The sequence below is a fragment of the Eublepharis macularius genome, chromosome 3, assembly GCF_028583425.1.
Source record: "Eublepharis macularius isolate TG4126 chromosome 3, MPM_Emac_v1.0, whole genome shotgun sequence".
Classification (NCBI taxonomy): domain Eukaryota; kingdom Metazoa; phylum Chordata; class Lepidosauria; order Squamata; family Eublepharidae; genus Eublepharis; species Eublepharis macularius.
In genome coordinates this window covers 67,731,998-68,018,417 of record NC_072792.1, presented here as the reverse complement: position 1 = coordinate 68,018,417, position 286,420 = coordinate 67,731,998, and the positions used below count along the sequence as shown (strand labels likewise).

At 43.9% G+C, this 286,420-nt stretch overlaps 1 protein-coding gene across 2 annotated transcripts; it reads right to left on the bottom strand.

Moving 5' to 3' along the window:
• Positions 1-54,503: 54,503 nt before the first annotated feature.
• On the bottom strand, positions 54,504-222,027 carry GLRA2 (glycine receptor alpha 2). 2 transcript variants are annotated; one of them, XM_054974106.1, is made up of 9 exons: positions 221,960-222,027; positions 219,916-220,049; positions 196,366-196,433; positions 180,488-180,711; positions 165,460-165,542; positions 164,341-164,478; positions 161,201-161,415; positions 86,892-87,041; positions 54,504-54,782 (listed from the first exon to the last, which is right to left on the bottom strand). In XM_054974106.1, exons 1-9 carry the CDS (start codon positions 222,025-222,027, stop codon positions 54,504-54,506), a joined length of 1,359 nt encoding a protein of 452 aa, XP_054830081.1. The 2 variants fall into 2 exon arrangements, with proteins under 2 accessions (XP_054830081.1, XP_054830082.1); XM_054974107.1 differs by lacking the exon at positions 196,366-196,433 and adding an exon at positions 196,199-196,266.
• Between the last annotated feature and the right edge of the window lie 64,393 nt (positions 222,028-286,420).

Here is a 286,420-nt window from a genome sequence, read left to right as displayed (position 1 = left end):
TCTCTGTCTTTTGGTGCTACACCTCTGAAGATGCCAGCCACAGCTGCTGGTGAAACGTCAGGAACTACAATGCCAAGACCATGGCGATACAGCCTGGAAAATCCACAACAACAATCATTCTCCGGCCGTGAAAGCCTTCGACAATATAAAGAAGGGATTGTTTACATACATTTTAGGCAGACTGAGGATGCTCTGTCCCAATCCCATATTATTTAAGAGAAAGTACACAGTTCCTTGGATCATGGTTCTATATATTCAACTTGTGTTTTATATGCATGTGTGCATATACAAACTCAGCAAAACCTCACAGTGGACACTATATTTTGAAGAATCAAAATATCAAAAGTATCAACAAAGACAGCTTGATTAAGTCTAGAATATGACAGTGATGACAGACAAGTGATGTCTGCTGGAAAAAAGGCCTTCTATTTCCTGAAGCATTGGAAGAATAACAGATAAGAAGAGCACACTCTAAATTACAAAGAAAAGGCAGGAAAGGATACTGTCTCCTTCCCTATATCCAAAAGCAAAACATGGCACCAAGCAGCAAAATTACCAGTGCATTATTGAATTATGTTACTACTTCCCCATGGCAGTAAGACTGACATTCATACAGCTAACTGCTGCTTGTTGCAATGTGTACATTGCAAAGTGCTTTAGCCTAACCTCACTGAAAGGTCCTGGAGTGCTCTTGTCTCCAAGGGAGGCTGTAAACGATAGTTACTAGAGATCTCTGGCCCATTCCTGCAATAACAAACAGTGCAGCAGCCTTGAACAACAACCTCAGCTGACACAGGACCATGTTAGAGTGTTCTGTGTATTCAAAAGGAAAGCCTTGGCATTATAAACAGCTATGCTTTTGAAACTTTACTATATGCAGAAGAGTAGGGGCAGACACACAAAACAAGAAGAACAAGGTTTTGTTCCAATCAAGCAACACTCAGAACATCAAATTTTGCAGTCTTATTTTATCCTAATATTAGAAAAGAAAGCTAGTTGTTTTTACTCCAACATTGGTCTGATCCCCTTTTGCCCCTTTTGGGCAATTATCTTAAATTCTGACAGTCTTCTATACCGCCTGATGTCTATGAAAGTCACTATGTCTGCTCTCGATCCTTGCCCATCCTGGCTATTAATGTCGAGTAAGGACCACATAAGTGAACCACTGAGGTCTATTGTAAATCAGTCGCTAACTCAGTGCAGCTTTCCTCAACTCAAACAGGCTGTTATCCATCCACTATTTAAAAAACCATCCCTAGACAAAAATGATGTGGCAAATTATCGCCCAGTCTCTAATCTACCCTTTCTGGGCAAAGTGATTGAGAGAACAGTAGCTGACCAATTCCAGACCTTCTTGGATAACTCTAGCTCTCTGGACCCTTTCCAGTCAGAATTCAGACCAGAGCACGGGACAGAGGCAGCACTAGTAGCAGTGGATAATCTCTGACTGAATATAGACAAAAGCCATGCCTCCTTATTGTTCCTTGGATCTATCTGCAGCCTTTGACACAGTAGACCATGCCATTCTGTTAAGGCATTTAGAAACTGAAGTGGTTATCAAAGGATGTGCCCTGGACTGGTTTAAATAGTTTCATGGAACGGACTCAAAGGGTGGTCATTGGAGATCAGCTGTCTCCAGAACAGGAACTATCTTGCGCGGTTCCGTAGGGTGCAATCTTTTCTCCCATGTTATTCAACCACTACGTAAAGCCTTTAGGAGAACTCATTCACAGCTATGGAGTGGGATGTCACCAGTATGCAGATGACACCCAACTCTATATCTTGCTATCTAGGTCCCCACAGGATGCAGTAGAAATCTTAGATCACTGCCTGACAGCCGTGGTGAAATGGTTGAAAAACAACAAATTGAAATTGAACCCAGACAAGACTGAAATTATGCTTGTTGGGAAGACAGAGATCTTGAAGGATATTGTACTCTCCACTTTCAATGGAGTTTGTCTGAACATCACTGACTCAGTTAAGAGCCTAGGAGTTATACTGGATCCAGCACTACTACTAGAAAAACAAGTTAAGGCAGCTGCAAAAAATGCTTTCTACAACCTCACTCTAGCCTGGAAGATGGCTTCTTTTCTCGACATGGCCAACCTGGCCGCCTGGATCCATGCTACGGTAACATACTTTATTATACATAGGTCTCCCTTCTAAGCTAACTAGGAGGCTCCAATTAGTGCAAAATGCTGCAGCTCGACTGTTTCAGGAGCGAGCAAGAGCATGCACATCACGCCCATCCTACAGTCACTCCATTGGCTACCTATCAGTTACCATGCTCAGTTCAAGTTATTGGTTATTACATACAAAGCTCTTCATGGCCTTGGTCCAGCATACCCATGGGACCACCTCCCTCCCTATGATCCTCCACGGCAGCTTTGCTCATCTGAACAGGGTCTCCTGCAGGTGCCAGGCTGCACATGGGTGAAATCAACAGCAGCCTGTACACGGGTTTCTCTGTGGTGGCCCCTACCCTGTGGAACGACCTGCCTGCCAGGAGAGCCCCCACTCTCCAGGCTTTCCACAAACAATGCAAAACTGAATTATTCAAAAAGGCTTTTTACTCAAATGGGCGGGTGGTATTGTAGGGATGGGATCTCAGATGCTTCGCGAATGAGTTAAGGAACATAGACGTTGTTACCAGAACTGCTTTTTATAATGGGGAAATTAGCTTTAGCAGTCTGGAACTAAAATTAGCGCGGATCTAACCAATGTTTACGGAGGTCCCGATTCCAGACACTCTAGTGACAAAGAGGCAGACTACAAATAGGTTCAATAAACACGTGTATTTACTAATAGTGTGGCGTAAGCCTGAACTTGCACAGACACACAAGAAAGCATACAAGGACTAGGAAATACAGAGTAAGAAATATAGAGACGTTTGCATTAGCAGGTTCCCAACGATGATAAGGGAAATACTCACTATCATGAAGCGGAGCAGAGACACAACAGCGGGGTTGTCCAATGCCAGCAATGGATCCACGGACAGACAGCAAGGGGTTCTGGATAGGAATGGCCTGGGCACCATGCAGTCTGAGAGACCGAATTAAATACCCCAAAACGTACCCTGGTGCTGGTGCTGTACTTGGTGGTTCTCACAGATTAAAACAAAGGCTCTAATGGGTTACTGAATGGCTTGGATGGGCCACTTTGGTAATCTGATTGTGGTAAGTGACACCTCAGGAAGAGGGGACAAAAGAGGGAGGGGGACATCCGAGTGGGCTGAATGGATGTTCCAGCGGACAGGGCTTGTCCTGATGTCATCAGCTCTGGAATGCAGAGGTTTCTTTGAGATGCATTCTCTAAGTGCTTGGGATGGTCGGCACTTAGTTCTTTCTCCGGGGCGGCTCCTAAGATATGCAGAGCGGGGCGAGGTACTCTTGCTGCGGACGTGGTGTGCCCGCTTCTCCGAAATGGCTTCTCAAAGCAGTCTTTTCCTCTTGGTCTTCTGGCTGCCTAAGAACATGGTTGCCAGCTGGGCATAGCTGGGGCTGGATAGCAGGCTGCCCGGTAGCGAGGGCAAGCTTGGCGACTGGCCCGCTGGAGGCTCCAGGTGGGAACTGACCAGGGAGCGCCTAGCCAGGCTCGCTGGAGGTTTCCCCGGCAGGCGCCCGGCTGCTAGCAGCGGCTTGGGCCCAGATGAGGCAGGCTTCCATGGAGGCAGGGGGAACAGCACATAAAACACTGTCCAAAGCAGGGAACAGGCACGGTCCGTGGCAGATGGCAATGCAGGCACGGGGCACACTTGTAATAAAGTCCAAACACACATACTGGGAAGTCCAGATATAGGTCTAGGCAGGGCTGCCCAGGAAGAGAGTCCTTTGTGTAGTTAACCAAGCATGGAGTCAGGGAACTACACAGTCTATTGCAGCAGCAAGGTAATTAACAAGCAGGCAGGAAACTGACACGTGTACCAGAACACACACGTGCAGGGCAACCTTGATGTAGCAGTAAAACAGCAACGCAGGAAACTTCAACACAGTCCATGGCAGGCCTTAAAGCAGGAGAGGGGGCCTGCTTGGCAACAACGTCACCACTTTGTTGCCTTACATATTAACTGTTGCTTTATATATGTACTCCTGTCCTGTGTACTACCTGTGCTTTATGTTTGCTTTATGTTGTCTAATGTCAATCCTATAAGTTATGTTCTGTTTCAGTATTTTCTTCTACTTTGTATTGGATTCTGGCTAACACCATGACTTTTTAAAACTTGTATCTATTTATTCTATGGCATTATTTATGGAAATGTCCTTGATACGGTTTGGAAATGTACTTGATATGGATTGTACTAATCTCATACTGCGTAATCCGTCTTGAGTCTCAGTGAGAAAGGCGGACTATAAATGACACACAAATAAATAAGCAAGTACATAAATAAATCTTGTATGAATTGATTATCAGAAATGAACTGTTTATCAATGGGTATTTATCTTATGTGTCACGATCTTGCAGACCCTACTCAGCTGATTGAAAATATGAGGTCCAGCCTGGACTGTTTTAGCTGGATGTGAGATCTGTGTTCTCTGTGGTAAAGAAGCCATGTTTGGTATGACAAAAAATGGAAAGAGATGCTGTTGGTTCCTTAACATTTATTATGTAACTGTCTTGTATGCTAAAGAGACATGAACAAAAATCAGAAAAGAATAGACATAATATGAAAAAGCTTTTAAGAATAATCCAAATGGAATAATTCAAATGTAATCAGTGAGACCACTGGTGGAGGTCATTGTGCAATTTGGGGCAAAGTGTCATTACTATGTTGATGTAACATTAATGTTTTTCTTTTTTCAAGCTGATTTTTTAAAAGGAGTTTGTATTAATGTATTTTATTTTGGATATTTATGGATTGTTTTTCTCTCTAACAGGGCCTAAAAGAGCTTACAAAGTTCTCATTTCCTCCATTTTATCTTCACAACAACTCTGAGACAAGTTAGACTAAGAGAGAGTGACTGGCCAAAAGTCCCCCAGTGAGCTTCCATAGCAGAGTGGGGGTTTGAACATGGGCCCCCTGGATCTTAGTCCAACACTCTAGCCACTAGATCATGCTGGCTCAGATCTTGCCATAATTATCCAAGTCCTGATAATGTATATGTTAGATTACTGTGATGTATTTTGCACTGAATTGCCTATGGAAACTTTCACTAATTTGGAAACTTCCACTAATACAAACTACTTGTAGATAAGCTGTTAACTGGAATGAACAGAACTGGCCTTATTTTACCAATGATTATGCTGCACTGGTTGCCAGTTTCTTTGAAGGCCCAGAATCTGATTCTTAAGATTTTCTGGGTTCCCTAGTTTTCAGAGATGCAGGGCATAGCTATCAGGAACAGGGTCTTCTCTGTAGTGGCACAGTTGTTGCACACTCAAATTAATTTGCCAGCAACCACTACTCATATTTAGATACTAGGTTAACATCTGGCTTTTACCCCAGTAAGTTCAGTGTTCAACTTACGAGAGCCAGTTTGTTGTAGTGGTTAAGTGCGGCAAGACTCTAATCTGGAGAACCAGGTTTGATTCCTCACTCCTCTGCTTGAAGCCAGTTGGATGATCTTGGGTCAGTTACAGCTTCTTGGAGCTGTCCCAGCCCCACCCACCTCACATGGTGATTGCCATGAGGATAATAATAGCGCACTTTGTAAACTGCTCTGAATGGGCCTTAAGTTGTCCTGAAGTGTGGTATATAAATTGAGTTGTTGTTGTTGTTGTTGTTGGTGGTGGTTGTGGTGGTGGTGGTGGTGGTGGTGGTGGTGGTGGTAGTAGTAGTAGTAGTAGTAGTATGGCAATAAGATGTGTGTTGGAGGGAGTGAATAAAATCCCCACCATACCTTGTAAGCCACATCGCCAACAGGGTATTATGCAAATTATTCCTATAGAAGAATTCTATTTTGGTTAAAAGTGAGAAGCCATCAATCTATTTTGTATTCACAGTGCTTGTGAGAGGTGAGATCCAACAAGAGAAATATCTCCCTCAATGCTGAGCTCAACCACCACAGCCTCTCCCAGGAAAGTGTATTAACGGAGGTATAGGATGGATGGTACAGGAAGTCAGTGGTATAAAGTGAATTGTTTTTCTCACTTGACCAGTGAAATCTCAGCACCATCCTCCTCTCACAGAAGCCTCATCTTGCTTTGGACGGGAGCCCATCCTTCTGCTGCTCATAGGCAGTTCATAGCTTTTCTTCCCTGCTGTGAATATTCATATATATGAAAAAACAGACCATCATGATCTCAACATTTGTTCAGTGTCAAAGTTCTGCCCTTCCTTTTTTGACCCATTAGATAGAACCTAGTCCTCCTCTAGGAGGTTCCTGTTGCTCATTTGAGTAGAATGTTTCCCCAAAATATTTCCAGCGTGTTCCCTGGCTGGAATTCAAGAACGTACATGTCCCCCCTGGGGAGCGGGGTTCCTTTGGATCCTGCTATTGCCCCAGATTGAAGGGAAGTTTTAAAGCAGTAAATGAGGCAAAGAGGAAAGATCTCTAAGTCAGAGTGTGCAGTATACTTCAGCTGTGGCAGGAGACTCCAAAGTGTGCTTGAGCCAATAACTGATAAACAGTGCATAGTGAAATAGGGCCAAGCAGGCAGGCAGGTGGCTAAAGAAAAGGCCTATCTGGGGTCATAACCTGGGTAGATCTGGAGAAGGTAAACAAAGAAAAGCAAAGCTGGAAATTGCACTGCCCTTTTCAGTCAGGTGGTGGAGAGAGAGGACATGGGGAGGCCCTTGAATACAGGTAGGGGGCCAAATCATGCCCCCATATCTTGTAAAGCAGTAGTTACAGTAAGAGGGGGTCTATCACAGAGAGGAAAGTGTCATATATACCAGTCTGCATATCTGTCATGAATGTATTATGTGTTATGTGCTGGTCCTCTGAGGGCATGAGAAGTTTCTTATTGATGTTAAGGAAGTAGGTTATCTCACAAGTATTTACTTTCTCTTTCCCCGCTGCCTCCAGACGTATCTTTGAAAGCTAGCTGCGGCCAGCTCGAAATGTATCTTTCTTGGGAACTGAGATGATTTCATTCTTTGTTCTGTCTATCCCAAACCTAGCTTCTCCCTGACAACCCCCTTGGCTCTTTCGCGTCCAAAACTTTAACGGCCTTTATCCTAATGGCAGGAATGTTCCCTATAACTAACCTCACCAACCCCAGTTATGTCACTTCTGCCGATGCACTTGTCTGAGTACTTTGAACTTGCTGGATCTCTAAGAAAGTTACTTCAACCAATACACCTGCGTGTTTGCTGTGGAGAACTTGGGGATTCTACCTGACAAGGACTGACAGAAAGGCACCAGTTGAGGAAAGAAATCCATGTGCATGCTCCTGCATTCCCCCATCACATTGGAAAATATTATTTTCAGGCGTGATAGGGGAGCTGCAGGATGTTTTGAAGCTCAATTTATTAAAAATTGCCTGTTTGTAGATGATTTTTAATTAATTGGGCTTCACTGCAACCCACAGTTCCTGTGTTTTGTCAGAAAATGACAGGGGAGTACAGGAGCACACGGGAGGGGAGCACCCCTACTTTGGCCCTGGAGAAACTAGTAACTCTACACTGAGAATCATATGAGACCTCAATAGTTTAAAATGTATCGCCCCACTAACTCCTGTGATAGACCCCCCCACACACACACACTTTGATGTTCCTGCAAGGCTGGCTTACTCCCATTTCACCCCTCTCACCCTATCAAGCAGTGGTGGGGGGTGGTAGGTCCCGGGCAGGTTGTCTTCTACCGTAATAGGATATCTAGAAGCTCTAGCCCCCAAATGTCCAGGAATGTCCCAAGCTGGAATTGGCACTCCTAGTTAAGGTGGAGATGAAGTGGAGGGAGGACAGGGTAAAAGGAAATAACTTAGGGACAACAGAGGGGTGGAGAGAAAAGCAATAGGGGCCAGTAAGATTTAAGGAGCTAGATGGGAGTTGAATGCATGGAGCTGGCAACACTGCGTGCAGTGAAGTGTGGGTGAGTAAGAAAACAGAAAAGCCAAGAGGATCAGAGAAGGGACAAAGCATAAGTGGGAGGGGAAGTGTAGCTGGAGTGGGGGAGGAAAACAGGGCCATGGAGCTTCCTCTCCCCAGGCCCCATTGGTAAAATATAGTTGTTAAGATCCCTTCCTTAAGCTAATAAAAATGGACTGTACGCAGAATGATTACATGGTGTATCTGAAATTTAGAGTCTTAAAGTGACCCTTCATCTTATATCAAGTGCAGAATGTTGTTTATAGAACCCTACTATGGATGCTCATCCTGTTTTTTCCTGGCACACACCAAGCTGAGTGAAACTGTTATTTTCTAAAAACTACATTCAAAAGGCATATTCTGAAAGAGCTTCTGATTCACTCAATATTCCCAAGCCTTAAAAAAGTGTTGAAGCTTGAGCAAAGGTTAAAAGAGCATATAAATAATTTAGAACATTCCAGGGACCCTACAGTGAGCACCGGAATACACAAAACATTCAATGAACCTTAAATCTATATCCAAACACCAAGTTGCCAAGGGGAAGAAAGAACTGGCAGGTCTGTACAATGGGGGAGTGTGTGGAGAGATGAGGCAACAGGGAGGAATATTCTAACTGGAAAACTTTGGAAACCTGCTGCTCGCTTTCTTAATAACAGCTCTTGCCAATTAAAGAATTCAAAAACATTGAAATATTTACAGATATTCTATTGGTCTCAGTGGCAGGGCTTTTTTTTCAGCCGGAAAGCGGTGGAACAGCATTCCAGAACCTCTTGAAAATGGTCATGTGGCCAGTGGCCCCACCCCCTGATCTCCAGACAGAAGGGAGTTTAGATCACCCTCTGTACCACTTGAGCAGCGTGGAGGGCAATTTAAACTTTAAAAAACTCCCCCCTTGCTCCAGCCAACTGGAGCCAGTCAGTTGGAGCAAGGGTGGGGGGTTAGATCGGCGTAGACGCCGCTCACAAATGGCGTGGAGGGCAATTTAAACTTTAAAAAACTCCCCCTTGCTCCAGCTGACTGGCGCCACTCAGCTGATGCAAGGGGGGAGTTTAGATCACCCTCAGCACATCTCGCGAGTAACGTTGAGGGCAATTTAAACTCCACCCCTTGCAGGAGTGCTCCTGGGGGTGGCTGCACCTTGCGCAATGATGTCACTTCCCAGCAGTGATGTCATCATGCGGTCCTGGGAGCATGCACATGCTTTGTGCATGCACATGTCTTACCAGGGGCACCACCTACCACTGGGAGTTGCTTCCTGTGCTGGCAACCCACTGAGTTCCACCACCTCTTTTCCCATTAAAAAAAACCCTGGTAGCAGGAGAGAGATATGTTTAACAGAAGAGGAAGATGCAGGTCCAGTAGTACCTTATAGACCAACTAACAGTTATTCCACCCCATCCTCTCTACAGGAGACTTTCCCTCAGATAGGATCCTTGCTAAGTAATTATCCTGTTGAGGAAACTTTGAGGGCTGGCCTACCTCACAGACAAATTGGATATTTATTTTCCAAATGGATAAATCAGCTAAGTCCATTCTGTTTGCCTGTATTTTTGATGGGCTTTCTGTATGTCTTAGTTTGTTAATATTGGTATTTTATATTGGGCTTTGGAAGATTAGCATGTTGGCTTAAGGATTTTTATTTAAAAAAAAAATCTCTGAGATGTCAAGTACTAGAGGCAGATTGTTGCAGCCTGGCAAAGAAAGGTTGAGACAGCCAAAAAGTTCCTCAGGTATGGAGGAGGGCAGGGACCCCTGGAGGCAGGGCTCAAGGGAAGGGTGGCATAAACTGCATTTCCGAGGGTGCGGGTGGGGGGTGATTCTGGAGTCCAGTGTGAATTTTTTTCCAGGACCATGGCGGGTCTGCTGCTGCTGCTGCTGCTGCTGCTCAGCACTGAGGTAAGGTCTCATGAGCTTGCAATGCTGCTACTAATGCTGGCAGAATTTGCAGGAATCTCAGGGAACATTGGGTAGCTTCACTTATCAGGATACGGGCACTATTCAGCCGTATGCTATGCTTTACACTCCATTATTTTATTTAAAGGAAATAGAAGGGTTGTTTTTCTCTTCTAGAATGAGAAATGAGTCTAACAGATGATAATTTCTCCTCACTTGTACAGCCTGCACAGAGCCCTATTTAGGGAACATAATCAGTCCGTTTGTATACTTTGATGAACATTTTTCAAATGATGGCATGTTGTTGGCTCAAATCATGAAAGCAATTATTTTACACCCTTTTATACAATAGCTATAAAACAGCATTCCAGAGTCATTATACTTTGGCAAGGTAGTGCTTTTAAAAAAACAGAAAGATCTGATTAGGGTTTTTTAAGTAGGTAGTACATTTCTCCATTTAAAGCATCTCAGGAGCAGAGGCTGGGAAAGACCTTTCTCTTCCAGAGTCCTTGGACATCCTCTTCCAGTCAGAGTAGACAATGCTGAGACTATTGAACCAATGATCAGACTCAATGTATCCTAAATCACTAGTTCCAATCAATCACCTGTCAAAGAAGCTAGGTCCCACTATGATATTAACAAAACCCCCACATTTTCTGACAAGGAAATGTAGATAGCTACGAGCATTCTGTTATTATGGCAAAAGCTCACAGATGGACAATCCCGGGTAGGTACAGTCAGCAGAAGACAGCACATCACACTTGTAAATGGACATACAAATGGAAGGAGAGAAAATTCTTAGTAATTACTATGCAAATCCTGTGTCCCATCTAGACTATTTCTGCGTCCCACTGGTGGTACACATGCACCAGTTGAGAACCACTGTCCTAAATCATCTGTGTAGACTGCTGAACAGAATTTACCCTTATTGAGCTGACAAAAGTGAACACTTCTTATCCTATTTAAATTTTTGACAAATAGGATTGACTCTAAACACTACTGGTGAATGTCTAATTTTTCCAAGCCTCTGTTTCCTGTAGTTTCTACTATCATGACAAATGCAGCAATTATATTGCATCTGCCCCCCTAACCACTGCAAAGACAAAAGAAAAAAAGTACTTTGGCTTCAGGTCATTGCATTCTAGCTAAGGCATTTTTATGTGGCTGCCCAGTCATTTTACTTTTGCATAGTATACTTCACGCTGCAGGAATCTTTTTTTTAAAATGTAGTTTTATTTATTTCATTCCTTTAAACATTTATGACATTGTCAGCCTCTTCTCTCTTCTCTCTCCTCCCCTCCTCTTCTATATTTGACCAGTTTATGTACCATGCATCTGACGAAGAGAACTTGATTCTCGAAAGCTTTTGCTACAATAAAATTGGTTAGTCTTAAAGGTGCTACTGGACTCTTTTTGATTTTGCTACTACAGACTAACACGGCTAACTCCTCTGGATCTTTAGCCTATCCCATTGCAACTCTTCTTTAAATCTCTAAAAAAACCTTCACCTTTACAGTGTATGCATGTGCTCACGCGCGCGCACACACGCATAAGAAATGAGCACATTTGTTAGCATTTTGGTGTAGACCAGCATTAAGTAGCTTTCATTTAATTTATTTGCAGTCTCCTTTGCTGGGCATCTGCAGCAAACCCCACGGTCCCATTCTAGGCACTCAGCACTGTCACTAGAAAGTAACCTCCTCCACCTCAAGGAGATAGATCCAGTCCTGCATTCTTATAACCTACCCAGAGTAGTAGAGAAACAGCAGTGTAACAATCTAAATAAATGAAAGATAAATGTGGCTGAAGATTCTTCTGAGTGATTAAAACCCTCCACCAACTTACTCTAGGCAACCTGTTTGTTATGTCTGTGAAATAACCTTAGCTTTTATTGTTAATTCTGCTGGCACCTTTGAATGATAATATACCAGACTGTAACACTATTAAAGGAAGAAAGCTTTAAAATTCATGCATTTGAATTGCTGCTGATTTGCACAGAAATCCTTCCATATACTGTGGGATTACTTTTCCTTCAAGCCTTTGGCATTCAGTAAGCAGAAAAGTTATTAGCAGCTGAAACAGACGGATGGGCTTTGGGAGGCTATTTGGAACACTGATTTCCCATTTCTCAAACACTGTAGTCCCCCCAAACCACACTATCTTTAATGCAGTACTCACATGTTCCACTGGCTACATTTAGGTTGCACGTTTACCAGTAGATTTGAAAATTCAAATTCTAAGTTTCCCCCTGTCATTTTCAGAACAGCATAGGTATGGAGGAGAGGGGGCATTGTGTAACAAGTCAACAACAAATGTTGTTCTCAATGATAATGTGAAATTTTGGACCACTGCTGGGAAAATACTAGTGTTTCCCCTCCCGCTCATGGAAACCATAGTGGAGGGAAGGAAGATACATAGATGAGAATGTGATAGATAATTTGGTTCACAGGTCAGTTTCAAGGGAACTTTGCACCTGTGATAAGTAACAAGCTTCAAGATGTCTCTGGAAATGAGACTATCCTTTTCTGCTAATGCTTGTGTGTTATGTGCCGTCAAATCTCCTCTGACCTATGGCGATCCTTTGAATGAGAGACCTCCAAAATGGCCTATCACTAACAGACTTGCTCAGATCCTGCAAACTGGAGGATTTGGCTTCTTTTATTAAGTCAAGCCATCTCATTCTGGGTCTTCCTCTTTTCCTACTGCTTCCCACTTTTTCTAGCATTATTGACTTTTCCAGAGAATCTTTTCTTCTCATGATGTGGTGAAAGTACAATAGCCTCAGTTTTGTCATTTTAGTTTCTAGGGAGAATTCAGGCTTGATTTGATCTAGTATCCACTTATTTGTCTTTTTGGGGGTCCATAGTATCCACAAAACTCTTTTCCAGCACCACATTTGAAATGAATCAATTGTCTTCCTGTCAGCTTTCTTCACTGTCCGGCTTTCACATCCATACATAGTAATGGGAAATACCATTGTTTGGATTATCCCAGAGAGATATCTTGACCTTTAAGGATCTTTTCTAGCTCCCTCACAGCTGCTCTTCTGAGTCTTGGGTCATTTCCACATGACCTTAATGGGATGGCCTGTTAACAGAACTTTGGTGGGTTATCTCACTCATTACATATGTCATTGTTTCCCATGCGTGAGCAGGTCGTGGTGATCCTGGTTTTAAGCATTTTTTGTGAAACTTGTTGTGTTCCATTTGTTCATTTTTGATGTCACCTTCTTTTAGCGCAATTATCTACTGTATCAATGCATCTGGAGGCTTTTTTTCCACTTCAGAAGAGCCCTCTCACAAATCTCCAACCCCTCCTCTCGCCGTTACCCCTCCTACCCCCAGATACATGCAAGCGTCTGGCTCGCATGTGCAATCGTATAACCCCCCCCTTTAAACTGTTTAAAACCATCCTTGGCTATTACAATCAGGGAAATCATACTGCAGTGCTTGCTACATTGGATCACTTAGCATTATCGGACTGTCAATTACAATGGGCCCTAGCAGCACTCCCCCGCCCCACACCTCCCCCGGCTGCATCAGTCGAAGGGGGGATCAGGGAAAAGATCAGGGGCTCCTCTTCCTCTGGCCCCTTGGCCGCTGCTCGGCTTGTGCACGACCCTCCCAAGATCCAGCGGAGGCAGCGGGGAGCCCCACTCCTGGCTGCTGCAGGACCTTGGGAGGGCCTTGCCGCCGCACTGAGCCTTTCTGTGTCTCTGGAAGCCTGAGGAGGCAGTGGGGAGGCAAACTGTTTTGCCCCTAACTCGCTTCTTATCCCTGCATACTATGCCTGCATGAAGATAAGGAGTGAGTGGTCAGTTTGCCTTTTATATAGTAGGATATGGAATTGTGAAATTGCGCTACTCTGCTGTTCACATATTTATGAAACACTTTTGCATTTAAAACTTTGAGTGGGAAATCAATGGTAGAGAATGCTGTACTACGCATGCCCAGTTTCTACAGAAGCTGAAAGTCAGGGCAATGGTATAGCACAATCTCGCATGCATTTTTTTTTTTTAAAGGAAAGTTGGGTGAGAATGTACCAACAAGGCACAGATTAAAAACGCATTCTCTGTTTTGGGACCTTTTTTCACAACAAACACCCACGAAACACGCATGAGGACTATGCATGTGAAAGGTGAGTTCTTGACGTAGATTGGGAAGATGGGACTTTGGGACATGGAAAACTTGAAAAAATTGGAGCATGTGGAAGTGACCATAGTCGTCTCCTGATTTCTTCATTGCAGTCTCCCTTTTGGTTGATGATTGAGACAAGGAATAGAAAATCTTGAATGACTTCAGTTTCCCCATTGTCAACTTTAAAATTGTGTAATTCCTCAGTAGTCATTACTTTTGTTTTCTTGATGTTCAGCTGTAATCCTTCTTTGGTACTTTCTCCTTTCAACAGTAGTCATTTAAAGTCTTCACTACTTTCTGCCAGTAACGTGGTGTCATCTGCATATCTCAAATTGTTAATGTTCCTTCCACCTTCTTCAAGATCTAATCCAGCTTTTCTTATGATATACTCTGCATAGAGGTTGAATAGGTAGGGAGATAACATGTATCTTTGTCTGGCACCTTTCATTCTGTTTCCCCATGTTTTTGTCCAGAAGCCTCCTACCAAGAGTACTCTCTTGTCCAGAGTAGCCCAGTAGCCTCTTGTCCAGAGTACAGGTTGTGCATCAAAACAATCAGATGTTGTGGCACCCCCATTTCTTTTAACACTCTCCATAGCTTTTCATGATCTACACAGTCAAAAGCTTTGCTGTAATCTATAAAACACAGGCTGATTTTCTTCTGAAATTCTCTGGTATGTTCCATTAACCATCATAAATTTGCAATGTGATCTCTAGTGCCTCTTCCGAATCCAGCTTGAACATCTCGCATTTCTCGTTTCATATATGGTAAGTGTCTTTGCTTACCCAAAAGGTTTTACTAGACTCTGGTCAGGCAAACTTAAACCTTTAGCATAACTTAGGGCCAGAGCAGGCCTGGTTCTCCACACTTACTTGAGAAAAAGGGTTGGACTAAATAAGACAGCTCGCACTAGTTCATTCCGGTGGCCAGTGATGTAATTTTATTTGGAAAGAGTAATTTTCAAAGTCAAAGCCATGCGGGCTCACTGGGGGACAGGAGAGATTCCTTTGCAGCCCTCTGCCCGGCTGCTTAGTGGGTTCCTTCCTTCCCCCTGCACTCTGGCTGCTTGCCTGCCTCCCTCCCCCTGTACTCTGGGTGGCTGCATGTTCACATTCCTGGAGGAAGCAAAATCAGGAGGAAGGAGAAGGACGAGATGCACAACGTTCCCCATCCCCAGACGCATGGCCACCACCCAAAGTGGGAGGGAGGGAGGGAGCCAGGTGAGCAGGCAGCCTGTGGGAGGTGGAGGGAAGGAGCAAGCAGCCAGCAGAGGAGGTGGGGAGCTGAAAGGGAATCCCTCCTGTCCCCCAGCAAGCCCTCACAGTGTTGTCTTTGAAAACTACTGTTCTCAGGTAAAATTTCTTCACTGGCCGCTGGAATGAACCCATGCCTGGCATTTCATTTCACTTCACCTTCAGTCTCTCTGGACTCAGTGGAACACTTCCAAAAAGACACATGTAATAAGGCCACAAATCCCATTGCCTTGTGAGTAAATATCCCAAGCCTCCCTATACAATGTGTAGGGGGGGGAGACATAGATGTTTTTTATAAGGAAAGCAATAGAGGCAGTGCAATAAGACACAGTAAAACCTGCAACAGACGAATTGACTGTCCTGATTTCCCAAGCAGCTCAATTTACCATCCCCACAGAGCTTACAGCCAGCATGAAACAGCTTGTAGACCATGTGGCGCTGAATTGTGAGCCATGAACATCACATTAACATTCATGTCGATCCAGTGACCCAACAATGTAAGGATTGGCAGCATAATCTGAATTGCCCCTGCTTTTGCAGTCCATGCTCATGATGGGCCTAGAGCACTTTAGAATTGACTGAGCATGAGGATGGGCAGAATGAGCATTGCCTGAAATGGAAGTTCCATCCTGTTCCCCTTCCCAAAAGACAAATGACATTCAACATTCCTGTAAACGGGCTGATTCCTTGGTCCCCTAATGAGCACATGGCTCGAGAAAGGGGAAGGCCAGGCCAGATGGAAGCCTTAGGGATGAAAACGTTATGTGCTGTCCTTAAAAACAGGACAACAATTTTTTGTGCATTGTCTCTGAGAAACTTGGTCTGCTGATGCACAATTTTGGGACCTGTTTCCACCTTCCTTGAACAAAATTGAGGACTATACAGTATGTTGAAGGTATCATCTCTGGAGCCTTTTATACTGATCCAAGATTTTGTTTGCCAGAAACACTCCATTAATCTGAATCAACCCAAAACAGAGTATGCAGAAGCAGAGACAAAGAGAGCCGTAAATATACTAGAGCTTGCCTTTTAACACATTCCTAGCTTGAAAACTCCCATCACTCAGAGGTCAGTTTTGCCAGAAGGTTTGTGTTTACTGCTCTTTCTTTCAAAGTAGGAACATTTCACTACTGAATGATTCAGCAGAGAAAACATGTGCCTGTCTGTACTGCCCGTCTTAATAACATTTCCACTGGACATGTGCAGAAACTTCACACCATGCCTGCTGGTGACTTTGGTTTCAGTAGTGGTACTGGAATCTCTTTTTACTAGAAATAATGGTGCTTACAGTGCAATCCTAAACAGAGGGCTTTTCTGCACAGTCAAATTGCAGTGATTCAGATTCCATTCTGCCTCTCATGATCTCCAGGGTTATGGATGTGCAAGGGAGTCATGGGATGCAGAATCAAATTTTCTCTGTCTTTTCCCAAAAAATTTCCTTGCAGACATACTGCAACTTTCTTTTGAAGCCGCTGCTGAGTTGCTGCTGGAATGTCTTATGTGTGTGCAGAATTCTTAGTCTCTTAATGCCTGTCTCCCCCGCCCCCCGCCATTCCTTTCCTTGGGCGCTGATTGGTTGGCTGCCTGCTGGTAACCACTCCCACGCTCCTCAGCTCTCTGAACTCCTTTTCTGCCATTTTTTAAAAATTAAAAAAAAAGAGTAGGAATGCTGTGGCTTCATTTCTTGAAGGGCTGTGGAAACTGCTCCCTCCCTCTCTCCACACACACCTTTATTTTTTTCCTCTTTAGTGTTAGGAGAACCCTGAAACAAGCCACAAGCAACTGAGCATCCACCCCTTTTTTAATTAGGGGAGAGTTGCAACGCTCTGAGACATTCATGCATTCTACCCCTTTAAGCACAATGTCTGTCCTATTCCCTGATGACAATCCACATTCCCCAATGATCACTTCTTGGTTTTACTTTTTTATTTCCTTTATTGACCACCGGGGCTCATGGTCATGGTAATTTGGTAACTAGGGTGGGGGGACTTGTCTCAAGAATCTGCCCTCCCCATCCCAGAGCATGGCCCTGTGATGTGAGGAGGCCAGTGAGAACACCAGTTTCTTGGGCAGCAGCATTTGAACACTTTGCTCTGACAGAGAGGCACCGTTTTGCATCAAGCAGGCAATTCAAACCACACCAGAGCAATCTGCTAGAAGCTAGAGAAACAAGCACAAAAAGTACTTTGGAGGTTTGGGGTTTGTATGTACCAAATGAAGAGAGAGGCCCATTTTACAAAAATTTATGAAGAAATTAATAGACTTGTATACTAGTTGGTGTTTGATGGCGGATTGGATAGATAAACTCTCAGAGAAAAATATCAAGAACTCACAAGGTACATTGCCAAAGAATTTCTTTGATCTAATGGATAATTTAGATTTAATAGATATTTGGAGATTGAAAAACGGTCCTACTAAAGAATATACTTATTTTTCAGAGAGGCATAAATCCTTCTCAAGAACAGACATGTTTCTGACTACCGTAATTTAGTTACAAAGACTTTGAAGATAGAAATTGATGGGCATGGGTCTGCCCAATCAGCAAATACAGAGACAGGGAGATGGCAGGGGGGACGGGCTCCAAACTTTACAATGTCACAAAGCATGGACTAATTTTTTTTTTAAAAAGTGACATCAGCTCCAGGCCCCACAAAGGTGGCTTCAAATGGCCACGTCTCAACTTGTCTAGAAAAAGAAAGCAGACGCCAAATCACCTCAAGCTCGTGCAGTGCAGAATGCCAGGAGCCCAAGCCAGTTCAGCGCTCATTGACATAAGTACTCAGAAGCCCTGGCTTAAAGTGCACCGTGCAGAAACGCCCAGAGATACACCAAAGATTACTCTGCAAGACATCTTCTGAAGAAATAACCCATTTATTAATTCTATCAATACCTGTGCATTGGAAAGAAAAATATTATTACCATGAACATTTACAATTAACAAAGGGTTATTATAGATAGAACATTTAATGACCTACATACAAACTGTAACTTACCAGTTATCAATTTTCTAGCACTGTATTTCTTTACAATCTTTGGGGGATTTTGCTCAGTATTAGTATTTTTTGCTTTGGGATTGAAATGATGGTTGACATAATCTTTAAACTTGGATGGATTTTTCTCATTGTATAGTGAGTTCTTCAGTTATTGCACAATACAATCCTTGATAAACAATTGTGGAGTCCAGCATAATGTGGGCTTTACTACACTTTCAGCAAGTTGTAGATAATCCAGAGAGTCATTATTCTGGTACACATCCTACAGAAGACTCTTCAGAATGCCTAGTAATATAACTAAGGTCAAAAAGTGACTGGAATTAGAATTGGGAAAACAGTAATTGAAACTCATCCTACGTCTAATAAAGTTGGCTGTAACAGACATTTTTATTCCCACTGGGATTTTCTTAAATAAATTTTCTGGTGCCATGCTGTTTGCTGCACCAGGAAATCATCTCTTCTGAATGGAGCACGACTGCACACTGCCATAATGTCATAATCAATTGTGTTGCTATAGCTGTAATGGCTGTAATTTTGTTTTCTGTACTAGTGTACATATGTCTACCTGCATAAATGTCTTGGACTACCAGATGGAATATAGAATTGATATATTAAATTCTGACATTAACAATACTCAATAATAACTCAATTACTGATATACATAACAAAATGGAATTGTAAGAAAAGTGACTTGTCTTTTGATACTGTAGAAATCTAGAGGGTTGACTCCAGACAAATGTATTTATCTCATTGTTTTATTTGATACATACTTTGCTCCTGACTGTCATGTGGACCTTGAAATCATAATAGGATACAGTATAGGATGTCTTGGACTACCAGATGGAATATAGAATTGATATATTAAATTCTGACATTAACAATACTCAATAATAACTCAATTACTGATATACATAACAAAATGGAATTGTAAGAAAAGTGACTTGTCTTTTGATACTGTAGAAATCTAGAGGGTTGACTCCAGACAAATGTATTTATCTCATTGTTTTATTTGATACATACTTTGCTCCTGACTGTCATGTGGACCTTGAAATCATAATAGGATACAGTATTAGGGCTACAGCTTGAAGGAAAATTGACACATCCTCCTTTCTTCTTGTATGAGCTCTTCTGCAAATAGTGCAGGAGCTCACATAAGAGAATCTATAATTAATCTCCTGAATTTTTTTTCTTTCATTTATAATTGTTCCCTGGAAATTTGGAGTTAATGTCTTTTGTTTTCTTCGTATCAGTCCCTTAAGATACTCTAAATGTATTCTTTTGTCTACATCTTTCATTCCTGAACACAATATGTAAATTACAAACGAGATGAAGATGTCTTTTGAAATCATCCAAGCTGGAACAGATTGTTGCACACAACAAACAGGACATCCCAGTTGCCCGAAGCAGTAGGATGGGTCCGTGCCATTACTCCACACAACACTATTACATGGTACAAAAGTGTTCGGAGTAGGAATGCTGCCTGTGTTGAATGGAGCTGTGGGCGGAGCAAGGGGAGAAGAGATGTAATGAAGAAGCAGTTGCACACTATGTTCCAAACAAGACCCATCTAATGTTTGCATTTTCCCCCAACTTAAACTGAATTGTGTGGGATGACTAGGAGCTGTGGGATGGGTTGCACACACGTAGACACAGGTGGACATGAAGCTGAGTCAGACCATCAGTCAAGGTCACTATTATCTGCTCTGACTGGCAGCAGCTGGCATCTCAGACAGAGGTCCTTCGCATCCCAAACTGTTGCCAAGTAGGCCCCCTCCCCTGCTTTGAAGCCTGCTATGAACTGTGTTAAAGTTTCCTGCGTGGCTGTTTTACTGCTACACCCAAAGACTGCTTTGCACGTGTGTGTTCTGATACACGTGTCAGTTTCCTGCCTGCGCGCCAATTACCTTGCTGCTGCTATAGACTGTGTAGTTTACTGACTCCATGTTTGGTTGACTGCACAAAAAGGACTCTCTTCCTGGGCAAGCCCTGCCCTGGCCTATATCTGGAATTCCCTGTGTGCGTTTGGACTCTGTTACAAGTGTGCCCCGTGCCTGCATTGCCATCTGCCACGGACCGTGCCTGTTCCCTGCCTTGGACTGTGTTTTAAAGTGTTGTTCCCCCTGCCTCCATGGAAGCCTGCCTCATATGGGCCCAAGCCGCTGCTAGCAGCCGGGCGCCTGCCGGGGAAACCTCCAGCGAGCCTGGCTAGGCGCTCCCTGGTCAGTTCCCGCCTGGAGCCTCCCGCGAGCCGGTCGCCGAGCTTGCCCTCGCTACCGGGCAGCCTGCTATCCAGCCCCAGCTATGCCCAGCCGGCATCCATGTTCTTAGGCAGCCAGAAGACCCTGGGAAGAAGACTGCTTTGAGAAGCCATTTCGGCGAAGCGGGCACACCACGTCCGCAGCGAGAGCCCCTCGCCCCGCTCTGCATATCTTAGGAGCCGCCCCGGAGAAGGAACTAAGTGCCGACCATCCCAAGCACTTAGAGAATGCATCTCAAAGAAACCTCCGCATTCCAAAGCTGATGACATCAGGACAAGCCCTGTCCGCTGGAACATCCTTTCAGCCCACTTGGATTTCCCCCTCCCTCTTTTGTCCCCTCTTCCTGAGGTGTCACTTATCACAATCTGATTACCAAAGTGGCCCATCCAAGCCATTCAGTAGCCCATTAGACCCTTTGTTTTAATCTGTGAGAACCACCAAGTACAGCACCAGCCCCAGGGTACGTTTTGGGGTATTTAAGCTGGTCTCTCAGACCACTCGGTGCTCAGGCCATTCCTATCCAGACTTCCTTGCTGTCCGTCTGTGGTCCCAGTGCTGGCATTGGGCCACCTCGCTGTTGTGTCTCTGCTTCGCTCCAGGATAAGTGAGTATTTCCCTTACCATCGTTGGGAACCAGCTAATGCGAACGTCTCTGTATTTCCTACTCTGTATTTCTTAGACCTTGTATGTTCTTTGTATGATTGTGCAAGCTAGGCTTACGCTACACTCAATACACGTGTTTGGACCTGACTCGTTGTCTGCCTCTTTTTCACTAGAGTGTCTGGGATCAGGACCTCCGTATACATAGGTTATGATCCTCGCTTAATATTAATAGTTACAGACTGCTACAGCTAATTCCCCATTATAATAAAAGAGCAGTTCTGGTAACAGTTTACTGGTGGAGAATGCGGGCATAACCCAGTTCGTGTGAATGCACGTGAGTCGACACGCGTGTCTTCATCGAACTGACTTAGAGGAAAATTTTCCAGACCTCTGTGTAAAGAGTGCAATTTAGCTCAGGGAATTAAAAGTGTGATTGTGTGTGGCTCTAGCGAGCATTTCTATCTTGTGGGTTGGCTTTTCCCCATTTCCTCCTTCAGCCAGCTTTGGACTACTTGCCTTTTGTGGTGCACCGCGAGGCCCTCCAGCCGTTATAACCGGTGTACTGTGGGTGAGGACCTCTGAACTGGTGAAGCTCCTGGCCACCTTCCGGGCCGCCTAAACGCGTCTATGTGGGTGGGATCCCAGAAGCAGGCTCTATAGATATATATATACTGAAGCAGCACATATAAAACTCTTTTCCGCCCTCCCCCGTCTCTCCTAAGTCCGTCCAAACCCCCGTTCCTGCCAGCACTTAGGCTTCAATCCCCGCTCCGGAGGAAACGGGAAGGGATCGATAGTCCGTTCGTTCGTTCAGTCAGTTTAGCTTTGGGAATCTAAAGCCAGGTTCCTGAAGCCCCGCGGCAGCCGGCCGCACCGTGCTTAAGAGTTTTAAGTTAGACTCTTGGGCGCCTTTCCGCTTGCAAGTTTTAAGTCAGACTCGTGGGCGCACCTCGCTTGGGAGTCAGTGGGACTCTTGGGCACACTCTTGCTTGGGAGTTGTTTGAACTCTTGAGCGCACCTCGCTTGGGAGTACAGTAAGCTTTACTCCTGAGCAATTTTGCTTGGGGACGTGCAGAGGCAGTCCTTGAGCGCATTTAGTCTTTTGGTCGAGGCTTGGAGACAGTTTAACCGTTTGTCTCTGAGCGTGAGGCCTGGGGACACTTTGAGTTTAGTTCTTGGGCTTAGAGAGCTTGAGAGCATTTTGGCTTCTGAGCAGAGGCTTGGGAGCATTTCTGGTTGCCTGAGCAGAGGCTTGGGAGACCCCTTAATTGCGGCTTCTGAGCAGAGGCTTGGGAGCACTTCAGTTTCCGAGCAGAGGCTTGGGAACACTTTCTGGTTTTCTGAGCGCATAGGCTTGGGAGACCCCTGAGCTTTAGCTTCTGAGCAGAGGCTTGGAAGCACTGAGTGTTTTTGGTTCTTGGGCTAAGAGAGCTTGAGAGCACCCTCTGAGCCAGTAAACTTTTCCTGGTCCCGTGGCTTGTAGGCAAGCTTGAAACGGGAATAGGAATTTTCCCCTCTCCCCCAGAGGAGAAGGATTGAGCGTAGGACCCTAAAAATACCCTTGTGAACCTAAAAGTAGGACCTTAAAACCCCCTGGTAAAAACCCTTGAGGACCTGAGGGAAGGATAAACCTCCCAAAAGGGACATAGAGAGGAAGAAGTTGTTAAAACCCTTGAGCACCTTTAATCGCCCCACCCCTGGTGTCGCTGATCCACTCTTTAACCTCCCCCGAGATCAGCCTTAAACTAAAAAGGAAAATGTACCGGGCAGCCCCCACCGTGCCCCGCCTGGAGAAGTGGCTAGTTAAGAAGGGAGATTGCCCCTGGGAAGCCGGTTCCTTCAAGGGACCCGACCCGCTCCAGATAGTTAGAAGCGCCTTCCAAGATTTTTGCGAAAAAGAGAAACCTAGGTCCAGTAAGAAGGATAGGTATGGAGCCTGGGCACTTTTCACCGCCCTACAGGACAGCGTGTCCCTAATTAATAAGCTACAGATAGCTCAGGAAGAACAGGAACAGGAGATAGAAAAGCTAAGGAAAGAAAAGAAGGAACATGAGGAAAAAGCAGCCGAGTGGCGTTCAGAACGCGTTAACTTCATGCTGGAGAAGCAGGGACTAGCCGCTGCCCTCCAGGACGCCCAGCACAAGGCTGAAGTAGCCACCGCTCGTGCTGATATGGCTGAGCATGCAGTGATCGAGGGTCAGGAGAAAATTGCAAAATTAACCCATGCTGCCCAGTTCATGGCAGAGCAGAAAGTTGCAAAGATAACCGCAGCAGACCACTCCGCTTGTAAGAGGGAGCTAGAGGCCCTAAAGCAGCACCTGGGGATGCAGCAGGCCGTAATTTCCGCCGTGCATCCCGCAGCCCTCTTGGCCCTCCCCGAAGGTAGTACCGACGGTTGGTCACCTCCTTCGTCCCAGCCCGAGGAAGCTCCACAGCCCCTCCATCCGATAGCTACCAAAGAAATTGTCACCACAGACGATGATGGCAGGAAGACAGACCGAATAGTTAAGGAAACCCGCAATTGGAGGCCCGATGAGCTCCAAGCCATAGCGGACCGCATGGGACCCCTGAACCGAGATTCGGCTATACAATGGTTTGCACACGTGACCATGTCCCAGCCCTCTGCCAGTGGCTCCGATGTAGCTCAGCTGGCTCGCCATTGTGCCAGCCCCGAAATAGTCACCTCTCTTAACGCATATATTTCCAACCGGAGACTAGCCACTCGCAGTCAGTATGGTGCCATGAAAGAGTTGTGCGCCTTCCTGTGGCCCACCAAGAGTTTAAAGGCCCTATATATTGCAGAATCTCAAAAACCCGGAGAGGATCCAGAGGCATATTTAGCCAGGAAACAGCTCCTAGCCGAACTAGCAGACGAGGTAGATTTAGATTTAAGTGACATGCCGGACTTCGACGACTTGGAGTTCAGGAGAGCAGTCATAGATGGACTCAACAGCACCACTCGCCTAGCCCTAGCAGGAGTAGAGCCCGGGAGCATTACATGGGGAGAGCTGGAATCCCGCATCAGGAGCATTGCTGGCCTGTTGCGAGAGACCGGCGCCATCCGCCATGTGAAGTCCCCAGCCTCTCGTAGGAAGGAAAGCGAGCCGATTAGCGCGGTTACCTATGCCAATCATGGCCCTCACTCTCAGTACCGACCACAGGGACGCAGCCCGTATCCGGAGGCAAGGGGAGGAATCCTGAGGGGAAGGAGCAGCAGCTTTAACCGGGGAAGAGGACCAAGGGACTACCGCCCGGGAGTCTCCTTCGCACCCGCCCCGAGTTACAGTTCCTCCTCCCAGCAAGGACCCCACGAGCCCCGACTGCAGGATGTACCCATAGCCCCTTCTCACTCGCGAGCATCGCACCCGTACCACCATCAGGTCTACCCGCCTCCAGATCAGTCTAATGCTTGGGGAGCATCGCAGGGCGACCACGAGGGTTACCGGGACCGCGGCAGCACGCCCCAGTCCAGGGACTCCCTCCGTTGGGAACTATGGATGCGCCTCAAAAATATTGGAGCGAACATGGAGCTCTTCGACGGAAAGCCCACGTCCGTTCTAATGAAGGCGATCATGGAATGGGAAGACCAGCAGCAGCCCCCAGTACCTCCGTCGGCGCCCCCTTTGCCGCCAGACCCTCCCTTCTCGAGTCCCCCGATAGCTGCGGTTCGGGAACGCCCGAGCCCCAACAACCCCTTTAGAGGAAGCGCCGCTTCCACCGACCAGAGTGCAGGATCAGCATAGGGTTGCCCCGAGTCCCAGTCTCCTTCCGTGGGCATAGTTGCCAAACTAAAGCCGGACACATGGGGGAGACCGACAGTAAAGGCAGGGATCGGGACTCCCGGGGAAAAGAAGAAGCCTGCCACTCTCCTCATAGATACCGGAGCTTCACTTAATATACTCCGGCCCACCTTAGTCACAAAGGGAACGCAGACCCCCACAACCATGCAGCTCGCCGGTTTTGGAGGCGGCACGCAGGAATCCCCGGTCTGGCAGGATATCCCCCTCTCCGTTGGGAGCCTGGCCACCCAGATTTCGGCGTGCGCAAACCGGGGAGAAGACGATGGACTTTTGGGCATGCCATTTTTCCGTGCCGAGGGACTGACCATTGACTTAGCGAACGGGCTCCTGTGGTGCATCCCGGGAGGCCCAGACTTTGTTAATGCAGTCCATCGATGCGCAGCCCTCAAGGCCCCCCTTCCTCTCGCCCCCATCACAGGAGACCCCTGGGTTCAGGACTTTCCCGAAGTGTGGGTGACAGACAAGGCCGAGTGTGGGATAGTGAAGGGCGCCTGCGTCCTGATTGAAGGAAAGGACCCCCCTCCCCAAAGACAGTACAAGTACCCAGCAGAAGCTGAGGCAGGGATAGCCAAGACTATAGAAGGACTCCTTGAGTGGGACGTCATACTCCCGATGCAGTCCATCTGCAACGCCCCATTGTGGCCAGTTCTGAAAGCAGATGGAGTGACCTGGAGAATGACGGTCGACTTCCGTGCCCTGAATGCCACCACCCCTCCAGTTGCCCCGGTTGTGGCCAAGTATAATGAGATCCTAACGGCTATTGCCGCTGGGTCACGGTTCTACTCGGTCATAGACCTGGCCAATGCTTTCCACTCCATCCGGTTGCATGAGTCTTGCTGGTACAAGTTCGCGTTCACTTTCCGCGGCCAGCAATACGCATTCAAGCGGACCCCCCCAGGGATTCCACTCCAGCCCCAGCGTTTGTCATGCCCATGTAGTTCAGATGTGGGAACGCCTCCAACCCTCCTCGAGGCCCCACGTACTGAGCTACGTGGATGACATTTTAGTCCACGCCCCCACGGAAGAATTAGCCCGCCAAATCACCAGGGAAGTCCTGGAACTCCTCCGCGAGACTGGGTTCAAGGCAAGCAGGGAAAAGGCCCAATTGGTTCAGACCAGCGTCAAGTACCTGGGTCTGACCCTGGGACCCGAGGGTCGTACCCCGGACGCCCAGCGAATGGAGGTCATTTCCAAGCTGCCTGCACCCACCGATGTCCCCTCCCTCAGAGCCCTTTTAGGAACTTTTAACTTCTCACGAGACTTCATTGAGTCCTTTGCAGACAAAGCTCGCCCCCTTTATGCTCTCCTCAAGAAGAACACTCCCTGGGAGTGGGGACCGGAGCAACAGGCAGCCTTAGCCGAGCTAAAGCGCAGCCTGGCCGCAGCCCCGGCCCTAGCCCATCCAGATGTTACCCAGCCCTTCTTTATCCAGCTAGCAATATCAGACAAGAGCATAGGAGCCACGCTCACCCAGCAGCAAGCGGGGACCGCTAGAGTAGTAGCCTATGCCTCTCGCAACCTAACCGCAGTAGAAACTAAGTTTAGCCCATGCGAGAAGACATGCCTTGCCCTAGTTTGGAGTCTGACCCATTGGGAATTTATCATAGGAGGCTCCCGCACAATAGTTCAAACTACCCACACGCCTCTCAAATATATTCTGTCTGGCAAGATACAAGACGGACAAGTTTCAAACGCCCGCATAGCACAGTGGACCCTGGCCCTAGTCAACCGCGGAGTGGAATTTAAAAAGGAGACCACTGAGCCACCAGCCCCCTATGGCCTATTGGTAACCGGGACCGAGCACGAGTGCCCCCTGGACCCGCCACCACAGGTTGTCTGGCCAGTCACTTGGGGAGTCCCGCTAGAGGAAGCCCGACAGAACGGCTTCACATGCTGGTTCTGTGACGGCTCCTCCTTTCACGTTGGAGGCTCCCCTCGGACAGGCTACGGCGCCGTGCGAGTGAGCGACGCCCACACTCTCAAAGGTCCAGCCCGCCCCCATTCCAGCCAAGCGGCTGAGGTGCAAGCGCTTCTGGCAGTGCTTGAGTTTGAGCCCCCAGAAAGCCCACTTGCCATTTATACAGACTCGGATTGGACGGCCAAAGCCGCCACGGTCTGGCTCCCGGTGTGGCAGAATCAGGGGTGGAGAGCCAGCGATGGGAAACCCGTAGCCCACCTACAGCTATGGCAGCAGGTAGCAGCACTCCTCCAGTCCCGCTCAGGCCCAACACAGGTGACCCATGTCAAGGGACACCAGAAGACAAATTCAGAAACCGCTTATTGGAACGACCAGGCAGACCTTGCAGCCAAGGCAGCCGCCACTGAAAATGCTCCCCTACCGGAATCAGCCACCGATTGTCCCCTCCGCCCTGTCACAAGCCCGCAGCCAAGCTCAGGGAACCGCAGGAACACTAGACCTAGCACAACTGCAGCAATCTGACCCAGAAATAACTGACCTTCTAGCCGCAGGAAGGGATCAGACAGGGAGACTCATGATCAGAGAAGAGGAAGACATAGTTTGGGCAATAGATGCAGCCGGCGAACGCCATTGGGTAGTGCCATTGGAAGTTAGGGCTGACTTAATTCAGTTTGTCCACGAGCAGGGACACCGAGGCAAGGATCTGACTCTGGAAAGGGTAAAAGAGGTTGGTTGGTGGCCTGGCATGCGCACCGAAGTAGCGCAATGGGTGGACAACTGTCTGTCCTGCGCTATGGTCAATGCAGACCCCACCGGACCTAGAGCTCCCCTCCAGCATCAGAGAATTGATGGACCCTGGGCTCGCATACAGATTGACTTTATCGGCCCTCTCCCCCCCACTGCTCGCGGCAATCGCTACTGTCTCACTGTCATTGACCCCTTTAGCAAATGGGTCGAAGCGTTTCCGTGCAAGAGCAACAATGCAGCCACCACAGCCAAACTACTGTTCAATAATGTCTTTTCAAGATGGGGCATTGTGAGAGTCATGGACTCTGATTTAGGCTCACACTTCATCGGAGAAGTAACACAGGAGCTTTGTAAAGCACTGGGCATCCAGCAACGCTTCCACATAGCCAGCCACCCTCAAGCTTCAGGCGCCATAGAAAGAACCAACCGGACCCTCAAGGAGGCTCTCCGCAAGATGGTTCGCTCCTCCGGGAGAGACTGGGATGAAAAACTCCCCATAATCCTAATGGCCATTAGAGGCACTACCGCAGTTCACGGGCTCACACCCCATATGGTAATGACAGGGCGAAGAATGCAGCTCCCGGAGGCCTTCTGGCTAGATACGCAGCTCCCTTCCGATATGCAGCCTGTAGTAATTAATGACGCTTGGGTCCAGGACCTGCTCTCATCCATACACGCCGTCCACATGCAAGTGGCCCAGAAGTTGGGCACAGCTCAGAAGGATATGGACCGCAAATTGGGATGGGTCAGGAACCCCAGGCAGTGGGAGGAAGGACAGCTCGTTCTGTACAGGAAGTTTTCGCAAAAGGCGCATTCACTAGCAGCCAAATGGCAAGGCCCAGTCCCTATCACAAAAAAGAGTCTCCCCAGCTGTCTATCAGGTAGCCATCCAGAGAAAGACAGGAGGAACGTGGCTAAAATACTTTCATGCCTCTCAATTAAAAGAATGGAAAGGGAAGCCGCTGCAAACCGCCCCCCCTGTGTATGACCCTGGGGGAACCACCACCAGCCCAGCCCCCCTCTGCCCAGTGATTCGCCAGATATCACTCCACCCTGGGCCAGAGATACCGTGTGTCCCCTTAGACCAGACTTTTGTAGCTTTAGAATAAAAGAAACAATAGAATATGTAGATATCGGTGTAAATGTTAAAAGTTTTTCCAGTTCTATTCTTTAACTTCATTAGGCGGGCCCCACAGTTGGGACCCTAGGGGGAAACACGGCAACCAAAGCCAAATAGGACCACCACCGAAAGTGATTCTTAATTGGATTGTAAGCCGCATGTTCGGAAAAAAATTGCACAGGCAAAAGAGATTTGCTGTGTGGAGGTGGTTGGAGAGGCTTTAGCCCAGAAGTGAATGCAGTCTTCCAACGTTGAAACCACCAAATAAGGTGATTTCTTTGTTTGAAAACATTTCACCCGCCGTGCTGGTGAAGATCCCGCATCTACGTAGATTCGGGGTCTCACCTGCCGGACCCACGCTTTCGCATGATGGTCGGCTTTGGCTTTGAGGGCCGTGCCTCCCCTGGAAAAGGTCCCCCAGATAGCCCAACATCCCTCTTTTACTAATGTTCATATCCGTCACGGTGAGTTGCTATACGGCGCCACCAGCCAGTACGCTTTAGTGCAAAGGTAAAAGACCCGCCAGTATTTTGTAAATATGTTACCTCTGGAATGTGTTATTGGGGTGCGTTCGCCACGCACAAGGGGCAGCGTGCCTCATTTACATAGCCAGGATCCCCCGCGCCAAGATGACCCCCGATTCACCCAGACCCAGTGGCGCCGACAGATCTCGGCCGCCTCCGCCGCTTTTCGATAAACGCCGCCGAGCACCTTCGGCTCCATTTCGGCCCTTTCCGCCAGCAGCCGCCCGCCCCACGTAATCTTTTCCCTTGCCCGTACCGTATAAGGGAAAAGAAGGGGGGGAGACATATTGAAGTGATAATGAAGCCCTGCCAGGCCTTCCAAGTGAGGGCAACCTAAAAGTACCCCACACCCGTATACCTCTTGCTCCGTGTATTTTTCTTTTGGCTCAGAGCATTTTTCTTTTGCTCAGTGTATTTTTCTTTTTGCCCAGTGTACCTTTTTTTTTGAAACCAGAAGATGGGGCCTCCCGAGGGAGTCCCCCCCAAAAATTGGTTGTCCTGCAAACATATGACGAAGGCCTATTTTTGAAAAATTAAAACGAGGGCCCCCGTCTGCAGCAACCCTTATAGTTAATGGAAACCGCTCTTTAGTTTTTTTTCGTTTTAAAACGGCAAGGCCAGGCCGAGCCGGACTGACAGCTCTCAGCCCGCAAAATAAAAATAGCCCGCCACCGAGCAAGGGGCACCTGAAGGCCACATAGCCTAGGCACCCAGGGACCCCTGGGGCGAGTTTGCATAATCCCGCCTAACGCACAGCCGACCCTTGCTCGACGCAAAGACGTCCCCCCTGAAATATACATGCCTTAGAAAGAAACCTTCGCACAGGAGTTCCCCAGAGCAACAAGCTGGAAGGCTCGCTTAGTGCTCTGGGACTTCTCGTTCGAGCCCCAATCAGTAAGAGTGCTGGCAGAAAAACCCCCTCTCTTTTTCCCTACTTCACTTTATTTTATTTTGCTGCAACCAACTCAGGGAACCTGTACTTATATCCGCAGGTCTCCCCAGGATATTCTCACCACAAAAGGAAAAGAAGGCCAGGAGATGAGGCACCTGGCTACTCTGTGTTTGCTCGTGCTGGCAGGCACCCTAATAGAGGGACGCCCGTCCAAATTAATGCCCTACCCCCACTGGAGATGTATAAATACCCTGGCAGGAAATGAAATGATGGTCTGCAAAGTTGTGCAGCAGAGCAATATGACCACCCCCACGGATCGCACAAACTTCCGCAGTTGTGAAGAGCAGTGGATCCGACCCCCAGAGCTTGTTATTTTATGTGTGGGAGTAAAAACTCTGTCCCAAGAATTAGTATGTTACTCGCCTACCGATACAGTTTCACCACTTGCTCCGATTCCTTGTATGTTTCTTCCCCGTATAAGGCCAGCCCCCACCGCAGTCCCGGTGGTAGACAGATATACCACCCCTGCCAACTTCGAAACCTCGCCATTTGTCACTGAGGCTTTCGGACCATACTGTGAAGTTATTTTAGTGTCGGCCGCAGTATGGAAGGCAGGAGACCCCTTTAGAATGACCATCCTACTAGGCACCACTACCATTGAACCTGCATCAGTCACTATCACGCCCCCTTCAGGCACAGTTCTCTCCTTTGCTATAGAGCACTGGGAGAACCTGACATGGATTGTAAAAGAGGAAGACCTAGCCAAACACGGCCCACCCGATTGGATTCTGGTTCAACAGACGCCCGAATGCCAAACCAAGCCCCTAGTAGAGAAATTTCACCGGCTTGGGCTGCTCTTTGTAAATTTGACTCACGAACCAGGCAATTATTCCCTGCTGATCCGGACCCAGGAGACCCACACCCTCCAAATTGACCCTTTGATTGCTAGCAATGAACAATTAAGCCAAGGCGGCACGCATATAGTGGGCTCCCATGTTTTGAAGACTGACATTCGAGAGAGAGTTCTAGTCCGCCCGCAAATGTCTTTAAAAGAGATCCGCATAGACTTAGCTGAACTAAATGTAACCCAGAGGCTGCCGCAGTGCGCTCCCTATCTGGAGGCCGGTAGCAAGGGTTGGAATGCATGGCTACAACTGTGGATCGATCCCTCCCCCTCTCTCTCGCGTGCCAGACGAAGCATTGCCGACTGGACTGCTCCTGCAGCCGGAGGCTTAGCAATCATGGATTCGGTCAACATTGAGACTCTCGCTAATAAGTTTGCCCATGTCACGACTAGCATCTCTGACTTAGGTAAACCGGTGGTGCAGTCCCTAAATTCCATTTCGAATGGGCAACACGAGATCAGCTCCATTTTAGTCAACTGGGAGAGTCAAATTGAAAGAGATTTTTCTCTGCTGCTCAAAGGGACACAGTCTTTGGAACGCAACATGTCAATAGCCATGGCATGTATGCAAGCCCAACAATTAAATCAGGCTGTGGCCATGGGGCTAATTCGGCAAGCCACGGACGGGCATTTGCCCCTGGAAATTAAAAGATTGATTATGCCCAAATTGTCACCCATAGAACTGGAGCTTGAATCCTGGTGGTCTCTTGTAAATTCCTCATTCTCACCGACCACCCAGGAGCTTAAATTATTTTTATTAACGGCCAGTGCGCACGAGTCATTCCACGTGTATCCAGTCGTGCCTCTGGGACTCCAAGTCAGCGACACCGAAGTCCTCTACGCCCGCCACCCCGACCATTGGGCCCGCTTCACCCCGACCGGATGGCAGCTCGTCAGCCTCCAAGGGTGCCAGCATCGAGACCAGACCGGCTTCATTTGCCAGGACCAAGCCTTTGCACCTCACCACCCCTGTGTAGCCCCGCAAGTCGACGCCCTCAACGAATGCCCTTTCGAGGTCGTCCGGGAGAACAGCTCCGCTGTGGTCTACATTGGGAAAGGATGTGCCTGCGTGCGAACGGCCTGCGACTTTGTGGTCTTGAACTCGTTCCAGCTGAAGCCCGTGATCCCGGGAGTCAACCGCTGCTTCTGTAACCTGTCTTCGGTAGCAGCCTGCGACTTCACCTACACGGTACCGGTCTGGACCCAAGAAGAGATCTTGGTGGCACCCTCCATCTATCGACATGTGAAGCCCATCTCCCTCGGCATCGGTCTGGAGCTAATCCATGAGCTCCTGGCCCACCCGCAGCTCCACCGCACCCTCCAGAGCATCCAGAGGGATGGGGACACTACTGCTTTGGTTGTGTCCCACAACGGAAAGGAGATTTTGGATCTGGTCCAGCGGATTAAGACCACCGGCGAGCACTCGTGGTGGGAGACCCTCTTTGGTTGGAGCCCCACTGCCACTGGAATTTACAATTTGGCTTTGCACCCGATCGTTGTGATTTTGGCCTTTCAAGTCTTGTTATGTGCCTCATTACTTTATCTGGGCTGTTGGAGCCGCCGACAGCTCCAGCAACTCCAACTATCCCACCGCCTGGACCATTACAATCCAGACCTACTCTTGCCCTAATGGTTGTTCTTGGCGCCCTCCTTTAACCCTTGTTTGTTTTATTGCTTGTGCCGGTATGAACTATGATTATGTTTATTACTATGTGTATGGATCCTGAACCAGCCCCATGGACGCTCTGCTGCCGGACTCCGCTCCGAGGCCCTCTTGTGGACTAGGGGGGGACATATCTCTCTGCCTCCCAGCCCACGGTCCGTCTCCAGACGACCGCCAGCAGCGCCACTTCCATGAGGACTAGAACTGTGTGCCTGAAGCCCTTCTCGCCGCCTGCCGACCCTGCTCTGCGGATTGACACAGACAGCAAGGGGGGGTGGAAGTGTGTTTTGGAGCACATGAACTAAGCTTGCTTGTTCTTGTATATATGCAACCCAGTCCAGCAGCTGTACTGCGGACTGAGCCGTCTGTGATCTTTGTCACTCTATGGTCTTATGAATTTCTTGCCATTGCTTCTTATGAATTTTAACTCCCATGAATTTAGCCCCGAACTAGTCCCTCTCTCTATCTATTGCAAGTGCGCCCATGAACTTTATCCCTATGAATTTGATTTTAACCTTAGGAATTGCCTTTTTAACCTGACTCCCTCCGCCGAGGTAATTCTAGCATATCTATTATTTTATGAATTTGGTTTTAACCGGGACCCCTTCTGAACGGTCCCTTTTTAAAGGTTATTTTATTTCTGATTTTAAGCTCGATGAATTTGGTTTTAATCTGACTATATGAGTTGGTCTTTTAATTGCAGAGTTTATTTTTCTGACCCCCTATGAGCCCTTCCGCCGCTCACCCCTCATGAATTGTTTCTCCGCACTTGCTTTTATTGCTGCTATCTCTATGAATTGGTTTTAACTCCCTAGATCATTGCTTTTATCCTATATAGATATTTATGTTTTTACCTTGTATGAATTGCTTTTAATCCTGCATTCATGAATTGAACCATGAATTGTCTTTGCTTTTAAATCTTATGCTTATGAATTAATCCATGTATATTAATTGCTCCTGGTTTTTAGTGCTTTTAACCCATCATGAGTTCCATATGAATTACCTTCAATCATGAATTAATCAATGTACACAATTATGAATTATTGCTATTTATATGCATGAATTGATCATTGCTGCCTATTACTATGAATTACTATTGCTATGAATTATTACTATTTATTCTGACGATTGCACTTAGCACACCCCCTGGTGTGAACCCAGAGACCTGCAGCCCATTGGCTGATCTAAATTGCACTTATTCGGTTAGGTGGTTCTCCAAACTAAATTTTGAGTGACGCCTCCCCCTCCTTCCCTTCCCACTCCTTCTTCGCTCGAAGCTCGACCACCGGACATTGCCGACCACCTCGCCTTTGAAGTCAAGTTCGGAGACCCGCGCGCCTGACGTCCCGGGGTCTCCGAGGGGGGGAATTGTTGCCAAGTAGGCCCCCTCCCCTGCTTTGAAGCCTGCTATGAACTGTGTTAAAGTTTCCTGCGTGGCTGTTTTACTGCTACACCCAAAGACTGCTTTGCACGTGTGTGTTCTGATACACGTGTCAGTTTCCTGCCTGCGCGCCAATTACCTTGCTGCTGCTATAGACTGTGTAGTTTACTGACTCCATGTTTGGTTGACTGCACAAAAAGGACTCTCTTCCTGGGCAAGCCCTGCCCTGGCCTATATCTGGAATTCCCTGTGTGCGTTTGGACTCTGTTACAAGTGTGCCCCGTGCCTGCATTGCCATCTGCCACGGACCGTGCCTGTTCCCTGCCTTGGACTGTGTTTTAAAGTGTTGTTCCCCCTGCCTCCATGGAAGCCTGCCTCATATGGGCCCAAGCCGCTGCTAGCAGCCGGGCGCCTGCCGGGGAAACCTCCAGCGAGCCTGGCTAGGCGCTCCCTGGTCAGTTCCCGCCTGGAGCCTCCCGCGAGCCGGTCGCCGAGCTTGCCCTCGCTACCGGGCAGCCTGCTATCCAGCCCCAGCTATGCCCAGCCGGCATCCATGTTCTTAGGCAGCCAGAAGACCCTGGGAAGAAGACTGCTTTGAGAAGCCATTTCGGCGAAGCGGGCACACCACGTCCGCAGCGAGAGCCCCTCGCCCCGCTCTGCATATCTTAGGAGCCGCCCCGGAGAAGGAACTAAGTGCCGACCATCCCAAGCACTTAGAGAATGCATCTCAAAGAAACCTCCGCATTCCAAAGCTGATGACATCAGGACAAGCCCTGTCCGCTGGAACATCCTTTCAGCCCACTTGGATTTCCCCCTCCCTCTTTTGTCCCCTCTTCCTGAGGTGTCACTTATCACAATCTGATTACCAAAGTGGCCCATCCAAGCCATTCAGTAGCCCATTAGACCCTTTGTTTTAATCTGTGAGAACCACCAAGTACAGCACCAGCCCCAGGGTACGTTTTGGGGTATTTAAGCTGGTCTCTCAGACCACTCGGTGCTCAGGCCATTCCTATCCAGACTTCCTTGCTGTCCGTCTGTGGTCCCAGTGCTGGCATTGGGCCACCTCGCTGTTGTGTCTCTGCTTCGCTCCAGGATAAGTGAGTATTTCCCTTACCATCGTTGGGAACCAGCTAATGCGAACGTCTCTGTATTTCCTACTCTGTATTTCTTAGACCTTGTATGTTCTTTGTATGATTGTGCAAGCTAGGCTTACGCTACACTCAATACACGTGTTTGGACCTGACTCGTTGTCTGCCTCTTTTTCACTAGAGTGTCTGGGATCAGGACCTCCGTATACATAGGTTATGATCCTCGCTTAATATTAATAGTTACAGACTGCTACAGCTAATTCCCCATTATAATAAAAGAGCAGTTCTGGTAACAAAACTACCTAATCTTTACTTAAACTGGAGATGCCAGAGACTGAAACTGGGAACTTTTGCTTGCAAAGCAGATGTTTCCGCATTGGGCCACCGCCCTTCCCTGTTCATGCACACATGGATGGTCGTAGTAGGAAACCGACCCTAGTGTATGGGAGGCACCACTAAACTTTACTTAACTATTTGTTTTGTTTATATATTTATTAAAAACATTTATTAGCTACCTTTCAACTTAGAGGAGCTCAAGGTAGTTTACAATATAAAACAAAACATAAAATCACATTATAAACACAGTTAAAAACTAACCAAACATTAAAAATTGGCTAAACAAAACCCATCCTATATTTTTTAAAAAGTCTTCAACTGCCTCCTGAACACAGAGAAAGAAGGGGCCAGGTGCACTCCCTTGGGGGGATTGTTCATAATCCTGGGGCTGCCCTCAAAAAGGCCCTCTCTTGTGTGCCCACCAAATAAGCTTCTTTAGTTGACAGGACAGTCAGGAATGCCTCTCCCTGTGGTCTCAACTCCCGAGCTGAAACATATGGGAGAAGACAGCCCTTCAGATACCCTGATAGCCCTTCAGATACATAGGGCTTTGAGGGATAGAATCAACACCTTGAATTGGGCTTAGAAAAGGCTTGGTAGCCAGTACAATTGCTGTAATATAGGGGGTCACATGTTACTGGTAGCTGGCTTTGACAAGCAATTTAGCTGCAGCATTCTGCACTAGCTGCAACAACTAAACATACTTTAAGAGCGGCCCCAAGTACAGAGTGTTGTAACAGTCCTATTGAGGTGTAACTAAGGTATGAATTGCTATGGCTAGATCTGACCGAACCAGGAATGGGTCTAGCTGACACACTCTGAGCCACCACAGCCACCTGACTTTCTAAGAGCCGAACCAAACGTGACGAGTTACTAGAGTTCAACTCATGTCTGCTTACCTCAAGGTTTGATGTAGGAAATGTAGATCCTTGCAGCTTTAAGTTTAACATTTACAGAGCGGCAGGGAGGGAAGTCCAGGCATCAGGCTCTTGCTTGGCACCCCCTTCCCCTTCACTGGGCTATGCAGCTCTGGGCCGCATGGCTTTGGGCGGGGGCCAGGCAAGCGAGGGGGGAGATGCAGCGATGCTCCGGGTGCCTTTCCTCCCGCTTTCCCGGTGCATTGCTTCATCCCCCCTGCTTGCCCAGCCATCTCCTCATGGCCTGGAGCTGCATAGCCTAGTATCGCTCTGTGGGGGCCAAGCAAGCATGGGGGGGATGAAGTGACACTCTGCATGAGTGGGGAAAGGCAGAGCATGCTAGGCTATGTAGCTCCAGGCTGCATGGCTTTGGGCAGGGGCCAGGTGAGCATGGGGGAGATGCAGCGATGCTCTGTGCACCCTGTCTGCTGACCTCTTCGCCCGGCCCCCACCTGAAGCCGCACTAGCAGCTAGCAGCGTTCAGGTGCCCCGTCTGCTGTGCAGGGAAGGGGGAGCAGGAGAGGGGCCCTGAACACCCCCCCACACACACACAGCGAAGGGGAAGGGCGGTGCCCAGCAAGAGCCCCATGCCTGGACTGCCCTCCCTGCCGCTCTGTAAATGTTAAACTTAAAGCTGCAAGGACCTACACTTCCTACACTTCCCATCAAACCTTGAGGAAAGCAGACACGAGTTGAACTCTAGTAACTCATCACGTTTGGTTCGGCTCTAAGATGACTGCTGTGTCAAGCAGTTCTCCTAAGATGCAAACCTGACTTTTCAAGGGGAGTGTAACACCATCCAAAATAGGAGAAATCTCATGTTGCTGGTCAGCCTTTCTACTAGAGAAATATGTCTTGTTAGGGTTAAGTTCCAGCTTGTTCACCCTCATCAAGTTTATTACTAACTTCAAGCATCAGTTAAGATTGCCCCCTCAGAATTAGAGGAAAATGAAAGGTAGTGCTGGGTATTATCCACATATTGGTTCCCCTGCAGCCCACACACCTCCTAATGACCCGTCCCAGTGGTTTCATGTAAATATTAAATAGCATGGGGAATAAAACCAAGCTCTGTGGGATCCATAGGCTATTGGCCATGGGGCAGAGCAGGAATCCCCCCCAATACAACATTCTGAGATGGGTCACCCAGATAGGACTTGAACCACCATAACATGGTGCCCTTTAGTCTCAGAGCTGAGAGTTGACTCAGTAGGATACCATGGTTGGTGGTATCAAAGGCCACTGAGAGATCCAGCAAAACTAGCAAGGTCACACTCCCCCTATGTATTTCTTGTTAGAGGTCATCAAGCAAAGTGACCAGTGCTGTCTCAGTTCCAAATCCTGGCCTAAAGCCAGATTGAAATGAGTCCAGAAAATCAGTGGGAAAGTGAGTAACTAGTGAGAAAGATAGGACAGAAATGAGCATGTGGTAATTATCAAACCTAAAATGTTTTAAAAACCTAGTGCTTTAGTGATTCAGCATTATTAATACAAACAATATTCTTTTCTAAATGTCCATAGTTGAGCTGATTAACTATAGCAGGAAGTTTGCAGTGGGGAGGACATTTTACAAAAAATCTCCCCCCAGAGAACCTTAACAAGGTCTAAAAGCTGTCCTGAGGGGGGGAAAACACAAGGCTGGAATAAATACATTTTACTATATCATTTTTATAATTACATGTCTGCTGTGCCCTTGAGAAGGCTGTCTTCCATGTCTGTTTGCTTCCTCCTACACTTTCTTCTTTTACCCTTGAGCATTGTTTACTTTCCAAATGTTCTTTATTCCGGCCAGTGTTTATTTCTCTGGCACAGCCAAGTGTGGCACAAACAGTCTCCGCGTCTGTTTCTTTACATTCAAAGAGCCTATTATGTTCTGAAATACATCAGCCCTCACTTTTCCTTTCTGAGCTGTTTTATCATGACATTTGTTTTGAATGCTGATAAATATCCTGCTCTGTGATGCAGGGAAGTGACATTAGCAACAAACACACTCTGGCCTTGTTTATGGTGCCCACACTCGTGTCCTTCCTGCCACAATTGCTTTAGTTGGCTTCTTCAATATTAGTAGCAAATCTAGTTGTAGTAACAAACCAATCTGAGAGTCATTTTCATTCATTTCAATGGGAAACATATTTCCTGATACAACTCTTCCCCCACAATAGGGTTATATTTTTAGGGATTGCACACTCACTCAAAGGAATTTCCATCTTAGATTTCTGGCACATAGAAGAACACAATATTTAAAAGGCCAGAAAAATTATTACTTGCAGAATGGACACAGAGTGGTTTTTCTTCTCATACTGGAACTAGGTTAGAAAACTATGCTCCAGACAATGGAGTACAGCAACACAAGTTGATGGTAATAAGGTTAACTCACATTATCTGCAGGCTCTAGTTAGTCTGCTGTCCCTTGCTTGAAATGTGAATGAATGGAAAAGTATTACTGCACGTGCTAGATTTAGAAAGTTCTGGAACTTATCAACTCCCAGGCTTCCCAGACTGATAAGGAAGGGCTTCTATAGAACTGGATAGCACAGCTGTTACTCTAGCAAAAACCACAGCCACACTGAATCCCGTTTTTTATGCATGTTGTACAAAAGTGCCTTCCCCTTTGCCCCTCTGATTCGCTGAGCAAAAGAGATGAGACAGACAAGGGCTGATGTAAAAGAACAAAGTATATTTGCAAATATAGGGTACCAGCTACAAATTGAGCTCAGAGTGTACCCCAGAACAAAGGAGCACTTGGTATTTTTAAGGGCTCATGACATCATTTTGGAGAAACGAAAGTCACATTCAAAATGAAGCATCTGATCTCTTTTACACCTGTAGATTGGCTATTATTCATTTCTCAGTCTCGCGACAGCATCATTCAGTATCCTATCCCTGTTTATTCCCCTTCATGGTGGCATCTCTCTCCATTCCATAACTTGCTACTTTTCTACACACACTCTCTTCTCCAAGGGGAGGGGGGGAGGTTTGCACACACTCTCTTCTCTGCCTCTGCCTCTGCAGATGCGTCTCAGGAATGTCCATTTATCTATCTCCAAGGCCAGACATTCTGTCTTTCCATGTACAGCCAGGGAGAAAAGGGGGGGGGGGTCAAAGAGCAGGGACTAGTTATTTTAAAACATAAAGAATCCATCTTATGCCTCTTGCTAGCTTAATATCATGGCTACATGATTAATACAAAATCCTTACTAATATAAATTTGCTAATCCCACATGCATGACTGCTAGAAGACTGTCTGATCACTCCTCTTTCTGAAGCACCCTGTGCTGAATCAGAAGGCCTTGTATGGCTCCTCATCATGATAATTTTATTCTGGTTTCCCTGAAGCTGTTTTACTATATGGATTTTATGGCTGATTGATGAACTTTTAAAGGTTGCTGCTCTGTCAAACTGTACATCCATCCGTTGTCCAAACATCCATCACATTTATATCCCAGCATTCACCCATCAAGCTCACAGAAACATATGTGGTTTCCCCCTACTCTGTTTTTTATTCACTATAACCCCATGAGGAAGACAAGGCTAGGAAAGAGTGACTGGCCCAAGCTCACCCAATTTTATTGGAGCTTTTATTATTACTTTTCTTCATCTGTTATACTTTAAGATTTAAAAATTGGTTTATAATTTTATATTGGTTTAATCATATGTTGCCCTGACTTGGATAGTCCAGGTGAGCCTGATCTCATCAGATCTCAGAAGTTAAGCAGGGTCAGCCTTGGTTAGTAATTGGATGGGAGACCTCCAATGAAGACCAGGGTTGCAGAGGCAGGCAATGGCAAACCACCTCTGTTAGTCTCTTGCCATGAAAACTCCACCATGGGTTGCCATAAGTCAATTCTGACTCGAGGGCACTCCCCACCAATCTTATGTTATGAGTTGCCACTCTCTCAGAGCTTTTGAGAGGCCTGGGCTACTTCCAGCTTCTGAGGTTTTTATTATTATTTTTATTAAAATAAAAAAATAATACACGAAAACAAAAGGTGGGCATAAAAAAGTGGGACAATTTTAAAAACGTAATAAAGGCCACAAAATTTAACATATCTAAATTTGTGGCTCCTTTGAACCTAAAACCCAGGCCAAATGGCTCTTTCCCCCCTCCTCCATTGGCCCTGGTATCATTTGTATAAGAGAAAGGCAGGATATAAATCTTTGAAATTTTCAAACCTAACAATCAAAGAAACAAATATTCAGGCTGTGTCTTCACTAGATTTGTACTCTTGAGTATTTTATTAGGAATCAAACATACATATCCTGGAGGTCATCTCAACCTGAGTATTATGCCTTTACTGCTTCCAGTGTGGTACAGATCTCTTTAGTCATGGTAGCCTGGCAACAGTGATGAGATCATTGTATCCAGAAGTTTACCACTATTAACACAGATTGGGAGGGGGGCGGGCAGTGTTTTCACACTGTTAGCACTGATGGGGGGGGCAGTCCTAGGCGAAATGTTTCCTGTCTTGTCCATTGTATACTTCCAACTTGTTTGTCCTAATATTTTCCTAATTTTGTATTTTTTCTGTCCAGTCTCATTTTCTGCATAGGTGTAGTTGCACCAGATTGAAATATACTAACCCTTTCCCCTAGCTCAGATTCTGTAAGGATTCTGAGATCAGTTTTGTTAAGTGTTACAGCCCAGGCTTGCTCATTTATCTTTGTCTGTAATATTAATTTGTACATTGGCAGTATCTGACTTATTCTACTGTAACGGAGAACCATGGCAAGAAAGTCAGTGTTTTAATTGAATATTCACCACCCAGATAAAAGGTATGTAATGTGATATTGTTTCCTGTGGTCATTGTTCACTGTGAATGTCTCTTACTGCTGTGAAGCCCCATTCAATTGTGCTTTTAATCTGTAGTGACATTCTGGTGCCTATGTTTCTCTGTTCTGCTGAGTGACCATCTGCATTGCCATTCCGCAAGGATTTGCTTGCTGAAAACAGATTTACCAATTCAATGCGAGATTCTATTCTCAGACACTTCAAGGATGCCTTGAAAAGGTTTCTGTCATCCTTGAGGCAAAGCATCTGGAAAGTCAATAACCAAGCATAAAACATAAGCTTTTGATTATTTAGGCAACAAAGTCCAAGTAACAACACAGTAGTTTTTTTTTTTAAATTACAGTTGTTTTGAAGGATTTCAGTAAGCAATGGTAATAAAAAAAACCCTCTTCAGCACTTGGATGCTGTAAAATTGAGTTGTCAGGATCCATGCCGCCTGCGGCTTTCCAATAATGTTGTTGTGCATCCAGGGAAGTGACATAGCACCCCCACTGATGACATGGTGATGTGTCAGTGCATTCTAATGCTTGTTTAAATCAGAGCTGGGGCAGAGGTTCAGCACCATCAGGCAGGTGTCTCTGCTCAGTAGCAGTAGAACATGAGTTATTGTCTTCCAGAGAACAGAGGGCAAAAGCAGCAGCTACCTGCTGTCATTAAAGCTGGAACACCCCAATTGCTCCCTGGCCTGTTGCTACTCTTCAGGAAGGCAACTGGATGAGCAGGAGGCGAGAGAAGGGCAGCAGCAGATGCTTCCCCTAGACACCTGCGCATAAGTGACAGAGTGCGAGGGGCAGCCAGACTGATGCTTGTTCACATACCCGTCCTCTCAGGTGGGATGTTGGTGTCTCATGCCTCTAGGGGCCCTCCAAAAAGGGGGAGGGGCACTGGGAAGGGGGTCCCTCAGCATCCTGCTGGGGGCCTGGAACCAGCCCTAGCTGAACTTACCTCCCCTAGGAAGAATGAGGAGGAAGAACAAGTGCCAGAGACTGTGCAGGGTCCTGTTTGGAAGATCTTGCTGGAGCCAGTGGGGAGGCTATCTTCCCTTCCCTAAGAGAAGTGCCTCACTGCAGACGCTGAAGCAGAGCCAGTATCCATGAAGCTGTGTACTACCCACATGAAGAGACATGCAAAATCTACCAGATGAGACTCACTAAAAACTAGCAGACTTATTATTTATTATTGTCATTTGTAAGTCCAGCTTTCTCAGTGGGACCCAAGGTGGGTTTACAAGGACAATAAAAAAACCTTTCAGTCAATTAGTAAGTGAATTACAAAATATTTTAACATCTTATGTACCAAGTAGGCCATGTTTGTTTAGGTCTCTATCAGTCCAATGTTAAGTTTCACTCTTCTAAGCCAACTGACTTCAATGTCAAGGGTGTAACTCTGCTTAAGATTTTCTTGTATATCTGTTGAGAAGCTTCAGTGCAGCTTTGCCAATTCTCCAGATGTCAGTCTACTGTCATACAGTGCAATCTATTGGCTCTTCTTGCAAATGCCAGATTTCCAGGTGCCCTTCTCCATCTCTTGCCCCTTGCTAACCATTTAAATTTTTTGGACACAAAGAAACATATAACATGATTATACACAGCCCTAATATAAACAAATGAAATGTCTGTTCTTTGAGTGCTGAATGCAGTTCTGGTCTCACATCTCCCAAATATAAATCAGAAGCATAAAAAGTACACAGAAATATAAAAAGTACACAGCCAGTCAACAAAATGATCAAGGTTCTCCAAATCCCTGCAAGAAAAAGCTCTCAGTGAATAAAAGTACTTTGAGGACAGCAGCTTTTAATGTGTAAACCAGGAAGCCAGTCAAAGAAAGATTGCTACTGACTTAGCAAAACACATCAGAATGTGCCATATTTTACTAAAGTGACATCATTGTGTGGTCCTGAGTTCCACCACCTCTTTTCCCAGAAAAAAGCCCTGCTTAAATTGTAATGCAGTAAATTGCATTACATTTAAGCAGGGCTTTTTTTCTGGGAAAAGAGGTGGTGGAACTCAGGACCACACAATGATGTCACTTTGGGTGAGCTGGAGCAAGGGGGGGGTGTTAAAGTTTAAATCGCTCTTGGTGAAAATGGTCACATGGCCAGTGGCCCCGCCCCCTGATCTCCAGACAGAGGGCAATCTGAACTCCCTCTGTCTGGAGATCAGGGGGCGGGGCCACCGGCCATGTGACCATTTTCAAGAGGAGCCGGAACTCCATTCCACCACGTTCCAGCTGAAAAAAAGCCTTGCATTTAAGCTTCTCTTCACTAATTGTTTTCTAATCCATTACATTATGTAACGTTTTGCATGTAATGTATTTAATTTGGATTTTTTTTCTGTTTGCTGATGTGGTTTTTTAAAATAATTGTTACTGTGAGTTTAAATGCAGACCTCTGAGGAAAGAAGAGAGTGCTGGATGGGTGAGTGAGTCTGCTCTGATTGGATAATAGCTGTACCCTAGAAGGCAGAGTCAGGCAGAGTGCTGAGAAAAAGTGTTAATTCTTTCAAATTTGGTGAATCTGTGTGGAGTACTGAGAAATTCTAACCCAGGCAAACTGTGGGGAAAGTTCCACCACTGCCTGCTCAATCACCTTTCCCAGAAACGGGAGGTTCGAAACCAGGTGATAATTGACCAGGTCAGTGGGGTCCAGTGATGGGTTCTTTAAAAGAGGCCTCACCACAGCTTCCTTTAATGGCCCAGGAAAAACTCTGGAGCCTAAGGATAGGTTAACAATGGCCTCCAGCGAGGACCGCAACCCCTCAGCACCGGCCTTTACCAGCCACGATGGGCATGGGTACAAGGGACATGTGGTGGGCCTCACTGATCGCAGGGTCCTGTCAATCTCCTCCCCAAAGAGTGGGCTGAAATGATCAAATATCGGCCACAAAGATGGCCAAGGGGTCTCTAGCTCATTCACTGAATCAACTGTGGCTGGCAAGTCACGGTGGAAAGACAAGATTTTATCAGCAAAAAAGCTCCCAAAAGCCTCACAGCTAATATCTGAATTCAAAATTTGACGGCCTCCCTCTGGCAAGGATACCAATGACTGAAACACATTAAACAATTTTGCCTGGTGTGAGCTAGCTGACGTGATGGAGGCTGCATAAAACTCTTTCTTCACAGCCTTCACTGCCTCCTCATAGACTTTCATAAATGTCCTATAAGATGATTTTGCCTCTTCGTCCCGAGATCGTCGCCACACTCGATCAAGCCGTCTTAGCTCCCGCTTCTTCTGTCGGAGCTCCTCTGTATACCAGGGAGCCTGTATTGCACGGGGGCAAAGAGGGCAACAGGGGGCGATTTCATCAATAGCTTCAGAGAGCTGGCACTGCCAGTCCTCCACCAGCTCATCTAATGAACTGCCGTGGAGCACTGGATCCCGCAAAGCATTCTGGAACCCAATTGGGTCCATAAGTCTCCGCGGGCGAGCATAAATCAGCTCACCACCCTTGCGAGGGGTGGTGGTATCCCCAGCAAAGCCTTCAGGACCAAGTGGTCTGACCATGGCACCGGTTCCACCACTTCCAGATCCACATTTAACCCCATCCCAAAGATCAAATCTAGCGTGTGGCCTGCTTGATGTGTAGGGGTCGACACAAATTGGGAGAGTCCCAGTGCTGCCATGGAAGACACCATGTCCACAGCCTGCACAGAGAAGGCATCATCAACATGGATGTTGAAGTCCCCCAGCACCATCAGTCTGGAGTACTCCAAGGCCCACCCCGCTACCATCTCTAGCAGGCGCGACAGGGTATCTGCTGGTGCGCTAGGCGGTTGGTACACCAGACAGATAGCCAAACTCTCTTTGGCACCCCACACCAGGCCTATACATTCAATGCCAGAGATCTCAGGGGCAGGAAGCGGCCTGAAGGAGAAAGACTCTCGGGCAAGGATTGCCACCTCTCCCTCCAACCTCCTGTTCGGGACTGGTGGAGGACCGAATATCCTTGGGGGGGGGGTCAGTTCTCCCAGGGAAACTGTTTCACCCTCCCTCACCCAGGTTTCAGTCATGCATACCAGGTCCACATCACTCACCACAAAGGGATCTTGCAGTATTGTGTTCTTATTGTTTATGGACCTGGCATTGCACAACATCAGTGTTGAATGAAGGTTCTTTTTCCTAGCTCCATCACCAGCATTTCTCAGGATGGGACATAGGTTAGAAGGGCACCGAGCCATTCCATATCTCCGTGCCCTTCTCCACTGAGACCAGCTCCCACTGTCATACCTCCCACATCCCCAGAGGACTGGGATCCCTGACCCATGCTGGCCCTCCTCCCTATGTCCACCACCATCCAACTCACTCTCCATTCCCCACAACAACAGGCAAGCACAACATTAATTCAAGCAACTAAGGCACTTCAAGATGTTCTTAAAGTACCTCAGGCACAGAGAAGGGCGGGGCTGAGATGCTGGCTTCGAGGCTGGCTTCTCTCTCACAGGCAAGGCAGGTGTTTGCTGTTCTCCCTCTCTGGCAGCTCAGGCTCCTGCAGGCAACATTCTTAAAGTACCTCAGGCACAGAGAAGGGTGGGGCTGAGAGGCTGGCTTCTCTCTCACAGGCAGGTAGGCGGTTGCTCTTCTCCCTCCCTCTCTGGCAACACAGGCTCCTGGAGGCAGCTGTTGTCAAAGTACCTCAGGCACAGAGAAGGGTGGGGCTGAGAGGCTGGCTTCTCTCTCACAGGCAGGCAGGTGTGGCCTTTAGGAGTGGAGCCTTTGGAGTGGAGGAGGGGAAGGTACCTCAGGAGGGATGTGATGCCAAATAGTCCACCCTCCAAAGCAGCCATTTTCTCCAAGGGAATTGATATCTGTAGTCTGGAGATGAATTGTAATTCTGGGAGATCCCTGGTTTCTAGAGCAGGGTTCCCCAGCGTGGCACACTTGGCCACTATGTGCCCACCAGTACTTCCCTTGTGCCCATTGAGCTTTTCAGAAAGTGGGTGGGCCATTGTAAGGCAGGGTTTGTGCCCCTTTTCAAGCATGGTTCATTAAGCAAACTCTTGGGTTTCCATGTGGCTAACCCAAGTTCAGAACTCATTCAGAAGTCACTGTATCACAGACTAACCTTCCTCAGAGTTTTTGTGAGGTGAAAATCTTCTTTGAATCTTTGGCGAAAGGGTAGCATATAAACATAATAGAGGAGAAAAAGGAAGTTAAAGCCTATCCTGTCAATGGAACTAGCTAGATACAAACTCTTTTTTTCTTTTATTTGTTAGGCATGCTGATCACACAGCAACCAAAATGATCAAATGGTCTTCTAGCAACCTGAAACTTAAAGCCAAGTTTCTCCCCCTCCCCTGTATGTGTGTGTGTGTGTGTGAGAGAGAGAGAGAGGGAGGGAGGGAGGGAGGGAGGGAGGGAGGGAGACTTCCATTTGAATCTCTCAAATGAATTAAGATATATTATTACATGGGGCTAGTATAAACTTAATTTTTTTGTCAAAGGATTTGGAAGTGTCAGTATTAAAATTGCAGTAGGTGTAGTCATTTCAACATGGAAACAGTGTTGCAAATACTGATGTCATTTCCATCTGTAATCAAAATGAAGCATTGCCCAAATATTTTGGAATCTCTCGAGTTCCCACTTCTGGTCCGTTCCAGCTGATGCAAAAATAAATCATTTGGCAGAAATACGATGCTATTTTACAGTGATATAAATCCCATTATGATTGCATCACTGAGCCGAGGATCACAGTCTTTATCCTTTATTATGCAGGAGGGAATTGTCTTCCATTGCTTGTAGCAGTCTTGAACCACTGAGTATCTTCACCAGCTTCTTTTGGAAAAGGTGCATTCATTTCACTTACGGAAGGGTTAATTTGATTAGTAGAGGGATTTGGTGATGCAAGAACCATATTTTCTTATTTTTCTCCAATCAGAAAAGCTTTCCATTGCACTATTCAACTCTGCTGTTTCATTGTATTTTCAACCACACAGTGGCAGACTTCTCCATTACAGATTCCTGTTCTTGACATAACATCTCTTGTTTAGCAAATTTCAGAATAAACTGTGTGATATCTTTTAAGAATTTTTTTTTGATGATTTTGGTCACTGTTTTAGTTTGTTCCAGCTGATGTTGATATTATAATCCTTTTTACCTTAAGACACTTTCAACTTCGTGAGCATTTGCTAATCAAATTGCCTTATTCATATTACATACATATGTGCTGTGAAGCCACCCACAGCAAGGGGCTTTCAAGAGAAGTAAGAAACAGAGATGGTTTGCCATTGTCATCCTCTACAGTCTTTCTTGGCAGTCCCCCATCCAAATACTGACCCTGCTTAACTTCCAAGACCTGACATTATCAGACTATACCATGCTGCCTTCCCCCCTCTCATTCCTATGACATTAACCAAAAGTCTCCTCCATTCTAGGAATTTTAAGTAATGCTTACTCTCAAGAAACTGACTATGCCTAGTATGTTTCTTTGCCTTTTTCAAACATTGTTTCACGTTTCTCAATCTAATTAAAAGCAAAAAAAGGCCTTTTCTCTGGGAAAGTGCAGTCAGAAAGACACTGCAAGTTCCCAGGTAGATAAGGATGAGGATGGAACTAATCTCAGGTGCAGATCACAGAGCTTCAAGGACAGAAGTGAGAAGGGAGTTTCACATTCATATTCCATCTCATTACCGAAAGTGACATCATTGTGCAGAGCCTTGTGCTGCTCGTGGGAGTGCTCCTGCGCTCTGCAGCAGGCCGATTTGGGCGATTTGGGGACAAATTTGCCCTCTGAGGAGCACAGGAGCACTGCCGGGGCAGTGCAATGAGCCCTGGAGTGCTCCTGCACTTTGCAGCAGGCCAATTTTGGCCCCGAATGGGGGCCCGATTTGGCCCGCTGTGGAGCATGGGAGCACTGCTGGGAGGGCCCCAGAAACTCCTGCACTTCATAGAGGGAAAATTTAGGCCCCAAATGGGTCTGATTCAGCCCATTAGGATCCTAAATTGCCCCACTGCTGTGTGCAGGAGTGCGCCACATCGCCCAGGAGTGCACTCCAGGATGCACATTCCCCTGCCTCCCCCCTCCCGCCAGCCAGGTAAGCATGGGCAGGGGGTAGAGTTGCCAGCCTCCAGATGGTGGTTGGAGATATCCCGGAATTACAACTCGTCTCCAGGCCACAGAGATCAGTTCCCCTGGAGAAAATGGCTGCTTTAGAGGGTGGACTCTATGGAATTATACCATGCTGAAGTCCTTTCCCTCGCCAAACCCTGCCATCTCCAAGTTTCACCCCCTCCCCCAAATCTCCCAGAATTTCCCAACTTGGAGCATGAGGTCTGTTTATTTTGAACTGGGAAAGGAGGAGGGGGGAAAGCTGTTTGGAAGCTTTTGGGTTCTATTGCTGGAAAGGCCTCAGCTGAAGAAGCTGCAATGGTCCTATGACAAAAGAAATTTCTACTAAACTCACATTCAGAACTGTGTTGCTGGGCTCATTTCTTCTGGTGCAGGCTTTTCTTCCAGACCTCTCTTTCCTCAACTCACTTCCTGAACTGGAGGTTGGCTCCCAGGCTGTCTTGTTGTGGTGGTGGTGGTGGGTGGTGGTGGTTGATTACTCTTGGTGTGGGCCCTCTTAGTCTCTGCTCTTGAACTCACTTCCTGGGATCCTGAGATCCTGGTCCTGAGATCTTCTCTTCAGATTGGTGGTCTGGATTCTCTGGAACTCAGGAACTGCCTTGCACTACACATCTTGCAAGAAGACAGCACTTCCTGAACAGTGGCTGCAGGGCAACTACAGACATTATCTGAGACCTGCACTTTTAGGGGACTGTAAGCAAGACCCTAGCTTGATAGGCCATCATTCATTTTGGGACGCTGGGCCTTTGTGGGGAGGGGAGAGTTCCATATCCAGTCTTACAATAAATACAGTTTATTCTGTTCATCTGTTACAATAAATACAGTTTTGCTTATACCAAGGTGTGTGAGTAGAAAGCAGGGTACTTTAAGAAAGGAGACCCTTAACCATTTACTCACCCTTTATTCCAACACCTGGGTTACAAGTGAAGACCCTGTAACCAGCAAAGGCATCTCTTCCCTGACATGGAACAAGGACATGTATCATGGGTGTATATCGGTTCACACTAAAGCCCAGTTCAGTAAGAATCGCCTGTTTGGAGATGTCATTTTCTGGTGTGACGGGAGTGCATGGAAGGTAAGTACCCCACTCCCCCTCTACTTTGGCCCATGGCAACCCTAGTCTATGCATTGCCCTCTTTGAGGACTAGAAAATTAAGTGGTTCCCAAAACCTCCATTATAAAGAGATTTGTGGGATATGAAATATGGTTTCTAGGACTAGAGATGGTGTGTCCCCACATACTAGCATTCTCCTTTGACTGAACAAGCACCATCATATAATGCTTTTCTTCTTAAACCACTGACTACAGAAATATGATCCACTGCTGCCACAGTAGTCTTGTTTATCCCCAACAAACATATAGGGTTTTTTTTCTCATTCCTGGACTTCAGTATTCCATTTTCATGCTGCTCGGTCAGATCTGGTTTGCCCTTATCTCTCCATGCATTCTTCCATCTGAGGTTCTTGTGAATAACCATTCAAAGCTCTGCCACACAAGTGCATTATCTTTCTTTCCTGTCCATGTACCCTGGTCACACGAACTTAATGGCATGGACCCTTCCCCCCCTTTCCTTCTGCAATGTATACACAAAGGGTCTCCAACAGGTAGCTTGCCAGCTACTACAGAGAAGGTCAGACATCGCCAAAAGACTCAGGAAAATATTGTAAAAAGATCAGTTCTAGGCACTTTTTAAAAGCTCTTATTTCATAGGTTTGTCCTCTGTGCTGCTTCACTGATCGCTTGCTTTCTAGTGCTCTTATTAGTCCATGTTTTGTCTCTGTGACAGAATATAACTTGGTAACATGCAGGGGGGAGTAGCTCTCATTAAAGAGAAGGTTGGTGAGCACCCCCACACACTTCATAGTTTTTCTAAAGAAAACTCTGGCGCTTGAGCTGTTTGAAGTGTCTATAGGGCACAAACACATTAGCTTTCTCTATATATGTTGCATTTATCATGTGGAGACTGATTCAAATGGCTGTCCTTACCTTCAAGAGAAAATCTCTCTGTGTTTCCTTTTCTAGCTGCGTAACTGTTGACATGAGACCACTGTTGCTACTAATCTAAGCAGGGAATTGGACACAGTCCCTAACCACCTCTGTAACTGTCTGGAAGAAATCCAACTGTCCTGAATTGCTGCTATTAAATATAGCCATCTAGCCTTGTCAAGAGTATTGTCAGCATAAAGTAACAAGTCTACAGATGGATTGATAGTGGTGTCTGACACATTAAGTGAAATGTGTTGTGGGTGTGATCTGCCTCAAACTGGCCTGCTTTCTCACACAAAGTCGGGAATCACCTCACTGAATGAAGCCACCAAAGCTAATGGCTCAGGCTAACATCCTCTTGTGAAAGGAGAATAAACAGATGATAAACAAATACCACTACTTTTATCCCTTTCTGTAACATTTGGAAGTAAGTGAATGAAATCACTTGCTGAGGACTATTAATTGTTTATAAAAATATCTATGACTATACTATTTTCATGAACGAGATAAGGTTAGTGCATTTTTTTAAAAAAATCTGAGAGGTAATTGAGTACGGGAGGCTGCATTGGCAGTAGGGCCCAGCAGCACGAGTGAGTTCCAATGAGGACAAAGACAGAGGGAGAAAGCAAAGGCGGTGGAGAGCAGGGACACTATCTGAATTGGCATGCATCCTTCTATTATTGCATGTGCATAATAAAAATACAACACATGCTTCCAAGGGTGCAGCTACATAAGTGGACCATGTTTTCCAGTGAGAAGATGAAAAGTACCTTCTACATAGCAACCTCACCTATGTATACCTTCTTTTCTTCTAAGGGGCTCGGAGTGGTGTACATGTTTTTCTTCCTGCTATTTTAGCTTCACAACAACCCTACAGGGAAGTTAGGCTGAGGACCAAACTAGACATTATTGTGTCCATGGGCCCTGAGAAACTGTGGCTAACCCAAGGTTCCAGTGAGCCTCATGGCAGAGTGGAGATTGGAAGCCAGTCCTTGACTCTGACACTACATTGTCCTCCACAAAGCATTGGCCTGAAACAGAAATATATTTAGGGCTGAGGAAAGGGATGGGGGAATCATTGCACTATGACATAGGCACCAGCCTGTTGTTATAATTAACGACAGAGTTGCCAAGTCCCCTGGGGGAGAGAACGTTGGGATGGGGGGAGATGGGGGGGGGTTTATATTCCACCCTTCAGGATGACTTAATGCCCACTCAGAGCAGTTTACAAAATATGTTATTATCATCCCCACAACAATCACCTTGTGAGGTGAGCGGGGCTGAGAGAGCTCCAAGGAGCTGTGACTGCCCCAAGGCCACCCAGCTGGCTTCAAGCAGAGGAGTGAGGTATCAAACCTGGTTCTCCAGATTAGAGTCCTCCCACTCTGAACCACTACACCAAACTGACTCTCTGTAATGGGTTGTGCCAGGGCTGATTGAGTAACAATCAACCCTAAATGTTCCCAGTCGAATATGGGGGAGCTCTGGAGCATGCGAGAGTGCACTTTGTCCCCCACATTCTTGGGCCTCCCCTTTTGCCGGCCAGGTGAGAGGTGGAGGGAAATGAAAGCTGGATGAGGGGGGATCCCCTCCCCTACTGGGGGACTGGCAAGCCTAAGTAATGACCACTGTACAGAGGGTGGACCAAGGAGAGTGCAGGACTGTATTGAACCCCTTTAATACACCTTTAATAATGGTAAGAAAATGCCATTGAGACTGAATTTTAAAATGATCTTGTTTCTCTTTGATTTTCTCCATGTATGCCTTAAAAGAAGCTGCCTCAGCATTTAACATAGCTACCTTAAAAATCTGCTTGAATTTGGTTTCATTTTTCTTGTAATCCAGTTGAGCATTCACTTCAGAAACATTCCATAAGACAGCCTTAATATCCCCAGATAGCAGGCCTAACTTTGCTGTTAGCATATCTTGCAGCGCTATCATTTTTGGAGAGAGAGAGGATGTGATGCTGACCCAGCCACCATAGTTCCTTTTATTCTCTCCTTAGGTCAAGCCCCTTAGGCGCACTTGTTCTGTTTTGTTTTCTCAGAGGAGTCTGGTTTTCCTTTATGTAGCTCTGCTCCTGGCACATTTAAAGTACAACTGGCATTTTCCAAGGACAACATTCTCCATTTCTTCTTTCTTATCACACATACATTTGCTGTGGTCAGGCCTCTAGAAATGTTTCAGTGAATAATTTTCTCATCTTTCCAGCCTGAATGTGAGGATCTTATTTGTACCATACCACACAAATTCTTTTTCCATCCTCATTGTTTTTCTTTGGATGTACAGGACCTAGCTCTAGGGTTGCCAACCTCCAGGTGGTAGCTAGAGATCTTCTGGAATTACCTCTGATCTCGGGGCAACAGACATTTGTTCCCCTGGAGAAAATGGCTGCTTTGGAGGTGGACTCTATGGCATTATGTCCTACTGAGTCCCCTCCCTTTCCCACACCCTGCTCTCTCCAAGCCCCGCCCCCAATCTCTAGGAATTTCCCAATCCAGAGCTGGCAACTCGACCTAGCTCTCAAAGAATCATAGTGTTAGACAAGGTAGATATATGCATTCACTGATAATTCTTGATCATTTGATTGTTATTCCATGGTGCATGGACAAAAGGATACAAAATTCAGGAGTACAATGAATTTTAAATGAAGAGACAGAGGCAATATAGCTGATAAGGAATTTAACTTATTGTAACAGATGGTAACAGAAAGTCTGATCAGATGAGAGGTTCTAAACAACATATCAAGAAATAATTACCAAAAATATAAAAAATGCCAAAAGAACTAATATGGTTTCTAGCTACAGAAAATTTTCAGGAGGAAAAATATATTAAATCATCTTTTACCAAATTGTAATTCACAGAATTCTTTGCAGGAAGCTATGACTGTAAAAATGAAATAAAAGATGTCCTGTTTGTAAGCTGTATGTGCTCTGGTGTACTTTGGAATTCATAAATTGAGGAAAAATTTCTGCTTACTATTCAGTCCTCATTTCTCTGGAGGCTTAGCATATCGCTTTGTCATGCAACAAGCACAAACCACAGTGAAAGCAAGATGCACAAAAATCAATCATACATTAAGCTTTATTGAAACATCATTACCTTTTTGTAATAAACCCTTTTACAGCAAGTGTAAAATTGTAATGTTAATTTTGTTTTTAATCTTACAGGTTGTCTGTGTAAGCAAAAATACCTCTGGTTTTTGTTTGGCTTTTTTTTTTTTAAATTTCTACTTTAAAACACATAGCAAGGATTTGGACCACATAGCTCTGGCACCAAAGGTTAACAGGTTATGAAAGTCACAGTACAATTTTAAAACTCTTCAATTGGTCAATGATATTTAAAATGATAGCCACTTTTTAGGAAAGGTATAAATAAGAGGTCTGTAAACAAGGTGTGTTTACCTACAGAGCTATCAACTTGCAGCTACAATGACAGCAGTAATAGAAAGTCAATGCAAAACTGAGCTATGCCAGAAAATGAGTTCTTAATCAATAGTGCAGTACAGGGTAATACAATAGGTAAATTACAGTTTGGCACCTTATGCTGCATGTAATAATAATTTTAAAAAAAAGATCCAGGCAAAAATGAATTGAAATAAGTGCACTGTCTTTAAACCAAGATAAAACGAACCATTTTGCAGGTCGTTTCTACAAGTGAAAGCAATCAAATGAATCACGGCCTACACAAAGTCGAACCTCAGAAGTTACAGTTCTAGGAAAGCAAGAATATTAAATGCACACCCACAAGGATATTAAAGTATAAATCTCCACCCCCCTGGTTAGTAGAAATAATTTACAATCCACAAAGGGACTTCTGGCTGAACCACTAACTACAGACATTAATGGAATGTAGCTTAGTAGACTTGTTTCATATAGAAAGGCAGCATAACCCTGAAGAAAGTTTGGTCCTCTTACAACTCATTGCACTGCAGCCATCACAGTCAGTTCCATGACAGATCTGTTTAGGTATTTTTAAAATATGTCTTATAGACGTGGCATTTTTTGGAAAAAATTGGCCCTGTTTAGCTTTTATATGATCTTGGCAAGAGTCTGGAAGAACCATGTTGAGAGGCCATAAGGAAATCCTCATGTTTGTGATCCCACAACATCTCGTTTTGTGCAATTATTATTGATACTTTTCTGTTTTTTCCACCCCCCCTTTAGTTATCATCACAAGACAACAAACCCTCAGTCCCAATAACAGAAAAGACATTTCACTCTTTATTTACAAGCAAGTCACTTTGGCTAGAAGTTCCAAGCTCGTACCAAGTTATTTTTTGTGAATATCCTCATGACGTATGATTTTGTATGTAATCCAGTAAAATATGTTGAAGATGAGAAAGGCAAGTGGGAATGCAGCCCGGGATATTGTATCAATCCTTTTGGCACGGTCAACAAACTTCTTTTTGATGGAATCTGAATCCTTTGGCGGTGGGGGCAGTGGAGGATTTGGAGGTGGGGCCTTGACTGCGGCTCCATCCTTGACCTGTAGACAGTGACCCATCCCATAGCCAAAATTAAACCGGCTATCACGAGTAGCGTCTTCTTCCTAGAGTATGAGAAGGAGAAATAAGAAACAATCAGATATTTGCACAAATTTCCATTAAAATTTTGCTTTTGAGAACTTCAAGCTCTTGGCAAACCAATTAATAAACTCAATGGTTTTAGGTCTTAGCACTGCTTTTCAAAGTGCCATGGGACTTGGTATATATTTTTTGTTTGAGCGCACGAAAGGATACAATTGTACTCAATTCACTATGATGAGAGTGTGTGGTACAAAAAGTAGATAACTGCTGGATTTCAAGTTTGGCTCCGGTTTCTATCTAGTCATCATAAAGCTCACTAGGGGGCTTGGGTAGTGAATGTTTCTTAATCTAATCTATGTCACAGGATTACTGGGGCAGGGGAAGGACAATCTTTTTAGCACCTTCAGTAAAGACAGAAAACAAATAGTAATAATAGTAATAAGTTGTTTAACTGTCATGGCTTTCTCCAAAGAATTCTGGAAATTGTAACCAGGTGGTGTGGAGAATCCTCTGTTTGCAGATTCTAGCACCCCCAGTTTAGTATCAGTACACAACCTCAAGTATCAGTGATACAAATACATTTCCATTCATGATATACAGGCAGTCAATTTAAGTTGGAAGTTCACAGAGTCTTTTTGGGGGGGGAACATCTTCATTTGCTAGAACTACAGTTCCCAGGATTCCCCGAGGAGAAGGATTGGTTATTAAACCAGTTTAAGTTTGTGGTGTACATGTGCCCTGATTATTTATGTCACTCCAATGCAGAAAAGTAAATTAAAATAATTTTCTGTTTGACAATGTTAGTTCTGAAAAATGATGAAGAAGTGACTATTAGTTTTGCCTTTCCCATCGTACAGAAATGAAATGTGCCTAGTTAATTTGCACAGAACTGAATTTAGAGAGCTAGGTTCCTTTGGAAACCTTTAATGGCGCTTTGACAAGCATGCACAACAGCAGTGCTTCTAGGATGCTTTTTGTGTGGCTTCACACTGTATGCAGAGGGAATGCAAACTTAGGTCTGGGGGTTAATTAAAAGAGAACAGATTCTCAGCAGCCAATGTTTTGTATTTTGAATTTATTTGGAATCTTTTAAATATGCTAAGAGCCTATTATATGAGGTACTTGTCTGGCTGGCCAGCTCTTCCCAAATATAATGAGCTTCTGCTCTCCGCAGGAGTTCCTGATGAATTATGTGGTGGCTGCTATCCAAAGAGAATGGCATATGTGCAGTCATCATCACCCCCCCCCCCACAAGGAACATTTGGAGACCGCTTTTGAAACTCCTCCAGGCATTTCAAACTTGATGCAACTGTATGCTAGTTTAACTAATGACTTCTTCCAAATAATCCCAGGAATTGTGGAAAAGATGCTAAGAATCTGGTTAGAGATCTTATTCCCTCTTCCTAGAGTTTCCTATGGAGATTGAATGAGTGATAAACCAGCTTAATGCCTGCTCTATGAAGTACCTTGAAGACCTATACACATGACATATGCAGGCACAAATCAACTCACGTAAAGGGGGAACAGTAGCAAGCACACTGTCCCTGCATCCTCCTACATGTGTTTGTTCAAATATGGGCACTTCACTTACATATGTACGTACAAAAAGCAGGCACACTTGGTCATGAGTAAACAGCAAGGCCAGTAGAATTCTGGACTTTACCACATCAGAAACCGGCATCTTTTAAATGATTCCTCTAAGGGAAAAAATCAGGGAACTTCTCCCCCCCCCCCAAATATGTCTAATTGACTAAATGCTGGAAATATTTTTATGTGAGAAAGCACTCAAAGATAAGATACTCCCATCGTGTTCATTTCCCCCCCGTTCGTGCCCATCTCTAATCAGCTCCCCTTCCTATTTTGCTTTTTTTAAAAAAACCTTTTCACCTACAACATTAAGAGTTTTGCATCATTGCTGTAATAATTACCTCTTCCCCTCACACTTGTTAAATTAACCAGACAGTTTGGAAAGTTTTTTGGAAGGTGTTTTTTTTAGCATAGTGGGTATCTGGTGAATATAGGGCATTGCTAAAAGACACTCTGGTAAAAGAGACCTTTAGTTGGCATGGAGGTTGATTGCAAGGAATGGCCAATCCTTCAGGTATGTGGAACTTATTCATGAAAGGCGGTAAAGTAACTGATACCAGAAACAAATATGCACCATTGGGCAAACCTAGATTTAACTTCTGTGTCCTTTGGTTGGATCCAGCCAGTGTTTTTAGTTCAGTCTGGTCCAATTCTCTTCCTTACTTCCACAGGTTGCGCATGCTTTGCAAGTGTCCCATCATGCCCAGCAGAACCTGTCTGAGTGGTCAGAGGGAATCCCTCCTTCCTTTTAAACAGCAGAAAAACTGCTTTGCATCCAGCCTCTTAGCACACAGCAATATCCCATCTCAGTGCAAGTAAAACTATTCTTGTTGCTAATTATCACTGTAACTAATACTACTTGTTTCTTTTGCAGTTATTTCTTCATCTCATTCAATGAGAATTTAGTGGCCTTTATTCTAGCTATAGAACATAACCAGCGCACCCCCGTACTTGTCCCATTTCTGTCCAGGAGATTGGATTATCTAAATTTCTGGCATTGTGTAACACCTTTCAGTACAGTATGCTCGGCAATGCACTGTCTCAGATTAAATGACTCATTCTCAATATTGACTCAGTTTTGAAAAGAATGATGGTTTTGCACAGAGTTTATTCAACATAGCCCAAGTTTTATGGTTCATTCCTTCAAGTTTGCACTGATATAGTGAGCAAACAATTTAAAAGAATATATGGTATAATTAAATTTCAAGGACAAAAAAATACAAATGGCAATGTTTTTGCCAAAGAACTTCAGAGAAGCGTTCCTCTTAGGTTTCAGAATATTTTCTGCAAAGATGTGAGTACAAAATTCAAAACTCAGTGATAATATATATGATCTGTACTTTCTTGTCCTGAGCAAGATGTGCACCTAATTAAACTCTATAGTTCTCTTGTGAAGCTTTGATTCATTTAAATGAGTTTGCTCAAGATAAATTCTAGGTAAATTGCATCCTTAATTCTAAATAATAGAATCAATATGATCCACACAAAACCTGTCCTTTGTCTTTTAAAATGCTAATAACTAAGTGGGGGAGTTGGTTTCAGTTGGTAAAACTGTACTAAGGAGTCAGGCCCCCCTTTCCTCACGGTGGTGGGGGGAAAGTGCTGTCAAATCATAGCTGACTTATGGAGACCCCTGCTGGGATGTTCAAGGCAAGAGACTAACAGAGGTGGTTTGCCATTGCCGGCCTCTGCAACCTTGGTCTTCACTGGAGGTATCCCATCCAATTACTAACCAAGGCCGACCCTGCTCAGCTTCCGAGATTTTATGAGATCTGGCTATCCAGGGCTATCCAGGTCATGGCTTCTGTTAGGGACCCAATGCAAATTAAGGCTAGCTGGATGAAAATGCATGACGGCTTTTGGTCCCCACTTATACTTGTTTCTTTAGAGCAATGTCATGAGGATTTAGGCCAGGAGCAGCAGGAACCGGTACCAAAATAATGACACTGAAATGCTTATGTGTAGCAACAATAAGTATCATCATCACTACCACCATCACCTTCGGGACCAGAAGCTGCCAATAGTGCAACAGTGAGGAGAGAAAAGAACTCAAATAACCTGCTCTGCCCTCTTTTCTCAGCTCTTACGCTCTTCAGCTATGGGAACTGGCTGATTTTAGACCATCTGTTCCAGGCCTTGGGAACAGTAACTATTCTATGCAGACAGGGACTACCAAGTGTTGATTCAAGGGGAGGGGGAAGCTGTGCCTTTACAGGTGGGAATTGGGCAGTGATGACAGAGACAGCTCCAGCAGCCATGCAGGTCCATAGCTCCTAAATGGCCAGCAGAACCTGGTATGTGACGCGGGTGATGATGTCACTTGTTGGCCCCAGAGTTTTACTAGCCACTCAGTAATTAAACATTTGTGCTGAAGCTGGGGCCCCAGCAGTCCATTGCTGCTTCTCAATGTCCACCAGTAAGGGGCCACCTGCCATCACTCCCATCTGGGGTGGAGACAGGGATGATCTCTATGATCCATCCTGTGAACCATTATTGTTAACATGGTAATAGGCAGCAAATTCCAAAGGAAGTTACCGTCTTAGTATGTTGCAGCAAAAAACAAACAGAATACATTTGCCTTCCCGCTTACATTGTGTGCCTGGAAAATGTTTTCCTCCTTGGTTTAAGCTTCTTTGTGGGTATACCATTATGTGGTTCCCATAATGCAAGATTGGACCAAGAGTTGAGGAAAGCACTGAAACCTAATGCACTTTTCCAGGGTTGGGCTGAGATTCTGCAACCGGAAGACTTAATCCAAAGGTCATTTTCTACCAGCGGAAAAGAGTTTTGTACCTCCTGCTGCAGCACATTGAACTCTCTGAAATGTTGCTCCTAGGGGGACAGGGAACACTTGTGGGGGTCAGTAATGAGAGAATGGAATTGGTGGAAATCACTCTCTCCTTTTTGCAAATGGAAAATGACTTTTGAACCCAATCCAGAATTTTTTAGTACTTATACCTCCAGTGCCACCCCAATCTACATTCTGGAAATGTACTCATTCCTCTCTCCTCTTACCCTGTCTTGAACTAATCAGAAACTCATAAACTGTTTGCAAAGCAACATTTGAAAACTGATATAACTAGGTAATGAAAATCATTATATATATAATATTCTGCACTGGGTCCATCAAGTATTAAACAAAGAGATAGATATCATTTCTTTTTATATTCTGAATTCCATATTTTGTTCTTAACTATGCAAAATATGGGAGAATTAATGAAACAGGAATGATACAAACAGATGTTGTCCTAAAAGAAACTGCAGTTTCATCTGCCTTGTTCATGTCAGTCCTAAATTTAAAATTGGATGCTAGTCTTTCATGAACACTTGCTTGTCATCTGAACACCGGACATTTCCCATTTCAGCTATTTTGATAGCCAAGCATCCATACGCTTTAATACGCTTTAATGTTATCTTCACAGTCTTTTGACAGTAGAATTCTTTAAATTCTATTGCCTGATCATGTATATTAGCAACAAATGCCATCTGTCTATTTTCAGAGAAAGGCTTTGAAGTTGATTCAGCCTCTCTGCACTAACAAGGTATAATTGAAAGTTGATAGCATGATGAAGTAGATATATGTAAAGTAAATAAATTCATATAACACCTGTTATATTGGAGAGCATATAGAAAAATCCAGTGTAGAAATGGTAATGAATCTGTTGAGATAATGGCATGTAAATGTGTTGCAGCAAAATAGAAACATGTGGAGCCACCAACAATCTCTGAGTGCTTGTATAGGACCACATATATGACCACTCTGACAAATTGTAGGAAATGTTGTGTGGGAATAATATTCACAGACAAGTTTTTTGAGAGACAAAGTTTTCTTATTATGCATTGGAACAAGAAATGTAATGGAGTCTATTAGCATTTTAAAAGACGTTGTAAAGGCTGATGTTTGATAATGAAAAATGAACAATAAAGTAAATAAATCATATTCTCCGATCTCCTCAGCATTTGTATGCCCATTCGTGGGTTGTTCATCCCTGCTGTGACATCAGAGTAGTTAAACTAATGGGAATCAGACAGGTGCTGACATTTCTGAATTTGCATTTCTACAAAGCCCCATTGAGAAGCAGATCAGTGACAGCGCTGAGAGAATTAGCAACAGAGAGTTTAGAGGTCACAGAACAAACCACAAAGTAAAAAATCAGCTCAAATTGTCACTAGATGTATATTTTAGCATAGTTTTTAATTCCTGTTTGTCACAACACAAATATTGGATAAATGTTTGCTCACCAACCAAGTGTGCTTCCCATTCAAAGTGTAGACTTGAAATTATCCCCAAAGAGCGCTAGGCAAGGAAGGACACTTCAATGAACTCAGAGGCTTGATGAGAGTCATTCCATGGGGGAGTGTACTGGAAGGGAAAGGAGCAAGTGAAGGGTGGGCTCTTCTCAAAGATGAGCTTTTGCAAGCTCAATCCCTCACTATTCCAGCAAGACAGAAACATGGTAAGGACTCCAAGAAACCGAGAAAAAGGAAATGTTCAGGAAATGGAGAGAAGGACAGACCTCTAAAGAGGAATATATGAGAGTTACTAGGTACTGTAGATCAGCCATCAGAGAAGCCAAAAGCTCAGTATGAGCTGGGTCTGGCCAGGGGGGCTTGCTACAACAAGAAAAACTTCTACAGATATGTGAGAAACAAACACATGGTAAAAGAGGCAATTGGACCACTGTTGGGAGTGGGAGAAACTCTGATGGAGGACAGAGAAAAAGCAGACAGGCTTAATGCCTTTTTTGCCTCTGTTTTCTCCCTGAAGAACTTGAGCTCATCTAGAGATGGTAGTAGACATGACAGGACACCGGGGGTGGGGGGGCTAGTTGACATTGACAGAGAGGTTGTGGACTGGAGAGGCACCTGGCTGTACTGGACGAATACAAATCCCCTGGGACGGATGGTGTGCACGCAAGAGTGCTCAAAGAACTTTCTAGAGAACTTGAAGAGCCTCTGTCTATCATCTTCAAGGCCTCCTGGAGGACTGGGGATGTGCCACAAGATTGGAAAAGAACAAATGTTATCCCAATCTTTAAGAAAAGGAAGAAGGATGACCCGGGAAACTACAGGCCAGTCAGTCTGACTTCTGTTGCTGGGAAGATATTAGAGCAGATTTTAAAGGGATTGATCTGTAAGCATCTGAAGGACCACTTAGTGATCCAGGGAAGTCAACATGTTTTTGTCCCCAACAGATCTTGTCAGACCAACCTGGTTTCCTTCTTTGTTCGAGTGACAAGCTTACTGGATCATGGGAAATCTGTCGACATGATTTACCTGGATTTCAGTAAAGCTTTTGATAAGGTCTCCCATGACATTCTATTGGGTAAACTAGAAGATTGCAGACTGGACTATAGCACAGTTTGGTGGATAGGGAACTGGTTAGAGGACCGCACTCAAAGAATGGTGTTCAATGGTGTTTCATCAGATTGGAGGGAGGTGTCCAGTGGGGTGCCACAGGGCTCAGTTTTGGGTCTGGTACTTTTAAATATTTTTATCAATGATCTGGATGAAGGGGTAAATGGGCTACTCATTAAATTTGCTGATGTTACCAAATTGGGAGGAGTGGCAAATACCCAAGAAGAGAGAGTTCAAATTCAGCAAGACTTGAATACTCTGGAGAAGTGGGCAATTGTGAACAGGATGTAATTCAACATAGATAAGTGCACAGTATTATATCTGGGCCACAAAAATGTGAAGCACAAATACAGGATAGAGAATACACTTCTGGGTAGTAGTGTATGCGAAAGAGATCTTGGAGTAAGAGTGGACTGTAAACTAAATATGAGCAGATACAATGGCAAAAAAGGCAAACTCAGTCTTGGCTTGTATCAAAAGGGCCATTGCATTGAAATCGCAGAAGGTCATAGTCCCTCTCTATACTGCCTTGGTCAGGTCACACCTGGAGTATTGTGTGCAGTTCTGGAGGCCTCACTTCAAAAAGGATGTGGACAAAATTGAGAGGGTGCAGAAGAGAGCGATGAGAATGATCAGGGGTCTGGAGACAGCCCTACGAGGAAAGGCTGAGGGCCTTGGGAATGTTTAGTTTGGAGAAAAGGAGACTGAGGGGGGGACAAGATTGCTCTCTTTAAATATTTGAAAGGCTGTCATTTGGAGGAGGGCAAGGAGCTGTTCCAGTTGACAGCAGAGGATAGGACTCGAAGCAATGGGCTTAAATTACATGCAGAAAGGTACCGGCTGGATATTAGGAAAAACTTTTTCATGGTCAGAGTAGTTCAAAGGTGGAATCAGCTGCCTAGGGAGGTGGTGAGCTCCCGTTCACTGGCAGTTTTCAAGAAGAGGCTGGATGAATATTTGTCAGGGATGCTTTAGGCTCATCCTGCATTGGGCAGGGGGTTGGACTAGAAGGTCTGTATGGCCCCTTCCAACTCTGTGATTCTGTGATTCTGTGATAGTGCATGAGACTGAGACAGTGAGCTAAGATGGATAAGACAGAAAAGGTATGATGGACTGCTTTTCTAAAATAAGCAATATTAACAGCTGGAATAGGGTTACCATTCCCCCACCAGGGGCGGAGGATCCCCCGTTCCCACCCTTCTGCCCCCACACCCACTTACTTGGCTGGTGGGGGGAGCACTCCCCTGGGACGTGCCCCCTCCAGTGGTGGCGCGCAATGCCAAGATGCCCCCCAGGCCTGAGTGGGCCTGTTTTGGGGAGAATCATGTCCTGCAGGGCTCGATCCGGCCCTTGATGAGTGCAAGAGCGCTTCTGGCCGGCCTTTGACCCCCGGGAGATGACATCACTTCCAAAAGTGATATCATCGTGCAAGCTGCGAACAAAAAAGAAAAACCCCTGAACAGCAAGGTGAGTGCCAGGCTACCAATCTCCTGCTGGGGGAGTAAAGGGACCTGGCAAACCCCCGGTTTGTGCTCCAGGGGACCTGGCAACCCTAAGGAACCAAGAAAAAATTCCAGAGTTGTTATAACTAAGTCTGACTACGTATGAAGTGTTGCTTCACAAAACACTTTCCTGAATGTTTCAGAACATTGTGTGGTGTATGTACACCACACATACTAATCACATGTGAACCACTAGAGGCACAGGGGTAAATGTGGCTTCAGTATATAATGGTCCTTGAATGGAACTAACCTTGAGTTCAGTGATACTGCATTAAAAAAAGATACGTTAGGAAAACAAATCAGGATTTAAGCACAGCCACTTTACCACATGCCAGATTGAGAAGCAAGATCAACTCATACATTTCTACTCCCCTGCTTAAGTGGTTGCCCATTGACAAATGCTACATTCAACATGCTCTTGTACTGTTCTGAACCATGCATTAAGAAGACTGATATGTTCCAAGAAAAAAAATCATAGATTGGAAGAAAATGCAACACTGCTACAAGACTTCCACAGGTAGCCCATGAAATGAACAGCAAATACCTTATCATAAGTAAAGATTTATGATACTGTCATAACAGAGCAAAAACCAATGGAACAAAAACATCCTGTGATGTTACTTATGGCAAAAGTATACAACAGGAACCACAAGAGAAAATGGAGATCAAAGAGCAAACAAGAGAGGTGGGCAAGGTAAAGATGAATTACCTGCATCTAGCAATAGTATGAGTACTTCAAAAGTGCCACTTCATAATGTTCAGAAAGCCACCACAGTCCTTCTTTCTATAAGCCTATACACTTTTATTTGTAACAAGTAAGTTAGACATCATTTTCTTGGTCAACAAAGATAGCTGGCCTCAAATTCATAATACTTCTGTGTGCTTCCCCCTGCTGTCCATAGACAAAGCTGCATTATTGATTCCCACCGAATGAATATAATACAGACACAACATGAAGGAAGCAAACTGTGTATGTGGGGCAGGGAAACAAAAGTGCATTGCCTGAACTAAGAACAAAAAATTCTTGATGTTACAAAAATAAGAATGTTGTGTTTTTTTCTCTTGTTTTTGTGATTCAACGGGGAAAGTCATGTGGAACTAGGAATGGTTAATAGGGCAAAGAGGCCTTTATCTGATACATAAACCACAGCTCAACTAGTAAACAGTCTGGAAGTTCCAACTCATTATTCTGGGGCTTTTTGGACATCTTTTTCCAGACATCTGCTTCCTGGCATCTTTTTAAATTGATTAAAATGTACGATGTTGTTCCCTTTCCACTGCACTGCTACTTCTTTTAAAAACAAACAGCTGGGCAGGGGGGAGGAAGATGTCAGAAAAGAGTAAATGGGTATTATCGGGTATAAAAATGAAATCTGCCATCTTGAAATTCGACAGGCACTTGAACATATCAATCAATGTGTTCCCCCATACTCTACACAAACCCCTTTGAAACCTTATCATCTGAATCAAAGTGACAAACTGGAGAATTTCTTTGCCCTTCCTGCTGAATACCAGTTGCAGAGGTAGTGGTGGTTAGGGTTGCTGGGTCCAGGTTGGAAAATTCTTGGAGATTTGGGGGTTGAGCCTGGAGAGGGTGGAGTTTGAGGAGAACAGGCCTCAATGCGATATAATGCCACAGAGTTCACCCTTCAGAGCAGCCATCTTCTCCAGGGGTAATACAAACAAACTAGCTATCTGGAGTAAGCAGTGTATTACAAATGCATAACCATTTTAATAAGTATAAAGTGCGAAAGTGCTCAATGAAAATAGTCAAGTCAGTACAATTGTAAACATATCCAACTGGTGGGAAAATACAATGTCAAATTCATACAGTCTCTAGAATGCACGCAGGCATTCAGAAATGGTCTAGACAATGCTGACTTCTGCAGACGTATGCTACAGAGACTGTTTTCTACAATTCTTCCAATGAACCATTTCTGAATGCCTGCATGCATTCTAGAGACTGTATGAATTTGACATTGTATTTTCCCACTAGTTGGATATGTTTACAATTGTACTGACTTGACTATTTTCATTGAGCACTTTTGCACTTTATACTTATTAAAATGGTTATGCATTTGTAATACACTGCTTACTCCGGATAGCTAGTTTGTTTGTATTAGTTCTGTACTTCCGGAGCAGCTCTTGTGGTTGTTGATTTTCTTCAGGGGAACTGGTCTCTGTTGCCTGGATATCTGCTGTAATTCCGGGAGATCTCCAGCTACCACCTGGAGGTGGGGGCAGGATTTCCAGTCAGATTAAACCGCTCCCACTGAGTTCCATGGGACAGGGAAAACATGAGACACAGTTGGTGCATTTGAGGGAATTAACCTGGTGATTTTTGTTTTGTTTTGTTTTCAGTCTTTCCTTTTCCCACCTGCAGCAAATCTTGGAGTGTGTCTACAATAAAGTTTGCTTACTTTATCTTTGTTCTAACATTTCTGTCCCCCGCTTCTCAATCTGCAACACAATCTTATGAAAAATGGCTCTCTTTTCTTCTACACATCCAAGAGCTTCCCTCATGGATGTAGCACTTTTTAAATAGTAAAATTAATTACACCTTTGCCAATTTAAGGAAGACGCCAAACACTTCATTAACCTGTGTGTAGCATTGACTTACCCATATGTAAATAGCACTGCTCTGGATCAGTTTTGCCACACTGGGGAGAGACGCAGCTGCTGCTGCATAATTGGAGTACCAGTTTCAAGGCTCCAGTGTCTACCTCATTTGTAAAACCAAGACCGCTAAAAAGTGACGTCCCAGGCACTCAGAATAGGTAAGCCTCCTAGCCATGCATAATAATCGGAGGCCATCATTCATTTATCTCAAGCTGATAGGTGGGTTCTTTAACCTTGGTGCGAAATTTGAGAACAAGAGGTCTGTTTTAATATTGTTTTAAGATAGTTCTTCCCTCCTCCCACAAATGGACTTTATTAGATGTGATACACATGCCAGTTATTATTAATAATAAAAGAGGATATTTCATTTATACTGTAACAGGCATTAATTTTTTTAAAACCAGGAATTTGCATTAGTGTGATTAAAATCATTGCAAATTCTGTGGAGGAACCACTAACACACATGTACACAACCAAAATACAGTTCTACTCACAAGGTTGTGTTCTGAGCAGCAATCAATGTGGATTAATGCTATCTGTGTGGCTTTTGTCATGGATCTGCACTGGGAGAGGGCAGGAGCAGAAATGTTTGGTGGAGGGGCTTTGAGAATGGCATGGGGGTATACATGCTTAGGAAATAGCTCAAGAGCATGATGCTAGTAAGCTGCACAGATGGATTAACAGTTTCATGCATCTCTAGCCCTCAGTCTTTTAGCTCAATTGCTATGGCTGCGTCAAAGTTAGGCTAGCAGGAAGTTGCTCATCTGCACTTGAACCTGAGCAATACAATGCAAGATTAATTTTTTAAAAAATATATCTCCCTTATACTCCACGAGAGACGGTCTTTTATGGGGGTGGTTAGCCTTGGGGAGTGCATTCTTCATATATGTTTCAACCCTAATTCCCCTCCCCTGACAGTTCCAGAAGACTCTGATTGGTTAGGGTGCTGTCCTCCTTACAGTTTAAAGAATCCAGTGTTTAATGGGTACAGGGAAAGCACTATTCCTCTAATTCCAACAAATACTTTTTCAAGCACTATAACTTCCAAGTAGAAAGAGTTCTTCAAAACTTATAAACATCCTTCTCTCCAGAATGCTACAAACAGAAGCCATGGCTTCTGAGAGCTACCATGGGGCCCTGGAAAAATTTCTTCTGTCCCTCAAATGTTTAAAACATTTGTGTGTGTCTGTGTGCTTGTGCGCATGCGTGTGTGTGTGTGTGTGTGAGAGAGAGAGAGAGAGAGAGAGAACACAGGTACTATGAACACAGGAACACAGCAGGGAAAATACTTCCTATAAATTCCTAAGGCTGGGAGTCAACCCCACTGAATATATCAAAGTACAATATATACCTGGTTAGTAATAGTATTGCTCTCTAACTGTTGCTGAAACCAACACTTCCCCCTTGATCTTGCTGGCTTTCCCCTTGATCTTGCACAAGAATAAAATGAGGCAGGTAGATAACTTCTGCCCACTTCTCTAAAGATTTATGATTTTTTTGCCAATCTCTCTCTCTCTTTTTAAAATAATGAACGTTAGGGAAAACTTACAGTAGCGTCATGGGCTACATATAGAGAATGATCATGTGAGGGGTATGTTCTGTTTTGCTTTCTGTAAGGATTTTTGATTGCAACTCTGGATGGAGCCTTCACACATCCAGGGATAAGCATTATTTTACACCAGAACAACATTGAATATAATAGCTAGATGTGGTGCTGAAGTCTTTATGAGAAACAATCCATAGTTTTATGTATAAATCTTAGTAAACACACAACATGTAAGTTGCAGACAGCAACACCTGGCTTTTAGTTTTTAATGCATTCTAGTATAATTATTACTGGTTTTAATTACTCCTGGATGTGTGTGGCTTACCAATATATTTTATTGACTACTGAGGAAGGCCTTTTAGTGGCCGAAACGCGTATGGTCCTTTTGTTTTAGATAGTCCATCAATTGTCTATTTGATATTTACTATTTGGATACAATTGTTTTTGGTCATTTGATCCATCCTTGTATATGAAATACTTTAACTATGTATGTTTTTACCATGTTGTCTGATATCCAGACTTTTACCTTTTAAAAATTTTAATTGTTCTTGATGTGTACACTTTATAATAAATATATGTAATTTTGTTATTCGTTTGTAGTGTTAGCTTAACACTCTTATTCCACTCACTTTTTTGGGTTAAGTTCCCCCCTTTTTCTTCGTTTCTGTAAGGATGATCAGTGTGGTGCAATAGCATGTTTTTCTCTCACCATATTTGTTGGGGTGTTGGGTGACTCACTTCTGAGTAAGCATCTTTGGATGATCACACTTAAGTAGGAATAGTAAAAGGAAAAAATCTAAAGAGAGAGAGTCTGTGTGGACAAAAATACCTTTTTTTGAATGATCAGCTTGATTGAACTGTACATTTTTTCATGATATGAAAATGTTATTATTTATGTAGATCATGTACAGAGTTCTTTTTTACTTATTAAGTGCTAGTTTTTTTTTAACACAGCAGTGATCTCCAGTGTGGCGGCTTAGGGTACTGTAGTACCAACTGATGTGTTTCCAAATACCCACTTGCTTCTTGAGGATAAAATCCAAAAGTGTACTGAACAAAAGAGGCACTTTGGAATGCTCCGTACCAGATGACTGAATTATGAGGGATTCAACTCAGCCTGGGCAGGCCCACAGCAAAATTGCCCCTGCAAGCCCAATAAGGTTGGGGTCCTTGGATTACAGGGTAGGCAGTGGACCTTAATATGTACATTAAGCCTGTATCCTTACATTGTTGGATATTGCACTAAACTGTGGTATATTGCCTTTGGAAAAGGTAGTAGTATAGATGAGGGTCAATTAAATGAAGACTGAAGTGCTGTTGGTCAATTAGAAAGCCAGTCAAGGATCAAGGAATTCACGTGTCCTGGAGGGGGTTTCACACTCCCTGAATACACCATCGCCATTTTCACATGGCCACGTGCCCAGAAGATCACGCAAAACTCATGGCATAAAAGCATCTTCCTAGCGCAATTTCCCAGCATGATCCTGTTTAATAGTGCTTTTTCTGACATCATCAGGTCATTAAAGGGGATCATGCCAGGAGATCATGCTAGGAAGATGCTTCATGCCGCGAGTTTGCGCGATCTCCCGTGGCACGTGTGAAAACAGTCAACCCGATATACCATCTATGCAGGGCTGGCGTGCCCATTGAGGCCAGGTAGGCGGTGGCCTCAGGCGCAGGGAGCTGGAGGGAGCGCTGGAGGAGGCGCGGGGGGCGGGAGTGTGCACCACAGAGCTGCAGCCTCCTATCCCTCCTGCCTTGCACCGCTGCCGCCACCAGCACACGCCCCCGGCTGGGCGCAGCAGCCGCGGGCAGGCGTCTGTGGTGGTGCAGGCAACCGAGCGGGAAAGCTCAGAGGCTACCTGCGCACCGTCACAGCCGCCCGCCACTGCGATCGGGCCGGCGGCAGCACACGTGCTCCCGTGTTGACGTCACGTGTGACGTCATCACGCATGCTGGTGTGTGCGTGCGTATGCGCGCACGCGAGGGTGCCCGGCCGGCCACGAGTGCCAAAAACCCTGGCGCCACCCCTGCATCTACGGCTGTAGTTAGATTACTGTAATGTGCTCTATGTCAGGCTGTCTTTCATAATAGTCTGGAAATTTCAGTTGGTCCAAAATGCAGCAGTGAGGAGGTAATATTCAGTGGCAGATACATAATCTGTTTCCTGGCACTACTGAAAGTGCTGCTGGTTGTTACCCTTAAAGCCCTAAATGGCTTAAGGCCAGGGAACCTGAAGGGCCGCATCTTTCTGTACTGTCCAGCATACAAGTTCCTATCCTCCTCACAAACTCTGCTCTCTGTACCTCTGCTTACAGAGGTGAGGAAGGTGCAACCAGAGATCAGGTGCCTCACTTGAGTAGTGCATTCCGCCTGAGTCTCAGCTGGCACCAACTCTTCCAGATGTCAGGCCGAAACATTTTTTACCCAGGCTTTTAATTGAGGGTTTGAGCTTTTAAACATCGTTTTATACTCTGCTTCTAACTGAGAACTTGTTTTAAGTTGGTAAATGCACATGCCACATCTCAAGAGACCTGTTCAGGGTGGCTCTCAAATTTAAAAAAAATCACTCAATGAAACTACAAAAACAACATTATTATCAATATTAAAAACGAGACATTAAAATCAGCATGACACAAAAATGAGTAGCCTAGAAAAATCCATTAACATAGTCCCTGGGCTAGAAGTAGACTACAAAAGCTCATAAAATAGATATTACCCATCAGTTTAAAAGCCTGAGTAAAAATAAATGTTTTGGCTTGGTGCCAAAAAGATATAGAGTAGGTACAGATGCTGGGCCCACACTTGTGTTCCCCAGGAGCACTTTGAGAGTGGGGCCTGGGAGAGGAAAGGGTCCCTTGACACTTTGGCTTCACTTCCAGGTGAAACCTATTGATATTTGGTCCGTTCCTAGAGCATCATGGGGCAGTGATGTCAGCAGTGTTGCCTGCCCCTATTTTTCTCATACTCCTCCATAGAGTAATGACAAACAATGACTGGTGGGGCAGGAGTTACCCTGCCCTCAGTGGGCACCTGTTAACTATAAGAGTTGGCACCAGGCAAGCATCAAAGTATTCCAAAGGCTTCCAAGTTATTCCCCTACCACTAAAATGCAGGAGCACAAATAGCAGGGCTTGAGGCAAGGGCTGCTTCCACACATGTTGGATAATCCACTTTCAATACTTTTTAGTGAACATTTGAAACTGATTTTCCATGTGTGGAACAAAAAATCCACTTCTAAAGGATTACAAAAGTGCATTGAAAGTGCATTATTCAACATGTGTGGAAATGGCCATTATCTTAATTTATCATTCATTTGCAATTGGATTTTCTTGTGTGAACAAGACTGTCCTGTTGGGAATAATTACTACAGCAAAATGATGATGCAGTATCAAAAGACCATCTGAGTCCACCCCATCTCCAAAAGTTTTCTGTTGACTGCCTTGCTGCGTGAGTGGGTGTGTGTGTTTGTGTGCTCACTACAGATGGAGAGGAAGTGTTGTGTGTGTTTCTTCCGTATATCATGTTTGTGTATCAAAAGTGGGGTTGGATTGCTCCATGAAGGAAAGGTTCATCAATGGCCTACTAGCCACGGTGACTAAAGAAATCCTCCAAATCCAGGAGCAGCAAACCACTGAATTCTCGTGCTAAGAGGCAACATCAGGGAAAAGCCTTGCCATTTATGCCGTGTTTTTGCTCCCCAGGACAAGTGATTGGTTATTAAGTGAAATAGAGTGCTAGGCTAGATGGACCTCTGGTCTGAGCCAGTAGGGCTCTTCTGATGTCCTTGTAGGCCAGACTTAACTTAGCCTGTGGTCCATTTCTATATGTGCACTTCGATAATAGTTATTTATGTGCATTGAGAATATATACTCTGTTTTTTATGGTCAAATACCTTCTCAAAGTGGAAAACAAAAATAATTTTAAAAATTATAATAAATTACTAAATTGTACATTAAGCAGTTTGATGTCTCATAGACTAAAGGCAGGTCAGCAAAGGAGTTTTTAAACCAACTTTCCCCATTATTTTTTTCCTTTGACAAAACATCCCACAAAAAGATATATAGTTTGGTGGGAATGTAGGTACAAGGGGCATAATTTCAGTCAAGCTTACTATTCCCCCAGTTGGGGCAGAGGATCTCCACCACCAGCAGGCACTTCCTACAGCTGCTCAGCTGGCTGGAGGGACTGGCAGGAAATGTGGGCAATGTCAGCAGTGTTACAATGTGCTGACATCATTTCCTGTACACCCATAAGTGATGTCAGCATGTTGCTGGGGACTTTCTTGTATTATTGAACTATTGAGATTTGCCCAGATATGAGAGCATCCCAGGATACTGACATCATTTCTGAGCACATGGGAGTGACATCAATGCATTGCCAACAATGTGTTGATATTACCAGTCCACATGACCCACTAAGTCCCTCCCCACCTTCTGCTGGTTACCAAATGGTACTTGGCAACTCTAATTTCAGTATTTTGCACCCTCAGGATAAAGTTATTTACAACCTGCTTGCCATTATAACGTTTCTCACTACTATATCATAATGAAAGATGTTGTGTTTGTTGGCTATCACCTGGTCAGACAACCAAGAAAGGAAAGAACCTTGCATTAGGAAGATGTCAACCCTGGGCATTGCCCTACTGTATCTTTGATATAAGAATAAATTGTTTCATTTTTTGTACTGGGCCAACGCCTTATGATCTGAGGGTGAGAAAGCTCCTGTTAAAACTTATTTAAGGAGCATTTAGGACACACTAGTAAAGTTTTCACCAAGATGCATCACTTTACATCCACACCATTACAGATGAAAGATCTCTCGGTCTGGGGAAAGCAAAACAAAGGGGCAAAAAGGGTGGTGTGGCATATTTATCATGTACATTGCAGTCAAATAGTCTCCCCTCCCTGATACTTGTGTGAGTTGGTTTAGTATCAAGAGATGGAGTCCCTGCTTAGTTCTGTTTGTTACCTAGATGTGTAGATTGCATGCGCTCCCTTGTTGTGAAACCAGTTGCTTGTATCTCTGTATCTCCTAGTTTATAAACAGATGTTGTTTTGTACACACCCATCTCTGCTGTATCAACCTGACTGTGGGAATCTGAGTAAGTACTCTAATCCTAACCTACTTAAAATTCAAAAGTCTGGTAAATCTCTTATGAATACACCCTGCACTTACCATTCTTTCAGCTAGCTTTTCTTTCAGCAGATGAAGAGTGCAGAACACCAGGAGGTAACTCTGTTGCCACATCAGAAGGCACAACATTAAAAATGAATGAGTGACTCATTCTAGTAAATGGGCCCATTTTATAAAGACAGCTGAGTAACAATATGGGAAACTGCATGTGGAACCTGTAAAAGGAACTTAAATATTTCTGGCTTTCAACCATCCTAATGTGAGATACAGATCTTTCTGCATACTGTTATTACACTCACGTCTCAACTCCCTCATGGAATTCAAGGCAGTATAAATGAGGTTCCCATGAGGTTTCTCAGAACAGCTTGGTTTGCAGGAACACAGGCCTTCAGACCATATGCTGGGCATGCCTTTTATTTCTGAACAAAAACTATGAGATTTGTACTCTGATTTGCTCCAAAGTAGTTGCCATGTGACTAGGAGTGATACTGGGCATGAGGTACAGTTACCTCTTGGGAGATTTTTAGCTCATTGCTTGGCTTTTTAAGAATTATGTTCATTACAGATAATATTAAAGAGGGCAAATGTATTCCATGTGAAAATCTATTATCATGACCTGAACAGTCTCTTGAAAAATACTGGTTCAGTAGGCTGCAATATCATATGGCTACAGCTGTAGATCTAATTAAAATGTAGATCTAATAAAAAAACCTGGCCATTTCTTCTCCTATGGAGGTTTGGAACTAGAAAAAGGTTCATTTGCACTGGCAACTTATTTTTGATCATGTCTAGGGTTGCTAGCTCCAAGTTGGGAAATTCCTGGAGATCTGGCAGGTGAAACCTGGAGAAACCTGGAGAAAGTGGGGTTTGGGGAGGGAAAGGACCTTGGCATGGCATAATTCCATAGAGTCCACCCCCAAAAGTAGCCATTTTCTCCAGGTGAACTGATCTCTGTGGCCCGGAGACCAGTTGTAATTCCAGGAGATCTCCAGCCACTACCTGGAGGCTGGCAACCCTAATTATGAAAGCGGTGGATAAGTAATATAGTGGTACTATTCACTTAATGCTGTCTGATTTACAGCACATTTCTAGCAGAGTTACACCCTTCTAAGCCCAATGAGTGCAGTGGACTACATAGGGTGTTACTGAGGTTAGGATTGCGCAGGGCCAGATCCAACCAGCTCTCCTGCAGATGAAAAAGGAAGGAGTGGTCCCCACTGACAACAGAGAAAGGCTGTTTTGGGGATCATAGGACTTGCATACACAAAAGCCATGTGGGATGGAGGCTGCAGCAAGGAAGATTATTGAATGAGACTGAATGAAAACTCCAACCCACTGGCTGGATCCAACCCACTGTTAATAGTATTTGATTGTCATTGTTCTAGCAAGCCCTGAAAGAGAGAATGTGGGTGGTGTAGGAATAGCATTAACTACTTCCTGGGAAGTCATATATGGGCCGAATCCACACTTCCCTACCTTCCGCTTTTCATGTGCATTAATCGTGCTGGATTCTATCCCGCAATGTTCCAGTCTGTGTTCACATCCCTTCTCTTACTGCCGTTGCCTTGTGCCATACTTCGTCCACATCCCTGGTAGAATCGTGCAATATGGGGCGGGTTTAGATCCGACATCGCCGATGACAACATCACATTCATTTTTTAAAATTTTTTCATCAGATTTCCGCTATAGCATTTTTTTGCTAAATTGCTATGGTGAGGCCACACCCCTATGATGCCTGTGATTGGTTAATGTTATTCTATGCCTTCTTCTTTGAAATCCATTGGACCATTATTCTGGCGGTCTAATTTGAACTGATATTTAAGGTGGGGGTGATCCAAACTCTCCAAACGGGCAGGCTAATTATTTGACGCTTGAATGTAATGTTAGAATGACGGATTTCCGCTATAACGGTAATCTCAACAGTTTTAAAAAAATTAATTTTAACAGCCACCGATATTTCTGACTGTTCGGCATCCTAAAAATGACACGGAAATGGAAATAATGCCACCCCTCGATGTCTCCGCGGGGATTTTGGAGCACCCCGATTAAGATTTATGGCCGGGATTGTGCAACAATGCTGGGAAAGTCCCCTTTAAAAAAAAAGGGGGAAAGGGCGGGCAAGTAGGCATGCTGCGAAGAGAGTGGAAAAGCTTGATAATTCCACGGCAAAGAGGGATGGTGTTCTGGAAAGGCTGCAAACACGGAAGTGGGGTGGTTTGAAGGGAGCGGTCTCCTTGTGAAACGCTTCTATTTGTCCACATCCACGGTGAGAACCACGCAAGAGAAGCATTTGAACGCATGACAAATCCGTCTGTGGGCCAAGCTACACATGACGAATGACACTTGAATGGCAAGTGTATTTCTCCCTGTTCACTTGCCCTCCACTCAATCCACTTGCCGTTCAAGTGTCATTCGTCATGTGTAGCTTGGCCCTGAGGTGCAACGCGAAAGACACGAGAGAATGGCGGGATTGAGGTACGAGTATGTGAACAGCCCTCTGAGAAGTGAATAATGGGCGGGGGGAACAGCGGAAAACTTGAGACGTGTGGATTTGGCCATGGTTAGAAAGCCCTCCTCAAAAGCAGCATCCTCTTGCATTCTCACACAATGCAGCAAAAATATGGTATTATGGTGTAAATATTACTTTTTATCACAACTCAGAATCAAAGATGAACAGTAGTAAAATCCATCCCCACTGAAGTTGTCATACATCTACCGTAGAAGCACTCTTGTGTTGAACTTAACGTGGGTGTAAACATCACCTATGATTTCCATAGTGCTTGAAATGCACGAAGTGTTTTACTATAAATAATATCCAGAGCACTTCTAGGCTGCAAGTTTATAATCTAATAAACTGGCGATGAAAAGAATGGAGGGAGGAAAAGACTATATCAATGCTGGTCAAATAAGAATAAAATGATAAAGAAAGAGAAGATAATAGAGTTCCACTAGAGATGCCACTAGAGTTCACACTGTAGAACCTCACATGAGCTACAGCTGCTCATAGAGCTGCCTATAATGAAAGGCAAGTCAGGCCCCAGCCATATTCTCTGCCTTAGATGGTGGATCCAAGCCAGAACAGAATTCTCCCCTTTCCCTTCCAACTTGTTTTCTGCTGCAAGAACTGCAATAACTGGCCAACCAGAAGGAAGAAGCTCCCTCATTCATGATCCATTAGTGACTTGGGCAAAAAGTGCATACGGGAAACGCCAGGCATCCTGAGAACTTCATTTCCCAGTCTGGGAAGAAGGGGAAAGAATTTGGCCCATTGAAAGCCTGCCACCCACCTGCCAATTGCTGCTGTGGCAGAGCAGTAAGCTTTGACCTTCAGGAACTCTTTTGCATTCCTCGCAATGGGAGTTCCAAGAGTCCCCCTCAAGTAGTCATCATCAGGTTTGGGATAACCAGAGCTACTTGCTGAACAGCACATAGTTTGGTTTGTCCCGTTTTGAAGTGAGCCTGTGGGGATTTACCCAGCCCTACTAAGATCCAAAAACAAGCATATTGTAAAGCCACGATAAAAAAGATAGGATTTTAACCTTTTTTAAAAGAACAAGACAGCCAAATAAACATTAAAAGGAAGAGTGTCTAAAGTGTTACACTGAGAGCTATGGGGGGAACTAGGGATCTTCCCAAGAGTTCTCCAGGAAAACTCAGAAAGCTGAGCCCAGAGGTACACATCCCAGGTGACCCTTCCACTCCACTCCTTCCCCCAAAGCTTATACTGGTGTGGGGGCTTCAGCAGAATCAGTGAGTTAACCTTTAAGGTGCAGATGCTACTGTAGTGGCTCTGTTGCTGTCAGAGAGTCCTGGGAAATGGAATTGTCAGGATCTGCCTGCTGACGGGTGGCTCCGAGCACTCTGTTTTCTAGGTTCTCCTGCAGAAATGGATATGCCACAGGAGCTGGCTGCAAGCCCTCTGTGCTGCTATTCCCCTACTTCGACAGGGAAAGTTTTGTGAAAGGTGATGACCAGCAACAGGGAAGTCATTATGAGCCAAGCCTCAGAAGATGCTTAAACTTTATAAGACATAATCAGAGAAGGGAATAATAAAGGAGACGGTGGTGGCATGGTCAAAATACTTGCAACTGTGCAAATGGGCCCTTCTGAGTAAACACTTCCAAACAGTTTCATTTGGGAAGGTGCTTTTACAATGTGCTCCTTCTGGCCTTTAAGAAACAAAACCCATACTTTGTTTTCCAGCTCTTTTCTAGCTGCTCATGCCCTATTTTCAATTTTGTACTCTTTTCCAGGCACATTAAAGAATGGGAGTATTTGCACCCAGCAGGTGGGCTCTTTTCATCATTTGGAAAATGGCAAAGTACAGTTGTGGTGTGTTCCCTGCTGTTTATGAGCAAATTGTACGTCAAACCCAGTGAACTGAAGTGCAACCCTTTCCTTTCCTGATGAGAATCACTTTGGCACTTGTACAAAGTTCTACATTTTTTAAAAAAACCTCTCATGCTGTGCAGCAGTCGACAGTTGAACTAGAAATATGAATCTGATCCCAAGTGGATACATGAGATTAAACTGCAAATAAACCACAAAGCTCCATCACTGGCGTACTGCGGCTACTTGTCATGGATACCTGAAGGGTCTGCCTCGCCTAGCATTTGCCTGTAACTCTTTTGTGGCTTTCACATTAAAACAGTATTGATTATCTGGTATTTTCCTCTTTATACTTCTCTAACATCACCTGTCATAGATTTAGAATAGCTTTTACAGCTGTCCACTTACAATCTATACCAACAACCATGTTAATGGGCCATTACATGGAAAACCTGTCCCTGTGGAGCCAGAGAATTGGAGGACCTCCCCCATCATCAATCATCAGTATAGCTAATTGTCAACATGGACAAATTTGTGGATACTTATATCCAGAGATATCCACAAGATAGTTCTTTCTACAAACCTGAAAAAGGCACAGGTTTGCAGAAAAATCTGAAACATTAAAATAAATGTTAAAAACTTCCAAAATAATAGAGACAACACCTGTAACTTTAAGAAATGAATGCCTTTGGTGACAACCACAACGGTACTGACAGCCTTCAAGCCTCGTTTTCCGTCAGTAAAAGGCAGAGGCTCTTTTGGCCCTAGCGGACAACTTATTGACAGTAACTTCCAGTTGACTTGAAACTGTGGAAGCTGCATAACTCACCCATGACTGGCTCCTTGCTGCTGTTTGAAAGCAGCCCCACCCCCCGCACAAGCCAGTTTGGGGGAGTTGTAAGAGTTTCAAATTAGGATCTGGGAGATGTAGGTTCAAATCACCACTCTGCCTTAGAAACTCATTATATGACCTTGGGCCAGTTACACAGTCTCAAGCTAACCTACTTCACAGTGGTGTTGTGAGGATAAAATGGAGGAGAGGAGCATGTTGTCCTCATTATGGAGAAAGGCGCAGGTATAAAAGGAGTAAGTAAATACTAAATTAGCTAAAGATGGGGAGCAGATCAAAGCTAGCTTGGTGGGTTGGGTAGGAAGGAGAGAAGGAAACAAAGAAAGGTGAGGACACTGGGATTGCTAGATAGAAAAGAGTCCAGTAGCACCTTTAAGACTAACCAACTTTAATGTTGTATAAGCTTTTGAGAATCACAGTTCTCTTCGTTAGATGCATGGGATAGCTAGGAGGAAGAAAGGAGGAAATATTGTGTGGAGTAGGGTTGCCAGGTCCCTTGAGTCCCCCGGTGGCGGACTGGGAACCTGGCACGCACCCTCCATGCCCTTTTGTGTTTCTTCTTGTGTGCGTGGTATGTGCGTGCGCGCTCCCAGCGTGCATGATGACATCACTTCCAGGAAGTGACATCATCATGTGGGTCAAAGGGTGACCTGGCATGTGCTCTCATGCTCGCCAAAGGGCTGAATCACCCCCCGTGGGCCCAATTCAGCCCGAAATAGGCCCGTCATGGGACACGGGGGCGTGCCACGGTGGGGCGTGGGGGCGCACTGCACTGCCTAGAGGCATGCCATGCTGCTGGGGGGGCACCCCCATGGTGCGCCCCCACACTGGCCAGGTAAGTTGGGTCATGGGGGAGGAGGTGGGAACAGGGGATCCCCTGCCCCGGCGGGGGATTGGCAGCCCTAGTGGGGAGGGAGATACAGGAGAAAATGAGGTGTCTCCTATACATCCTGGGCTCAGCCCTCCCCAATCTTTGCAGGTCTCCCACTTATTTTTTTCTATTTTGTCATATTTCTTAAGAGCCCAGATCTAAATTTCTTGCAGCTATTTTAACAAGTCTCAATTTGCATCCAGTAGGGGAGAAAATTATTTTCCTTCTAGCTCAGGTAGATCTGTACTTCACTTACCTGATACCAGTATATGCACTGACCCTGAAAATTCAAGCTGGAGCTGTGCTTGATGCCTAACCCATTGTAGTATGTCTTAAGTGTTTGTATCTTCGGACTAGGGATTTCTATTTTATTTTTATCTCACTTTAATTTGTTTTCATTGTAATCTTTGTTACTTGCCTTATTTGGCTTGACTGTGCAATAGTAAAACTCTTGTTTATGACAGTCTTTGTTAGTTGGTTTTTCCAATGTCTAATTCTCACTTGGGTGGTAAAACTGTGTTTGTCTGTATTATGTCAAACTACAAGTGAGGCTTATATGATTGAATACAAAGCGGGTTTGCAGCTGGCACCTGGAGGGAGACTGGGGGCAGGGGAGACACCATTGCATCCAAGTGGTGATATCATTTCTGGGGCTTGATAGGGTGGCAGGGAGGAAAATAGCTCAAAAATAACTATTGTTTTAACAGCATGGTGTCATTTCTGGGGTAAAGCTGGAAGTGATGTAATGCTGTAAACGTGACACTTTAGCATTCACCAGAACCTCAGCTTTCCTGTCAGTTTTCCTTTTTTTATCCTTTTTCATTTTTTTAAAATATACCTTTAGTATGTGTTCCTTTCTTTTGTGATTTGGGTGGCCATTATGGTCTTCTCCCCTAAAGAGTTTGCTTCCCCCAAGGTATCATACAAAATATCCTGCATGATCTCTAGCAGCATTACAGAGAATGTTAGTTGACCATTCCTTTGTTAGATTGATGGTTTCTAATGGTTGATGTTTTTTCAGTGGGCTTTTAGTTGTTTGGAGATATTTCCCTGATGGTTCTGTTTAGTATGCAAGAGAGTGTGAGGAGGTGATACTCCTTCCCAGCTTAAGGGAATGGAGAGGAGTGTGTGTGTGTGTTTAAAAAGAACAGTTTTGAGTTTTTTGTTTTAAACTATTGCATTATATGCTATCTGTTATCTGGATTGTTTCATAATGTAAACAACAGTTTCACAAAGCAAAGCCTTTTTGGAAGGCAAAGGCAATTCTGTATGGTGTGGGCTGGGAAGACACAGCTTGCGTGATAGAAATAATATCCACTGGCACTGAGAATAAAGCAGAATGGACAGAATCTGCATAACAGGAAGAGAAAATCTGGTTTTCCCTAAGGAGGTAAACGTAAACAACAGAGCACAATGCCAGCCAGTTCTGGGAAATGAAAAAAATAAGATATTCACATTTGTACTTCACATAAAGGAATGTATTTTAATCAATGAAAAAACAGGTGGCTTAAAGCCAGTGGCTAAAAACAAAAGAAATGGATGACAAAAAACAAGCATTGTATTAGCACATGACCCAGATTCCAATTTTTGGCAAAAGAACTCAGGGTGGGTGAGACAGGGCTTCTTGAACATTAAAAAATGCCCAGGGAAGGGCATATATAGGTTTGTGAGGCATATTTCTTTTATCTGTTGTGGAATTAAGCTGGAAGGTTAAGTTTCCTAACTGAGGTATGGTTACATGGGGACCTCGGCCAGTCTGATACTTTTCTCACTGGGTAAACCAAGGAAGCCAGCAGAGCACGTAGTACCACAGCCTACTACTAGACATGGGCACGAATGGGGGGGGGGAACCAAACAAGCTGTTAGTTGTTTGTTGCCATCCACGAACAACGAACAACGAACAGTAACGAACATGACCCTGTTCACAAACGTTCATTGTTCGTGGCCCTTTAAAGATCCCTTTAAACTATCAGGTGGCAGGTGACAGTAACATAAACAAATTTCTCTAGTCACTTCAGTGGGAGAGGCTGTTCAGTGCATCCTGAGAGATTTATTCATGGAGTTGTTTCTCTCCACTGAAGTACACGGGAACACTCTCACCTGTGAATTAGGGGTTCCTTGTTCCTGGATGAGGCAAAGCAGGGAGTAGACACATTCCTACTCATACAGGGAGTAGGAACATCCCCACTGGGGACAACAGACCAAGGAGAGAGGCATTATATCCCCAATCTGTTCACTTTTCTCTGGGAAGTGCTAATATATCTGCCTTTCAGAAGAACAATCAATCACAGATCACCTTATACTTTATTCCATTATGTGAACATGTTTAAAAATGTGGGAGGAATAAACTCATTCAGATTTTGGCCCTCCTTTTTCACAATGAAATGTGTATGCTTGAACTTGCATTGCAAATGCTAAAAATAGCTCTGCAAAAAGGGTTTTCCTCCAGCACTTTCATTATTCACATGATATGGCACGTTGCATAAAACTGCACATTTTACCACAAAGTGCTATAAGCAAGGATGCAGGGAACAGGAACATTTTCCCTAGTGATAATAGTACTGAATGCTTTCAATACAACTCAGACATGGGGAAAATGAGTATTCTTCTGAACAAAAGAATGAGGAAATGAGAAAATTCATTTGAGAAATGAGAATTTCATTTCAGTGAAAATTCAGCAATAAAGCCAATAAATAGGCCCAGACTTTTGTTGTCTCTTTGCCAGATAGGAGAAGCACCCAATGCTCATCTTTTCAGACTGGATGGAAGAGGAGGGAGGGAAGAGTAGGAGGTCTCTGCAATCATCTGTCTATGGTAATACCATCCTGAACTTTCAGTGTACTGGATTTTCAGTGCTTAGTATGCTAATATTTTTACAAGCAGAAACTCAGCATTAAAAAAACCAGCTAGTCCAAGGAACTGATGCTTTGTATATTAAAAAAAACCCTGTTCACTGTAGCTGTAGCATTATTAGCGATATGATTGGGCTGAGGGTTGTTTTGTGCTTAAAACTTGCTGGTCAAGCCCTTTGTTCAGACCGTCAGTGACTGTGTGAAAACATAGATCCAGAGGAGTTAGCCATGTTAGTCTGTAGTAGCAAAATCGAAAAGAGTCCAGTAGCACCTTTAAGACTAACCAACTTTACTGTAGCATAAGCTTTCTGATGAAGAGAACTGAGATTCTCGAAAGCTTATGCTACAGTAAAGTTGTGTGAAAACAGGGGAGTATGGTTATGTGCGCAGTCCTCCCTCAAGGGGCCAGCAAAGGCATCCCATATTTAGATCAATGTCATATGTCTCTATGAGGCCTTTAGTGAATGCACAACCAGGTAGGAGAGAACCCCCACTCTACTATGGAACTTCACTGGGTGACCTTGGCCCAGTCATAATTTACCAAAAAAAAAGAGAGAGAGGCTATTTTGAGGATAAAATGGAGGAGGGGGACAGTTTGGGTTTCCCCTTCAAGCCACTTTGGGTTTCCATTGGGAAAAAGCGGGGAATAAACATCCTAATAAATAAATACTTAAGTGTTTTTTTCCCCCTTTTGGCTGTCTGTATGCCCCATAATAAGCTTCTTCAGCTCCTAGAAGTGCCACACTCATAGGTTATTAGTGAACTGGGGGCCAAGCTCCCAAAGGCAATCTGAGAAGCCATGTTTTTTTACTCAAACTTGACTGACACAATATGGATTCACCAGATTATTCCAAATTTTTGACATAATTTATCTTCAATTTAAAAACAAACAGAAGAGGTAAGTGTGCTTTTGTTGTACGTTTTCTGTTGACTGGAGCATCTGTTCCGTTGCACAGTTTCTTCCAGTCAGCATATTATAGCAACAGTGTGTAAACCAATTAATTCTATCTCCTACCTAGTTTGCTTCAGCCCTCTTGATCATATCAGTCTGTTGTATTAATGCAACACAAGCACCAACATGGGAATAAACATTGTCAACTCTCATAACCAAAGGTCAGCTCTCACTGTTGGGAGGCTGCTCAGCCTTTGGGGGAATGCACGGCATCCTGCTTAACTTACAGCATGTGACAATAGCCTTCTGAATTATTTAGGACAAGGCAGAATAAAGGCTTTGCAGTATAAACTGTGTTTCTATGCTTTGATCACAAAAACTTACATTTCCCTGATAATGCAGAAAATCCCTGGAAATGACATGTCATGGAAATAAGCATTTTATTATTTTTGTTATTGGCCTTGTCAGAGGCATAAAAAATAAGCTCCCAATAAATTAGGGATGAGCTCCAGAAGTTTTATTTTAATGGTAAGAGTTTCAGTATACCCAAAGTTCTCATTTTGATTTAATTTCATTCTGTATCACTGAGGGGCACCAGAATGTGTACGTTAGCTGCCAACATTGCTTCATAAGCAATATATTTGAAATCAAACATTCCTCCTGTACAGAATTACTGATGCTTCCCACATACTGTACTGTTTTCTTGTTTTCTGAGCTTCCTGTTTAACTGAAGCAGATGCAGACAACCTAATTTTGCTTTGCACTCATATTTTATGTAGGGTTTCCAAGTGTCTTAGTACAGCGAGAGATCTCCTATCCCCTACTCTTGCTGCCTGCCACCTCTCAGCTGAGTGGTGGGAGGAAATTTCCAGTTAAATGAAAACTGACCTGATTGGCATCCCTGGAGTGATGACTTTGCTTCCTATGTCAGGCAATACTCTAGCATTTGCCTTATGGTTAAACCATAGAGTTTTGATCAAATGCTAGAGTGTCACCGTCCCCAGCACAATGATATTATTTCTGGGATGTGCCAGAAGTGACATCATTGCACTGGCAACACTGATCACCTCCCCATCATAAATCCCTGACTCTTCTGTCTCCTGTTTGTTGCCAGGCCAAGCTGACAACCCTAATGCTATTGCTGTTAAAAAAAAAATCACAGTCCATTGTCCACGAGTGGAATTTGTGCCAGATTTCAGTGGTGTTTTCCCTTGGAAGCTGCCATGGAACACATAATGTAGACATGCACAACTTGGAATCCACCATGCCTAGCACAGCTCAGCATCCATGATTTCCAGTTTGCTGTGTGCAGGGCAGTGGCTTAGAGACAGAGCACATGTTTTGCATGTAAAAAGGGCCATGTTCAAGCTCTGGTATCTCTAGTTTAATTATTGCAGGTATAGGGAAAGAACTTTGTCTGCCTTACAGCTGTTATTAGAGCATACAATGAAAAGTGAGACCGATCTATGGTCTGACTTGGGATAAAGTAGCTTCATATGATCCTCTTCCACTGCCCATTTTTGCAATTCCAGGCATGGAATGGTAATAATAATAACCTTAGTGCTTTGGAATGAGCAAAGTCCAAAGTCTTTCACAAATATGATCATGTTGGATGCCTTTCAACAATCCTGTAAGATAGATCAGTATTGCTATACTCATAGTATAGACAGTGCTGAGGATCAGAGAGAGGGGTATTGAGTAGACTTATTTAGTGAGTACATGGCAAATGCAATACTTGAACCAGAGTCCTTGTAACCAGGGGTTTTTTTTCTGGGAAAAGAGGTGGTGGGACTCTCAAGAGGAAAATGAGGAAGAAACACATGGGATTCCTTGAAATCATATTATTTCCAAGCACTATTGCCGCGTATTTTCAAGAGGTGCCGGAACTCTGTTCCCCCAAGTTCCCCCTGAAAAAAAGCCCTGCTTGTAACTCATAAATTGACTTAAATGAATTTGGAATTCTACTGATATTCTCTTAGCCACGATGCTAGGGGAGGTTTTCTTTGTGGGCTTCCATATGTGGCTGAGTACACCTTGGGTCCTAAGGTGTGTTTGCCTGCCTTTAGTGATGATAGAGTACGCTCACTGTGTATAACAGAAACTTTGCAATGACATTTATTTTTAAACCTTAGATCTTACAGTTTTCTTTCTAAAATCATTGTCAGCCTTGTGTGTGAAAGAAGAATCCAGAGTGGAATTTCTAGAAAGAGAGGTATCAGATGTCAAGATTGACTGAAAATCATGTGGAGGACATGTGTCCTCCCAAATGTTTCCCATTCACTAATGAGGAACTACACAAAGGAGCCACACATTTAAGATTAGAGGGCATAATTTGCAATCAGTTTCGAATGCATCTGATATCCCTCTTGAAACTCTGCTCTGGATTGATCTTCTACACACAAGACTGAAAGTGGTCTTGGGGAAAAAACTGTAATGGATAAGGTTCGAAAATAAAGGCCATTTCAAAGTTTCTGTTACACAAAATGAGATTACTTTCACAAATTCCCTGCGGCAAATACACCGTGTGTACTCAACAATTCCATGAATTTTGCTTTGGCAACTTTTTCTAAGAATGTTTTGTTTGCCCACACATCACCATATGAAAATGGATGGGTTTATGCCATTCCTTCGCAGGGCAATTCTGACCACCCCAAAAATTGTTACTATATCTGTGTGTTTTTTAAAATGTACTGACAGGAAATGTCTTTATAGAGAAGAAAATATACAAAGGAATCATTCATGTTTCCAAGGAGTATGCAACATAATAATATGCTTTTGGGGGGAAAAAAACCATCAGAAAAGGAATACCTGGATTCACACTCTTTGAACGTTTCTAGGATACATAGTAGTACATGAATCTGGCCAAAAGCCAGACATATTTGTTGTTTTATATTTTGCTTTTAGCTGGTATATAGAAGCATGAGTGTCTCTTTCACTTGTGGGATTTGAGTCCAGTGGCACCTTAGAGACCAACAAGATTTTCAGGATATAAGCTTTTGATAGGCAAACCTCTCTTCTTAAGACAACATCCACAGTTGCCAAAATAGTATTACCTGGGAGATTGTCAACAGATTGAAAGTATGTGGTGCTTTGCACATAACTGGGAGTATTGATAGCTTCGGGTCTGGAAATGGAGTCCATGTAGCCAGACACCCCAAAAGAAGAAGTGAGCTTTGACTTTTGAAAGCTTATACCTTTAAAATCTTGTTGCTCTCTAAGGTGCCAGTGGACTCAAATCCTGCTGTTCTATTGCAGACCAACATGGCTACCCATGTGAAACTATCTTGCACCTGTGTAATTCAGAAAAAATGTGTAAATTTTTTGAGGGGTATTAAGCAAATGGTGCTAATCCTACATCCATATTACATTTTTCCCATGCTGGGGCATGATTATGACAGTGTCAAGTTTTTGCTTAAAGCCATTTCTAATGAACGTTGCTTACCACTATTGCCAAAGCCAGAGTAAGCTTCCCATATATATGTTTATCCATGGAGAAAGAGGCAGTGGTATAATGATGAAATATACTTTTGAAAAACTAAGAGGAACACAGGGTACAAGGGTTAGAAACATATAGCTGGATGTTTCCGCACTCAGAACAGTCTTCTGTCTGATACAAGAGTTTAACTAGTTTAACTATAGGTGATGTCATGAACGTTGGTCACATTGCCAATGTATGACATCATTTTCATACACTGTTTCTATCTTTTTCTATAATTTTACCCTGAAACTTGGATTGCAGATCTGATTCATTGTCCCGTATGCTGATGACTCTTTTATCCGTAAGCCATTCACGCGCCGTACCGACTCGACACTTTCATTCCCAACAGTCACAGTCTGTGCCTGTTCCCAGATTTGTCAGAACAGAGAGCAGCAGCAAGAATGGAAATGATGCAATGATAAATAAAACAAAACAAAAATAAGAATGGCACAGTTAGAGAAGAACATCAGGATGAGCTATGAGAAACAATTCAGACGGAAATCAGTTGGAATTGACTGTGAAAGTCAAATAGAAGCAAAGAAGAGCTGAAATAATATGGTATGGATGGCATTGCAAATACTGTTCCTAGCTGAGAAAGACAGGTGGTAATAGGAAATTTGAGAGAAAAAATATCTTCGAACAAATTAGGAGGACTCCAGGCAAGTTAAAAAAAAAAGTTTCAACCCATTACAATTGAAGGTATTTGAGCTACTAAATAGAAGTTCATACCATGGCTGCTAAAGCAGAATCTAGGGCTAGCTACCACCATTACTAGAATAAAACAATGCTATAAAGAAATAAACGAGGAGGGGTCGTAGCTACGGAATGTTTAAATTAAGGATGAAGTGAGTAGTCATATCAAACCTAAAAATTGTTAAATGTCATGGATTTGCATGGTTTATTGTGCATGTGTGAAAAACCTATTGGTTTTAGCTCAAATTGAGATAAAAGACAATGCTGGCAAATGAGCCATGTTTTAAATTCTTAACTCTTGACTGAATAAAAAAATTGAGGGCATAAAGACATGGGGGTTCTATATCAGGTGCAGTGAAGGAAAGAGATCAATTACGTAGAAAGACTTCCACAATCATGCTGAGGGGAAAGTGACGTACCTTGTTTTGCCTCCTTTGCCTTCTCCGAAGCCTCAGAAATTCTTTGTGTTGCCTTGACACAAAATTCACTGCTGCATATTCAAGCAGTGCAGCAAACACAAAGAGAAGACACACTGCCATCCAGATGTCAATTGCTTTTACATAGGAGACCTACGTGACAAAGGAAATAAGATAGAGATAAAAACTCTTGTAATGGGGGATGACTCAAGGTGAAGAAAGAAAACATTGACAAGTAGAAACAGAATTCCTGTATGTTTACCACCCAATCGTGTTGGATATTCTTCTCTTCCAAATTCATTTCCAAGGACTGCCTAAAAATTCTGCTCCCATCAAACATTTGTGTTGTTTCACTGCTGTGTGGCTTCTCTTTGACCCTTGAGCTCTTGCTTTTTCTCAGGGCCATTTTCACTTTCCCAGCCCTTGATCTAGTTTGTATACATGCTCATTGAATAAAATTGGCTATAGCAACACACATAATTTTGTTTATGGCCATCTGTGAAGCTGTACACATGTACACTCGATATGTGTGCAATACCACACTTCCCATATAGTATTACAACATCAGTGAAAATCATATTAGTCACTGCAGCTGAAATTAATTCATTTTAATGGCTAAAGGAGGCTGAGGCCAGAAGTGCGGTAGATAGCGCAATCTTATCTCTCATGTTATTCAACCTCTACGAGCAGGAGCATGAAACATCACTCCCATCCTACAGTCGCTCCACTGGCTACCCATCATTTACCATGCTCAGTTCAAGGTATTAGTTATTACATACAAAGTTCTTCATGGCTTTGGTCTGGCATACCTACAGGATCGCCTCTCTCCCTATGTTCCTCCACGGCAACTTCACTCATCTGAACAGGGTCTCCTGCAGGTGCCAGGCTGCACACAGGTGAAGTCAGCAGCAGCCTGTACAAGGGCTTTCTCTGTGGTGGCCCTGATGTGATGTGCCTGGGGAAGTCAGAAGAGCCCCCACTCTCCTGGCTTTCCATAAATGATGCAAAAACGAACTATTCAAAATGGCTTGTTACTCAAATGGGAGGGCTGTATTGTAGGGATGGAGTCTCAGGTGCTTCACTAACAAGTTGGGGATCATAGACTTCATCACTATTTTTGCCTTATATATTATCTGCTGCTTTAAATATGTACTCCTATGTACAACCAGCACTCAATGTTGTCTAATGTTAGTCCTAGAATTGATTATGTTTTGCTCCAGTATTTATTCTACTTTGTCTTGGATCCTTGCTAATGCTATGTCTTTAAATTTGTATCTGTTTACCTTATAGTATTGTATTGAAATGTACCTGATACTGATTGTATTAACCTCATACTGTGTAATCCGCCTTGAGTCTCAGTGAGAAAGGCAGACTAAAAATGATGTAAATAAAATAAAAATAAAATAAATATAAATGTGTATGCAATATGTGCTGAAAAATCACAGAAAGATGAAAGGCACTTTGAAACAAAAAAAAAGAATAGAAACTCAAGTAAGTGGTGTTGGCTTTCCAAATTTAAACATACTTCAACAGAAGTTTCCAACAGGTAAGGGGCAAGAGAACCACTGTGGTATAGTGGTTAGAGGATCTGGAAGACCAAGGTTTGAATCCCTACTCTGCCAGGTGACCCTGGGCCAATCACAAACTCTCAGCTTAACCTACCTCACAGACTTGTTGTGAAAATAAAATGGAGAAGGATTATGTAAGCCACCAGGGCTCTCTACTGGGAAGGTGGTGTACAAACGAAGTAAATAAATAAATAAACATCTAATGCCAGAAGGCATATGGGCCAGTGTGTCGTCACCTAAACCTACCATAATGTATACAATGGGACTGTTCAAAGTACTTAACTTTTGCAGGGCTGTAACTTTTGCAGCAGGATAGTATACAGGCTTGCATTAATACTTTCCCAACCCACTGACTTGTGAGCGCTACTAATGAAAAAAATGGAAAGAGAATAGAAGCAGGGCCACTCCAACACGTTCCTAATGGGACAGACTACCAATGGTACTCTGGTGGGTTACCGCACTCATTACACATGTCATTGTTTCCCATGTGCAAGCGGGCCATGATGATTCCAGTTTTTAAGCATTTTTATGAGACCGATTTTGGTCCGTGTTCATTTTTGATGCAGTTTCTCTGTGCGATTATCCTACCATATCAAAGCATGTGGGGGCTTTTGTGCACTTCAGAAGAGCTCTCCCACAAATCTCCCCTCTTCTCACCATTACCCCTCCTTTAAACATCACACGTGCATCTGGCTCACATGCACGATCATATAATTTCCCCCCACTTTTTACATTTTTAATGGTCATTGCGCTATTACGATATCTACATATACAAAGGGAATCACATTTGCTACACTGGATCACTCATCAATCAGAATATCAGTCTAGGAACAACATTGAGAAAGAAATGCCATTTCTGATTTTATTTTATATATGGAATCGTGCAATAGCGCTAATCTACTGTTCTCATATTTATTAAACAGTTTGCATTTAAAACTTTGAGTGGGAAATCAATGATAGAAAATGGAGTAATACGAACCAGCCTAAAGTTCGTGGTGGTTCATCAGAAATGGGATATGATGAACCGCTGGTTTGCAAACCACGAACAGGCCTGGTTCGTGCTTAATTTTGGTTTGTATTTCAGTTCGTGCCCTTCTCTAATAATCTTCCCTAATTAATGGTTGCAGATTTCAGCATTTTTATTCTGAACACAGGCACCATTATGACTGGATCAAATTCTGCAAGAATTTCAATAAGCTTCATTGTTTCCATTGTATTTCTTATACAGGTTATCACTGCAGCCTCTGAAAGCCTTTGAAAGTATTTTTCATACAAGTACTCACTGAAGCCTCTGAAAGCCAAGACCTGTTGAGCGGCATACTAAACTGCAGCTACAAGTCACTACACATCAATGCACAATATTTTTCCAGTGTTGTCTTTCTATTGATAAACAGTTTCCATTATGCAGCATCTATTGTTGCCTGGCTATCAAGACATGTTGATAACTTCACCCACTCTTGCTGTGCTTCCAAATGGCACTTTGAGTTTCCATGCTGGGAAAGGGGTTGTGAAATACAGCTCCAATCACTGTACTGTATTTGTGCTGAAAAGTCTGCAAAAACAAAAAACAAATTTCTCTGTCTTTTCTTAACAGAAGATGTCGGCCAAGTTTTGTTAGCCTTTTCACCAATGGATAGCCAATGTCTGAAGTGCCTGGAATAAGATGGAGATTAATGACATCTTTGAGGTATGTAACATTTTTCAATGGTGTTAATAGCTTTTCTGGATCTTTTTTTTTTGTATTAATGAGTCTGTAATAGTTTCTGGCCATTCTGTTTTGTCAACCAAATCCAATATTTTAAGTCTGGAATTCAGGATCTTCGCATAGAATTGGAAAGATTATGCTGCTCTCAAATTATATCACGCTCTTAGCTCAATTGTTGTATGGTTTGTTTATGGAGCTGCCCAGCTCATGCTCTGCACCACAAGAAAGAGTTCAATCTAAGTTCCTGAGAGCCATTTTACAAATAGCTAGGTATGTGTCAAATGCTAGGGTAAGACTGGAGACAGTCTGCCTGAAAGTCGACGCCTGGGTCTGTATTCTGTCTGTATATGTGTGGTTAAAGGGACATCTCAACCCATAAGGTCTATTCCCTCTGATATTTTGTGACAACTGTCAATCAAACTGGCTGAAGGCTGTTCAGAGATACCTGCTGAGAATTGGACTTTCTCCCCAAATGCTTCTTCTTTATGGAATAGAGCATGCAAAAAAACTAGTTAAGCAGAGAATCAAAGATATTGAATGCCAATCTGACTGCTCTAGTTTACAAAATATAAAGGTTGGGTTAACATCAAATACCCTGTGGAACCAGCAAACTATTTAACATCTTTGGAAGTAAAAAGGTTTAGAAGGGCCTTCACTTTAGCTAGGTGTTCCACTTTTCATTCTGCTGTACTTGAAGGCAAGTATAAGAATATCCCCTGTACTAAAAGGGTTTGTACTTGCCAGTCAAGTGAAGTGGAGATCATTGAACACATATTTTTTTTCATGCTCATACTATAAGGTGGCCCATAGTAAGTTAATCACCCTGTTGTTTGAAAAAAACTGCATCTCTCCAAAAAACTTAAACTTGAGTTTCTTTTAGCAGACAAAGGTCCAAAGATCACTTATGAAGTAGCCAATTTCTGTACTCAGGTTAAGAAAATTTTATGATACTTAGATGTTGTATCAATTTTAAACTGCTTTTAAAAATCTTTTCATCCAAATTGTGAAATTTCTTAAATATGTTTTTGTCCTGTATATCTGGTCTAAGGACTGCAATAATAAAATCTAATCTAATCTACACACTCCCTTTCAAAGAAGAATAGAATGCATTTCAAGTGTTTAATTAAGCACATTTCCTCAGTCATTATTACAGCAACCCTGTATGATAGACCAGTTCCATTATCTCAAGAGATGGGAGGGAAAGGCTGGGGGAAAAAATAGCGTGACTAAGGCAAGGGTGACTACAGAAGGAAGACCATATTCTTGAAATGGGCCACTGGCCACTTGACTCTTGCCTAGTGCTTGATGAAGTTGTTGCAAAGAATGATGCAATCATGGCAGGGCCTTCTTACATCCTTAATTTAGGGAGCAATCTTAAGCAGGTTTTATGATGACAGAGTAAAAAGAGGCAGCCACTTTGGCACTGTCTAGCCGAGCACTTTGACTGCCCTCGATTTATCAGTCACAGGTGGCAATAAAATATACTAACTAAACCATTCACATTACAGACAAAAACAAAAGAATATATAATACTCTCTGTGTGTGTATAAAGTGCCACCAAGTCATAGCCAACGTATGGTGACCCCCCCCCCCCGGTGGGGTTTTCAGGGCAAGAGACTATCAGAGGTGGTTTGCCATTGCCTGCCTCTGCACAATGACCCTCATATAACAACAACAACAACATTCGATTTATATACTGCCCTTCAGGCTTCTTAATGCCCACTCAGCGCCATTTACAAAGTATGTTATTATTATCCCCACAACAAACACCCTGTGAGATGGGTGGGGCTGAGAGAGCTCCAAAGAGCCGTGACTAGCCAAAGTCACCCAGCTGGGTGGAGGAGTGGGGAATCAAACCCAGCTCTCCAGATTAGAGTCCCATGCTGCTTAGCTTCTGAGATCTGACAGGATCAGGTTCACTTCAGCCATCCTGGTCAGAGTTAATGCTTTTTATTAGGAGCACCAAAATAACAAAAACAGCGATCAGACATGTTCTCCAAAACTCTTCATTAGACTGTTAAATAAAAAAGGAGGGAAAATGTTTCAGTGACTGATTATTTCCCCTTCTTTTCTTTTTTTAAAATAATCCAAACCCAAAACTAAAGCTACATAAAGCCTTATTATTGGGACCAGCCAAAATAACTCAAGTGGCAGGGTTATGTGGTTATGTGCAGGTGTGTGTAACCTCCAGAAGTCCTGATGAAGAGTTCTGGAGAATGTCCATACCTGCATATTGCCTTGTGTTACTTTGGCTGGTCCCAGTAATAAGGCTCTATGTGGCTTTAGTTTGTGGATACTTCTTTGGATCAACACAGGTACTTGCTAACACAGCGAAAACCCCACAAACTTCAGTTTGCTGGCTGCAGTTATGCATAGAACTACAAACTACTGGAAGCCAATGTGTTAAGTTAAATGAACAAATGTTCACATTCAGTAGCCCCAACTGTGGCAGCACATGCCAGGAAATTGGAGTACAACTTGTCCTCACAAGTAACAGCAATCTTTTAACACCTTTCCCCTTTCTACCTGCCACGCTGGCACGGAGAGAGGATCAAGTCCTGTGAGGCACCACCTTGTGCTCCCCCTTCTCCCACACCACTGTGCTGCATATGGATAGGAAACTTCTTTGTATGCTTAGCTGGTGTGGAGTGTTATGCCTCCCCTCACTCCAGCCTGAAGGTGCTGTTGCTGCTTCTACTATTCTTGGACATCTCTCCCTAGAGGCCAGGCCTCACCTAGGTGCCCAGGTGTCCACTGCTGGTGAGTGCATGTACAGCAGTGTTGCCAGTGTAGGACTGGGGAAGCAACTAGGGGAGGTTTCAGCCCCATCTGACAGTACACTTATACACTGTGTCACTGCTCCCATTGATGAGACACACCAAGCAGGCATTTGGGTGGGTCAGTTGTGGGGAAAGGGGGAGGAATGGCCCTGGACTGACACAGCAAGATACTTCTTACGTTCTTAAGCAAGAGTGCATATTCAGGAATAATTAAAAACCAATTAGTAATACCTCAAGAGAGCTGAATATGCACTTTTGCTTTGTAAATTTAAAATATATCAGTGGACTATGGGGACTGTATCTTGACCTGGATAGGCCAGGTGAGCCCAATCTCAGATCTTGGAAGCTAAGCAGGGTTGGCCTTGGTTAGTAATTGGATGGGAGACCACCAAGGAAGACCAGGGTCACTATGTAGAGGCAAGCAAAAGCAAACAACCTCTGTTAACCTCTTGCCTTGAAAACTCTAGCAGCGGTTGCCATGTTAGCTGCAACATGATGGCACTCTCCACCACCATGTGGATTGTGGGGGGAGGGGAGAGCAGATCATGCAAAACTGAAGTAAGCTCACGCTTGACACAAGGAACAGAATATTATACTGGCAGCCCTGGGAGAATTGGTGGGGTCCAGGGATAGACACACCAGCATTGCTCCAACAATCGTGACATTGAGGGCAACACTCAAGATTCCCCATAACTCTGGTTAAGCCACAGACAGTGCCAGCATATCTACCCCCCCTTTTCCCCCTTTTCTCTTGCTAGCCTTTGAGGTGCCATTGAGCAGGGAGGGAGATTGCTGGGATTTCTCCCATCATAGCAGGACACCTGGCATCCCTAGTTCAAACCCCTGCTCCACCAGTAAGTTGCTTTATCTAATATGGCTACTGTAGAATAAGAAAAGATAATACTAATTATGGCACCCTGAGTTGCTTGAAGGAGGGACGGGAAATGAACGTGATAAAAAGGTACCGCCCACTCCCACCATGGAGATGCCACATTGGGTGGTGGATGTTCTGGCCATGGTGAGAATCCCACTGGTCACTCAGCCAGGACCAACAGCGCATATATGCCCCAGCAGAATTACAGGGACTGGGAAGGCAGTTATGGAGTTTAAACAGGAAAGAAAAGGGTCAAAATATACCAACTAATAAGCTCTCCACCCTACTACAAGGGCCAGGAAGATATGAATGGCTCCACCTCCTCTTTAGGCTGCCCTTTAAAAGCCAGAGAGAAGCCAAGGGGTACACACTGGTCTTGGCTCTAGGCAACAGAGGAACTAGCTGGGGTGAGGGATAGAGGTGAAGCTCAAACCCTCTCCCCTTTTCAGAGCTGAAGCCTTAAAAGGAGTGGGCAAGTGGCCTGCTGGATAGGGCACTGGGCCTCCTGAGCATGGAATGTGTTAAAGGTATTCCTTGATCAGTCTTATAATTGAGTGATGGTCAAACTATGGCCGCTTTCCAGAATCAAAGCCTTTATCAATGATCTTGCCTTTGCAATATCAAAGGCCAGTTGGTCCCTGTTTCCTTCTCATGTTAAAGAATATAAGCGACTGTCCTATTTTTGATGACTGTGTCATACATGTCTGGAAATGTACAAGCGGCAGGTCTTGGTCCAAGGTGTCTTAGTCAAGAGAACTTTCACTAGCAGCTGCCAAACACTAAATCATCTGAAGGGTTTGAAAAGCACAATAATAAATTTTGTAAACCCCATCACCACCTTTTCAGAAGAAGCTTTTGTAAACAATAAGTGAAATATTTTCTTCAAAGAAGGATGGAAAGTACCTCTATATTGTCAAGATCTCTCCTAGCTGTGAAGCAGATGAGCTTTTTCTACTTTGCTTCTGCTCATGGGGAAGGACCAAAAATACTTGTGTCCTTCAGAAAGAAAAATGAAATTTGAGATTTAAAAAAATAAACATCTGGACTTCCCACCCACTTTAAAAATATTCAGAGACAACTTGTAATTATATACCGTCAAATATGACAGAAGAAGACAGAATCTTGCTTTGATGCAAAAGAGGACCAGCCAACATTGCTGCTTTTCATAACTAGTATTTTTTAACTCTCATGGAATTTCTTTTCCACAAGTGATTTTGAGGATTTTGTTTAAGCACAAAAGAAGCTAATAAAATAGTGATACTATGCAGTGTGATCTTTCCCATCTTGTAATTCTGAGACTTGGAAACAATCTTCTCATTTTGCAGATCAGCATCTAAAGGAGACATTCTTTTCTTTCTTTGCTACTATATTCTGCCCGTAAACTACACAACGTATTGTAGTCAACAAAAATGTACCCTTGATCAGAGCTTTTTTTGTTTTTTTTGTTTTGTTTTTTAAAAGGTGCTGGTACTCATAGATATGGTTGCACTGGTTTCCACCTATTCTCCCCTCAGGACTGAGAAGAGCCCCCAGAGGTGCTAGTAGTCAGTACTGGTGTGTACAACCACAAAGAAGCTCTGCCCTTGATCAAGGAAATGTTTTTTTTTTTTTGCTAGAAAAACAGTATTACTTTTTTTCTTCATTAAGAATTGTGCATTCATTCTGTATGGTATCTATGCTTGTGGGATGCTAATTCACATGGTATTAATAGAGGTGGCATTAAATGAATTTAACAAAAAAAATTGCTATGTTCCTATTCCAACTTACTATTTTAGTTGCAAAACAAATGATGCCTAAGAGGCAAGAAATTCATTGTCTGGTAGTTCATGCCACTCCCTTTCACCCCACATTCTGCCTCCCCAAATTGCCAGTTTATACCTGGTTTCAACACTTTTAACTTTAACTTTTCTTCACTCCCATGGTACTACTTTGACTTTCTAAGGCAAGGAGGCAGAAACAAGATAGTAATGGCTCAAGGCAATGTTTCAGAACTGATCAGTAGACTTCAGACAATATAGAGGCTTCTGTTTTGATCAGATAAAGCATTTCGTTCCTTCCTTTGCAGTAACCCAGGTTTTATATAATCTCCAAATGTTACAATATAATTGATTCAGGCAAAGGGCAGTTCAATAACAATGGCTTTTTGTGCAACTCTCATTGACTGAAATTCATCTACCACAGAATCGGCATTCAGTAGTTTGCATTCAAAGAATACAAGATTCTAAAACCTTTTATTGAACTGATTCTCATGGTATTTGGTAGTCAGTTGCTCATACTGACAGCACACTTCTGCTACCATGCACAAAACTTGTCGTGTGTATGTGTGTGGGGGCAATCACACATACAAAACTGTGTGAATCCACTCTGAGTATTCTCCTGCCAACAAGTTTGCAGGGCGTATAAAAGTCTGCAGGCACCATCATCCTTTATATATGACAGCTTCTGTTCATAGCACTCATTGCTTGCTGTCAGTGAGAGGAAACAGTTACCTTGCCCAGGAGGACTGGGCAATGGGTCCCTGAACCTAGGTAGAACAGATTGTCTGAACTCTTCACCATAAGCAAAGAGGATAATTTGAAACACTTCTGTTCAACTCACTTTAATTAAGTCTACAGCAGCATCCCAGAGATAATGAGGAAATTCATTGTATGACTGGTTCATCACTCTATGTTTGCTTTAAAAAGCAAAGTTTTAAAAAGTGGTCAGCCATCCACTAAGTTTTCATTTGAGCCCAAATAACCTCAGAACACCACTGCAGGAGGAGGAAGAGCTCCTGCCTCCCCCCTGCCCAAGCCATTTCCCATGTCAAAATAGCATGGGGGGAGGATATTTCCCTGTTTTTGCTGCCACATATGCAAAGAACACTCCACATAAAGCAGCAAAAACAGAGAGAGAGAAAACCCATACTCGTTAGGTTGGAAAATGACTTGAGGGGCCCTTCCTCCTTCTGTGGTGGCTTTGTGAGGCTGTTTGGGCTCTCTCTTATTTTTAACAGCATTCCCCACAGCTGCTGTACAGCTGCAGGGGACCCAAGTTGGGTTTGAGGACTGGACCCAACTCTAAAAACCTGCACATCTAAAACCTGCCTTTCACACTTTGCCACACTGTTATAATTTCATGTACAACTCTGTGAATCATATTTTACAAATTTAAGTTACCCTCTACAGGAGTAGATAAAACTTTTGTTCACTACCCAAAAAAGAATTATTCTTTTAAATAAATTCCATGTAGTGTTACTAAACGAGTGTGATTAGAGTGGGAAGGGTTAACTTTTACCATTTATTAAGTAGCACAGAGTTTGGATATACCTATTCACTAAAACCTTCCACAGTCACAATTCCCAAAGTGAATTTTCATGGCCTTTCCATCATACTTTCAGCCACAGCTGCCCTACATTCCAGATGAAGCTCAGAGGAAAATCATAGTATACAGTCCAGCGACATGGCCACAGCCTACCAAAGAGGGTCAGAACCTTGTAATAGTGAGGACTGGAAAATTTCTGTATGTTTCCATCCTTTTTACAACTGTGTTATTAGGTGCACCCTTTGCTTCCATTCACCCATGTGTCTCTTGGTGATGATAGTTGTTCTGCTGCTTTTTCTTACTTCCTTTGGCATCATGCCATATGCCTACACTGCAGGAACCAGCCTCTTTTTAGGAGTGTCTTGCAATATCCCCCTGCACATTCCTCATGTGATAGATATAAATGATCCAAAGCTACTAAGCAGCTAACCAATATGGAGTAAGAAAAGACACAGGGCTGCTTTCTGAACAGAAGACACTGACTAGAGGGTTAAGATAAATAGTTTGACATAGCTGGCATGTAATGACCTTGAGGAAAGTGCTTGTAAGATTTAATACAAAGCCCTGAAGAAGCTGCAATGTAAAATCCAGAATAGTCACGTCTTAAACATAAAGCACTTATGTTTATAAGCTGACGATTGCTGAGTAGCGATGAATCCAGGAAAGGAAATGAATTAAAGTACAAGAAACACAAAATGGCAGCAAGCCGCTAAAGATTTATTCATCTATTTTCTTCCACAAAGTAATTTCTTTTGGTCATTTTGTGAGACACGTTCATGTACATTCTGGCATTGTGAGCGGTCTAGTCTGTGTTTGAACTATGGCCAATTCATGTCAGAATTCTTCTTGAAGGTTGCCTAATATAGATTGGCTGACCATCTTTGTTTATTGATTTTTTATCCTACTCTTTATGCAAGGATACGCAATGTCATCCTATTTTATTTTCACAACAACTTTAGTTCTCACAACAGTCCTGAGAGAGTTAAGTTGAAAGATAATTGCTTGCCCACAGCCATGCAGCAAGATCCATAACTGAGCTGAAATCTAAACCCATTCCTCCCTGATTTAAGAACAACCAGAGAAATGGGGAAGGAAAAGGTCCAAAGCAGAACACTTTCCAATGCTTTATTTCTAAATGGGACATTTTTCATTTCTTAAGTTACATTGTTTCATAAAACTGATAACAAAGAACGGACAACATTGCCAATACAATAAAGCTTGGCACTATCTGATGAAAGGAGCTTTGACTCTCAAAAGCTCATAGCCTGGAAATCTAGTTGGTCTTTAAGGTGCTTCTGGATCTGAATCTTGCTCGTCTATTGTAAACCAACACAGCTACCCCCGAAGCTAGTTTCAAAGTAATTAATGTTCTCCACGTAGTTATCTCTAGGGGTTGTATGAGAAAGTACATGCATATTTTATTGATTTGTAGACCAAGAGTGAGTAGGATAAACCATGGGAGACCTTCTGCCTCTAGCCCCATTGCAGATCAGTGGAACAGCAGGAGCCAAATGAGGGTGAGGGGTCAGCACCACACCAACACTACTATGTCACTTCTGGCACAAACCTGGAAACAATGCCACTGCATCAATGCATTGCTCTAGGATTCATGCAGAACTCTATGGTTTTATGAGTTTCAGGTGAATCCCAGAGAGTTACCTGTGTCAACATATGCTGTGTCAACAATTCTGCCCTCCCTGGGTCTCCCAGGGGCTGCCAATGCTAGACTGTCAACCTTAGGGGCAGGGGATAAACAAATACATATAATAATCTAAATTTAAAAAGTCAAGTTATGAATTTTCCTAATTGGTTATGAATATTAAATCAAAATGAAAACTAAAATATTATTTATATATGTGGTAGAAAGGATGTAATAATCAACCGGATATGTTATTATTAACTAACCTGATATGCAGCTAGCAAATAATGTAAGTAATGAGATGCTCCACTTACCTCTATGGATGAGAGTTAAATTCTATTGAAACAGATGAGTGGACAACCACATCTGTAACATACCATGACAATTCTTTGGGGAGGCTAAAATCAGTGTGCCAACTATGGCCTTCATTTTTTCCCTTAAAGTCACACACTGTAAGAGGAGTATTTGCTTTATTAACTTTAATTTTTCACAAATCTTATTCCAATAAAAATAATTTCCACAGAAAGCTTTTAATTTGTTTGGATATAACATTGAACCAAGCTAGATTTAAAAAAAATTCTAATTGAATATTCAAACGTTTGTTCGTATTAACATGAGGCACTGTTAAAACCTTTTCATGCCATGTTAAGTATAAATAAATATGCTAAATCTAATTATGCTTTGTTTAGGACATTCAAAAATTCCTTATTCTAATTTTCTATCGAGTACAACTCTACACCGGTGCCTGGTATCCAGACAGCATGGGAAGGCATGGGTGTCTGTTAGGCAATGACTGGGAACAGTCAGCTTGTGATGAGAAAATTAGTTAGCTGTACTTGTGCACCCTGAGCCATTGCAGCACCATGTTAGCATGATCAGTCGACTATTTTATGTCAATTAAAATGACTTTCAATCAGCAAAATGATAAGCCCCAGATTACGTACCATATTTTCTATAGGAATGAAGGAATGCCAGAAAAAGCCAGAACAGGCCTACATAGAGTATTTTCCCTTGTCTTTGTGAACAATCTTACAATTTCATAAAAGAGCTGCACACCTGATGTGATCGTCTTTCAAAGCTTAACAATAAATAAAACTTGATAGGTGCCTTACTGTAACACATTTTCTTGACAGAAGGCAATTGAGAGACATCCATCATAGAGAGATAACATGCTCATTTATACAAAGTACAGCACCAAAGGGAATCTAATACAACAGTGCTGGTTTAAGGATGAGTCCCTGCACATCTGTGCTTTCAAACCCAAATCTAACAAGATAAATACCATTAGATATGTGTGTGTATGAGAGAGAGAGAGAGTGCACGTGCATGTCAGGAGAGTCACTCTGACATGTCCTCTGATTGCAAAGTTTTAAATAGCCTTTCCCATCTGCAACAAGCACTGCCCCTCCTCCCTACCCCCATCCTCAGGAGACTTCCAAGTCTTGCTTGTCCTTTGTTTTCCTGCTGCCGATGCCACATTTAGTCAGCCATCTGTGGGTCACTGCACCAGCCACCAGTACTGAAGCCTGAGCCATGTACAGGCATGTCTGCCTGGCCTTTGCATCTGGCCCATCTCAGCCCATGGCTTATTCATGTGGCTTAACATGTGGGGGAGTGGTCCCACCATTCGGCTGTTTGGTAGCAGTATCTTTGGAGCAGGGCCTGCTGCTCTAGACAATCTTGAAGCATTAGAAACTTTAAAAGCAGCAGAGTTGAATTACCCAGTTAATTACTAATTTTATACCTGGTATCTGAAGAAGTGAGCTGTGGCGCACGAAAGCTCATCATAACCTACCACAAATTTTGTTAGTCTTAGAGGTGCTACTGGACTTTTGTCTTTTTTCCAGTTAATTACTGAATGTGTTTATACATATCTTTATTACTTTTTCCATTGAGAACAATTAATAATTTCAGAATTATTGCTCATATGCATGTGACTCCAATACATTAAGAAAATACATTTTCCACAGTCATTTTAATAGTAGTTATAACTAAGCGAACCATTAAAAGAGATTCAGTTCACTGAACCAACTAAGTAGAACCTGAAATTAGAAAAAGTTTGCTTGAAGCTGTTGGATTAAAAAAAATTACATTTGATCTTCGCTGTTTGTGATTAGAACAAAAAAGTTTGCCTCCTGTATTTCATTTTCATCATTTGAATCCTTTATCCAAATGTGTAGATTTTTCTGACTTACTCCAAGGCACAATTATGACAGGAAGGTCACTTGTTTATTTCTTATGACTGACAGTCATTCTATATTCACAAAGAAAAAGAGTTTTTTGGTTAATGGCAATTGCCCTGTCAACACTATAAATGATATCAGACTAAATTATGGAATGTGAGCAAATTTTGTTATATTATACTCACCCCTGACCAAGCATCTATTCATCCTACTCTGGTTCTTGGAAACACCAGTGTCTTACAGGTTTGAATGGTAGAGTTTCTTACTCTAAAGGAATTATGCTATTGATTTTACATAATACATATATTTTGTACTAGAGATGGGCATGAACCAGAAAAAAAACGAACCACAAACTTTCACAAACCTGCACCAGTTTGCACACCAGTTCGTTTGGTTTGTGAAAACGTCACTTCCAGGTCAGCAAACTGTCACTTCTGGGTCAGTAAAAGGTCACTTCTGGGTCAGCAGAAGGTCACTTCAGGGTCAGCAGAAGGTCTGCAGAAAGCCCAACCCCCATTGCCTAGGAAACTGATTGATCAGTGCCAGGCTGTCTGCAGTGACAAAATGAAAAATGAACCAAATGAACTGGCCTAAAGTTCATGGTGGTTTGTCAGAAATTGGCTCTAACAAACCGCCAATTCGCAAACTATGAACCAGCCCAGTTCGTGTCGAACTTTGGTTTGTATTTCAGTTCGTGCCCATCTCTATTTTGTACACATCTATCTTCAAATACTTCCCTCTCCACTAAAGTGAAAGGACAAGTTCTTCATTGTGCACATACCACATGCATGTTGATGGACTAGCATAACAGCAAGCTTTTAATAAAAATTCTTGTATTGTAGCCACAAACTTTTTTCAAAGAAAGAAAGATGGGATTGCTTTTAGGTTTCAGGTTTTGTACCAACAGATATGTGCTAGCGTGCATGGACTATGGTTTGATCCATAAAATAGTACTCCTATGTATACCTCAGGTATACACTAACTTACATCTAAAAATTAAACAGGCCCAGTTTGACAGCCAAGAAAATTAAATGGAAAGAAAAAATATTAAGAAGCCGGGCTTTTTTTCAGCAGGAACGCAGTGGAACGGAGTTCTGGAACCTCTTGAAAATGGTCACATGGCTGGTGGCTCCGCCCCCTGATCTCCAGACAGGGAAGTTTAGATTGTCCTCCACACTGCCAAGCGGCGCAGGGGGCAGTCTAAACTCTCCTCTGTCTGGAGATCAGGGAGCGGGGCCACCAGCCATGTGACCATTTTCTCCGAGGGCAACCCACTGACTTCCACCACCTCTTTTCCCAGAAAAAAAGCCCTGTTAAGAAGTATCAAGACAAACAGATTCAGATCCCCAGTTCAGGTGCCAATCAGCCATATACACTACTCTGACAGCTCGAACTGAACTTTTCCTTCTTGATTTTTCCATTGTTGTTTCTAACTGAATTTGACAGCTTTGGTAGCCCAGGAATATTATATGCTGCTCCTAAATATTTCTCCAACTTCTCTGAGATGAGAAAAAGTTATTGCACATATTTTGAGCCTTGCATACACGTACAGTATGGATTACACTGTTATTGAAGCCTTTGTGATCCTTGAGGGAATTTTCCAAATTCTGATGAGTACCCCAGTCTGATTCAATACAGATTTTCCATGCACATCCTCCTCCTCAAGTATTTAGATACCCTATAAGAAGGATTTTTCCCCTTCCCACCTTTTCTCGTGCCTGACAAGTGTTTTTAGATAATGGGTGGGGTTAGATGGGGCTTTTGCTCAACAGGGCTTCTGACTGGCCACTGATTGGCTGTGCAGATTTTTATAAATATTTCTTTGACAACAGCTGCTAGCATAGGAAAAGGATCTTCACTGTGTGGCTGAAGGTAAGTTTGTGTATGTAAGAAAATATGATAAAATGTTCATTTTAAAAAGCATCCTATTAAACAGAACTTCTGCCTAAAATGTTGGTTACATTAGAGTTATATGTGATCCTCACCCCCCGACATTTTGTGATAGGCTCCACCTCTTGTGGCAGCCATTTTTTGGTTGTACCAACCACTGTGCCAGAGTTCTGAAGGTGCTCGCTGGCTCAAAAATTTGAGGTTGCCCTATAACGTCAAGCTAAAACGTGTGAATGTCATTTATTGGTACTGCCATTTATAAACACCAAGAAGACAGCGAAAATCCAAAGACATGCAACACCAACTTCGATGATATTTTTTTAACAGCTGGTGTTATTTTAGAAAACACTTGTTTCATGGTAGCAGTGTAAGAAGTGAAGAAAGAGGTTTGTTAGACTCCCTCAAACCAGGGCTTGAGTTTGGGGCTGTGGCCCCCCTCCAGTGTCATCTTCTCTAGCTTTGGGGTGAGTGATGAACTTCAGAATTGGGAGAGGAGTGGAATTCCTGCTACACTCAGCCCCCCCCTCTCTCTGGTACTTGGCATTCCCCTCAATGGAGTGGCCTGGCCCTTCCTCTTTGGCCAGGGAGAGGATCTACCCCATATTTCACCACCCACCCCAGGGGCAGCACTTTGGGCTGAGGCAAGTCTAGAGACCAGTGGGGTGCTCCACTGCCCCCCCGGCTCCTTTTACAGCTCCCAATCAGCCCTCATAGGCCTTGGGGCAGGGCCCAGGCTTGCCTCTCATCACCACTGCCACCCCAGACACTGCCTCCCCAGAGCTGTGCCTCCCTGAGCCTTCCTCTTGCTGATTCTGGAAAGGCTGGCCCTGGGCCCAAACAGGTCTCCATCTGCTGTCAGATGCCTCCTGGTAGGCATGCCAGCAGCATAGTCACTGGCAGCTCCATCACTACCTCCTTCATTGGCATCCAGGCAGAGCCATGTGTTGCTGGGCACTGTTGCTCCAGGCTTCTCTCTCTCTCTCTCTCTCTCTCTCTCTCAGGCTTCTCTCTCACTCCCACAGTTGCCCAAGCTTCAAGGACATTTGGAGGAGCCCCACAGGCTTCCTCTTGAGCCAGTGAATATGTGACAGGGGGCCGGGCTTGTCCTGGACAGGGTTGTTTAAACCTTCCTTCCTGGCTCATTTTCTATTGAAAATTGCTGCCTCCAGCTGCTTCTACCTCCACTGAGTAAAACCTGTGGGTATCCTACAATTTCCCAGTTCAGCCAAAAATCTTAAACATGGTAATTTTCAGTGGGGAAAATAGCACAGGGGCAAAAAAGTCCTTCCTTCTTTCCTTTTAAATTGCAGCTTTGGTGGATATATTATGTTAAAAAAATAGCAAAAAAGAATTACAGAAATAAATGTAATGCAAGTCCAACTGATGGATAAAATTTGATGAGCCAATCAGCTCCCATTCACTGCTTTGGTAACAGCATTTCCATGGAGTCTACAGCAGAAGGCACAGAATGCTTCTCTTAGGAACGTGAGTCATACAGAAAAACCTGTACTCTAAAGAAGTTCAGATTTCCTGGATTCCGAACAGCAGTATAAGCTCTGAATCCCTGCTCTGCCATGGAAGCTCACTGGGTGACCATGAGCCAGTCACACACTCTCACCTATGTCACAGAGTTGTTTGAAGATAAAATCTAGGAGAGGAGAATATTGTAAGCCCATCTGGAATGGATCCCCACTGAAGAAAAAAGGGGGATATAAAGTAAATAAACAAGTTCTTGTTTCATCAAGGTTTACAAGGTTTGAGGTTATTTGAAGGACACAAAGTAATTATTCTACTCTATTTGCAAATGAAAAAGGTTAGTTATTTGAATACTGAAGCAAAATTCACACAGAATTCACACACACATATTATCTTATATTTTCTGATAAATATCAAGATGTACCCTTAATTGCTGGACATGATGTAAGAAATCCATTATGCAGCCTAAGGTGTTTCTGAACACACCCAACAGGGCTGCTAATTTCTGTTTCTACAGTAATGTCCTGAGCAGCCAGGATGCTTTTTCAGGAGGTCACTGACCTTCAGGGGTGGCTTTTTGGAGAATGCTGGGCCTGCAATGAGCCTAAAAAGCCCAGGTACCTTCACAGAACATCTTGCACAGCCCTCTGGATTCATCTAATGCTACACTATAAGCTGGGAAATGCACAGCTGCTGTGATCCTGTATTGTGAAATTTCTTGGCACTATCTCATAGAATAAAATTGTATATGAGAGACCCCCATCTGTCAAGAAATAATGATACATCATTTTTCTTTCAAACCCAAGCAACGTTTTGGGAATACTTCATAAAGGCTTTTAATGAGGTCCTGGGATCAGGGAGGGTTACTGTTACAGCACTTGAGGAGTTAGCCGTGTTAGTCTGTAGTAGCAAAATCAAAAAGAGTCCAGTAGCACCTTTAAGACTAACCAATTTTATTATAGCATAAGCTTTCGAGAATCAAGTTCTCTTCATCAGATGCCTGATCAAAACTGGGCCAGTTTTGATCAGGCATCTGATGAAGAGAACTTGATTCTCGAAAGCTTATGCTATAATAAAATTGGTTAGTCTTAAAGGTGCTACTGGACTCTTTTTGATTTTGTTACAGCACTTGACACACTCATGAATAATTTTATGTCATATTTTGCATGGTTCATTCCATCATGAAATACTAATGGCAACAACAACATATTTATAAATATGCCACAACATCATTATATATCCTCAAGTAGGAACATCAACCAAACAGAATTTGACCTCTCCCCACCCTCGTACATTTCATCTGGTGCTTTTGTCTGAGCAGTCTATTGAGGTTTCATTTGTAATTGGTTCACCATTGGGTAATGGCAGGTGGAGATTAAGGGAAAGTCCGTTCTTAGTAATTGTTATGAAAATCCTGCATCCCACTGGTGGTACATATATCTAGGGTAGAACCACTGCTCTAGATAAATAGGGCAAAAAAGTTGCAATAAATCTGGCAAACCATTCTGTTTACAGTTTACTGCCTGTACTCCTTTGAAATTTGTTCTCAGAGACTGGTCAACAGTGGCAATATCTATTTGCCTAATGCCTCTTGGACACATGATGTAAAACTGTAGTAAGAGTGGAAAACACCTGCTAATACAAACTCACAAAACTAAATGATGGTTCTGTATGTACTGGCCGTCAAGAAAAGTAGATTTTCTGAAACATAAAAGAGCAATGCAGTTTGAAAAGTTACTCTTTGAGGATCTTTTATCATTATAATGTTTATTATTCCATTCTATATTGATTTTGTTTCATTACTTGAGTTACAGATACAATGAAACAGGTGGAAATGCGAGTTATTTTATAACTGCCTTATATTTTATATTTTATAACATATAGCTGCCTTATGTGTGCATATATATGAAAAATATTTATTAAAATGCTATGGAGGTGCTGGATTTTAAGAACCATTTATTAGGGTGCAGAGAAAGTAGAAGATTTCTTTGAGATCTGAAATGTTTTCAAGTTCTATTCATTTACAACATAAATATTTTGACAAAAAAACCCCCAGAAGTTAATGAATAAATGTGGCTTTCTCTTTATTTCTGGTATTTTAGTAAGCCATCAAGAGAAACTGATTTTCAAACCACTGTGATTAACATGAAGGTTGCAGAGCAGAAGATGTCACTTATCTTAAAGATTTGTCTATTAATCAAGATTATTGAACAACTTTCCTAAAGTGTCTTTAACTGCCCGTTAGCAGCATAAACTTTCCATTCCATCTTTCTTAAGATTCCAGTTGCCAGATCTCACCCACACACAATAGTATTGTTACATCAGCATGGCAGCAGGGTGTGGGGTGGGGAGGTGATCAGAAGCTAATTTCATCCTCAATCCATAGTGTGAATTCATAGCAACTTACTTTGTTGTACCGTTGGGCTTTTCAGGTAAATAATTCCCAATCCTTCACTGATCAGTGTTCATGTGATGGCTTATAAGAGTCTGATTTTGAAAGGCCGCCATATGTATTTATCCATATAATTAATTAATTGTTGTATTTTTTATTTAAAAGTCTGTTATGAAGTTCCTTTCCCTTCATTCGGTATTTGTATGAGCTCATTCACTTTGTTAGCTCGTGTGCAAACACAATGCAGCACTAGAAGTACAGTTTTAGATGTTTGAGAACTAAGAACTGAATTATTATGGACAATTCTTAGAGCCTCTTGACAGGCCTCCCATTCTCCTCTAGATCTCTCAGACTTAGGGTTGCCAGGTCCAGGTTGGGAAATTCCTGGAGATTTTGAGGATGGAGCCTGGAGAGGGTAGGGTTTGGGGAGGGGAGGGGATATAATGCTATAGAGTTCACCCTTCAGAGCAGTCATTTTCTCCAGGGGAACTGGTCTCTGTCACCTGGAGATCAAGTGTAATTTCGGGAGATCTCCAGCTACCACCTGGAGGCTGGCATCTCTACTCAGACCAAATCCTTAGGCAAATCCTTAGGCAGGACTGGCCCATTCATTATGCACTCCTAGATGATTGACTGTAGTGCCAGAGTTATATAACATATAACTACCCAGTAGGATCATACATGAAGCACGGGTAGCACATACTTAAGCAACAGACATAAAGCAACATAGTGGTGAAGTCTCTGGTTCCTAACCCACTAGTGAAGTAATAAAGCCTTCCTATCTGAGGAAAAAGCCCTTTTGAATAATTCAGTTTTGCATCCTTTCTTGGGGTGATTCCAGACAATTAGTGATTGTGTGGTGAGAATGATTACAGCACAACATGGAGACCATACAAGCCAATGGCCCTCATTCTGGGGTGGTGTGAGTGGGCACTGCAGCATTTGGGCAGTTAGATAAGGCCTGAGCAGCAGGGAAGCAGAAATATATTATCTATTGCAGATGCAACCGTACCAGTGCTCCTTGCCCTGCTACATTGTGGCAGCTCTATCTCCACTTTGAACACTCTTGCCCTATTTTGAAAGAGGAGAAGAATGCTTTTCACCTCTGTGAAAAAAGGTTAATGAAAAGTCTCTCCCCTATTTCAGCTATGGAAAGCACCCTCAGAGACTCTGCATTCATAAAATAGGTATTGAAACTACCTGCCCATTATTGACAAGTAGCTAGACAGAGGTCATAGAGGATAGGAGGGTTTCCCAAAAGTTTTTTTTTAAATTACCCTTGATGCGTCTTGATTTCTTAAAAGATGCTAGAAACTTCAGCACCATTTCAACCATCATTACTAATTAGAGCTACAATAATGTGTTTGCCTCATTGATGAACTGTTTGACACATAACCTGCTGAATTTCTTCATTCCACCTGTCACTGTGATTGTTGCTAGTGAAAAAGAAAGTAAATACAGATCAAACCATTAGACCCAGAAGATGAACAAGACAGATAAACTGTGGTGAGGAGGAGCTTCTGTATTGTTAATTAGGTATAGACCAGCTCCTTAAAGTAGAGGGCTAGGGAGCAACTTGCATTTCCTTAAGGTGCATCCAAACACTTGTTGGGGGTGGGGGTGGGGGTGGGGGGTGAGGCAGGAATATCTTACTTATACTTGTCAGGTCTGACCATAGCCTTCAAATTAGCTCTGGTTATTTTAAAAACAAATATAGGACATTTCATAGTGCTCAGAAGTAAACCCCATTGAGTTCAATACACCTCACCCTCAGGTAAGTGTGCATAACACTTGGGCCTTCCTTGCTTTCTCTTGAAAGAGTAAAAAGCAATTTTATAAGATTTCATACTATTTTGCTGCACAAAAATATTCATCTTTGATTTGGATTTAGCTGACTCGAGGTATTAAATCTCCGCAAGCCATAAGGCAACCATGCAGGCTCCTTTTAATCTACTTTGCACACCCAGGGATATTATATGATTGGTACAGTTACAGCAGTCCACACAGGTGAATGTTGCTCAAAATCCTGCACAATTTCATACAGCTTATTCCTTTCCAGGGATTTTCAATTCAGTTTCAAATTGCCAAACCTGCTGCAAAAGAAGCTCTCATTATATGTCCAAAGACATATAGAAATTAGTGTCAGGAGTTAGGAATATATCTAAGACCTTTCTTATTTCTATGTTTTAGCAGGGCCAGTGAGACGGGCACTGCAGCCGCCGAGAGGCCAGAGGGGGCACTGGAAAGGGTGCGGGGGGTGGAGGCATGCGCCATGGAGCTCGCGTGCCTGGCCCGCAGCTGCTGCTGCAGCCAGCCAGCCCCACACTGCTGCCGCTGCTGCCACACCAACACGCTCCTGGTTGGGCACAGCAGCCGCAGGACAGGCACGGCTGGCGGACGGGGTGGCGTGCGGAGCGTGGAGTGCTGGCAGCCTCCTCGCCCCAACCACCCTCCGGCCAATGGCCCCAGCCTTGTTGCATGATGATGTCATCAAGCGATGATGTCATCACGCAGTCCAGGGGTGCGTGTGCGCACAGTGTGCATGCAGACAGGAGAGTGGCCGCAGGCGCCAGAAACCCTGGCGCTGGCAGTGTGTTTTAGCAAGATTATCATTCCTTCCCATCATTCCTATTTCCCTATTATAGGATAGATTTTGTATATAGTTCTAAACCCCAAAAGAACATTAAACCTGGCCAATCATTTGCCAGTTGTTAAAGGAGATTTTCTAAAGGAAGGGAAGATTTAGACTAAAAACTGAGAAATGAGTGGAGCAAAAAGCCAATGTTGAGAAGGGAAAGAGAATGAAAAACAAAAAAGAGGCTCAGGAGAGAAAGGTATGTATTCCAGTTGAGGTAGCTGCCTTGCATAAAAAGAAACTTTATAGGGATACAAAGCTCCATTAAAATTAATGAAAGTTTCCTCATTGACTCCAATGGCTGCTATCGTGAAGATAGTGAAGTAAGTGCTGTTGGCAATCAGGATATCTAGGAGGCCATTTCTAAACATGTTTTAATATAAGTCCTTGTTTTTTGGATATTTTAAATCAAGTTGTCTGTGTCAAGAAAAGACAAAATATGTATTGTACCTTAGATGTAATGACTGCATATTAAAGGAATAGCAACAAAGCCTGTTGTGGGGAAAAATACAACGGGCTCTAGAAAGGGGAGGGCAGGCAGGCAGGCATTCCCTCCTCTGTCACTGATTCCGGCCAGATGAAGGCAGGGGGGGTGGGCATGGCCACCTGCTCTGCTCCTGATTCTGGCAGATTGAACAGGGGGCGGGCATGGCCTCCTGCTCCATGCCTGATCCAAGCTGGGTAAAGGGGTGGGCATTGTCACCTTCTGCTCTCCTGATCCCGGCTGGGTGAGGGGGGGTGGGCATTGCAATCTGCTCCACTCCTGATCCCTGCCAGGTGAAGTTGGGGGTGGGCATTACCTCCTGCTCTACACCTGATCCAGGCTGGGTGAAGAGGATGGGCATTGCCTCATGCTCCTCTCCTGATCCCAGCTGGGTTAAGGGGGGCAGGCATTGTCACCTACTCCATTCCTGATACCAGCTGGGTGAAGGCGGGAGGCAAGCATTGCCACCTGCTCCCCTCCTGATCCCAGCTGGATGAAGAGCAGGCGGGCATTGCCATCGGCTCTGGTCCTGATCCCAGCGTGGTGAAGATGGGGGGGAGCGGCATTGCCACCTGCTTTGCTCCTGATCTCAGTGGGGTGAAGATGGGGGTTGGGCATTGCCACCTGCTCTACTCCTGATTCCAGCTGGGTTAAGGCGGGGAGCAGGAATTGCCCCCTCTCTGCTCCTGAACCCTGTTGGTGAAGGCAGAAGGTGGGCATTGCCACCTGCTCTGCTCCTGATCCCAGCTGGGTGAAGGTGGGGGGTAGGCATTGTCACTTGCTCCGCGTCTGATTCCAGCCTGGGCTTCCCACTCTCTGGAGGTGTGACTGCCTCATCTGGGCTTCCCTCCACAGCAGCACCCTCTGGAAGTGCACCAGGGTAGGAAGTGAGTTGTCTTGAATAGAGATGGGCACGAACAGCAATACGAACAAAAAAAAGCCATGAACAGCCCAATCTGCTGTTCACGAACAAGCTGATTGTGAGGTCTCATTCTAAACGAACAGGTGGTCATTGCAAGCTTCATTCATCGCTGTTCGTCAAGCCAGACAGTCTGGCACCTGCAATTAATTCCCTTGGCAACTTAGGCAGGGATTGTCTGAACTCCTGCTGTTGCCCTGGAAACCCCAATCTAAGCCCAATTTAGCTTGATAGGCAGGTCTTCATTTCAAGTGTGGAGTTCCAAATTTGTTACAACAAGGAAAGACCAGGGGGAGGGGGGCTCCCAGCTCTGACTTTGCAGGCAGTGGAGAGGGAGAGAGACAATTGCTGTTGGCATTTTGATAGAGTGCATTGGAGCTTGAATTTTCTTTGTGTGTGGTGGGATAGGGATCTACCCCTTCAAGTTCCAGGGCTGCTGCCAGGCTCTGGGCCAAGCTATTATTTATTATTGGTACCTTTCCTGGTGCCTGCTCAGGTAAGGTTTCTGGGAATGGTGCAGTAGGGATCTTGACTTGGATGATGGCTGGAGGAGAGTCTGCTGGCCCCCACGAACAGCCAACCACAAACATGTTCAGGGCCATGAACAGGGCCATGTTCGTGGTTCATGGTTGTTTGTGAGTAGAGATGGGCACAAACCGAAATACGAACCAAAATTGAGCACGAACCAGGCAGGTTCGTGGTTCGCGAACCGCAGTTCATCAGTTCCCATTTCTGATGAACTGCCACGAACTTTTAGGCTGGTTCATTGTTTGGTTCGTCATTGCAGACAGCCTGGTGCCAATCAATCAGTTTCCTAGGCAACAGGGAATGGACTTCCTGCAGACCTTCTGCTAACCGAGAAGTGAACTTCTGCTGACCTGGAAGTGACCTTCTGCTGACCTGGAAGTGATGGTTTTCTGACCAGGATATGCCGTTTTCACGAACCAAATGAACCAGTTCGCGAACCAGGGGCAGATTCATGAAAGTTCATGGTTTGTGGTTCGTGAAATTTGACAAACCACGAACCACATGGTTTGGCTTTTTTTCAGTTCGTGCCCTTCTCTATTTGTAAGTCCCTGTTCGTGGATGGCAACAAACAACTAATATCATGTTTGGGTTTTTTTTTTCTGTTTGTGCCCATCTCTAGTCTTGAATACGCTTAGCCTTTTATGTAGTAGGATGAGGATTTGTTAGACATTCTCTTAATCAGGGTTTCTACAGATTAATATAACACAAAAGATGCATCATTATCCTGGACTACTTTTACCAGAAACTTATTTCTCAAGGCCCAGATACTGTCATGACTACTTGTGAGCAGATTAGCTTTTGAAAAACCCTGTTCATCTATTCCTTCTCTAGCAGTTATCTACTTTTCAGTTCATAGAAAAGATGGAGAGAAATTTACCAATTCCACCCTTTCTACTGAACTATTAGGCTGTACCACCAATTGATAAGTGATCAGAACCTTATCTGAAGACATCCATTTCCTTAATATAGTTATTGTAACAAATACAAATTGGAACACAAACTACATTCAGGAATAATAATTCATCCAAGAATTCTTGTATCTTGCTGCCACTGTTCTAGGGCCACAGGAGAGTGGGAAACCATGTACACTGAAGGGGGGTAGATTTTGCTTGCTGTCCTGTCTTTGACCTCAATACATTCACCATTCTTTTCAGGGTTCTCAGCAGCACACTGTTCATGTATAAGTTGCATGCACACAGATTCTGTGTACACTGAGCTGATGTATGCATACTGTTGAAGGCAGGGACACAGAGTGTAGTGATGTTCCATCCTCACATATTTATTGCACATTTGACTGTGTAAAATAGGACTATCATCAAATGTAAATTAGAGTACCCTCCTTGGAAGCATGGAAAATCAGATAATTGCAGAGAGAGATGGAAAAATAGGGATTCAATTCTAACTATTTTTAATACAGGAGATAATCACTGGTGATTTTTCATGCACTACACCTATTCCCTATTTAGCCAGTATGAATACTTACAAACTTATATAAGTCTTATACCACTTCTCTTATAGTTTTCACAAAAGAAGCCTAGCAGTTGAAGTTTGACATAGGTGTTAAGCATACTCTAATATCTCTAGCCTCGCCTGCCTTCAGTGTTACAGTTCTCAGGATTTGTGGGGATAGTGAATAACTTTAATCTGTTTATATCTATAGTATATCTATAGTATAGACATATGCTTGTATCTCTAGGCAACAGTAATTCCGCAAGTGTTGAACAGACTGTGGAGGAATATTATTTTCATAATTGTTGCTCTGCTTACAAACTAACATAATTGTATTAGCATGGTGTACTGGCAAAGTTAGTCAAGGTACCCCATAGCTACTTTCTATAGAATCTTAATGAGTGAGTGATACATTTTCAGCTTTCTCCATATTTTCACAATTTTTTTGCACATATTCCTGTTCCTCTCAGTTTTAGGGTTGGATCCAGACTAACAATCTAAGGCCAATCTAAGACCATTGAAATCAATGGGTTTAGACTGGAGTAACTCTGTTTAGGATTGCACTGTAAATTTTCAGGCACTTCTGTCTGTGGAACAGAACATTCCTGCCTCTCTCCTCCCCTCCACACTCTTTGCAGACCACAGATCTTGGACCCCCTCTGCAATTGATGGGGTCCAAGACAAGAACAGCACACGAGAGGCTGATCAGGGGTCTGAAGCACAAAGGGGAAACTAGTTGAAATTACCTCACCCCCTTCCATGAGTGGAAAATTTAGTCTGGCTCCAACGTTCAGCTTTTAACTAAAAGTCTCCAAGCACTTCAGTACAACTCAGTTTGGAAAGTACAAAGTGTAAAGTCATTTGCCACTTGGAGCAATGGTTAAAATGTTGGATTAAGATCTGGAAGACTTAGGATCAACACCCCCCCACCCCCGCAACAGTGCCATAAAGTTGCTAGATGACATTGGGCCATTCATTCTGCCTCAGCCTAACCTACCTCACAGGGTTATTGTTGCAAGAGACAAATGTGCACTGCCCTGGTTGTCAAAATATTATAGAGAGCAAATATCCTTTGGTAGAAGAACTACAGTGCAATCCCGCATGTGCTCATTTAGAAGCAAGCCCCACTTTGTTGAATCCAGTTTATGCCCAGGTAAGTGTGCCTAGGATTAGATTGCCAGTAGGAGACCTGTGTGAGTCAGCTGTAGAAGCAAAAGCCCTTTTCGGTTATTATGTCTCCTGCTTACCAGGGGAGCATGCTATGCATTATTTTCTCAATATATGGAATTGCCATTTTGTCTGAATCAGGCAACATGTGCATATTCCATCTTCCTTATGGACATTTTGAAAAATCAGGGTTTCTGAAGCAAGAACATATGCATGTTGCCCTATTCAGACAAAATGGTGCTCATGTGTATTGGAGTGATCATGTATCACTGCTTATAGACTTGGTAGGAATGCTGGAAATGTATGAACTGAAAAGGGCTAAGAAGAAAACGAATCCCACAGCACCTTAAAAATGAACAGATTTATTAAAGCATGAGATTTCATTGGCTCTAATTCACAACAGCTTATGCTTCGATACATCTGTGATTCTTTAAGGTGCCCACAGATCCTTTTTTTTTTCTTCATGTAGAAGACATTTTAACCTAGAACTTCTATTTAATAAACTGCACAGCTCAAATAAGATCAGTGCAATTAAAACAGTTTCCAGGAGGCTTTCAGAAGTGATATTTATAACAAAAGAATATAATTTAATAACAGGTTACACTATAGTAATGATCATATGTAAAGCTTTATAATTAATCAGAATTTTCATGACGTGTATGCAATTATTGAAATTGGTGCACCATAAACAAATAACCAGTACACTCTAATCTAATCTATTTGTGTGCACATAAGAGTGTTCAGAAGAACTGGATCTTACCATGTTATTGAGGGTTCTTTTTAGCATTTCTAGAATTTATTAATCTGTCCTACTTAATTAAAAACGGTGTTTTTGAACCATTGTTTGAATAAAAGCAAAGACAACTGCCATGTACTGCAGCAGATCGGATGGGAGGCCATGGTTAAAATCCCCAGTGAGCCCACCTTGGGCAAATTACTAGGTCTCTAACAGTGCAATCCTACAAAGCATTGGTTCAGTTCTAAACCCACAGATTTAAAGTTTAGACTGGAGAAACTGCTCAGTAATGCTGTAATCCTATGCAGTGAGCTCATTTACCTAGGAGTAAGTGCCATGAAAATCAGTGCCATTAACATGCAAACATCTTATATACTAATAGCCAAATTCCGCCCCCCCCCCCCTCTGCTGGTTACTTAAATCTGTGGATCAGAGCCACCTTGACACAAGTGAGATTTTTCTTCAAACATGGGGCCCTCCGGGCTTGCAGAAAAATCTGAAAGTGGAAAAACCACACCAAGGCCAGGAGAGCCCAAGAATCACAGCAAAGAACCACACCAAAGCTAAGAGAGGGTGGGCAATGGGAAGGATCTTTGGAAGTATTGGGGGAACCTTCCAAAGACCTTTCCCCTTTGCCATCGCCTTTCAAACATCTTTCTCCTTTGCCACCCTCCTTCCCCCAAACCTTTCTACTTTGCCATCCCCCTTCCTAAAAACTTTCCCCCTTTGCCCACACCAAACATCCTTCTACTTTGGTTCTCCTCCCTCCCCAACCTCCTTTGGAGTTTGTAAGGGAGGTGCAAAAGGGAAAGGCTCTGCCATTGAGGGGGTCCAGAAGCCCTCTGCAATTTTTGCGGGCCTCCACTTTTTCATTAATCTGTATGCACTGCTAACATACAAAGAGAGAAAAAACAAATTTTAACAAAACTATGAAGGAAATCTAGGGAATATGGGCGGGGGGGGGGGGGAGGACTCATACTCTAGCTAATAGCAAAGCACCAGAACTAACCTCAAAAAACAGCCAGTCTCAAAAGTAACAGAACTAGCTCAAACAGAACTAGCTCAAATGAACAGAAAAATTGGGGGGAATGACTGCTGTTTCTATAGCTTCAAGAAGGCCCTCCTCAAGCCTCAGAGACAGCAAGAGTTAGTGCAGACGCTGGAAAAAGTGGCTTAGCAGGAAATCTCTACAGTTGCAAAATGAGTTTGGCTGGGGGTGGGTCTCCAGTGACCCCTCCCTCCTTCCATAGCAGTCACAGGTCTCCTGGAAAGATCCTCTGCTTTCTCTCTCCCCCCACCACCAAGCTTCAGTGTGAGAGGGAAGAGGGTTTTAGGCACACTTCCTCCTCCTTTCTCAGCCTCTCCTCCTCTGAGCTCCTCCCAGTTTGTGAATGCAGCCTCAAAGACTGCACCTACGACTTCCATTTCACCCCCCTCAGAAGGCTTGAAGTGGCAAGCCCCAGCCTTTGCTTTAGGCTGCTATAGGCCACTGGTCTGCCCACTCCCCATGTTGTTGACCAGTTGTGTAGCCTCAAGGGGTTCCACTCCTGAGCCATCAACAACACCTAGTGATACATTGCTTGGCTGGCTGCCAGGATCTTTCTTCCCCTTCTTCCCACAACAGTAGCCAGTTGAGAATGAGGGTTTTGCACCTCCACAGACTTTGGTGCCTGGAAAGTTCGACATCATTTTCAGACCTCCTGATCTCCCCTGCCTCTTCCACCCTCCCTCTGACATGTTAAAACTCTCTGTGCCAGATTCAGACACCTGGGAAATGAATGAAACAAATAGCAGTCATTCATGTATTGAGGTTCCTATAAGTTTTCAATGAACATAACAGATGAAGCTTTAAGTTCAGTTTTCATTAGTTCAGAAATAAATTCACATCCTGAGCACACGTTGCAGTATGAGAAACTGACTGGGCAATGAAGGGAATGGACTGAACGGTATATGTGCAAGTTCCACTTACCACCTGTCATGAAGAACCTCGGTTGTCTTGAGTGAGGGTTGACTTTTTCAAATAAGAGACTGCAAAAAGTTATGAAGTCCCCACCAGTTCCTCCTCTGCCCTGGTCTTTCTGAACTGGGACTCAATGTGCAAAATGTTGCCTTGACAGCCGTATTAAAAAGATTAGGCTTTCTCTTAACTGACCTCAAATTTTCTGGTGAACAGCTCCCTGCAGTTCACTTCTCATCATCCTCACTGTCATTAGCAGACTCGTTCTCATTCATGTGGAACGGCAAAATCTCCCGTCTCCATTTCTTCCCTTAAGTAAATGTCACCATCCCTATGATTTGTGGTTAGTGATTGCTACCTACAATATCACAGTCATCTGAACTCAGGAGTGCAATGTAATGTGAATGTTTCAGGTCCTGCTAGGAGATGTGAAATAGCATTATGCTCTCTTGCCATCTGACATGACTTCTTGGTACTGTGGTAAAGTGCTCTATTTAACAGAAGGAAGATGCTTCTCCGGGCCATTCGACAAATTTTCTTTGTCGGTATCAACAGAAGTTCTGAAGAGTCCTTGGGCACCTCAAAAATTTACACATTTTTGGAGGCCTAAGCTGCCACAGGCAAGACTCTGCTGCATGAGAGGATTCCAACAGATTCATGATTTTATGGCTCACATAGGCCAGACCAGTAACATGAACAGGCTTGTCTTATGAATTTTGCCCCCTTTTTGATTACAATCCTGCTGCTTGGAAATTCGCTGTCACTAAAATCAGCAGAAATATCTCTCTAGCTAAAGGTTAGGATCAAGCAATTAGGAAAAAAATTGTTACAGTATTTCATATTTCAGCAGTTCCTGAGTTCATTGGTCCTCCTGCCTCACCCTAGCTGCCCCTATTGTTTGGTGAGCACCCAAAGGGCCTTCTGTACCCTACTCACTCATCTGCTTTGTCCAGGGTCTCCTCTCCTTTTTAAACTTAATAAGCAGCTGTTTATGCTTCACGCTGCCTTCTCAAACTCACGGGGCCCCTTTCCCATCCCTCTCCATGCATCAGCTGATGCATGGGCATCACTTATCTACTAGTAGCATCTGACCCTCTATCTGTTTTTCACCTCTTCTTCTCTTAAGTAGGACATATCATAACATAATGGGAAATTTCTAGGACTGCACCTACTCAATTATACTGAAACATTTGCCAATCATGATAATGCCATCCAATAAGGTCTTTATGCTTTATTGATATAAAAAAGTCTTGAATCATGCTCAAATCTACCACCACCACCTGCTATCTAGCACTATTCCCCCCTTTCCTTCAAGAACAAGAATGTAGGAGGAACTGACTTAGAAATTTTCATTGTTTACAGACAAGGGAAAAGGTTTTCAGCATTCTCTGTTCTTGTCAGTGTGGTCTTGAGAACAACTAGAAAACAGATCAGACCTGGATCACTTGGCTTAGATAACCTTTGGCTCTGCTGCGATGAATTCTTAGAGTAGTCATTTGTTTAACGTACAGAGGAACCTATTCATGCACTTCTGATCTTTTTAAGAAATAGATAAAATAAGACAAGCATCAGCAGTCAGCTAGATCAGGGACACTCCAGGTATGGTATTTCTGCATGTGTGAAAGCACCAAAAAGGCACTTCCAAAAAGCATCAATTGGTCTTGTAGTCCAACATATCAATGCATCTCATTGGGACAGAGGAGCACTACCTTCCAGTTTTCTGAAACATATTGAAACTGTCCATATCAACTGGAGCTACAAAGCTGCCTTCAGCTTCCTTTGAGAACAAGAACTAACAAAAGATTTCAGGCTCTTCCCCCACCCCCTTTCTGGTCACAGCTGGAGAGCCTAAGGAAAAAAGCACCTTTTATGGTATCTTGGCAACTCCAGTCTTGCAGAAAAGAATATGTGTGAAATGGGAGTGAGATGAACACACAGAGGGAGCTAGAAAAAAACCTTGTATGCAAGTCTTACATTACATATATTATTTTTTAGAGCCAAGTCACATTGGTGGGTTCTAACTTTGACAATCTATGGTTTGTCAGCAGTTGCGGCCAAATGTCCTAATACAGGCATGATTGCTTTTAATATTTACTGTGGAAGATAAAGAGGGTCTCAGTAATAGTCATCTTCCGCTGGCTCTTGAACCCAAATTCTTTTTTGCTGGGATTTCTAACAATCATAGTGGGCACATTCATATTTTTAGGTGTTAGTATCAAACAACAGTATTTGGAGTCCTCATTAAATTTATTTTAGTGACACAGAGGTCACTAAATACAAGTTTTTCCTGGCGAACTTCCCAGAACAGTACGTTGTTGTTTGAAACTACTCACGGTATGTTCATTTGTCAAATAAGGTTTACATTTGTTTATTCCAGTAACTAAATTTTCTACCTGTAGAGACTCTGAACTATACCAAGCAAATATGGGACTTTCCCCTATGCTCTTCTAAGTAGTGAAATATATCTAAGGACAACAAACTGCTACAACACCACCTACATTCTTGATGATTTACAGCTCTAGAAATGAGGGTGGAACAATAATATTGACCTGAGGAAAAAAAGGACAAAAAAATCAATAATCTGTTTTGTAGGATTAGACAAGGATGCATTTCTTAAGAAAATGGTCTTTTTGTTGCTTCAATAAATGTTGCTTTTTGCTTAAAATCATACAGTTGACAACCTCTTCTAATGAAAGCTGTTGGGCCTTTAATGGGGAGTACCTAAATACATGTTTTGTGCCAGGGAGTTGCACATGTGTTGGGCTGTATGACAGTTCACACAGTGTATAAATGGAACGAATGGGAAAATAATCATACCAGAAGGACAGCAGGACTGGAGTTTCATGGCATCTTAGAGACCAACAAGATTTTCAAGGTAAAAATTTGAGAGTCAAAGCTCCCTTCGTCAGATACCTGATATGGTATCTGAAGAAGGAAGCGTTGACCCTTGAAAGCTTAGTCCCTGATGATCTTGTCGGTCTCTAAGGTCCCACTGGACTTTAATCCTGCTGTTCTACTGCAAACCAACATGGCTACCTACCTGAAACATACCAGAAGGGTTTGTGAGAATCAGTACTAAATGTTTCACAGTCAGCATGTATGTGAATTTAGTTCACATTTGGAAGATTTCATTATCAAATCTAAAAGTTACTCATGCATATTTTTGGTGCTCTTGTTTAGTATTCATTAAATTCAATTACTCTGAAGGTGTAAGAAGCTACTTTAAAATTACCTGATGGATAAGGGGAAAGGCCAGTGTCTCAGATGTGCTTTATCAATACTTCTGAAGTACCCCACACACCATCTGCATGGATTCCCCCCTTGTTCATAGCAGGTGTGCAGAATAACAGGTCAATGGCGTAGCATGAGTTGGCACTCCTGGCACCACATGTGCGCCTGCATGCACTCCCAGGACTGCGCGATGATGTCACTTCATCACACAGGGTGTGACCACCCCCCTGGGAGCTCTCCCGCAATTTGAGCCACTTGTCTCCCTACCCCTTACCAGGCAGCCCTTCATGGCAGCTGCCTATGCCGCTGATACCAGCTCAGCGCACTCCTCGGCTGCAAGATGGCCAAGCCAGCTCAGCGCCCAGCAAGCCAGCCCCCCGTTGGCACAGCAGGTAACCAGGGCACCATGGGTGGCCTCCTGTGGATGCAGTGCAGGCTCTCTCTGGTGCGGTGTCCCCTAAAAACTATGTGCCTGGGGTGGCTGCCCCTCCGGCCCCCCACACTACGCCACTGTAACAGGTTGTGCATGGGCAACAAGACCTAACAGTGGAAGGACTAATAAGAGTTGTTCCATCAATTCCTTATATTTTTTTCTTGCAAGCAACAGAAAGCATTCTCTCAGTTTGGCTCAGGGCCTTGGAAGAGAACAGAAACTCACGTGCCAGACTTGTTAGAGCCTATTCTCTTCAACTGGCTCCATCTTGGTATCCTTTAATCCATTGAGTTTCTTTGCTGCCGCTTATATATGCGAATGTGCATGTGTATGTACAGCCATATTACTTCCAGGCTGACCTGTTTACTTCTAGCCAGGATGATCATGCCATAGAAGAATCAGTAGCTCCTTGACAGCACAGAACCCAAGAGGGTTGTACAAGAAATTGACAAATGTGTAATGGTGCATAATTCTGTCTCAGCTTCAATCCTAATTTGACTGCAAATTACGAGTAGCATCCTTGAACCATCTGGTTAATGGATGGACCACTTTTTTCTCTGATTACTGTAATTGAGGCCAACAGTATATTAGGATCTATGAAGATCACTTCTTATACTCTGTTACCAGAACTGCTCTTTATTATAATGGGGAATTAGCTATAGCAGTCTGTAACTTAAAATTAGCGCGGATCTTAACCTATGTTTACGGAGGTCCTGATTCCAGACACTCTAGTGAAAAAGAGGCAGACAATGAGTCAGGTCCAAACACGTGTATCAGGTGTGGCGTAAGCCTAGCTTGCACAATCATACAAGGAACATACAAGGTCTAAGAAATACAGAGTAGGAAATACAGAGACATTCGCATTAGCTGGTTCCCAACGATGATAGGGGAAATACTCACTTATCCTGGAGCGAAGCAGAGACACAGCAGCGAGGGTGGCCCAATGCCAGCACTGGAACCACAGACGGACAGCAAGGAAGTCTGGATAGGAATGGCCTAAGCCCCGAGTGGTCTGGGAGACCAGCTTAAATACCCCAAAACGTACCCTGGGGCTGGTGCTGTACTTGGTGGTTCTCACAGATTAAAACAAAGGGTCTAATGGGCTACTGAATGGCTTGGATGGGCCACTTTGGTAATCAGATTGTGATAAGTGACACCTCAGGAAGAGGGGACAAAAGAGGGAGGGGGAAATCCAAGTGGGCTGAAAGGATGTTCCAGCGGACAGGGCTTGTCCTGATGTCATCAGCTTTGGAATGCGGAGGTTTCTTTGAGATGCATTCTCTAAGTGCTTGGGATGGTCGGCACTTAGTTCCTTCTCCGGGGCGGCTCCTAAGATATGCAGAGCAGGGCGAGGGGCTCTCACTGCGGACGTGGTGTGCCCGCTTCGCCGAAATGGCTTCTCAAAGCAGTCTCTTCCTCTGGGTCTTCTGGGTGCCTGAGAACATGGATGCCGGCTGGGCATAGCTAAGGCTGGATAGCAGGCTGCCCGGTAGCGAGGGCAAGCTTGGCGACCGGCCCGCGGGAGGCTCCAGGCGGGAACTGACCAGGGAGCGCCTAGCCAGGCTCGCTGGAGGTTTCCCCGGCAGGCGCCCGGCTGCTAGCAGCGGCTTGGGCCCATATGAGGCAGGCTTCCATGGAGGCAGCGGGAACAACACTTTAAAACACAGTCCAAAGCAGGGAACAGGCACGGTCCGTGGTAGATGGTAGTGCAGGCACGGGGAACACTTGTAAGAAAGTCCAAACACACACTGGGAAATCCAGATACAGGTCTGGGCAGGGCTGCCCAGAAAGAGAGTCCTTTGTGCAGTTAACCAAACATGGAGTCAGTAAACTACACAGTCTATAGCAGCAGCAAGGCAAGTGACACGCAGGCAGGAAACTGACACGTGTATCAGAGCACACACGTGCAAAGCAGTCTTTGGGTGTAGCAGTAAAACAGCAACGCAGGAAACTTTAGCACAGTTCATAGCAGGCTTCAAAGCAGGGGAGGGGGCCTACTTGGCAACAATTCCCCCCCTCGGAGACCCTGGGACGTCAGGCGCGCGGGTCTCCGAACTTGACTTCAAAGGCGAGGTGGTCGGCAATGTCTGGTGGTCGAGCTTCGAGCGAAGAAGGAGTGGGAAGGGAAGGGGGAGGAGGCGTCACTCAAAAAAAAAAATTTAGTTTGGAGAACCACCTAACCGAATAAGTGCAATTTAGATCAGCCAATGGGCTGCAGGTCTCTGGGTTCACACCAGGGGGTGTGCTAAGTGCATCCGTCAGAATAAATAGTAATAATTCATAATAGGCAGCAATGATCAATTCATGCATATAAATAGCAATAATTCATAATTGTGTACATTGATTAATTCATGGATGAAGGTAATTCATATGGAATTCATGACGGGTTAAAAGCATTAAAAACCAGGAGCAATTCATATACATGGATTAATTCATAGACATAAGATTAAAAGCAAAGGCAATTCATGGATACAATTCATGAATGTAAGAATAAAAGCAGGCTACTTCATAGGAAGTTAAAACAAAGCTCATAGGTGAGAGAATAATTCATATAAGAAAGTGCAAGTCAGGCATAGATCAATTCATAGAGGGTAGAGCAATTCATAGATTGAACAATTCATAGATAATTAAAACCATAAATACATAAATACATAGGATTAAAAGCAATGATTCGGGAGGTTAAAACCAATAAAAGCAGCAAGAGTAAAAGCAAGTGCGTGGAAATAATTCATGAGGGGTAAGCGGCGGAAGGGCTCATAGGGGACAGAAAAATAAACTCTGCAATTAAAAACCAAATCAATATGGCTGGATTAAAATCAAATTCGTAGACTAGAACTGCCTCGGCGGAGGGAGTCGGGTTAAGAAGGCAATTCAAGGTTAAAATCAAATTCATAGGGATAAAGTTAATGGGCGCACTTGCAGTAGATAGAGGGAGGGACTAGTTCGGGGCTAAATTCATGGGAGTTAAAATTCATGAAAGCAATGGAAGGAAATTCATAAAACCATAGAGTAACAAAGATCACAGACGGCTCAGTCCGCAGTACAGCTGCTAGACTGGGTTGCATATTTACAGAAATGAGCAAGCTTAGTCCATGTGTTCCAAAACACACTTCCACCCCCCCTTGCTGTCTGCGTCAATCCGCAGAGCAGGGTCGGCAGGCGGCAAGAAGGGCTTCAGGCACACAGTTCTAGTCCTCATGGCGGTGGCGTTGCTGGCGGTCGTTTGGAGAAGGGCCGTGGGCTGGGAGGCAGGGAAATATGTCCCCCCCTAGTCCACAAGAGGGCCTCGGAGCGGCGTCCGGCAGCAAAGCGTCCATGGGGCTGGTGCAGGATCCGTACACATAGTAAAATACAAGCATAGTTCATACCAGCACAAGCAATAAAACAAACAAGGGTTAAAGGAGGGCGCCAGGAATCACCATTAGGGCAAGAGTGGGTCTGGATTGTAATGATCCAAACGGTAAGACAGCTGGAGTTGCTGGAGCTGTCGGCGGCTCCAGCAGCCCAAATAAAGTAGTGAGGCACATAGTAAAACTTGGAAGGCCAAAATAACGATGATCGGGTGCAAAGCCAAATTGTAAATTCCAGTGGCAGTGGGGCTCCAACCAAAGAGGGTTTCCCACCACGAATGCTCACCGGTGGTCTTAATCCGCTGGACCAGATCCAAAATCTCCTTTCCGTTGTGGGACACAACCAGAGCAGTGGTGTCCCCGTCCCTCTGGATGCTCTGGAGGGTGCGGTGAAGCTGCGGGTGGGTCAGGAGCTCGTGGATTAATTCCAGACCGATGCCAAGGGCGACAGGCTTCACATAACGATAGATGGAGGGTGCCACCAGGATCTCTTCTTGGGTCCAGACCGGTACCGTGTAGGTGAAGTCGCAGGCTGCCACCGAAGACAGGTTGCAAAAGCAGCGATTGACTCCCGGGATCACGGGCTTGAGCTGGAACGAGTTCAGGATCACAAAGTCGCAGGCCGTTCGCACGCAGGCACATCCTTTCCCAATGTAGACCACGGCGGAGCTGTTCTCCTGGACGACCTCGAAAGGGCACTCATTGAGGGCGTCGACTTGCGGGGCTACACAGGGGTGATGCGGTGCAAAGGCTTGGTCTTGACAAATGAAGCCGGTCTGGTCTCGATGCTGGCACCCTTGGAGGCTGACGAGCTGCCATCCGGTCGGGGTGAAGCGGGCCCAATGGTCGGGGTGTCTGGCGTAGAGGACTTCGGCGTCGCTGACTTGGAGTCCCAGAGGCACAACTGGGTACACATGGAATGACTCGTGCGCACTGGCCGTTAATAAAAATAATTTAAGTTCCTGGGTGGTCGGTGAGAATGAGGAATTTACAAGAGACCACCAGGATTCAAGCTCCAGTTCTATGGGTGACAATTTGGGCATAATCAATCTTTTGATTTCCAGGGGCAAGTGCCCGTCCGTGGCTTGCCGAATTAGCCCCATGGCCACAGCCTGATTTAATTGTTGGGCTTGCATACATGCCATAGCTATTGACACGTTGCGTTCAAAAGACTGTGTCCCTTTGAGCAGCAGAGAAAAATCTCTTTCAATTTGACTCTCCCAGTTAACTAAAATGGGGCTGATCTCGTGTTGCCCATTCGAAATGGAATTTAGGGACTGCACCACCGGTTTGCCTAAGTCAGAGATGCTAGTCGTAACATGGGCAAACTTATTAGCGAGAGTCTCAATGTTGACCGAATCCATGATTGCTAAGCCTCCGGCTGCAGGAGCAGTCCAGTCGGCAATGCTTCGTCTGGCACGCGAGAGAGAGGGGGAGGGATCGATCCACAGTTGTAGCCATGCATTCCAACCCTTGCTACCGGCCTCCAGATAGGGAGCGCACTGCGGCAGCCTCTGGGTTACATTTAGTTCAGCTAAGTCTATGCGGATCTCTTTTAAAGACATTTGCGGGCGGACTAGAACTCTCTCTCGAATGTCAGTTTTCAAAACATGGGAGCCCACTATATGCGTGCCGCCTTGGCTTAATTGCTTATTGCTAACAATCAAAGGGTCAATTTGGATGGTGTGGGTCTCCTGGGTCCGGATCAGCAGGGAATAATTGCCTGGTTCGTGAGTCAAATTTACAAAGAGCAGCCCAAGCCGGTGAAATTTCTCTACTAGGGGCTTGGTTTGGCATTCGGGCGTCTGTTGAACCAGTATCCAATCGGGTGGGCCATGTTTGGCTAGGTCTTCCTCTTTTACAATCCAGGTCAGGTTCTCCCAGCGTTTTATAGCAAAGGAGAGAACTGCGCCTGAAGGGGGCGTGACAGTGACCGATGCAGATTCAGTGGTAGTGGTGCCTAGTAGGATGGTCATTCTAAAGGGGTCTCCTGCCTTCCATACTGCGGCCGACACTAAAATAACTTCACAGTATGGTCCGAAAGTCTCAGTGACAAATGGCGAGGTTTCGAAGTTGGCAGGGGTGGTATTTTTGTCTACCACCGGGACTGCGGTGGGGGCTGGCCTGATACGGGGAAGAAACATACAAGGAATCGGAGCAAGTGGTGACACTGTGTCAGTAGGTGAATAGCACACTAGCTCTTGGGACAGAGTTTTGACTCCTACACATAAAATAACAAGCTCTGGGGGTCGGATCCACTGCTCTTCACAACTGCGGAAGTTAGTGCGATCCGTGGGGGTGGTCATATTGCTCTGCTGCACAACTTTGCAGACCATCATTTCATTTCCTGCCAGGGTGTTTATACATCTCCAGTGGGGGTAGGGCATTAATTTGGACGGGCGTCCCTCTATTAGGGTGCCTGCCAGCACGAGCAAACACAGAGTAGCCAGGTGCCTCATCTCCTGGCCTTCCTTTCCTTTCTGTGGCGAAAATATCCTGGGGAGACCTGCGGATATAAGTACAGGTTCCCTGAGTTTCTTGCAGCGAAATAAATGAGGTAAAGGGGGACAAAGAAAAAGGGAGAGCGTTTTTCTGCCAGCACTGTCTATTAGGTGGGGCTCGAACGAGAAGTCCCAGAGCACTAAGCGAGCCTTCCAGCTTGTTGCTCTGGGGAACTCCTGTGCGACGGTTTCTTTCTAAAGCGTGTATATTTCAGAGGGGAAACGTCTTTGCGTTGGGCAAGGGTCGGCTGTGCGTTAGGCGGGATTATGCAAACTCGCCCCAGGGGTCCCTGGGTGCCTGGACTATGTGGCCTTCATGTGCCCCTTGCTCGGTGGCGGGCTATTTTTATTTTGCGGGCTGAGAGCTATCGGTCCGGCTCGGCCTGGCCTTGCCGCTTTAAAAGGAAAAAAACTAGCGAGCGGTTTCCAGCAACTATAAGGGTTGCTGCAGACGGGGGCCCTCGCTTTAATTTTTCAAAAATAGGCCTTCGTCATATGTTTGCAGGACTAGCAATTTTTGGAGGGGACTCCCTCGGGAGGCCCCATCTTCTAGTTAAAAGAAAAAAGATACATCGGGCAAAAAGGAAAAATACACTGAGCAAAAGAAAAATGCACTGAGCAAAAAGAAAAATACACGGAGCTAGAGGCATACGGGTGTGGGGTACTTTCGGGTTGCTCTCACTTGGAAGGCCTGGCATGGCTTCATTATAACTTCAATATGTCTCCCCCCCTTCTTTTCCCTTATACGGTACGGGCAAGGGAAAAGATTACATTAGATGGGGCGGGCGGCTGCTGGCGGAAAGGGCCGAAGTGGCGCTGAAGGTGCTCGGCAGCGTTTATCGAAAAGCGGCAGAGGCGGCCGAGATCTGCCGGCGCCACTGGGTCTGGGTTATTCGGGGGTCATCTTGGCGCAGGGGATCCTGGCTATGTAAATGAGGCACGCTGCCCCTTGTGCGTGGCGAACGCACCTCAATAACACATTCCAGAGGGCACATATTTACAAAATACTGGCGGGTCTTTTACATTTGCACTAAAGCGTACTAAGTGGTGGCGCCGTATAGCAACTCACCATGACGAATATGAACATGAGTAAAAGAGGGATGTTGGGCTATCTGGGGATCTTTTTCCAGGGGAGGCACGGCCCTCAAAGCCAAAGCCGACCATCATGCGAAAAGCGTGGGTCTGGCAGGTGAGACCCCGAATCTACGTAGATGCGGGATCTTCACCAGCACGGCGGGTGAAATGTTTTCAAACAAAGAAATCACCTTATTTGGTGGTTTCAACGTTGGAAGACTGCATTCACTTCTGGGCTAAAGCCTCTCCAAACACTTTCACACACAGCAAATCTCTTTTGCCTGTGTAATTTTTTTCCGAACATGCGGCTTAAAAATCCAATTAAGAATCACTTTCGGTGGTGGTCCTATTTGTCTTTGGTTGCCGTGTTTCCCCCAAGGGTCCCAACTGTGGGGCCCGCCTAATGAAGTTAAAGAATAGAACTGACAAGAAATGGCAAAAACACTAAATGATTATATGAAGCCAAGTTGGCTTTTTACATCTAAATTCAAAAGGGAATTGGGCTTCAGGTTCACACACACATAAAGTTAAGACTGCACAACGAAAAGGGACGGGGGCTGCAGGGACTTGAACTCAAGTCTCCTTAAGGTGGCTTTTCTACTCCTGGTTCCAATCCCTTCCAAATCCTGACAGGGAACCAGTGATTACATTTATTTGGGCTTACTTCAGCCTGGGAGAGGACAAAAGGAAGAACTGGGAGGAGGTCAGAATCCTGGTCTGGCCAGTTTTTCCATTTCAATGAGGGGTGGGGGTATAGCGCTGAGTGGGAACAGTCTGTTTTAGATGCTGCTAGCAACTGGGATTCTTTCAGGAGTCTGCTCACTTGCATTATTACATTCCTGACTGCACTTACTGCTGGAGGCTCTACCTTTTCACTAAGTTTTGGGCTTGAGCCTTTTAAAACGTGGAAACAGATACACAAATGTCTTTGAATTAGCTCGAGCACTACTAAGCCACACAGGCACAACATTAGGTTTTCTTCAGGGGTGTTAGTCAGGGAAGGCTGAGAGAAAGCTATTTGGTGCGTAGTTGCAAGCACTGGATTCTCAAAGCAATTTAAATCTTTTAAAGGAACTGCATTTTTACTTTTGTTTACCTGTTCTTCAGGATCATTGCAAGAGGGCACAGTCACAGTGGGCTGTGTATAGCTTGGCTGGGGGCAGTCTATGGGAGCCAAGACAATTTCTTGGGGAATGACTTTTAAACTCTGCACATGCTCAGAGGTTAAAGTGAATTCTGGCTTCTTGGGCGTGGGGGCTGAGGCAGAAATTGGAGGCACAGGTGACTGACTACCTGTTTCACTGCCTTTGGCGGGGCGGGGTGCTGATTCAATCACTGATTGTTCCTCTAAAGTCTTTAATCTGGCCTCAGTGAGTCTCTGGGATTCCAGGAGATTTTGCATCAGGGTTTTTAAAGTGGCGGTTTCATTATTCTGGTTCTCCTGCAAAGTCTGCATGCTAAGGAATTTATTGTGGAGCTGCTCTTTCTCTATTGTGCAAGAATTTAGTTTTTCCTTTAATTCCTTATTCTCCTTATTAAGCTCATTTATTTTTAAATTCTGTTCCCTATTTACACTTATGAGTTCATGGATTTTATTTTGCAGCTCTGCCAGATTTCCTTTAGAGGTGTCTGGCAAAGTTGGTGCTGGGTTCTGGGTGCGAATCACCCTTTGGAATCTTTCCTTCTCTCTTTTAAGTTTCCAGCTATTTTTAGTTCCCGGAGGTCGAAGGCTAGCCTCAACCTTTGGTTTTCTCCCACGGGCAGTTAAGTGGGGAGAAGCATGTGTGACCCCCGGGCATCCCTATTGGAAAAAGGGGTTCCCAGCTGGTGGCGGCTCTCCTCTTACTGTAGCCACTGGCTGTGCATGTTGGGGAGGGCCTTTCCCAAGGGTGTCTAGAAGGGCAGAGAGAAGAACTGAAGTGGGCTGCTGGTGGAAGAGCTCCATGTCTGCCCCATGATCCTTGAGCCGCTTCCAGAGTTCCCAGCGGAGTGAGTCCCTGGCTGGCGGCAGGCCGCCTAGGTCAGAGGGCTCCTCATGGTCCTTTGGCTGCGGTCTCCAGGAGTCAGCCTGACTTGGGGGAGGGTAGACCTGGTGATTGTAGGGGTGAGGTGCCCGAGGGGGCGGGGGCGCCGAGGGCAGCGCAGGTCTCCAGGGCTCAGAGGGTCCCTGTGGGGAGGAAGGGTAGCGACTGGGGGTGGGCACAAAGGTTACTCCTGGATGAGAGTCCCTCTGGCTGCGGCCCCGAGTGAAGCTACCGCTTCTCCCACGCAAGATGCCACCTCTAGGCTCCGAGTACGAGCTATGCCCTTGGGGCCGATATTGGGAGTGGGGACCATGGTTGGCATATGTGACTGTGTTAATGGGCTCACTCTCTTTCCTATGGGAGGCTGGGGACTTCACATGGCGGATGGTGCCGGTTTCTCGCAACAGGCCAGCAATGCTTCTGATGCGAGCTTCCAGGTCTCCCCATGAGATGCTTCCGGGCTCCACTCCTGCTAGTGCTAGGCGGGTGGTACTATTGAGTCCATCTAAGACTGCTCTCCTGAATTCTAATTCGTCAAAGTCGGGTACATCGCTTGCATCCAGATCTACTTCATCTGCTAGCTCTGCAAGAAGCTGCTTTCTAGCTAAATATGCCTCTGGGTCCTCTCCAGGTTTTTGAGACTCTGCGATATACAGGGCTTTCAAACTCTTGGTGGGCCACAGGAATGCACAAATTTCTTTAATTGCTCCGTACTGACTGCGGGTGGCTAACTTTCGATTAGAAACATAGGCGTTAAGGGCTGTGACTATTTCAGGGCTGGCGCAGTGGCGGGCCAATTGGGCTACATCAGAACCACTGGCGGAGGGCTGGGAGGTGGTCACATGGGTGAACCACTGGATGGCCGTGTCTCGGTTTAGGGGTCCCATGCGATCTGCTATGGCTTGGAGCTCATCAGGCCTCCAATTGCGGGTTTCTTTAACGACCCGGTCTGTTTTCCTGCCATCCTCGTCCATGGATACAATTTCCTTGGTGGCTATTGGGTGGAGGGGCTGTGGGGCTTCCTCGGGTTGGGGCGATTGAGATGCCCAGCTATCCTTACTATCCTCTGGGAGGGCCAAGAGGGCTGAGGGGTGCACGGCGGAAATTACGGCCTGTTGCATCCCCAAGTGTCGCTTTAGGGCCTCTAGCTCCCTCTTACAAGCGGAGTGGTCCGCGGCTGCGGTTTTAGACTGGTTGTGGTCCGCCATGAACCGGGCGGCATGGGTGAGCTTAGTAATCTCTTCTTGTCCCTCCGTTACTGCATGCTCAGCCATGTCGGCACGAGCGGTGGCCGCTTCAGCCTTGTGCTGAGCGTCCTGGAGGGCGGTAGTTAGTCCTTGCTTCTCTAATATGAAATTGACGCGTTCAGCGCGCCACTCAACTGCCTTTTCCTCATGGTCTCTTTCCTGTTCGGCTAGTTTGGCCCTGAGACTCTGGATTTCTAGGTGCAGGGCGTCCTGTTCTCGCGCTGCCTTCTCCTCTAGCTCCTTCCTCTCTTTGTCCTGGGCTATTCTGAGCTTCTCTATTTCCTGCTCACTAACTTCCTGCGCAATATGTAATTTATTTATCAGGGACACGCCGTCCTGTAAGGCAGTAAAAAGTGCCCAAGCTCCGTATCTGTCCTTCTTGCTCGACTTGGGTTTCTCTTTCTCACAAAAATCTTGGAAGGCACTTCTAACTATCTGGAGTGGGTCGGGTCCCTTGAAGGAACCGGCTTCCCAAGGGCAATCTCCCTTCTTAACTAGCCACTTCTCCAGGCGGGGCACGGTGGGGTTTGCCCGGTACATTTTTCCTTTTGTTTAAGGCTGATCTCGGGGGAGGTTAAAGAGTAGATCAGCGACACCAGGGGTGGGGCGATTAAAGCTGCTCAAGGGTTTTAACAACTTCTTCCTCTCTATGTTCCTTTTGGGAGGTTTATCCTTCCCTCAGGTCCTCAAGGGTTTTTACCAGGGGGTTTTAAGGTTCTACCTTTAGGTTCACAAGGGTATTTCTAAGGGTCCTACACTCGGTTCTTCTCCACCGGGGGAGAAGGAGAAATTCCTATTCCCGTTTCAAGCTTGCCTACAAGCCACGGGACCAGGAAAAGTTTACTGGCTCAGAAGGTGCTCTCAAGCTCTCTAAGCCCAAGAACCAAAAACGCTCAGTGCTTCCAAGCCTCTGCTCAGAAGCTAAAGCTCAGGGGTCTCCCAAGCCTCTACTCGGAAAACCAAAGCTCAGGGGTCTCCCAAGCCTATGCGCTCAGAAAACCAAAAAGTGTTCCCAAGCCTCTGCTCGGAAACTGAAGTGCTCCCAAGCCTCTGCTCAGGAACTGCTACTAAGGGGGTCCTCCCAAGCCTCTGCTCAGGCAACCAGAAATGCTCCCAAGCCTCTGCTCAGAAGCTGCAACTGCTCTCAAGCTCTCTGCCCAAGAACCAAACTCCAAAAAGTCCCCAGGCCTCGTGCTCAGAGACAAACGGTTAAACTGTCTCCAAGCCTCGACCAAAAGACTGAAAGCGCTCAAGGACTGCCTCTGCAAGTCCCCAAGCAAAAGTGCTCAGGAGTAAAGCTTACTATACTCCCAAGCGAGGTGCGCTCAAGAGTTCTAACAACTCCCAAGCAGAAGTGTGCCCAAGAGTCCTACTGACTCCCAAGCGAGGTGTGCCCACGAGTCTAACTTAAAACTCGCAAGCGGAAAGGCGCCCAAGAGTCTAACTTAAAACTCTCAAGCACGGTGCGGCCGGCTGCCGCGGGGCTTCAGGAACCTGGCTTCAGATTCCCAAAGCTAAACTGACTGAACAACCAAACGGACTATCGATCCCTTCACGTTTCCTCCGGAGCGGGGATTGAAGCCTAAGTGCTGGCAGGAACGGGGGTTTGGACGGACTTAGGAGAGACGGGGGAGGGCGGAAGAGAATTTTATATGTGCTGCTTCAGGATGTATAAATCTATAGAGCCTACTTCTGGGATCCCACCCACATAGACGCGTTTAGGCGGCCCGGAAGGTGGCCAGGAACTTCACCAGTTCAGAGGTCCTCACCCACAGTACACCGGTTATAACGGCTGGAGGGCCTCGCGGTGCACCACAAAAGGCAAGTAGTCCAAAGCTGGCTGAAGGAGGAAATGGGGAAAAGCCAACCCACAAGATAGAATTGCTCGCTAGAGCCACACACAATCACACTTTTAATTCCCTGAGTTAAATTGCGCTTTTTACACTGAGGTCTGGAAAATTTTCCTCTAAGTCAGTTCGCCGAAAACACGCGTGTCGACTCACGTGTATTCACACGAACCGGGTTATGCCCGCATTCTCCACCAGTAAACTGTTACCAGAACTGCTCTTTATTATAATGGGGAATTAGCTATAGCAGTCTGTAACTTAAAATTAGCGCGGATCTTAACCTATGTTTACGGAGGTCCTGATTCCAGACACTCTAGTGAAAAAGAGGCAGACAATGAGTCAGGTCCAAACACGTGTATTAGGTGTGGCGTAAGCCTAGCTTGCACAATCATACAAGGAACATACAAGGTCTAAGAAATACAGAGTAGGAAATACAGAGACATTCGCATTAGCTGGTTCCCAACGATGATAGGGGAAATACTCACTTATCCTGGAGCGAAGCAGAGACACAGCAGCGAGGGTGGCCCAATGCCAGCACTGGAACCACAGACGGACAGCAAGGAAGTCTGGATAGGAATGGCCTAAGCCCCGAGTGGTCTGGGAGACCAGCTTAAATACCCCAAAACGTACCCTGGGGCTGGTGCTGTACTTGGTGGTTCTCACAGATTAAAACAAAGGGTCTAATGGGCTACTGAATGGCTTGGATGGGCCACTTTGGTAATCAGATTGTGATAAGTGACACCTCAGGAAGAGGGGACAAAAGAGGGAGGGGGAAATCCAAGTGGGCTGAAAGGATGTTCCAGCGGACAGGGCTTGTCCTGATGTCATCAGCTTTGGAATGCGGAGGTTTCTTTGAGATGCATTCTCTAAGTGCTTGGGATGGTCGGCACTTAGTTCCTTCTCCGGGGCGGCTCCTAAGATATGCAGAGCAGGGCGAGGGGCTCTCGCTGCGGACGTGGTGTGCCCGCTTCGCCGAAATGGCTTCTCAAAGCAGTCTCTTCCTCTGGGTCTTCTGGGTGCCTGAGAACATGGATGCCGGCTGGGCATAGCTAAGGCTGGATAGCAGGCTGCCCGGTAGCGAGGGCAAGCTTGGCGACCGGCCCGCGGGAGGCTCCAGGCGGGAACTGACCAGGGAGCGCCTAGCCAGGCTCGCTGGAGGTTTCCCCGGCAGGCGCCCGGCTGCTAGCAGCGGCTTGGGCCCATATGAGGCAGGCTTCCATGGAGGCAGCGGGAACAACACTTTAAAACACAGTCCAAAGCAGGGAACAGGCACGGTCCGTGGTAGATGGTAGTGCAGGCACGGGGAACACTTGTAAGAAAGTCCAAACACACACTGGGAAATCCAGATACAGGTCTGGGCAGGGCTGCCCAGAAAGAGAGTCCTTTGTGCAGTTAACCAAACATGGAGTCAGTAAACTACACAGTCTATAGCAGCAGCAAGGCAAGTGACACGCAGGCAGGAAACTGACACGTGTATCAGAGCACACACGTGCAAAGCAGTCTTTGGGTGTAGCAGTAAAACAGCAACGCAGGAAACTTTAGCACAGTTCATAGCAGGCTTCAAAGCAGGGGAGGGGGCCTACTTGGCAACAACTCCAGCTCTTTATCCATCCTGAAATCATGTAAGGATCACAATAATGACTATCTGATTCCCACTGTAAATCAGTCACTAACTCAGGGCACCTTTCCTCAGTCACTAAAGCAGTCATCCATCTGCTACTTTAAAAGCCACCACAAGAGAAGAAGTATGTGGCTGATTATTATCTAGTATCTAATTTGCCCTTTTCTGAGAAAGATGGAGAGAATGGTTGCTGAATAATTCCAGGTCTTCCTGGATTATTCATCTGCTCTAGACCCTTTCACTTTGGTTTCAGACCAGCCTATGGAACAAAGACAGCTCTAGTGGCTTTGGTTGATCTCCATTTGAATGTAATCAAGGGCTATGCTTCTTTGTTCTTTTACAGGACATTATGTCCCCTGCTGAATCAGACTCAGATTCATCAGAGGAAGACCCAGATGATGATGGAAAAGGTCCTTGGCTGAGGCAGATCTGAAGGCTCAAAGAATCCTCAGCAATATAGGGTTTCCTTCAGGCCCAGAACCTGTGACTCCTGGGGTCATGATCCAAGAGCCTGCAGGCAAGACCCCACCACTAGAGGCCCTGGAGCTCACTGCTGAAACCTCACCACCAAGAGACCTAACACTGGGATGTCCTAGAGGCAGTGAAAGCCATCCCGTGGGAGGGCTGGGCCTAGTCCAGGACAGTCAGCCCTCCAGGCTTTGCCATCACCCAGTAGAAGCACTGGAGATGGCAGGCCTGCACAGAAGCAGCCCAGCAGTGAGGCAGTGCCATGCTTGCAGCTCATGATCCAGCTCTTGGGCCATAACTCAGTGCCAGTGGACATAATATTTTGCAAGATTCTTGCTCAGCCAGGCATTGCCAATTGATCCCTAGGTGCTGCCTCCAGAGTAGGTGGGACTGTTTCCATCTTAGTCTATTTAAGCCTTGGGATGAGAAGGGAATCTCTAGCTTCAGGCCCTGTGATCCAGGCTCAGGCTAGCCAGTATGACCCTCCATACTGCTGCACCTGGAGTCAGAACACTGGATTGATCAGCAGCCTTTGATATTGTGGGCCATGCCATCTTGTGGAGGCTTTTAGAGGTAGAAGTAGGGATTAAGGGAGATTCTTTGGACTGGTTTAAGTAACTCATTCCTTATGGACAGGAGTCCGAGTGTTGCTGTCTGAGACCACTTGTCATCAGTGTAGAATTTGTCTCATGGGGTTCCACCAGGCTTGGTTTTATCCTCCATGAAAGATAGCTAGGGTAGTGCAGTGGTTAGAGTGTTGGACTAGGATCTGGTTGACTCAGGTTTGAATCACCGCTCTGCCATGGAAGAATGCTGGGTGACCTTGGGACAATCACACACAGTCAGCCCCACCTAACGCATCAGGTTCTTGTCAGACTAAAATACAGTACAGTAAGCTGCTGTGGGTCCCCACTGGGGAGGATATAAATGAAGTAAATCAATAAATAATGCCATTCTCTATGTAAAGGCCTTAGGAGAAATCATTTATGGATTTGGAGTCTGTTGCCATCAATATGCCGATGACTCTCAGTTCTATATTTCTTTATTCAAATTGCCCTGTGCTGCTACATAGGTCCTGATCCTGGATGTTGTGGGTAAATGGCTAAGTGTGAACAAGTTGAAACTGAATCCTGACAAGATGGTGATGCTGGTTGGGAGGGCTGAAGTCTTAAAGGACATTGTGCTGCCTACTTTTGATGGGGTCTAATTGGTGCTGACTCAGTGAAGAGCTTAGGGGTTATATGGACCCAGTATTATTACCTGAAACGCAAGTTAATTCACCTGCAAAAATGTTTTTCTTTATCCTCATTTAGCCTGGAAGAAGGTTCCCTAACTTGACCCCCCCCCCCCAGTTGATCTGGCCATACAGAGCAGTATCATGGTAATAATGATACGAAACTATCATAATCATGCTACATGGCTCTGCTGTTAAAATCAACTTGGAAATGTCAATTGGAACAAAACACAGTTCAGTTATGATCTGGAACTAGGAGAAGCATGCATATCACACCCAGGGCTTTTTTTCCGGCACCTCTTGAAAATGGTCACATGGCCAGTGGCCCCGTGTCCTGATCTCCAGACAGAGGGGAGTTTAGATTGCCCTCTGTCTGGAGATCAGGGGGTGGGACCACTGGCCATGTGACCACCTTCGCTGAGGGCGATTTAAATGTTTAAAAACTCCCCCCTTGTTCCAGATGACCCAAAGTGACATCATTGTGCAATCCTGAGTTCCACCACTGAGTTCCACCACCTCTTTTCCCAGAAAAAAAGCCCTGATCACACCCATTCTGCATTCACTCCATTGGTTACCGATAAGTTATTGGGTTCTGTTCAAGTTATTGGTCCTCACTTACAAACTGCTTCTCTCCTATTATGCTCTATCACATCAGCTTTTCTCATACAAGCAAAGGCTTATGAGGGTGTCATGTTGCAAATGGGTAGGATCAATGACTTCCTGTACTCATGCATTCTTTGTTGTGGCTCCCACCTTATGGAATGGCTTCCTTGAGGAAGACAGGAAGGCTCATACACTTATGTCATTCTGCAGAGTGTGCAAAACGGAAATGTTCAGGATGTTCCTGTGGTTCCTGTGCTCAGCATGGGGCCAACAGCAGTTATCAGTTGGCTTCCAGATACTATGGCAAATGCTGTTGACTGTGCAGGTGCAAGAGCAGCACATGCACTCAAAATAGAGAGAATTCCAAATTGTGGAAAAAACCATCAGGTTTGAGAGCATGGGGTGTTTGACTCAAAAGAAAATGAGCATCATACGCAAAAATAATTTAATTTTTAAACATGTTATTTGCAGTGGTTGCATACAGGTCTCATCACAAATTCTTTCTACATACTTCGCTTCCCAATGTGCAGCAGCATACTGAATCTGGAAGACTCCCCTTCCACACATTCCCTGGAGCATCTATCTAATACTTTACAATATGTGAATAGCATTTATATTTGTACATGCTTGAGATGAGTGTGGACAAAACATTTAAAACCTTGGAAATTACATGTGCAGAAACCACAGCTTTTTTGTTTCTTAAAAAGTTACCTGTACTTACCTATCTGGTTGCACTGATTTCTACCCCTCAGAACTTGGGCGATCCCTTTCACATATCGGTGAGTACTGATGCCCCCCCCCCCGAAAGGTGCCCTGCTAGAAACAGTCCAACCATCATTTGGTGGTGGAAAGTGCCATCATGCCATAGTCGACTTACAGCAACCCCGCTGAGCTTCTCCAGGCAAGAGACTAACAGAGGCTCTGCAATCCTAGTCTTCCTCAGAAGTAACCATCCAATTACTAACCAAGATTGACTCTGCTTAGTTTCCAAGATCAGACAAGATCAGGCTTGCCTGAGCTATCCAGGTCAGGGCAACTATCCTTTAATTCTGTTCAGTTCCTTACTAATCCTCAATAATAAGAAATATGGATAAATTGTGCTAGTCTCTTAGGTTAGAAGAGTTCCTGGCCAAGTTTCACACATCTGATTTTAGCTGTTTGCTCCCTCCTGGGGCCCTGGGATATCCAGAAACAAAAGAAGAAAAGCTCTTAAAATCACAAACCAGTTTGACCTTGCTGCCAGAACAGCATACATATTGGTAGTTTCAGTGCTTGCTTTATAAGTTATTTGCACATAAAACAACTCAATCCCACCCTCTTCCCTGTTTTTTTAAAGAATATACAGACATTTTAAAAAGACCTAAATCCTAGCCACTTTTCAACAATATGCATGGTTTGCACCCAGTGATGATGTTATATAAGTACCTGCCTGCCTAGTTGCATTTAGATATAAAATCATCAGAACAGGATGATGTGGATTGTTTTATATCTCCACATTTAAAAGAAAGATTAAAATTATAACCCAATAAATCTTGTGCATTCATTTCAGTGCAAATATTCTATTGTCAGGATGTGTACAAAACAACATACACAAGAGAGCTAATTGGTTGTAATTAATAATTTCTGTCATCCTTCTGTCATCCGTGCCATAAATTTTTCCTTTCCCCCCATTTTGTGTCAGTGTGTCAGCGCCAAAAACTTGTCACCATTAACATGCACCTATCTTTTTTTAAGAAATGGCAAGGCATTCATCTTAGCAATTGGGGCAGAACTGTGTGAGCATTCTATAGCGGCAGACTGTCTTGCACTGCAGCAGATGAAATCACTTCATAGGTACAGCCTGAAAAATGCACACAATAAAGTCATTGTGTTGACACCTCCGTGCTACTTAATGGCCAGAATTTTTCAAGGCTATCAATGCTAATGCTCAGGAGATGCAAGAGTACAAAATACTAAAGCAGAGATGCTACTCAGATAGTGGATTTTCTCCCTCCTAAATTCTGCCTGATGTTTACTACTTGAAAAATAATATTTGTGCCAGCACAGAGAAAAGCTCTGACTACTTCTTATTCTGAAGCAGCTTCACACAAACAGCTTTAATGTGGTGCCAGACCCTGCAGATTCTTTTTCCACTGGCAATTGCAATGGCTCAGAGAAAGCATGTTTACTTTCAAGCTCCCGAATGGGAGATACAGCAACTACAGCTTCTCCTACTGGACACTCTCCTTCTTCTTCCATGCCCCATTCTTTGATGCTCTCTTTCACCTACAGCAGCAGATAGGATATGATATTTCTCCTACTGCATACCTAGGAAGGAATACAAAGGAAAAGGCTGGGGAAAGAAACAGGTGAGATAACTCACGGTTACCATGCCTTCCATTTCACTAGGGACTTTACATGAACATGCATGTTCACCAAGTTGTGAACTGAAAACCCTAAATGGTGCCTATATGCTGACTGAATCTAACCTCATTCTCAGATATTGTTAACATGTCACCTGCTGACTAAACAGCACGTCTGAGAGTTTTATAAGCTGACAGTGTCCACTGCTGGTACTCATCTCTGTATTTCCTTCATAATATGCTACTCTCTAAACATTTAGGCAACAGTTCTTAGGATCTGAGCAAGCCCAGCACATGGTAATAATTTTCTACTCCTCTATTACCAGTGTGCGGAGGTAGCATCCATGCCTACTTTTGCCATAAGGGAACGACAGTGTGTTTCCACAACTTTCATTGCCACATCTGAGAGGTGTGTGTATGTGTGTGGGGGGGGGGGGGCAGAGTTCATCAGTTCTCAGACCATGTCCACTTGATAACCACATCTATTCCTTTAAGGAGCTGCTGCAAGTGCATTGAGAAAAATGCTGCTTTGGTGAGTAACATGTAATATGTGAGGGGATGGAAATCATTACATATTTTACACATTCACATGAGGTGACTACTGAGGTGCATTATGCACACGGATTGACTGTATATTGAGTTTTGACTGGTGGCGGTGGTGGAGACTGCCCTCAAATCAGAATTGCCTTGGTGACCCCTGGTGGGGGTTTTGTGGCAAGAGACTAACAGAGGTGGTTTGCCATTGCCTGCCTATTCAACCCTGGACTTCGTTGGAGGTCTCCCATTCAATTACTAATCAAGGCTGACCCTGTTTACCTTCTGATATCTGATGAGCTCAGGCTCACCTGGGCTATTCAGGACAAGACGAGTTTTGATTGAATTGAGTATTAATACAGTATTATCTAGTAGAAAGGTACTAATTTTAAACATTAAAGTTTAGAGTTGCCACTTGTGCCTTTGAAAAAAGCGGCCAAAGCACATGTTTTGCACATAAAAGTTCCCAGGTTCAATACTTAACATCTTTCACTAAAAAGAATTCAGATAAAGACCCACAGCTACAGCTTGCACCACAGCTACAGCTTGCACACATCACGAAGATCGGAGGACGAAGACTGCATAAAGCTAATAAGTCAGCTCATTTGTCCTTCTAGCTCTGTACTGAGTCTCTGGTTAGTAGTGGCTAATATAGTTGAATGACATTGTCATCCTTCTACTGGTTACATCAAGCAGCAAAGATTTAAATAGTCTTCTTCCCAGCTGTCTGGAGAAGAACCCAGTCAAAATGTTTTTGAACTGCGCTGAGATCAACAATTTTTATTAGGCCTGCTGTTCTTTAACTGAGAGGCAAACACATCTGGAGGAAGGCAGTCCTAATCATCCAAAGCTTGATCAAAATTGACCGAATGAACTCATGTTATAGTTCATTACACATCCCCAATGCCTTTAAATTAGATAAGCACTCACAACAATTTCTGTAAACTGTGAACAGCTTTTACAAAAACCTCATTAAAGTATAGAAGCTGTGAAGCTAATCAACTCTTAGAGCTGTGTTCACTTGGCGACTTCTACATGAACCAATTTGCTCAGCAGCAAGCTTTTTCACACAGACGGAATATACGTGGCTTTGCCAAAATTATAAAACATCCATTTTTGCCCCAGTCATCCTAAGAAAACATGAATATCTTTCTTGCCAAATACAAGCCATCAAAGAAAGAATAAACAGGCTGCAGATAACAACACAACAATAATATATTGCCCATGTCTCTTACTAGAGACAAGAGAGAAGGATGCAAGTAGCTGATACAATATGGAAACTAGGACACACCAAGATAAGGAAAAGACAATATTTCTTGTATACACATTCAACTATCCTACAAATAATATATTACTATACAAAGTTGCCTGAACCAGAATTTGGTTCCAGATATAGATCTACTGTCTTAGAAACCTCAGGCTTATCCAGAACACTATTTAATCTATGGCCAAAGGGGATCTCTCCTGTCCCTTTGATTTATGTCAGTTAAAGACATCATCAAAGGATTTCCCTTGCTTGGTACTGAATGTATATAATAATTGTAAAATGACTGCTTACATCTGTAGCCATATTTTCTTTGTGGCAGTTACAGCCTCTTTGACCTGATAAGAGAGGACTGCAGGCAGATAAAAGGGACAAAGGGAAGTAGTAAGTGATCATGTGGAGTCCGTAGTGATCTCTGGCTGGCGGTCATTGAAGACAGTGTTGGACTAAAACAGACCTTATTCAATCCAATTTACGAAAAGCAAGGAAGCATGATGCCACACATTTCAAACAGTGATGCCTGAACCCCCACATGCTTGACTTGAAACTGGGTTTGGTAAACCAAGTTATTTTGCTGAGAACCAGACTCTCAGCTCCCCCCACCCCCACAACTACTTGCTTGCTGCTGGCCATGGCTGTCTACTACCATAACAGTAGTAGACAGATTACAGATGGGGGGAGGAAGAAGTGGTGAGTGATGAGATTCTTCTCTGGCTTGGATAGACAAGCCAGACCATAGCTTAAGGATTGTTGTGCTTGCTGTAGTATTAAAGGTGAGTGTTCTAACTGCCTAGGTAGGTCTCTCAAGACTAGAGATGGGCACGATCCAAAAAAAAAATACCGATTAAGCCGTTCGTGGATCCGGGCTGCTGCTGAACCCAGGCCACCGATTCTAACCAATCAAGTCCCATTTCCGATCCGGAATCGGGAAGGCCAAAGCGGGAGGGCACCCCGCTGTTTCCAGTGATATAGGAATGGTGGTTGGTGGCAGTGGCTGCCAGGCCCAGCGGACAGGGGGAGGCGGCGATGAGCCGCCTCCCTTCAGGGAGGGAGGGGACATTCACACACACACACACACACATTTAGAGTAGAGGGGGGGGGAGTTTTTAACCCGGCAACGAGCCGCCTCCCCTCAGGGAGGGAACATTCCCAGGGCCGGATCTACGGTTGCCAGCGCCCAGGGCAACCGTAGTCAGGCTCTTGCACACGTGCGCGTGCTCCTGGGTGGCCCCTCCCACCCACGCAGCAAGCCGGCTGTCCCAGTGCGCTGCGGAGCTGGTGGCAGCGTTAGTGGCTCGGCGGCTGCCCGCATCATTCACCTGCCCCGCAAGACAAGGGGCGGCCGGCTTGCCCGCACGCCCCTTGTCCTGGGGAAAGGCGTATGGTGCAGGTGGCCTCCCAGCCTCCCGCGCTGCCTTTTGCCTTTCCCCAGGACAAGGGGTGGCCGGCTTGCCCGCACGCCCCTTGTCCTGGGGAAAGACGAATGGCGCGGGCAGCCTCCCAGCCTCCCGCGCTGCCTTTTGCCTTTCCTTTGTGCTCATGGCTTCAGAACACCCCCTTCCCCCTCCCTCCCGAGTTGCTGCTCCGTGGTTGGAAGGAAGCCTGCTAATCAAGGAAAGCTGGGCTTCCATTCGTGTTTCGAGGGCAACAGAAGGAGGGCAAACACAGCTCATTCCCCTGGCTCTGTTGCCCCGGGAATAAATTACTGGCGCAAGAGTGTCTGCAATTCCGAAAAGAAACCTATACATCCGATCAAGTCCCGAACAAGCAAACGCCCAACTGCTGGATCGGTTGCGGTGGACGGAACCGATTAGCTGTGTCACGATGGCGCAAATGCCAAAATCGGGGGGGGGGTTGAAATCGTAATTTAGATCGTGCCCGTGTCTACTCAAGACTCAGAAGTATAAACTTTGGTGACCCCTCTACAGGTAAGAGCTTCTTGATCAGAGGGTAGTATTTTCAGATGGACTCATCCCCATTTCTTGAAAATAAGCGCTGGAAACAGTGCAAAAATCCATCCCTTGGTCAAGTAGTGCCTGTGGGTGGGCCTGCAACAGATACTTGAGCTGGGAGAGAATGAGCTGGGAGAGTTCATGTTTTTCCTCCTGCTTATTGCTGAAGTTTAAGCTTCTGTCAAAGGCAGAGCTGCAGCAGAGGTTTGAAAAGTTTGGCAACCTCTCTTATTAAACCAAGACTGTGAACAAAATATAAAACAAAGTGTGTGTATCATTTATTAAGATGTTTATAGTGTTTTTCTTTTTTAAAAGAGGGAATAGTACCCATGATATCCTCCTTTCTTAGCCCAAGTCCCAAATGCCCAAGAGGTGCCGGTACTTTATACTGGTGTTTACTCCCTGGAAAAAAGCCCTGGATATTTATATCCCACTTTTATCCCTAATGGGGACCCAAAGTGGCTTACATCATCATTCTCTCCTCTACATACTTATCAGCACACAAAAGCCCTGTGCAGGGTTGCCAGCTGCCTGGGGGGAAAGGTCCTGTCCCTTTAATATAGGGTTGACCTGATGTTATTTGCTAGCTGATGTTACTTACTTTCAGGACATAAAAATCTTCATCTGCCCGTTTCCACACATTAAAAGGGCAGGACATTTATCTTTAAGCCTATTGACAGCCCTACCTGCCCAGTGGGTCATGCTGAGAGTGAGTAAATATGTCAGTGGCCCAGAACCACCCAGTAATCTTCTAGGGCAGAGCAGGGATTTAAATTTGGGTCTCCTAGGTCATAGTCTGATAGTCTAACCCCTGCACCATACTGGCTATATTCCCCGATGTGCTGATGTAGTGAGCAGCACCTCCTGCCCACTTTCCTGACATAGCAATGGTCTTTGTTTTACTATAACAATGTTTGGGATATAATTATCTCGGATCTTGAGATCTCAAATATGAAAATAGTCTTTAAAGAACCAAGGGATTTTGAAGAACATTCCTTTAAATAAAATATTCATTCCATCATTATCCCATAAGTAAGTGATGTGGTGAAGACTGGAAATTAATGTTAAAGAACGATAAGTGCTGGATGTTGCTATTCTCAGAAAAGATTCATGGCACTTTAGGGGAAACAGTGGTGCTGTTCACCCCTTGGAGAGTTACTAAAAGCTGTAGGAAGGCACTTGGAAGACAAGCAGGATAGCTCAACCAGTGCAGGAGACCACATGAGGATTTCAGAAAAGGGGAACTCTTAGCAAAGTCATTGCACCCACTTTTTTTTGTACTTACGATTGCATAGCATAAAATCTTTGGTAGTACAATAAATATTAACCTAAGGCAGCATTTAATTAAACATCTAGGGTTGCCAGGCTGCAAGATGGGGATTACTGTGAGCATTTCAATCTGCTGTTCAGTCACAAGACAGGAGGCTGCAGCTGTGCTCACCAGTTTTTCCCTTTCACCACCCCTTCCCACCCCATCTGCTGTCCGGCCTGCCTGGAATTCTGGTCATGACAGCAGGTGATAGAAGGTGGCAGAGCAAAGGACTGGGTAAAGGACTGATGGAAGGAACTATGAGTACCTTGTTCCTGTCTGAGTAGCAGCTTTACATGGAAAGAGAGAAACTCTGGGTTTCAACCTGGCCACCATAAAAACAATGGCTTGCACCCAGCAGTGCACAAGTGTTAACACTGACACACTTAGCAGTTTCACTTGCACAAGGTCTTGTGCAACACACAATGCTTTCCCCCCCATATAGTACAGTGCCCAGAAATTGGTTGCACAAAATCTCGTGCTAGCAGACACACAAGTGTGAATACAATAAGTATGCCTTCGCAAAAGCAGCAGCCCACCTTTCCTTCCATTTCTGCCTGCACAAAAGCTCTAGCACAAGCAGAAATTTTGCAATGAATTCAACCCATTGTAAGCATCAATCCCTACTAGATGGATGAGTTGTGTTCTTCATAAAACTGAACACATTTAAAATAGCCCTTAATTTCCTTCTTTCCTTCAAAGCTTTGTTTGGATAATGACAATAAAATCTCAACACAGTAAAACAGCCACAATTCATCTTTGAATCTCGTTGTACATTGGGTACTTCATCAGATTTCTGGGATTCAATCCACTAATAGAACAGAATATCCACTTTTTTCTATACTGGGGCTTCAGTTGATGTAAAAATCTTCCTAGTCTTCAGCTTTCCAATAATATGTATCATGATGACCATCAGATGGTAGTAGAAGAATGTGAAAGTAAAAGAGAAAGATGCATGGCAATTTTTTTTTGCCAAATTAGGCTTAATAATCAGCATACTGCAATTATGTGTTTTCCTCAAATGCAGCATTTCTGTGTGTTCTGGTTCCCAAATGGAGTATATCTTTAAAAACTGACATTTTGTTCTTTAATAACCTGAAGAAATTGCAGAGGGACTAACCAAATACCTAGTGACTGTGTTCCTTAACTTGGTAACTGAATACGAGGGAAAGAAATGACAGTTCAATCAAGTGTCTATTTCAACTATACATGGGCATGAACAGCATTACGAACAGAAAAAAACCACGAACAGCCCAATCTGCTTTCACGAACAAGCTGTTCGTGATGCCCCATCCTAAACGAACAGGTGGTTGTTGCAAGCCTCGTTCGTTACTTTCGGCAGTCATTCATAAAGTCAGACAGCCTGGCACCTGCAATCAATCCCCTTAGCAACCGGAGGCAGGGACTGAACTCTGTCTGAACTTCTTCTACCTTTCCTTCTGGCTTTAACCCTTCAAAGTACTTCCAGCAGAGAGTCCTGTTTTTGCCACTGTGAAGAGAAAATGACAGCCAATGGGGAGACCCATGGATCATGTCTTTCCTGGGGTGCAATCTCTCTGAAACTTGGGGGGTCTTCCGAGGACAGTGAGGACTATGTCCCCTGCAAATTTGGTTGGTATTGGACATTGGGAAGGTCAGTTGGTAACCCCTCAAAGTAGCTGCCAGCAGACACTGCTGTTTTTGCCAGGACAGGGCCCTTTAAACTATCAGCTGGCAGGTGGCGGGGGGGGGGGGGGAGAGAATCCCCCCTGCTGACTGGCAGCTGATAGTTTAAAGGGATCTTTAAAGGGCCAGGTAAGTGGGTTTGAGGGGAGGGAGGGGCTAAGCAGGGGGGTTGGGGGTGGTTCTGGCCCCCACAAACAATGAACAAAGAACATGTCCGTGAACAGTTCATGTTCATCCATGTTCATTGTTCGTTGTTCGTGGATGGCAACGAACAATGAACAGAGTTTGGGGTTTTTTTCCTGTTCGTGCCCATGTCTAATTTCAACCATGTAAAAATGTGGTATTGAATGCCATGGATGTGCAAGTGGAAAGGAGTTCACAGAAGAGCATTTTCCTTGTCTTTCCCTAAAAGTTTGCACAAAGATTCTGAAAAACCTCTGCTAAGGTTGGGAGAGTCTTGTGAATGTAATGCTTAGTCTCAGTAGAGGCTTTTCATTGGATGCACAGGGTTGTACATCGAATTATTAAAAATATTTCTCCAAAACTATCTTCATTCTAGAACAAGTTCACCAAACTTTGCTCAGACTGCAGATGTATTGCTAACATTTTTTGTAGATCTTACTATACTGAATGGGTCAAATGTCTACACTTTAAAACAATTCATGATGACTCACCTATTTTATGTGAAGCTCATGGTTCACACATACACGTATAGTAATGGACAAGTAAGTGAGATAAGTGAGTAATGTAAATAATCTCTACTAGCATATTAGTCCATGGAATGAAAACATTCATAGTGTACATTTCCTTAAAATCAAATGTTGCATCCTGCAGAAGTAGAAGCAGGAGGAGTTCACATAAGATGGTCTTTCATTTTCCTCAGTCATGCCTGGATCCAGTCTACCCTTTCTGCAGGCATAGGATTTCCACTTGTGGAATTCAACTTTCTCACCTCCCTTTCCCCCCTCAGCAGCCTGAAATGCCCCATGAAAGTTCCTGGGGGTTAGAGAAACTCTAATCTGGATTCAAGCCAATACATTATAACAACAACAACAACAACAACAACAACAACAACAACAACAACAACAACAACATTCAATTTATATACCGTCCTTTAGGACAACTTAACACCTACTCAGAGTGGTTTACAAAGTGTGTTATTATCATCCTCATGACAATCACCCTGTGAGGTGGGTGGAGCTGAGAGAGCTCCAGGAAGCTTTGACTGACCTAAGGTCACCCAGCTGGCTTCAAGCGGAGGAATGGGCAATCAAACCCATTTCTCCAGATTAGAGTCCTGCTACTCTTAACTGGCTTCAAGTTGAGGAGTGGGGGATCAAACCTGTTTTTCCAGATTAGAGTCTTGCCACTCTTAATTGTGTCAGGAGGTTATCTTAAGGAATCTATACAGACTGAAGAGCACACAACAACTACAATTTTAATTGTGAGAAAGTGACAAGATCATAAATTGAATCCAGTTTTGTCATTCAGAGAATTATATAAACAACAATCTTGACAATGGTCAGAGATGTTTTAAAAAGCTTGGACTAGGATCAGGGAAAGCCAGGTCTGAATCTCTGACTGCCATAGAGGCTCACTAGGTGACCGTGGGCCGAACACTCTTAGCCTAATCTACCTCATGGTGTGGTTGTGAGGATCAAATGAAGGAGAGGATGATGTGAGCTGCTTTAAGTCCCCACTGAAGAAAAAGGTGGGAAATAAATATAGTAAATAAATAAATACTATAGTAGGGTTAAATTGAATTTTTTTGAAACAGAAGTGATGATATTTTTTCTAATTACAAAAAGCAATCACTAGCAAGGCAATCTTTATCTGTCAGAAGGCAACACTTAGCCAACTGAAATCAATAGCAAACCTTGCACTAGTTTCTGTGGTTCAGTAAATAATTGTACCTAAAAAAAAAAATGATGGTTGAAAACTAAATTGGTCGGTTGTGATCCAAAAAACTCTCAAGATAACAGCACTGGTTTATTTGGAACAAACAAGCAAAGATTTTGGGCAAATCAACAACAGCAATTATATTGCCTGTAGGACAATACATTCAGTTTTAGTACAAAAGTAACACAGTAGAGCTATTTTTGTATTTTGCATTGTATAGAGCACATTTGGTTCCACTAAACCAGTTTTATTTTAGCTTTTGCCATAATGTAAAACAATTTTGTTCTGCAGGGATCCCACCGTAATATTCAAAAGCCCTTATCCCAAAGAAATACAAACACTACAGGTTACAATGGTCTGTAAAACAGTATTTTGTAAATAACAAGTACATCAATGTTTGGTTTCCTGACATGAATAAATATAGGGAAAAATTCTGATCAGTGCCTATTCCTTAAAATCGATATGGCTAAACATGGGCTAAATTAAAGCGACACAACTGTAGAACAAGGAACAATAGCGAAAGAAGACACAATGGCAAGATATAAGAATGACGTAAACGTCAAAGCCTCATGAATGTGTACAGAGATATTTGTAGTCTGCTCACAGTAGTCCCAGTATGAATGCAATTACACTGCAAAAGTCTAACTTTCAAAAAAGAGATTTAAAAATATTTAACCATTTATAAGAGAGCAATTGCTGACCTTTTCTGATGTACAAATATTATTTCAGTAGCCTTAAACACCTTGATGACAACATAGAAAAGGTTTCTTTGTAATCATATCACACAATATGTTAAAGAATAGGTTGAGGAGATGTTCTGCACAGTTTGATTATTATTGAAATAGCTATTCAGACTGCTACCCAGAGAAGTAACAAAAATGTCAATAGTTCCTAAACACTCATCTATCCCTCTATAAATTTAACAACATTAAGCAGCCTAAACAATACAACAGACTTCAGTGTAAAAGCAGACCACAAAATCAGCTTTAAAAGATGGATGGAACAATTCAGTTAAAAGCTGTTTGTCATTGGAAAATAATCTGAATGCTGCAAGGCCAGGGCTTTTTTTCTGGGAAAAGAGGTGGTGGAACTCAATGGGTTGCCCTCAGAGAAAATGGTCACATGGCTGGTGGCCCCGCCCCCTGATCTCCAGACACCAGCAATCTCAACTCCCCTCTGTCTGGAGATCAGGGGGCGGGGCCACCAGCCATGTGACCATTTTCAAGAGGTTCCGGAACTCCATTCCCCGCGTTCCCCCTGAAAAAAAGCCCTGTGCAAGGCTATGTTTATGGCTCAAAGACTAATTGAAAACAAATTAATTTATGTTCCTATCTTTATCAAGCAGAACAAAAATATTCAAGCACTTGGATAGCATCACTTATTTGTTCATAACATACCATATTCATTTTCCAACAGTCTCTTCCTAAAATTCCTCAACATATTACAAAATAACATGAAAGTATCAGATTAGGTAAAAGCATCCCTTAATTTGAAGAGGATGTTAAATATGGTTGGGGGTCAGCCACCATTTCCCAGGCGTTGCTTGAGGAGCACTTCACATATGCCCAATGCTCTGTATCTTCCTTATGAACTAGATGAATACATTCACATTCTAGTGAGTATTTGGCTAAAACCTTCCTAAAGTATCTATTAGAGCTTCTAGACAACATAAAAATATAATATAACATTTGGCGAAGGGACCTTGGAAACTCCTGTTGGTCTTTGGACTTGCTTTTCTCCAGCTGCAAAGCCATATCCCCTTTCTGGATTAGAAGATATTTAATCTTGTTTTCAATATTCATATTTCTTACAGGTGCTTTCTTTTTTTTTGACAGACATGATTGCCCCCATTCTTCAACAACAACCTTGTGACCTTGTCATCAGTAGTCACAAATTTAATCCCAACTGCATCCATTCCCCTTCCATTCAGAGTTAGACGCTGACTATGGATAAGGTCTTTCTTCAGAACATCAATCCGATAGCATGGACATTTCCAGCAATCAGTGCCCCCATTCATATAGTGGCAAGTGTCTGACCTGCTCATCAGGGCTGTTCTTATAGTTGCTGATGGTGGCCCTTGTGCACCAGCAACTTTATTTTCCCTGCTGCATGTTTTCTTTGCTTGGACAATTCTGCTTCCAGTGACCTTTCCCTTCATATTGTCAACAGATGTCATTTGGCATGGGACTCCCTTGAGGGAACTGCTGCTGCTTTTTCCCTCCAAAGCTGCTTGCAAATTGCTTACAAGTTGCCCTTTTCTAACTGCTCAGCCACCACTATGGCCAGATGTTCCTGGAAGGCTGCTGATGGCATGAAAGGGTCAGTAGAATTAACAGCAGATACAATTAAGGAAACGCTTATTTCTACTTCCACTCACTGTCCTGAGTATACAATATAGTCCATTGGTTTGTCTAAAATGCCATCATATTTAACAAGCAGGCTATGAAGCTCCCCTGTTAATCCATTTATAAACTGACTTTTCACTCACGACTCATTCATAGTCTGATAAGCCCCTCTCTGCATTGCCAGTTCCACATTTGGTTGGGCAGGAAGGACCAGCTTCATTTCAATCTGCACTTGGACAAGGAAGAGCAGGAAAAGCTCTATCAAATAGCCTTCTTAGAGCACATAAATATGGAAAAGTTCCCCCTCTTTCCTCCTCCATGCTTGCTGTTCCTTTCTGTATTTCAGAAGGGCAAGACCACCCTCATACAGGCTTTTAAAGTGCATGCTGCTTGTAGGAACCACATTCTGCACAGGGAAGCTGCAGGTACAGTGCCTTGGCATCCCATTCTAAAAACACTACCAGGTACTGTGCTGCCTTCTGACCCCCCCCCCCCCGCCTTGCTCACAGAGACCAAAAGTTAAAATTCAGCCAGGTACTCACTGATTCTGAGTGACTCACACATTTTTTCTTAGGCAAAAAGGTTTTTGCCATCTTGAAGCCACTGCCAACCATTGTAACACACTTGTTAAGGAACAAGCTTTAATAAAAAGATTCCAAGTGGTCTCCAGCATAGTGCAACAATTTCTACAGAACAACAACAATACAGAACCAACCCAAGCACTCAGATGTGAAAGATTATCACCCACTGGTAGGGATGGCTGCATACCCACTACAATATACATACATCCTAGCTCTGAACCATCTCCAATTCAGTATCATTACATCTCAAATAGTCATTCAAGTGTTTCTTGGTAGGTAAATTCCATAAGGCACTCCTTCAGACAAATTTGTGATCATGTGATCATTTGGTTGTGAGAGGAGCTGCTGAAGCAACAGCATTCTGCAGAATTATGCAACCACATGGAAGTTCAACAATGCATAACAGACATCTCAACAGAAGTAATAACCTGGAATGTCAGATGCGGGGCTGTTGCCAAAATGGCAAAAAAGAAGAGAAGTTTCTTGATGAAATGAAAAGCTGATTTGACACAACTTTTATGCAACATTTAATCCATTTCAATACTCTTATTAAAAAGAACACATCTTCTGTCTCTGCTAATCTGCTTACAAGTAGAGATGGGCACGAACCAGAAAAAAACTGAACCATGAAGTACGTGGTTCATCAAATTTCACGAACCACGAATTTTCACAAACCTGCCCCTGGTTCGCAAACTGGTTCGTTTGGTTCGTGAAAACGTTACATCCGGGTCAGAAAATCATCACTTCCGGGTCAGCAGAAGGTCTGCAGGAAGTCCATCCCCTGTTGCCTAGGAAACTGATTGATTGGCACCAGGCTGTCTGCAGTCATGAACCAAAAAATGAACCAAACGAACCAGCCTAAAGTTCATGGCAGTTTGTCAGAAACTGGATCTGATGAACCGCAGTTTGCAAACCACAAACCGGCCTGGTTCATGCTTAATTTTGGTTCGTATTTCGGTTCGTGCCCATCTCTACTTACGAGACAATTAATATAAAACTAATTACATATTCCCCATTTTACCAGATAAGTAGCCAAGCTTTTTAAAAAATATTTCAGAGAATCATTTGGAATGACAGGGTTTGATGGACCCCTCCCCCAGTTTTATTGGCAAGGAATGTAGGTAACCTGTTATACAGAAGAATTGTGCTAGATGCTGTGAAGAGCAATCAGCAGTACCTATGCCTAAAGAACTCAGCTATTCATGTAATGGAAAACTGTGCATCCTTTCCAACCATGTATAGAATCTTTAATGTAACCCATTAACCACATGACTAAATGCTCAAGCAAGTAGGTCCCAGTCATGAAAAGAAGGCCTTTTCTTGAGAATCAGCATGGTGTAGCACTTTATAGTATTAGACTCAAACGAGGAAGCCACATGGTCAAAATCTGCGTTCAGCTATGTAAGTCACAGAATGACTTTAGGATGCCACTCTCTCTCAGCCTAGCCAATTTCATAGGTTTGTTGGGAGAATCAGATGGAGAAGTATGCATTTTGCATTTATTTATTGATATCCGTCATTTCTCCCCAATAGGGACTTAAAGCGGCTTAGAACATTGGCTGAATCCACACTTACCGACATAGCGCTAAATAGTCAGAATGATAGCATCTTCCCAGCACTTTTTTGACGTCATCATGCCATGAGAGCGACATCATGGTGTGATGACATCATAAAACACGCCAGGAAGACACTTCATTCCAACTGTTTAGCACTATGCCAGTAAGTGTGGATTCAGCCATTGTTCTCCCCTCCTCTGTTATCTCAGAACAACAGGACTGTAGTCTGACACTGTCCATTACATCAGACTGGGGCAAACCATTAGGACTGCCATTTGCTCACTATCCCCCATTCTCACTGGTGTTCAGTTGGGTGGTGAGGGGGGAAATGGGGGGGGACAACATCAACAATGTTACTTCCAGTTGGAACTTGGAAGTGACATTGGTGACTCTCTAGAAATCTTCCTGAAATCTATGATTTTTACCATAGAGATCGTGCAAAATCACTTATGTCCTTTCCCCCATGCTCCGCTCCAAAAATCTCCCTGGGATTCCACACATGTGCTTGGCAACCCTAGGACTGAGCTCTGTGGAGGAAGATCAGGATTAAAATGTGACATAGATTATTTGCCTAGGCTCCAGTCCACATTAAAAGATTTGTGTACTGGGAGAAGAGCTTAGATGTCCAATAGTATATTATACATGTTTTGTGTATAATATATACATCAAGTAAGCATGAGAGCCAGCCCTTAGAGCCAAACTATATGAGATGCTGGAGCATGCATGATGGCTTTTATTTTATTTTAAAGCTACTGGCAGCTGTGAATCTGACCAGAGCAGTAGCAGGCAGGAGCAATATGAAGCCTTTTTCTCTCCGATGGTTTGTTTCCAATCAAAAGTTGCCCTCCCTAGTTGCTTTCCCATACATAGGGGAAAAGGTATGTGAACCCTGTAACTTTTCCCCTCATGGATGGTAATGGAGCTGGAAGAGTCTAGTTTTGACCTTTAAAAATGACCCCGAGGGAAAGATTTGTGTACTCCCACCCCCTACCGCTTTTCCAGCAATTGCATTTTTTAAAAATAAAACTGATCAAGATACTCATGATGCATCTCTCACTTCTTGTCTAGTTTGGCTTTTGGAAAATACAGAACAGGGATGTGGAAGAATTAGGGAACTGACAATCAGATACAGGGACTGGTGGTCAAATTACATGAGCCCCCTTTCCCCGCTGGTAACTGTTCCCCTCACGAACTATTATGTTCATTTGTTTTTTAATGTTTATTTTCTTTGTGTGCGTGGAATTCAAGGTGGCATACAGTTGAGAAAGCAACTGGGGTGGGGGGATTATGAATTTAGTTACAGTCCCTCTATTTCCCATAAGCATTGGATAGAGATTGTTGAGAGGAAGTTAGTCAGTGATGGAGGAATTGATACACTGAAGCTATGATCACTTAGAAAAAGCATTTTGACAGTGTTCAAATTATGTGGGGAAATGTTAATGCATCATGGCCAAATCACTCCCCCCCCCCCGCAATCTAATAAAAGAGGTAGCTGTAATGTGTATCCCTGTTTATTAAAGATTGGTCTTTTTAAAAAGAAACTTGTAGGTAGTCTGAGAAACAGAGAAATGGAAGAAGTTCCAGATATTGGGAGAAGCAAAGCAAAAGGTACTGAAACATGAGTGGGAGAAGGAGTTAGCAGATTACAAAAATAATTACTAATTGTACAATTGTTTTTAAATGTCCCTTTAAAACAACTGCTGCTTTTTAAAATAGTATTGAATGTTTCTCAACATTCACACAAATGAGCTGGATACAGAAATGGGGAAATAGTTACACGTGCTATAAGGAATGTTTCATGGCATTTACTGAATTAGTGTTTTCTCAGGCTAAGAACAGATGCCTATAATTATATTGCACACCTGTTGCTGTTAATGCCAGGTAGCATTTCCATGGAAACCAGACACAAAATCTCAGCTTCTCTTGTCTATATCTATCTCAGACACACATATACACACGTTTCAAAGGAGGTTGCCTATTTATTTGTCTCAGTCTTCTTTATAGGAGTTTAAATCAAGTTGAAAATTAAGCCTACTGTTGTATAAAGGAAATCAGGTAGATAGCGTGGACAGAAAAAGACACGCAAGGCATCACGGTTGGTGGGCACAAAGAGGGCAGGAGTTAGCATGCATGGGCTTGATGCAATTTTAATTGATTTTTACACCTAATCATATATCTACAATTGCTTTATTTTAAAATACAAAAAAATTGAGAAAACATACACAATATTTGGGTTCTGAAATGGCCTGCTTTATTAAATTACAACAACCAAACATAAACTACAGCAAGGGTCTAACTAGCAGTACAGGTCAGGCCCTGGGGTCACTCCTGGACCTCTGCCCTGACCTGTTTGGGCGAGACACCCGCTGCCCCGGGTGCGAGCCATTCATGGTATGGCTGGGGCCCGGCCTGGCCAGGTGAAGTGGTTCACCCCTTTAAAGCTCCCCCACCTGGCCATACAGCAGCAGGGGGAGACTGGCTTGTCCAGGGGTTCCCCACCAGGGCGTCTGTCCTCACAACTGGGCCATACAGCAGCCAGCCGCTCCTGACAGACCCCTATTCCCCACCAATGGGGAAGTGCCAAGGGTGCTCACCGGCCCACTCATTTTCCTCTGACTTCAATCCTGCCCCCAGGGAATGAACTCAGCCCCACCGTGCCAATTACCTCCCACTTCTCACAGTGCAAGGTAGGCGAAAAAACTCCCCGCCCAAGTGCCAATCAGGGACAAGTACAGAAAAAAATCCTACCTGGCCCCAATAAGGCGACTGGCTAATCCTGCACTGAAATAGGCATGAGGTGCAACTGAGCCGCCGAGGGGGCAGAAAAGCCTAATAAGGCTGCCGACTCCACCCCCTGGCAAAGGCCCGGGAGTGTGCTGCCTGCCTTGCCTTCCTCTGCGGAGGAGGCAAACTGCAGCCCCCGGCTTAAGTGGCTGTTGCCACTGGCCGGGAGGGCCAGATTGGCTGGCCAAACCCAGTCTTTTTACATAAAAATCAGTCTCTACAGAGACTGCATAACAAAGGAAAAGAGCATTACAGTGGCAAGCACCCCCCCACCCCCAAACTTGACACTCTATTTATTTATATTTTATTTAGATAGTTATACCTTGCTTGTTGGTCCAAAGAGGCTTAAAGTGTCATTCTCCCCTCCTCCATTTTATTCCAACAACAACCCTGTGAGGTAGGTTAGGCTGAGAGAGAGTGATTGAAGATGTGTAAGGTCCTACACATGTGAAAGTTACATGTTAGGCACCTCTCCACAGGATCAAGAACTCTAATAAAAACCATAGTCCTGATCATACCAAAAGAGCCCAACAGTACTGCTGTGTGTATAGGAACCATATATACCCTCAAGTGAATGTACATATTTTCAGGGTGATGTCTGTTTTTCCCTCCTCACTCCATATGTGTGTCTTGTTTTCAAGAAATGTTATGTGAAAAGATCTATAGAAATGCATATCTAATAAGCATTAGAATGGTTTACAATCCTACTGCAGAAATCCAAGTGTGATTGCGTACCAGTAGCCCTTCTTCACAGATGTTTTTAACAAAGAACATAAGTGAATCTGACATGTCATCAGGCTAGGATTCAACATATATGATCCAAACATTTTTCAGGTCAAGTTGTTTGAATTTAGGGACTTCTGATCAGCCTCTTGCATAAGTGAAATATGGTTTTCAGCAAGTCTAAGTAATGTAACAATTTTCTTTTGTTGCTCACATTTCAGTCAACAAAGGGACTTGGATCTTAGGCTACGTAAATAAACCAGAATATCTTGAAGTTTACTAATTCCCACAAATAACCATCTGAATAAACTGAATAAGTTGTCTTGATTTAACTACGTGCTACAACTTCGCCTGAGTAGTTGGGCTGCTGCTGAGTTGAATGGAGCATAGCCAAATTATGGCTGCGCTCTGAACACCAGCCCGACTTTGGAAAATAATGGCAAGCTTATTTATGCAAGTATAAAATTAGAACTGACACTAGAGTGAAGCAGTTGCAAGCAATTCTTTTGGAGGTTCGCTTTTCAGCTGCACCTAAAACATCATACCAACCAGGTTGACACTAGAATTAAGCATAGTACCTTCCATACTTCTTAAGAGGATAGCGATATGTACTAAGAAACCATCCATTCTGAACTGCAGGAGAAACGCAATGCCTAAACCAAAGAAACCTCTGACTGTATCCTTGACCAACCTGAAACAAAGCCCCACAGGCACATTCAGACTGAGAATCGATTAAGCAGTCCTCACTCCCACCCCAAACGAGGATGCAAGATTCATGAAACTGGTTAAACTGGGGTGAACAGTAATCTGCACATCTTATTAAACCCTTTAGCGCACGTTACCGTATCTAAGACTGGTCAGAGAGTTTGCCAGCATTTTGGGCAATCTCACCCTAGTCAGCCCAGCAATGCTGCCGCACTTTGCTTTCCCTTGCCTACACATAAGCAGCTGAACTCAATCACCAAGTCCCCCCATAGTGGTGAGCACCAGGGTTTAAATGAATGTAGCCCAACCCTGGAAGTGTTCCCTCCCCATCCCCCCTGGTCCAGTCAACCATGAGGCACTGTATGGGAAATGCCCCTCATCCACTGGCTTTCCAGTACACAACCCTCTCTATTCCTTCCCGACCATTGAACCAGCAAACCACCAGCCTCCATATTGAAGCAGGTAATAAAAGACCATTATGTAATGCCAATCTGAAAACTTCTCAGCCTTCAAGTGACCTGCTAAATCCAAATTCCCTGATGAAGGGCAGGGCCCAGGGAGGTGGACTGCACTAAATCCCATGCCTCATCTCCCCTGATTGGCTGGAATCCACAAGGAATCCCAGCTCACCTCTTATTCCCAGAATTCTGCATCTCTTTTCCACAGTGCGAGAGGAGAGCAAAAATGGCCACTGTGCCCTCTAAAAGAAAGCTTCTCTGCCAACACACGTCTAAACTACATGTTATAAATAAAATGCCCCCATGCCTTTGTGATGAAAATATCAAGCTAGAAGCCTCTGATTCTCACAGAGAGTGAGAAGTATATTGAAGTATATTATCTCCGAACAAAACAAAAATACATTTGAAGTATATCATTTCAAGTCCTTATAGAGAATCTACAATACACATCCAACCTAACTTGAAGTTAATATTAGATAGTGATAGCACAGTGTCATTGCTGGTCCTATATTTAAGCTATGTTCTTCTTTTTCCCCTACTTAACTTTACAACACGATCATTTCTAAATGCTATGATACAATCAACAATCTCTAACTTCTCAGGTTCTTTGAGATCTTCTGTCTTCTTGTATTAAACCATATAATACAACTAATTACCAGACAGGTATATGTACAGAGTCTCAAAAAACTGAGCAGGTCTAGGGAAGCCCAAGTGATGGGCTGGGAAAGAAGACCAAAAAAAGAAATTCTGCCCCACCCATAGACCTGTGATGTGGGTACACCTACCTAATTGCTACCCATATCCCCCAGCTTCTTGCATACAAAAAATTGAAGATTGTTACATATTCAACTTACTAACTGAAACATCCCCAAACTTCTCAGAGTTTAGAACTTAGAGTGCCTCTGTTTCTATTTCTCCATCTTCTGCTTCTTTGGTAACAAAACATTTGTTGCTTTTAGCTGAAGTCAATGGAGATTGAGTCTTTCTTTTTTCAGCTCTAGTTCCCACTTGCTCTAAAGCAGACAGTCCCAGTGCAGATAGTAGAGCTGCTCCAGAAGCATGGTCATATGCAATATATTGAGCTTGGTTATACTCCACAAACGTTTTGCGAGAGCGTAGCCAACGATATTTAACCCCAGCTGCCTGCAGTTTAGAAACAGTGGGTTTTAAGTCTCTACGAATCTTGAGCATTTCTGAAGGGAGGTCAGGAAATACAGATACCTTACTTCCTTGGATTTCCAAGCCATTCTGCTGGCGTGCTTCCATCAAGATTTTCCTCCTGGTCCGGTAATCAGCAGACTTCACAACTATATCTCTATTGGGAGAGACTGCCTCAGAAATATTTGTTGTTTTACCAACTTGGTAGGTTCTTACAATTAAAGACATCACCCTCTCCTCCAGTTTTAGCAAAGTAGCTAACCAGGACACCATAAAAATAGTGAGTTCCATTGCTGCTTCAGCATTTGATGAAAACTCATGAAATTTTAATTTTTTATCTCTCAAACGAGAATCCAATATCATGATTTTTCTCTGGACCAGCCATTTTGAGAAGTTATTCCAATCTTTTTTCCCAAGCCAGCAACTTTCTTTAAAGTTCCTTCTGCTTTTTGAGCAGTTTGCTTATGCTGAGTCTCTAGTTCATCCATACTGTGAGCTAAAGGGGTTATCATGTCCATTATATCTCGCTTTAATTCTTGATGCTGTATCTCCAAGGCTTCTAAAAAGAATGTTGTCGTTAGGAGCGAGCCTGCGTTGTTTATATCTCCATGGCTCAACGAGGCTATGGAGGTGCTAGCTGCTTCTGCTGAAGCAAAAAAGTCCTCTAACGAAGAAGCCCCTCCCCTGACATTCTTTAGTTTCTGTTTAGCCTTTGAAGCCTTGGGGGTCATTTTTCAAGACTAATTTGTTTTAAATTAATAAAGTTATTTTAAGAGTGAGAGACGTGGGAGCAACAGATAATGGCTTCTGCACGGCATACCGTGAAAGCCACACCCCTTTGTCTGTGCTGTTTTCAAAGTTTCTCCCAACATGCTCCATTGGAGTAGTTTACAGCATGTCAAAATATCAATAAATGAAGCTGAGAAGTACCTGCCCAAGTTTGAAAGCCTTGCTGGGAAGGTTGGTGAACAGTAGTACCTCTCCCTATTTGCCAAAAGGAGACATTTTCATAAATACAAGGCTCCCCAATCCTAGATCCCTTGGTTTACATTGACGGAAGTCCCATTTAGAGGTGGGCACGAACAGGAAAAAAAATGAACACGATGTTCGTTGTTTGTTGCCATCCACGCACAGAGAATCTTGAACAACCACGAACATGACCCTGTTCACGAACATGTTCGTGGTTGGCTGTTTGTGGGAAGGAGGGGGGAGACTCGGAAGGGAAGAAGGTACCCCTTGCCATTTGCAAACCGTGTGGGGAATCTCCTTCCCTTCAAAGTCTTCCTCCTTCCAGCTGGCTAGAGGGAGGGGGGGAGACTCTGAAGGGAAGAAGGTACCCCTTGCCATTTGCAAACCGTGTGGGGAACCTCCTTCCCTTCAAAGTCTTCCTCCTTCCAGCTGGCTAGAGGGAGGGGGGGGAGACTCTGAAGGGAAGAAGTTTCCCCATGCCGTTTGCAAACATTATGGGGAACATCCTTCCCTTCAAAGTCTCCCTCCTTCCAGCCGGCTGGAGGGAGGGGAGACTCTGAAGGGAAGAAAGTTCCCCATGCCATTTGCAAACCGTGTGGGGAATCTCCTTCCCTTCAAAGTCTTCCTCCTTCCAGCTGGCTAGAGGGAGGGGGGGAGACTCTGAAGGGAAGAAGTTTCCCCATGCCGTTTGCAAACGTTATGGGGAACATCCTTCCCTTCAAAGTCTCCCTCCTTCCAGCCGGTTGGAGGGAGGGGAGACTCTGAAGGGAAGAAAGTTCCCCATGCCATTTGCAAACAGCGTGGGGAACCTCCTTCCCTTCAAAGTCTCCCTCCTTCCAGCTGGCTAGAGGGAGGGAGGGGAGACTCTGAAGGGAAGAAGGTTCTCCATGCCATTTGCAAACAGTGTGGGGAAACTCCTTCCCTTCAAAGTCTCCCTCCTTCCAGCCAGCTGGAGGTGGGGGGGGACTTTGTCAGGAAACACCTGACAAGCGGCTGAGTCAGGGGTGAAGTGCCCCTCTCCCTGCTGTGCAGCAGCAGGGAGAAGGGCATTTCACCTCAGCAGGCTGCACTCAGCTGCTTGTCAGGGAGGTGAAGTGCCCCTGGGCTTAGATTGGGGTTTCCAGGGCAACAGGAGTTCAGACAGAGTTCTGAAAGTCCGTGCCTACTGTTGCCAAGGGAATAGATTGAAAGGCGTCAGACTGTCTAGCTTGACGAATGGCTAATGAACACCACAAACAGGGCTTGGAACGAACACATGTTCATCGGGAATGGGGCCTCATGAACAGCTTGCTCATGAACAGTTGATCGGGCTGTTCGTGGCTTTTTTTTGTTCATATTGCTGTTCATGCCCACCTCTAGTCCCATTGACTTCTATCAAGTTTACTTCCAAGTAAGCATAATAAACTGTACAAAAACTGTCTAGTATATGTCCCTGACAAATTTTAGATGTATCTCCATTAACAGAAGTCCAGGAGGCAATCTATCAGGAGACTGTTTTTTTGTGCATTTTGTTATATGCACATCAGTAGGAAGATCAGCAGAAGACATCAACTTCCATGCTTGTACACATGACTCCATTAGTTCAGAGATGGCTGCAACAATCAAGTACTTCATTGTGCCAAAATGCATAGTCAAGTCCTTCAGTCTTCTGTCCCTATGCTGGGCTAGCCTTTCTGCAGGCCACTCCTCTGGAACCTCAGGTGCACCAGGGAAAATATGAAGGCTAAGGTTCCTTTCACATTTCATCACAAGAGGGAACTCCATCCACCTTTCTCCTTTGCCTGCCTCGGTTGCTGGCTTATTTCCCCTGGACTTGACTCGGTTAGAGCAGTGAAAGAGCCTCCCTCCCACCCTAATTCAATGGCTACTGCCTTCTCCTGCCCTTTTATGTTATTTGTTTCACCTCTTTCACACCTTGATTGCTTCTCTCCATTCCCCCACACTAAGCTCATTATCCTTACTTATTGCTTCTGAGTCAGACTATGATCCAGTGAATGACATCATTTCTTGGGCCACCATTTGACCATGGCTGAGCCAGGTGGGCCTCTCTCTGGCACAGAACCAAGAGGCAACCAGTCAGTCCCCCAGCTGTCACATGCCCTTCCCACCCCAGTGTCTTGGCATTTATTAGGGGAAAAAACAATTCAAAAACAATGATGATAAGTTTTCTAGAAGCACATTGGGAGGAAGAGCTTCCAAGCCAAGATTCATTTTTTGGGAAGCGCTCAATAGGAAATCAGCAGAGCTTTACAACTCTCTTATGGTTGCCCTACCAACCCACTTGATTGGACAACATTCTGAAATAGGGCAGATGCTTGGGGATGATGAGATAGCTCCAGCTTCTTGTACTATACACATACAGCTTTAAGGTTTATCGGTCTCCTACAGCCACTAATTTGACTGTGATGAACAGAAAGAGGACAAATGTCTCACATCCTTTAAAGAGCATCATTTGTATGCACCAGTATTTGAGTATTTTTGGTTATACACAAAACATCAATACAAGTATTGACCAAAATCGCTTACATAAAACCTAAATGTTTGTTAGTAGGTAGTATAGCCCTAGACTGCTCCTTCCATATCTGTTTTTACAAAGATTGTAAGACATACCTACATTCACTCCTGTTGCCAAAGGGCTCCTCCACAAAAGAGCATTAGACTGGCCATTGAAATGCACCAACACAGAAGCTGATAGGAGATAGCATTCAGCTGCCTTCCAGTAATGAATGAGTTAAATGGACAATCCTTACTTTTGGAAGAGAAGCTCTGGAGCCTGAACTCTGAGTGGTCATTGTCAGGACTGTGGTGATGCCCAAGGCAACTCTGGCTGGAGCAGCATCCATGTTGATCCAGAAAGAAACCCAGGACAAAATGACGATCAGCAGGCTAGGAATGTACATCTGGATTAAATAATATCCCATCTGACGCTCCAAATGAAACTTTACTTCAATGCATGTAAATTTTCCTAGAACATGAAATTGCTTTTATAAATCATTTTGTACATTTTAATATTATTTTATTATGAGCATAAATTAACTGCCTGAGGCACATGGCTTTTGAAGCTTCTGACATTATTCATTCTAGATTCATTCCCTTATGAAGGACATAAACGAACCATACAAGTTTTTACCTCAGCTGACATTTTACTTTAGTGGAGCTGACCACTAGGGACTTAAGTCATTTGGCACAATTGACTCTAACATCTTGATTCTGTCCTTCAAAAACAGAAAGAGGGTTGAAAAATTATAATACTAGAAAACAGAGAGAAAACATAAGCACTTTTTTTCTTTATTAAAGAAGAGATCAGAGTATTCTGGAAGCAGGAAAGAGCTGCTGTTGAGAGGTGTTTTGAAATTTCAAGGACCTCTCTTTCTTTTTTTATTGCCCTTGCATTAGAGTGAAGAGCTCAATAACTGTGAAAATGAAGTGACCCAAGTCAAAGAAAAACTGAAGAAAGCCTCATTTGGGATTGTTAGGAGAAAGAAAAACAGAGAAGTGGCCCTCTTAATTCCTACGTAGAAGTAAGGGAAGGATGAGATCAAGGAAACTGAAACTGGACCCTGACAAGACAGTAGTGATGTGGGCTGTGAAGGCAGAGATTTTGAAGGACAATGTGCTCCCTGCTTTCTATGGGGTTCAGTTGATCCTTGCTGATTTGGTTAAGAAACTGGAGACTATACTGGATCCAGCACTAATGCTAGAGAAGTAAGTTAATGGAGCTGCAAAAAAGGCCTTCTCCTAATTCAGTCTAGCCTGGAAGATAGCCATCTTCCTTGATGTGGCTGATTGGGCCACCTGGATTCACACGATGGTAACATTGAAACTAGACTACTGTAATACACTCTACAGAAATTTCCCCTCAAATTCACCCTGGAGATTCCAGGTTGTACGGAATACCACAGTTCAATTGTTATCAGGATCTAGGTTGGGCATATATTTTACTCCTTTCTGCAGTCACTTCATTGGCTACCCATCAGTACTGGGCTCAGTTCAAGTTTTGGCTATCACATACAAAGCCTTTCATGGCCTTGGCCCTTCATATCTGCCGAACCACTTCTTCCCCTATGTTCGGCTATGGCAGCTTCATTAATCTGAACAAGACCTTCTATAGGTGCCACCCTGCAAATGGGTTAAATTAACAGCCACCCGTACACAAACCTTATAGGGGCCTGAAGAGATCAGGAAAGCTCCCACTCTCTTGGCCTTCTGCAAACTATGCAAAACTGAATTATTCAGGAGGGCTTTCTACTCAGGCAGTAGGGCTGTGCTGTAAGGACATGGTTAAAAGAGATGCTCTAGTAAAGGAACAGGAACTGTAGGCAGTGCTAGTGCGTACTGTCTGTTGATGTAAGTAGGCTTCTACTGGGTAGTTTCCACATTGTTTAATATGTCGAGTCAAATTGCTAATGTTTTTTAAATCAGTTTTTCATCTCTGTATTCCTTTACTCAAATGTATGTTTCTTTTCAAAATTCTGCAATGTATATCCTATTGAATTGTTCATTGAATGTCTCAGCACTTGGTCATGCTTTATCCTGTGCAATACACCTTGAAATTCAGTGAGAAAGGAATATAAATAACATAACTAAATAAATAAAAAATTAACTATGGGGGTCCCAAAGAAGAACTATGATAGAAAGAAAAGATAGAAAGATAGGAAACTACACTGTTATACCACTAGTCACTTCCAGCACTGCCAGTCAGCACAAGAGGTGGCACATGCAGCAGTGTCAGCCACATTCATATCTACTTAACAGTCCCAAATATTCTTATTCCAGATAAAATTCATAGTGTATAAAACAAGAAATATCTGGAAGAAATTGTCACCTTCTAGCAGTGGTTTATACCTCACTTAGGAGATCTTATTATATCCCTTGAAAACTAGAGCAGTACAGCAGTGGTCTTACTAATTCTAGGGCCACAGGCAAAAGTCCAGAATGGAACCCCATAATCACTGCCACCTCCTCACCATCCTGTGTCCCCACCATGGCTAAGAAAGAGATAGCCTTTGCCATGTGTGAGGTGGGCAGGAACTGCTACCACCAGAAGCCAGCTGCACAAGGCCAAGACAGATGAAGTGGGTGCCAGTGGTGAACCCCACAAGCCTGCTGCCCAACCCTCAGATAGGGTAGCTCTTCCTCCCCCCTTCTGGATAGCAGGGCCATGGCCCCTCCCAGCATGGGCCCCAGGGCTTTCCTGTGGCTAAGACCACCCTTGCAGCTGTAAACAGAACAGATACAATATTTCTAGGTCTCTTTAGGGCACATAAGAGATGCCCTGTTGGATCAGACCCACTTGTCCATCTAGCTCAGCATCCTGTTTCACACAGAGACCACCTAGTTGTCCTGGAGGGCCAAACAAGCAGGATGTAGAGGCTGAGGCCCTCCACAGCTGTCACCTCTTAGCACTGGTATTCAGAGGTTTGTTGCCACAGTATATGGAGGCTCCCTTAGTCACCATGGCTAGTTGCCATTGCTTGACCTTTCCTCCATGAATTGGTCTAACTCCCATTTAAAGCTATCTGTGGTTGTGGCCATCACTACCTCCACCAGCAGTGAATGCCACACTCTGATTATTCATTGAATAAACGTATTATCTGCCTTATCTGCTTTTTCAATAACTGAGTGTAATTAACTGTTCAAAAATGATAACAAGCAATCATGTTATTTAGAAATAATATTTGATTTCTTTTTGGTTCTGACATTTTCAAATTGCACCACGAAACAGCAAAGCATCACATTTGATGCTAATCAACTAGGAAAATCCCCAGACATGGTAGGAAGTCTCTTATTTAAGTTATATAACAACACACCCCATCTTATCCAATTTATAATTTCTCCTGTCATTTGTGGCAACGACTGTTAATTTAAAATAGAAAAGACAAATGCTTACCAGTATTGTAATGCTTCGTGCAATAGCCAAGTTCCTTCTCTTCTTTCAAAATAAACTGTGGCAGAGTTAACCCTTCTGCTACTTGCACTGGACCATCACTCATCCATTCAAAGATCAGGTCATTCATAGTGTAGCCAACTAGAAGAAGCAAATGCATAACAATGGAATGGCACCCTCTGAAGCCAAGGAAGGAAAATTATGGCAGAGTAAGCTTGGTTACTTTTTAATGGGAAAACAACAATGGCAGATACCTTAAATTGTCAGACAGCACTGTACACACTATCATTGTTTAAAAATATGTGACAATATACTAATGAATGTGCAACTCTGATATACATCTGGAAACCAATGGTGGTAACTACATAGCTTTCTGTGGTAATATCCTGAAACTCTGAGAGACCTGTGCTGTTATTAAGGAGACTATGGAATATTCTCTTCACTCACTTCAACTATTATTCTGCAGATGTTATGTGGCATTCCGTTCACCTTGAGTGGCTGCCAGCCACACATCTCAGGATCACACATGCAATTGCTGTATCATCTGAGCGCCCAATACACATGATAAGGCAATTGTGCAAATCTGGAATGTGTGGCTGGCGGGCTCCCACTCCATGTAAACAGAACTTGATAGAACATTTGCAGAGGGCTGACTGTATAAATAAGACAGAGAACATGCAATTCGCTTAATATGAACAGATAAGTAAGCTGCCTGATACTGAATCTGATTGTGGTTCTCTCTAGCTTTGTACTCTCTGCTCTGAGTGGTTCTTTCCTGGCTCTGCTTCCTGAAGTCCTTTTAACTGGAGATGCTGGGCATTTCCTTCTTGTATGTCTAACATGCATCCGGTGCATTTTCTGGATATGCTTCTGAAGTGACAAAGCATTAAAAATATAAAACAACAAAGAAGATTCAACCCTGAATATTATGAATGAAATGCTAGTGTTTTAACATGGAGCTATGGCTAGAGCCCAATGCTGTTCAAAGTCAAGAACTAGAAAACCTGATGTTTGAAAATTATTGACAGCCACCACCAAATGTGAGATAAGCTGTTTAAATGTTGCTAAATTCAGGTCATTTTTAAAAAGTTCATAGATAAAAAAGAGCTACTGATTACTTACAACTCTCTAGTTGCATTGTGCATGTTTGTACATCCATGGGGAAGTTCTTCAGGTCCATGGGACAAGATAAGGTCAGTGTTAGCCTAAAGGTATACAAAAAGATTGCACTATATTTAGTATACATGGAATTATAGACAAAAAGGGGCAAACAGGCTGTTATTAAACAACAAAGATCAATTGCTCTTTTATCTTCTCATATTGGTAGAGAAACAAGGTCAGTATGGCAGATATTGCTTATCTTAGTTGACTTTTTTCTAAAAATGCAAATGCTGTAGAATTTCATAGAAGAAGTACCTACTTCCAAAGTACTCCTCATTTAAAAAAAAATGTGTTCGATGTATAGATTTATGCAAATTACTTCCCAACTGCATAATGATGGGGTGTTTTTTTGGTTTTGGTTTGTACTATGCAAATTATATTTCCATGGGATCAAGCCCCATGCACATTTTCAACAGCCCTATCCTTACTCTTTCTCTTTCTTATCTTAGACACATACAGTCAAGTACACTAAGCTAACCTTAGAACATGGACAATCTAATACAAATGGAATTTTAGAAGTACATTAAAGGGGATTGGAGTTAAACCAAATCTGAACCCGGATCAAAAACTGGATGGAATTTACATTTTTTTAATAATCCAGAACAGAAGCCATTGTTATCTCAAAATCTCTGCTAAATCAAAACCCATTAAGGTTTACATATCATAATGGCTCACCTTATATGGTACTATACAAAGGTGGTTAGAAAATGAAAATCCTCAGATTTTAATGAATGCAAAAAGGCTGAGAATGCAGTACATGTTTTATATGCAAAGACTATGATTCAGCAATAATTAATTTGTCTGGTGGTCTAAACTATGTTTGTTTGTCTGGTTTACCTAGTTGCTCATATAGCAATAGATGTGGTAAATCAAGGAAGCTCAGTTTGAAAATATTCTAAGTAAACATGGTTTTTGTTATTTACATTCAGTGAACTTTTTATTCTGAAAGACATTGAGCTGTGATTTAGAAATTATGCTGGAATAAATTCTGTTAGTCTGTAAGGTTCTACTGTACTAAAAGAAAACAAGGCAGTTAAAATTTATTTAAATATGATGTGGTTAATGTATAACCATCACCCAATGTTGAACTGATCTTTATTTAATTCTTCTCATATTTTTGCAGTATGTAAGTCAGAGGCATGACATCCTCAAGTCACATTTGCAACAGGAAGCCATAAATCAGTGGTACTACAAAACTAGCATCTTTCTTTAGGCCCATATTTATGAGACAATTGAACAAGGGTACATGTTCTCCTCTTCCTCTTCATGAGGTCTGGCCTTTCAAAGGTAATGCATCGAAAAGGTTCCACAGTCTACAAGGAATATGCTTATCTGAAACATCCAAGCCCTTTGGAGAAAACTGGGCAGTAAATGCTGTGAAATAGCAGTGCAGCTCTAAGAACCCTTCCTTGGAAATAAGCCTTGAATGGCAGGTCTGACCTGTGGATGTTGCTGCCATTTTAAAGTGATTTAAAGTGTGATTTGAATTGTGGAGGCCAAAATTTGATTGGGCTTGCAGCATGGTGGGCTGAGGCACTCTTGTCCCCCCTGCACATTTTCAAGTACCAAAACAGCCAATGCAAGTTGGCATTTCAGCACTTGAAAAGGCACTAGGGGTGGGCAAACAAAAGCATGTCATCCGCCATGCAGTGGGCCCAATCAGGATTGAGCTCTCACAGCTGTTTCAAATCCCTTTAAAATAGTGGCAGCAGCCACACATCAGACCTGTTGGTTTCATCATATCTAGTTTGACCCTAAGTAGGCTTGCTTAGGATTGTTCAGTAAATTTACTTGGCCCAACTTAGATGAAGTATTCTCACATTTATAATGTTAGAATGCATTGACAACATTGGAAGAGCAATAAATGCAGACTAGGGTTGCCAGCCTCCAGGTAGTGGCTGGAGATCTCCCGGAATTACAACTGGTCTCCAGGCCACAGAGATCAGTTCACCTGGAGAAAATGGCTACTTTGGGGGGTGGACTCTATGGAATTATGCAATGCCAAGGTCCTTTCCCTCCCGAAACCCCACTTTCTCCAGGTTTCTCCAGGTTTCACCCCCCAGATCTCCAGGAATTTCCCAACTTGGAGCTGGCAACCCTATTGCAGACTCATTTTCAAATCTCCTGATCAGTGGATTGTTCTCCTTTGGCATGGATAAATGTAGCCAGATCAAGGAAGGAATGAAGCTGGAGAGCCAGCTGACGCTGACCAAAGGTACGACATGCCACAAAAGAGGTGTGATCCTCCACTTGTAACACAGATAGGGATAAATTTAGTCATTAGTAAAGTCAAATGACTTAACTCGCTGTTTTTTCTAGTGACATGACAATGTGCACTGGATGAGCTTGGCCTTACCCTGCTTGGCTACCTGGCTTGGCCTGGCATCTCCTGCTTGGGGCTGGCCAGGTAGGCTCTCCCTCACTCCGGGGAGGGGGCAAGGCAGGCTGTGGAAAGAGCCCTTTTCCAAGTCCATCCCCCCTCACCTGTGGGAAAAGGTTTAAACAATCATTTCCTTATGCAGCTGCTCTGATCAAATCTGGATCTTCCAAGTTGTTTTAAACCACAGACCTTCCACTTCACATCTGATTTGGCCCTGAACAGGCAGAAATCTGGTCCACTGATAGAAAGCCTCATTTGCAAGTGTCCTGAGATGAGGGAGGGGGTTGCAGCCCCAAACACCCTAAGACCACTTCACTTATTGTTTGAGACATACTACAGTCAGACAAAATTGTGACATATGACAGATATTCTATCACATGTGGGTGGCCCACCCACTCCCCAAATGTGTTCACAACAGTCCAAAAAAAATTGCAAAGGAAGTAAGATTCTCACTGGCTTTTGGAGACATAGATGTATAATTTTATAATGGTATATTTTGCATAGTTTGGTTCATTCATTTCACTTCTAAGGTTACATCTGTGTGTAATTGGATACTGTCCTACCACAATCATTATCCAAACAGAAAAATGCAGGACGTGAATGAATATATTCGTGCAATATACAATGGTGCTTGGATTCTGTTTACTATACAGACAAACCTACTATGTTTATTTGATTTGCAAAAGAATCCCTTGCCCTTATACCCCAAAATGGAGACACCAGGCAAAATGCATACATAGTGTTTATGGTTTAGCATAATAAAGCTGTGACCCAATGAATATCAAAGGCACCCATTCTCCCACTCTGAAGCAAAACCTTCTGTACCACATATTTGTTCAGCCTTTCCTTGAAAACCTACAGGGAAAGAAATTCCACAGATTCCCTAAAGTAGTTTGTTCCAGTGCTCAGTTAACTACTAGACATGTTTTTAAATGAGTTGGGTCCAGATTTTTCAGACCCATCTTTCTTTCCCTACAGCAGCACAGCAGCTGCAGGGAACAAATTTTAAAAGCACCACAGGGGCTTAATCTGGATTAGGACCATGGTGTGGGAAAGAGAGGCTTCTGCTTTTCCCAGGGAACCTAAATGGTCCTGGCATTCTGTATTTGCCATGTGCTGTGCCATGTGCCCCTTTCTTGTCATAGTCCCAACTGTTCCCCCCTCTTCTGTATGACATATGCTTGACTGTATGAATACTGACTTCCTACCTGCTTTTATCTCCTGTTTCTGTAGATCTGAAGTAGATTTCTTCTTATCCTCATAAGATTTTGCCCCTTTGTAGCTCTCCAATGAAACTTTTAAAACTTGTACATTTGGAGTGGGACACCCACCCAGAATGCAGGACACCTTTACAAAATACATCTTTGACTAATGAGCAAAGCACTACTGTTACTATTCAAGTCTGTTGCAATGCAGTGCTATAAAGGAATATTTTACATAGTATATAGATCACCATAGGCCACAACCTGTACATACCAGATGCAGCTACTGCTCCATAGGGTTCTTGTGTACACAGATGCATGCTTTGGCCTCTATCCAGTAAGCATTTTCCAAAATCCTATTAGCACTGATGATTTCCATAAGGAAGAGTCTGCCAATTTTTAAAATCTTCCTATCCAAGAATAACACTTTTCACATACAAAATTATATATAGGCTTTGCCAATATTTCTACCATTTTTAATTAAATATGGCATGCTCATTTTTGATAGAGATGATGCAAGGCGGATTTAAAGCACAAGCATTTTGAGTTCAGAAGGCAAGCTGTTATTTTCATTAATTCGTTTTTGCTGTTTTACAATAAGAGATGTGATTTAAAACACTGCAAGTACCATTTACAAAGCAAAGAATACCACTGGTAAATGTGTGAAGCTCAGCTAGTTTTTAAGATCTCCTTTCATGAAGGCAAACCTAAGAAAGACACAGGATCCATGTATAAATCAAATCCCTGCATGGTAGCCAGGTTTGTCAGCTGCAATCAAAACAACATAATCTTGCAACATCTTAAGGTTGAATTTATTGCGGCATAAGCTTTCATGAGCCAGAGTCCACTTCATTGGATACAATGAGCTGTTATCTTCAGTAGGCAGAGATATACATACCCAAAGTTACAAACAAGAAAAGGGCTGGAGAGAGGACCCTTACAAAGAGAGGCCAGAAGGTCAGTTTCCTTAGTATGTTACATAACATTGCAGAACTCAGATGAGAATAAGATGCAGTCAACAATAGGAAACAAATCAATCAGATTTGATTAATGAGAAAAAGAGAAAGAATCTGAACAGTGTACATAAAGCTATGAGGGCCCTTTACTTCTATAGTTAGCTTACCAGCCCAGTCCCTACTGAGTCCATGCCTAATAGTATAAACTGCACATGAATTTCAACTCGGCAGCTTTTTCCCTGGAGCCTCCTTCTGAAACTCTTCTGGTAAAGTGCTACAACTTTTAAGTCTGTTACTGAATATCCAGGGAGGTCGAATTACTCCACCACTCATTTCTGAGAGTTTTCATTTTTAATTTTTGAGTGATGTCCATTTATTCTTTTGCGCAGAGACTGTCCAGTTCGGTCAATGTAAATAGCAGAAGGATACTGCAGGCACATGATCAAGTCAGAGCTCGCGCAGATGAACAAATCCTTGATGGTATACTTGATACATTATGAATTGGTTACCATTGGGCAATTCATTATTTTTTTTAAAAAAATCGTAGTGGTTCTTGCACTTTTCCATTTTCTTTTAAGTATTGCAGTTTGAGCCCCTAGGGCTCCTCTATTTACTGTGTCCAAATTGAAAAAGCCCTTTATGCAGGGGAGCTACACTTCATGGGGGAAAACAGCAAAGATTCCTTCCAAGACACGACTGATGGCAGGTCTCAGGGGACAAACACATGATTCTTTCTCCAAACTATTCCCACTAAGACCTGGGGATCTTAATAAGTGATTTTGAGCCACTGACTCAGCATGAGTACAGCAGTTCATCAGATCAGGCCACTATCAGTTGATCTACACATGCACCTTCATCTCTTGATAGCTGAAACGTCAAATGACTAGCATGTGTAAATGAGCCAACTAATGTTTTGCCTTATAAATAGTTTGCATTTCGTTTCTGCCTGTTAATGTGGGGTTTTTGAACATTTGTTACTGTGGTTTGAAATTCAGACTTCTGGAATAAGGAGGAGGGGGGGCTGAATGGATGAGTGGAGTATGATGTAATTGGATGGTAGCTGCACCCTTGGAGTGAGCTGCAGTTTTGGTCAGAGTGCTAAAAAAAGTGTTCAGTCTAGTTCAGTGAGTCTGTGTGGAAGTCTGAGTGTTCTGCTTCATGGACGAACACAACATAAGTGGCAACAGAGGGAAAGTTTAGTCTGCCAGGAGAGAGTCCATCAAAATGTCTAGTTTAGTCAGCCTCTGTAGAAGTTTGAGTGATGAGCGGAGAGAGTTAATCTGTGAGTGAAGAACTGAGGGAAATAAATTTTTGTGACTGACTCTGTTTATTATTTCTGTAGAAAATTAATCTTTGTTACTGGCTCTGTGAATAAACATTTAAGGGTCTATATACCTAATTTGAAACCACCAAGCTTATGATCCTATTCTGAAATTAATACACTTATCCAGGGCTTTTTTGGGGGGAAAAGAGGTGGTGGAACTCAGTGGAAGAACTCAAGACCGCACAATGACATCACTTTGGGTCAGCTGGAACAAGGGGGGAGTTTTTTAAAGTTTAAATTGCCCTTGGAGAAAATGGTCACATGGCCGGTGGCCCCGCCCCCTGATCTCCAGACAGAGGGGAGTTTAGATTGCCCTCCACGCCACTTGGTGGTGTGGAGGGCAATCTAATCTCCCCTCTGTCTGGAGATCAGGGAATGGAGCCACCCGCTATGTGACCATTTTTAAGAGGTGCTGGAACTCTGTTCCACTGCGTTCCCACTGAAAAAAAGCCCTGCATTTATCAATACCCTGCAACCACCATGCGTTATGTACTTAAAAATAAATCCTGTTTCTAGTTAAGCAATATATAGGTCACACAAAGGGGGCAAAACACCACAAGTAGTGTTAGAGATGGAATTAAAACCTCAAAAGGAAGGTGTTCTTGAGGTAAAAAGCCTGGGTAAAGTATAGAACACCTGAAGCTCGGGGTGGGGGTGGGGGTGGGGATGTTGATTGTGAATAGGACCCTCCTGAGGTAAAGTAAGAAGATGCTGTAATAAAGATCCAAGGCAGGTTAAATAGAAATGTTACAAGTCATCATACAGATATAACACCATAGGCAGGATTTTCATTTTGGCTCTTGGAACTTACTTTTTAAAGGAATCAGTTCATAGACATTAGGGGTTAGTTTATACATTCTCACATGCATCTTCATAACATTCTAGCAACTGTGATAAGTTGCAAATATAACACCTCCGGGAACTTTTATATCACTTGAAATACATAGTTTTCCCATAGAGTAAATTGATATTTTTAACTAAGAGTCATCAGGAATATAGAGACAAAATATATTATGGACACATTAAGCCATATATATTTATATATATATTTTTCCCTGCCTTTATCCCCAGTAAGAACTCAAAGCATCTTAAAACATTGTAGGTTCGACTGAGAGAGAGTGAGTGACCCAAGGTCATCCAGTGAGCTTCCATGGTAGAGGTGGGATTCAAACCTGGTACTTCCAGATCCTAGTCCAGGCCAGTGTTAAACTAGGATCTGCAAGCACCAGGCTCAAAGTCCCACTCTGCCATAGAAGCTTGCTGAGTGATGTTGGGCCAGTCACGCACTCTCAACCTAACTTACTTCACAGGGTTGTTGTGAGGAAAAAATGAAGAAAAGGAGAATGTTCTAAGCCAATCTGGGTCACACTGAGGAGAATAGTGGAAAATAAATGAAGTTAGTTAACTGTCACCACTACACAATGCTGGTTCTCATCAGATGGAAACCTTGATGGCTGGCAATTGAACTGACTTCATAGCAAGTATGATTATACAAAAGTGTTAGTGATGGTGCTAGGTCTGTGGCTTTCCATCAGTCACTGAATGATAAACATGTACATGTGAATCTGGCCCAAGGATTCAAAGTGATGAAAATAATTCTGTAAACCACTCTTATGATACCTAGAAAAACTGCAATCTCCTTTTAAGGTATTCACCATGAATTAGCATTTTATGTATCTTCCACATTCTTTGAGTCTGTCCTTCATTAGTCTTGGAAACTATTTCAAGCCTTAGTGGAAAGCTTTATATTTTAAAAAATAATTCCAAAGAACAAGGAACTTCATATAATTTTGCCTGAGGATTATTACACCATTTTTCTTGTCCTGGGATTTTTTTTAAAAAAGGAGGGTGGGTCTCCTGGAAAAACATGATCTGATGTTCTTTCTAAAAAAAGAAAGTGTCATCAATGCATAACTGAAAGGAGGGAGAAACACATACAAAGGAGGCATTTTGCATAGCAAAGAATGACTTTCAGTCATGATAATGACCTCTGCCCTCTCATTTTGCTAATCTCTGCCATGATAAAGCAGTATAACTAGGGAAAGCCAAATCCTCTTAAAGCCCAACATTAGATTATAAAATATTACAGACTTCCAATTGAAGCATGGGGGGGGGGGGAAACAACAACCCAGAGCCACGACTATATTGCAGATCTAAGGAATATTATCTAGAGCTCTCTACAAAGCAAGTAGTGCTGGCAATCTCCAATGATATGCATTGATATCCAGTTTTCTTAGAAAAATCCCCTGGAATGACCAGAAACTAAGCAAAAGCATTCATTGCAATGGGGCTTACCAAAGAGAATTTGCTGATAGATTGAGCCCACTGTTATTTTAACATAAGGTACAGAAAGGCACAAGGTTTAGCTCTCATTGCCTTTCTGTCCCATTTTTGTTTACAAGTAACCCTTCCCCTACAGGCAGGCTCATGCCATTACATGAAGACCATGTACAGCTGTCCCTTAGGGTTATTCACTTTTAAAAGGTTATCTTTTTCCTGTGGCTAATAACATTAAAGACTCTCATAACCATGATTAGAGAAATCTCCAATGTGCATTAGAAAATCTCAACGAAAGCTTCAGTGTGCTTTTCCAGGAATGCCTTAATCGTGCAAATGCCAACCCAAGGAAGAAAACAAATTCCCTTGGTGTCTGAACTAGCATCCTAATAGTGAATTTAAGGAGCCATAGGGATGAATGTATGTGTGGCTCTTCTGCTCTCATATATTTAAACCAGCAGGGAAGCCCTAGCTCTTTTCTGGATTAGATTGGATAGCTCTTAGAGTAAAATCTTTCTGGCCAGAGATGCCAATAGGGATGCTTCATGCTGAATCTCCATAGGGATGTATTTCTGCTCAATAAAATACAACTAGAGATAATATGCTTTTGATTCAACACGAAACATTATTTATGCTTACTCTGTTTCAGGTTAACTTTCATTCGAGCTTCTCAGTTTTGCAAATCTAATATGACATCCTGAAATATTACTTTTGCATCATGGACAAATGTCAAGAAAATTATCCACTCTGTTTTCCAGATAGCACCCAGCTGCATTGTTGCCTCGAGTAAGATATGTCTGATGTCACTCAAGCATACAGAAGCATTCTGTTTCTTTCTGAGTGTAAACAGGTGATAACAACACTTGTTAAGTGACAGCATGTTTATTGTGTGCAATGGCAAGTTGCTAGTTCTAGACTCTTCTTTCTACATTCTTATATCTTGTTCTGCTGTTGAGATTTGCCAGTAAAACATTATCATATCCAGTAAATATTATGCCATTAGGTTGCTTTGCTTCTCCTGAAGGTAAGCTAACAATAGGTCAATAAGTTATTACTGCAAAAAGAATTTCCCGTTACAGAAAATAGCCAAAAATATATTAAAATATTGTAATTATTTCACACTCTAAAAAAACTATATGGTTTTAAGGTTCAACGATATGTGGGACATTTCCAGCCCTGACTTTAGAAACTGAATTAAGAGAACTTTAAAAATTATTCATAAGAATAATTTTTACATATAATGTATAGAGCTTTTACCTATCTTGATTAGAGATGGAAATGGCAATAAAGGGGAAAAGGGGGGGGGGTTGTTTCACTTCCACATAAATAGTACAACAGAAGAAAAAGAAGTGAGAGAGGCACAGTTGTAACAGTACTTGTAATTTACATATATTTCACAGTTTTACAAATACAAAATCCACAATCGCTACAATATTAGCGTTCAGAATCCCAGTCAGAATCAATCTTTCACCACAGTGGGTAAGTATATGGTTCACAAAGATTCAAGCTGTAGCATGATACGTTGTAGGCACTCGGAGCAAGTGGCTATACCAAAGCAACAGCAATACCATTCAGAGTTCCAGTTGAAATCAATCCTAGACCACAATGGGTAAATATACAATTCAAGTTGTGGCGTAACGCGTTGTCAAAAGGACAACGCTCAGAGCAGGTGAGTGGTAAAGTAGATAGATGGCAACGAGTACGAGCCGGCAGTCTTTCTTCGCTCGTTTCAGACCAAAATGTCTTTCTTCAGGCCACCATGTATCAAGAGGAAAATTAATTCAATTCGATCGCCATACCGCATTAGTAGCTCCATGATAATTTATGGAGCTACTAATGCGGTATGGCGATCGAATTGAATTAATTTTCCTCTTGATACATGGTGGCCTGAAGAAAGACATTTTGGTCTGAAACGAGCGAAGAAAGACTGCCGGCTCGTACTCGTTGCCATCTATCTACTTTACCACTCACCTGCTCTGAGCGTTGTCCTTTTGACAACGCGTTACGCCACAACTTGAATTGTATATTTACCCATTGTGGTCTAGGATTGATTTCAACTGGAACTCTGAATGGTATTGCTGTTGCTTTGGTATAGCCACTTGCTCCGAGTGCCTACAACGTATCATGCTACAGCTTGAATCTTTGTGAACCATATACTTACCCACTGTGGAGAAAGATTGATTCTGACTGGGATTCTGAACGCTAATATTGTAGCGATTGTGGATTTTGTATTTGTAAAACTGTGAAATATATGTAAATTACGAGTACTGTTACAACTGTGCCCCTCTCACTTCTTTTTCTTCTGTTGTACTAGAGATGGAAATGAACAGCAATACGAACAAAAAAAAGCCACAAACAGCCCAATCTGCTGTTTGCGAACAAGCTGTTTGTGAGGCCCCATTCTAAACAAACAGGTGGTTGTTGCAAGCCTAGTTCATTGCTGTTCGTCAAGCCAGACAGTCTGGCACGTGCAATCAATTTCCTTGGCAACTTAGGCAGGGATTGTCTGAACTCTGTCTGAACTCCTGCTGTTGCCCTGGAAATCCCAATCTAAGCCCAAATTAGCATGATAGGCAGGTCTTCCTTTCAAGTGTGGAGCTCCAAATTTGTTACAAGGAAGCAAAGAACAGGGGGGAGGGGAGCTCCTAGCTCTGGCTTATTTTACAGACAGTGGGGAGGGGTTAGAGACAGTTGCTGTTGGCATTTTGATAGAGAGAGTGCATTGGAGCTTGAATTTTCTTTGTGTGTGGTGGGATAGGGATCTACCTCTTCAAGTTCCAGGGCTGCTGCCAGGCTCTGGGCCAAGTCATTATTTATTATTGGTACCTTTCCTGCTGCCTGCTCAGGTAAGGTTTCTGGGAGTGGTGCGGTAGGGATCTACCCCTTCAAGTTCCAGAGCTGCTGACAGGCTCTGGGGCCAAGCTATTATTTATTATTGGTACCTTTCCTGGTGCCTGCTCAGGTCAGGGTCGAATCCACATTCACCCATTACCCGCATGTTTATCGGATATCTTCCGTTTGCCTCCAATCCGTGATTTTTTTCTCTTCGTTCACATCCCTGCTTCCAATTCGCCTTTCTCGCACGTCCCTCTGGTCACACGACCGCTCGAAAACTGCTTTTTTGGGCGGGACCTTTTTTCCCCGCCCATTTTTTAAAAATTTTTTTGAGCTCACTTTTCCGTTATTTCGATCTTGTGTTATAAAGAAACATCATTGAAGATAATGATGCCTCTCTTTCCCCCACTGACAGCACTGATGGCTCTTCCGTTTCTTTTTTGGACATTTTGAAGCATGCGGGAAGCTTTCGTGGGCATTTCCTATGCAGGACAGTTCAGTGCTCGAATTTTACTGAAGTTTCACAAAGCCAAGCTTTGGGCGGGTTCAGGCCGGTCAGTCACTTTGGATGAAGAGGCTGGTTTGAAAGGTGGTTTGAAAGGTGCAGTTTGAAAGGCTGGTTTGAAAGGTGCGGGTTGCATGTCTGTGCGAGTGGAGCATGCCGAGACGCCACCCAGCCGTCCGCTCCCCCTTCCCCCCTCTCCAAGACTGGAGCGGCAGCGCCTGCGGGGTCAAGCCGGCTTGGTGGCCAGAGGGCCGTTTACCCCAAGGGGGGAAGGCTGTGCCCCCTCCCCTCCCGCGGACCGCCGCGCTGATGGGCGACCTCGCAGGGGCAGGCGCCCCGCGAGCTGGGCCTCTGCGTGGCGAGCGCCTGAGCCGGAGTGCCCACAGTGGAGAGGGCGCCTCGCAGCGCAGCGCATCCTCGCCCCCCGGCAGCGCAGCACTGGCTCACTGCAGAGAGAGGCTTGGAGGGACGCGGCTGTCTCCTCGGCTGGCATCCCCGGCCCGCCGCCGCTTCTCTCGGCAGCAGTTTTTAAAATCCCTGTTCGTCTTCAGCCCCCCTCCGCGGATGTGCCAGCCCACGGGCCAAGCCACCTTTGCTGTCCCGGCAGCCCCCGCAAGCCCTGCCGTTCGGCTCAGCCGGGGATGCCTCGGCCAGTCCCTTCTCCGCTCTGAGCTGGGAGCCTCCAGCTGCGCCCGGGCTTCGACTCGGTCTGCCGGGCACCTTCTTGACCCCGGTGGGAGAGGAGGCGAGCGATTAGCCCGCCGGCTTCCCAGCGCCTCCAGCCCCGCCGCTGGGGCGGCCCTCAGCAGCGACTGTTTTCTTTATTTTGAATGATTGAGTCACTGTAATTTCGATATTACAGTAATATAAAATAAAAAAATAAAAAACAGTTAAAAAGGAAGTTTTGCGAGTCCGTTCTGATGATGGATTCACCCCAAAATGATTTTTCAAACTACCAGATTTGATTCAGAAACAGCATAATCAATAAATCCAATGCTATGAAGTCAAAAACAGTCTTTTGCAGACTACGGAGCACTTGCAAGTTGAATCAGCCAATAGGAACTCTCGGAACGGCCGGAGAGACAGGAAGGGGGGGTGGTTTTTAAAAAAACCGCCTAAATTGCGCATTGGACTGTTCACGGCCACCGTGAAACTCCCGTTGAAAAACTGTGACCACATATTCGGGAGAAATGCGAATGAAATGCGTCTGTTTAATGAGGTAATGTGACCGGCACTCAAGATTGCGGGGAGAATGCGGGGAAAACGCGGAAAAAAAGAAGTAATGTGGATTTGGCCCAGGTTTCTGGGAGTGGTGCAGTAGGGATCTTGACCAAACTTGGATGATGGCTGGAGGAGAGCCTGCTGGCCCCACGAACAGCCAACCATGAACATGTTTGTGAACAGGGCCATGTTCATGGTTGTTTGTGAGCCCCTGTTTATGGATGGCAACGAACAACGAATATCATGTTTGTTTGCTTTTCTGTTTGTGCCCATCTCTGATCATGATGCTATTTGTATTTGCTTAGTAAGCCACACTAAATTCAAAGACTTACTTCCTGTTCAGTGCACATAGTTTGCAATCATAATGTGCTAACAGTCCAATCCTATGCATGTTGACCCAAAAGTTGTACAATGAGGCTTACTTTCAAGTAAGTGTACATTAGAATTGCCATTTCAACCTTATTACATTTATCCTCATAATATCATCCTGTATAGATAGCTATGTACATTTTACATTGGGGGAACTGAAGCAGAGGGAGATTTGATTTAGGCTACTTCTCTCTCTTTAGAGGGAGACAATATTATAAGAAGCATGACAATGCGTGTCCTTTTCCTATATTCAGGAATGAACAAAGGATTACTTGCCCTATCTTATACCATACATGGGCCTGATTACATTATCAGTCATGTTGGAATAACAGCCTTTGAACCTATATATTTGTTGTTGTTGTTGTTGACTACATATACAAGAGGATATTCAGGGGGTGAAGTGAGTTGAAAGAAGAGAATGGATGGACTCTTGAAATACATTCCTTTCATGACAGGATAAATTATTCAAGAAATAGTAGTAAAGTTATTATTTTAGGGGTGAGCTCTCAATGGAATTACACTGAAAATCAGAAATTCTTTGTGGGGGGAAGCCATGAATCCTTTAATACACTTCAGACATATGTGTGCAGTCTCAGATAATAGCTGCAAACAGTTCACCAAACAATTAAGTAACTCATAGAAGGGAAAGAGGAACAGAATCAGAGAGGGAGGAATTTAAAAATTATGATTAATTTTCCCCATTAACACTAAGCGGACTTTTCATCTTCAACGGCTCATTGCAAGTATTAAGCCATTAATTACCCAATGAAGCGTGCTAACTATCATATGAAATGTATGCTGTGTAGATCATTTGTACAATGTATGCTTCTGCATTGCTACTTTAAGGCTCTTTACCATTCTGATTGTTTGCATGTGTTTTGATTAATTAAAGCTCATCAAAATGTACTGTAATAGCATATACTATGGTAGCCAGAGCCAGCCTCATCTAACACATGCTACTATGCATCACATTTTAAGATACATAAATAAATAAGTTGCCTAAGCTATGAAACCGGCTAGGCTCTTCTGAATCATGTTAAGATTGTAATCCTGTGTACACTTCTATGGAAGTAAGCAGTAGCACTGAAGTCAGTGGGACTTACCATTGAGTAGAATATTGGTAAGTCCAGTGGGAATGAGTGAGAGGATCAAGCCAGAGGTTCCACCAAAGAAACAAAGTCTCTGTTTAAGATGTTCCTCTGACATTCTAAACTCATGTTTCCTCTTTGCAATCAAAATTCATCTCTCACAGAAGAATAAGAGTTTCTCTACACAAGATGCCCAGGTTTGTGTCTTTCAAGTGCCCGGAGATGCAATGTTAGCTGGGTAGCGTAGTTTTAAAAGACAGAGCTGGCAGAGATTGCTCAAGAGGGGATGGATTCTCTCGTAGCCCTTTGCTGCATCTGGTGTGCCAGACTGTCTCCCCTTCCAGAGCCTTTGCCCTGCCACCCTTGCTGCTTAAAACTTTGAAGACTCAGGAAGGGGAGACAGTTCAGCACATCAGAGGCCATGGAGGGCTCTGAGACTATGCTTCCCGGTTAACATTGCATCTCCCAACACATGAAGATCACGTGTCACAAGTCTTGTGTTGAGAGACTCTAAGAGGGGCTAAAAAGTTATTACAAGAATAGATCTAATGTATGCATGTGTAAATTACTGCTGTAGATCAGTATGGGGTTACTGGACCTTTTATGTTTTTCATCAAAGCTAGTGAGTTTTACTTTTCCACTTTAATATCTAATTTGAGAACAGTATGAATTTTAGAAGGTGAAGGAAGCAGATCCCCCTTCCCACAACCCTGCTGTGTTTAGGCCTCATTAAACAAGAAAAAACAAAAATAGTATATTAGGTCATGTTCTGTTATACACAGAACATCAAAAAAATTAGGCACAACAGATACATATACAGGAGCAGGTTTACCTGATACTATACAGCACTTTCCCGTTCTTGGAAATTCTCAGAAGCTTGTTGTCTGTGGTAACATCATGGAAATTTGCTCCTTTTTCATTGGCGAAGAATAAATCAGGTTTCCAAATAGAGTCCAACATAGATGGATCCAAATCCAAGGAGTCGTCAGGGTATTCACTGTAGGCAAGACGTGAGTCGTTCCACTGCTGCCTCAAAAAAATGTTCACTCTGTAGTCCTACAGAAATGTCAGGCACACAGGTCATTAACCCACTGACCCAGGTTAAATGTCATAATGCCTTCAGACACTGACACTAATACTGACAACAGAGTTAGCTGGTGGAGTATCAACTTTACTTTTAAGGACAGGCATTATGGGGATGATTCAGACTTTGTTTTCCTGAGATTGTAAAGTATCGACAAGGTAACATTACCTCAGTTTTCTTTGAGGAATCATTTGTTTGAAACAGCGCCCAAGTGAAAATAAATTGTGCAAAATACTAGATTTAATGGATTGTTTTGAATGTCACATCTACCTGGAAAGTAAAGAGTCACACCTAGAGATTTTGTGACTATGTAAATGTCTATTAGAAGTCTGGGATGTGTCCCAGCCTCGGACAGATGAACTTCATCATCTTTTCATCCTACTGCAAGAGTCCCTCTGAGACCAGTGATGGATGGCAAGGGACAGCCCCCTCTACGTGTTCTGACAGGATTCTGATATATGTTCTGAATGCCATCTTTTTCAAACCGTTTCTGTCCTGCTGAGTGACACTGCTCTCCAGCCAGGTGTAATTCTCCCCAAGCAAGCTGCCTAGGGCTCCTCCTCATCCACTCCCTGTGCTCTTCTTTTGACTATTCTCCATCCGGATGAACCCCCATCCTTACTTTCCATCACCAGGCACTTCTACTTCTGGTTGACTCAAAACTTCAAAGTCTTCCTGGGAAATGCCATTTTCTAGGCACTGCCACCAAAGCTGAGTCAGGTGAGAGTCTCTTTCTCAGGAAAACTGTTAGTGGGCAACCTCATTCTTGGCTCTCAACTTAGTGGGCATTGTTCAGTTTTCTTTTTTCCCCTTCAGTATGGGTGCTGTTTCACCTAAAAGGCTCCTTTTGTGAAACTGAGATGGCAAAATCCATAAAATAATAATCCAGACTGGCTCTTTGAAAAGAATAACACAGCAACAAGAGGCAAGATCTACATTTTCCAAACCAAAATGATAAGTACATCTTATATTAATTCCAGCCATCCCATTAACTACTGTGAAGAACTAGCTTTACTTAGTAAATGGGCTTTTTATTTAGCTAATATCCAACTGCTAGGCTAAGATTTCCTAGCTTAGAGTGTAGCTTAACTGAGTGTTTTGATTCATAGGAGACAAGAAGGAAGCATCTTCTTTGTGGCAATTTGTGGTGGTACTACAGAGCTGCTGATGCCTTAAAGACTCTTTGCTTGTGTCAACTAATCAAGCATAACTATGTATGCTGACTTGAGCCAAATGAGGGCATAAATGTTGCACGCATTGATACCAGGCAAAAATCCTCCCAGCACAGGGAAGCATCAGCCCCTTGCCTGAGCAATGGAGATGCATTCCATCTTCCATCCACATTCATACTGAAGGCAATTGGGAGCTTCATTTGTACTCATGGATTTAATCATGTGGCCAAATTTAACTGGTTATATAGTACTACATACTTACCCTGTGAACTAAACCTGTTACAGTGAACGCGTGTCACACACAGTGCACACTTGATTTTTCTTTATATGTATGTTGAGTAATTTTTTCATTAAATTCAATGCATGTACAGCTGACTGTGGAATCTAAAAATTTGTCCAACCATTGGTCTTTGGTTTCAAGTTTAACATTTACAGGCATTGGCTCTTTCATGAAGCATATATGTATGTTCACTGTAATGTGTAAACAGGGCTGTCCAGAACCCTAGAGGGAAAGGGAAGAAATTTGCACATGTGATTTTGATGGGGAAATGGCAGGCAAGGAAATGGCTTTGCTCATTTGTATACCACCACCCCAAAAAATGCAGCATTCTAAGCTGCTTTTCATTAGGAAAAAAAAACCCCTGTCAGAATTTCAGTTCATATAATTTGTTTGACCAATGGAGTGCCAGTGTACTTAGGTGTAGTGCTTATAGTGTTGGAGTAGGATGTGGAAGGCCCAGATTCAGAACCCCACTACGTCATGGAAGCTTGCTGGATGACCTTGGGTTTGTTAGTATTTCTCAGCACAGCCTACCTCACAGAGTTGTTCTCGAGAAGGTACAATGGAAGAGGGGAGAATGATGTTGGAAGCCACTTTAGGTACCCAATGGGGAGAAAAGTATTGTATAAATGTCTACATAAATGTAGTTTGCCCCAAAGGCTATTGATTTCAACGGAACTGCGCAACCTGCTAAATTGTCTCTGAATTATGTCTTAATTTTTTTTATTTTTATTGTCAGATTTTTAAATATTTGGCAGTTGATTTGTCAACAGTTGTCAGAAATAGTGACCAGCTGCAAATATTTATTTTTTTTAGTATTTAAATTTCTGTCCTATGCCCAAGTCAAAATGAAGCCTTTTAAGTGGCTTGCATTCATACATCTCTTTCTCTCAATTTTGCAAAATAAAAAACCTAAAATTAAAAGAACAGACCACTGAAACATGAAAAGCAGCAAAAAGTATTTTTTTTTAAAAAAATACTCCATTTAAGAATTTTTAAAAACATTTAAAAACAACCCTCAAATTTATGTACAATTGACAGATTAAACGCAATCCTGGAAAGGAAGATCTTTGCAGAGATGGAGCTGAGATGCAAGAGGACATCCATTACTCTAATATAAGTTGAAAGAAGAATTATGATAGTTGTTGGGTTGAAGAATTCGGCCCACCCAGCCAGCAGTGTAGCTGCTTAAGTCTGGGGCTGCCTTTTGCTTCCCTGCAGGAAGAAGAGCTGACAGACAACTTCTCAGCCAATCGGGGATTAAGGAGAGGGCAGAGCCAAGACCCTTTTAAGGTGGCTCTGCCCCTGTTCCTCTGCTGTTGCTGAGCCTGGCCTGAGCAGAACACGCTTCAAGATGAGCTCCTCTGAGGCTGGTTTTATTGAAGGCCCTCAGGTCTAGGCAGCAGTAGCTGCCTTGGAGAAGCTGTGCTATTCCCCTGCTTGCTACTTCAAACTCCAGGATTGGAGCCAGGTCCCAGCGCCAGGCTCAGTGGTTTGGCAGGGACTTTTTTCTTATTTACATTTGGGGCCTGCTGTCTATCAGTCAAAAGGGCTAAAGCAGGGTGAGGCCCAGCCCCTATAGACCTCTGGCCTACCTAGGATCCCCACCACTGCTTTTCACTTTGTTGGAAGGGAGTACTTCCAAGAGCATCAGCAAGGGCTTTGCTATAGGTAGCAGGGGTGAATTGCAGCCATCTGAGAGGAGGATTACTTCATACATTATTGCTACTGGCCTAGCAGGGTGGATGCTGGTAGGATCCCCCTTTCCTGTTTAGACTTTTCCCTCCCTCTCCTCTTTTTACACTTACTTGGGAGGGAGTATTTACAGCAGCAATACCTCGGCCTAAGACCTTCAGGCAGCAGGAACCATTTTGTGGGAGGGCTTTGCAGTTTATTCAGTTGGGTGTGGCCATTTTGAGAGTGGCACCCAGTGGCCTGCTTAGCCTCCTGGCAGTGGTGGCCATGTTTTGGAGGCATCCACAATATGCATAGCAACGGGGTGGCCATTTTGAGTGTTGCATTTATGTGGTCTGAGTGGCCTTCTGTTTACTGGCAGTAGCAGCCATTTTGGTGAGGCTTTTGCAGCTTATCCTGTGCTGGGGGTGACCATTTTAAGAGTGGCACCTGGTGATCTGCTTAGTTTCCTGGCAATGATGGCCGTGCTGTGAAGGCATCTACAATATGCATAGCTAGGGTTGCCAGCTCCAAGTTGGGAAATTCCTGGAGATCTGGGAGGTAAAACCTGGAGAAACCTGGAGAAAGTAGAGTTTGGGGAGGAAAGGACCTTGGCATGGCATAATTCCATAGAGTCCACCCCCAAAGTAGCCATTTTCTCCAGATGAACTGATCTCTGTGGCCTGGAGACCAGTTGTAATTCTGTGAGATCTCCAGCCACTGCCTGGAGGCTGACAACCCTATGCACAGCTCCAGTGGTGGTCATTTTGAGTGTGGCATTTATGTGGCCTGATATGCCTCTTGCTTACTGGCAGTAGCAGCCATTTTGGTGGGGCTTTTGCAGTTTATCCTGTGCTGAGGGTGGCCATTTTGAGAGTGGCACCTGGTGGTCTGCTTAGCTTCCTGGCAATGGTGGCCATGTTGTGAAGGCATCTACAATATGCACAGCTCCAGGGGTGGCCATTTTGAGTGTGGACTTTTTGTGGTCTGATTTGCCTCCTGCTTACTGGTAGTAGTGGCCATTTTGGTAGGGCTTTGCAGCTTATCCTGTGCTGGGAGTTGCCATTTTGAGTGTGTCACATGGTGACCTGCTTAGCCTCTTGGCACTGGTGGCCATTTTATAGAGGCCTCTGCAGCCTACACAGTATTTAGGCTGCCATTTTGGGGGTGCTTTATTCCTATTGAGCTTTGAAGCTCAAAAAGCAGTCATTATACAGTATATTTCATTACATTACTGTACATTTCCATCATGCCACCCAAAAATGGTAGTAGCCCTTCTAAGGGCAAGTAGCCGGCTAACAGACCTCCTGCAATGTGGCCCTGCAGACCTATCCTTTGAGGATGATTAAGTGGCCAAGGGGAGGAGGGAAATACTGGGCTATCTGAGTCCATCAGTCAGGAGGGCTGAAGCAAGGTTAGATCCCGCATCTGCAGGCCTCCTGCCTATCTAGGCTCATTGTTTCACTTTATTTGGATAGAGTACTTACAACTAGAGATGGGCACGATCCGCATTACGATCGAAAAAAACCGACGATAATGGCGATTGCGCAATCGGGATCCGGCGGATTGTGATTGTCCACAGCCAACGATCCAGCGATCAGGAGCGGCCTGGATCAGGGCAATCGGGCTCGGATCGGGGATCCAGACACTCAGGCGCCAGCAATCTATTCCCCTGGCAACGGAGCCAGGGGAATGCCTGAGCTCTGTTTGCCCTCCTTCTTTCGCCCTGGAAACCCAAATGGAAACCCAGCTTTCCTTGATCAGCAAGGCTTCCTTCCAACCACGGAGCAGCAAAGTAGTCACCAGTTGGGAGAAGACATCTAGGGGAGGGAGGGGGAAGGGGGTGTTCTGTAGCCATGGGCACTCCAATCTCATCCCTGCAGACCCTGATAGGCAGCTCTGATGGCCAAACACAGACAGCCAAACACAAACACAGATGCCGCCAGCATCACCCACCGTTCCTGTATCACTGGGAACAGCGGGGTGCCCCTCCGCTTTTGCCTCCACGATCCACAATCCACGATCCACGGATCGGGAATGGGAGATGCTTGGTGTGGGTCGTTAAATCAAGATCGTCGCTGGCGCCAATCCACAATCAGCTTGATCGTTAATTTTTTTTGGATCGTGCCCATCTCTATTTACAACAGCAGCAGCAGTGAAGGCCCGGCTGAGGCTGGGCAGGGAGTCTTGCAGTCATCTGAAGGGAGGTTTGCTGCACACATTTTTTCTACTGGCTTAGCAAGGATGTACAGTCCCAGGGTGGTGGCTGGTTAAATCCCTCTCCCTTTTCCCTGCTCAGTTTTGCAGCTTCGTGGGCCTAAAGAGCTGTTTTTGTCACTCAGGCCACCTAATGGCATGCTGTGTTATTGCATCTGCTGAACTCTGCAAAGCTGTCACTCAGGGCACAGAAGTCTAAGATGTGATCTGATCTTTCTACCAGATTAGCACAATTGATGGCCGGTAGCGGATCTGGCCTATGCTGCGGTAATCTGGTCATGTTGAGGTGACAGTGGACCTCATTGACAAGGTAGGTAAGTCCACTGGTCCCTCGTGCCTGACTGTGGGGGCTCCGGGGGTCACGTGGCAGTCTCCAGGCTCCCATGATTCAACTCCTGGGTTATATCATCTTGGGTCTTGCCTCTGGGTTTTGCAGTTTAGCCACTGGGTTATTACTTAACTCAGTCCCCCAGGGACAGAGTCATAAAGGGAGCAGCATGTTGGGGGTTAACCCTCTTCTTCAGGAAGGGGAGGAGAAGGATGAGGCTGACCGGAGGAGAGAGACAAGTAAATGAGACTTAAGAAGGTTTACCTCACCTGGGCCAGGCAGCTGCTAGCTGGCCTCCTTTATGGGAGCTACAGCAGCTGATGGGGCACCGAGCCTTGTCTACAGTGTGTTGGCACCTAGAAGTGGAGTTTCCTTGGAGTTTCCACTACCTTGGGGCCCAGTGGCTTCCGGGTTTAGTTCAGGGGCACTGGTGGGCTAAGCAGTGGCCCGTTGACCAGTCAGAATGCAGGTCTGACAATAGACCTTATATATTTGGAATTTTCCAATCCTTGTGGCAGTTGGATTGTGGGCAAGGGAACTAGATAACCCCTCAGCCCTCTTCCCGTGGACGAATAGGCAGTGGTGCCCATACCTAACCCTCTTTCATCCAAGTGGAATAGGATTTTGAGACAGGTCCTGGAAACTGGTCCTGATGTTTATGTTTCAAGGCAACACCTGGTCTTGCCTGCATATGGAATGGTGCAGCTTGTCCCTTGGATTTCCTCTGAGATATGCTTGTGGGGAGGGCTGTGGCTGCTTGGCAACCAGGCACCATTGCCCCTAGCATGTAGTAAACTGATGACCAACTGGCCAGCAGTTTCTGGCTGGGGTGCAAGTTGGGCTGTAGGAGTTATGGCTGAGCTGGTGCTTCATTCCCTCAGTAATGGTGAGCAGAATGTTAAGAGGCTGGCCTCATATCCAGTGGCAGCCATCAGGTGGCTTAGGCACCTTTAGGTTTGCCAGTAAACCTCTCAGTTTGATGTAAGCCCAGGTGATTTCTGGGGCTGCACAATGTTAATGGTCGGCATGGGAGTTAGATCCTGAAGGTTAGTGTGGCGATGGCCCAAGCCTTTAAGGAAGGGTCTGGCAACTCTGCACTTTGCCCCTGGGCTGGTGATGGACAGGCTGCTGCTACTGTTTGGTGGGAGGTGGGGTCCCTTGTCTCACTCCTTGTAATCTACCTGGGGGTAATGGGCTGGTCTTCTCCAGGGCACGGCCCTTCCATTACAAGCCCCGATGACATGCATGCACACACAAGGTGGCTTGGTGCGCTTGGGGAGGAGCAGTCCGCCGCCTCACATTCTGGTCATTTACTTGTGCTGTAATGACCTTGGATCCAGGACATGGCCTTTCTGATATAGGCTCATGAAGACTTGCACACATAGGCAAAGTGGCCTTGTGAGCTGGAGGAGAGGTGCGGCCTCCGCCTCATGTTCAGGTTATTCAACTGGGTGGTAGGACCTTGTCTCACAGGGCATGGCCCTTTCTTTACAGGCTCACCCAGGCTTGCAGTGGCCAGGCAAGTAGTTGCCTAATGGTTTGAGGGTAGGTGAGGTCCTCTGCCTCAAGTTTTGGTCATTCACTGTGTGGTAATGACCATGGCTCACAGGGCATGGCCCTTTCCTTTCAGGCTCACACAGGCTTGCACCACCCATGCAAGTAGTGGCCTGATGGCTGAGGGGAGGTCCAGTCCTCTGTCTCATGTGTGGTCATTCACCTGGGTGGTAATGGCCTTGGTTCTAGTCTTTGCAGATGCACTTAGACTTGTAGTGATGGGCAAGTGATGGCCTAGTGTTTTGATCCAAAGGGCTAGGCGTGAGGCCAGTAGAGCCCTATTTAAGGCATTAGAGGATGGGCTAGGGATTTATCTGCCCCACCCGCAAATAAGGGCCAAATTTGCTGACCTCTACAGAGGGGATTGGGTTCACCTATCGGTGAAGGGCAGCAACATCTGCTTAGATAACCTGTTGCAAGGGCTTTGGTTGGCAGTAGGCCACCTTTGGGGTGCAAGGGCCTAAGCAGAGGCTTGGCCCTAGTGGTGGCAGGATTAGGAGGGGGAGAAATGAGTGGGCCAGTGAGCACCCTTGGCACATCCCCATTTAGGGGGGAATTGTGGTCTGTCAGGATCACTGTTACTGCTTTATGGCTGCCAGCTGAGAGGGCAGACTGCTGTGTGGATCCCCTAGACAAGTACAACCCTCTTGCTATACGGCTGTCCAACGGAGCCATAGTAAGCCCATTTGCCTATATTGGTTTAAGTTTCTAAAATCGTACAGGCCCAGTTTGGCCTGACACCCCAGGAGTGGAATGTGCAGCTCAGTAATTAATTGTACCTGGAGCTGGTGTCCTTGAGACACAAGGGAGTTTTGGCTCTGCATGTATGCCTTCTCAGCCTAGCAACACTGATTACAAGGTGCCTCTGATTGGCTGGCAATCTTTGAAAAGATGGCTCCTCGCTGTTAACGCGGAACTGTGCTACACACACACACTGAGATGTTGGTGAAGTATTCCATGCTATGTTAGCATGTGAGGGACTTTGCTCCAGGTCAGGCCTGAGATGACTACCTGCCTGGCATGGTTTATGGATTTGTGAGTATGAACCTCAAGCCTCTTCAGAAATGCAAGTTAGCAAGCTTATGTTTTTAGTTAGCTATAGTAAAGATTAGGCTAGCTGTTGTTTTATGCCTCTGGTTTGTGCCATCTGCATACTTGTTCCTGCCATCTGCATACACTCCTCCGAGTTAATAAAACATCTGTTTGTACAAGCCTTGGGTTTGACCATTCATGTGCAAAATCCTCCAGACTGAGAACCCAAGTAAATAAGGGTATTCAACTTTCTCCAGGAGCTGCCAGAGCTTGAGGGCTGTAACACTTGGAACCGTAGCTAAACGGGGGGGGGGGTGAACTCCTTGATAACAGTGAGGTGCTATAGGCTTGGAGTGGGGAACCATTTGCCTGGGCTATAGTAACACTTGGATCCGTAGCTAAACGGGGGGGTGAACTCCTTGATAACAGTGAGGTGCTATAGGCTTGGAGTGGGGAACCATTTGCCTGGGCAGCCATGCGTGTGGATGGCTCGTGCCCAGGGCAGCGGGGCTCGCCCAGACAGGTCAGGGCAGAGGTCCAGGGTGACTCCAGGGCCTGACCTGTACCGTTAGTTAGGCCCTTGCCTTGTATATATGTTCAATGATACATTGTTGCCAAATAAATATGGCCCATTAGTTCCCAACACTTGTGTCTATCTCTTCTTTCCATCTGGGGTGGCAAAGAGAAACCTCTGCTCTCTGATGCCCTTGGAATCTGTATTTTCTCTAGTTCTAATCAGGAATTCTAATTCTCTGATTCTAATTTGTAAATATGCTTGATTTGGCAGTGTGTCTTAATTCTTTTGGAACTGCCAGAAAAATAATTGCTCCTGATTTTTTTTAAAAAAAGATTAATTTCAAGGGAATAAACAAAATTTAACAGTTGGGAAGAATGGATATTTCATAAACTGTATTAAAGCTGGTTGTAAATGAAACATTTTGTATTGGCTTAGATGAATATAAAATGCATTTTTTTTCATTTTGATACCTTTGGAAATGCTTTTTCTTTAGCACTGTGTAACATCAGGTTATGTTAACAGCCATTGATCTCATCTGTTTCAGCTTCTAGCTTTGATTTTAAAAAACTAAAAGAAAAAAATACTCACACAACATTTTGTAAATATCTTTGCCTTTTCTTTGATGTGGAAAGAAATAAGGCAAGGATGAAAATGTAACCCAAAAAAAGCTGAACATAAGTTTTTAAAATCAGATTAATTCAAAATATGATAAACTGTGTGTCAAACCCCAAACCAAGGTCTTTCATATCAATTAATTATTTTTAAAATGTGGCCTTTGCATATGTCTAAAACCACACTATCAACATATTACAAAGTCTACCACAAATAAAAATGGCTGCAGAAATGGTTGCAGAAAAATGAGCCAGAAATATAGTTTCATATTTAAGGGAGGGGGAAATAATCTATACATGGAGTAAACTATCTGTAATTTCCCACTTGTTTTCCAACATCAGCACAAGTTCTCACAACTGTCCAGTCATATTCAAATTACTACATAATGCTGAGATGGACTCACAATATCTTCACATGGAATCTTGACACAGAAATATTGAATTCTTAATCTTAACTAAGACTTTTGTTTGTTTGGACATACACAATATTTTGAGAGTAGCCAGTGTAAGGTGACTTTAGCATCACTTCACCTCTTAAAATAATGTGTGTGTGAACTAACTCTATGTACTAAGGCAAGTTATGGAAAACAGCTAATTAGAATTTTGTCAAAGAGACTGGATTTACAACCCCACCTTTTGGTGGATTTGGAGATCATGACGTAGGGTTGGATCCTATCACTCCCTTCTGCTAAGTGAGGACTCAGGAGGAGCCTTGCTCTAATGGATGAAGTTTTTCTGGAGAAAACTCCAGGAAGGGAGGAGGAGGAAACCTTTTAAATTTCTTTTAAAATTAGAATTGTAAATAAAGTGCAAGACAAAATGATAATATTCATCTCACATTTTCAGTCACAATGTATTTAGCATATGCTTAGAGTTTGAGAATTTCACCACTTCTTGCGAAAATTGTTTTCATGACAGTTAAAAAATCTAAAACCATACAATAGGGGGAAGTCTTAACAAATTTGTTAATAAGAAGTAACAGTGTTCTTAGGTAATTTCATTCCTGTAATTCCATTGATATATCAAATAAATTTCTTCAAGTATTATTGAACAACAGGACAACTCTAAGAAAACTGCTGAGATTTGACTCCACTTCTAAAATTTATATTTACGACATATATATATATATATCCTATTAAATATGTGCGGGGTTAAGTGGCACAAAAATATATTCTGATAATTTCCTCTCATTGACTGGACCTGTGATAAAAAGAATATTTTCTAGCCCAAATCGTTAATACTTGTGCCTAATGTTTTCTCCCACTTGCACTTAATGTTGGTTCCTCCAGTAATTTTAGACAAATGGAGTCTTAGGTCTCTGTGTACAAGTTTGTTTTCAAATGTTACAAATACTTCTTCCTTTGAATATTCTAAAAAACATCTGTTGGATATTCTGCCTGGTCCTCTGACTTACACAGTGTGTTCCAAAGCAGAGGTATGCCCTTTGAAGCCCATTAAAATCAATTTAGCAGGTATAACTCCATTTAGGATAATTTACTATTGACTTGCAATCCAGTGAGTACACATGACATGAACTATATTTTGAAGCTCAGTCTTTTGCATCCAACCTGTCAAGAGCATTCTGCGAGGGCATCATAACTTCCAGAAAGTTATGATTTTGCATTACACAAGGATACAGTTCTGTTTATCACTTCATTAAAGTTCCTTTAGAAAGCAAAGCAGATGAGCAGCAATTCATGTCTGCCTTTAGAAGCATTTCATAAACATGTTTCAAAGCTACTCATTAAAGAGGTGACAACTTGAAGAAAGCTCACATTAGACATCAGAACAGCACTGAACTGAGCGGCACTCCTTCAGTGCTGTCTGCAGATACTATGAGAAAGCACACAAGGCAGCCAACAGCCTTTGTCTGAACTATTTCAATGTTTAGTCTTTTTTTGTTAGCAGAAATGCAGTAATGAACACTGAAAAGGTACACATTAACATATTCAGTAGACATTAAAACACAATGGGAGGACTTCATCAAAGCAATGGAGAACTCTGATTAATGCAATCAGCATCGGGTCGTGCAAATATTCTCATTGAATGCCATCTTGTAAAGTTAAGTGACATGCAGGACTTTCACTATTTCATATTGTGCCATTCCTTCTCTCTCCACAGGAAAGTCAACAGAAGGTTCTAGGGTATAACTGCAAAAATCTACAGCTAGGTTGACAGGGCTTTCTCCAGAGCAATCTATTACAGTGATCATTTACAAAATCTTTAAGGATGCAATATATAATTCTCAAAAGATTTCTCTTGTGTGAAGATTTGTATTTTGGGAGGAGATCACAGCTTTCAGATTGTAGATCAGTCCTTTTTCACATGACTGTTTTTGTGCTAGCATCTTATGTCCACAGTGTCCTATATTCAAATTTCTTCAACGAATTGTCAAGGAACTTGGGTTTTCTATTTTCTTGTGAACCTCTCTATTAGTGACTTTTCAGATGTTGGCTTCGATTCAGCAGAGCATTTCCATGGTGAAAGGATGTCTGTTTGCTGAGCAACTTTTTGACACCCCTCCCACTGAAACTCCAAATGCCACCCAAAACTCTTTCTTGGGGGGGGGGCAGAAAGAGCTTGGAGGCTGCAGCAGGAGTGGGGACATGAGAAAGCTGCTTTCTGCAGGAAGAAATCTTTCTGCCCATGGAAACACTGTGCCAGTGTATTCTCTGTGGAGCACCTTGAAGACCTCCAAGGAGAGTAAGTTTTGAATCTGAGGATTCAAAATCCAAGGATTCGTGAGTCTGAGGATTCATAACTTACTCCCCAAGGAGAGTAAGTTATGAATCCAGAAAGACTACTTGATAGTCCTGACATGTTATCCTCAGACAGAGGGCACAATTTAAGACCGTTCAAGAGCAACATAATGTGAAACTTTTAGCTGAGTTCTACTTGTTTAAATTCCCTGAAACTTTGACTGTGCTCTGTACTCTGATATTATTATTGGGTTTTGCTACCGACTATATGCTATTGGGGGATTATAACTGAAGCTCAGTACCTGTAAGAACTTGTTTAATGCTCACTGCCCCAGCCAGGCTAGAACAGGACAGGTTCTAATGGTTAGCCTAACATCTTGAATGATATATTGTCGAAGGCTTTCACGGCCGGAGAACGATGGTTGTTGTGGATTTTCCGGGCTGTATAGCCATGGTCTTGGCATTGTAGTTCCTGACGTTTCGCCAGCAGCTGTGGCTGGCATCTTCAGAGGTGTGGCACCAAAAGACAGAGGTCTCTCAGTGTTACTGTGACACTGAGAGATCTCTGTCTTTTGGTGCCACACCTCTGAAGATGCCAGTCACAGCTGCTGGCAAAACGTCAGGAACTACAATGCCAAGACGACGGCTATACAGCCCGGAAAATCCACAACAACCATCTTGAATGATGTCCCACCACCACAAGGCACTTCTTGAGCTCTAGTTCCCTCTAAGATCTAGAGGACAAGAACCATTCTAGATTGGTAAAGAAGAAACTTCATCATGCACTCCAAGGAAAGAACCACCCTCTCAACTACCTAAAAATGTACTTGTGAATATCCTTCCAATAGCACTTCAGAGAAAGGCTCTCTTGGTCCATCCCATATCTCATGGTGGTGATAGGCTTTTGAATGCACTTCAGTGGCATTCAAAATGTGCAGGCTATCAAGACTAGCAAAAGAATAAAAGCACCTTTGATCTATGCTTTGGTCTATGCTTACTTGACACTTCTATTTCTTTATCTTTTACATTTGAGGCCTCTCTACTTTAACACTTAAATTAAAAAGGAACCTGCTCTTTTAAAGTGCTGTTGATCTTGCATAAAAGCTGATAACAAAGCATAATTTAAACTGACATTTAAATCAACTAAACTGCACATCTGTTTTGTCAGAATACCATTTTCTCAAGCCCTACAGAAAAAAAAAATCTCATGAATCTGTATGGGGCTGAATGAGTAAAAATGTATGACACCAATTTTTCATGACAATACGTACCCTACTGAAAAGACATCTCGATGTACATTTACTACCTTATCTATATATGTGAAAGAATGGCAGCCTCTCGCACAATGTCTTGAAATGCCCTCTCCTTTTAATATGTATTTTGTATCATACAGCCTGATGAAGGGTTCTAGAGGACTCAAAAGCTTGCACACTGTGTCATTTGGTTGATCTCAATAAAAGGTACCGTTTGGATTAAGAGCCTGATCCACAGTGCAGGTTGAACAGAACCATAGTAGTCCCATTGACGACAATGGAATTTGCCATCAACACAAGGTACTCTGCTTTTAGTGAGTATACCCCTACTGTGGAAATATGTATTCTTCTTTATCATTAACAATAAAATATATCAGTGTAACAGGGATGTGGTATTGTAGACGCAATTTTAAATAGCTAACTCCATCTTGGAAAACAAAGTTGGAAAGGTTATACTGATGGAGGGAGGGGAGAGAGTAAAACTAGGCATGTTCCAGTATGTTTCTTTATATATTCTACCTAGAAAGAAACCACTTGTTACATGTTACATGCAGGGTATCCTGTATGGAGAAACCACATCTGTGTTAAATAAACTTCCAGGTTTGACTCCCCATTCCTCCACTTGAAGCCAGCTGGGTGACCTTGGGTCAGTCACAGCTTCTAGGAGCTCTCTCAACCCCACCCACCTCACAGGGTGATTGTTGTGAGCATAATAATAACATGCTTTGTAAACCGCTCTGAGTGGAAATTAAGTTGTCCTGAAGGGCAGTATATATATCAAATTTTATTATTATAATATTATTAAAAACATGCATTTTTTTAAAAAAAAGGTATTGATAATCTTTGTAGACTAGATTTTGTCATAGAAATGAAATGCATTTAAAGTTGTAGCAAAAATACACCTGCCCTTATGGGTGTGTTAAGGTAGGTGTGTTAAGGTAAGAAGGTGTTAAAATCCTACTTTGGTGCTCACAATTTTACAGGTCACATTTAGGTATTTTTTGAACTCAGTCTCAGTATCCCAAAACCATCATCATTCAATCATACAAACCAGATGCAAAACGTTTACACATATCTGCAACTCAGTACTGAAGATACCAAGACTGGGCCAAGACTCGCATAGAATAGCCTTTTCAATAGCCATCCCTCAGAATGTAAGTCCTCTGCAATCAGGATATTCACCATATGAATACAGTGCTAAAAGGCTTTTTAAAAAACTAATTTGCATGTTGCTTTTACCATTTAAAAGTTATGGAATTCATACTAGAAGTATGTCTTTAGTATGTGCCATTTTTTTTTTAAAAAAATCTAAGTTATATAATAGTGTATTGGATTCAGTGAGTAGAAGCAAAATAGCCATTAGCACTGCTCTGCAAATTCTTGTTCAGAGGCTTGTGCAAGATGTCATGCAATACTATAAAGAGTAGATCCTATAGCAGCTCTCATGTTGCTGCTTGTGTGAGAAGCTATAAAAGTTCTTGAACAACTTGCTGCATAAGCAGAACATCTTTAAATTTATTTTTCCCTTTCTTGCACAAAGCTCTAATGTGAGATGTAAAATAGCCCAGCATACAGAAAAATCCAACCAAGACACAACTATCTCCTCCTCCCCCCAAAGAAATAACTTTTGTTCCCATAAAATGGTGGTCTACCTTTAGTATGGATGCCACAAGTAGTACAAGGAAGTAGAAATCTGTGCTATATACAGAGAAACAGGAGTGTCCAAAGGCCTGGCTATGGCATCGGTCAGACCTGCACCCTCATTTGCTTCTCCTATAATGCACTATTATTTATTTCCTACCTCACTGTATCATAACAGAAGAGTATGCATAAGTAATATACTATTCACAAGAGGAACACTATATTATACTGATGGATTTGATGGGGTATATTAGCCAAAGAGGTTGGACATCATTGGTTTTAAGTCATGGTTAGAGTTAAATGAACACATCTTATTAAACCAAATTGTTACACTTGTGAATCCTAAATTATGTTCTATGATTGTCTTGAAGTTGACAGTGCACATTTCAAGTTTCCCTTGCAGCTGAGGCACTGACATCAGTAATACTTCCATTGCATCACACCCCTTCACAAGATGGCTTCAATGCTCATTCCCACTCACCATTGTAGTTTCTGCTATTGAACCAAAGCTGTTGATAAATATGTTGCAGGTAACATTTACAGGAGGACCTGCAAGTTGAACAATAAATAGAAAAAAAATAGACAGGTTGTGTTTATGACATACATTAAGGATTGTTGTTTCTGTGCCGGTGGCATTGCCACACTTACCATGGTGGTTTCTGTAACTGATCCAAAACTGTTGATAAAAATATTGCAAGTAACGTTTACTGGAGGACCTGTGGAATGCAATAAGAATGTTGCAATATAGGTCACAGCAAAGTTCTGCTCCGCCAACATCTACTGTATTTTTTTGTGAAATAAAAACTGGAAACATTTGCTACTGAAAATAGCAAAAGGTGAGATTCAGCAACTAATAATATTCACATTGATCAATTCATATAGACAATATTACTATTAACAAGCTTATTTTCCATGTCTTAAGTTATCTAATGTTTATGAGTTTATGACAAGTGCTAACATCACTGGCCCCAGTTGAACTCATCAGCTGAACTCAAATTGCACAAATCCTGATAGAGTAGCACATACATTAGCTCACCAACATCATTTTGAAAAACTTGTGTCCATTAAACAAAGCAAACACTCCCACCCCACAATTCCAATTTAACAGTACTGAATCTTTACCAACGTATTCAGGGCATCATACTCTGAGGTGGGGCATCTGCCAGGGCCCACTGCCACTGTCCTCACCTGCACACCTCCTCCACCTGTGCACCCTTCCCCTGCCTGCTCATTTGCAATGGCTTCCCCACCTGTGCTCCTGGCTGCTCATGTTGCTCAACACCACCACAGAAGAGTGTACGGGAAATGCAAGCAGTGCTCCTGAAGGCCACAGCAACAGCATTCAAAGCCACACGCTCACTGCCAAGTGCTGTTGAGGAAAAAGAGTGCGGCTGGCAGAGTGTGGGCAGGGGAAGGTTGTGAGCAGGCTGGGGGAGGATGTACAGGCAGGTGTTGGGTACATGGCTGAGAACAGGAAGGGATGTGCAAGCAGAGGTCAAAGTGGGCAGGGTAGGGGGTCCCCTGAACACTCTTGGCCATGGGCCTCTCAAAACCTGAAACCAGCTTGAATATATTTATAGGTAACAAAGGTATTGCTGTTCTGGTCATGTTAAATGGATCTAGCTCAAATGGTGGCGGTGTATATAAAAGGAAAGTAATCTCTGAGTTCCCTTTTCCCCAATAACCCTAGGCTGTAGCTGGGTGAGGGGAGGCAAATATAGGGAACCGGCTGCCTGTCTGGTGGAGCCTCTGAAAGAGGAGAGAGGGCTCCCTGTGAGGATGCGGGTCAGGGCTCTCTGCCTGCTATAGTGGAGGCTAGACAGGTGGCTTGTGGTGGACTCCCAGCCTTTACCTACCTGGGTGGCAAGGAATGTGAAACACTCTGTAAATATCTCCTCAATGGGCCTTGGCTGTCAGAAAATACCTTGATTTAAATATCTATCAAGTTTTGGGAGTAACTAGTTCGAGGGAGGGACCAGTCTGTGTAAAAGGAAATGTGGTTTTATATGCTGGAAGGGACAGAGAGAGAGAAGCAGATGGACACTGCTGTGTGTTGGGTAAAAAATCTCAGAGGGATGATTAGCATTTCTGTTCTGCTTTAGAATGTGCAAAGCACATCATATACATTGTCTCACTTGTGCAGATGATTTCCAATGTCACAGGTCTACTGAACAAGGCAAACACTCCCTCCCCACCATTCCAATGGTCATAATATTGAATGTTTTATTGAACAACATATTCCTAGGTAACAAGTGTACTGCTGTGCCCACCTGGGACATCTCCCCTTGGGACTGGGAGATTCTTGGCAGCCTGTCTAACAAACCCTCCAGTCATGAAGGGGAGTGGGTTGTACACCATGTTCCTCCTCCTTCCTAAGAATCTCCTTCCTCTTCCTCCTCTGTCTTATACTTTGAAAATCTTGTCGATCTCTATGGTGTCACTGGCCTCTGATCATGCTGTTCTACTGCAGACCATCATAGCTGTCTACCTGAAACCTACTCCTTCCTATAATTCTACTCATCTACTTCTCTCTCTCCTTGGGCTTGGAGAGGCAAGGGGGGTCCTGTCACTAGATTGGTGGGGCTTGTGGATGGTCCTTAGTTGTTCCTGTCAATGAACCTAGCCTGCTTCCCATTCTGCTGGCTGAGAGCATTGCAGCTGGTTGCAAAGGCAACAGCCCTGCATGATTGAAACAGATCTTGTTTTCCAGGTCAATGGATCTGTGAGTCCCCACATGGCTGTGCAATTATCCAGACTAGTGGAACAATACCAATTTGTACTGAAGATATTTACTACAGCTGCAAATTCTGCGCACTTCACTAATAATGTCAAGGAAAGCCCTTTAACCTGATAGAAACTTCCAGAAAAAATACTTTACAGTGAGATAACATTACAACACAGAAAACACATCTGGAACAACTCTAAGCAGGTCTACTTAGAAGTAAGCTATTCAATGATGCGTACTCCCAGGAATGTGTCATTAGGATTGTAGTCTTTATGGTGGTCTTGTTGCTCCTTTTGCTGTCACATCAGGCTAGTATGTTGGCTTTGCATATTGATAGGTCAATATGAATGTTTAGGATCAGGTAAGCCTCACAGGGCTATGAGAGGGTTTTTCCTTAGGCAGAATCTTCTGTCTCAAACTTTCTGAACAAACAAGACCTTTTCATTCACACATCGTACCATGCCACTTATAACAAGAAATCTGGTATCAGTCAAAGTGAACAAAGCCTGAGGGGACATGAGAAATGCTGCAGTGAGAGACTTCCAGATTTGATCACCCAGCCCACTTAGCCTATATCCCATTCCTGGCATCAATGTAATATTATTCCAGTGAAGATGGTGGCATAAGTATAAACACTTTCACTGAATTCAATGATAGTGAAAAACAAAGTCCTTTTGCCAGTCTCCCACCACACTTACTTTGCTATGGCACAGCTTAGGATACTAACTTAGTCCAGAGCCAATCAGTCTATAAACATGAAGATACTATAGCTCAGATGATAGGACATGTAGCACTGGCCTCAGCTCAGGCACATGTTATAGGTTTGCCAACCTCCAGGTGGTGGCTGGATATCTCCCAGAATTACAACTCATCTCCAGTCTACGGAGATCAGTCCCCCCTGGAGGAAATGGCTGCTTTGGAGGGTGGACTCTATGGCATTATACCATGCTGAAGAAGTATTTCTCAACCTGGAGTGGACAACTCTACATATGCAGAACACAAGCAGGGGGAACTTTGCCTGATGCAAAAGCTTGCCCTCCCCCCTCAAAATATGTATTAGTTCAGTACCTATTCATCATTCAACAGTTGTTGGGACTTGGGAGTGTCTCCCACATAGGGAGAACAAGGTAAGTGTATACAGTGCAGAAAGAAATGCCTCCTTTCAGATATGCTGGCATTATACCACCTCAGTGTGGGCACGACATCGTGCCAGTGGAACTGCGCATGCAATTAGGGGGAAACAGTGAGTACAACCAGTCCCTTGCTAGATAATCCACACTGCTAGATATGATGATTAAACAGCGAGGGCACTTAAAATCAAAAGAAGTTCTCCACATTTGGCTGGTCTGGATCTTTTCTGTATCTCAGATGGTTTCTAAGATAGATAAACCGTGGTTTACATGACAAAGTGGTTTTACGTCTGTTTGTCAAGGTTTTATCCAAAGAAACTTGGGAACTATAGTGAGGGGATGATTATATTAAACAGACTACTGAACCAGAGATTTCATTACTCTCTATCCTTCTCTTGACAACCTAGGTAATTATATGACATTAGGAAAATAACATATGAGTTCAGTAAGCAAATTATTCCTATCAAGAAGCCATGCAGGAAGCGAGGAAGAAAGAGGTGCTTATGTGCCAAGCTGGTTCACTGACACAATTAAGTATACCTACCCCAAACTCTCTGCTTACCTGACACTGAAATTAGTCTTCCTAAAAAGTTCGGCAAAAACTAAGACCAAATTTGGGCCTTTAAAAGTCGCTTAGGTTAAAATACAGACATTTTCTTCTAATTCAGCTTCCAAAGTGCATGGCTTTTTTGGTAGGTAAAGCCCATGTTCTAACTATTAGAGAATATAATATTTGAAGAAGGCAGATGTGGAATTTCATCATTTCCCACATTAGATCCTGGACAAGAATAAAATGGACAATGTTAAGAACGAAGACACAGGACAGTATATGGTTCTGCTGGCCTTTGAGAATCCAGGGGAGAGGGTGGGAATCTCAACTTGGTCCATACCCATATCTGCAGCAGGTTTCCAAGGTGAAAAATCTCTGGCCTGTTGGAACATTATATTAAATGTAGAACCCATATTTGAGCTTCAGAGTAGGCTAATTCTCCTTAAATGGCATTATGGCAACAATGATGACAGTTTGCATTTATGGAGTGTTAATATAGCCAGCCAATATGCAGCAATCAAAACACATTATGTAGAAAAGGTGGCTGTTAGAACAGGATGACATGATTAGAGTAAATTAATGGAAAGGAACAATGTCTATGACAATCAAAACCTCCAAATTACTACAAATCAAAAACATCTTTGTAACTGAAAGCTTATTTTTATCTTGGTATAGTATAATGTTCCATGGCAGTGTAAGGCTATCATTCTGCTTCACAGAATATTGTGCCTCATAAAAAGTGTAAACTTATTAAGCATCATTTTTGGAAACATTTTCCATATTGCAAGAATGGGACTTTAAAGTGCTTCACTTTGGTTGGCTTTTGCCTTAAATTCCTTAAGTGCATATTACTATTTACTGATAGCAATTTGGACTACTCACTAAACACAAACAATGACTCAAACTTGTAGGATCTTAAAAATATAGTAATTATATGACACTGTTTTGTGGTTCTCTAATTTCCTGGAATGCTCTAATAACCCCTCAAATTATTATTCTGCTTTATCAAGCTCAAACCAATATCTTCTTATATTGAATTCAGCATATAAATAGCAGACTATATATCTAATGACTCATGATAACAGCAGTAGCTGCTGATCTAGATTCTCATTGTAGGCTCAATTTACCAAGAATTTCTCCCACATGCCCCTGATTAAAGTTAACAGAAACCGTGCAAATGCAGAGCACGATTCATGCATATCCCATTTGCTTTAGGGGGCATTATTGGTGGGTGTTGCTTGCATTTTATAGATAAGCGGGTACAGACAGAAGCATTGTAGTACAGAATAAGATCAATTACCACTGATCACTTCAAATGAACTAATTCAGCAAAGACCCTACCTCATAATGCCCTGCTCCTAATCACTAATGCATATATGGTTGGGGTGAAACATTGGGTTGGATCCAGATTAAATTTTCTGCTAACAGAAAGGGTGGAGTTATTTCCACTAATTCCCTCTTCCCACTGCAGATCCTTCATTTGTCTTTCCTGCTGTTCTCGAGGACTTCTTTTTCCCATGAGCAGCATTTTAGGGAGGGAGGAATCTGTAGGCAGCAGTAGGAGGGGGAGAGGCAGGAATGTTATGCTCTCCTGACAAAAGTGCCTTTACTATATCTAAAAAGAAAATTAAGGAAAAGAAATACCACCACCACCCCCAACACACAACCCTAGTTTACAGTAAGTCCCTAGTTACCCATGTACTTATTGGCTGCCCTTGGGCAAGTCACTCCTTCCCAGGCTAACTACTGCATGGACTTACTCTGCATGAAATGATAAAATGAGCAGGTTTTCACAACCTGTTTTGGGCAACTCTAGGATACGAAAGAAATCAACAGAAGCTATTTTCCTAGGGGATGACTTTCCACATATAGCAACAGAAGCTGAAATCAGTACAGTAACTTCAGAACTTTTGTGCTGACTACCATATGGCCTGGCTGTGAGAATCAATCTGCAGTCTTTCAGTGAAAACCTCTCAGATCAAACAGTGTCATAACAACATGAGGGACAAACAGAAATGTTTAGTCTCATATTCTTCCCATCTTAGTCATCTTTCTGTTGACATGCAAAGAGGTCAAAATTCTGTACATTTCACCGGTGCTGCTGCAGTGGCATGGCCCCTTGTTGAGTTTAAAAGGGATCGTGAAGGTAAACCGAAAGCAGGTCAGAAATTCTAATGAGAAAAGAATCCCTGCACAAGGCCAAGCATCAAACACACCACTAAAAAAATTAAAAACCAAAGTCCTTTGATAAGTAAGTGGCACAGAATTGCTATTCCTGCTCCTCTAACAAAATAGTCAATGAAGCTTATGTAAACAGAGGAGATTATGAACTATATAACCGTAGCAGTTATAATGATATACTATATGAAAAATACAGAACTTTCTTAACTCAGGCTGAAAAATCATTAATTCACACACTTCCATGTGGTCCCAGCCACCTATGAATGGGATGACATCATGGGACTATGCAGCTACTCGTATTTGGCTTGGTGACAATGTCACTGATTTGTTTTTTATTTAGTATATTTATAGTCCACTTTTCTCACTGAGACTCGTGGCAGATTACACAGTGTATGCAAGCAACAGGATGAGACATCTATAAACCATAGGACCGAACTAGTATTATAGTAACCTGAAACAAAGCATTCACGGCAAATGAAACTGATTGAAAGAATGAGCATGAAGTTTCCAGCATCAGTCACAGTAGTGATCCCAGGCAACAGCATTACCAATGTCCCTGACTCTATATGTGGGAAGACTTTTGACCATTTTATTGGAGGTTGGACTAGATGGTCTGTAAGGCCGCTTCCAGTTCTATGATTCTGTTGCAATCCACCAAAAATGTTTAATATTGTTCCACGCAAGAGCCGTGGACCGGTGTCCCAGCCCAATCTAATGTTATCTACTTGACACAGAGCAAGGACCAGACAAGAGAGCAATTACATGTTGTTTTGCATCCCTGGAATTTAGTTTCACTTTTGCAGCCATCCCAGGTGGAAAGAGCAGAAAGGGGCTTTTTCTAGGACCTATGGAGCAGTGGCATAGTGTGGGGGGGGGCAAGAGGGGTGGTTGCCTCAGGTGTATAATTTGGGGGGGTTGTGGGGCAGTGCACCAAGGACAGCCTGCTCTCCACGTGGCACCCTGGCCACCTGCTGCGCCCATGGGGCGGCCGTCCTGCAGCTGAGGAGCGCGCTGAGCCAGTGGTGGCAGCGCAGGTGGATCCTGTGGAAGGCTGCCTGATGGGGACAGGAAGGCGAGTGGCCCGAATTGCAGGAGTGCTCCCAAGCCCTGCACGATGACATCACTTCCAGTGGCATCATCACGCAGTCCCAGGAGCGTGCGTGGAGCCCAGGAATTGCGCCAGGCACTCCAAACCCACGCTATGCCACTGCTATGGAGAACTAGGACAAATCAAAGAAAATAGAAGTTTTAACATATGGTTTCTGACTATAATTTCTACATACATTCTAGTCTAAGTATTGCTTATATCTAAGGTTACATATGTGTCTCTCAGGCAATCTGAGGGTCTATGCTTATTACCAGAATGGGGCAGAATTGAGTGTGTCCCACAATATACTTGCATATATGTTTCCAGTAGCATCAAGAAGCGCACACACCCTTTCAGCATAGACCTAATTATTATTACCTAGAAAGGATATAGGATTGCCTGGAAGCCAGTAAGTAAAGCTAGTGAGATTGGTGATAGTTTTTGTTTTTTATTACAGACAGCTGATACGATGCAGACATTGTAGTATGTACCCATACACTATCATTCCTCTTTACAAGTGTTGCAGGTATTTATAATGCTTAAGAAAAACCTGCAAAATCTCTTTAACCAGAAATGACAGTAGAACAAAAGAAATGAGTATGAATATTGCAAGTTCTGATGGCTCTATCATGCCACCTTTTTTAAAAATCATCTGTCACCAAATGACAGGTATACTTGATAATAAATAACTTGGGCCTGTTTGTCTCTGAATTTTCTAATCTGGTTTTTAAAAATATCAGCTTGTATATGCATGCTTTTCCTTTCCCATCACCACCATAGTGAGGTTTTATGAGATGTCACTGCTAGCACCATGCATGCCAAGCTACTGTTGCTTCCACTAATTCCCATGTGTTTAGCATGGTGACACTGAAAAAGCAGTGGAAACAGTGGCAACTTTCTAGTTGCCAAGGAAGAATTGACAGTTGGCAGGAAGTAGCAGGAGGCTTGAATAGGGATCAGATGTGTGCCCCAAGACAGCTGGTTCAGGGAATACATTACAAGCTCTTCCCCCATCTAAAGAGACCTGGACCCAAAGTCACTATTCCCAACACGTTTCTAGGGCTCCAGGTCCCTATAACTTCCCAGAATGCGCTGGCGGAGAGCTGTGATGATGACATCACTTCCGGGAAGTAACATCATCATGCCAGCCACAGGAGTGCTTTTGTGTTTCTCATGGGGCTAATTCTAGCCCATTCGAGCCATTTGCAAACAGGCAACCCCCCCTCCCCCGGCCAGGAGATTGCCCACCATCAACAAGCAACTGGTAAGCCTACCTGCCCCTCATACACAGTCCTACTGCAGAATGCCTGTAAGTTGACATAAATCACTACTGATCCACTTAATGAACTCATATCTAATTTGTTGTGCATGTTTCAAGTGCAGCACATGGAATGAGCCCTGTTAGATTTCCTTTCATCTTTCTCTTCCTATTCATCATTATCACATCATTGCCAGGCCTTTCAAATGGGTAAATCAATCTTCATTACTCCATTGGTGGCATAGCAATTGGAAGGTTTCAGTCCTTCCGTTTGGGAATTAGACTTGACTGGCATATGAATGGCTAGAAGTAGATTTCTTTCCCATAAAGATCACTCACAGGAATAGGAAGGCTTTTGCTCCATAAACTGACAATGAAGGCACAATGGGTGGGAGCTGTTTGCAGAGGCAAGTGTTTCATGCTATTTTATCAACTCAGTTGTTTTATAGTAATGTGGACAGGGGTTCTTATTTTTCACTGCATATCTGTCTTCTGTTCTGAAACCCAGGAAATTCCTTCACAGATCCAAATAAAAGGGTAATTGCATGTTATTTAGGGGATCTGTTCTCCATTACCTGATATTAAAAAATCCTTTCTGGGCTGCCGTATTTTCTGTATTAAGATGTACAAATGCAACATGATGCTGCAGAGTGGATAGACAAGCATTGACATAGAGGGATGGACAAAGGCAAGGAAGAACTTGGCAGATTTTGTGGGCACATACCTCAAAATTTAGTGAACATGTTCTGTACCAATTAATATGTAGTAATTTCGTGATACTACTTGAAGCATTATTTATATTTCTGCTTTATTTCTTAATACTACCAACTGTAGAATATAGTAAGCTAGCATGCTTAGCGCAGAATTTTGAATGTAGAGAAAATCTTGAAACATAATTCCTGGAACTTAGGGGTGCAGACTGGGGAGTATGAAGTTTGGGGAGCGAAAGGAGCTCAGCAGACATATCATGCCACAGAATTTCCAAAGCTTCCAATTCCTCCAGGGGAACTAATCTTTGTAATCTGGAGGTCATTTGTAATTCCAGAAGAACTCCTGGCCCCACCTAGAAATTGGCAACCCTAAGTGTCAGACCATGTTGTTCTGCTTCTAGATTATACCCGGAACCCCACCCCCTCTCACACAAGAATGACTCTATTTTTTATTTATGAAATGTTGTGATGTAGTTTTAAATGATAACTCACTGAATCAAAGTCTTGGTCTACACTTGCAGCAGTAGAACAAGAATTCTGAGATGGTATATACTAATAGCCAAATGACCCTGATCTAAGGATACTTAAATCTGGAGATTGGAGCCATGAATGGACAAGACAGATCTTCCTACACACCTAAAAATGCCCAGGTTTGTAGAAAAATCTGAAATCTTAAAAAAATTACATTGGAGGTTTTTAAAACCCAAAAATAATAAAAGGAGTGCATTTAACCAGATGCTCTCAGTAGCTATTGCTAGGCTTCCATAACAATTTAACCAGTATTCCAGACTCAGTTTCTATCAAGAAAAGGTGTGTGTGGGGGGGGTGACCCTTTCCAGAGCTGTTTTGGCCTTTGAGGGAGGACTCATTGGGGGCAGGCTCAGAAGCAACCACTGGCCAAGTTGAGCCCACAACAGTTGCATGGCTTAGCCAGGTCTGGCTGTAGGGATCCCAGGTGTCCCAGTGGGGATGGGGCATTCTCCGCTCTCACCTTCCACCCCCCCCACTCATGTGGCTGGTGGGGGAAAAGGTGGTGGAACAGGCTTCCCAGGTGTACTTATGGGGTTGCATGATCACATCACTCCCAGGAGTGACATTATTGTGCCACTCCAGGAATGCTCCTGTGCTCTGCAGCGGGCTGATTTGAGAGTCAAACAGGCTGATTCAGGCCCATTTGGAGCCCAAATCAGCCCACTGCAAAGCACAGGAAGCATGGGAGCACTTCTGGGCCTTGTGCGATGATGTCACTCCTGGGAATAATTTCAGTGTGTCACCCCAGTAGCACACATGTGCAAAGTGTGCATGTGAACATGTCAAGAAAGGTAAGTACCAGGTCCCCCCTTCCCTCCCACCAGGAGGGTAAAGGGACCAGGCAACCCTACTTGGCTGCTTGCAATTGTTCAACAGCACTCCCTTTCAACAAAAGCCAGAGTTTCAGAATAGGATCTGGGAATAGGATCTGGGAGACACAGGTAGAGATGGGCATGAACAGCAATACGAACTAAAAAAAGCCACGAACAGCCCAATCAGCTGTTCACAAGGCCCCATTCTAAATGAACTCTAAACGAACAGGTGGTCATTGCAAGCCTCGTTCGTTGCTGTTAGTCAAGCCAGACAGTCTGGCACCTGCAATCAATTCCCTTGGCAACCAGAGGCAGGGACTGCCTGAACTCTGTCTGAACTCCTGCTGTTGCCCTGGAAACCCCAATCTAAGCCCAATTTAGCTTGATAGGCTGGTCTTCCTTTCAAGTGTGGAGCTCTAAATTTGTTACAAGGAAGCAAAGAGCAGGGGGGAGGGGGGCTCCCAGCTCTGATTTTGCAGACAGTGGAGAGGGAGAGACATTTGTTGTTGGCATTTTGAGAGAGAGACAGGGAGAGTGCATTGGAGCTTAAATTTTCTTTGTATATGGTGGGATAGGGATCTACCTCTTCAAGTTCCAGGGCTGCTGCCAGGCTCTAGGCCAAGCTATTATTTACTACTGGTACCTTTCCTGCTGCCTGCTCAGGTCAGGTTTCTGGGAGTGGTGTGGTAGGGATCTTGATGGCTGGAGGAGAGCCTGCTGGCCCCCACGAACAATGAACAATGAACGTGTTCGTACAGGTCATGTTCATCAATGTTCATTGTTCGTTGTTTGTGGATGGCAATGAACAACTAACACCATGTTCGGGGTTTTCCTGTTCGTTCCCATGTCTAGACACAGGTTTAAATTATCATTCTGCTGTAGAAGCTCACTGGCTGACTTTGATCCAGTCACACATTCTCCATCTAACCTACCTCTCAGGGTTGTGAGGATAATATGGAGGCAAGAGGAATTATATAAGCTGCTTTAGTTCACTGTAGAGAAAGGCAGCATGTAAATAAAGTAAATTTATAAATATAGATGAAGATGGGGAAGATAAACAGTAAATTTCTTTAGTGGGTTTGAGAAGGGAGTAGTGAAAGGTGAATATGTGGGGGCTGCTAGGAGGATGGAAAAAGGAAATAATATGGGGAGGAGATACAGGGGAAAGTGAAGTACCTCCAGCAAGTCTTTGCAGGTTCCCCACCTTGCAACTGAGCCCAGCTTAGCCAGCACTACACAACTGGGCCATGGGGAGAAGCTGCCTGCAGAGCAGGAAGGGGAAATGGTGATGATGGAGTAAGGGGAGACAAAGGTGGGAGAGGAGGATAGAAGGAAGCAGGAAAAGGGGGAGAGACTACGAGGGGCAGGGAAGGGGAAAAGGGCATGGTAGCAGAGGGGGAAATTGGATGCCCATTGCATGTTCTTGCAGGTCCCCCACTTGTTGTCTATAATACTTGGTTGAGGATGGGGAATCATGTCTGTGAATATTCCCATGCAGCACCTTGCAAGTAACCCCTTGCAAGTCTGGTGTGCTACTTAATTTATTTTTAAACTATGGAATGTGTTCTTATATGGGAAGCATTCTGAAATGCCATTCCTCTTTAGCATTCTCTGAGGCATAGTGCCCAAAGTGAGTTTTTCTACTCTACTTCCAATTCACCCCTTCAGTCTGCTGTGCAGCAAAGTCACAGGAGATTCTGGTATCTTGCACAATAGATTTCTTTGTTGTGTTTATCTGAGAAAAGACATTTGCCAAGAGAGAAATCTCTAACACACACAACATCAAACATGACCTAAGTGAATCCTCTCCTGTACAGACCATGAGAGGGAAATAGAAAACTAGTTCTTGGAGGTTCACTTACAAGCTGTACACATATGCACACATTTTACTTTGCTGTGTGTGTACAGCAGGCCATAATAGAATGCTCTCTAGCATGATCACTGTCTATAAGTCTAGGCCAGCTACATTACTACCAACACAACTAATCCACACAATTTGACACACAAGGACTTTGACTAATATATAAAGGAGGGAGCGAAATGTGAGCTAGTGTTTTGCAGAATAGTATCTGCAAAGCAGCTGTCCCACTTATTTGAACCCAGATCTTTCCAATTGAATAAATGGGACTCAAGTACTTCCCTTCGGCTGGATTTCGCCTCAAAACTATCACATTTTAAAACTCAAAGTGATATATAAAGGAGGGAAATGTATCCAAATTGTCTGTTGTTTAACTTTTCACATTTCTTTTATCTATTAATGTTATGTTCATTTGGGGCCAAAAATAAAAGATCCTAGCTGAATACAGCTGCACAGATTATGGGATCAAATGTTGTTCTCAAATGCATGCAAGATTTGTGATGCTCAGTGATTTCAACACATTCAAATAAGAAACGTGCTTTGGCCTTCTTTTTGTCTTGCACTCTTTTGAGATTCATCTTGCTTTCTTCTTGACAATACCCTTCTACTATGACTGTCTGACATTCTCTTCAGATGAACAAATTTTTCTGCATGATACTATATCTCTATATGGGATCTACCACCACTGAACTCTCCTGCCATCTTTCCAGTGGCAATTAAAATTGGAATTCAAGTTTCAAAAGCTAAGAAGATAATCTGTGCCATCTAGCCACTGGGAAGTTTTCTGTATTTTTGGAAACTAGAAACGAATCATACAGAACGGAACACTTTCTGAAAATACACAGATTTCCCCGTTTACATCAGTATTTTATCCTCTGAGCTATACGAGTGCTAGTCATGAGCACAATAGTCTGTCCCATGCATATATGGCCAGAATAACTTTAATGTATTGGAGAGTTTGTTTTGCCACAGGAAAAAAAATCAAGATAAATGCTTGATCCCAAACAAGTAAATTTAGAAGTGGGAGAGGGAGAGAAAATAAGAAAAGGCAAAGTATGGTAGGGCATGGCTGTGGGGTAGAATGGTCTTGTTGGGGCTCACCCCTTTTTCTGTGTGATCCTAAACAGAGGTAAACCCTTCTAAGCCCATTGACGCCAATGGATTTAGAAGGCTGTAACAACTGTGGTTAGGATTGTACTGTTCACTTTTTAAAAAGATAACTTGAGTGCTCTATAACTTGAGAGGTTCTACAAGGGAACTCTCAAACTCTAAATAAGTTTGAAATATTTAGGACTTTTTCAAAAGATTGCAAAATGGCCGCAATGTGCTTGAGAGCATATGTGTGACTTGAGGGGGCAGTTGTAGTTGCAGCCCCAGCTGGGGTAAAGAGACAGACACAGGCTTGGAATTAAAGGGCCATTTATTAACATGACCATTAAACATAAACCACGGCAAGGGTCAACTAAGCGGTACAGGTCAAGCCACGGGATCATTCCCAGACCTCCGCCTTGACCTGTCTGGGTGAGCCCCACAACCCTGGGTGTAGGCCATCCATTGGAATGGCTGCAACCCGGCCAGCCAAGCAAATGGATCCCCCCATCAAGCACCTAACGCCCCACCCATACAGCATGAGGGAAGGCCTTGTCCCTGGGGATCCCTGCAGGTGTCTGCCTGTGCTATGGTAGCCATCAACGAGCATACTGCACTGTTGGCAGACCCTGTTCCCCAACCATGGAGAAGTGCCACTGAGTGCTCACCGGCCCACACCCTGTTCCCAAAACTCTCCTGCCAGTGACCTAACCAAACCGCACCACCCAGCCAATACCTCAAAACACTGCCATTAGTACAAGGTAGGCAAAAAGTTAAAAAAAAACCCTTCCCAAGGCCAATCAGGGAAAAGGGATAAACCTGGCTGTGGAAACAGCAGCCGGCTAATCCTGCACTAAAACAGGGTGAGGTGGCTGTGCTGAGCGTGCGAAGCAACTGAAGGCCTGGGAAAGCGGAGCCGCCTGCAAACGGTCCTTGGCTCTGCCCCTGGCCAAAGTGCCGGATGCCTGGGAAGGGAGCCTGTCTCTCCCTCTGGGCGGGGCTGCAAAGGACAGCTCCCGGTGTGACAGGTACGCTGCTGCCGGGTAAGCCGAATACTTTTCATAATGACTACCCACAAAATAAGTTATTTATTTATTTAAAACATCTATATGCCCCCTCCTCAGAGGCCTGCCTGAAGCTGCTCACAAAATAAAACAAGATAAAATCATAAACACATTCATTTTTATTTACTTCATGTCTACCTTGCCTTTTCCCATAATGGGGACCCAAATCATCTTACATCTTCTCCTCTCCTCCATTTTATCCTCACATGACCCTCTGAGGTTGGAAGTATGTGACTCATCCATTGTCATCCAGCAAGTTTCAAAGGCAGAGTGGAGATCTGAACCTTGGCCTCCCAGGATCTGGGACCCTAACCACTACACCATATTTATTATTGATTAAAAATCAGCCAATAAAATCCAGATCCAATGAAATCCACAAAAACTCATAAAAAAACAGAAGGCAGTCTAAACGATCTTTATTACAGTCCTCAGACTAGAAGCAGATTATAAAAACTATTATTAAAACATCAAACCCCTAGTTAAAAGACTGGCTAATAAGAAAAGTTTTGTCCTGGCACCTAAAAGAGAATAGTATAAATTCCATAGGTGGGCATTTGACAGCTGAGGTGCCACTCTGAAAAGCCCTGTCTCTGTCATTTCTGCAGGTGGGTTCAGAGAGATCAGGTCTTATTAGGAAGGTCTTCTGGTAGACTGGATAAGGATGTGGTCTTTCAGGTACCCTGTCCTAAACTATTTCAAGCTTTGTAGGGAAAAATAGCATGATCTGGTTGAGTGGAATAGGAAAGGTGTATGATGTGTGATCACCCTTACTTATATCAGTCGTTAGATTTAGCTGGTATTGAAAGGAACAATGTGATTTTGGGCTACCTTACACGATCCAATTCTCCTTTTGGTAAAATGAACCAGACTGGGGGGGGGCATTTTTTATGCTGCCATGGTAACATGAAACAGCAAGATTTATCCAACTGATACCTCTGACTTGATATCACTAATGCACAGAAGAAATTCCAGGAAGACTCTACTGATTTTTATTTCATTTCTTCCATGATTTTTTTTCTACATAGTTTTAGGTAGGAAAGCCTGATAAAACATTCACTGGATCTTCCAGTTCATGTGGAGATTGGACCAGCGCACCTCCAACTCTTCTGCCATGTTCATAACATTAAATATGAACTGGGATCCATGTAAAACCCAATTGCATGATTATTTTCTCCTCAGAAAAGGTATTGGAGCTTTTCTTCAATCAATTTGTTGCTCATGTTCACAGCGGAGGGACACACCACTTCTTCATCACTGCTTGTATGTGCATGGTGGAAGTGGGGGGTGGGGTACACCATGCAAACTGGAATGCCAGACCTATGAATTTTATAAATCAGGACTGTAATTCTGCAATTCATGTTCAGAGATCAATTTTTAATATAAATTGCAGTGTTCTTAAAAATAAAAGAATGGGTTTTTTAATTCGCTTGGCATACTACCCCTCTTACTACATGAAGAAATTGTTTTCATGCAGTGACTGTTTTCCCTGCTATTTACTTGTCATGTAATACTTTATTTTTTACTTTCTCTTTCTGAGTATTTTATGTTATCAATTCTTTCTCTGTGCAACTGGCAAATTACTAAGCGATAGGCTTCAACGTGGCAAAAAATTCCTGATGCCAGAAGGATAAAGTACAAAAGCCATTATTTGAAACTGTTGTCAGGGTAAATTATAAATAAGTGACCTAGTCCAGTGTGTTTATTATCCAGATTTAAACCCATTGACTCAGCATGAAAATGACATTACACTCAGAGATGAATTATAACCAGAAATGATTTATTCATAAGTGCATTCCTTGTGCGGCCAAACGGCAGCTTGCTAATATGGAGATAACTGTAACTTTCACATGTCCTTTCACATCAGAAGGAGCAACTTGGGGCACATTGTCATACTGGAACATGAAATAACAGCTCTGACACTACATTTTCTGGCAGTGAGGACACTATATATAGTGCAACCTCATTTATCCCAAAAGCCTGGAGGATATCAATGGTTATACAGAGAAAAGAGGATGCTGTTTACATAGAAATATAATCATGAATAATTGCAGTATAAGGACTGACCTATACATTCATACACATTAGGTGAACAGTTCTCCTGTGGCTGTACCATTTCAGCATGCTGGTGGAAAAATACTAAAAACAGCACTCTGGTGTGAAGCTAGGATGTCATCAGGAAACCTCCTCCCTGATCAGCTAATTTTTATACATGCAGAATTTTTTTATGTAGAGGACATTCAAAGATGTGATTTCTCACCTGCCTTCAAATATAATTCACTCTCATGTGGGTTGTACCACATCCTTCCTTTCACTGTTCAAATATTTACAGTGCATTCCTAAGCAGAATTATGTCCTTCACGGTCTCTTAAAGCAGCGGTACGCACCCTTTGGCTCTTGGAGAGCCACATTCACAATTACTATCAACCAAAAGTGCCACATGACTACTGAGTGCCTCATGCCTCCTACCAAGCACATACATAAAATAAAAAACGATTAATGTTAGATAAATAACTATAATTATGACCTTTTTGATTACCAGAGTACCATGAGCATGTAAAGTTGTTTACCCCCTGACACACTGTTGAACATTAGCCAGCCCTTGTATATCTGGTGTGAGGGGAAAAGAGCAAGAAGGCAGCGATAGAAAGGGCTTACCGGTTTCCCACTGCAGAAGCCTATTCGGGTCAAGCCATAAGCATTCCAAGCCAGCACTGTTTGCTAGCCCACACTAGACTCCAGAAGTGGGAAGCTTATGCACCCTTCACTTCCCTTTCTGCCTGTTTGCTCTATATCTCTCCACCCCATCATGAGTTAATAATATTAATAATAATAATAACATTCAATTTATATACCACCCTTCAGGACAACTTAATGCCCACTCAGAGCGGTTTACAAAGTATGCCAACAATCACCCTGTGAGGTAGGTGGGGCTGAGAGAGCTCCTAGAAACTGTGACTGACACAAGGAGCAGTGGGGAATCAAACTCGGTTCTCCAGATTAGAGTCCTGCCACTCGTAACCACTACACCAAACTGGTTCTCAGTTTCAGCTGTTCAGGTAAGTGTGTGAAATTGCTCGGAGAGCAGGCCAGGCAAGAAAGGGAAATAAAACCACCACTACTCCACTCTGGCCAGCTTGCTCTTTTCCTCAGCAGTTGCTGTGATGATGGTGATTTTACTTGCTTTTCTGTGTAGCTAGCTTGCTGTCCTCCTGCGAGCTGCCTGGATGCAGGGATGACAGCAGAGAGGTTGCAGAGAAGGGTAGTGGGATGCTGGAAAGGATAGACCCTTTACTTTTATCCCTGGCGTGAGGACCCCACCTCAGGGAGGCTTGCAGCTTACTTGTCCTCCAGCCCCTCCAGTGGCAGATGTTTAAAGGTTGGAACCATCAGGCAACCAGAAACCTCATTGGACGATGGCCTGATGGGCTTACCCACATTCCTGAAATGTAGGGTTAGGGGTTGCCATGGTGGGTCCTGGAGTTCTCCTGGAATTACAACTGATCTCCAGACTACAGAGATCAGTTCCCCTGGAGGAAATAGTAGCTTCAGAGAGAAAACTCAGTGGTATACCATAGATTCTAGCTAAAATCACTCTCCAAATTCCCCCTCAAATGACACTGTTCCCAAATAGCCAGGAATTTCCCAGATCAGAGTTGGCAACCCAAGGTGGGGAACATACTGGATAACAGTGCTCAGAAGAGTCATATGTTAAGGGGCCACATCTGTCTCTCAAGGTAATGAGCATGTATCACTTATTTACTTATTTATTACATATTTTATTGAAGAATTTATACCCTGCCCTTCCACATAGTAAAAGGTGGCTTCAAAATGATTTTTAAAATTCCAAATTAAAACCAAGATAACATCACCCCTTCCAAAAAGATGCTCGCCTTTCATACCCCCTCAAAAGCCCTGGTAAAAAAGCAAGGCTTGCAATGCCTCCAGAAGATTTCCAAGGAGGGGACAGCCAACAAAAGGCTGCCTGAGGTTCATAGTTGGCAACGTGGCACATTGGGACATTTGGAAAGAGACAGTCCTTCAAATATGTGGGTCCCAGGTTGTGAAGGTCATGCAAGAACCTTGAATTGAACTTGAAAATGGACTGACAACCAATGTAACTGTTTCAAAATGGAGAACATGTTCCTGGCAGCTAGCCCTTGACAATAGTCAAGCTGCCGTATTCTGGACCAGTTGTAGTTTCTGGGTTGCGTTCAGTTGTAGTGTGTCTTCCAGGTTGTCTTCAGTTGTAGTTTCCCCTAGCCAATCCCTCCATGGCTTGCTTCAGTAAGAACCAACCATCAGTTCCCATGCAGCTTCTAATCTATGTATTAGGCTAGTGCTCTATTTCACCCCGTTATGAGTAGGTGAAGGTAAGACCAGTAAGGCTCATTGATCATTGATGCTGATCAAATGGCACACAATTGCAGAAACTTTTTGCCTCCCTTAGTAATCGCAGCATCTTATTTGTTCCCATCATCCTTACTCTTGACTAAGGCTCTGTACAGTGAACAGTTGCATAAAAGGCAGAATTTCAACAGGTGCAAAACATAGTAATGTAGTGATGTAAAAGAGCACCTATTGTATTTTTGTCTGACATGCAACTACAGAAAGCACTGATATGCAAGCAAGTATTAAAGCACTTTTTCCCCCAGGAAAAAGGTCACAGCCTTACACAGAACATCCAGTTCCTCCTCAGCTCATGCATCTCAGCAGAATCCCTGCATTGACCTTCAAGGGCTAAAGAAACAAAAGGCAGGGTTTGAACATGATTTCATACATCATTCAGAAAGTGGATTGTGAGAACCATTGATCCACACATTCTACCATATATTTCATTATAGCCTTGCAACTGATATGTGGCACCATCCTTTTTTTACCACTCGCCAGAATAGTACAGGTGTCTAAGCCACCCTGTTCATCTGTATGGGCAACATGATGACCGGAACACAGAATAGAGTCATCACACCTCAAACTCAGACCTGGCTTTTATATCATTTCACATTGCATTTCTCTATGTGCATTACTTCTGCATGGAAGCAATTCTCACCTTTATCTGTGACGTATCAAGTAATAAACCTCCGGCTGATGGACAAACCAGTCCATCATGATTTGTACTGGCACCCAAACAGAATATTGCATTTGTAGTGCATTATTGACCTGCATGAACTGCCTTTTCATTATTTCTGTACAGTGAGGGGGGGGGGAACTCTGCGCAGAAAAGTCTAACTGTAGCCTGAAGCCTTACACAGGAAAAGGTATACCAGCTGCCACCAGCAGATGTACCAAAAAAGGAAAGAAAGAATCCAGCTGTGTTAACTGGATGTAAGTCTTTTGTCCATTTTGTATACATGCAAATTAACTGAATTCTGATCATTATGCTAAATTTACATCCAGTCAGGGTCACCCTACCATCTCAAGAATACACTTGTTCCCTCTTTTGCATGACACTATTCCCCCAAGAGACCTCCTCACCTTAGGGGTCATATTTCTTTCATATACTGAAGCTCTCATAGTAGGAAATACTAGCTGCCCAATTACTTTGGCTCTTTGCATTGCTTTTCACAGGAAATATCAACTGGCAGCACCTAGTCAGAGACAATCTTCATGCAAATTGCCGCTAAATGATTGTCAGGTACATGCACTCCTACAGCATTTGATGTGAAGGAAGATGGCTGGGGTTGAGATTTAGGGAAATAGTGTTTGGAAAATCCCGCCCCCCCCCAAACACACAAATGATTATAGAAATACTGACAAAGAAAACTTTCAGTGGGTCATGAAATTAAAAGCACCCAGCTCAGTGGTAGAGAATATGCTTTACATGCAGAAGGGTTCAGGGTTTGATCCCTACTGTTTCCAGTGGGAAAGGACCACAGCAAGATTAGATAAGACATCTGCTTGAGATCTTAGAGAACTGCTGCCAGTCAGAGCAGTAGGCTGCGGCCGTTTCCACATGTCTCCTCCCCCCACCGAAAAATAGCACAAGACTTACAGAATGACGCACCTTCATGGCGCGATTTCCCAACATGACTTTGCTTCGTGGTGCAATGACATCAGAAAACATGCCATGAAGCAACGTCATGATGGAAAATCGTACCATGAAGGCGCATCGTTCTGTAAGTTTTGCGCTATTTTTCGGGAGGGGGAGACGTGTGGAAACGGCCTGTGATAGACAAAATGAACCAATGGTCCAACTATAAGGCAGTTTCTTATGTTCTTAATGGAAGCATGATCATCATGCAAATATATGCCAAGTGTGTAACTGCAAGGATTTGCAGTGGGAGGGGCAAGTAGGAGATGGTGAATAAGGCAAGTGGGAGATGATGGAAGCTATAAAAAGAGGCTTGATGCCATCTTGGGGGGCTTGCATTCAACAAGTGAGTTATTAAATAGGATTTAACAGATTTTTATGTGATTCTGAAACTGGTATAGGTTCTGGAAAGGCTATATTTATTAGGGCTTTTCATTGGTCATGATTTCGGATTAGCATTTAGTGCTGTATTTTTAGTGGGTTGTACAGAATAATATTTTTGAGAAGTTGTGATGTCACTGTTATTGACAAAACACAAGCACTGACTGAATATAGAAACATTAACCAACTTTTTAAACAAAATGATATTCAAAGTAATAAATTTGCCCTATACCTAAATACTAATCCCATTAGATTTGCTTCTGGTTTTTGTAAAAAAAAAAAAATCCTCTTCTCATGCTTAAAATGCTCAAGAAATAGGATTGCCAACTCTGGGTTGGGAAATTCCTGGAGATTTGAGGGTGGAGCCTGGGGAGGATGAGGTTTCTGAGGAGAGTGTGAGGTTTGGGGAGGGACTTCAGCAGGGTTTAATGTCAGCCCCCCCTTGACTGTCATTTAATCCAGGGGAACTGATCTCTGTACTCTGAGGATGAGTTGTAATTCTGAGAGAACTCCAGACCCCACCTGGAAGTTGACAACCCTCCTGAGAATATTTTTATTTAAATATGCAGTTTTATTGTAATGTAACATTCCTTCATTAAGCAGTAATTAAACATTCTAAATGCTAATGTACACCTGCTAGTCTGTGTAGATTGCACTGAAAGTGCATAAGCAAGCTTGAAACAGATCTATGAGACAGAAGCCACAGATACCCTCTGCATCGCAGTCTTGCTGCCAGACTCTCCAAATGCCAACTTTTACAATTATTAGAATTTTAAAAGAACAAACACACTCTTTCCTACTCCATGCATGCCATCTAAAGATTAAGTGTGGGCAGCTGTTACCATCTTAGGTTCAGAGAACAATAATAGAAATAAAGTGGTATCCTTCATTACATCAAGTTCTATTGATAAAGGAGCATGTACGCTTTGGAGTTACAAGACTGTTTTTGTTCAGTGAAGAACATAAATGCTTTTAAACTAACAAAACTCAGTACAATTCAAAAAGTTGCCTTATATGTTTTGGTATTCTGAACAAAAAGAGGCTACATGAACAGAAGCGTCCTCCTTCCTTCCTTTCCCCTGTGAAAACACCCTTTAAAATCTCTAAAGGCCAATATGAGGCAAAAAACATAACAGTTTATAGGTATCAAAGAAAGGGCTCAATTTAGAATGAAAATCTACTCAAAAGTTTTCACACAATTTTGTTTTACCATGGGTTCTGAATACTTCCATCTTCAGTAATAAATACGTTTAATCCTGTTATAATAAGGAATCCAAATCCAAAGTTAAACATGTCCCCAGTGATTACTTGAAGGAGGACATACATAAGCCTTTTCTTGATTCCTCTATAATTATGAAATCTACAAGCCTTTCAGAGATCCTGCTCCTCCTCCTCCTCCAAGTTCAAGTCCATTCCCAAAGTCCTGTGTGAAAAATCAGCTCTTCACTTAAATGTAATTGAATTTTCCATATCTGTTCATATTTTATTCCTGTTATTTTTTTTAACTTTCTCGCAATAGCGTTCCTCAAAAGAATGAGTGGGGAACAAGCTAAAAGTCAATGGAAAGAGAAGATGCTGAACACCAGAATGAAGAATTCAGGAAGAGAACAGACTGGAAGATGCAGAGAAGCAGACTCCCCCAGCTACTTTCTCAAAGACAGCAACATGTTCAGTTTAGACCTTCTTGTAAAAGGAGGCAGTTTCATAGACACATGATTAAGGCACATCATAAGAGTACAAAAATAGAGGAAACGTCACTTTTTGGAGACAGAAATTCATTCCCAAATGCATCACGCCCAGAATGGCCTGATTTAAATGATAAAGTTCTAAATCATAACAACACTAGAAAACAGCACTGTATACAATATTAATTCACATCATCAATAAATGAAGATACCCTCTTTCCATAAATTTTATTAATATATAATATATAATACGTTGTGATGTGACGTCCCCCCATGGGTCAGTAATGACTCGGCGCTTGCACAGGGGGACTACCTTTACCTTACTTAATACCCTGATTTAGCAGTGGTATGCCTATAATCAGCAGCTTCCAAGTGGATTTGACAGAATTCCCATTATACTCTTCTGCAGATTAATCTGTAATTTAAAGATAAGGATGTCTCTCAGCTACACTAGATTAGATTAGTACCATTATATACCTGCTGAAACCAGTAGAACTCCACAGATAAAATCAGATCAAAGGGCATGTAAACCACTTGATATCACATCACTTGAGTACCTAATACTGCGAACTGGTTCTCAAAACATGTTCATCATTTGCTGACTGCAACATCAAGTGAAATTAGACATCACAGACTTAACACCACATATAAAGAATACCTCATCACCTGAGTTACTATGCTTTTCAATGAAATTAAGTCCACATACAACAGTCCTCAAGTGTATGGCAATGAAGTATAAAAAAACAAAGGACACACCTTGATATCTCATATCTGAATGTACAAAGTGATTCCATTGAAAAGTATTGTGCTTTGAATTTATGTAGTATTTCTGTCGTGTTTAAACTGTGATGGCTTCTCAACATATGCAAAGAATCATTTGAATAATCATGTGATCAACATGCTTCTGAGAACAGGGCCACAGAAAAGCCTAAAATTAAACTAATACACTTCCAGTGCAATCCTAAGCATAGTTACTCCAGTCTAAGCCAGTTGATTTCAATGGGTTTAGACTGAAGTAACTCTGCTTAGGATTGCATTGTTCAGAATCTCTGTGTAAATTTAACAGAGTTTGTATATTACAGATTCCCAATTAATTTAAATGGACTTACCTTTAAAATTTGGTCTTATTCGTGCATCATAACCTGATGTTCGTCCCATCAATTTGTCCAAAAAATCTGAAGGAGACAGCGTCTGTGAAGGGGATTTCCCAGATCTGGAATCATGTTCTTTACAGAAAGTCGTCCTAAACACATTATTAGCTAGCATTAGCATTTATTCAGCTTCCATTATACTCACATTGGTATTTTGTGTGGCAGTTTCCAAAAAACCAGACTTTGATTACGTGAATGATTATGTCCTGGTTATACCTATATAGTTCTCAAAAGCAACACACTTTTAAAGGAATTATATCAGAAATATGAATGATTTTAGGAGGTGTGCTCAATCCAGGCTTTCAAGTAATTATCCCGAGTATAGCTATTACAGCAGCCCATACTAGTGTGTGTCACATGCAGTCCATTATAAAATAACTCTGCACTATATGTTGAAGTTATAGTGGTGATGATTGGCAAAAACTTATTACGTACCAATTGTAAACCTTAGCTCTGTTAGTGTTCAAAACAATACACAAGCACCAAAGCTATAAAACCTTTATAGGCATTAATTAAGTGACTTGATTCTTCATCAATTCTGTTTATTTCCTCTGGGAAACAGTGAGATGTGAAGATTTTAATTCTCTATCAGCCTGCATCAAGCAAGGATAATAGCTCCTCCTCACAACATTCATATCAATTTAAATCTTATTAGGTATTAATTGTTCTCCCATGCTTTCAGAGCATTGTGCATACAGCATGTTAGGCATTTTCCCCCAAGACAAGGAACAAGAGGCACTTGAAATGAACAAATTGGATCCATAAGGAAATTAACATTTTCTCAGAATTTAAAATATTCTATTTTGTCAAAACAACTTACTTTATTTGGTGTAGTTTAATAATCCATCTAATAGGAATCAAGAGTAACAGTCTCAAAAGAGTCCCTTTATAACATGCTATGTTCCTATTCTATTTTAAATAAGTGATAAAACTGATCAAGTATGAAGAGAGATCAATGAAACAAACAAATATTGCTATATAGAATACAGAGAATATATACATATTGGATTGTCAGCACGACATTCCGCTTTCCTCCTGCAAAATGAAATGGCAATATGATCCAACCTCATTCACCTTTATAACATTCTGTACTTAGATTAAATATTGTTAAATAGAATATGACAACACTTTTAAACAATTAGAATGAAGGAGTTTGTGTATTTTAGAAAAGAGAAAGACTAACCGCTCATTACAGTCATTAGGAATAATCCTTCACAAGCCACCAATAGTTTCACTGAGATGCATCAGCTGTAACTTACATGGACATTTCAACTTGTTAATATAATTAATATTTCATGCTTGCTCTACATATTTTCTTCACCTGTAATACACATGTACCCCAAATAAATAATCATGTTTTGAAACTCAGCTAAAATGACAATATCTCAAACTTTTCTTTTTCATTTATAGTTTAATCAAACCAATATTTTAAGATGCCCTATCCCAAGAAAAATATCTATCTGCTCATCTTGCACTACATTCTTATGCTCTGGGGTAATTAATCCAGAGTGATTGCCACCCTCAGATTCCTGATTCGCAGCCTCTAATATAATCAGAATTACTATCTCACATACAAAGGAGTATGGAAACCCACCCTTTAGTTATTCTGATGATGAGTACATTGGGCAATGAACATTAAATGATAACTGGTCCACTTTAAGTTCTCTTTAGTGTATACGTTCAGACAAAAATGACTGCTTCCTGACAAACTGATTCCTCTATCCCACAGGAAATAGAGATGCTAATTGAAAGCTTTGGCATTGATGGGGAAAATATTTTTAGTTTCATCATGTATAAGCATTTCACTCTAGAGGAAAGTGTCCCTATGTCACTATTGCACAAACTTGTGCAGCATTTTTGTTACCAAGCAACAGCTCTTTTCATATGGAAAAACTGTCCCTTGCCAAATTTAAAATGAAACATTTACAGCCTCAGCAAAATAACTCAGTTCTAATGCCTATACTTTGAACAGCAGCTTTCCGAATATTAATGGTTCACCTACCTGAAGTAGTATGTCTCTACGAAAAAGGCAAACAAGGCTGTCAAAATGTTCACTAGCTGCCGGTTCATTCCTCCTGTTTTCTGCGTTGTATGTGGAAAAAATATCCCAGAAACGATTCCAGTCAACCAAGGGGAAGGGGAAGAGAAAGTACTATGTCTTGTCTAAATTCCCAAATCCAGCAGTAATTTAAATTTCTTTAAAAGCAGAAAGAGAAGAGCTGCATTTGTACCCATTGAAGATGGTAAAAAATCAGAAGTACCAGTCCTCGGAATCATTGTTAGGTTAAACCCAGGCTCATCCCGAGCAGCCAACACAGAAGATACAAAGCATCTGAACTGATGGTTCTCTGCTTTTACACAAACGCTGAATCCCCTCCTCCTCCCCCCAACCCCAAATGCCTCTCTACAACATTATGCAAAAGGGAATAACGCTGCACGTTGGTTTGTCTTCAACAGCTGATTTTATTTCCGTTGGAATTATAGACTGGTATTTGTACGAATCGTCGTTAAAATGGGGAGGGCTCTTTGCCTTCCCCTCCTTTTTTCTTATCAGCAAGTTGTAAATATCGTGAGGATATGATTGGTGTTGGGCTCAAGGAAAAGCTAAGCTCCCTGTGCCGGAATGAGAGGAAAGAGCTGTGATGTTACACTGACTATAAATTTCAGCACTTGGACAGCTCCGTGCTCAGCTTGTGCGCATGCTTCAGTAGCTCCATCAAACGTGACTGGAGTTCAGAGACGTTTCCTCCTCTAGAAACAGGGACTCAGCTATCCCGTCCCATCTTGTTTTTAATGCCATCTGTTTACATTAGCAACTATGAGAATAGAAATACTTTGGATAATAATGAGAATGCAACTGATCACACGTAGGGCATATTTTTACAGATACCTGCCACTGGGTTTGGGGAGGAAAGGAAAGATCGGAAGGAGGCACAAAGGGGTGGAGGGGGAAACTTTAGTCACTTAGGAAAAGAGGGTAAAAGGAATGAAAATATCAAATGCAAAAATTTAAAAATATAAAATAATTACTTCAGGGGAGGGACTGTGGCTCAGTAGTACAGCATTTGCTTTGCATGTAGAAAATCCCTGGTTCAATTCTCAGTATCTCCAGTTAAAAGGGTCAGGTAGCCAGTGGTGTGAAAAACCTCTTTCTGAGACTTCAGAAAGCCACTGCTAGTCAGAGTAAACAATGCTGGCCTTGATAGACCAATGGGCTCACTTAATATGAGGTGGCATCATGGGTACTGATTGGTATCCATGTGACTGAGATGTACCAGTTTTTCATGCTCCTGCCATTTCATTACAGCTTCTGCCAGAATGGAAGGAGCATAGCAAAAGGAGAGCCTGGGCTTCCTAGGGGGATAACTTGAAAGTTATGAGAAGTGTCTGCTTGATTGCGTGTGTTTCTCAATCTGGACGTATCCACTGTGTAAGCAGAGGAACAACAACACTCCCTGGATGTGGGTGAGGAAATTTCATAGCAACACTTGCTTAGGGGGGTGACTTGCCAACCACCGTCACCTAATCTGCTAAGAAACAAGATATTCCTTATTTGTTTGAAAAAGGATGTAAGAATAAAAATAAAAGATTGATAGTGGTAACAGATAGAAGTATGAACTCATCAGAATCCAGAGTACACATTAGATCTTCTCTGAGAGAAAACACAAAGGGCAACTTTTGAAATGGTTGAAGAGGAAGGAAGAGCCCCCACATGCCTGATGGGAAAGTGATATAGCACCTTCTTCCCTTTGAGATGTTGCTACCTAAATTTAGTCATATAATTCCAGTAAATTCAATTAGTTCTTTTTTTGTTCCAGCTGGAAATGAAAATATTGTGCAAGATGAAGCAGGGCAGACCCAGCAAGGATGGATGTTTAAACCAGGTAATCAAAATGCCCCATAACTTCTGCTTCTTCTGAAATCCACACACCTGCCGTCATGCCCTGAGCCTTCCTTAGAACAGCTGCCTTGCATTTTAATACTTGAGCAGAGCAATCCTGAGGGCTGCTGTGGTGGTGGCAGGCAGCTAGCAAGACAAAAGCAGTGATGCTTGTCTGTCCCCTTGATACATCCCACAGGAGGTAATAACAACACGTACCCCTCTGCAAAGCACCAACAGCATAACAAGCACACTGCTGTCCACAGCAACCCCTGCAGCATCCACCAATCCGACGATGGCAGCCAATGACACTCCTGTGAGTGGCACACTGGCACAGCAAATCACCACCTGCTGATCCAGCCACCACCCCTCAATGCCACTCCCCCCCATAGAGAGTCAGTGGATAGGGAGGAAACCTCTAGTGTCAGCATAACCCCAACTGAGGCATGTTGCCTGTGCAGCCCAGAGGGGATAGATACCCATGTGGTGAACAGGACACTCACCCATTCCCCAGGAAGGACCTGACTGGCAGCAAAAATGCTGCCCAAATGCAGCTACCGCTGCTTTAAGTCACACACACCCCTCAAAAGGTAAAAAAGAAAAAAGAAAGACAGAAAAAGACAGAGGCCCTACCCGCACACCCAGGACAACATCCCAACCAGTCTGCTAAGAGGGTAAGTTCAAAAGAGACATGCCATTAGGCATTAGCCACTCCGCTGCAGCCCTGGCCTCACCACCAGCCACATGGAGCCAGGCAGAGGCCACTGCACCGACAGGCATGGCTGAGTGGAAAGGCACTGGGACAACATGGCTGGAACTCCTAGCGAGAGGCAAGCAAAAGCCCTGGAGCTGACATTGTGCCCCGCAAACTGCAAAAAGGAGAATGAGGTGGCCCAGCTGGTGAATCACCCTGGAGACTCATCATTTTGGCCCCTCTCTGCTGAACCTGTGACAGCAGCTTCACTGGGTCCACCAAGGGTCCCTTGCTCCAAGCTGAATGGCTTATCAAATGCTAGCAGAGCTGTGTGGGACCCAAAGACTGTCCCTCCATGCCAGAGCAGCCATATACAGAGCATTGGACCACCCACCAGCCCAGTCTTGGTGAGAGCTGTTCACAGCAGGCAACAGAGTGTGTGTGTGGAAAGGAGGTGGGGACAGATTTGTGGGGTCACCCTTAAAGGTGCCACTGGACCCTTGCTATGTAGCTGAACAAAAAAAAGGTCAAGGGGCACCAGAAAGTGCAACAACAGCAATCTCAGCATGGGTATCACTTAGTCAGAGTCCAAACTCCTCAATGTGTAAAGGGGCAGCCCTAAGGGGAAGTCTCCAATAGGGGGAGGAGGTGGGGCAGGAAGGTGCATGGAGCCAGTCTCATCTGCTCATAATCAAACAGGCAGTTGTAGAACACGCCTGACTTTATTGAAAGGCATATGTTGAATGGGTCTGATGAACCGGGTTGCCACCTCCCTCTGCCTAGTATGGTGCCTATGCCTTTGCGGCTGCACTCAGGGACCACGGGGAGACAGGATCAGCATGTAACTGAGTGAGGCAGACTTTCTGGTTGGAAAGATCCCAGAAACAGGATGTTCCAGTAAGTAGACTTGAACCAATGACTGAGCAGAGTGGCAGGAACTGCACTGGTAATGCTCGTAGTTCTTACTGTTGAATCACCAAACACAGATACTAAACAGAAACATGTGTAGCAATGGCTAATGGTACAGATGCTGTGCCAGTCACATCCATGCCTGTGGGACCCTGGTAGGGTCTGGGCTTCCATACCCATGGGGAGGGGGTGTGAATTTGCCATGGAATCCCTCTGAGACACTTGCTGTAGCCCTCCAAATGACACTTACTGATCCAGTGAGGAAGTGCTCTGCAACTGCAACTGCTCCACCTGCTACTTCTGATATATAGGACTCCAGTCCTGCAAGGCAATGAATCCCATAGGTGCCTGGCTAGCTGATCCTCAGAGAGCAATGGGGCAGCTACCAGTCACCCCAAACCAAAGTTATGTTTGGGGAGTACCCTGGCAAAGGAATGTGCTAACAGCTGCCAACACCACCATCACCTTGTATTGTAGGCAGCTCAGCGGGGTACGCTTCCCTGCGGTTATTCCACATTGCACGAGAGCCAGTTTGGTGTAGTGGTTAAGAGCAGCAGGACTCTAATCTGGAAGACCACTTGAAGCCAGCTGGGTCAGTCACAACTCTTCCAGAGCTCTCTCAGCCCCACCCAACTCACAGGGTGATTGTCATGAGGATAATAATAACACACTTTGTAAAATGCTCTGAGTGGTTGTTAAGTTGTCCTGATGGGCAGTATATAAATTGAATGTTGTTGTTGTTATTGTTTGTTGTTTGTTGTTACTATTATAGTGCCAGGTGGATCTGGCCCAGGTCACCCCCATATGCGTGGACTGCTAGCCTCAGGAATGGGAGCCAGCATAGTTAAGGCAGTGCCCAGGCTTGTGCAAGGGGAACAGGGAAGCAGATGTAGAATCCTGGGTGTGAGCAGCTGAATCTCCACCCCTGCTTACTTGTCAGTGCATGGTCACCCTTTTGGGTTGAGCCTCTGGAAATAGAGTACCTGTTAAGTTTCTGAAATGAGACAAATTAGCCACATACCATGGACTTTGCTATCCCCCTTGAGTATAAGTGCTATGTGCCCTTCTGTGTCTCTCCTGCCACCAAAGTGCACTCTAAGTATGGACAGCAGAGACCTCTGAGACAGAGTCCCATGCCTTCTACCCTACCTACTGAGCTATAGAGCATTCTGGCTGGGGTTTAGGTAGTGCAGGGGGAAGGAGTTGGCTGTCGCTGGGGAGGATGTAATTGATTGCATCTATAATTGGCATCCTGTGCTTTGCCTGAGCTTTTGGGCAGACTCACACCGGAGGGAGATGTGTGCTTAGTTGTCCTATTGTATAGCATCTATAGCCTATACTATGATTTTTGCTGTTGTAACTTCCAGCTAGTTTGGGTGGATGTTCCCACAATGGAGTGGCTTAGGGAGTCAATGCCATGCCCCAGTGTCTGCCTCCTTCCTCACTGGGGCACCAGCTTGCACCAACATTGCTCCCTGTTATTGCTGTCATATCTCCGTGTTATGTCAAAGGAGTGCCTCATTGGCTCCCTGTGTGCTCCTTCCCTGGATATGCACTGTGGAAAAGATGTTCTTGCAGAATAACTGTTTATTTGTTGCCTTCTAGAACAAAATTCCAGAATATTTTTTATTATACTTGATTGTAGAAAGTGCATGAAGCAGTGAATATGTACTTAGCAGATGCAGGCTTTCATTCTGGCTCACCAATAGAACCAGTACTGTAATCTTGGACAAACTAATGCATTCTGTGGCTGAAATGGTCAGAGGTAAGAATATAAAAACAACTTTGTTGGATCATAACAATGTTTCATCCCTCATCCTCACAACTACACTTCTCAGCATCAGTGGTGCCAACATTCCCCATGACCACTGGTTCCTCCTACACACTACCTTCTAGCCTATCTAGAAGGCATGTAATGCCCACAGCCTTCACATCCTGCCATGCAAATTACTACATGGTGAAAATGTCCATCACAAAACCATTTCTCTACATCCTTAAGAATCAAATCTTTCACTTCCAAGAATCCTTCTCCCCCATCCCAAGAACATTAGAGAGTATCAGCTCTCTGTCTGAGGAATGAGTCTCTTCTGAGGAATCCAAGATCTTCATTCTCCATGGCAACAGATGAGTTATCACAGGTGCATGATTACTGTAGCAGGCCCATGGAAGACTCATCTTCAAACTTTGCTGCCCCTGACAGCTCCTCCAGGTCAAGAGATTCAGGCACTCACTGCTCTGAGCAAACACGCACAACGTTTGCCCATGCAACTCTCTATACCATGTACCAGAGGGCCCCCATGACACTTCTGGGTTTCTACTTCCTTGACTTTAATGTGAAGGTATTTATTTTAGGTTATGTAGTTAACACGTTGATGACAGATTTTAAAATATTTTGATATACATTATTACTGTGATATCCCATAAACAAAAGAAGCATTCCTGTTTAATTGACATTTTTCACACATGAGGATTTGGGTTGGGAAAGGGATATAAGAGAATCCTGAAGTAAAAAGTGATGTTTTCAGTGTATGGTTTTTTAAAATTTACATATTCATAAGGAAACTAGATATTTTAAGAATGACGTTTAAGAATTTGCAAAGCCCCATTTGAGTCATAACTAATATTAAATTCACTGCCACAGAGACATTTTTCCTATTACTTCTGCACCAGCTATTTCCTTCAGTTGATCAGATATGGGCACCTTTGCACTCTTCCCATTAGGAAATCATTCTAAGTGTCCCATCTTGGAGTTGTCCAGAGAAGGCTCTCATTTCCACTAGAGCTGAGCGGGCTTCTGGCTGGTGCTAGATTAGGAAAGAATGAAGAGTTCATTTCCTTTCAAGCACAACAGCACTTTTGCTCCTTCACATACTACACACAGCTTTATAATATGAAGTTGAATTCCTGGATTCCTAACAGTGCACTGTAGTTCGGTCATTCAATTTTAAGTAAATATCTTACCTACATTTAAAACCATCATCACACATTAGGGAATGCATCTATAGTAAAAACAAAATCTTCTTCCCCAGTCCCAAACTGTGTCTGACTCATTGTTTTCTAATGGGCCAGCCCCCGATTGGTCTACCTTGATACACTGTGAACCTGTGCCAGGGAGTCTGGTGGGATTTGCGGGCCCTTATCCTTCCTTCCAATATTGACATTAACCTGTGCTGTCCTTGGTTTTTCTTACTTCCTCCCTGTTGCATCAGTCCTTGTGCTTGCAGCAGTTGTGTCTTTTAAATGTTACCCCAGCCATTTGAGCCCTGCTTTGCCTATGAGTGGCTCCATACAGTTAACCATGTATATATGAAACAACTGTATGAGTGCAGATATGACACACTAATTTGAGATCATAGAATTCACATTCCACTAGAGGGGACTGTAGACACCATTGAAAAGACCCATGACCTGGCCCTTTCCCATTGGTTGGTCATGATGTTGACACCATGTTTTTTGTCCCTGCCACTGGCTGGACATTTAAACATGACCCCAGCTGCATAGACACCAGCTATAGAAAAGCAACTTCCACCCAACAGGAGTGGTATTCATAGGGCTCTTATGTCTGGAATGTATCTATGGCACTTTTTTGGAGATTCCTGTTGCCCTGGTTATTTCCAGTTGATCCTCTGGTTGATGGGTCTTTTGATGCTCCAGATGCTACATTTTGTGCACAAGACTCCTATACTTGAGAACAAGTGAACTAGCATCCTTATAAATTCTCCTGTTATGGATCATATAGGCCATGGATTTGGGTTCAGCAGTGAACTGTGCAAAACCCTGGGCTCATGGATTGGTTAAGAAGAATGGACAGTCTGAGGGTCAGCTGTGAAGCCCTGGGATTTGGGCCCAATGGCACCTTAGAGACCAACATGATTTTCAGAGTGTAAGCTTTTGAGAGTCAGGGCTCCCTTCTGCAGCCTTGCCCATGAGCTATCAGAGTTTTATTTCCTCATCTCTGTCCATAGAGTTGCCCTCTTATTCATACAGTGATCCCCATCCATTCTGCATTCTCCTAATAAAGTTTGCATTTTCAAAATCTGTTCGCAGGATCAGGAACAGCATTTGGTCTGGCAGTCACTGTCAGAAGCAGGGTCCGCCAGGAGCTGTAAAGTGCCATATTGCACATTTACAGGAACACATTTCCCCACTTCAACTCCTTATATATGCATAAAGCCTGGAGGAAGTATAGCATATGCATAAATCAACAAAACCCAAGTTACCCTGTGATAGTGCACATCTCAGTTTTGTAGTAAGTTTTCTCATCATCTTAGAAATGACAATATATCTGATGTTTTTGAGTTAAACATAAAATACAATATTCCTTCTTCTGATGATGAGACAACTGATAAAGTTTATGAAACATATAGAGGTAATTCAGATATAATAGCTAATTAATGTTGCTAGTTAACAGTGCAATTCTAAACAGAGTTGTACCCTTCTAAGCCCATTGACTATAATGGAAGGATGAAACTCTGCTTAGGGTTGCCCTGCTAATCAAGCACTTTTATTTAACTAACTGCTTTGTTATTCATTGTCAGCTTTGCAACTTATTATTCTGGCAAAAAAGTTAACAGAAATTGACTTTTTGTTCCCCACAAACTCCAGTGTTTCAAGAGACAACCAAAAAGAGGCTACAGCACTTCTCCCTCTCTCCATACTAAAGGGAAAAACTGCACATGTGTAGAGGGCAGCATGTTGGATGCACAACAATGCAACAGGCTATGGGAGAGCCATCTAAGGGCTTCTTTTCCTCCCAGTGGGGCATGCAGAGCCTCAGGTCCTATGCATATGCAGGGAGCATTGGCCAGGATAAGGAGCAAGTGCTGCTCTGGAGGGGGCTATGAAGCTGGACAGGATACTTTCCCCCTTGTTCTTCCATGTGTCTGGCTATCAAGCTGACATCATTGAGGGGCAAAAGAAATTATGAGTAGGAGACCAGAAGGGCTGGTTGACCCTGAGCCTTTGGGGATCCATTAAGCTTAGCCCTCTGCACATGTATTATGCTCTCACAGTGCCATCTTTAACAATGTGACACCCTCTGAAGGCCATTGACTTGAAGGTCGTAACCTTGCTTCAGATGGCACTGTCAGTGTAAGGAAAGGCTGTTCCTACTGGACAAAAAAAATTGTAACCATTTGCCATGCGTTTCAAAGACTTGGACTGATGTTTTAATTTACACCTCTCCCCTGTTATGCCAATGAGCTATCAGAGTTTTATTCCCTCATTAGTTTTATCCCCTCATCAGAGTTTTATTTCCTCATCAGTTTTATTCTCTCATCAGAGTTTTATTCCCACTTCTCCCGTTATGCCCATGAGCTATCAGAGTTTTACTCCCTCATCTCTGTCCATAGAGTAGCCCTCTTATTCATACAGTGATTCCTATCCATTCTGCATTCTCCTAATAAAATATTGCTTACAAATTACATTTAAACTCAGAGAGCTAAAATACACAAGTAACTTCAGTGGTGAAGCATAACTATTCCTGTCTCTATTTTGTCAGTCGCCTTCATTTAAGCAGTTCTTTACCAGCTTTAAGCAGTGTGGTATGAGACATGGGTCCAAATCCCCACTCAGTCATGAAATTCACTAGGGGGCTGTGGGCAGATGATTCTATTTCAGTCTAACCTACCTCACAGGGTTCTTACAAGGATAAAATGGAGGAGGCTCTGAGGCCCTGTGAGAAAGGGCAGAATGAAAATGCCATAGATCAGCATTCAATTTTACATAAGGTTTTGATAAACTGAAGAGAAATTAGCACTTCTCTCCAATCTCCCAATAGGCAAAATCACAAGTTGTCCACTAAAACAGGCAAAGAATGCCTAGCCGCAGAGCTTAATCTGAAATATGATTCAGGGCCTATACACAGAAAGTATTTTTCCAAGTGAGGACCCGTCTCCTGAACACCGTATTCAGTATTAACAAAGAAGAGAGGGTTGGGGACATGCACAGACACATACAGATTTGCCTGTGTCCCTCAATTGCTGTTTTCTGCCAGTGGGTGAATCCTTTTTTGTTTCATTTGGAATACTCCTAATCAGGGCTTTTTTTCTGGGAAAAGAGGTGGTGGAACTCAGTGGGTTGCCCCACCCCCTGATCTCCAGACAGAGGGGAATTTAGATTGCCCTCCCCACCGCTGGAACAATCTAAACTCCCCTCTGTCTGAAGATCAAGGGGCAGGGCCACCAGCCATTTGACCATTTTCAAGAGGTTCTGGAACTCCGTTCCACTGTGTTCCAGCTGAAAAAAAGCCCTGCTCCTAATAACTGTTATTGGCCCTTTTCCTCATTCTTGGGCTGCTTCCAGATGGCTTACCTGAAGCCGCTCCATGCCGCAATGTTGTGGATCATGCCACAACGATATTTCGCGTTTTCCCCAGCATGATCCACAACATTGCGACATGGAGCGGCTTCAGGTAAGCCATCTGGAAATGGCCTTGGTGTTTTATGTTCATGCGTTTCTACTGAATTGCATTTATACTACTTTAAATGTTGTTTTAAATTTTTAAATGTTTGCCCCCTTGGGGACCCTGTTTGGGTAGAAAGGTGGCATACAAGTGTTTTTAAATAAATAAATAAAAAAATACATTTACTTCTCCAAAGAGTAGCCACACTTATTTCTGAGAGCCAATTTGGTGTAGTGGTTAAGAGCGTGGGACTCTAATCTGGAGAACCGGGTTTCATTCCCCACTCCTCCGCTTGAAGCCAGCTGAGTGACCTTGGGGCAGTTACAGCTCTTCCAGAGCTCTCTCAGCCCCACCCACCTCACAAGGTGTTTGGTTGTGGGGATAATAATAACATACTTTGTAAACTGCTCTGAGTGGGTGTTAAGTCGTCCTGAAGGGCGGTATATAAATCGAATGTTATTATTATTATTAGATTGGGGTACAAGCTTCCAAGGCAGGAAGTTTGCATACGAGACAGCTGTGAGTGTGAACCTCTTGTTGTAGAAATTAAGCATTGTCTGTTTCTTCAACAACGACATACCTCCAACATTTCACAGATGAAAAAAAGAGAAGGTCATTCCTGGTCATTCCAAGGATCAGTGCCTGACCCTCATCACACCTTGCAGATGACTATGTTCCATTTGTTCTATGCTGTATTCCTTTATTCAAGAATAGCCTTTCCTGCACAATTTAAAAAAAAAATGTTTTGTTTTTGAACCAACAGATTTGCAGTTTGTTGTCATTAATAGTTCAAAATGTGCCTCACTGATGTGTGAAATGACAGCCGATGCCTTTATGCATTCACATATATGTACATTAGAGACAAGGTACATCTACTTTTCTACTCAAAGATTTAAACGCGATACACTTTACAGAGGGAGGCGAACCCATGAAAAATGACACATGAATGTAATTTTAAACAAAGTTTTCCCCAAAGACAAATATCAGGACAAAATAGGGACAGAGATTTACTAGGACTGTCCCTAGTAAATAATGACAGTTGGAGCTTGTGTAATAAATCCTCCAAATATGATATTTCATATGAGCAGTTTGGTTTCAGCAATCAGTCAGATGCTTGCCAGCAGATCCAAGCAATGGTAGAAACCAATAGCAGCCCTTGAATAAAATGACAAATTTTGAAGAAAAGAAAAAAAGCGCCAGTTACCCAGAGAGCCATTAATAAATATAGTAAAAAATGTAGTGGAATAGAAGGTAATTCAATGTGACGGTGAGTGGAGCTAGGGATAAAAAACATTGAATGTGGCCTGTTTTATGAACTGTATGATAAAAAGGGTAATTGAGCAAAATAATCTAAAATTAATATAAATTCATCTACCCAGCTTGTACCGAGCCGAGGAGGGAGGAATCAAAAGTATTAATTACAGTTCTATTTGCAAGGCCATTTAAGTCACATCCTGTTTAAATAGCAGGTTGTTTGGGGATCAGACAATGGCTAATTATTTAAATCCTTGATGCCTCCTCCTGTATTATTGTACCAAGTTGTAGATAACCACTACATGGTCCATACTGTGTTGTGGTTATCTACACAGTGGCTATTTGCAGTTGCAGTACCAAGAGAAGAGAAATAAAATTCTGTCTGGGACAATATGTGGCAGGCCTGATGTCACACAGCAGTTGACATTACGGAGCCCACACAGGGATTCATGCACTGGAAGGAGACCTGCCATAAACCAGAACTCCTCAAAACAGACTGCTGAGGATTACAGCCCCCAACACAACAAAGGAGCCATTCCAAAGACAGTCTTTCCAGTCTCTGATGTGCACTGAACTGGAGCAAACTTGAAAGCTTTCCAGCCTTCATTGCTTGCAGCCCTCCATGACTAGTTCCTCCCCTGTTCCTTTCCTTCTCTCTCCAAGCAAGAATGTATACTCATGAAGGCTACACATCCCACATCAGGCACTGTTGGACAGGCAGCCTGTTGGTGGCACGTGAGAGTGGTAGCAATCACCGTTCCATGGTGGGAGCTGAGTAGAGTTGCCAACTTTCAGGTGGGGCCTGTAGATCTCCTGGAATTACAACTGACCTTCAGACTACAAAAGCCAGTTCCCCTGGAGAAAATGCCTGCTTTGGATATTTTGTAGGACTGTACCCTCCTGATCCCTCCCCTCTGAAATACCTCCAGGCTCCACCACCTCCTGAATCTCCAAGTATTTCCCTACCTGGATCTGGCAACCCTAGAACTGAGCCAGGAGTATGTTAGTTGCAATGGCAATGGAAGCTTCCACACCTTTGTCCATTCACTACCAATCCAGCAGCATTATTCAGGGCTGAGACAGAACAGAAGACCAAAACTAGAACAAGGTGCTACAGAAATTGGGTGTGGAAATTTGAGGTTACTTTACAGCATTCCAGCATGCAAAACCAGTCCTAGAAAATGGGCCATGACTGAAGTGAAGGGGCATCGCCCCTTCCTGTGCCGTCTTTTCTCCTTTCCACCCACCAGCCAACTTACCTTTTAAGCCTCCAGTTTTTAGCTTCCCTCCCTGCAGCCTATCTCCTTTTCTTCTCTCCCAATCACCTATTTTTTCTCTTCTCCCACATCATCCATTTCTTCTCCTTCTCTTCTTTTTCTCTGCTTCCTTCCCACCCTTCTTTATATTTTTGGTTACCCCCTCCCAGGTTAGATTGGCTACTATGGGCACTGGAGAAAATCCAGCCAATTTGCACAAATTGCATGGTTAAAAGATGCCCAGTCATTTCAAACAATAGCTACCCCCAGGCCCAAATAAATTGTTTGGGTTGCAAGTAGCTTGGGTGAGTCATGCAGTGGCCACCACTGGGCCCAGCAACAACATGCAACAACGAGTTTCCTAATAGGCACCACTGGAACTGGCCAAGCTGTGCGAGCTGAGTGGTAGAAAGGTGCATAGGCAAGTTGTGCAGTGTCTGCCACTGGGCCCAGCCCAAGTGTGTCCTCCTTCCATCAAAATCAAAAAGAGTCCAGTAGCACCTTTAAGACTAACCAATTTTATTGTAGCATAAGCTTTCGAGAATTACAGTTCTCTTCGTCAGATGCATCTGATGAAAACAAAAACAAAGTAGCTGGCACTTCATTTGGGGGATCCCTAGATATGCCAAAAAATATGACTTTCTATATTAAAAAAATGCAGTGTAAGGATAAAATATGCTCCAGAAGGAACAGAGTATTGAAAGCAGTAGAACCTTTAGAGGAAGCTATATGGGAAAATGTGGGGGATATGGTATCAGCCTGCTCAAGAACTGAGAAGAACTTAGAGAATGCTAGAAGCATCAGTTTTGAGGAATGGGATAGGATTTACAGGTAATTCCTACCCTCATAATTTCTCACAGGCCCCATACTTGCGAGACACGTGGTGGTAAAAAGTAAAGGTTCTGTGCCTCCAATCATGCGGCTTATTCTGCTAATGAGGGGATGTAAGCTGTGTACTATGAATGAAAGGATGATGGATGTAAAAAGGCAATGGGGGGACAAACAGATAGTGAATCTCTTGCTTGGGTCAGATGCTTTCTTTTGATAGCTTGATTTCAAGAATACCAGTGGAGAACTTGACAGTGTTGTCTACACCAGCTTGCAAAATACCTCAAATAAGATTGGTCTTTATCTGTGCCTTTACACTTCCCTATGGTAGAGAGACTGTACAGATTAGTAGGGCATACTCCAAAAACAGCAACAGCGGCATGCTGCTGTTCCTGAACATATCAGCAGTTGGTGCTCCTTGTCCTTGCTGCTATACTCTGATTCATTTGATCCTCTGTCCTCTTCCTCTCTATGACAGAGCACGTGCACAAGGGGTGGGCAGCAGCCAGCCACCAACATGTGGCAGAGACAAGGAGGAGAAGTAGTAGCTACCACATGCACATTTATCTGCCTTCAGTTGATGATGGGCTGGGTTTGGCAGGTGCTCTTACCCTCCCAGTGGAAGGGGAGACCCAGCACTCACCTTTTTTGCTTCCTAGCACATTCACTTCACACTTCTGGCATGGCGTGAGGACAACACTCCTGGGAGTGACATCATCACAGTATGCTGGGAGCGCACCAGGAAAGCCCCCTACCTCCCCCCCCACCGGCCAGGTGAGTGGCATTGAGGGGCAGAGGGTGGGAGTGGGGGATCCCCCACCCTCACCAGGGGTCCTAGCAGTTCCTATGACAGGAGCAGTGGAAACCCTCTGTTGTGAGGGGAGAACATCACATTTTAGTATGGCCCACTGAACATGTTTTACCCATTTGTAATGTAGCTTCTTGTTAACTTCTTTAAAGTTAATTAAGGGAGAGGGCAATTCCTGTGCTAGCAAGGCCCACTGAACATGTTTTACCCAACAGCATCCAAATCCCTGAAATCAACACTGATTGTTAAAAATCGTTTGGATTTTACACAAGACTAATTTTATTTGGCCGGTACCTCACTAGGCTAAGTACTGTATTGCTTCTCAACACAAAGGAACAATCTATGTAATCACCTTTTCACCTTTTGTTTTATCAGGGTGGGACCATAACCGAGGAAAGGCACCTTTACATAAACTGTGAAACATCAAAGCCTAAGTAGGAATTCTGATGAGCAGGCACTCAGTTTTAATATTTCTGAAGCAAGATCTGAAGGAACAAATGACAGGAAATCATAGCAGAAAGGAACTGCACAAATGTAAGCCTGATTATGCAGCTAACAACAAGTTCTTTTGTTGTCAGGCTATTAAGATAATTTGCCAAGTGCATATTGGATTCCAAAATGTGTCTACAGGAAAAATTCTGTCACAGTTTTTGATTTCATTTCCAGTGATTACTTTGATCCAGATGGCTTACGTTTTCTTGCTTGAAGCCCTGCGTTGAATCACAGAGCCAAAAAACTATAGGGATGAAGGTAATCTATTCCAAAAGTAATCTCCCTATTTATAGGTTGGCTTGGTTGGTTAAAAGTTATCTAGGCCTGCTATAGGAGATACATGGAGTGTGTATAGGATTCATTCAACCAGTTTCCCAGTGTACTTCTCCCCCCCCCCCGCCCACCGCAATCCAATTTGGGTAAAATGGTCAGGCATAGTACTCAGCACTTCAAAGATCCTCCCTGGAAAATTTCAGAAAGATAGGATTAGGTGTCTCTGTTTGCTAGGCAATTTAATGTTTGCTTGGAGAGATGTAGTATTGGGATACAAATAGATTATTTGTATCCCAAGATGAAAACATTAGTGGATCGTGCAAGACGGATATGTGAGCCGCACTTTCTCAATGAGGAAATTAATAATCTAAACCACACACTTCAGGCAAATGGCTACTCCAGAAATGAAATCCGAAGAGCAATCAAACCCAGGATGAATCAAACAACCAAGGAAAAACAGTCTCCTACAGGAAAAGTGTTTTTGCCATATATCAAAGGAATTACTGATCAGATGGGAAAGCTTATGGAAAAGCATAACCTTCAAGCAGTATTCAGACCCACCCAAAAAATACAACAGATGCTACGATCAGCAAAAGACAGTAGAGACCCCCTCACCTCTGCAGGAGTATACCGTATACCCTGCAGCTGTGGACAAGTTTACATCGGGACCACAAAGCGTAGCATCCAGACAAGAATAAAAGAACATGAAAGACACTGCAGACTTGGACAACCTGAAAAATCAGCAGTGGCTGAACATAGCCTAACTCAAACAGGGCACAGTATCTTATTCCAGGACACCAAAATACTGGACAGCACTTCCAACTACTTTGTCAGACTGCACAGGGAAGCCATTGAAATTCACAAGCATAAGCAAAACTTCAACAGGAAAGAAGAAACCTTAAGAATGAACAGAGCATGGTTTCCAGTTCTGAAAAACACCAGGCTAACAAAACACTCTATACTCGACAATAGCCCTGCAGACAAGATTAGCACATCAAGCACCAATCCAGATGCAAAAGAACCTCCTCAGGATACAGTGAAGCCTCCCGCCATTAGCATTCCACACCCTGGGAAACTCTTACAGGATGACTCAGCTCAGCCCCACCCCTCCTGAGTAGATACAAATGACCTGCCAACATCTTTTCCACACTGTGACACTGAGAGATCTCTGTCTTTTGGTGCTACACCTCTGAAGATGCCAGCCACAGCTGCTGGCGAAACGTCAGGAACTACAATGCCAAGACCACGGCAATACAGCCCGGAAAACCCACAACAACCAAATAGATTATGTTTAATAAATAAGGGAAATTCTTTTGCATTTACAAGTCTAACCATTCTCATGCAAAGAAAATGCTGAAAGAAATGGTATGCAGATACATGATCAGGGAAGGGAGGCGCTGAGCTTCCTTTATCTCTATCCTGTGCTCAGGTTTGGTTTAAAAACAGACCCCGCCCCCTACTCCTCTTTGCCTGTGAATGGGTGGACTTGTAAACAATGAGTACTCCCTTTTCCCAATCATGCCTGATTTAGGCTTTAACTTTAAAAAAGACTGCCTGAATTGTTTCTTACTGGGCTAATAGAAGCTGCCTGGCATTGGTACTGGTAGAAGGAAAGCCTTCATTTCCTCCCCTGCCAGTGTGCAGTGGTGCCTGCCTAAATGACAGCTTGAACAAGCAAAACGTTAGCCCCTCGCAGGCACAACACCTGAAAGAACAGGCTAGTCAACTAACAGGAGCCACTGCTTATACAGAATCTGATCAAAGCCCTTCTTAAGTCTGAGCAATAGTGAGATTGATGGAAGCAGCGCATCAGAATTTCTTAGGTGGCAAGATTAGTAGCTTGGAGCCTACCACTATGTTCTTTTATGCACTTGGTTTTTATTTTCTGGATTGTTATTAGTTTGTTAATCATAATGGTTTTATCTTGTTTGTAAGGCACCCCTATGAAGAAATGGCATATATAATTTCTAAATAAATAAATACCACTCTGCTCAGCAAAGTTTAAAGCCTTCCTTCAGTCTAAGTAGCCATACTCCAACTTAAGTGGGAAGAAGGCTTCTTAGGCTTGAAGAAAGCTTCAGGCTTAGTGAAAGAGAGTGGTAGAATGCTGACCTATGTGTAAACTCTGGTGATTGGTGATAACCCTATATCACAGTTATTATAGATGTCTATTGAGGCTCTGTCCTTACTCTGTCTTTTCCTGTCCTTCTAAACTATTTGAACTTACTTAGCATTAGCATTAGCAAATGTGTCCACTAACCATATATCTAGTTTGACTGTCATGGTTACTCAAGAGTCAAGCCTTGGATCATATCACCTTGCCTTCACTGTTTGCTACCAACTGGAATACCATTTTGGGCAGATTTGTACTACTGGGTAGCTGTGGTGGTGAGTTTCATTTACTTTTGCCTTGTGGTACTTTTAACCTAAACAGTAGGGAAAATTAATCCCCCACACCATGGTAATGGTTGGGTAAGGTAAGTAACAAGCATAGAGCACTCTGTTTGCCCCTCTTCATGTCTGCATAGCAGGAAGGATCATTTAAATAACCAGCACCGGATATACTGCCTGCTGGCTGTTTATGAGAGCTATCTTGATCACAAGATTTATCACCAATGGTGATAGATGGGGCATGAATTTCTGCATACAGAGAGTACCTGTGCAGAAACAAACAAATCAATTTGAAATCAAGGAACTAGTGACATTAAAACTCTCTCCATTGCCTTTCATCCAACACAACCACCAATGAAGTGTCAGGAAAGAAAAGAACTTTTGGAATAACAAAGGTTGTGACAATTGCAACATTGCCACCTTTGCTAACTTTGGATCAGAACTGAAGAAAACTACACAACTGAAGAAAGTCCCTCTCCAACCTCATGACTGGAAGGGAACCTAAGACCAATGGAGGACTCAGCACAATGACTGGACAAAGAGGACCAAGGAGGACATGATGACCAGAGCAAGGTCATGTGAACTGACATCTCTAGCTCCAAGGAATAAGGGCCATATTCTCAGACAGAAGTTTCTTCCCAGAGAACAAGCACCTTTTGAGTGAGTAATTCTTCTCCTTCCTTTTCCATCAGCAAAATGCCCATGAGATCCAACCCTCTGTTTTAAATTATTTCTACAATCCACAGGTGCCTTCTGGCAGGTCAGCAAACCTGTAAAGACTCATGTCCCATTTGCATTTCATGTGGGAAAAATTACTGTTTCCATACAAGACTGTTATTTATACCATATCCTCCCCCACATACACACACACACACGAGAAACTTTACACAGCATTCCAGGATGCTTCTCCATAGATTCCATAGGCAAAATAAGTAGAGGATCAACTGATTAAAAAGGATTAATTTAATTACACTTTTTCAAAGGATAACATTCCCTGTACAATTAATAGACTCAATGAATTACTGAAGCTGTGTGAAGCAAAAATATCTTTAAACCACTCTTGGTTTTTCTATGTTAAATAGCAATCTCTGAAACAAAGAAACATTGTGTGGGTGACTGACCATAACATATCCCTTGCCAATATTCTAAAACTGAAAAGTGGACCATAAAAGGTAGTCTAAACATAAGTTTTGCACAAATTGCTGTCACATCTTAAACTTAGAAGTCACAAAGGACAGTCTCTCAGAGTACTTGAGGTCCTTCAGAGCTTCTGACAGGGTGGGTAGTGAGGCAAACTGATCTCTATGGCCTGGAGATCAGTTGTAATTCCAAAAGATCTCCAGCCACCACCTGGAGGCTAAATCACTCAGGGCAAGCCTCCCCAGACAGAAAAGCTTTAGCTTAACCACCTGAAGGCTGGCAACCCTAGCAAGCATCTGTTACACTTGAAGCTCATGGGATGACTTGAGCTAGTTACTGTCTCTCAGGGTAACTTACTTCACCAGGCTGTGGTCTGTGAGGGGGAAACCATGCAGGCCATCTGGAAGCCCTTGTGGAAAGAGTTAACTGTTAACTCATATTAAAACAGACAACATAAATGATGAAGAGTAATGGTAGTCTCTGTGATTCCTATAGTGCAAAAGGCCTGTAACACGGTCACAAGGGTGTGGGAAGAGTCCTGCCGTAACTGTTGTTTAGTGCCTGTAGAGAAGCTGGATAGCAACAGGAAGCACTGGGACACCTACCTCCAGGAAGAGGGCTTCCTCTTTTGTATCAGTACCATGCCGTTTTGTACCGTGATGGGATTCAACTTTGAGGAGTTGATCTTAAGATCCACTCTGCTACCAAATAAGATTTGCTAATGCATACCATGCAGTACAGTGGGAATGATTGCATCCTATCACAATGGATTAAAATTTCAAGTTAAGAGTATGTCCTCCTGAACATTAGGTTGAGTCAGTAGTAGCATCACTATGCTGGCACCAGAAGCAAGTTGTCGCATTCATTGTGCCATTATTCAAAGCTTTCAGACAGAGGGATGGAGATAAGAAGGAAACCTTCTGGGCATCACTCTGATTTAAAAGGCATTCTTTTAAATCACAACATATGCTCCTAAGCACTACTCCAATACTCATTAAGCAGTAGGATGCAGATAGTGTTATATGAATATTGATACAGAGCACGACAATTCTGTGTCACTTTCTTTGCTTGAACAGGTAATATAAATCTCTAGTTTTTAGTATCTGCATTTAAAAAAATTGGGGCACTGGAGCATACTAACAGACCCAATTCATTTCATTTTCTTCTCCTTTCCTTCTGTAATTGAATTTTGTGGCAAGCAAGCCACATACTGCTATATGCAATTATGCAAATAATTGGAGGGCTTGCTATAGTCTTCCAAGAAGTTGCTCCAGGTGCACACTGATAAGCCATTGGACCACAGTTAGGTGTAGTGGTTAAGAGCAGCAGGATTCTAATATGGAGAACCAGGTTTGATTCCCCACTCCTCTGCTTGAAGCCAGTTGGATAACCTTGGGTCAATCACAGCACTTCTAGAGCTCTCTCAGCCCCACCCACCTCCCAGGGTGATTGTTGTGGGGATAATAATAACATACTTTGCAAACCGCTCTAAATTATTCTGAAGGGTGGTATATAAATCAAATGTTACTATTATGGGCTCCTACAAATTTCTGTGAAGCCACAGTGCTTATTCCTCACAAACCAAACTGTCTCCCACACCTTGATTTCCACTGAGCAATAAATACATTCCTATATTTTAGTCATTGCTTAGCAGCAAATACCCTTGCATGGACCATGATGGCTCCAGTATACAATTCTGTATGTTTTTCTACCTGGAAGGCCCAAAATTATTTGGACACATCATATTTAAAGGACTGCTTTCTCTCTTAAATCCTAATACTCTTTTGAAGTGTAACAGGAAGAATATTCTTGAGTCTACCACATGAGCAGTATTAAACTAAAAGGCCAAATAGAGGAGCATTCTCAGTAGTTGCTCTTGCCCAAAGGCACAAACGACTAAGATATCCTATACCCCCTTAGTTGAAATTAAGATGCTTTGCACAAGGGTGCAGTTCCTGTTGTTTTCCATTATGTTTGTGCAGGAGAATTTCCTGGTTGCTTTTGTGCCAAATCCAGAACTCAGCTCCTCTTCAGTCTTACTTCAATCTAGTCCTCCTGAGCCTCTTCCAATGACACCAGAAAATTTATCTGGACAGGCTTTTGATAGCCTGGGACATACAAGAGTTTTAGTTTAACTGTACATTTTAATATTTATAGTTGTTAAAACTTATCTTTTAAAAATCTGTTTTGTGGAGGCTGCTATCTGGTCAGAACCCTTGAGGTTTGAGCAAGATCTAAATTTAAAGAAATTATGTTTTTTCTGTTTCCTAATAAAATCTGAACTACAGGTTTATATTTAAGCTAGGAAAGTAATTATTATTAATCCCATCAAACATGTTCTGAGATTTTCCTATGAAAAGTCTCAGCATCACAGTATTCAGAAACAATAAGCTCTTGTATTCTGCCACGGAGGGGGGCAGGTCTGTAGCATTTGTATTTGTGTGTTTGTGCATTCTGGTTTTTGGTCCAGAAGGGTGCTTCCGGGTCAAATATGTAGAAATCTGGTAAAGTTCATCTTAGCACCAGTTCTGAGTGGCCTGTGCACTTTATGCTTTATTCATGTGCGCTTTCCCCATGTACTTTTGGTTTATATTCTGGTCTGCTATAAGGGCGGGGGGCATAAACATTTTATATCCTTTAATTTGTAAAGGACAATTTTCAGTCTGGATTGTATCACCTTCCCCATTTGGATACATGGACTGTCATACAGATAATACCCCACTCTAATCCTTGTTCCATAATCTATTGAAGGATACTCTTCACCAGCCACCAGGCTAACTCTTTAAATGGACATTTAATAATTGAATGGCATGTTTGCTTTGTAGTGCCATCTGCCGGTAAACCTTTGTCAGCTCTAGTTTGGTAAATAAATCCCCCTTGACAATATTAAAAAGGAATCCGTGGCTTCAGGAAGGGTGTATTGATCCATCGCCTAAGAAAGGATTAGTTCGGCTTTGTAATTCCCATAAATTGGTTTGTACCATCTGTTTTACCTACAGCTCAAATCGGAGGGGGGGGGGAGGGAGAAGTTATCGCTTAAATCTCCATATACTCTTGTAGCTGTGTCAGTTGTTTATTTGAATAGAAAAGATTTTTATATATATATATTGTTTTGATAAACTGAATAACTGGATTAGACTTCTCAACTACAATGCTATTAGCAAATTTGTTCTGGGGTGAAATCGATTAAATACAATGTCTTTTTTTTTCTTTGCAGTTGAGTGAGTTACTTGGTTTAGCCTTTAATGTAATTCAGGCAAATTCTAGTTTAGGCTTCCCTAGCACAGTTCACACATACAGACAAAACGGGACTTGATTTGAGCCCCTTGATCACACATAATAGCACACCTTATGCTGAATCAGACCATTGGTCTGTCAAGGCCAGTATTGTCTACTCACACTGGCAGCAGCTCACCAAGGCAGAGGTCTTTCACGTCACCTAATGCCTGATCCCTTTTAGCTCGAGTTGGCAGGGATTGAACCTGGGACCTCCTGCATGCAAAGCAGAGGCTCTTCCAATAAGCCCCAGCCCTTCCTCTGCTCTGCCATGATATTGTACGGTTGCATTGTGGTCTAGCTAACCTCCACAATGGGATTTTGGAATGACTTCCTCCCCGCCTCCCATCAGACTGATGTGTGGCATTATTTATTAGCTTGAGGCATCTGGACCTGCTCAAGTGCATCCCAGAGGATAAAGGACTGAGCTATCAAACCTCATCTTGCCATTCACTCACACTCAGACAAGCCATTCTCATTCTCACACACTTCCCCTGCAATTGTCTATGATGCCCTTAGCCTATGGGGTTGAGTATGTGAAGTGTTTTGAACCACCAGGCAAGCAGTGCCACCCTACAGAGCTGTGCCCTTCTAAACTTACTGACTTCAATGGACTTAGGAAGGTGCAACTAACTTGGGCCTGCCCTGAATGCTTGCTAAGAATAGCCTGGGTAGGGCAAGGAATCCTCTTCTTTGGAGGTTCCAATGCAAAGGATGGACAGGAATTTTGTTTTAAGTACCCTGCCTTTTAACTGTTCCATTTGTATGCTCTAGATTAGTCTTCTAATCTACCTACCTACCTTGTTGTGAAGATAAAATGGAGGAGAATGATGTAAGTTGCTTTGAATCCCTAGCGTGGAAAAAGGCAGGGTATAAATGAAGTAAATAATAAATATAGCATAAAATGGGGAGCAGATCAAAGGAAGGTTAGTGGGTAGGTGGATTAGTTGGGAAGAAAAGGGAGTGAAGTTAATACTAGTGTGGGCTGGAGCATATATGAGAGAGTTAAATGGCCCCCACAAGCCTTTGCAGGTATCCACAGAGCAACTGGGCCTCGGCCTGGCAGTCAGCACCATGCAAATGGGCCAGGGTTTTCCTGGCTGATAAGGGGAGGGAAGGAGGGTAAGCTGAAAATGGGGGTGGGCTGGTGGGTAGGAAGGAATAACAACAATAACATTTGATTTATATACCACTAGAGATAGCCACGAACTGGAAAAAAATGAACCGTGCAGTTTGTGGTTCGTCACATTTCACGAACCATGAACTTTAATGAACCTGCCCCGGTTCACAAATTGGTTTGTTTTGGTTTGTGAAAATGTAACTTCTGGGCCAGCAAATCACCACTTCTGGGCCAGCAGAAGGCTACTTCTGGGTCAGCAGAAGGTCTGCAGGAAGTCCATCCCCTATTGCCTAGGAAACTGATTGATCAACGCCAGGCTGTCTGCAGTGACGAACCAAAAAAAAAGATCCAAACAAACCAGCCTAAAGTTCGTGGTGGTTTGTCCCCACAACAATCACCCTGTGAGGTGGGTGGGGCTGAGAGAGCTTCGGAGAGCTGTGACTGACCCAAGGTCACCCTGCTGGCTTCAAGTGGAGGAGTGGGGAATCAAACCCGGTTCTCTAAATTAGAGTCCCATCGCTACACCAAACTGGCTCGGGATCCAAAGGAAAGAAGAAAGCAGGAAAAGGGGCTGAAAACTGGGGGCTTTCAAGGAAGGGAAAGAGGAAATAGTGGGGGAGGGAAAATGAGATGCTCCCCACGTCCTTTTGGATCCCCCACTTGTCTCTACAATAATACACATACAGTGCAATCTAAGCAGAGTTACACTCTTCTAAATCCATTGACGTCAATAGCTTTAAAAGAGAGTAATTCTGCTTGTGACTGTATTGATACAGTAAATTTCTAAATATTACTAAATGGAATCCATGACATATGTTTCTGGCATGAAACATTTCCAAAAACTATTTGGCATGGACTGCAAAGGCTAATTTGTCAGACGGTGTGTCACAGATGGCTTTGCCTTGCCCAGGCTGGACTATTTAATTTGCTTCATAAATTTATTAGTTGCTTTTCAAATGTAAAAAGAATTCAAAGCAATTTACAAGCAAGATGAGTGTATCAACTCTGGTTAACGTTCTTCAGTATTCTAAGATGGGGTGACGTGCTGGTAGGGACTATACAACCGGTTCTTTTACTTCTATCATTGTATCTGGTTTAGACTCTCATTGTTGCAAAGCCTAGAACAGATAAAAAGATAGTATGTGGTACTCACTTTTCCACCAGGCTTTAGCCAGGCTTTTTTTGCACAGCTCCCAGTCACATCAATGGAGATTGTACTGGAGAACCTTTTTGATGGATTGTGCCTGGAGGAGGGGATGGGGGAAATGATCCTTGCAAACTTCTGACTTTCCTTTTAGTTTAATTGCAATGTGATTACAAAAGTTCCTCCCAAAGCCATCTTTTATTTTAACAATACATTTTAGCATTTCTTCTCAACATCTCATACTCATTTATACACATTCATGTTAATCTGTACAAAGCAATTCCTCATTCATAATAAATAACAGAAGGGTGTAACTCTGTCTCTGATGTCAATAAAATATACTACTGGTATTTTGCAAAGTTCCAAACCAGATGGAATAATATGATGGACATTCTGGCAGCATGTCTTTCCTGGGCTAAGATACAGCACTGATGAAAAAGCATATGTTTCAGTGCTATGCTTTCAACTCAGTCCCCTGAGTTTTCAAAAAAACAATCCTAATGTTTTCTAACTTTATCATCATAACCAGCATTTCTCTCTTGTAATGATACAGTGAGTGATTTCTTCCCAACCCACTGGCTCTCTCTACAGGTCTGTTAAAAATAATCGCTCATATTTGTAAATCCAAACAGTGTATCCAAACATCCATTATCATACCAAAGTGCCTTACTGTAGCTTTCAAATTAAGTAATTCTGCCCTGTGGAGGTACCAATTAGTTACAGTCAATTAAAAGCCAGTAAAATCCAGCCATGTTTTAAGTGTATGATCTGGGCCCGATCAATCAATTTTTCATGCACAAGACCCATTAAAAAGAATGGGAAATGTGCCTCTGAATCTCAGCTCAGACAACTCTGTCAATTTTTATTGCAGACAAAAACCGGTAACTTGGTTAATCATCCTCCTGTAGAAATGGCTGCACATTGGCAAAGGCTGTAACACCTGACTAAGAATATTGTTCACATTTTTAAAACTGGAATAGGATAGTCAGGTTGCACAAAATACAGCTGAGTCAAAAGTAAGCGCTTTTCACAAATTATTTGAGCAGCATTAAAAGAGGCAAAAAAGAAGAAGCAAAAATACCCATTGTAGAGACAATGCTTCCTGAAGGCTGCTTGAACAGAAGAACATCTGCCTTCTTTTGAGTTACCTTCATTCTGCTGGGTGGGCAGTGGGGGAAGTGACATGACTTTTCTCTTTACTGTTCCAGCCTTGCCCATTATCCAAAGATAGGAATGTCACAGGCAAGGAGCCCCTTCTAAGAGGAAGATAGATCCATCTGATGAAGAGAGCTGTGGTTCTCGAAAGCTTATGCTACAATAAAGTTGGTTAGTCTTAAAGGTGCTACTGGACTCTTTACTATTTTATTTCTAAGAGGAAGAAGCTCTTGATCAATTCAGCTTGTCATATTTATACAGTTTCAGAAACTTCTCCAAACAATAGCTATCTGTCCCACTTTAAAGGGGCACACATACTAACATTATCTCATAACTTCAAACACCAGACAAGATTACCCATATTTGAAGCATCTTCTTAAAATATATAAAATATTTAGTTCATTCTTGCTACCCCCTATCGTAACAAAGGCTAGTGATTACGAGTTTCTCATACATATGAATATTTTTTTGATTCTCAGCCAATACAGCCAGTTCTATTTCTAAATTCCATGAAGTTAGACATGCCTGCCATTCTCAGATACTCTCTGCACCTGGGTCTTAGTATATTGTACATATTGATACAAGGTGCTTCTAATATGTTACTCCTTTTTTTTTAATGCCCCTCGCCTAGGTTGTTCTATCCTCTAGATTCTGGGCCAAGCTACAAGTGACGAATGACACTTGAACAGCAAGTGGATTGAGTGGCGGGCAAGTGAACAGGGAGAAATACACTTGCCGTTCAAGTGTCATTCGTCACTTGTAGCTTGGCCCTCAGTTTGTGGCATGTCTAGTTATGGGCCCAGCTAGCCATATTTCTGGTGCAAAGGAAACTTCTATGACTTTTTGGGTCATATTCAGCTTCTGTTGTGCAATACACAAAAGTGTGTTGCATTAATTGGATTTCTGCATTCTCACATTGCCACCTGGAATGTAGTTCAATCCAGTCGCTTCTAAGCAAGCATGAGCATGATGAATGCTACTAACTGATGAATGCTGCTGACTGCACAGGTGCGAGGCTTGCTATCCCCCTGCCCCCTCCCACCTCCTGGCCCCTCTCACCTGGCTGGGGGGAGGGGAGGCATGGTGGAGAGAAGTGTGTGCATGGAATCCCAGTGCACGCTGAAGCAGAGCTGAATTAAAACCACCCCTTCGGAGGCAGTTTTCACTCAGCTCTACTTCGGCACTCACAGCAACTCCTCCTTGTCCATTGTTCTCATTTCCCAATGCGACAAAGGAGTTGTGGTATGTGCACGCTAAAGCCAAGCTGCCTCCAAAGGGCAGTCTTCACTCAGCTCTGCTTCATCGTGCACTGGGATTCCTCATTGCTCCAGAAAATGATGTCATTTTCTGGCATGGAGGGGGAGCTTGGGAACATGCGTGCTATGAGCGTACATGGGAGATGAGCACCCTGCTGTTCCCCAACCCCCTCTGCACCCCTGCTTTGGTGCCTGGGACCTCTGGCAACCCTAACAAATACAAAAAGGAGTGCATGCATTCCATCCCTGCTGCTTTAAAATGCTGCATGACTTTGACGATTCTGGGGCACACATAAATCAAGCAAGCCAGTAAATTGTAAATTATGAGCCTGCATCAGCTGCAAGTGCTCTGCCATCTGCCATGCTGAATGTGTGCAGATGCAAAACTCTTGTTTGTTCTGGATTGAGAGCAAATTGTTAAGGTGATCATAGGAGGTGTTTGACTGAACAAATGACAGGCATTGCAAGCAAGGTATGTTTAAATGCTTTTTGCAAAAGTTGCAGCATCTCTCCTATTCAGAGAATGTTCTAAGCTAGAGAAATGGCATTTAGGGCAACCAAGTTGTGTGTCTTAGAGTCACATTTACTCAGTTTTGTGATCTGCTCATTTCACAGGTGAAGACAGTTTCTAAAAACACATTCTTTTTTTTTTTGCTAGCATGAACTTTAGGGTTGCCTGAAATGAGATTTTTATTAGTAGTACCAGTCTACCTGGTATCCTGAGAGGCACTGGGTCTATGTGGCATATTATTAGTTTTGTTCTTTAGCAATTATTTTGGAGGATAGCAATTTGGTACATTCATAGCATCCAAAGAAGCCAAGAAATATGGCACATATACTTATCATAGTTACTTATATGCCCTTTAGAAACATCAGGTAGCTTGGGAATGACATTTTCTGTGATTCCCAGTGTGTCTACTCTAGTCATTGAAATTATTTACCGCCTATGGCCGAGACAGAGGAGCGGGAAGGTTCGCGCGGCAAATAACAGCACACACATACACATGGCTGGGTAAAAAATGGCCACAACTTTATTAACATAACAAAGAGACAGGAGTATTGGCGCGGCATGTGGATCGGATCCACCGGACTGCATCGGCTGACCCGCCTGCCAGCCGATGACCCCCCGCCCCCCTCAGGCGCCCGCTGAGGGAGGGGACCAGAGGAGTGGCATTGAGAAGGGGGGAGGTCACCTGGTGTACACCCTTGGTGATCCCCCTGCCACCTGGGAGGGAGGATGCCCCGGCAGCCCCCGAGCTGGGCGTGCCTTCATACTCCCTCCCAAGATTCCTTATGGGAATCCCCTGCCTGGGGAGCCTGCGCCCGAGGGCCTGGCTCCCCAACAAATGGGATCCGATCCAATGCCCAACCGCCCGAAGTTGTGACAGGTAACACAAGAAACAGGGAGCGGAGGGTGGGAGCACGCTCGCCGCCGCCGAAGTGGGCGGGGGCGTGTCCAGCAGCCGGTTAAATACCCGGCTGCCGGACCTTGGAGGGAACCGCCGCCCGGGCCGTGCGGCCGGCCCCGCCCACCGTCGGCTCGGCCCCGGGCCGCCGCGATTGGCTGGCCCGGGGTTTGAACCGATTGGTCGCTGGCTCGCCCGGGGCATGCCGGGCGAGCCAGCGAGCATGGCGGCCGACGCGGTTCCCGCTCCCCCGCCCGCCGGCGGCAACGGGGGGGCACAGGTAAGTCTGGGCCCCCCATTTACCGCCTATGGCCGAGACAGAGGAGCGGGAAGGTTCGCGCGGCAAATAACAGCACACACATACACATGGCTGGGTAAAAAATGGCCACAACTTTATTAACATAACAAAGAGACAGGAGTATTGGCGCGGCATGTGGATCGGATCCACCGGACTGCATCGGCTGACCCGCCTGCCAGCCGATGACCCCCCGCCCCCCTCAGGCGCCCGCTGAGGGAGGGGACCAGAGGAGTGGCATTGAGAAGGGGGGAGGTCACCTGGTGTACACCCTTGGTGATCCCCCTGCCACCTGGGAGGGAGGATGCCCCGGCAGCCCCCGAGCTGGGCGTGCCTTCATACTCCCTCCCAAGATTCCTTATGGGAATCCCCTGCCTGGGGAGCCTGCGCCCGAGGGCCTGGCTCCCCAACAAATGGGATCCGATCCAATGCCCAACCGCCACCAGAGCCACAAGTGGCTCCCGCCAACACTCCTACCGCTGAAGCCACTCCAGCAAGCCGTCACGCAGGTCCTGCAACCATATGTCATTGCCCCAGCTGGAAAGATGAACCCCGTCAGGACGAAACAGGGGGGCCACGCGATGTGAGATGTCCCAGTGCGCGATAAAGGAGCCTCCGACCGCCGCCACGTGCTGGCCCATGGCATGTGCCAGCTTCTGCCTGACAGTCTCCATCTTCCCGGGGGAGCGGGCCCCCCGCCAACAACACCTCTGGAGTAAGTCTGACCACAGGATAGCAGTCCGTGGAAAGAGACCCTGCAGGAATCCCAGGTCAGCACACATGGCTCGCTTGAGTTCCGGGCCCTCCCGCTTGCCCAGGTCGTTCTCGCCCAGCTGAATGACCAACGCGTCCGGCGGGCCAGACTGGCGTGCTTGCCGTTGCAGCATGGGGACCAGGGCCTCCCAGAGCATTCCTCGCACGCCGAGCCAGCGAAGGTTGAGGTGTTCCTCCAGCCCCACGTGCCGACCCCAGCCAGATGCCTCCGCGTACTTGCCAGCCCAGTGCACGATGCTGTGCCCAAAGATCCACACTGTCCTCCTTCGCCCTGTCACAGAAAACATAAGACTGTACATTAATGACCGGCTTCCCCCGAGGGGCGAATGTAAGTCCGGAACGCCCTGGACCGCCAACGCCCGATGGCCTTTATGGCCGCGGTGGGCAGACCCCGCTCATGCGCCTCCGTGGCGGCGCCAATGCGGAACGAATGAGTTCCGAAATCCTGGGGAGGGAACCCCAGGGCCCGTAAGCAGGAGCGCAAGACCGCCGCAAACTGGTAGCGGGTGAGAGGGGAGTGATCCCTGTGTATGAGGAATGGCCCGCGGAAGTCAGGCCGCAGACCCAGGTAGTCTCCCACTGCCCGGACTGGGCACAGGGCCCGGTTGCTAGAGGGCCGCAGGGTGACGGTGTGCCCCCTCCCCCGCTGGTCCGTCTTGGACTGGCGGACAGTAATGGATACCCGGCGGGGGGTCCAATCAATGTCACTGGCCCGCAGCGCCCGGGCACTGTCTCCCGACCGGGAGCCCGCGACCAGCTCGCCCACCCTGAATGCCCCAAAGAATGCTAATAAAAAGGCCGCGCGGAACAGCTGGGCCTCGAAGGGGGACCAACAGAGGTCTGGCACCACGCGGAGGATCCCCTTCAGCGTGGCTAAGGTAATAGGCCGCCTGCGGTCAGGAGGAGGGGGGGCCAGGCGCGCCCAACCCTCCACCGCTCTGCGCACCAAGAAGCCGCCGCAAGGGTCCGGGTGACCCGCTGCCTTACAGAAGAAGGCGATAGCTGCCAGGTCCCTCCGCATGGTCCTGGTGGATAGGCCCAGGTCGCGGAGGTGGGCCAAATACTGCAGCACCATATCTTGGGTCACGGGCCCCGCCGCCCCACCCCCGCAGCCCTCGGAAAAGGATTGAAATCTGGATGCCGCTGCGGTGTATGCTCGGAGGGTGGAAGGCGCCACCGAGCCCAGGACCCCCTGCATTATGGACTCCCTCCAAGCAGCCACAGCTCCTCCGGGAATGGGTCGGGCTCGCGACGAGCCTCCGGTGCCAGCGAGAAGAATCTCTCCATCTGGAAGCGAGATAATGCGTCTGCCAGGTCGTTGTTTACCCCTGCTATGTGTTGGGCAGAGAAGGTGATGTTAAAATCCAGACAGTATAATACAAAACGGCGGACCACTCGCATAACCCGCTCAGAGCGAGAAGACTGGCGGCGGATAACCTTCACTGCCGCCATGTTGTCACACCAGAATGTGACCCGCCTGTCCCGCAGGAGCTCCCCCCACATGGCCACGGCAACCAGGATGGGAAACAGTTCCAGGAAGGTCAGGTCCCGGAGTATTCCGGACCCTGCCCACGTGGCCGGCCAGCGCTGGGCGCACCAGCGGCCCCTGAAGTAGACCCCAAACCCCTGGCTGCCGGCGGCGTCGGAGTGGACTTGCAGGTCTGTCCCCAAGTCCAGCGGGTCCTGCCAGAGAGAGATCCCATTGAATTTGCCCAGGAAGTCGAGCCAGACCCGCAAATCGGCCCTGAGGCCTGCCGTGATCCGTATCCGATGGTGAGGGGAGGTGACCCCCCGGCACGCATGCGCCAGGCGGGCGCAGAAGGCCCGCCCCGGGGAGACCACCCTGCAAGCGAAGTTAAGATGGCCGATAACAGACTGCAGCTCCCTAAGGGTGCACTTGGAGCGGGGCAGGATGCTGGCAATCAGATCCCGAAGGCGCACAAGCTTGTCCTCGGGGAGCCGGGACAGCCCGGCCACCGAGTCCAGCTCGATCCCTAAATAGGTGAGCCGCGAGGCCGGGCCCTCGGTCTTTTCCCGGGCCAAGGGGACCCCCAGCTCGGCGGCCAGGGCCTGGAAGGTGCTGAGCCGGGCAGCGCAGCACGAACTGTTGGGCGGGGCCATGATGAGGAAGTCATCCAAGTAATGAGTAACAAACGGAGACCCCATGCGGTCCTTAGCCACCCATTCTAGGAATGTGCTAAAGGTCTCAAAGGCCGCGCAGGCGATGGAGCACCCCATGGGCATGGCCTTGTCCACATACCAGTGATCCTGAAACTTAAAACCCAGCAGGCAATGATCCCCTGGGTGTACTGGCAGCAAACGGAAAGCCGACTGGACATCGCACTTAGCCATGAGAGCCCCCTGTCCGCATGCCCTGACCAGGCGCACTGCCTGGTCGAACGATGCATACCTGACCGCGCACAATTCAGGGGGAATGGCCTCGTTGACCGAGGATCCCTTGGGATATGACAGATGGTGTATGAGCCGGAACTCCCCAGGGGCTTTTTTGGGGACGACCCCCAGGGGGGACACCCTCAGGTTGGGTAAGGGGGGGCTAGAGAAGGGGCCTGCCACCCGCCCAGCTGCTATCTCCTTAGCGATTTTGGCTGCGACCACCTCGGGGAGCTCCCTGGCGGATTTAAGATTCCCCGATGAGGAAGCCACCCGCGGGCCCGTGTAGGGGATGCGGAAGCCCACGGCGAACCCCTCCCGCAAAAACTTGGCGGCCTCTCTGTTAGGGTAGCGCGCCAGCAGGGGGAGCAGGGCCCGGAGCTGGACCGGGGTACGGGCCAGCCCCAACCCCTCGGAGGGGGAACTAATTACTGCTGGCGGGCTGCGCGGTGGATGAGGCCGATCCCCCGTCCTTGCGGGAATTGTTGGAGGACCGGCCCCCGCGAAAGGGGTGTGAAGGGTTCCCCCCCCGGGGGCAGGACGGGCGTGAGTGGGCCCCCCCACAGGCGTCACAATTGTGCTCGAAGCGGCATTTCGAGCGCTGGCACTTCCCCTGATTATATTCCCAGCACACGCCCCGAGCCCTGTCCCTGCGAGGCTGCCACCGGCCTGCCCGCAGGGAGTCACTCTTTCCCTTCATGTGGGGGCCTACCAGCCACAGCCAAAGCTTCTGGCTGATGAGGTCCCACCGGGCCCTGGGGTTGTGGGAGGCCCTCTTCCGGAAGGCCTCATCATAATCCATAGCAGCGGCTTCCCCCGCCAAGGCCCGAGCCCTCAGGACATTTCCCAGGTGGTTGGTCAGGTGCCATCCCCGCTCGGGGTACGCGGCCTGGATGACCCCCATATAGACCGTGAATCCTTCAAGCCAGTTGGCGAAAGACCGTTCCGCCACCTCCTTCTTGCCCCCCCGCTTATCCCTCTTGGACGGAGGTGCGCTCCTCCCATCTTCCGCCTCTGGGCGGAGCAGGGAAAGGACGTCTACATAGTAGCCGTCCAGTATGCGCTCCCTGACCCTGCGGGCCAAGTGAATCCCCGGGGGGTCCTCGTCGTCCGTGAAATGGGCCACCCGTGGGGGGGCTTCCTCGGACCCCCAAACCTCCCTGGGATCCCCCTCCCCTGGCCGCGGCCTGTCCCTCCTCCGCTGGGCCCAGCCTGGGAGGCCCGGGACTCTGGCTGCCACCTCCCAATAATCCTCCCCTTCTGCCCCTTCCTCTGCGGAGGAGGTCTCACCTGATGTCCAGTCGCTGTCTGTCTCCTCCCGGTGATGGCGGCGCCTCCCTTTTCGGCGAGATGTCCTGCTACGCTTGGAAGGCCTCCGGCGTTCCCCACTGCTGCTGCTCTCCGAGCTGGAGGGGGAACGGGCTTGCTGCCGCGGAGTGCCTCCGCGCCCCCTCTTTGCCCTCTCCTGCGGTTTACGCTGAGAGGCCATGCCCAGCTCGGCGGCGGGCTGAGCTGTCCCCGTCCCAGTGTTACCCAGGTGCTCCACCCGCTCAATCAGGCGCTCCAGTGCCCGGGAGATATCTAAAAGAGCACTGGGGCTGGCCTCCCCAGCCGTCCCCAGGCCCCTTGCCCTCCCCGCTGCCTGAGTTCTGGGCCCTCTGGCGGTGGCCCCTTTCTGGCTGCCTGGCCGCTTGCCCCTTGACACAGCCTCCCCCGCCCCCTGGCTGGGATGCGGCCCCCCCTTGCGAGAGGCCGCCCTCCTTGTGGACGAGGATGGGGAGGAGGGTGCTGGCCTGCTGCGGCCCTCCGCCGGCCCGGGCCTGCCGCCCATGTCGCCGCCCCTCTTCCGTGGGGCCTTTTTAGAAGCCCCTTTGGGCGCCCTTTGAGCCCCCGCGGGCGTGCCGCGTGCTCCGGCCCCCGCTGGGGCGCCTTTCCTGCTTGGTGCCATGGCCACCCCCCCACCAACCAGCACAGCCCGGGAGGGTCAGGGAAGCTGGGCAAGAGGAGAGGCCGGGAAAAAACGAGCTCCAGCTGCTGAGGCCCGCCCCGCTGGCTTCCTTGTGGGCAGCCGCGCCACCCCCACCCGGCCGCCGTCGACCGGTTGCGCCTCTTCCCCGGCGCCTCGTCTTCTGCCGGGCCCGCGGGGCCGAGACAGGAGCCGCGAGGGGCTCAGCTAAACCCCTCCAAGCAACCTGCTCCGCCGCGCGACTCGCCCGGGCTTCCGACGCCGCCGCCTCCTTCCTCTCTTCGCTCTTCCGTCTTCTGCGTGCGGAGCCGACTGCTCAGCACGCTCGCCGCCGCCGAAGTGGGCGGGGGCGTGTCCAGCAGCCGGTTAAATACCCGGCTGCCGGACCTTGGAGGGAACCGCCGCCCGGGCCGTGCAGCCGGCCCCGCCCACCGTCGGCTCGGCCCCGGGCCGCCGCGATTGGCTGGCCCGGGGTTTGAACCGATTGGTCGCTGGCTCGCCCGGGGCATGCCGGGCGAGCCAGCGAGCATGGCGGCCGACGCGGTTCCCGCTCCCCCGCCCGCCGGCGGCAACGGGGGGGCACAGGTAAGTCTGGGCCCCCCATTTATCGTAACATCTAGGAGCTGTCATGATCCAAATATTGTGAACCTACCCAGAGCCCCCACTAACTGCTACCATCATGTATCTTGGGAATGGGAATGGTCAGCAGGAAGAGTATTCATAAGCTGCAGAGTGATGGCTGAAGGACAGGATTCCCATGGCCATGTTACCAGGTTCCTGATGATACCATCAAGAGCATGATAAGCGTCGCTCAGGAGAGGCTTGAAGGGTAAATGATGTTTTTAGCATTAATTGAACATCACACATCAAATTATTTTATAAAAGGCTATTCCAAATTGGGCCCAGGATAGGTAGTTCACCCATCATTACCCCAGATAATCACATTTCACACTTTTCAAATGACCCAGCGTAGCATATTGCACTGGTCACATGTAATCCACATGTGAGTTTGGCTGGCCTGTATCAGGAATCTGATACACTGTACTCCACTGTCTACCCAAGTTTCACAGTTTCCATTTAGAACCACAGATTCTATCGTTGTGGACACATGCAACAAGACCTGAATACTCTGGAGAAGTGGGTGGTTGTGAACAGGATGCAGTTCAACATAGATAAGTGCACAGTATTACATCTGGGCCACAAAAATGTGAAGCACAAATACAGGATGGGGGATATACTTCTGGGTAGTAGTGTATAAGAAAGAGATCTTGGAGTAAGAGTGGACTGTAAACTAAATATGAGCAGTCACTGTGATGCGGTAACAAAAAAGGCAAACTCAGTCTTGGGTTGTATCAAAACGGCCATTGCATCGAAATCACGGGAGGTCATAGTCGCTCTCTATACTGCTATGGTCAGGCCACACCTGGAGTACTGTGTGCAGTTCTGGAGGCCTCACTACAAAACGGAAGTGGAGAAAATTGAGAGGGTGCAGAAAAGAGCGATGACAATGATGAGGGGTCTGGAGACTGAGTCCTTCGAGGAAAGACTGAGGGCCTTGGGAATGTTTAGTTTGGAGAAATGGATATTGAGGGGGGACATGATTGCTCTCTATAAATATTTGAAAGGTTGTCATTTAGAGGAAGGCAAGGAGCTGTTCCAGTTGGCAGCAGAGGATAGGACTCAAAGCAATGGGCTTAAATTACATGCAGAAAGGTACCAGCTGGATATTAGGAAAAACTTTTTCACGGACAGAGTAGTTCAAAGGTGGAATCAACTGCCTAGGGAGGTGGTGAGCTCCCCTTCACTGGCAGTTTTCAAGAAGAGGCTGGATGAATATTTATCAAGAATGCTTTAGGCTCATCCTGCATTGGGCAGGGGGTTGGACTAGAAGGTCTGTATGGCCCCTTCCAACTCTGTGATTCTGTGAACTAGTTCTGAATATCTGCTATGATGACTCATCCACCCCAGTTTGCTTTTATTACTCAGAAGCACTCTTCTGTCTGAATGATTGCTCCCAGAAAAAAAAATCAACATTCTCTTTATTCATGGAGTGCTGTCCTGAGCATGCTCGGTGGGTACCTCGGCTGAGGGCTCACATTGATTACTGATCAGGGCCTGATCTGTTCAGGTCTGTGGGAGTGGTGGGCTAGGGCTCTAGTCCCTCCTTCCCTTTGAAATCCAAGGCCTTCCCAAACTGCCCAACAACATCCATAATCATAATCTGCATTCAATGACCTAGCAAAGAAATAAGTGATTAAATTATTGGGGTTCCAAAAATGGTCTGCCTTGCTGACTCTTGAGCTACCATGTTGCAGATATGGAGCCATAATTTATCCATGATTAATTAATGATCTTCTACTTTTCCCTTAGAGCACTGAAAGAAATAACTGTAAGCAAGATGTTGTTATCAGTGTGTGATTGTAACTAACTCCCTTGCAATAAAATGGGTTTAGACTAGAGGAGGGCATGAACAGAGGGAAAAAAACCCCAAACATGATGTTCGTTGTTTGTTGCCATCCACGAACAGGGAATCACAAACAACCATGAACATGACCCTGTTCATGAACATGTTCATGGTTGGCTGTCATGGGAGGGAGGGGGGAGACTCTGAAGGGAAGAAGTTTCCCCATGCTGTTTGCAAACAGTGTGGGGAACCTCCTTCCCTTCAAAGTCTCCCTCCTTCCAGCTGGCTAGAGGGAAGGGGGGAGACTCTGAAGGGAAGAAGGTTCCCCATGCCGTTTGCAAATGGTGTGGGGAACCTCCTTCCCTTCAAAGTCTCCCTCCTTCCAGCCTGGTGGAGGGAGGGGGGGAGACTTTGTCTGGAAACCCCTGACAAGCACCTGAGTCAAGGGTGAAGTGCCCCTCTCCCTGCTGCTGTGCAGCAGCAGGGAAAAGGGCATTTCACCCCAGCAGGCTGCAGTCATCCGCTTGTCAGGGGTTTCCTTGACAAGCAGCTGAGTGGGGGATTTAAATGTCCCTCTTCCTGCACTGCGCAGCAGCAGGGAGAGGGAAATTTAAACCCCGGCAGGCTGCAATCAGCCCTTGTCAGGGTTTTCCCTGACAAGCAGCTGAGTCGGGGTGAAGTGCCCCTGGGCTTAGATTGGGGTTTCCAGGGCAACAGGAGTTCAGACAGAATTCAGAAAGTCCGTGCCTACTGTTGCCAAGGGAATAGATTGAAAGGCATCTGACAGTCTGGCGTGACGAACGGCTGATGAACACCATGAAAAGGGCTTGGAATGAACACATGTTCATCGGGAATGGGGCCTCACAAACAGCTTGCTCACGAACAGCTGATCGGGCAGTTTGTGGCTTTCTTTTGTTCATATTGCTGTTCGTGCCCATCTCTAGTTTAGACTATGCATTAGCTCCTTGAAAGAGGGATGAACTGAACAACTCTACTACTCCTATCAAGCCACCCTGTGCAGAGATAATGAACTGATATCCAACTGTTATCACTGCATGGCTCCCTGCATCTAGATCCCAATCCCCAATAATCCCTTCCCTATCTGTGCAGGGTCTGTTCTGACACAAGGTGTGAGGGTGGACGGGTCTCAAAGGTTACAAGCTACATTGAGTATGAGAGCCTCCCCCCACCAAGTCTTTGCAAAATAAAATACCAGTGAAAATTATTTTTAACCAGATTTAGTATCTTTTTAATATGATGCCTTGCTACAGTCTACGTAGTAGCATGCAAAAATAGAACTAGGCAACTAGACTCATAAAATGTTAACGAGTTATATGTAAGCAACATTTTGATTCTCTGCTTGGCAGCACAATTCTCAATGCACTGATCAGAAGACTTTAGGGCATGACGTTCCTAATGAAAGGATACCAGTCTTCAGTGAACTATCTGGCTATATCTTGAAGACTAATATGCCTTTCCAGACGAAGGCATTAAAATCTATTTGCTTGTTGCATTACAAAATATGGGCTGTGATAGTTAGGAAATACACAATATGTTAATAGAGACCATATGCACCTTGCACAATACTAAGTTCTATCAAAATTATTATTGGCTCTCTGAGAGTTAAAGACATTAGCAAACATTGCAAGTATTCTGTGAAGTGAATATTTTAGTGGGCTTTGGATCACCAGTGCTTCTTAATGAAGGCCCGAGTACCGTGGCTGCCCTAGCAATAAACAAATGCCGTTATGAGCCTGTAAAATGTGCAGATCTCATTTGCTGAGTTTTCATTTTTCTGTTTCCATATCTGCAATCTATTTGGAGGAACAAATATTTTCAAAATAAATACACCATATCTTTACCCCATTGTTTCACAAAGCTGGGATGAGTAGGGTTTCCTCATCAGCAATAGGGATACATGAATTCCTGCATTCAGCTCACGTCATACACACTAGTTGCAGTCATCCCCCGAAATGACCAACGTGATTGCCAGACTAGTCCTCTGAGTTTGCTGGATGACTGTACGTCTAACACAGCAGCACTCACTCACACATGATTGGCTATCATGCATGCATGCTTGGTGTGTCAGACATGTGGTTTAGCACACATTTTCACTATGGCCGCTTTCACAACAAGGATTTTTATCCATTTAGCTGCTCTGTTTCTGCCATAAAAACCTCCCCCGAAGTGATTTTTTTTCCTCCTGGGGGCTCAATTTCTGCAGCTCCCCCCTCCCCCCACTGTGCATCACTATGTTATGGGGGGAAGTAGCAAAAAAGCAGCACTATGCTGCACCAGTTTGCAAGGAAGTTTGCTGCACAAGCAAAGAAACCACAATCACTCACCTTGACAGACTCATTCACAGTGAAGTTTGCAACATCCTTAATCTAAAGAGATTCCTTCGAGAATTGGTTCTTGCCTTGGATCCCTTTTTAGGGATTAAGGTTTTGTCTGATGCTGGGCACCTTCAATCTAAATCATAACTGCACTGTCAAGAATCCATTCTACTTGTGAGAAGCCTCAAACATAGCTTCTTTTCACAACTGACTCTGAGGGAGATGTAATGATTGATACGAAGACCAGGCTGTTCCTTCACTCTTCTAGGAGCTTTGAATAAGGGCCAAGCTACACATGATGAAAGACACTTGCCTGACAAGTGGATTGAGTGGAGGGCAAGTGAACAGGGAGAAATACACTTCCCATTCAAGTGTCATTTGTCACTTGTAGCTTGGCTCTGAGTCTTTTGTTCAGTGTTATTCTGTGATTTAAAGATAACATTTCCTCTTTCTATTGCCAGAGCACTGCTTTGTGCCTGTTATTACCAATTTCTTCTCTGTTCTGATCGCTGGATTTCAGTGTTTGTGTTACCACCTATCCTGGGCTCATTTTTAGGTGATCTCCTGACCATAATGTTCAGCTTTCATTTTGCCACATATAACCACAGATTAATTTCTGATTGAATTAGAGCATGACCATGTACCATTCCTAAGGCTAAACATGTGCAGGGCAAACTTCTTGCTTACAGATATTGACTCCTGAACCAACGATTTCTAACATAGGTGGTACACACCCCCACTGAGCACAGCTCCAAGGGATCTGTCCAAGGGCCAATCTCTGGAGCTTGTTTGGGAGCAAAGTCCTCAGGATTGGTTCAGAGCCTTGGAGATGGATGGAACTTTGGTGTCGACTGTGACACCCTGTATCACATATATGCTTTCATCTACACAGATATATAGATCCAAATAAGCAAGCAATTGTTGACCAAGATAGAAATCACTACGTGGGCCACAATAGGGTTGCCAGGTGTCCAATATTCACCTGGACATTACAGTATTCTCTTGGACTGTCTGGGGAAAATGGGATTAAAATACTGGACAGATGAACCAGGAGGTGCCACCGCAACCTGGGCCAGCCTCACTCTGGTGCTCCACCCCTAAGTAAGGCCAGCCAGGCCAGAGAAGGAGGTGCTATTCCACGCCTTGGCCCCGTGAAGCCAGCCAGGTGGTGGAGGTGGCAGATGACATCACTTCCAGAAGTGACATCATCATGCCGGGCCTGGAAGCATATGCATGCACAAAACTTCTAAACTGGCAAGTCCCTTCTCCCCCCCCCCCCCCCCCGTATAATCTGTAACCCTAGGCACCAATAGGCAGGGTATGAAGGTGATGAAGAAGAATACTGCTCCCAAGGTTCAATGGACCTACTCTGAGGTTAGATTAAAATATAAAAATGTATGCATATACTCATTATTATCAGTAAGACACTTTCAAAATGAGCATACTGCACACTGAATAATAAACCTACTTGGTCTATATTCATGTAATGTTTTCATGTAGCACAAAATATTAATTTTATCAAGGTCCAATTCTCTTCAGGTTGCTGTGTTGTCTTCCTGACTATTCAAAATGTATTCTGTGCAAGTGAGGCCAATAAATATTCCTCACAGGTTCCTAGCTAATGTTTATTTATAACTAACTCTGCTGGGTATATAAGTGCTTGGTTATGCGCCTGCGAATTAATCAATGAGCAGGCAATCAAAATTAGTCTTTAAAATTCTGGCAGCTTTTATACTGTTTATACAGCTTTTATTCTCACTATTATAGAATACTAATTACATTTCAAAATGTTTCCACTGAGCTGAGTGTTTTTATTAATTTTGTCAATAAAAATATAGTAAATGGTCATACAGGAAGCTGCCTGTCACTCCTCCCAAACCCACTGAAACTTTTCATAGAGACAGATGTATTTCTTTTTTTCCTTCATTCCAGCTCTCTGTGCCTCAGTTGTAAGGCTGATCTGTTTAGATTTAAAGAGTACTAAAAACTGTACTTTTCCTTAAGGTCACTGACTATATTAACCAAGCTTCACATAACAATCACCCACTCTGAGAAAGGCACAGAGGCTGCTGTCGTGCTCCCGACTGGACTTAGGGGAGGCTGATGCTATTTGCGTGACTGTGGTAAATCAAAAACAGAAAAGACTGCAATCATGTAGATCTCAGCAACTACAAATATATCTTGCATGCAAGTGCCAGTCCTCAAAAACATTATCTCTGGAAGAGCGTGAGCCTGGTTGTAGTCTCTGCACAGTTCTCATAGTAGGAAAAACAAGCTTCATAGAATCAGAGAATCAGAGAGTTGGAAGGGGCCATACAGACCATCTAGTCCAGCCCCCTGCCCAGTGCAGGATGATCCTAAAGCATCTCTGACAAATATTCATCCAGCCTCTTCTTGAAAACTGTCAGTGAAGGGGAGCTCACCACCTCCCTAGGCAGTTGATTCCACTTTTGAACTACTCTGACTGTGAAAAAGTTCTTCCTAATATCCAGTCGGTACCTTTGTGCATGTAATTTAAACCCATTGTTTCAGATCCTACCCTCTGCTGCCAACTGGAACAGCTCCCTGCCCTCCTCCAAATGACAGCCTTTCAAATACTTAACGAGAGCAATCATGTCCCCCCTCAATCTCCTCTTCTCCAAACTAAACATTCCCAAGGCCCTCAGCCTTTCCTCATAGGGCTCAGTCCCCAGACCCCTGATCATCCTCATCGCTCTCCTCTGCACCCTCTCGATTTTGTCCACATCCTTTTTGAAGTGGGGCCTCCAGAACCGCACACAATACTCCAGGTGCGGCCTGACCAAGGCAGTATAGAGAGGGACTATGACCTCCTGCGAGGTCATATGCTTCATGTCATCTTGCTTGCCTTGTGTGAACAGCATAGGAATCATCACGAGATCAGGATAGCCTGACAGAGAGTGCTGAGATGGGGAAGTGACCCACATGGTTTCAGTGACGTAAATAGTTCCTGGAAGAAAAAACAGAATCATTAGGTGAAAGTTGGAGACCAGGGTATTAAAAGAAGCACTCTGAAGAAATGTGTGCGGCAATGCCACAAATGTGAAGAAGGGCAAAGAACCCTTTTCATCCAAAGGGTACATATATACCAAGTCTCCATCCAAGTGGATTTCATCTGAGACATCTGGTGATGCTGGGTGGGAATCAAAGTTTCCATCGATAGCAAAAGACAGTATAGCGACAGACATTGCATATTTATTCTCGTATCAACTGGGCATGAGAGGGCAGATCGCCTTTGCTGATTAGGGCACTTATTTCCAGTTGCAATCTTTGTAGACTGCTGCACTGTGAAATGCTTGTACTAATATATCAGTTTGCTGTTGCTGCCTCTTCAGTCTTTCATTTCCCAAAGTTGCTATTGTGTTGGTTTCCATACCGTAGTAGCTATTTAATACTCACTGTGTATGCTCAGTATGCTTAAAATGTCAGTAGAAAACTTGAAGGTGGTTGTAGTGCCAGTGTTGACGTATCATTTTAAAATGAAAGACAAGAACATTCCCTTATCATGTATATTGTAACAATTTCAGTCAGGTCACAGATGCCTGCTTCCCCCTTTTAAGTTGACTAATCAATCTCTGTGATCTGCTTGTTTATTCTTTATCATGTGTGCTGAACTTTCTTGCTTGTTCAAGCTAAATTGTCTCATCTATTATAATTAAAATGTGCATGAGAGTCACAAATAGAAGTAAATTCTGAAGAATCAGGTTGGGAATTCAGAAAACACTCCAAAGACAACATGAGATAAAGTTGCTGAATTACTCAGACAAAATGTGCAGCATTGAAGATTAAAAAGAAAACAAGCTTTTTACATTTGAAAGAAACTCTAATATGATTATGTGTCCAATTTTATATTACCAAATCTTTTGAGCTGTGTGTAGGAAGGGATCTTCTCAGTTAAGGTAAAAATAATCTTTATTATCCGTCATATTTTGAAAGTTCTCCTGTAAATAGATACCCTCATTTGTGATTTTTAAAGGCAAAATCTTTTTAAGAATAAACAAAATTTTGCTACTATTTTGCTACTACAGACTAACACAGCTAACTCCTCTGGATCTAAGAATAAACAACCATTGACTATCCTGGGAAGAGTTTTCTAGAGGCTAATGGATAGTCTACTCCGTTATGCTTATGTGTGCTTTGCTGCATCAAATTTGGCATGTTTATGACAGCATGATGATTTTCAATACAAACATTCATCCCATGGTTTGATATTCTCATTGTAGCGGGCAGAAGACTGCTAGCTTCAGTGGCAGAGGTCAGGAGGCAGGGTGCAGCAGAAAACAGGGAAAGAGACTGAGCGAAGGAAAGAGTAAATGTGAAAGAAGTGGAGAGAGGAAGGGAGAGAGGGAGGTGTGGGGATAAGTGGAGAAGAAATGGGTCAGCGAGACTGAGAAGCAGAAGGGAGTGATGGAGACAGGGCCAAGGCATGGCACTGATCAACTGAGCCAAGGAGGGCTGGAATAGTGCTTGGGTGACGGCAACCCTGGGCAGCTGTACTTTATTTGTGCCAGCAAAGGTGTTTCCATGGACTTCTCTGACTGGCAGTGAGTTTGCAGTGGAAGGTACCTTCAACATGCTCCTTCCTCAGGAGTTTTCAGAATGTGGTAGAATACAAGCCGCTATTAAGTATTTTGCTTTCTTAATACTCAGTTGAGTACTTTGCCTTTAATATCTTTTAAAAACTTTTTTCCTTTTCTTGGATCCATCTTCTTTTATTGGCCACTTGTCGGGTCTGTTACCCACAGCTCTTCCATATTGCTTGTCTGATATATTTTTCCAGTACTGTTTATGTTCACAGGAGCAGCCTGGTTCCCAAGACAGCCTTATCTAGGATGGCTCACCACAGAGAGACCTTGAGACAACCCCTTTTGCTTTCCCACCTTCTGTACTAGTTGGGTAGACACCGAGGGTGGGGGCTGGACGAAAGGGGTGATATACTGTAGCAAGCACTTACCACGTCATTCTCAACAAGAGATCTGTGTACAGCCAAAGCTTCTTTTAGCCTTTGGATTATCTATGGACACTTGTACTTTCTGAATATATATTCTCTCAATAAATAACCTTTGACTCAAGAGACCTTGGATTTCTTGCTGCAAGGGGTGGGAGATGAAATCAGAGTATCCTGCTTTCCATGGACTGATACCACTCCTCCTTTTGCTACTCTGGGATATCCAGATAGCCTCCTTGCCCTCATTCTTTAAGACACTAATGAAACCCACTGGTATTTTTGAACTTTTCTTAACCAACTTAATTAAACCCTCCCCCTAAAATCTTTGGTAACTATGGATGAGCATATGAAAGACAGATGCTTGCATTTTGCCCTTGTGGCACCCTGCCAACATGTGCATTAGGCTGAAAAATTCTGTAATTAGCTAATCTGATTGATATTTATTGTGATTGTGCCGCATTTTTGAACACACTGCTCATTAGATGCCTTACGAACAGTATTCTTTTGATGACATAATTTGTGCTTTTAAATATAGTAAAAATGATTGTGGTATGATCACAACTCTTCATAGTTTCAATACAGGATTTCTTAAGTTCATCTTTAAATGATGAAATATTTCAAGATTCTTGATCAAGTTTGGCTTCCATAATGTGGACAAGAAGTCTCTTTTCATTTATGTCATTGAACAAATAAAAGTCACAAGGCCCCCAAAATGTCTTTCATATCTGTGTCTCATAGAATCATGATAGATACAGACAGTTAGACAACTCATGACTTTGATCCCCAAAGTAAAGTCTCTTCCTGTCATCACTAAGCAATTTCTTAAGTAAGTCTAATGAAGGAAGCAGATGCCTGTTCTATTATTCCAAAAATGCATACCAGGTTAGTCAAGCATTTAGGGTTTTCCCCCTCTGTAGGCACAATCTCTTGAAAGTTCAACACAGGATTCACTGAAATAAATGAGAGCTATTAGAGAGTCACATAATATTGTATACAAAATAGAACAAGGACAAATGCTATGACTGATACAGTGGAAACGAATCAAAAGATTTCTATTGAGTTTGCTGTCTACTAGGGCATTTGTCCATTCTTTTGCAAATGTTTATACCAGTTAAATCTCATTCTGTGACTATAATCATTAAAATATGGCTACTTAGAATTTCAGACATCCTCAAAAGTAGCATAATTTTCATGATAGGGCTTTGGCTTAGTGATAGACCGTCTGCTTTGCATGTAACTGGCATCTCCAGTTAAGGGGGTCAGGGAGCAGGTGATGTGGAAGACCTCTACTGAATGCCTTGTATAGGTGCTGTCAGGCAAAATGGGCAATACTGACCTTAATAGACCAATGGTATAAATTACAGTTCTTCACTTTGTACAGGTCACTGATGCGGAGTTATCGAATAGCACCCAAGCCATGATTTTAAGTAAAAAATTAACATGCCTTGTACTCTTCATACAGGACAGAACTTAATACTTGGCTACATAATTCAGAAATACTTTGTCTCTGAAAAATGATGGCAATAGAAGTGTCATCAAATGTGTACTTTGCAATTTTGCCTATATGGTGCAGTGCATCAAGCATCTGAAAAACAAGAATACAGAAAGCAGCATCTAAAATGTCACCCCTAAGAGTATATGTGAAAGGAAAGAGAACTACTGCATGGTTTATCATGATAGAGGATCAAGGGAGTTCTATGTTCATCAAGAGCTAATTTGTAAAGGTAATCATGTTACTGTCTTTTGTTCTACAACTGATTGGTTCCAAAACCAGGTACACTGTTTCATCCTGAAAACCACTGCTTATTGCTGATATCAGGTCTGGCAAATGAACATGAAGTAATATTATTTGACTATTCTTAATTTAAGCTCCTTCCTTTTCTTTATCACCAGTATGCAGGTTTCCATAAGAAGTTGTTGTCAATCCAATACTAATTAAATCAGTGAGGGAAAAGACATCAAAGGCTTAGGTAAAAATAGTATTTTTTAAATAAAAAAAAATTCTTAGAACAAAATACAATCTCTCTCACCCACACAGAGTTTGCCCATGGCTGAAAATGTTATAGGCACTGTGTTTTAGATAGATACGGCTTTTTAACTAGGAGAGTTGCAAACTCAGCTGGCAAACAATATACACTGTAGGGTAGCTTCCTTTCCCAATACTGAAGGGCAAGAAAACTCCATTTACTTCCTTCTGTAGTCACTTGCTGAATGGAATTGTATGATACAAGTCAAAGTTCCATTCTTTGGCATCCATCATATCAACACTTAAGAATTATTCCTGCATTCAAGTAGATCACTGGATTTTTTAATCATTTGATGATGGTAGATACTATGTTGTAATTGGGAATAGTGTTTCCATGGTTAATTTCTCACACCTTGGCCATACTGCCTAGCAGAACTGAGTCTTAGGGGGTGGGGGAGGATGTGGTTGCACTTACTTGTGAGACTGGTATTCATTGAGTGGTCAATGGTGCTGTCACACTTGGAAAATGCACATGCACAAGGCAGCCACAGAACGTTCTGAAGATCGGGGTGTGTGTGTGCTCTGCCTCCATCCTCAGTGTTTTTTCCAACCTTCATATCATGTGAGGAGGGGTGTGTGTGCGTCATCTGAACTGCCACAGATAAGCACATGTTGAATATCTGTTGCAGGTAAGTTCAGCTCATGGTGTTTGTGTACAGGAGCTCACTAGACCTAACTAACTGAGTTAGAGTGTTGGCATCAGAATCTAAGTTGAACAAGCATTGTAACAGTTTTCCCCTCTTTGTGATTTGTTTCTAGAACTCACAGCAGTGTTTGATCAACATGATGTTGAGGGGCCACGTATTATCCTTACATGTATGTTATATGCAAGCATGAGAGCCATTGTGATGTAGTGAACAGACTGATGGACTAGGATCCAGGAAGGCATGAGTCTGACTCCCCACTTCTACCATGGAAGCTTGCTGGGTGACCTTGGACCCATGACAAACTCTCAGCCTGGTCTACCTCACAGGGTCATTGTTGTGTGAAAGTGAAGGAGGGGAGAATGAATTTGAATTTCCAACATGGGAGAAAAATGGGAAATAAATAAATAAATAAATAAATAAATAAATTTTCTAGCAACTCCCCTAAGGGAAAACAGCTGAAGAAACTTGTGCCCTTGTCAAGTGAGAATGGCTCTGTAATTGACATTTGGCTCCTACCACTCTTACAACATGTTTGTATCAGGAAAATTTTACAATGGGAGATAGATTGAGCAGATGTTCTCTCTCCTTTCATTTTCCCACCATAACAAATAACAGAAGTGGATAATTTCTGAACTCTCTCTCTCTCTCTCTCTTTTGCAAATAAAACATAAAGAGAGAATATGCTTTTTACATCTGCTGAATGTAACATTTTTTTCCTTGAGACCTTTAGGTTTAGGAGAGAAAAGTTTAATATAATATCTTGGTTAAAATGAAAGAAACAATCTTAGGTAAATATTCTAGGAAACTTCCCAAAACTATCCTTATGAAATTTCAAGAAATAAAGATTGTATATTAATATGCTTAATTCACTAACTTTGCATACAGAAAAAAACTAATAAAAGGAAGTCTTGAGTGTTAGAAACTGCAGAGTACAAGTAACTACTGGGTCAAAAAGTTGTTTTACTTCAATTTAAAAAGATCTTGAAACAAACTCCATTAATAGTACAATCCTATGGAGAATTATTCCAGTCTAATCAATAGGCTCAAACTGGAGTAACTCTCCATAGGATTGCACTATAAGAGACATAGCGTTCCACTGGAGGACAAAGACAAAAAGGGGGGGGGACCAATCTGAAATCAAGTCAGGAACCAAGGTTGAACAACAAGAAAATGGAATAAAATAAATATAACAATTGATTGCACAGTGCACAGATTCATAAACTTAAAAATACAATGTATGAAATACCTCTAAAAACTCAGAAATGGTATATGCCAATCACGACAAATCACAATATGTTTATACATACATATTGACCAAAAGACCAAATGTGTTTCGACCCCGAGGGCCCTTCTTCAGTGCTCAAAAATTATTTTCACACACACAAAAAACTACAGCTTTATCAGTTATATCCAATATTGATTAGGATATGCAAGATCTTTCAGCATAGAGTATATATAAGACCATACTCCCATTTGTTCAACTTCACCATATTCCTTTTCCCTTTTCCTTTATGTAGTTTCTATAGCCATTGTTCAACCTGTTTTTAGCCTCTTGTGAGCCCTATTATTTCACCTCACCCTGCACTCCATATACTGAATTTTTATGAGAAATTAATGTTTCCCATTTAGCTCAAATAGCAAACTTGGTTGAAGGTGTCCTTGCAATACAATGTGGTCACGTTTAAGTACCTTTTCAAGATTGCTGTGGTTTTCTATTACCATCAATCAATGCAACCCATACTAATTAAGTGCTTTGCTATGCTCTTGCATGATTTATTAGGTCTTCCTTCATTAATGTGTTTGATCAGAAAAGTAATTAAACAAGGAACAGTGGCAGCAACACATACTTTGCATTAATTATTAAAAGAAGGATTCCTAGAATAAAAATGAGATAATTAATATTAATGCTGTCATGTTTCACTTGACGTCAAATTATTTGAACTTCTAGTAGGGCTAATCCTGAGATTTACCATAAACAAACTGCATAAGAGAGCACTAAAATGAACTAGTTCATGTTTGTTTTTCATGTGGACACTTGAAATAATTTAATTCTGTTCTTTTTGAGAAAAGGAAGTCTTTCATACCTCTTGAATTGGTTCAAACAGAAGTTCTACAGAATGGAGGCTAAACCAAGGATTATCCCCGCTGCCAAGGAACTGTAGTTTGGTAAGAGTATCTAACAGAAGATTCTTGGATCCTCATTGTACTAGTTCAGGATTATTTTGGAGAAGTATAAAGCAGTATAAAAGAGATACAAGAATAACAGTTTATATAGCACCTAGCAAATTTTCAACCATTCATTCATTAATGAGTTCCAAAGTCTGCCAGAGAGAGACTGAAAACCACACACTGTTGCTGTGGCTTCACTCTACAACATCCCAGGTGGGACTTAAATTCTGTAGAATAAAGCCAGTGGGGATTAAGTATAATTCTCTTGGTCAGATTCTCCCTTCATGCTCCAGACCCTGCTCTTCTTGTTTCTGCCCCCCCCGCCCCACGCCCCCCCCCCCCCGGGCAGCATTTTGTGGAGCATTTCAGTGGGCTGCAGTGGGAGGGGAAGGCAGGAAAACTCTGTTCCACTGGGAAACGTTTAGTCTGGATCCAACCAGGCCTATGAAAATTTTTCATAGTGTGCTTACACTGTACTTTAAAAGCTGGAATACAACAAAGCTGCACGGTGTAGCTCTTAGTGGGACTTTACCGCTTCAGACTGCAGGTATGGCATTGTGTGTTTAAATGCTTAACCACACACATTCATACGCAGACTCACACACATACAGAATAGGACCACTGATTCAAACTAAGAGACTTAAAGGCGTATAAGGGAATGACAAATGGTTATATTCACTGTTATATTTTAAACATACTAATAAAGCCTCTTTTCACCAAGTTATGTCACTGAAGAAAAATCAAAGCAAAGGAACCATTTAATTTTGTTTGGGCAAAGGAATCCTGCCATCACTCAATACTTTCTGAAACATTGGTCTCTTCTTGAAATGTGACCACACATCCATGGCTGTTTCCACACGACTTACCCGCCTCTGGAGCATTGCGCAAAACACGCGGAAGATAGCATCTTCTCGCATGAAATCATGCCAGGAAGACGCTATTATCCAGGAGTTTTGCGCGACATTGCGTCTTCCTGGCACGATTTCACGTGAGAAGATGCTATCTTCCACATGTTTTACGCAATGCTCCGGAGGCCGGTGAGTTGTGTGGAAATGGCCCATTTCACTTTTAACTGTTTAAATGACAAACATCAGGAAACAATTAATTTTAATTTACACTTCTCACCAAATAATTTAAAAACTTATAAAAAGAACACCCTCTATGCCTTCTATAACAGCATTATAGATCAATTAAAATATAAATACAAACAGCTTAACAGCTGGAGATGCAAGGGATTAAACCTAGGACTATCTACATGCAAAGCAGATGTTCTACCACTGAACCATCTACTACCCCTGCCTATGTGTTATGTGCCATCAAGTTGTTTCCAGCATGGTGACCCTATGAATTCATGACTTCAAAACGACCCATCATCGACAACCTTATAAACTGAAGGCTGTGGTTTCCCTTATTGAGCCAGGACATCTCATGTTTGGTCTTCCTCTTTCCCTACTGCCTTCAGCTTTCCTACCATTGTTGCCACCCCTCTCCATTTTTACCTTTACACACCCCACTCCCAGCCTGAATGCACTTTTGAAGAAAAAGCCTTTTTGCAGAGAAACTGCACTAATGAAATCAAGCCCCACAAGTCTGGAAGACAAAGGAACCTCTCCAGGTATTGCCTGGCACATGGTAGGCAATCACTGACCATTAATGTAATCTGGACCTTAAGTGCTCTGTGATAGCTTGGGACCCCAATTCAAATCTTCCCATTGTTTCCAAAATTACTGCCACAGGAATGACTTGGTGTTGTACCTTCAGTCAACCCCAGAATTCTGTTCTGAGCTCTGGCTAGTTTTACTTGTTTCCTCAACCATACATTTGGTGAAAGATTTTCTCTGTGTGATTTCCTAGTGTTTTTTTTTAATGAGAATTACTTTACATTTAGGATTGGCTGTGCAGGCACACCTGATGATTATTTGATAAGTTTGATAAGAGTTTAATCATAAGCTTGATAGTTTTAGTTGTACAAATGGTTTTAGTACGATTTCTGTGGAGGCCTAATGGGGTTGCCAGGTACAGGTTGGGAAATTCCTGGAGATTTGGGGGGTGTATGTATGCTCGGCTGTAGCCCTGAAAGCAACCCTGAACATTATCCAAGTTTTCTGGTCGCCTCCATTCTCATGCCATGTGCTGTCTGAGATTGCAAGAGAGAGAGAGAGAATATGCTTGATACTAAACTGAGACATTAAGAGGCATTAAGATAAGAAAAGCTGACTCACTGAAAGGAAGGTAGTCATGTTCCTTGAGGGCCTGAAAACTCTCTTGACAATAGCTCCCAGCCTCTGTTTCCTTACCTGGCCAGCAGAGGGGGGCAAGGTGTGGGGAATGGACCTGGGAGCTCTGGACTACACTCCCATGAACTCCCGAGTCTTTGTTGTCATGCCAGGGATGACATTGGCCATTTTCACACTGCTTACTGGCCACGGAACATCACGCCAAGCTCCCAGAATGACAGCATCTTCTTAGTGCGATTTCACGCAAGAACTACCATTCTCATGTGAAATCACGCCAGGAAGATGCTGTCATTCCGGGAGCTCAGCATGATGTTCCATGGCCAGTACGCAGTGTGGAAATGGCCATTATTCCTAACACGATAATGAAGAGAAGGTCCCCACTCGGGGGTATTTTGCTTAAAATTGGCCAACAGAGAGGAAAGATCCTGTGACTGCAGTACCCCAACATAGGCACATGGCTCGAGAGGCCCCCTCCTCAGCTAGGAGGGAAAGCCCACTCCAGCAGCAGATAAGATGTCCACCCTGTCACTGGCAAGGGCCAGACTGGCAGCAAAAGTGCCGCCACTTGGAAACGCCTCCACTCTGAGTCACATACCCCCTTCAAGGGAAAAAGAGGCCAAGATTGACTCCCCCTGACACTCAGGACCAGCCCCCTAACCCCAGGGCTAGGAGAAGTTCCCAAGAGACATGCCAGAAGGCAGTAGACACCCCAATGTATCTCAGATGTCACCATCAACCACCTGGACCCAGCCAGAGATTATCATACAGATAAGCATGGCTCAGTGGAAAGGCATTGGGATAGGCATGGCTGGGTCCCTGGATTCAATCCCTATATGGAAAGAGAGAGGCAGGCTAAAGCCCTGAGTCCAGCTTTTTGCCCTGTGCAATGGCAGACCCTTTGGGTTGGACTCAAATCCTGCTGTTCTACTGCAGACCAACATGGCTACCCACCTAAAATTTATGATGATAAATTTGCACACAGGTATCTGTGGATCTATATTCATTCATGTAATAGATAAGCAAACAAAACAAATTTGTTTCTTCTAAGCAAATAGAAACACTAATTTTAAGAATAACTGAAATATATTAACATTAAGGAAATGAACTATACACCAACAGTGGGTGGACCAGAATTAAATAGGATTACAGTAGCTAACATCCTTAGAATCCTTCTGCAGATACCACCCTGCAGCTGGGCAAAATCAACACAAGCCTATACATATACTTACTGTACAATCTGCCTCAGGTCTCAGTGAGAAAGACAGACTAAAAATAATAGCAGAATCAACAGCAGCAGTATCTTATATACTAATTGCCAAGTGGCCCTGATCTGTGGATATTTAAATCTGGAGACTGAAGCCATGAACAGACAGATCTTCCTACACACCCAAAAATGCCCCAGGTTTGCAGAAAAATCTGAAAACTAAAAACAATGCTGGAGGAGGGCATAAACTAACCCAAATGATAAAAGGAACTCGTGTAGCTTTCAACAGATGTCCTCATTGGCTGTTGATAGGCAACCATAACAGTTTAACCAGTATTCCAGACTTCTATCAGGAAAAGGTGGGGGGGGGGGAGCAGGGCTTTCCTAGGGCTGTTTTGGCCTTTGAGGGAGGGCTCATTGTGGCCAGGCCCCAAAGCAACCACTGGGTGTTTCGAGACCACAAGACTTGCATGACTCAACTAGGCCTAGCTGCTTGCTACTGTTCAACAGAAACAGCTGCTGAAAAAGAGGAGCGAACCTCCGGGGGAGTTATGCAATAAAGCAACCATTCAATATAATAATACCAATAATTATAATTAAAGTGCAATAGTGCTTAAAGTTCCGCCTACCATATATAGTCCAATAAATACAATTAATGTTATGCATATATAGACCAATTACAAAAAAGTCAACGCAAAGGTAAGTGAATAAGTAAATAAGAGCACACCATCCAAAAAGATTCACCAGTTCGCGTTGACTTTCTCTGCATCCATAATTTGTTAAAGGAACAGTGACATGAACTGTTATACTATACAAGGACATATACTTACTGGTGTGCCTGGAAGAATTTTATGTAACAAAGACTATGGTTGTATTTATGTGTATATTTATTGAGGAGTTTTTGTAATTGGTCTATATATGCATATCATTAATTGTATTTATTGAACCATACATGGTAGGTACTTCAAGCACTATTGCACTTTGATTATAATTATTAGCATTATTATATTGACTGGTTGCTTTACTGCATAACTCCCCAGGAGGTTCGCTCCTCTTTTTCAGTAGCTATTTGTGTTTCTGGGGTACTGAGTACTTCTTGAGTACTGTTCAACAGAAGCCTGCTCCCCACAAAAGCATGTGTACTGTTGTGGTTAGAGTTTCAGAATAGGATCTTTAGTACCTATGTTTGAATCACTTCTCTGCTATGGAAGCTCATCGGGTGACTTTGATCTAGTCACATACTCTCAGCCTAACCTACCTGTTAGAGTTGTTGTGGGGATAATATGGAGGAGAGGAGAATTATGGAATCTCATGGTAGAGAAAGGCAGTATATAAAAGAAGTAAATCAAGTAATATAGGTAACGATGGGGGGCAGATAAAAGGTAAGTTGTTTAGTGGGTTGGAAGGAGAGAAGGAAACAGGGAAAGGTGAATATATGGGGGCTGCCAGAAGGAGTGAAAAAAGAAAATATGTGCAGAAGGGGGTACAGGGGAAAGTAAAGCACACACACACACACCCCACACACAAGTCCTTGCAGATTCCCCACTATTCAACTGGGGCCAGCTCAGCCAGCACCCGGCAACTGGGCCATAGGGGAGAGGCTGGGGGGGGGGGTTGATGTGAAGATGGGGCAGACAAATGTGGATGGGAAAAACAGAAGGAATCAGAAAAAGAAGGAGATGCTGGGGGGACAGGGAAGGGAAAGAAGACATGATGCAGAAGGGGAAAATAAGATGTCCCCCGCAAGACCTTCTGGGTCCCCCAATTGTGAAGTCTGTTTGTTCATGCTACTAAGTAGATATTTGAGCAGAAAACCTGTAACAGGTGCCCTCTGAACTGGATATCTTTCTATCCAGAATCCAACACTTGAGGCAGTTACCTGGTTTGCCTGTTCCTAAATTCTGTCCTGGAAAGCAATCTGTATTGGATTGACTAAATCGTAGGTTTTTTCTAGACTGGAGTACAAAACAGTGCCATCTGCTGCCCTTCAGGCTTCAGTTTCTCCAGCTCCTCTCTCAGGAACCTTGAACTGAAGAACAAATGTCTAAATACATGTGTGGCCATCTACAGACCTGGCTTGGATCTCACACTGATTACCTACCTACACTAGCTGACTGCTACTGTAAGCTTATTAAATATTGGTCTACCCACTATTAATGAATAGTTCATTTTCTTGATGTTAATATATTCCAATTGTTCTTAAAATTATCCTAACTCCAAATGGAAGTTACAAAAATTCAAATTAATATTTTCCTAATGTTATTGTTGTCAACATGTACAATTATGAATACTGATATACTTAGTGGAATTGGCAGGGGGGGGGAGTGATAACAGCATTATATTCTTAAACAATAAGATTTAAAATTGAGGATTTAAAAAAGAGAACACTGAAGTTCAAATACCAAAAGTTAAGATTTAGAAGACCTTAAATTTACACATGTTTAAAAATGCAAACTTTTAGCCAAAAATTGAATTGTGATGAATAGGTTTTTTTCCAGCTCCGTTTTCCTCTAGGTAGTTTCATGCTGCATAGATGTGCTCAACACTGGGCAGATGAATTCTCCTTGCAAGCCATACAAATCTTTGCATGTGAGAGATCACTGTTTTCTGGGATATGGCCACAACTCTTATCAGCACAGTAGTGAAAACTTCCGTCCCTTTATATCAGATTGGTAGCTTGCCCCTGAGAAGCTGAATAAGGGAAGTAAGGTCTTCTTAAAATGGATCCAGGGATGGATCCAGATTAAATTTCATATCAGCAGAACAGAACTTTCCTGCTTCCCCTCTTATCCTGCAGCCCACTGGTCGGGGAGGGAGAACTGATGGGCATTGCCAAGTTAATCTGACTCCAACTTTTTGTTTGTGCAGGGCTTTTATTTGGATTATGGATGCATGGAAAAGGGGCTTCTGCACAGCCCCAATCTGAATTGGACCCCATAAATCTGTAATAATTGCTGGGAAGATCTGATTATAGATCTCCAATTTTTCATCTGCTTATGCACTTGTTCCTATATATACCACATTCCCCAGAAAGTAATGATTTACCACATGTAAAGGGCAATGTGGTGACAACTTGAGTGACTCTTATAACATTTTGTATTTACAGTAAACAAATTAATAAATGAATTAAGTCTATAATTTTTCACAAGAGCAATGGATGAGACTTCTTTGCTAAAGGAGCTTATACTTCACCTGGGTGGATGCTTCGATAAATTATCAGTCTGTAGCCATCCGCCCCTTTAATTTAACAACATTTTCCCGTACAATGAATCAGAGAGTGGGAGAGCTAAATCAGTAGCAAACCAGGGCATGTGAACTTTGAAATCATCATAGAGTTTTATATATTATTACACTCTGAAAAAGAAGTTCTCGGTAAGCAGTATAAGTCAGCAAGCTTTTGATTTCAAAATAAATGATGATTAGAGTGACATAAATCTCTCTCTCTACTTTGGCTGAGAGCTGTACAAAAGCAATAAGGTATTTTACCTGATGCTTTTTAAACCATGTAACATAATTGATATATCCCTCATACAAAAAACACTCAGTATGGCTAGTCTTCAGGAATAGATGTATGAGCTGGAGTTAAGTATGTATATGATTCGCCACAAATGATGAATACCTTATTTAGATTCTGTTTAACCACACTGATTCATGCTACTGTAACCTCCAGATTGGACTTCTACAACCTTGTCTATGTGGAGCTGCCTTTGAAAACATCTCAGAAGCCCCAGTTGGTACAGAATGGAGTAGCAGGACTCCATCGCTGGGGTCAGTTGCTTGGAACATATAATGCCAGTGCTGTATCAATGGTATTGGTGGCCTGTCTTCCAGTCAAAATTGCTGGTTATCACTTTTAAAGCCTCAGAGGTCACATCTCCTGGTATGCTCCCATATGCCAGCTGTGCTCTTCAGACAAACTTCTCCTGGTGGTACCCTAACCTAGGATGGTCCATTTGTCAACAGTCCGGTCACAGCCATTCTCTGGGGCAGATCCATTCTTCTGGAATGACCTACCAGAGTGAGAGCAAGGGCTGCCACATGGCTCTCCTGCTGTATGGTGAGGTGCTGCAGACTTGGAGGGGGAACCATTTGCCTAGCTGCTGGGTACAGCCATTAATCGGATGGCTCACCCCTGGGGCAGTGGGAGCTCGCCCAGACAGGTCAGAGCGGATGTCCGAGGTGACCCCAGCACTTGACCTGTACTGCTAGTTAGTTTGCCGTAGTGACAAGTAGAGATGGCCCTATCTGAATTACGATTTCAACCCCCCCCCCCCGATTTTGGTGTTTGCGCCATCATGACTCAGCTAATCGGTTCTGTCCACGGCAACTGATCCAGCAGTTGGGAGTTTGCTTGTTCGGGACTTGACCGGATGGGTCAGTTTCTGTTCGAAATTGCAGACACTCTGGAGCCAGTAATTTATTCCTGGGGCAACAGAGTCAGGGGAAAGAGCTGTGTTTGCCCTCCTTCTGTCGCCCTCGAAACATGAATGGAAGCCCAGCTTTCCTTGATTAGCAGGCTTCCTTCCAACCACGGAGCAGCAACCCAGGGGAGGGAGGGGGAAGGGGGTGTTCTGAAGCCATGGGCACAAAGGAAAGGCAAAAGGCAGTGTGGGAGGCTGGGAGGCCACCCGGACCATTCGCCTTTCCCCAGGACAAGGGGCGTGTGAGCAAGCCAGCCGCCCCTTGTCCTGGGGAAAGGCAAAAGGCAGCGCGGGAGGCTGGGAGGCCACCTGCGCCGTTCGCCTTTCCCCAGGACAAGGGGCGCGTGGGCAAGCCAGCCGCCCCTTGTCTTGCAGGGCAGGTGAACGGCGCGGGCAGCCTCTGAGCCACTCGCGCTGCCGCCAGCTCCGCAGCGCACCGGAACAGCCAGCTTGCTGCGTGGGCGGGGGCAACTCAGGAGCGCTCGTGCAAGAGCCTGACTACAGTTACCCTGGGTGCTGGCCTCCCCGATTCCCGACCGGAAATGAGACTTGATCGGTTAGAATCGGTGACCTGCATTCGGCGGCAGCCCAGATCACGAACGGCTTAATCGGAATTTTTTTTGGGATCGTGCCCATGTCTAGTGACAAGTTTGTTGTAATCAATAAAGTGGCCCAATTTTAATCCCAAGCTTTGTGTCTGCCTTTCATTTCCACTGGGGGGGGGCAGTCTTCTGTTCCAGTGGCCATTCATTGAACAGTAAGCTGTTTTAGAGGTGTTGACTGGTTTTTAACTGTGTTTACTTGTGTTAGTTTTAACTTGCTTGACAATTAAGGTGTCTATGGGTTGAAGATTTTGTTGTTTTCTTAGCTGCTTTGAGTTTGTAGAGACAAGGTGGGGAATAGATATTTTAAATAAATAAAAATAAATGAATAGCTTGAGAGGAAGTGCACATTCCCTCCCTACTTGTGCCTCTTCTGCCCAGTTCCAACAAGATGCAGAGAAGCTCTCTGCAGCAGCCCCTGTAGTTGCTGAGGATGACAGCAGGAGGCATGCCCCCTCCACTTGCACCACTACCACCTTGCAAAAGTACAGGAGCATATGTCTCCCCATGCCATGCTGTTACCCAAATGGAGGGTCTCCTTGTGAGTTCGGGGAATTAGTGTGCAAAGAGAGGCAGTGAGAGGTGGGTAACTTAGTGAGATCTCAGCCTACAGTATATGAAGATTGTCCCTTCTAGAGAACTCTTTCAATAAAAAAACAGATGTTCAATCAAAAGAGGTTTTATTGAAAATAATAAAGGTCAATTGCACACAAAAACACACAGCGCAAACACCAAGCTAACTAGAAAGCAGCGAGGAAAACTGGATAGAGTTGAGGGATTGGGTGATAGTTACTATCCAAAAGAGGGCATCCATGAGAAAGAGCATTGAGCGACCAGCACACCAATGCAGGAACAGCTCAGATGGAAGTCTGAGGATGGATTCTGGGTCGAAGGGCATGAACACCATTATGGTGGAGGAGCAGTCCAACTATACTGTGGAATATACCCTGGGGCAAGATTACAACTTCTGCCCCCAAAACAATAATTTAATGGTTGTCTCCGAGATTAGACAAAGAACTAGAAGGCTGTCTCCAGGGTGAGATAAGTAAACTGGGAAGGTTTGCTAAATCCTTCCTGGGTGAAACTAAAGTTATCAGCAATGATTGACAACTCATGGTGGATGGGTGGGTAAGGCTATCTGAGCCCTGAATCGCCTGAAATGGGAGAGTGGATAAGGAAAGATTGGTGGGGTGTGTTAAGGTGATTAATTCAGGAACTCTGGGAAGACTCTATTGTCTAAGATCTTTGCATATCTCTGGGTTGTGGGGGCTGAAATCTGGTCTCACCTGGCATCTCACATGCTAGTAATTTTCTATCTCCTGGCTGGGATCTGGCTTCCATTTCCTGCCTGGCTAGGCAGCATTTCCCATTTTAAAACACATACAGAGAGGGGCTTATGATATTGCCTACGATATTGTTCATAAGCCTTTTTAATATCGTGAGGGCAAGTCTGACCACTAACAATGCCTCCATGTAGGAAAAGAGTTGAGGCAGCCCTGTTTGTGGCTGATGCTAGAAGTCTTTGCCAATGCATCAGTGCCAATAGGTACGTTAGATGTTATGCATGGGAATATATTCCAAATCATGTAATTACAAACATTGATGGGATCAGAAAACCTCCTGCAGTGCTTATGCAAAGAGGAAGTTTACAAATTAAGATTATTAGGTAGAAATATGAGTCATTATGGTTACAGAAACTGCTGCAGAATTTTATTGTAAAACAGTCTAGCAGTGGAAATTTATGAATTCGGGGAGGCAGCCAAGTAATGATTTTCAGGCCTCAGCTAAACAAGTTCTGAACACTTTGATTTCTCCTTTGAACAAACTTTAAAAAGTCCATAAAAAACTTATAAGCACTTTCAAAAATGTATTGCGATCACAGGTAAGCAATATGGAAAAAGGTTTCTCAAGCATGAAAGTGGAAGTAAAAATATCTTTAAAGGCGCTTGAGCTCTGAAGAATGTATGTACCTTGTCTCTTCCCCTAAACTGTCCTTTTTATCCTCATTTGTGGTTTCAGTAGGCTGCTTAGGCTTTTAAGGCACCAAGTGAATTATGATACAGTCAAGGGAGTGCCTTTCAGAACACTGATCAGAAGAAAACATCACTGACAGCCATGAATGAAAACGAGACAAAGCGACATTCAGAGGAAAAAAAGGTAACATAAATTGAACCCTGATATATTTTTAGATTCAGGGAACGCCTTGAAGGAACCATGATTCATAGAAGCAAGGGTTATTTTTCCACTGATAGTGATTTCAAGAGAGTAATGCCTTTTCTGTTATATCTGGGTGCCATATTGGTCTATATTGCAGAGTTCTGGTCTCTCAATCATGTCTAAGGCTTCTAGCCTTACCGGTCTCGTAGCGAGTAACAATTTCATTTAGATATCATACCAAGTCTGACTCAGGATCCAGGGGAAAATATTATTGTATAAGATCATGTCAGACAAACTACTAGTATTTGACATCAGGGAACCACAGTTGGTGCATGCTTATTGGTGCATGCTTATTGGCGGAGAAAAGATTAAATGAAATAAATGCAACTTTTTGTTGATATTGCACTTTTTGTCCATGATGCACTTTGCTTCTATCAATTTTAACTAATACTTCAGGATAAAGAAACAGTTGTTTCCATAATGGTGCTTGGGCTTCACAGAAGATTGTGGAAGTATCTGATGGCTGTCCTGTTGGATCATAAATATCTGTAGGAAAGAGAGAAATCTGTTCACCCTAGATCATGTTCTATCACTGAACAATGCTTCCGAGTCTTTTTTTTGGCTTGATATATTCAGTCCAACCCTTTTGTCTTATTACCCTACTGGCTACTCTGTCATTGCTATTTATTTATTTAGAAAATTAATATGCCAGAAACTTGCTTGGGGTAGCTCTCAAAATAAAAACAGTACAATGACATAATAAAGTAATATAAGAATTGTTGTTTTGATGGCATTATACTTTTGGCACCCCTGTGAAAAACCCAAGAATAATAGTAGAAATTAAAGCTAGCATAGCAACCCTGGCCACCCAGCCACTACCAAAGCATCTATGGCATTTCTACCACTACCCACCAATCACAACGTTGTGTACCATTGGCGCAATCGTTTTTGTGGATCATAGTATCTAACAGTCAATGTACAATGTCAGTTGAGCAACCCCATGATGCCATTATACCCACTGTATACCCAAGCTCTAGGATTCCTTTAAGCAGGAATTTCCTCCTAAATTCCCTCCTTCCGAGATTGCCCATTTCCCCCCTTTTCAGCAACAATATCTTGCCAGCACAATGGTACCTCTGTGCCAGTGGCAGTGCTTTCCATTGGCACAATACTGTGCTGTACCAGTGCAGAGATTTTATGGGTGATCCCACCCCTTGGGGATATGATTGCTGTGGCTGTCATCCATGTCACGTCTTCTGCTAAGGCAAATATATTCACTGTTTTATGTCATTTTATTGTCCCTTATTCTTCTCTTCTCTGCTGGTGCAGAGCTCATTTTACCCAGCTACCTCATGCTTCTGAGTGGATTCTGCATTTGAGGAACAACATAAAAGATTAGGAATTCAACAGTGATGTACAAAAAGGCCGCAATGGTAATAATTCTCCTATTATTTTGGCCTCTAAACATACCAGAAGCCACATCATGGCTAAAAGCTGCTAAGCAACTTACAATGTAGCTCTGCGTGGAACTGCACTGTTATCTTCCATGAATTTGTCTAATTGTTCTTTAAATGATCTAAACTAATGTCATTTCCACCACTAACCTTTCTGAGTTAAAAACAAAACTTTTAAGCTTCTCCTAGAAACTCAAAACCTTAGATCAAATCTCAAAAGAGTATCTTTTTTTGCATATATTTCTTTTAAGTTATAAGGACACACTACATGTATACAGAAGAAGGGGTTTAAATGATTTTTGGTTCATTCAGACTTTTGTCAAGAGTAACACAAAAGACTCTTTTGTTGGCAAAATGCTCACAGAAGAATAAAATGAATGAAGAAAATGGTCACTCATTAAAAGCTTCACAAAAATGGACAGACATCTAAAATGCAGCTCTTAGTAGAGTGAGTTAGCAAATTATTTTTAAAAATTAATGTTCCCCCTGATAGAGATGGCATTAAATCCATGTGGTATGTTTCTAAACAATACATTATTAATAAAAAACATCACAATATTGTACAACTTATCAAGAAAAAAGAATGGATATAGTTCATCAACACTATACATCTATCAATATGACATACGCTGTAAATCTACTTACAACTTAGCAGGATGATACACAGTGCTTACAGATGGATGAACATAATTGTCTGTTTTATCCCACTAAGTGGTTAAAAGGATTTTACCATACATCAGGTGCAAATACATGGCATGTAGCAAAATATGTTGTTTTCTGTAAGCTATCAGACAGCTAGTTTACCAAGTTAGTAAGCTTACCAAGTTGTTACCAAGTAAATTACTCTTTGGTGCATGGTTTTATCTATCCATCTTAAATTAATTTAAAGGAACTTAATTTGAAAGAAATGCATTTAGGATAATCTCAAAAAAGATAAAAACTTTGAACTTACTAGACACTGCTATAAGTAATAAAAGGGAATGACTAGCTGGGTGGAAGGAAGTGGTCCAAGCCAAATAAAAATTCTGGGACCTACAATGATAGCCTCATATCAGCATAATCAAGATTTGTATCCCAAACCAGAGAAATTCAGGGGTATTTGAACTTGACAGTGTCACCCTTCGCCCTTGGAGGGATACCACCTTTCACCTCAGATGTGGAAAGCAGGGCTGGGATGCTTCACCCTGCAGTTGCCCTGGCATCCCTGAGGCAGCTCTTAGCAGTGACTGCCTCTGTCTCCTCCCCAGCCAGGAGATGCAGCCCTCCTTTTATCCCCACTTCATTTCTGGGGGACACCCATGTCCACCCCCACATGCCCTCCCCCAGGGCAAAGCACAACATCTGGGCCACCAAAGTGCTCCATCCCATCGCCTGCCTCCCGTGTATGGCCTCCATCTGGCCTGTCCCTTCCCCCTTGTTAGAGCAATTGCTATCAGGAATGTTAGAAATGATACCTTGCATTCTTTGTATGTTGGCCTCTTAATACCTTCAAGCATTCATACCCCCCACCATGAGAAAGATAAAGCTTGAACTTAAGGCACATGGTAGCATGTTTTACAGTGCAATCCTAAGCAGGTCCACTTAAAATCCTACTGAAGTCTACTCAGTGGGAATTACTGTCAGGAAAATGTTCTTTGAGTTGCACTATGAAACCCCATAGTTTATTCAAAGAATTTTGACATTTCCTTAAATAATTACTGTCATGGTCAAATGGTTGTCATTATTTTGTTCGTTGTATAGCCTGCTAGGGCATTATCACTGCCTTTCTTTCCTCACAACTTTTTGAGGTATTTTTATCAGGTCTGCTGGCTGTGTCGTACAAATAAGGATCCCCCCCCTTTTCCTTTTCATATATGCATGTTGTGAGTGCTTTCGTCCTGCCTGTTTCATTGCTAGTTTTCCTCTTTCATTTGTTTCATTTATGATGTTTTTGTGCTATTTATATGTCATTTTTATTTTATTTAAATTTCTGTGCTTCCTTTCCACCCAACTCATGATCCCCAAGGTGGCAAATGTTAAAACATTTCAAACATTAAAACAGTGTTTAAAATACAAATATACACAAGCTATTTAAAACATTTAAAGAAAACATTTAAACACATAAATATACACACAAACGGGGTGCAGGGCTAATACGAATTAATGAGGGAATGCCAAACTTAAAAAAAAAAGGTTTTATGTTATTCTGCAGCTTTTAAAGATATTTATATGCCATGACATATACCAATTTAATGCAGAAACTTCATTTTAGTGCAGTTATAGAAGTTTGTGATTTTAATTGAGAACAAGATTACTGCAATTTTGTCCCAAGCACCAAGAAACCATAAAAGAAAATCCAGCTTTAGAACTGAACCAGAATAGTCACAAAATTCAGTAATGTTCCTAGTGTTGTGCACTCATTCCTGCTCAGAACAGGATTTTTCCAGCATAGCAGAATATAGCAAATATTAGCTTAGAGTCACCCTTGGCATGACTTGTGGTATCATCATAAGCAGAGTTATACCTTTTGATTTAAGTCATTAGGCTTCAGAGAGCATGACTCTGCTTAGGTTAGCAACTGGTGGTTACTAATAGTATATGTTGATTAATGTGTTGGGAGGTGAGTGTGTACTTACTTGTATAGTTAGCGGAGCCTGTGCAACCAGCTTGTCCCATGTAAATGTGTGTCATGATGACAAGTAGAATTTCCATTTGCTGCTGCCCAGCACAATTGTAAGTTTCTGAAGAAAAACAATTAAGGGTCTTAGGATCATTTAACTTGTAACCTGCCTAACTGCATTCATTTTCAAATATTCTAATCATGTACAATGAATGCATGTAGGGATGAAGAACATGATGTCATCGCCATCCTATGTATATTACGTATAACATATGCACAGAAGGGAGATTCATGGCATTAATGCCATGAATTAGCTTGCCCCAGGCCACACCAATGCAAATGGGGCAGAAGACATTACTGGTAGGGCTGTGCACCAAGAAAATTTCCATTTCAGTTTCAGTACTGGGGATTCTGTAATGATTCAGTTCCATTACTGGTGGGCCAATGTCATCTTGGATCTGATCTGTTTGGGGTTTTTTTTATTTCATGGGTTTCAGCCTGTTACGCATGTGCAAGGTGGGAGTTAGCTACATATACACAGGCGCACAGTGTTCTGTTCAGGGGGGCTGTGGAAATGAGGCTCCGGGGCTGCTGTTTTTGCAAGCAACAATACCAAAATTGCACAGAATACAGTTCTTCATCTAAACCATCGATCCACTGAGTTTGAGAGTACGCAAGAATGGAGTTGCATGTTTATGGACACTGAAGAATGTTTGGGGGAGGCATGCATCAAAACAACTGTGGTGCTGCTGTGCACAGGCACACAAACTGTTCTTTTTGGGTGGGTTGGGGAAACAAGGCTCTACTTGTGCTTAACCAAAAACTGCATCATCCAAAAACCCATCAATCCAATTAAATTCTCCTCAAGCACATGAAAACTCACACAACAATGGACCCCAAAGAAGGTCTCAGCAAGTGCACACAATGGTGGAAAACTTACTGTCAAAGCAGTGGCAGCATGGTGCACCAGCATGGTGCTCAAACAGAAAAACACTCCATTGCCAACCAGCATTGAATTTTTTTAAAAAATTCCTGCTTCAAGGACAAAGCCAATAAATTATTACCTTTGACAGTGCAATCCTACCCCCTACCCCGGTCACGCTGTTGCTCATGCACCGGTGTAAATGGGGTGGCACTGGACGGCAGCCTATGGACTTTTGCAGGACAGTCCTGCCGGTGCCCAAGCGTGGTAAGGCGAGATGCAGTGGCCCCTGGGAGGTCCCACCCACTGTTCCCCTGACAACCCCGCTCATACCAGCCAATGGCCACACCCCTTCCCTGGCATTCAGGCAAGGGGCAACCAGTGACGCAGCCAATGAGGAGGGCCAGGCTGGTGGCTGCAGCTTGGTGCACCTGCACATACCCGCTGCCGCTGCCACCACCAAAAGAAAAAGGTTCCCCCTCCCTGAAAAGTAGGGTCAGACAGTAAGGAGCTGATCTCTGTTGCCTGGAGATCAGTTGTAATTCTGGGAGATCTGCAGCTGCCACCTGGAGACTGGCAACCCTAATTAGTCCCCAGGTTCCTGAGAAGCAGGTGGGGGGGAGGCGGAACCAGCCATGAGTGACAGGAATGCCCATTGGAAACCACGTGGGAGGCCGGGAGGCTGTTTGGAAACAAGGGGAATGAAAAGCGCGCTCAGACTTGCAGTTGGCAATGTCAATGTATGGATACAACATTTTATCACATGTGAGGGACACGCAAGGAAGCACAAAGTATTAGATAAAGATAGATGAAGAGATGCAGAAGATTCTCAAGCTCAGGTTTGAGCTGAATAAGAAAAATCTGCTATTAAATATTTTACCAAATAATGTTGCAAAAGAACAGGGAGATCTTTTCCGGTATATGGTGACAGCCACAAGAGTACTATATACAGGAAAATGGAAAACAGATGTGTGTCCCAGCACACCTGAGTGGATAGACAAGCTGTACGAATATGCATCAATGGCTAAATTAACTTCCTATGTGTACAATAGACCAATATCAGAATTCTGGAAAAAAATGGAAAGATTTCTTTGAATATTTAGGTTGAAACTAAGATAAATTAAGGTAATTATATTATAGATATAAAATATAGAAGAGATGACTGATTAAAAATTACTGACATTGAAGTCTGTGTATAAGCAATTAAG

Excerpts from the sequence above, each read along its gene's own strand:
- GLRA2 (XM_054974106.1), bottom strand. The coding sequence starts at position 222,027 with ATGAACCGGCAGCTAGTGAACATTTTGACAGCCTTGTTTGCCTTTTTC. Across the intron at positions 180,712-196,365 it reads CAGTTACAGAAACCACCATG|GACTACAGAGTGAACATTTT; the intron begins GTAAGTGTGGCA and ends ACATTTCTGTAG. Across the intron at positions 165,543-180,487 it reads AAAGTGCTGTATAGTATCAG|GCTAACACTGACCTTATCTT; the intron begins GTAAACCTGCTC and ends GTATACCTTTAG.